General features: G+C 40.8%; 6 protein-coding genes across 9 annotated transcripts in view; 2 read left to right on the top strand and 4 right to left on the bottom strand.

The window, feature by feature from the left end:
- Positions 1 to 71,019: 71,019 nt before the first annotated feature.
- Positions 71,020 to 170,729, bottom strand: wdr7 (WD repeat domain 7). 4 transcript variants are annotated; one of them, XM_085463099.1, is made up of 32 exons: positions 170,555 to 170,729; positions 168,042 to 168,213; positions 167,847 to 167,953; positions 165,242 to 165,320; positions 164,296 to 164,470; positions 164,094 to 164,170; positions 163,431 to 163,550; positions 161,784 to 161,929; positions 161,590 to 161,692; positions 160,465 to 160,590; positions 156,969 to 157,116; positions 156,452 to 156,567; positions 156,088 to 156,220; positions 155,712 to 155,932; positions 154,728 to 154,923; positions 151,533 to 151,747; positions 144,856 to 145,089; positions 144,467 to 144,760; positions 144,121 to 144,317; positions 138,177 to 138,274; positions 132,527 to 132,670; positions 128,454 to 128,572; positions 125,563 to 125,686; positions 120,683 to 120,796; positions 101,426 to 101,653; positions 95,034 to 95,220; positions 86,226 to 86,343; positions 85,964 to 86,113; positions 85,501 to 85,583; positions 85,093 to 85,192; positions 76,432 to 76,536; positions 71,020 to 74,258 (listed from the first exon to the last, which is right to left on the bottom strand). In XM_085463099.1, exons 2-32 carry the CDS (start codon positions 168,198 to 168,200, stop codon positions 74,055 to 74,057), a joined length of 4,620 nt encoding a protein of 1,539 aa, XP_085319225.1. In that variant the 5' UTR covers positions 168,201 to 168,213; positions 170,555 to 170,729; the 3' UTR covers positions 71,020 to 74,054. The 4 variants fall into 4 exon arrangements, with proteins under 4 accessions (XP_085319225.1, XP_085319222.1, XP_085319223.1 ...); XM_085463096.1 differs by lacking the exon at positions 160,465 to 160,590; XM_085463097.1 differs by lacking the exon at positions 160,465 to 160,590 and having other exon boundaries at positions 164,109 to 164,170.
- A 786-nt stretch (positions 170,730 to 171,515) lies between these two features.
- On the top strand, positions 171,516 to 182,982 carry taf1c (TATA-box binding protein associated factor, RNA polymerase I subunit C). Its single transcript, XM_085463093.1, has 15 exons — positions 171,516 to 171,994; positions 172,413 to 172,524; positions 173,791 to 173,840; positions 174,097 to 174,195; positions 175,260 to 175,327; positions 175,414 to 175,664; positions 175,875 to 176,003; positions 176,087 to 176,204; positions 176,304 to 176,375; positions 176,458 to 176,593; positions 176,740 to 176,868; positions 176,964 to 177,159; positions 177,262 to 177,399; positions 179,478 to 180,859; positions 181,435 to 182,982. The coding sequence occupies exons 1-15, from the start codon at positions 171,878 to 171,880 to the stop codon at positions 181,678 to 181,680; spliced, it is 3,243 nt and encodes a 1,080-aa protein (XP_085319219.1). The 5' UTR covers positions 171,516 to 171,877; the 3' UTR covers positions 181,681 to 182,982.
- A 200-nt stretch (positions 182,983 to 183,182) lies between these two features.
- Positions 183,183 to 190,825, bottom strand: ccng2 (cyclin G2). Its single transcript, XM_085463094.1, has 8 exons — positions 190,518 to 190,825; positions 188,151 to 188,311; positions 187,931 to 188,068; positions 187,590 to 187,840; positions 186,911 to 186,989; positions 186,711 to 186,809; positions 185,845 to 186,044; positions 183,183 to 184,345 (listed from the first exon to the last, which is right to left on the bottom strand). The coding sequence occupies exons 2-8, from the start codon at positions 188,253 to 188,255 to the stop codon at positions 184,213 to 184,215; spliced, it is 1,005 nt and encodes a 334-aa protein (XP_085319220.1). The 5' UTR covers positions 188,256 to 188,311; positions 190,518 to 190,825; the 3' UTR covers positions 183,183 to 184,212.
- Positions 190,826 to 193,256: 2,431 nt separating this feature from the next.
- On the top strand, positions 193,257 to 211,661 carry ccni (cyclin I). Its single transcript, XM_085463092.1, has 10 exons — positions 193,257 to 193,494; positions 195,170 to 195,329; positions 202,237 to 202,371; positions 204,867 to 204,941; positions 205,018 to 205,158; positions 205,418 to 205,546; positions 206,220 to 206,321; positions 209,245 to 209,377; positions 209,611 to 209,840; positions 210,260 to 211,661. The coding sequence occupies exons 2-10, from the start codon at positions 195,216 to 195,218 to the stop codon at positions 210,452 to 210,454; spliced, it is 1,254 nt and encodes a 417-aa protein (XP_085319218.1). The 5' UTR covers positions 193,257 to 193,494; positions 195,170 to 195,215; the 3' UTR covers positions 210,455 to 211,661.
- Positions 211,662 to 214,047: 2,386 nt separating this feature from the next.
- Positions 214,048 to 223,118, bottom strand: sowahb (sosondowah ankyrin repeat domain family member B). The gene is made up of 5 exons (XM_085463091.1): positions 220,933 to 223,118; positions 218,584 to 218,820; positions 217,966 to 218,345; positions 217,594 to 217,781; positions 214,048 to 217,381 (listed from the first exon to the last, which is right to left on the bottom strand). Exons 1-5 carry the CDS (start codon positions 222,971 to 222,973, stop codon positions 216,925 to 216,927), a joined length of 3,303 nt encoding a protein of 1,100 aa, XP_085319217.1. The 5' UTR covers positions 222,974 to 223,118; the 3' UTR covers positions 214,048 to 216,924.
- Positions 223,119 to 226,705: 3,587 nt separating this feature from the next.
- The window catches only part of shroom3 (shroom family member 3), a 73,633-nt gene continuing 41,619 nt past the window's right edge, over positions 226,706 to 258,719 (bottom strand). Inside the window, exons 4-26 of the mRNA XM_085463090.1 lie at positions 252,472 to 252,588; positions 248,343 to 248,555; positions 246,633 to 246,958; positions 246,308 to 246,536; positions 245,061 to 245,110; positions 244,519 to 244,921; positions 243,722 to 243,955; positions 243,215 to 243,608; positions 242,974 to 243,113; positions 242,740 to 242,889; positions 242,177 to 242,652; positions 241,824 to 242,051; positions 241,496 to 241,694; positions 241,078 to 241,381; positions 238,249 to 238,325; positions 235,502 to 235,587; positions 234,653 to 235,370; positions 234,316 to 234,544; positions 233,314 to 233,459; positions 230,572 to 230,671; positions 230,220 to 230,385; positions 229,810 to 229,931; positions 226,706 to 227,508 (exon numbers count right to left, since the gene is read on the bottom strand). Of these exons, the coding sequence (XP_085319216.1) occupies positions 227,122 to 227,508; positions 229,810 to 229,931; positions 230,220 to 230,385; positions 230,572 to 230,671; positions 233,314 to 233,459; positions 234,316 to 234,544; positions 234,653 to 235,370; positions 235,502 to 235,587; positions 238,249 to 238,325; positions 241,078 to 241,381; positions 241,496 to 241,694; positions 241,824 to 242,051; positions 242,177 to 242,652; positions 242,740 to 242,889; positions 242,974 to 243,113; positions 243,215 to 243,608; positions 243,722 to 243,955; positions 244,519 to 244,921; positions 245,061 to 245,110; positions 246,308 to 246,536; positions 246,633 to 246,958; positions 248,343 to 248,555; positions 252,472 to 252,588 (5,494 nt within the window). The 3' untranslated portion in view covers positions 226,706 to 227,121. The remainder of the gene's footprint in view (positions 227,509 to 229,809; positions 229,932 to 230,219; positions 230,386 to 230,571; positions 230,672 to 233,313; positions 233,460 to 234,315; positions 234,545 to 234,652; positions 235,371 to 235,501; positions 235,588 to 238,248; positions 238,326 to 241,077; positions 241,382 to 241,495; positions 241,695 to 241,823; positions 242,052 to 242,176; positions 242,653 to 242,739; positions 242,890 to 242,973; positions 243,114 to 243,214; positions 243,609 to 243,721; positions 243,956 to 244,518; positions 244,922 to 245,060; positions 245,111 to 246,307; positions 246,537 to 246,632; positions 246,959 to 248,342; positions 248,556 to 252,471; positions 252,589 to 258,719) is intronic.

Raw genomic sequence — 258,719 nt, 5'->3', positions numbered from 1 at the left:
GGGGGCCGACCGTGCGGACGGCAACGGCGGTGACGACAGCGCTGGTCCGGGGGCCGGCCGTGTGGAAGGCAACGGCGGCCACTCAGGCAATGGCGGTCCGGGGCCTGGCCGTGCGGAAGGCAGCGGCGGCCACTCAGGCGATGGTGGTCCGGGGGCCGGCCGTGCGGAAGGCAGCGGCGGCCACTCAGGCGAAGGCGGTCCGGGGGCCGCCCACGACGGCGATGGCGCTCGGCCAGCGGTCTAGAAAACGGCCGTTTAGCTCCAGACCCAGACGAGGCTGGGCCAGGCGAGGCTGAAGATGAAGCTGCAGCAGGCGAGGATGATGAGGCTGCAGCTGATGATGAAGCTGCAGCAGGCGAGGATGATGAGGCTGCAGCTGGCTGGACGGGCTCCTCGGGCCCTCCAGATGGTCTTTCCCTTTTCACGTAAATGGCCTCCTTGACTCTGCGCTCAAACCAGCGTTCCTCCCTGTCCAGGATGTGCACATCCTCATCACTGAAAGACTCTGCAGTCTATTCACACCTCACTGGCCTGTAGGTGTGAATAGACTGCAGTGTCCTGGCCTGATGAGGTGGCTCTTCTGTGTTGTGTCATCCGCTTCGCCAGAGGTTGTTTGGTTTCCCCGATGTATAAATCCTGGCAATCCTCCTGGCACTTCACAGCGTACACTATGTTACTCTGTTTGTGTCGGGGGACCCGATCCTTGGGGTGGACCAATTTTTGGCGCAGCGTGTTTTGGGGTTTAAAAGCTACAGAGACCCGGTGTTTAGAAAAAGTGTGTCTCAGCTGTTCTGATACTCCTGACACATATGGGATCACTACAGGTTTTCGCTTAGGCTGTGGTCTCTCCTGGATCGGCTGGAGCTTTCTTTAGGCGCCTTCCCAGCTTTGACAAAAGTCCAGCTGGGATAACCACATTTAGGGCCTTCTTGATGTGATGTTCTTCTGCTTCCCTGGCCGCTGTGTCAGTGGAGATGGTGTTCGCTCTGTGTTTTAGCGTCCAGACGACACCCAATTGATGCTCCAGTGGATGATGAGAGTCAAACCTTAAATACTGATCCGTGTGTGTAGATTTATGGTACACATTAGCTTTTATATGTCCCCCATTACTGATGTTGGTCAACCAAGTTAATGTGATCCGTGAATTGTGGTACGTTCTGAGATTTGATTTTCACCCAGGTGTCATCCACATACCTGAACAATGGCTTGGTGGTGTTCCAGGGTAGGATAGCAAAGCCCTCTTTTCCACTTCTTCCATGTACAAATTGGCCACGATGGGTGAAACTGGGGAACCCATGGCACACCCATGTTTCTGCCTATAGAACTGACCCTTGTATGTGAAGTAGGTGGAATGACGACTCCGTTCCAAAAGCAAACATCCTGTAATCTCTTACGAACTACCTCCAACGCTTCCGTGACTGGGATGCAAGTGAAGCAAGCAAGCAAGCAAGTGAAGAGAGATGTAACATCGTACGAGACAGTGGTTTCATCTGCCTCCATAATGACATCTCTCACCTTCTCAACATAATCCAAAATGTTCTGGATGTGGTGTTCAGAGCCAGTAGTTTGAGGATCGAAGCCAGAAACTCGGAGATGTTATAGGTGACCGAGTTGATCATACAGACAATCGGTCTTAAAGGTGCACCCTGTTTATGTATCTTCAGTAAACCATACAGACTTGGTGTAGATTCACCTGGGTATAGCCAGTGGTATGAGATCCGGTCAATAGCCTTGTCTTGTTCTAACTGCTTCAGACAGACCAGATGAACAGAATCAACTTTTGGAGATCTACTTACCTGGATGATTGAGCATGCATCAAGATGTACATTGTTACCTGTATATACCTGTATATACGAACTTTGGTTGCTTATGTTTATAGGAGCACCCTGTGTCTTCCTTTTATATTTTATTTTCTCATGCTGTAAGAGCTCTGTAACACCACAATTTCTCATCTGTGGGATAATAAAGGTTTATTCTATTCTATTTCATTCTATTCTATTCTTAGCACAGCTGTGACATCGGTTTTTGTCGTTTCATGGGGACAGAAATAATTTTCAAAAGTACAAAATCCCCATTAAGAAAAAAATACCCATGGACTGTATATGCAGATGTAGCCTAACGTAAAAAGTGAGAACTGTGGACTGATTTCTATGTACTTGGGTTGAATTTTCAATGAAAATCCAAAGGGTGTGATGCTTATGCTCTTTTTCAAGTGCCTCTCTTCCACCCCCAGCGTCCATAAGCTGCTAATGTCACTACACGACCAGTTCTCAGCATGACACACACTCTACATATAGTCATCTGAAAAACATACTACACACCAGGATTCAGCATCAATAATTTAAAATAATGATTTTCTGTATGACTTTATCAGTATTTCACATCATGGTGGAGAAATTTTGTTCCATTCATTTTTACAACGTTGCTTCAGTTCATTGAGATTTGCAGGAATTTGTTTATGCATAGCTCTCTTTGACTGACCACTGCAACACCTTGATCCTTGATTCAGTTTGGGGTTTTTTCAGCCATTCTGTTATCGATTTGCTGCATGACCGACTTTCAGGCAAGTCAGACAGATGACCTCACATTTAACTCTAGAATACTTTGTATTCTTTATATAGTCCAACCAGTTCATTAGTAGAATCATGAAAACTGCCATGAAAATAATGACCTAATGCTGACCGTGCCCGACTATCTGCTCGCAGCAAGGTATGAGGCTCGGGTTGATTTTAGCACAATTTAACTGACTCCAAATGTGATTTATTCAGAAAAAAGATGGTATAATAAAAAAGAACTTAATTATTATGATCATTACAGCAGAACCACTTACTTAGATATTAAAAAACACCATGACTGCACTGAGAAATTAAAAATTTATTCAGTAATACTGGCAGTGAAACAAGCAAAAATATAAGCTTTTACTTTGAAAGGATGAGATATGCTGTTTTCCTTTGTTCTCGCAGCAGTTCACTGAGCACCTCAATAAAACCAGAATGAACTCATAAATCAGACTGATCAGATTTTCATGTGAACCCCGCGATATGAAACCAATCAGAGGAGCTCGCATCTCATGAAAGAGTCAATTAATAATCAATAGTCATTAGAGCAGAGAGGTTGGTGGACGATCAGAGTCTGCAGCACCGCCTGAGCCGGGGGAGCATGAAATGAATGCACTGTACGCGCACGCACGTGCACACATCAACACACACAGACAAACACACACAGAGTCATAATCAAACCACAATACTTACCCCAGACTTACCAAAAGATAAAATGAAGTTTCAAGGCATACCAGTATTCAAATCTGTGGAGATTAGCCTCCATATAACCGAAATGGTGTGTTGTTGTTGTTGTTTTTTTTTTATATTTCAAGGCATGTTTGATAGAACATTTAAGCAAATGGACACAACAAGCTATCTGGTTTTAAAGTCCTGATTTAGCTTGCTTAGCACCATGTTAGAACTGGGCAAGCCATAAAACAGATACTAATAGGGTACATTTATTAATTTTTTAATATGAATAAATATAAAAATAATAATACCTTCTTTTCTTTTTTATTTTTTTTAGCATTTTAGCCTTTATTGGAACGTGTAGACAGACAGGAAAGCAAGGAGAGAGGAGAAGACACATAGCAAAGAGCTGCTACTTTCCAGTCATGCAGCACAGGGTCGCCTGCTGAGCAAAACCGCTGCCCTAACAGGGTACATTTAGCTTTCATTAGTTATTATTTATGTGGTTACAGTGATAATTAAAGATTTTCCCTTATACATGATAAAGTATTCCTTTGTTGTTGTTATTACTAATGAGTTGACACAAAATCCCAAGACAAGCTTGGACTTACCATTTGAGAACCTCTGTCCTACCCTAAGCTCAACCTAAACTTAAACCCTTAAACCAGATCTTTTTCATGAATTCAGATTTAATCCTAGAATACACCCACCATGGCCACTGAATTGCACCAACTTAAGACAACACTTGCATTTCCACAAAATGCATCGTTCATATAATTCTCCCAGAAGCCAGAAGCTGTCCTAAGTTGCTTAGAGTGGCTGAAGAAGGCATGAAGTCACTCCCAGTGTGAATGAAGCACTCAGAAAAACTTAACCGGACACATGACTTCAGACACATACTCCTGGGTTAAACCAAACCAAGTAGTATCAGTGCTTAATTTAGTTTTATGAAGTTTTTGATCCCTTTGTTTTATTCTTGTGATTTTTTTTAGTTTGTTGATTGTTAGATTTTGGTTGGAGTTGATTAGTATTATTACAGCCCACCCAGTGTCCCAGTGTTAAGTAGTGTCTGTAGAGGTATTTACTGTTTCACTTTGGTATGTATATTTTTCCTGGCGCTGTATTTTAATTTTGACTTCCTGTTTGTCTGATTGTTTTCACCTATTGTTAATTACTTTCACCTAACGCCGCCTCCTCATCTAAATTGGTACCGGGCCGCGAGAGTTGAGGCTCAGGTGTGAAATGTATGGTTGTCAGGGTTTTTATCGGTTTTCAGCTTTATTTTGTTATCGTTTTTATCATTAACTCGGTTTTCCTTGGTCTTTTCACTTGTGTTATGAATAAATCTTCTTTTTTTCGGTACCAGTACTAGTTTTATTTTGTTGTATTTATCCGTGACACCTTAAAGGCCGGTCCGTGAAAATATTGTCGGGCATAAACCGGTCCGTGGCGCAAAAAAGGCTGGAGACCGCTGTTCTAGGATACAAAGCATACATGGCTGCGGGATGTTTTTTAGCTCACACTTTTAATGTACACCTGGAAGTTAATAATAATAATCCTTCATTTAAAAAGGGACAGTTTAACATAGTTCAAATACAAAACAAGTTTATTATTATTTTTATTTACATGAAACCAAAATACACCACGAATACAACTACAGTTAATAAACAATGTAAAAAGAAAGATTAATTGAAAGTTGCTTCGGATTGGGGTCGGATCATGTTCACGCCAAAACTGGAGTTCTGGATTTGGGTCTTCTAGTCTTCAGAACTCTAAACAACCTATTTCTCATGTTTTCTCATATTGGAAATTGATGCTGGAGGGGTATCTCTGTGCCTTAGAAAATCACCCTGTATGTTAAATTATGACATAAACAATAGTAAGACAGATAGTTCGGTGCTCAAAGTTAACAATCCACCATTTGCTTTAATATATATTTCACTTTAATAGTGAAAATTGTCACTAAACATGAAAATGGTACGGGGCCTGGTTGGTGATCCAGCCTTGGTCTGCACTTTTTCACCTAATTTTTTAAAATCTGCCATCTATGTATGTGAAAAGTGACTAATGTGCTCTGTTGTCAGTTTATTTATGTTCCACTGAGTGTCGGGTGAGATGGAGCTCATCAGGTAAAGAACAGAGAGCGACTGTAAATGAAGCCTCGGCCGAATGTCCAAGGTCACATTGAAGAATCCAGTTTCCACATTTCATAAATCATCATCCCCACCTGGAAATTGAACCTGTTCCTCTCTGAAGATGGAGTGTGTGTGTGTAAATGGAGTAGGAAGCAGTGCTTTGTTACGTCCACTGTATCGATGGAGGACAGCAGATAGACTGTATATCACTCATAGTTCAGACAGCGATGGCCTGAGCCCTCTGTTTCTGTGTGTGTGTGTGTGTGTGTGTGTCTAGACAGTACTATAGGACTGTGCCACAAAGCCAAATAGACCAAACTGGCCTTAGCGCTGCACAGACAGAGGTGGATTACGTTGTGACTTGAATAATGTTCAAGTCAGCACAGTCACTCTTTTTTTTCTTTTTGAGGTCACTGTGGCAAAAAGCTGGATGTAGAGCAAACTGAATCTCTTCTGTTGATCTCCATCTCCATCTTTGACTCTCAGACTCTGATGGATTAGCTTTGCAAGATGTAAAGTTAAAAATAATCCTTGTTTATTTTATCCAGCAGCTCTTCTGCTCATCCTGTCTGAAACAAATTAACATCTTTATGACATCATAGAGAGCCGACAGTAGAAATGTAGAGGATGTACTTTGTTAAAAATAAACTACAAACAGGACACAACTGTTTTTGTTTAAGAGCTGAACATAATGGCTATCATGAAACACATTTTTTTTTAAATTAATGACATTCTTCCAGATCAAGTATAGGAAACAAAATATGGAATCACCTTGAAAGTTGCTTTTCTAAAACAAATACCTGTACAAATCAAAATGTGCAAAAGTGCTGTCTACCGTTGCATCATGCCACCCCAACCGTAGATGGGAAAACCATGGTGTGACCATGATGTAAACTCAGAAAGAGCTTTATTGTTTTATTGGCTCTACGGGAATCAAAACACAAAACCAAGAAAATAGGCTAGACAATAACACGGGGCGCACAATTAGATCAAATGAGGGTTGACACTAACTGTTTGTGAAGGTTCTCAGTCATCCAGGTCATCGTAGTCAAAGGAGCTTGCAAAGAAAAGCGTCTGGACTTCTTTAAGTTGCTTGAAGACGTTTCACCTCTCATCCGAGAAGCTTCTTCAGTTCTAAGGTCAAATGGTGGAGAGTCCCAGATATAAACCTAGTGGGAGAAACCCCCCACAGAGGGACAAAAGTTAGTTGACAAAAGGGACAAAAGTTAGTTGACACTAACTAAGAACTAGAAACACAGATGACAAAACTCAGAAGCACTGGCAGATAATACTACACTCAAAAGACTAAATAATGTTAAACAATGTATAAATCACTTCATAAACCCAAAGAACCATGACCACAACAAGCTGGAGTTAGCTGGTCCTCCTGGAAACATCCTGTGTTGAAATAGATACATCGAGTGGTGGTGACACTAACATCATGCATCCATTGTGTAGTCTTTCATAGCCTGATGTTGCTCTTTAAGTATTGTAAACTCGAATTAAATTTTTAGTATTGTTTTACATGGTACTTATACTTTGTAGTGTATGTGGAAAAATCCCCTTAGCTTTTTATTAAAGGATATCCAACATCCAGGTTTACCTACAAACAACACCACCCTCTCACTTCTAATTCACATTTAAAGAAATAACTTAACACCAGCGGCTGGCGGGTTACTCCTGTGCTGAACTCTCTCTGTTCAAGGCTCTAGTTTGAACTCACTCAGCTGTAGAGCGAGTACAGCAGCTGTCATGTCCAGAAGCTGAAAGGTCAATTTCTTTCCATTTGAGAGCAGGTACGAAAGATAAATGGGAGAATTAGGAGAGCGGAGATGGTCGCTGTGCTGCAGAACATACACTCCCTACTTCCACGCATCCCCCCAATGACGCCTTCCTTTCCCCCTGCAAGCATCCCCATATTTTACTTATCCTTTTGTCTCCCTTTTCTTCACATCCCTCCATCCCTTATTATATCTCTTCCTATTTCCAATCATTCATCTTTTTGTCACCCACCTTTCTCACCTCACACATCCACAGTACCATAGGCGAGAGCGAGGAGGGGAGAGAACAGCTGTTGCCAAGCAACTCGCCTGACCAACGAGGTGTGGAGAGGCAAATAAGGAGGAGGAGGGGCATGATGATGGGGGAGGAGATAAAGGGACTAGGAAGGAGAGGAGAGGTGAGGAGAGAAGAGGAGATGGAGGACGGATGATGAGAAGGAGGAAGAGGAGGGGGCAGGGTGAGGCGATGGTCACCGCTCACTGATTGCAGGAGTCGCTCCGGCCAATCAATTGCAGCAGGTGCGTGACCACAGCTGACCAGCATCAATCAGACACACGAATTAAAAGTCATTCATTACAGAGCAATTTGAGAAAGTAACAAGAAGAGGAGGAAAAATAGTGTTCGTGTAAAGAAGAACCAGAGAGAGCAGCGGAGGAATAAGAAATGAAAATTAAAGAAGAGTTTGAGTTGAGGCCTCCGGCTGCAGTCTGTGTCTTAAAATTTCACTGCTGTGAAACTGAACACCATAAACTAATTCAGTTAATGTTCAAACAACCAATCCCATTACAATAATATGCATTAATAATCAGGATGGAGACAAATAGCAATAAAAATAATAGCATGCAGCAGTAAATGTGCATATGTAGAGTGTGCCTCCATTCATGTACTATGGTTAGTCCACTTTAATGGATAACACTTTATAATAACAATCATTCATAAATGGTACTTTGATAGTTAATCAAACTCAAGAAAGCGGTTTTTCACCTTCTTGGATCTCTCAGGTGTCTCTGTGATGTTATTTCAGATTTTGGGCCCAAGAAACAGAACAAGAAAAGGAATGAAAGGTGAACACAGTCGAGGTGATAAAGAGAAATACACGAGTCTCTTGTATTTCTCATTTATCTGATTGTGAAAAGGAACATGGATGGGAGCAATCAAAAACCATGAAAAAAGACTTTAGATGTTCTAAAAAAAAAAACTCATACTCTTCACATATGGAGGTCAGAGGAATCCTTTGGAATCGTTATGCTATTTTCCAGAAAATGGGTTCGTCGGTAGCCTCGCTTTTGTCTTCCAGAACCTTACCATTGAATCATTTATGAATTAGCAAGCTGAATTAACTTTGGGCCTTCTGCCTTAGAAAGTTGGTTTACTTCTTATAGATGATTTGGCCTTCTGCACTGAATCTTGTAGAGCTTGTTGCTACATGATGTTGCCTACATAAGTGGGTGACATAAGCGATATTAATGCTATATAGAGCTTTTAAAATGATTTCTTGTTTGTATTTACAACAAATAAGCTTATAAGGAATGATATATGGGGAGTCTAAATATCACATTATGCTGGACGTCTGACCACTTCTTCAAGGTCAAATGTTCAGGTTGACCCAAAAATGTATTGTATCTGTAAAGAATATTTTGTCAAGAGAAACAGAATGAACTGCCTAGTTAGTTAGAAATATATTGTAGTATAATATTATATAATAAGCTCAAGTTGTGTACACTACCGGTCAAAGTTTTTTAACTCTTTTTTATTGAAAATTATGCAGTTTAATGTGTCGTTGCACTCTGAAATGAAATCATAGTACAAATAAACAATTGGAGTTAAAAAAGAAATCATGGAATCGATTTAGAGACCAAAATGTATTCTAAACCTTTGACTCAAAGTAGTCACCTTTGGCAGATATAACAGCTGAACACACCCGTGGCATTCTTTCAACAAAAGAAATCAAATATCCTTCAGAAAGTTCTTCCCATATCTGTTGCAGAAGTTCCCATAAATGTGTGGCACTTGTAGGCTGCTTTACTTTCACGCTTCTGTCCAGGTTCTCGCAAACCAGCTCGATGGAGTTTAAGTCTGGAAACTGTGCTGCCCACTCCATGTTTTCAAGCTTACGATCTTGTTCTTTTTTCCTGAGGTAGTTCTGGCATAGCTTGGACTTATGTTTTGGGTCATTATCTCGCTGTAGGCTGAACCCCTGAACAACTAGGCGCATACCAGAGGGTATTGCATGGTGCTGCAGAATGCTGTGGTAGTTGTTTTGGTTCAGGGTGCCTCTCACTCTGTACAAGTCACCAACCCTGGATCCAGCAAAACAGCCTCAGACCATCACACTTCCTCCACCCTGTTTGACAGTTGATGCCACACACTGTGGAACATGCCTTTCGCCTGCTTGAAAACAGTGGCTTTCTTGCTGCAGCTCGTCCTGTCAAACCTGCAGCTCTTCTCTTCATAGTTCAAACTGAGACTTGGTTACTATGACCACACAACTTCAACTGTGCTTTAAGTTGTTGTCCTGTGAGCTGCCTATCACACAAGCAGTTAATTCTCAGAAACTTGTTTCTCTAATTCAGTTGTGGCTTTGGGTCTGCCAGACCTCTTCCTGTCAGAGTTTGCCCTACTTTCTGAGAGCCTTTTGATGGTGAAGAGGAAACTGTACTCACTGACACCTTGACTTTCTTTGCAATTTTTCTGTATGCCTTACATTTTTAAGTGTTATGATGGTCTGTCTCTCTTCCATTGTTAATTGCCTTTTTCTCACCATTTTTGTAGCAACACGCTACTTTCTGCAGTACAGTACTGTTCAACTGATGCTCACAAGGGTAAAGTACCACAGTGTGTTCCAACACTGGTTTTATGCAGACAGAGGGGGTTGTAAGCAATCCAGAAAAGTTGGAACACCTGTAGGAATTAGTAGCACCAGCTTTCAAGGCTTGATCAGCCTCTATTGCTGCAGAACAGCTTTAAATTGTTAACCCATTTTGTGCTCACTGAAAAAGGCCTTTTTGTATAATTCTGAAATGTACACTATTTTTCAGTTTTGGGTAACCTTACCTTTTTTTAACCTCTGGCAGTTCACCACTTACCTTTGTATCATTTCAAGCTATTCAATGGATTTGAACGACTTGAATTGCAATAAATAACCAGGAAAAATTGTTGTTCTAAAACCTTTGACTGATAGTGTATGTCCATGGAGGAGAGAGTGAAAGAGGATGGTCAATGGTCAATGGTAACTTTATTGTCCCTGATGGGAAATTGATTCGCAGTATGTCAAAACAAACAACAACCATACAACCAACACATCACGTACACTCATTTAAAAAAATACTATAATATAATATAAGCCTGATAAAACAACCTAGATATTCCATCGAAAAAAGTGCAATGTGCAGTCATGTGTGAAGATTATTTCAGCTAAGAGCCAATTAGTGATGAGGAAATGAAGCAAGTTGAAAAAAGGAAAGAAAGCTGGTAACTGCAGTTTATCTGATCTATTTCAGATTTAGCTCATAAGTCTTTTCTGTTGCTTTCACACCTTCCATACTTTGCGTGTATGTGAAGCATTTAGGGAATATGTTGACTGTAAAATAATGTCAGTTACTCAGTCCCCAAATAGTTACAGGACTACAAACTGTTACAAACTAAAGAAAAGTACCTGGAGATGTACAAGAGTTGTAGATAAAACTCCGGCCTTCCTCTTTTTCTCTGCCTGTCTCTTTCATTACACTCGAGGCTCCCAGACATCAGAACTCGCCGGTTTTACTGATCAGTCTGTCTCTAAACATTATTGATCTGTCCTTATACGAGCTGACATTGATCTGATCTCTTAGGATGATTTTAGCCCATGAGATGAACACTGTAAAATATGACAGGCCTCACAAATCATCTCCCTGCACCGAACCCTGGAGTCAGAACAGAAGTGACTGTCAGTGACGCGTAATCACTGCAAAAGCTTCCAGCCTGGTGTCAGCTGTCCTCACAGTACCTCAACTTCAAACTTACTTCACCAGCCTGAGTTCTACAAATGTGTTTGAGGTTCTTTAGTGGTCTACAGGGTTCTCAAAGACAATTCCTTGATCATTTTGCCACATCTGTTGGTGTAGTTAAAGCTCTGGCAACACCAGTTGAGGTTGTTTGGACTTTATCCTCTTCTCTGCTATGAAGAGGAAATTCTGCCAGAGAGATTTAGTGTTTGGTGACTAAGTTTTAGCTTCTCAACACCTAGATGGAGACGAGTGTCCTTGTTGAGGCTTCAGAAAATAAAGTGAATATTTTTGGAGTGATATGATGAAAGGAAAAATGTGCAAACCTGTGAAGATTACAAAATAAACATCCATCAGACAGATTAAACTGGGTACAGCTGTAGTTCTAACCTTGATTCAACCCAACAAGAGGTTGATGGATGAGTCAGTGATCCAGTTTCTTTTTTACAGCGTCTGCAAGCAGTGAAAGCAGCGTGGTTCTAGATAGAAAAGGTCGAATTAAAAATAAAGTACGGTTGCAAGATTTACTCTGCTCTTCTTTAGAAGCTCAAAACCAGAAAAAAAAACATCCTAATGAGAGTTGTTTGTGCAAGACATCTACTGTGAAAACCATTGTAGGTTCATATGAAAACTGCTGCAGAGAGACACCGAGGTAGACGTGCTGTCAAGCTGCAAGATGACAGACTGTGGCAGGAGGTGAGGTAGAGCTCAATCAGGTCCTTCACACTGACGGTAAGAGAAGAAGCCACTGATGTTAAGTGAAGAGATCTCGGCCAGCATTTCAACTCCTATCATAACTACGCCATGATATTGTTTAGAATCAGGAGGTACATCAGTGAGTGTCTGCAGCCATCTGTAAAACACGGTGCAGGCTGTGTCATGGTCTGTACTCTATAGAAAATATAGACAAGTACCATCAGATTCTGGAGAGCATCTTATTCATTTTTCAGCGTGACAGTGATTCCAAACATATTGTCAACTGGGCACGGCTATACTTTCAGGCAATACCAACTGACCTGAGAAATGCTTACACCCTACTTGAATCTTTAAGATATGAAATTTCAGTTGAACCTAAACTCTTTACAGTAAAATTGCCTTAAGAGATTTTTTTTCTGCAGATAGTGTCATGGTCCCTGTGCCTCACCAGCTGATCCTGTATTAGGCAACATGTGTTTTGGTGGTTTTTTTGCTCTCTCTCTTTCTCTCTCTCTTTCACCTGCCGGGGCGGTGCTCATTATGGGCTCCCGCCCCTGGCCCACGCACCTGCTGCCTATCTGGGTGATCGCAAGGCCTATTTAAGACGGCGGCACGGTGTTACTCGTTGCTGGATCGTTGAGCTATCAGCGTCAGTCACCAGAGATGGGCAGTAACGCGTTACTTGTAACGCGTTACTGTAATCTGATTACTTTTTTCAAGTAACGAGTAAAGTAAGGGATTACTATTGCAAAATCGGTAATTAGATTACCGTTACTTTCCCGTAGGAACGCTGCGTTACTGCGTTACTAAAACCGTGATTTTTTTTGCGAGAATGTCTCATGACAGTGACGTAAGCAAGTGCGACGTTGGTGACAGCAGCTGTGTGCAGATCAACAATGGATAATATATCGAGTGCGGGAGAGAGTATGAGCGTGCAGCGTTTAAAGTGTGGAAGTACTGACCTTACTTTGAGTTTGATTCCATAAAAAGTGACAAAAACATTAGCGTCCATCGTGCGTGGGAAGAAAATTTCTTTTTACAGCGAAAAAAACCCCTAAACTTCCGAGCAAGCACCGAGTAGCTACGACGTGATGGGAAACTCACAGAGACACTCGCGCGGATTCTTCAACTGACCGCAGCACACCTGCACCAGGGTAACCCTCCGCCTACCCTGCTCCTGCTTTACAGGTGAAAATAGAGCAAAAGGACCGCTGAGTCTTTGACTTTATTTATTTTCTGCTGTGTTTTACTTGCATCTATTTGAAAGAGTGAGTGAAAACACAAAAAATATTTTTATTTTATGTGCTGGAATGTGTATAAAATAGGTTTAAATGTTAAACTAATTTATTCAAGTCAGAGAATGTTGCATATAATTAAATGTTTTGCTTGATGCATAAAGTTAAAAGATTAAAACTGATAAAACAAGTTAAAAAAAGAGACTTTTCCATTTGATTACATTTTGTATGATGGATTATGTAGAAAAAGTAGAATTGGGCTGAAAGATCTATCACTTTATCACCTCTTCAGGTTGTAAATCGTGTTTTTAAAAAGTAACTAAGTAACTAAGTAACTAAGTAATTAATTACTTTTGAAAATAAGTAATCAGTAAAGTAATGGGATTACTTTTTGGGGGGAGTAATCAGTAATTAGTTACTGATTACTTTTTTCAAGTAACTTGACCAACACTGTCAGTCACTCTACCATTAGTGAGTTAAACTCTGTAAAGTGGTTTCCGTCTGTTCGCCGTTAACACTAGTTTCTGTGTACAGATCTACCCCGGACCTTTCCCTGCCTGCCTGTTACCGTGTGGACGAGTGAGTGGATTTGTGTTACCCCGTTGTGGAGAAAGAAGAGAGAGCCTTTGGAGTGTTTAACATTAGCTTAAAAAACCTCACAGTGCCCAGGGAACAAAGGTCCTCCTCTTTCGTGCTGTTTTTGTGATGGAGTTTTTACAGTGAACTGACTTCACATCCAATCAGGAAGAATAAACAGGCACAGTCCAACAAATGAGGCAGTGACACTGACTCGGTTCATTTCAGAAAATGTAATCTGGGATGTGATTATGAAATGATGAAGGTGAAAATGGAAGTAAATATGATTGAGAGGAAGGAGAATGATTCATATACAGAGAGAGAAATGGAAAGTGAGAGAGAGAAATGGAAAGTGGCAGACATACAATAACGAGGCCGTGAGGTGCTTAAGCAAATTTTTAAATTTGCTTCATTTCTATTGGGTATAACAGCGAAAACCCCACAGAAGTCCACTCCTATTAAAAGATCAAATAAATTTCAGTTTGACTAGAATAGAGAAAAAATGAGCTACTTTGAATTATAGAGAAAGTCGTCCATTTTCCCCTTAGCTTTCATATTTTTATAGATGTTCATTCTGCATTCAAAAGGAATGTTTTCTGCTGCTTATTTATTTCTGTTTAAATGAAAGTGTTTTAGGGCCAGTGGGCAAACCAACTAGTTTAGAGTGGAAGTTATATTTTTACAAGATAAATTATTTGGAAAGTTAACACCCAATGTGGCCTAAACCGAACTTTTCTAGGGTCTACCTGTCATTTACTGGACATTTTAGCAATCCCTTTATTACACACACCTACGCTAGTACTGGGTTGGAAACTCGTTTTCCTTCAGAGCTGCTTTCATTTTATTAATGGCACAGATCCAACAAGGTGCGGAAGCATTCCTCTGAGATTTTGGTCCATATTTACATGGCAGCATCACACAGTTGCTCTAGGTTTGTTGTACATTCATGATTTGAATCACCTTTTCCACCACATCCCAAAGGTGCCCTACAGGATTGACATCTTGTAGCTGTGGAGGCTACACTGGGTACACGGTGGCCAAAAAGGGATGAGCATAGCCAAAAACAATATTCTGTGGTAGGCTGTGGTGTTTAGATAATGCTCAGTCTAAGTGGTCCAAAATCATGCCAAGAAGATATCGCCCACTCCATTACACCACTAACATGAGCCTGCCTTGTTGGAGCCATGCTTTCATGCTGTTTTTGCTAAATTCTGACACTACTATCCAAATCTTGCAGCCAAAATCACGACTAATCAGACCATGCAATGTTTTCCCAATCTTCCATTCTCCAATTGTACTGAGCCTGTGTGAACTGTACACTCAGTTTCCTGTTCTGGGCTGACAAGAGTGGCACCTCGTGTGGTCTTCTGCTACTGTCGTTCTCTGCTTCAGGGATGGGCATGTGTATTTAGGGATGCAGTTCTGCATACCTTGATTGTAACAAGTGAATTACTATTGCCTTTTGTTGAAAGATTTTATTATGTTTATGTATAGAAGTACATTTCATTTAAAGTTCTCTAGATGTGTTTGCTCTTTTTACTAGAGAAGTTACACTGTGCAAAGCTCAGCATAAAGTCTCTACTGTTGTATGTCATCTCTTCCACTCATGTATCTGTGATGAAGTCTCTACCTTTGTATGTTATCTCTTCCTGCATGTGATGAAGTCTCTACCTTTGTATGTTATCTCTTCCACTCATGTGTCTGTGACGCAAACATGCTTGAGTATAAATAAAGGGTGGCAACTGCTGCGGAGTGTGAGTCTCCGTTTGAGCTCTCACCCGTGTGCACGTTAAACCTGCAAACCTGTCTGAGTGTCATTTATTCTGACCTGAGTTGCATTACAGGAAAACTCCTGACACCTTTCTTTTAGCACAAAGCAGTATGGCCATTCTCCCCTGACATCAACAATTTTGGGCCTTGACAACTGCCGCTCACTGGATGCGTTCTCTTTTTCAGACGTCTGGCATGTTTAAAGCCACTTATAGCTCCTTTTTCCCCATTTTTATTTAGGTTTAGACTTCAGCAGGTCGACTTGACCACGTCTATATGCCTAAAAGCACTGACTTGTGATTAGCTGATTCAGTATTCGCAAACAAGCAGTTGAACAGATGTACCTAATGAAGTGGTTGTGGTTGTATTTTGGAATGGACATTAAGTGTACTTCACAGTAGTGATGGGATTTCTGGCTCTTTTTAGAGAGCCGGCTCTTTTGGCTCCCAACCGGCTCTTCAGGTTGTTTTGTTGCTTTAATTAATTTATTATTAACAATAATATAAAATTATGCACAAAAGGAATTACTAATGTAAATAAATAAAAACGTGGTTTTATTTATATATGTTTATATATAAATATATACAGTGGTCCCTAGAGACAAAACACGTACAAACTCCAAAACACATTTCTAGCGTTAACTGAACTTCAAAACAGAGCTACTAGATCACTTAAATTACACAATTTGAAAGCATGTGTGTATTGTTTGTGTATTTATACACAAGCACTCATATATATTCAAATAATTTAAAAAAATGTTCAACTTTTTCCTTTTAAACCAATTTAAACTGAAACAACACAAAACACTGCAAACCACAACACAATTAAATATAAATAAAAATATGAAAACAAAAAGAAGATGCACATTCTCTGTCATATGGGCCTGCATGAATAAACTTTCTGAATCCTTTATCATCTGCAACTGAAAATAGTTGTGGATGATTACTATACCTTTCTAATGTGACGTTGTTCTCCCTGGCTCTCTTTCTCTCTCCTTCCCTCCGGCTCTGTTCCTGTGCTACTGCGAGTGTAACTAGCTAGCTAACTAAATATACAGAATATGGTGACAAGCATATATGGAAATCCTAGAAATGCTACTGTATGTACAGTGGGGCAAAAAAGTATTTAGTCAGCCACCGATTGTGCAAGTTCCCCCACTTAAAATGATGACAGAGGTCAGTAATTTGCACCAGAGGTACACTTCAACTGTGAGAGACAGAATGTGGAAAAAAAAATCCATGAATTCACATGGTAGGATTTGTAAAGAATTTATTCGTAAATCAGGGTGGAAAATAAGTATTTGGTCACCTCAAACAAGGAAAATCTCTGGCTCTCACAGACCTGTAACGTCTTCTGTAAGAAGCTTTTCTGTCCCCCACTCGTTACCTGTATGAATGGCACCTGTTTGAACTCATCATCTGTATAAAAGACACCTGTCCACAGCCTCAAACAGTCAGACTCCAAACTCCGCCATGGCCAAGACCAAAGAGCTTTCGAAGGACACCAGGAAAAGTATTGTAGACCTGCACCAGACTGGGAAGAGTGAATCTACAATAGGCAAGCAGCTTGGTGTGAAAAAATCAACTGTGGGAGCAATCATCAGAAAATGGAAGACATACAAGACCACTGATAATCTCCCTCTATCTGGGGCTCCACGCAAGATCTCATCCCGTGGGGTCAAAATGATCATAAGAACGGTGAGCAAAGATCCCAGAACCACACGGGGGGACCTGGTGAATGACCTGCAGAGAGCTGGGACCAAAGTAACAAAGGTCACCATCAGTAACACACTACAACGGCAGGGAATCAAATCCCGCAGTGCCAGACGTGTTCCGCTGCTGAAGCCAGTGCATGTCCAGGCCCGTCTGAAGTTTGCCAGAGAGCACATGGATGATACAGCAGAGGATTGGGAGAATGTCATGTGGTCAGATGAAACCAAAGTAGAACTTTTTGGTATAAACTCAACTCGTCGTGTTTGGAGGAAGAAGAATACTGAGTTGCATCCCAAGAACACCATACCTACTGTGAAGCATGGGGGTGGAAACATCATGCTATGGGGCTGTTTTTCTGCCAAGGGGACAGGACGACTGATCCGTGTTAAGGACAGAATGAATGGGGCCATGTATCGTGAGATTTTGAGCCAAAACCTCCTTCCATCAGTGAGAACTTTGAAGATGAAACGAGGCTGGGTCTTCCAACATGACAATGATCCAAAACACACCGCCCGGGCAACAAAGGAGTGGCTCCGTAAGAAGCATTTGAAAGTCCTGGAGTGGCCTAGCCAGTCTCCAGACCTCAACCCCATAGAAAATCTGTGGCGGGAGTTGAAAGTCCGTGTTGCTCGGCGACAGCCCCAAAACATCACTGCTCTCGAGAAGATCTGCATGGAGGAATGGACCAAAATACCAGCTACTGTGTGTGCAAACCTGGTAAAGACCTATAGTAAACGTTTGACCTCTGTTATTGCCAACAAAGGTTATGTTACAAAGTATTGAGTTGTATTTTTGTTATTGACCAAATACTTATTTTCCACCCTGATTTACGAATAAATTCTTTACAAATCCTACCATGTGGATTCATGGATTTTTTTTCCACATTCTGTCTCTCACAGTTGAAGTGTACCTCTGGTGCAAATTACTGACCTCTGTCATCATTTTAAGTGGGGGAACTTGCACAATCGGTGGCTGACTAAATACTTTTTTGCCCCACTGTAGTACTGTATGTGGCACTCATGTAAGCAGGTTCTAAAAGGACACCAGTTCAGAACTGGTTCTACACCAGCACCAGGGTTTGAATTTGGCTTTCTGTGGATAGAAATATCCTCCAGTGCATTCAAACTTCCCCCGGCTTCCTCAGAGACCCAGCCAGCCTGGAGGTTAAACATCAGAGACGGCGGGCCGAAGGAAAATTGAGAAACAGACGTATTAATCATCTTCAGAGGAAATGACCTGTAAAAATGGCAATCAATATCTATCCCTGCACGGACTCTCAGACTGTTTAATGATTGACTCTGAGTCAGTGGCACATTTTAAGTGGATTTTCTGTTTCTGTTGACTCACACACACCCTCCTGCAGCTACTCTGCAGTTTCTCAGTTTAACCATTAATATTCCAATTGTTTACTCACGCTTTGATGCTATCGCTCTCTTTCTCTGGACAATGGCCAACGGTTGATGTATTCTGAGCTTCACTACTGAGGGCACAGCACTCCTCTAACTTATAAAGGTATTTCACACTGAAAACAATAGACTTAAACCCCACTAAATATTTCACACGTGGAGATTAAGTAGCCTGGAAAAGACAGAAGATGCCTGGATTGTAAACAGACTTGATGCCACCATTGCGTTACACCGATCTTCTGTCAAATGTTTTTTTTACCTAAATGTGTTCCTATGCCAAGAAATAGGAGCAACATAGGTCTGTCCTCCTATTTTTTTTTTTTACCTCCTTTGATTTCTTGTCCACACCTCTGCCTCCCCCTCCCCCTCATCTCCTCCCGATATGTAGTAATATGTAGAGATGATGACCTATTGATTTCTGCTGCAGGGATGTTTGACAACCAGGCGGCAGCGGGAACACACTCAGGTTGTAATATCACTTGTTCTGTAATTAGCAGTTGACTTATTACACTGAGACTGAAGCTGCAACAGTGCAGAGCTCGAACCGAGGCTGAACTGAACTTTATTTTGTTTTTCGTTGTCTAAGGTGCGGTTTTATGACTTCCATTTGTGCAGGAGAAAAAAACACACAAAGAAGAACATTAAAACTCTCCAGTGACATTCAATCCTGCTGCTTTTACACTAATATGTCACAACTAATGCAAATTTTGCCCCTACGGAGTGGGATTCTATGACCTAGATGTATTTAGACAACATGAAGTGGTGACATAAGCATGCCAACATAATTTTCATCTACTCTTTTGAAGCACAAAGCAAGAATGATCAGCGCCTCGATAAAGAAGACATAATAAATACAAAAGCACAGCCATATAAATTAAGGCATGAAACAAAACAAAATACACTGAAATTAAAGCATATGACTAAATATAATTGGCATGTGTTTATTAATAAATATTCTACTTCCGTTTTGCTTTTCTTATTCAGGTGTGGGATGTCAGAAAATTAGGTGTTTAATCAGTTTCCTCCTGAATACTATTAATACTCTATTAAGTCAAGCAACAATTACCAAATAAAGGTTGCTTAGCCTTCAGTTCTGAAAAGTGAAGCCAACATGGAGGTGCTTTATACTTGCAATTTTTTAATTAACCACAGGGGGAGACTCCTGGCTGTAGAGAAGCCTGTGCTAATGACCTTGCTTCTAACTTTTTACTATTTATTCGTGGACTCACAAGACATTTTGAATGGTTTCTTGTCTGGTCCACGCTAAGGTGGCGATTCTTTAGCACTCCTTTGACTACATAGAGAGAGAGAGAGAGAGAGAGAGAGAGAGAGAGAGAGAGAGAGAGCTGAGCCAAAAAGTGAACCTTTCGATTTACTGCTCTCGCTCTTACTCATTCTCTCACTCTTGGTCACTCTCCAGCTCTTGCTCTCTCACCCTCTTGTTCGCTCTTGCTTGCAAAGTACACCCTATATATATATATATATATATAGAGAGAGAGAGAGAGAGAGAGAGAGCGAGAGAGCGAGAGAGAGAGAGAGAGAGCGAGAGAGAGAGAGAGAGCGAGAGAGATGTATAGTATGGCATTACCATGCTAAGATACTCGCAGTGGCAATGCTGGCATGCTCATGGTTGCAATGTAATATTTAACATCTTGGTTTAGCATAATAGGCCAGGAATTCACTAGGAGTAGCTTCAAAATGAGTGCAGGCTAAACGTTTCACTTCTGAGGCCGTACACAGAAGATGGGATGTCACTGATGGAGCTTTTTGTATTCCCATGGTTAGAAGGATAAGATTAGCACTAAATGCAATATAAAGCTCAGGCAGGTCCGATGGTAATTCGTTTTGATGCACTTTGATCATAAACCACGCTAATGTAAATGAAAACCTCAGTCGTGACGTCTTGTATGAGAGAGAATGATAAAGAAACACGGCAGGTGAATCTCAGACACTGAGAGGAGTGGATGTTCTCTGAGCTGTGAAGATGAACACTATAGGGACACAAAGAGTCACACCAGCTGCTTGCTCATCATTACTAATTTATATCTGATTGTGTCGGCTAAAACTCCAGAGACTGACACACTCAGAGAGAGAGAGCAGAGAGAGGACTGAGAGTAAAGGGGATCCTGCCGTGCCGCAGAGATACTTTCTGGACACAGGAGAAGCTCTTTTTTTCTCCAACTATCTACATTATACATTAACTTTGGCTCCTCTCCAGTGAAACACACCAGTATGCCCTGACACTGAGCCAACACGAACAATCCCAGGAACCTGAAACTGAAGCAGCTGAATGGAATTAGGCAATCAATCATTTTATTATTTACACTTGTTCTTCCGGCTGTTTCTGCACAATAAAATTCCCACTGCCGCATAAGTCGGATAATCGCTCTTAGCATTCATTCATTCATCCATCCATTTTCTTCTGCTTATGACAAATCCGTAGTAATGGCATTACATTCAACTGGTATGAGAGCTGAAAAGCAAACAGCTGAATGGTTTTTCTCATTGATCAACGAAGTTTGTGGATTTAAGACTTAAACAGCAGTGTTCAGTGATACTGACTAACAGTGCCGTTTTAAAGATCTACAAAGCTTGTTAGGAGGGATGGTGATTTCATAAGTCGCAACTAGGAGACCTCTATTAGTGTCCTGCTGGGAAAGGTGTTTGGTTAAGTTTAGGAAAATATTGTTTTTGTGCCTTTAAATGTGAAACCAAGTGATCCTTTACAGGCATTCATATAGTTTGACATGTTAGTATTTTCGGTAACTGCACTTCCTCTAATGTCCACTTGAGGCTGGCTCCAAAGGTCATGCCATTATATCCTTGGGTATCCCAATCCCAAGTTGCTCTCAGGTGCATTCATCAGAGTGTGAGGTAACTTACACAGAAAAAGTGCTTGGATGAGTGAGCATGTTGTATATTCACCAAAGCGGGCCTAACGATCCTTCTGACTCTTGTGGTTTTAAGCAGGAGGAGTCAGAAAAGTTATCACAGGGATAACAGGCTTGTGGCGGGAAAGCGTTCTTTGGTCGCTTTTTGACCCTTCGATGTCGGCTCTTTCCGTCATTGTGAAGCAGAATTCAACAAGCGTTGGATTGTTCGCTCACTAACAGGGTGCATGAGCTGGGATTAGTCATGACACAGGTTAGTTTTACCTCAATGACGATGTGTTGTTGTAATAGTAATCCTGCTCAGTACAAAAGGAATCACAGATTCAGACATTTTAAGTATGTCCTTGGTTGCAAGGCTGCAAAATTATGACTAAAAGTCTCTAAGTCAGAATTCTGCATAGCAACAGTGATAAGGTAGCATTCAGGTGGTCTCTCAGTCTCGGGGATGCCAGTGAAGGAGAGCCGTTCATGACTGGTCTGGGGGACTGCTGAACAATGGTCGCCTCTCTCTAAATCACACTCATGTTTTGGGAGAACCTGATGGTAAATGATTTGTAACTAGTCTGATTCCTGTAATTTGCAACACCATTTAACTTTATTTTGAAAAACTGGGGTACAGATTTCCTAAGTTTTGTGTTTTTAATATTACTCAATATATCAGATTGTCTATAAAACGCAGTCTATACACGCTACAAACTATTCCAACCCATCTCATTCTTGATGATCTGCATGTTTGATTTGACAAAAATTTGCTGACTTTCCTGATGCAACTCTTTCCAGTCTATTGGAGCCCCTTTTCCATTTGGACCTACTCGGATCAGCTCGACTCAAATAGACTGGTTTTCCATTACAATCTGGTACTACCTAACGTCCATGGTTGTCATCATAGCAACGTGTCAGAATGTCCCACAACGTAATTAATGTGCAACACGAACGCTACAAAAAAAGGTGGACGTCAAGGCAAGAATGTACCCGCTGTTTGGTCTGTATGTTTTCATCAGACTCTGGGGAACACGGTGTTTTTTGTAGCCAGTTCCCTCGTTCTCGGGTTTCAAAAATGACGGTTTTAATTTTCGTAAACAAGAGGGTCTTAAGACTCATTGAGTGATGCTACTGGCCAGTCCGTAGCATGCAGGCACTAATAAAGTGCCTGGTACCAGGTATTATGACCTAATGGAAAACCCTGAAAACCGTGGAAAACCGTGCCGAGTTGATCCAAGTAGGTACTAACATAAAAGGGGCTTAGGAGTGGGTCTGTCCCCAGTTTTTCCAACCAGTAGGCCACATCAGACACCATCCTTATCAGAAGGCTCTTGGTGGCCTCAACCAGCTCCTTTCAGAGTGGAGGAGTAGCTGCTCTACTCTGAGCCCCTCACACTAGCTCTGAGGCTGAGCCCAGCCACTCTTCACAGGAAGCTCACTACCCATGACCATGTCAGTTCATGACCATAAGTGAGAGTTAGGTTTTATTCACTCCCTGCATTGTAACATCAAGTAAAGGTCGGTTGATATCTAACAAATCCTGCTCTACAGTGTTAATATTATAGACGAGTATATCAGAGGAGGAGCTGCTGCTAGTTTGTTATGTTAAGTTTTATATTTGCTTTGCTTAGTTTTGTAGAAAATGTGTTAAAACATTTTCACAAGTTTCCGTTTGCTTGTTTGGAAAAATGTCTGCACAGCGTAACACAGTGAGCGTGTGCTGTGTTTTCCTGCCAAGACTGTAATGTACATGCAAGTACATTTGGAGTAAACTGACATTTTACTCAAGTACTTACTACTGCATGTACTTTCCAGCTGGAAAAAGAGCAGTGGTGGTACAAAGGCTAAATCCCAGTCGCTTGCCCAGCACACTAATGAGACATGTTCACACTCACATAAAGCCTGTGGAAGTAATGTGTTTGTGTGTGCACGTACGCAGCATCCTCTAACTAAATGGACGGGTCTAATCACCTCAGAGGGAGGAACCTCTTCCCCTTCCGCCGCCTCTTAACATTAACGGATATTAACGGCCCCCAACGCTCCTCCGTTTCCTACTGAGAAATGAAATACATCACTAATGGTTTATCACAAACACGGCTAATGCTTTATGCAGACCTCTTACCATTAATAAATGATGGCATGTAAGGAGGGGGAGGGGTGCTGTGAGCACTGACGGTGCCTGAAGGAGGGGGGGAACTGGATCAGTTTCAGATATTAAACAGAAAAAGGAGCGCTTGATTTGTCTCATTTTGTGGCAACAAGGTGATTAAATCTTTCCTAAAACTTCACGCTCTCATTACCAGGGAGGGGCTTTTTCATATGTTCTCTCTCAGATCAGATTTTTAAGTTTCTTCTCTAAAATAGAATCACACTTTTATGTTTTTACAATTAGTTTTTATTTTTAAAAAAAATATGATAATAATGACACATTTATACTATTAAGTCAGAAATGTCATGAAAAAAGGACCTGCCATGGGTTGCAAAAAGTGGTTCGCAGAGCAACTGCGGGCACAGTAAAGTTATACGAGATCAGCTGAGCTTGGTTTTGTTCCCTGCTTCAACCATCACTAGTGGGGGCAGTCCTTAAAGCCAGGTTTATGATCAGTTTAATTCCCCTTATCTTCCAATTGTAGGACAAATGTAAAAAACCTTGGTGTGTACCTTGATGGTTCCTTCAAATTGTGTAGGCAGGAGAGTGCAATCCTTTTTTCATTTAAGACAGCTAGCCAAGATTAAGAGATACCTTCCAGCTAATGTCTTTGAACGTATTATTCACCTCTTTATTACTTGAAGATTGGACTACTGCAATTCCAGGCCTCTCTCTATCATCTCCAGCTCGTCCAAAATGCAGCTGCTCGTCTGCTAACTGGCACTAAATGGAAAGAGCATTTAATCCCAGGTTGTGGCCTCTCTACACTGGCTCCTTGTTCCTTATGTTATCCAATTTAAACTCTTACTTTTTGTTTTTAAGTCAGTTAACGGTCGAGCCCCTGCTTACCTGTCTGAGCTCCTATTTATTCATGTTCCAGAGAAAACCATGAGGTCCAGTTAGTGTTATCCATGCCACGGACTAAACTTAAGTCTCATGGTGACAGAGCCTTCTCTGTGGCAGGTCCCAGACTCTGGAATATGGTTCCTCTAAATATTAGATCTGCACAAACACTTGAACATTTGAAATCGTTCCTAAAGACACATTTTTATGGACTGGCTTTTAACACACTTTGACCTAAACATTTAGCAATTGCATTTGTCCCTAACCATCAGGAACCCTCACGTTAACTTTTATCTAGTGGATAAAAGTTAGTGTTCATCCTCCAGCTTCACTGTGTTCATATTATGCTAACCATAGCTGTGTAGCTAGCTACCACGTAGCACATCATTATATACCAGCTAGCCCAACTTCAGTAACCCTACTGGCTACATTTCACTGTGTGTTATACTTGTATAACTATGCATGTGACAAATAAAGAACCTTGAACCTTGAACCTACAAACGTCACTGCTGTTTAGTTTTCTGTCTTCATTTATGTCAGAAGTGATAGCAGTTTTAATTTTTGCTGTGACAGTTAAGCTTCCGGATTTTTGCCTTCACGACTCTCCTTCATGGTTCGTGCACTTCAAAGCTCAGTTTGCTCTTTGTGGTGTTTCAGCTGATGACACGAAATACCATCATGTGGTGGCCTCGCTGGATCTGCTGTCCAGATGACCCTCCTCCGGGATCCCCCCACCCAAGGGAAATACACCGCTCTCAAAACGTGCGGCTATCCTAAATGGGCGTTCTTAAAGTCAGCAAAGAGGCACAGAAAAGAAGACCAGACACCAGCGAGGGAGGATAAGAAGGACAGACGCAACAACATTGTCATCCCCTATGTAGCCGGTGTATCAGAGAAACTCAGGAGAGTTTTCTCCAAGCATGACATCCCGGTGCATTTCAGACCCAGCAACACGCTCAGACAGAAACTGGTTCACCCGAAAGACAAAACGCCAAAACACAAACTTAACAATGTGGTGTATGCTGTACAGTGCAGCGAGGAATGCCCAGACCTCTACATTGGAGAGACCAAACAGCCACTTCACAAGCGCATGGCACAACACAGAAGAGCCACCTCCACAGGACAAGACTCAGCAGTCCATCTGCATCTTAAGGATAAAGGACACTCTTTCGAGGATGCCAATGTTCACATTTTGGACAGAGAGGACAGATGGTTTGAAAGAGGAGTGAAAGAAGCCATCTATGTCCACTGTGAGCGACCATCTTTGAACAGAGGCGGGGGTTTACGACACCAACTCTCTGCCATCTATAATCCAGTTTTGAGATCCCTTCCCAGACGCCTTAACGCCCACTCACATCCTGGGCCATCTGATCTCAGGAATTCGCATGATAAGGTGGGGCCAGGTTTCACAATGAACATACCCGAAATTCTGGCTGATTGGGACCCACGCCCAGTTTCCCACCTTGGCTCAGACGATTAGAGGATCATCAGGGGGTTCTTTTGTCCCTCTGTGGGGGGATACTCCCACTAGGTTTATATCTGGGACTCTCCACCATTTGACCTTAGAACTGAAGAAGCTTCTCGGATGAGAGGTGAAACGTCTTCAAGCAACTTAAAGAAGTCCAGACGCTTTTCTTTGCAAGCTCCTTTGACCACCGCTCTCAAGGCGCTGCTGCGGTGCTACTTCCTCTCTGACGCAGAGCGGGCCGAGAAACTCCTCTCTCTCTCGGGTCTGGGTGATGGTACTGCTCTTGAGCTCATGGAGAGCACGCTGTCCTTGCTAGGAACGGATGACGGAAGACTCCTCTTAACTCACTCTTCCTCCGACTCCCCGTTGCTGGCTGCAAAGGATTACCACTCACTCGCAGAAGAAGCAGATCACATTCTCCTGGAGTTTCAGCATCCAGGCGATAGTTCCTGACTCACTGACGGCATCTCCTGTGCCCCCACTGATTCTCCCGGTGCCTCAGACTCATCGATGGTGGCTGGGATCGTGGCACCACGGCACAGCACAAGGGCTGTGTTTTTACCATCAGTGTGTTGGCGCCACAGCACGGTACAGTTTTAAGGCCCAAGGAAACAAGCCCGCCAGCGCTCTGTAGCCGCTACGACCGCTGGCGATGAGGAAAGGCTGCTCTTCATAGAAGACTCACACTCAGGGAGATGTTTTCTGGTCGACTCCGGCTCCCAGAAGAGTCTCATGAACTCTGGTGTCTTCTTTGCATACCTCCACAATGGTATATTATTTAATCTTAAAAAATATTTGGAAGATTTCCAGCGTACCACTAGAGAGAGCCCAAGTACCACCACGTGTACCACAGTTTAACAACCACTGGTCTAGTGTAAGTGCACCCTAGCTCTTAATGCTTCACAAGCCCCACCTCTTAATTGAAAACAGTTCCAGGTGACTATCTGGCTACCTGGAGATGGATTAGGTGATCTACAAATTAGAAGGTCAGTGTTTTGATGCGTGGCTCTGATAGTCTGCATGTTGAAGTGTCCCAATCCCAAATTGCTCCTGATGCAGAGTGTGAGTGTGTGCATGTGACAGAAAAGGCATTAAATTACCTCCATCTTAATGTGTATGAATGTGGCCTAAAAGGAGCTTTGAGTGCCCAGAGTAGAAAAGCACTATACCTCATGAAAAGTTGTGTTGTTTTCACTGTTTTCAAGTCGTTTGAAAAGCCGTCATGAATAAAATGATGCATACATTATTATATTTACAATTACCTAAATGATCAGTAAATATATGTAATGGTCATGGAGAAGCAAGCAAATGAGCAAGTGAGAAGCAAAAACCAGTCTGAAAGTTGATGAATTAGGAACACAAGGAAAATAACTGACAGAAAAAACACAATGAAACCTAAAAGGGTGAAAGACTTGAAGTATACACAGTGAGAAGATGGAATAACTGGACTGTGAATTATTTCAAAAGATCACAACAAAGCTCTGATAATGCTCTCGTGATAGCAGAGACAATGTCAAGAATAGGAAGTAGATACTGTAGATAAGAAACTGAAAAAGACAGGAAGTGCCAAGTTCAAGGTCGTTTCCTGGAAAATGAAACAGGAAATGATTAAACGAAAACCCAGAATAATCTCACATATGTATGTGCCATCAGCAAAACACCAAAGTCTTCATGATTCAAATGATCACCTGTAACCAGTGATATGGAATGAACGAAGCTAAGCTTCAAGAAACTGTCACAATCTGTTGGTTTTACCTTAAATCAGCCCCTGAGAAACCATGGAAACTGTCCACCACAAGCCGAAAAACTCAGTTTTTATCCCTGCGAACCCTGCTTTTCAACACACACACACAAACACACACGTTTGACCCTCATGTCCAGTACCCAGTATCCAGTACATGCTCCCCAGTGTCCTCATTAACCCAACCTCGAAGGCCACCATTCATCTCTCTGCTCCCGGCTCGTTGCCTGTAATAACATCCTCGCCCCGTCGCCTCGTTTAACTTTTTCAATTAAAAGAGGAGGAGCGCTCTATTAACCCTGCGCCTCCTCGTGCAATTTTTCCAGCCTAACGTTGTTTTGGAGAGGGCCGCAGGGACGGGGCAGGCGGCCATATTTCACCCCCGAAAACGGCGAGGGTCTCGCTGCAGTGACAGCGAGCGGCAGGCGCGGCAGTGAGTTATGGAGCCTCGGTGGAGAGGGCAAATCATACGTTTGTGTCTCATCTGTGAGTAAGGGGGATAAAGGACGACAGAAACATGAGGGGACGCTGCATGGGTCAACACGTGTACCTGTCTCTCTGCCTGTCTCTCATACTTTATCTGCCTTTTCCTTTGTTTCCCATCAGATTAGCCTTCCCTTTTTGCGTATATCTTCACATTTTGGATCTCTTTTTTCCCCTCCTCATCTTCCACACGTCTTGTAGTTTCAAGACAATAAACTCTGGGTCAACCCATCTTAGATGAGCTACACTTATTGAAAACGTCACCTCCTGATTACCTTCCTGACAGATTACATCACTGTGACATCATCATCATTATGTGTCCCACCCTGTCTGATGGTGAAGGTCACCTTGCTTTGGACCAACTGTCCACTTTTCCACGGAAACAGTTTGAGGAGATTAAAGAAAACATTTTTACTGGAGTGTATCTGTGAAGGTTAAACTGTGCCTTTGTGTTTAATATATGAGGCAGAAAATTTGTGTTTAAAAAGTAGCATCAAAAAGCTGTTTTCTTACAGGTCCTAGACATGTAGAGCATAATTAAGCCTATTGTTTGCTGCTGTTTGTGCACCTCAGACTGTCGTGAACAAGTTCTTGGATGACTCTTCAGTGGATGGACAGGAGGGAGACACAGATTATTTCTAGATGATTTTTCTGGAGCAGTGTGGAAGCAATTGTACGCTTCTGACCACAGCTGATGCCACTTTGCTTCTTTATCCTGGGACAAGTTGTTGATGAAGCACAGTACTGTGTAAAAGCCTGGAACCACCCCTTGTAGTTTGATTCAAATGAGCCAGACTTTCTTGTATTTTTTTTAAAGTGGTCTTTAGTAACAGTTCTCTGGGTTTTCTGAAGGTCTTTCAAAGTTTTACTTTAGACATTTGCTGCTTCTTCACTTATTTTCAGTCAAGTCCTTGTACCTGACCACCTGGAAAATCCAACATGTGACCTGCTAAAAAGTGCACCTGACACAAGGTCTGAGCTGGTGTTGAGTCTACACAGAACTGACACCTTAGGCTCAAACCAGTTTTAAATCTTTAGACACTTTGTTAATAGCAGCCTTATGTCTAATAGTAAAACAATCCCACATGAACCTAAAATGAACCACACAAAGTCTCTGATTCTATATATTCTCACATACAAACTGTTTAGTTAAACCTCTGCATTTTACACAAATGCTTTACAGCCATGCAATTAGGCCTTGGATCCATAGTAGCAGTGCCTGTATAGAGCTCAACATGTTGTCTATTGATTTGCCAGTGAGTAGAGAACAGACCAGAGGCCATGTTAAAGTAAGTGTGTGTGTTTGAGAGGGAGAGGGGGATGAAAAGGGGCCAGGCAGAGTTAGTAAATCAAAAGAGTGAGAAAGGAAAGAAAGAGAATCAAGTGTGTGTATTTTAGATCAATGAGAGTCTGAAAGACACTGCAGCTCATTCAGAAACACACTTTGATCAAATCGTTTTCTGCCTTCTGCTGCTTTTACATGTGTATTTATATCCTCATGGTTCTCCCGCTACTCCGAATTATACATCTCCCCAGTATTGGCAGCATTCGCCCAAGAAGCAAGTCTTACCAGTCTGACCAAGAAAAGACTCTACAGCAGCAATGTGACGCCTGTCCTTCAGCACTGGTCTGAGCAGAGATGCCCAGAACTCTCTCTATTGAGGAACTTCCTCCAGTTCTCCCAGACAATACCAAGGTGTTCCCAAAGTCAGTTAACAAGGTCGCACTGCTGAAACAAGGACGCAAACTGAAAGGCACGGACGTTTTCATTAATGAGCATCTGACACGAAAAAACGCAGACATCGCGAGGAAGGCAAGGCAACTGAAGAAGAACGGTAAAATACAACATACATGGGTAACAAACTGTAAGATTTTCATTAAGCTAAACGGGACACCAGAAGAGGCAAAAGTACTGATAGTGAGGAACATGGAGGATCTGGACAAGTATAACTGACACCAATGTATCAATTACACCAGGAAATGACATGGACACGTTGAAATTAGTTCTTCAACAGAAAGTAATTGATCTAGATTGTGAATATAAGGAGCATAATATAATAGATCCAGAAATAGATTCTGAAAGTAACTTTCTCTCTTCTTTTGTTAAAAATTGTAATTATTTCACTCAGGAACAATATGAAAAAGAAATTAACCTAGACGGGAAGCTCTCATTAATTCACTTTAACAGCAGAAGTATGTACTCTAATTTTGATTTCATTAAGGACTATTTGCAACAATTTTCTCGCCCTTTAGTGTTATAGCCATCACTGAAACTTGGTTCAATGTCGATAAAGGAATAGATTTTTGTTTGAATGGATATGATTTAAAATACATGAATAGATTAAATAAGGCGGGCGGCGGGGTTGCTATATATGTTCATAACTCTATAAAATATAATGTTGTAACAACTATGTCTATGGCTATTGATGGAATTTTGGAATGTTTGACTATTGAGATTATGAATGAAAAAAAGAGAAATGTTATAATAAGTTGTATATATCGGACACCCAGTTCAAGTATTGACACTTTTAATGAATGGATAGAAAAAACGTTTGCTTCGGTGAACCAAAAATTACTATTTATCTGTGGTGATTTTAACATTGATTTGCTAAATCCAACAAGGTTAAAAGCCATTGATGACTTTACTGACACGATGTACAGCTTATCACTATATCCAACAATAACAAAGCCAAGCAGAATAACTTCACATAGCGCCACTATTATTGACAATATTTTTACTAATGTCATGGATTTCCAAATTAATAGTGGCCTGCTTGTCTGTGATATAACTGACCACTTACCAGTTTTTACTTTGTGTGACTGTGATTTTAAAAAAATAGATACCAAGATCATGATAGCAAAGCGAACAATAAATGAAGAAGCAATTCATGCCTTCAATTTCGATTTAGCACAACAAGATTGGAGTTCGGTGTATGAAGAGTCAGATGTGGACAAGGCTTATGATAATTTTCTAGATATTTTTACTATGTGGTACAATAAACATTGTCCTGTAAACGAACACATGACAAAGAAAAAAAAGATAAAAAGTCCTTGGCTCACAAAAGGAATTATTAATGCTTGCAAAAAGAAAAACAATCTGTATAAACAGTTTATCAAAGTAAAAACAAAAGAAGTGGAACAAAGATATAAAGCATATAGAAATAAATTGACTGATATTATAAGAACGAGCAAACAACTTTATTATAGAAGAAGATTATATGAAAATAAAAACAATATAAAAGGAACTTGGGATGTGTTAAACAACTTAATTAAACAAGGATCTTCTGGAACATCATATCCTGAATATTTTACTGATGCAAATGGTGAAAATCACAACATGAGTAATATTGTCGATGGGTTCAATAAATTCTTCATAAATGTTGGCCCGGAACTAGCAGCGGACATCCCGTGTCATAAAAATGAAAATATCAGTTATATAAAATCAAATCCCTTTTCACTGTTCCTCTCAGCTACAAATGAGCAAGAAGTAATAAATATCACATTAAAATGTAAAAGTAAGTCTTCAATGGATTATCATGACATAAATATGTCTGTAGTTAAACAGGTTATTCTGAATATTGCTAGTCCCTTAACATATATCTGTAATTTATCATTTCAGTCCGGTTGTTTTCCAAAAAAAATGAAAATTGCGAAAGTAATACCACTATATAAAAGTAATGACAAACACAGTTTTACCAATTATAGGCCTATTTCTCTACTGCCTCAATTCTCAAAAGTTCTAGAAAAACTTTTTAATTCAAGATTAGAAAAATTCCTTGAAAAACATCAAATAATAAATGTTGGTCAGTATGGTTTCAGAACGCAAAGAACCACTTCAATGGCGATAATTGAGGCAGTAGAAGAAATTACTGATACACTGGATAAAAATAAATATGCAGTTGGTATTTTTGTTGATCTCAAAAAGGCCTTCGACACAATCAATCACTCAATTTTACTGGATAAATTGGAAAGATATGGTATTCGAGGGAAAGCTGGTAACTGGTTAAAAAGTTACCTAACGGGTCGGGAACAATATGTTAGCATAGGGCATTACCATTCAGAGAAACTTGGTATTACATGTGGTGTTCCCCAAGGGTCAGTGTTGGGACCAAAACTTTTCAATGTATACATAAATGATATTTTTGATGTTTCTCAAGTACTTAAACTCATACTGTTCGCAGATGACACCAACATATTTTTCAGTAGCGATGATTATACTGATCTTGTAATGACCGTAAACAGGGAGCTAAAATTAATAAAAAAATGGATGGATATAAATAAATTATCATTAAATGTAAATAAAACTAAAGCAATGTTTTTTGGTAATTTAAAATATAATATAGAATTACCAATTATCATTGAAGGTGTACCAATTGATAATGTGAGTGAAAACAAATTTTTGGGAGTCGTAATTGATAATAAAATTTCATGGAAACCCCACGTCAGACACATAAAAACCAAAATTTCCAGAAGCCTCGCAGTTTTGAACAAAGTGAAACAATTCCTTGATAAAGATGCACTTCGTACTCTGTACTGTACCCTGGTTCTTCCATATCTTACATATTGTGTGGAAGTGTGGGGAAATACATATAAAAATACAACTAATCCATTAGTCACAGTACAGAAACGAGCACTGCGTATTATTCACAAGGCTGGTTATCTAGATCATACTCACAAATTCTTTCTTCAGGCAAAGTTACTTAAATTCCAGGATCTGGTTAATTACAATACATCCATAATTTTTTATAAAGCTTTTACTAAACTTTTACCGGCAAATTTACAAACTAGATTTGAAATTCGAGAAAAGGTTTATAATGTGAGAGGCTTTGGAGAATTCAAATTACCCAGAACTCGAACAACCCGTAAAGGCTTTTGTGTGTCTGTATGTGGTGTGAAAATCTGGAACAGTCTGAGTTTACAATTGAAACAATGCAAAAATATTCATAGATTTAAATTTCTCTACAAACAGTTGGTCTGGTCACAGTATACTCAATGATGGGTTTTAGTGTGCTCTGTAATGTCTGTCCTCTTACCATTGCTGGTATGGATTCCAAAATAAAAAAAAATAATAAAGTGTGCGTATGTATGTACATATATGTACTTGTGTGTGTAGATATATATGTATGTATATGTATGTGTGTTTGTTACTTGTAGTTATTACTGCCTGTTACCTGTGGTAATGCAATTTATAATTTATATATTCTGTATTCAGTTATGAAGGCTTTAATTGTTGGTTGCGAGCTGCCGCTTAGATGCTTGTATGTGCCCGGGGCTGTTGATGGGTCTGTATGCAATGATGGGCGTAGCTGCGGGAAGTTTATTGTTTTTTTTGTTGATGAGTGAGTATAGGGGTGGGATTTAATAAGTTTTCTTCGTCCCACTCCTTTTTCAGGCAATTTTTGTTTTTTGTTTTGTGTATTTTATGTTCAATATAGGTATTTGTTGTGCCTGAAAATGAATAAATAAATGAAATGAAATGAAATGAAGAGACATCTCCTCTCCAGTGTGTCCAGGGTTTCCTATCAGTTGGATGTACCTTAAACATGCCCAAGAAGCATCATATTTCAAGGTGGAGGAGCAGAGCCCATCCTAAATAAATTAACTCACCCTGTCTCTAGGACAGAGCCCAGACATCCTTTGGAGGAAGATCATTTCTGTTGCTTGTATCATGGAGCTCATTCTTTCGGCCACTACCCAGAGCTTGTGTCCATAGGTGAGGATAGGAACATAGATTACAGGTCAATCTGCAGGTAAACACTCAGCTTCCCTTCATCAGGACAAACCAGTGCAGGATCTGCATCAAGAAGTATTGATCATACCAATACAAAAAAAAAAAAGCTTAAACTCAACAAGTGTCATCATATTTGGCTTTGCGTGTCTCTCACAGCATGACACACGTTATTCATCTCATGCCTGGATGTTTTAAGTATGTTGTGCTTTGACATGTAATGGTTACTCAAAAATAGTTCCATCTCCTGGATGTAGTAGCTTCTTATATTCTGGCATTTTGTTTTATTTTGTGCTAATTATTTAGAAAAATACTAGAAACAATTGTTGGACTTCCTATGAAAGGAATATTTGAGCACCATGTTGACTCTTTGTTACAATTCTTAATCGTAATAATCAGTTTTCATCTACAGTAAAATTCTGATAGTTTTGCTTCATTTTGCCACCAGCTTTTAGACCAGGGGTGGGCAATTCCAGGCCTCGAGGGCCGGTGTCCCTGCGGGTTTTAGATGTGTCCTTGAACCAACACAGCTGATTTAAATGGCTAAATTAGCTCCTCAACGGCTGTGTCCCAATTAAGAGACTGCACGCTTGAAGTACGCATTTTACAGTTTTTTACAGACGCTAGGACACATTTCTCAATACTTAAGTCACTTTTGCAAAACTCCTCACACAGTGAGCACAACAGAAGTCTATGTGGGCTAAACTGAGGACCAGTTATCATTGTTTTGGCACAAAATGCATTCAATGACTACATCTCTCAAATTTCATGAATTATCTTCTCACTCAGACACAACAACTGCCAAAAATCTTTGTACGTACAGGACATTTTGCATGTGCTTACATACTGTTTTCAAAACTGTTAAACTTATGGTCAAAACAATAACACAATGCAAAACTTAAAAAGACAGCAAAATGCAACAGCAATATTTTATTGAAACATATTTTAAATCTAAAAATGCAGTTTAACCAGCCACAGCTGATTCTCATTGTAGATGAACATCTACACAGGTGTTACTCCTTCAATTTTTCAACTCCTTCAATTCTGGCAGCCAGAAGATTATTTCCTAGGTGTGTTGCCCTAGATGACATAAGATGTGATGTGGATGAGAACATGTGGCCAAATGGAGAAGACCGAGTAGATTAGCATTACTATTGTATGTGTATCAGTGGATGGTGTGTATACAAATTCTTGTATTTTGGGATTACTTAGTGCAAAAAAATAAAAATACATAAACAAATATTAACGAATTCTGCATGATGTCTGATTCATTCCAGTAACATATATTGAAATTATAAACAGAGATGTGTCCTTGTTTTACACAAGAAAACACTGTGTAATGCTACATGTTGTTAGTGTTTTTTAGGTCATTGTTTTGTGGGTGACAAAGTGTGTTTGTCGGCTGTCAACCTTTGCTAGTGTTCTGGAAGAATGAGTTTATTTGAGACCTGAATAAAGTGTTTTGGTAGTTGTAGTGCATTTTGAATGTGAAATGAACTGCTTTGCCAAGCTGAAGGTCAGTTAGGAGAATTGTGTGAAGAGTTTTGCAAAAGTGACCTAAGTATTGTGAAATGTGTCCTAGCGGCTGTAAAAAACTGTAAGTGCGGTTACGTCACCGCCACGCGACGACGGCTGTCCCAATTCGAAGTGTGCTTCAAATGCATACTCCAAATGCGCCGTCGATTTCCCCAAATATCAAGCGTGGTCCGGTGCACGCTTCGTGGTCCCATATATCCCACAATTCATAGCGCGCCGGTGGGTGTGGAGAATTGTGCCGCAAAATACGGCAGAAGGGAGCGGCCGAAGAGGTTGGTTTTTTTTTTCCAAACTTTATTGAAATCATAAAGCGAACAGTCAGTCATTCCAGTTCAGTTTGTACAGTAGACATACAAGGCAAATAAGAGTAACAATATACAGTACAATGAAATAAGAAGGATAAATTAATAAAGGATAAAAAAAAAGAAAAAAAGAAAAAAAAGGGGGGAATGTGACAGACTTCATAACAACTTTGTACTTGAAAGTTGTGACAGCTCATTCGTTAAACATTTCTGAATGAATTTCAATCAATGATAAACCTTTTTTATTGGACGTTAATTTAAGAGAGATTAAGTAATATTCAATTTCAATCAAAAACAAATTAAATGATGGGGTTGAGTTTTGAAATTTACATTTATGTATGTGGAATTTCCCTAATAAAATGGAGCGCCCGAAGAGTGAACTGTCAAAAGTACTGAATATGACGTCACTTATTTATGTGCGAATGTTTAATAATTAAAGTCAGTCATATATCCACAAACACAACAAGCTGGAAGTCAGTGATATATGTATATGTATATATATATATATCATAATAATCTGACAATACTATAATATTGGCCATATTATATTTACATTGCCACAGTGAGATGACTTTAGTCTCATGAACAACATTAACTAATTGTTATTTACTAACTAATCTTAAATGACTGTTCAGCACAGACATGAAGCCCAACAATCATGTTTTACAGTCCCGTGGTCTCAGCCTCAGATACTCAACTAATCAAAGTGATGTCATGACAAAAATGAATGACCAACAAAACATTTTCCTCCTTCATTTCTGTCAAACAAAGCTGCATGTAACGTGTCTCGCGGTTAGTATCATGGTTGCTAGGCAACCTGAACAGCGCAACGAAGCGTATACCGTCCCATTTCACAAGCCTCTCACTTCCGCACTTCTCGTACTTATAGTACGCACCGTACGTAGTACGCGTAGTGTGCCTACTTCAAGCGTGCGGTCTCTTAATTGGGACACAGCCTATATGTCCTGAAGTTCTCCAGAGGCCTGGTAATGAACTAATCATGTGATTCAGGTGTGTTGACCCAGGGTGAGATCTAAAACCTGCAGGACACCAGTCCTCGAGGCCTGGAATTGCCCACCCCTGTTTTAGATAGTTTTTGAATGGACCATGCATCATGGTGTTAATGTCTGTTACCTGTGCCATGCTGCGAGCTGATCAGTCAGGAACCCAGCATGTTTGGTTCATGAGGCTCACTGTGTGTGTGTGTGTGTGTGTGTGTGTGTGTGTGTGTGTGTGTGTGTGTGTGTGTGTGTGTGTGCTAATTCCCTATCTGGGAGAGAGGGCATGGGAACGGGGCGATTTAATCAGTGCAAATAGAGCATGAGGGTTGACTTCACAACAGGAGAGCAAGACCAAAACACACACACAGAACTCTAATAATCATCACTTATTTCCACCCAAAGCTTAAGTGTCAACTATTATCAGCAGAGAGGAAAGAAAGAACATTTACTTCAAACTTTCATTGATTCATTTTGATTTTCTGATTATTTTTTTCTCCATCAACATCTTTACTTTACGGTTTAAGTTCTCTCTAACTAACGATGAGAGAAAACGAGTTCAGGATGAAAACCAAATGAGAGAATCAGGGATAATAAGCCCACTTTGTCACTGCTTTAGTTCATTGTAAAAATGTTTTTGAAAAAAATTGCATCGGGTCTTAAAAAGAAAAATGTGCTTGGCCTAGGACCTGATCTCAAAAGAATCAAAATAAAAGTGTTATCATATGAACGAGCCTGCATTGGTGGATCTTATCCTCTAGATTTATCATATGGAATTGAGTTATATGAATTTTTAAAGGACAACTTGTAAAATATAAGAATTAAGAATTCAGTTTTCTGAAAAAAGTTTTCATTTATTTTGATTTGTTACTGGACAACGTAAGAATTAAAGTTATAAAGTAAAGGTTATTACACATTGAGGGCATTGCAAAAAACAAACAAACACAAAATTCAGAACAAAAGTGTTTGCATTCTTCATCCACTCCTCAGGAGAAGGCAGCACCAGGAAGAATTTCATGGTTTGGTCCAAGAAACCAGTATGGTCATTTCTGGATTTCTGGATGGAGCTGATAATGAACTTGTAATGTAAAACTTTACGCATGCACATGTACAAGTAAAACCTGCAAAGGGAGAAAGAGGTTTTTGTGCTTTATTTTGTGGAAAATAGGCAAACTTTTTGATTAATGATTATGTTCTGTAGTTTTTATGTTCCGCTGACCATTTGAATTCTGTGTCATCCTCATTCATGTTAACAGGAGCTTCCAAGCAACTGCCCAGATTCATTTCAAAATGGCTGCCAGCACGGGAGACTTCCTTCTGTGTTAAGTGGATCACATATTAGCCATTCTGCCCTTCCAGAGGCAGCAGTTTCCTACATCAGTATTATAGTGAGTTTATTATAGAGGGATTATTATGCTGTATATGTGTGAGAGTGTTGTGAATGCAGGTGTTAGAAAGGTTAAAATGGAGGCATGGATGGAGAGAAAACAAAAGAACCCCCAACAACAGCATCTGTGTGTGTTAGTGCGTACAGAGATGAGCTGAAAACAACAATGGATCAATAGGTTTACTGTGGCCTCTAGCCAGCGGCTCTAATACTCTGCCCGTGTGTGTGTGTGTGTGTGTGTGTGTGTGTTTCTCTCTCCTCTGCTCTCATCAATACTTCCATTCGGTCAGCCTGAGGGCCCCGGGCCCCCCCACAGTGCTCACATTTATTTTTAGAGGGCCGACAGAGTTTCACTGCGGGGCAGATCCTGGCTCCATGTGTTTGGACTGCAGCAGTACTGTATACAGTCAATGTACAACAAACTCACTAATGTATTTATAGACAATCTATCGAGTACAAGAAGTCGCACAAGAATACAGGCAAGCTGAGATCTGTTGGGAGGAAGAAATGGGGAGATTTGTTTTGATCAATAAGAAATATTCAGCGGGTCTTTGGGTGTTTACTATTCAATATTTGAACAAACTGGAGATGGAGAGTCGAAGCTCTGGAAACATTCCCCTTACCAAATATCAAATGTTCATAGGCATCATTTTCCTGGTTAAATCTGGTGATCCAGTACAAAGATGTCCATGTATTACACATCTGCAGTCCCACAGTACAATCACTAAGTGATTCATTGGTGTTGGATACCTCAAAGTTAGCATTTTGCCACCATCGAGTTGTTTTTATAGAGCCAAATATGATGACATGCCAAGCGTTTGCAATATTAGAGAGAAAGCCCCAACAATTAGATGATCCCCCTGTAAGCAAACCCTGGAGACAGTGGGAAGAAAGAACTCCCTTATAACAGGAAGAAACTTCTGGCAGGGAGCTCCAAAAGGCCCCAACAGCTCTAACAGACGAGGCCTAGAAGGCAGCTATTAGCTACAGTTGAAGCCTTGCACTGAGCATTCTGGGGAACCTTGGTGGTCTTAAAACCGCAGAAAGGGGCAGATCTGACTTTAAGACCACGTGCACGTTGGCTAATGATTAAATCAAAATCAATCAAAAGTCATTAGCTAGTGACAACACCCTAAGCTTTATTTTATGCATTGAGAATGACTAAAATTTACAAAATGAAACTGAAGCAGGTGACTGATTTTCCCATAAGCAAGCACAGCTGTCGCCCCCTGGTGGTCAGAAAAAAAGAATGCAGATTTAAATCACCCCTGCGCTGACTTCACTTTGCAAACATTGAGGCTATATTAATCTTTCATTCGGTCTACAAAAAAATAATAATAATAATTCTTTGCCCTCTTAAACATGAAGCAATAATTTTGAGGTTTATTTATTAAAATAATTAAACATTAAGAAAAATGTGTTTGGTACAAACTGAATGCAAACAAATCCCAAACAAATTCCATGAAATTTAACATCTCTTACTGTACTTGTGTCACAAAATTACATGAAAATATCTTACTTATGCTCTTAAATGTAAGCTTTAATTCAGGGTTCGGTGCTTAAATGAGTAGGTGAATATGTTTGGTAAGAAAAATGGCAAAGAGTAAAAACAACAGCAGTGTGATTTCAAATCCATCTTTCACATTTAGCTCATTCTCTCTAACGCACCCTCACTCGCTAACACACACAATTTCACCCTGAGTGGCTCAGGATATTACCTATCAACTGGAGCTTGATTAATTAGTCCTTAATTGGTTGTCATGTCACTGACCAATGGTGTGACAGCACCCCCAGGGGATCGGGTGATACAGAGGGCACCGGAGAGAGAGGAGAGAGGGACAGAGAGAGAAAACGTGGATCCTGAAGGAGGATAAACGATCAGAAACGTGACACTGGATCGTTTTGCTGGTCAAAAATAGAAAAGATGTTAAAATGAAAGGGAAAAAACTTTACGCAAAAAGGAGGAGTTATATTCAAAAGAGTAACTTCACAGTAAATCTATTTTCAAAAAGGCACCAGCAGCACAAACACCATCAAGAGGTCCAGTTTATTGATTTGAATTGGGAAAGGTTGAGTCTTTGGTATCGACATACCTGCCAATCAAAATGGCTGCACCATAACAAAAAATCACTCACTGTACACACTGTACTGTTAATAAACCTTTACAAGTCCTTTATAAATAAACTACAAACCCATAATGCCTAAGAACAGGTAAAGGCAGGTAAACCTGACGAGGAGACCCTTTCTGTGCTCAGTCCAGGCTCGGTTTCTAAAGGCGATGTCTATTTTTTGTCTTTAATCAGTGTTTTTATGCCTGTAATGAAAATGGCCCTGCAGGGAGACATAAAGTCTATTGAACTGAATTGAATTGTTCTTCTCTGCGATCTCTGGCTACCAGGCACAGACAGGCCGTTAATAAAAAGGCTATTTGTCAGTCTGTCAGCACTCGCTCCTCCAATCAATGAAGACTCTCCGAGTGTGTAAATGCAGCTGCGGGAGGACGCAACATAGATCGGATGGGACGGAGAGGAGGAGACACGAGTGTGATGGAAATATGGGACAAATCCTGTTTCCCTCGTGCAGAAATAATCTGATGGAAATATAAAACACAGATATATTCATCAGCGTTTCCCGTTTACTTATTTTTGTTGTCACTGTTCTGAGAACAGTGAACTGACCTGGTAGATTTATTTGTGAACAAGTCCCTCACTCATACTTTGGAAGTGCACTGTTACCAGCTAGCTTCCCATCAGCTGTTTCTCAACCAGCAGGCTTACCAGGTACCAATCAGACCCTTTAAAGTAAAAATTTCCATCTTATTTCCCCATTTTCTCCCACTCTACACTTTCTGTCTTCTTTTTCTTAGACATGTGCAGAGAAGACATGGTGGATATATTGGACAAAGGATGCTGAATGTGGAACTTCCAGGCAGAACGAAAACAGGAAGATCACAGAGGAGCTTCATGGATGTAATGAAGGAGGAGATGCAGAGGGTTGGTGTGGCAGAGGAGGAAGAAGAAGAGGAGAAAACACACAGCAGATCATTAGCCAAACACTTTCTGTTAATTAAAAGAAAAATAATTTTCCAGGAAATTTTCTGATATAAAATATTTCCTTATAGTTAAAACCCCTCATTTTATTTTTAATAACACTTTATGGGTCATTCCACGTAGCATCCACCCAGCATCCTCTTCCATCACACTAACCCTCTGCATCTCCTCCTTCAGTCTTCCTCTCTTCCCCCTCCCTAGCAGCTCCAGCTTCATCATCCTTTGTCCAATGTATGTACTCTTCCTCTTCTGAACATCCCCACACCACCTGAGCCTCGACTCTCTTGGTTTGGCTCCAAACTGCTCAGCCTGAGCTGTCCTTCTGATGTACTCATGTCTAATCCTGTACCTTTCAATAAGTTTAATGTCTGTGATGCGGAGGAAAGGTAACGTCGCTACCCTGGATGTTTGATCTGTTTTCTGTTCATTTGCTGAAGAAAACTTCGAAAGTGCATTTTGGTTAAACTTTTGGGGGCCGTATCACCCTGTCTGATAGGTAGCTGCTCAAAACAAATTAGAGCATAGGCAAGGTTTCCTATTCACTTTAATGTTGATACCAGGCTCTGGGTCCTTCTGGGTCAAAATCAATTTTTAGACTGTTTATAAAACTGAGGATAAAACACTGATGTTCATGTTTTACATGACAGATTGGACTGATTTCGTCATTTAAACATTTCAGGTCTTGAACAAGGTTTTCATAATGGTTAAAGGGCCTGAAGTGTTTTTAGTAGAGTTTAGACGTGTTTTGATTTATTTCCTGTTTACTTTGTGGCATCAAAAGTTGTGATTTAGTGGCTCATAAACCTAAATTCTAAAATGCGAAGGTTCCCACACATTTCTCTTTCTGCTCCTACAGACACAACCGAAGGACATGAGATGAGTGTGGCACCTTTCACAATTTTATACACTATAAAATAAAACATTACAAGCATTAAAACAGAGAGAAATCAGATTTCAACTGAAGGGATGGGTGGATGGAGGGAGCAGGGACGAGGAGGAGGGGGAGGAGGGAGAGTCGTCAGGAGAACAAACTGAGGTAGCGAAATCCCAGGAAGACTTTCTCTCATAATTAATAAATGAAAGATGTTGTTAGTGCATCTGATCAATAGAGTTGTTAGAGAGAGGGAGCGATTGATCGGGCCATGGGATGAAGGATGGAGGGATGAGGAGATGGAGATGGGGGAGGAGGGGGAGGTTGATGCTATTCGCTCTTGTGGCTGTTTCAAATTTTCACCCTCGTTGAGAACAAAGGAGTCTCCTGAGCCTCATCAGCACTGATAGACACTTAGCACCATCCTGACCTTAATAGGAGGGCGAGGGAAGGAAGGGGGGAGAAGGTGGAAAAGAGGGAGAGATGGGGAGGCAGAGAGGAAAGCAGGAGGAAGAAGAGGTGAGGGGAGCAGGAGCAGCAGGAGAGTAATAAAGTGAAAGGCAAACCAAATGTTGATTTTAAGCTTGAGTAAAATTAAATAAAGTCAAACTTGCCTTTGTTTTTAAAAGTATGTTCGCTTGTTAAAACGTGTCTAAAACTGATTTTTCCTGAAGAATGTTTGTTGGAAGTAAAAACAATTAAAAAAGAAAGAAAGAAAATAAAGTCTCATTAAAATCTTGCACTTTTTACCATTTCCACAAGAACTGAGAGGGTAAGTAGCTCCTAGGTGCCGCTAATTAAATGTAATTCATTGATTAATCAGTGAAAAGACAAATGGAATAAAATTCCTCCACAGCAACGACATACAGGAAACGATTCCTTCCAGTTATTGCTGTTCCTATTGTTGTTCCTAGAGTATTTAAAAGTAGAATGGGAGGCAGAGCCTTCAGCTTTCAGGCCCCTCTTCTATGGAACGGGCTTCCAGTTTGTATTCAGGACAGAGACAATATCTCTACTTTTTAGATTAGGCTTAAAGCTTCCCTTCTACTGAAGCATATAGTTAGAGCTGGATCAGGTGACCCTGAATCCTCCCTTAGTTATGCTGCAATAGGTGTAGGCTGCTGGGGGGATTCCCATGATGCATTGAATATTTCTTCTTCAGTCACCTTTTTCACTCAGTATGTGTTTATACACCTATCTGTATTTAATTTTTTTGTTATTAATCTCTGGCTCTCTTCCACAGCGTGTCTTTGTGCTGTCGTCCTTCCCTCACCCCAAACTGGTGGCGGCTCATGGCCGCCTCTCACTGAGCCTGGTTCTGCTGGGGTTTCTTCCAGTTAAAAGGAAGTTTTTCCTTCACACCGTCGCATGAGTTTGCTCATTGGGGGGGTCATCTGATTGTTGGGGTTCCCTTATAATATTTTTAGGTGTTTACCTTACAATATTAAGGACTTTGAGACCATGGCTGTTGGGATTTGTATAAATAAAATTGAATATTTGGTATAAACGTTGTAGCCAATTCATCACACGACTTTCAGAGTCATCTGAATCTCACTTATCGTGGGGGAGATCCAGGATTTTTAAAACTGCCACCTGAAAATGAAGGTTTGATGTAGCAGTTTTACAGTGTACACTTATGAAATAGTATTGAAATGTGAAAACATGAACATTTTTGCATATATATTTATAAACATCGGTGTTGTGTTTGGTCTGATGGGTGTGTTCTGTTTGCCTTATTGAGCTTGAATTGTGTCACGGTTCTGGGTCCGTTGGACCCAGTATTTTGAGTTCATTATGTTTTGGTACTTTTGCATCATGGATTTTCCTTTATGTTTCTCTGGTACTTGGTGTTTCAGTTATCTTGGTGTTTTTCTATATTATGATTTATGATCTGATACTGTTGTGATTATGATTATCATTTAGTAGCCTTTGGTCAGTGTCAAGTCTGTCTCTGTCTAGTCTGTGTCTTAGTAAAGTGTGTTTTGTTTCCTGTTTCACTTTGAAGGTTCTTGTTCCTGTCTGATGTTAGTATGTGCAGCTTTGTTCCCCATGTCTCGTTAGCCCTGATCTCTCCCAGCTGTGTCATCCTCCTGTTGCCGATTCCCCCGTTACTACCCTGTGTATATAAGCCCTGTGTGTTTTCCTGCCTGTTGCCGGTTTGTCTGTGTTACTCGGTGTCCTGCTCGTCTCGCTGCCTCTCGTCCCGTTTTGTATCATCTCAGGTTTGTCATTTAGATTTCCCAGTTCAGGTCTTTAGTTTTGTCTTCCCTCTTGCCTGTTTGCCTTCTCACTCCTGTATAAATAAACTCACCGGCATCTTATCCACTGCCTGCATCTTGGGTCCTCCTTCTAAATCCACACGGCTCGCCTCGGCAGCCGTGACAAATTGTTTCTAGAATGTGATTGAAGTTCTAATTATTGGATTTTGTGAGGACAACAAATCAGCCATGAAGCCCTGGGATCTGAAAACCTTTAAGTGGGTCACGACGAGGACGTTTTTAAATCTGTAAATAACCATTGTGACCGATCATGACATCATCCGTTGGTTAAGTTCTGAAGCCTCAAGCTGAGCCATCTTGATGCTAAAGCATTCCCTTACTTTATCTTCCTTCTGGACGGTAATGGGACTGGATGGATCAGAAGGTTGAATCAGAAGGCTGTTTAGGTTGGAGGACTGGTTTTGGTGCACAGATGGAGTAACTAATGTGCAGTGGGGCATTCCAGCACTCATGGAGGAAGTCCTTAAAGTGGGTCAGCTCATCACAGAGGGTCCAGAAGCAAATACAAGTTCACAACCACCAGCTTCGACCACTATCCTTCGGCTTTCTATGCGTCTAGTGGAGAAAGAGAGTCTGCAATGTGGTTGTTTGTCCATTAACAGCTAATAGCAGCTCTGTTTCCCCATTATCACTAATGGATGGAACTCTCTGGACACACACACACACGGTCACACATATATACACAGTCTGCTGGGACCATTACTTACTCTCATTCCCATGCTGTCAAAATTAGACATGCAACATAAAAACTACACACATACACACACAGAGCTCTCTAAACGTCTCAGCGGACAGGAAGTGAGGGCGTTATGGCAAACAAGGAAGTGTTTCCCGCTGCAACCAAAGAGCTCGGTGTCTGGCCCCCCGGCCTGCCCGCCTCACTTCGCCTGTAAACTGTTCGTGTGATGTAATGATGAGATGCTGCCAAGGGAATCCAAAGTGCCCGTTGACTGTTTTAATTGGCTTCTCACCTCTTTCCACTCTGTTATCCATCCATCCATCATCCATCCATCCCTCCTCCTTATCTTTCCTTCCTTGCACTCATCTCTCCTATCTTTGTCTTCCTTTCAACGCTTCCTGAAAGGGAGGCAGCAAAGAGTCTTTTATTTTGAAAATCGACCAGATTCTCTTTGTTTCTAACTTTCTAGACTATTCCCAAATTTCTCCAGCATCCCCACAATCTTCTCCTTCCTGTTTCCTTCTTCTCTTTCACCACTGCCTTCATTAAATCATTCTTTTCCTGCAGCATCATCTTCTCCTTCCATCTGTTCCATCTGATTTGTTTTTTAAATTATTACTCAAGTATAAAAACAGCAATAAATAGCAATGTTTTGGTTCTATAACAGTTTTCTTTATCATACATTAGGTGCAAGGGTTTTTAAGTGTGGATAATTAAATAATAGAATCAAACATCTTCAAACATCTCTGCACAGCCCTGCTGTACACACTTCCATTAAGGCACAGATCTCCCTCTCAAGACTTTGAAGATGACAAAGGACACAAAGACACGTGATGCTGCGTGCATCATGCTGTGGACTCCTCCTGCTGAGGAGCTAGACAGCTAGACAGAGACCACAAAAAAATGACTTTGGTTTGTGGTCATTTTTCCACTGGGGTATTTGTGCTTTCTCTTTGTGGTTATCCTGTCTCTGCTTTGGGCATTACTTCTCCTCTTTTTGGTTGTTTGGTTGCTCTTTAGAGTCGCTTTCAGCTTCTTTATGGTCATTTTGTGCGCCTCTGTGGTTGTTTTTGTTTCTGTGTCATCATTTTTTCCTTCTTTGTGGCATGTTTGGTTGAGTTTACAGTAAGATAAGTCTGTCCTCATGCCAAAGTCACTGTTTTTTTGCAATTTTTTTGTTGCCAGTTCTGAAATATAGGATTGTGGAAAAACACTATTATATTTTAATTCTTCTATATCCAAGTCTCATGTGCCACACAGAAAATCGCAGGACATCTCCAAAAGCGAGGGCAGGTCAAAATGCCTTAATTTTTAAAAAATGTCCTCAATCCCAATGTCTGAAACTCAGTGTCTCTCTCTCTCTCACACACACACACGCACACACACACACACACACACACACACACACACACACACAGCTCTTCCAGTTCACTGCTCCTCTCCGTCCAATCAATGCAATATTAATGAGGCACAGCCATGCAGGGTACAGAAGGTGTGTGTTGCCCATTATGTTTGAGTGTGTGTGTGCATATGAGGATGTGTTGGTCCAAGTGTGTGTGTGTGCGTGTGTGTGTGCGTGTGTGTGTGTGTGTGTGTGTGTGTGTGTGTGTGTGTCCATGACACTGACTGAGTTCTAGCCTTAGGCCTGTCCTTTAGCTTAAGGGAACACACACACAAACACACACTTACCAACATTATTTTTCCATTCATCCTGTCCCTGACCCTTTAACCTCCTTGTGCTCAAACTATTAAAAAAAAACCTGCTGCTTATTCAGTCTCAGACAATTCTAGATATTAATTCTTCTGGTCTTTTTTTTCTGTTTATTGATTTTTGAACAGAAAGTGACAGCCTGGCGAGGTGCAATCACAAGCGATAAATAGCTGTAAACAAACCTCCAGCCACCCTCCCCACAGCACATCCCACCACAGAATGCAAAAATACAAAAATGTATGACACACAACCAGCCTCAGTAAGTCCAAACCTCTAAAGTATCTATAAAGTATGGCACCTGAATAAATCAAACTAGCAGCAAGGTGACTTCACTCAGTCTGGGATCTAACATCTACCAGGTCATCGGTGCCCCGTCGAGGGCTGCATACGTGCTTCAAATCAAGTTTCCCAGATACATTCTGGCCTTATAGTCCTATTGTAGCAAGGTTTCTAGGGGATGTGAAAACCTTTTTTTTTTCATGTGCCAAACTTTAAATGCCTTGAGTCATTGTTTGGAGTTTGGATTCAGGAGACAGACACTATCTCTACTTTCAAGATTAGGCTTAAAACTTTCCTTTTTGCTAAAGCATATAGTTAGGGCTGGACCAGGTGACCCTGAATCCTCCCTTAGTTATGCTGCAATAGACATAGGCTGCCGGGGATTCCCATGATGCATTGAGTTTTTCCTTTCCAGTCACCTTTCTCGCTCACTATGTGTTAACAGACCTCTCTGCATTGAATCATATCTGTTATTAACCTCTGTCTCTCTTCCACAGCATGTCTTTTATCCTGTCTTCCTTCTCTCACCCCAACCGGTCGCAGCAGATGGCCCCGCCCCTCCCTGAGCCTGGTTCTGCCGGAGGTTTCTTCCTGTTAAAAGGGAGTTTTTCCTTCCCACTGTTGCCAAAGTGCTTGCTCATAGGGGGTCATATGATTGTTGGGTTTTTCTCTGTATCTATGAAGCGCCTTGAGGCGACTTTTGTTGTGATTTGGCGCTATATAAATAAAATTGAATTGAATTGAATTGAATTTGTCACGTGGCACTGTTTTCCTCATCTGTTGTGAACCCTACTTTTGTAATTGAAGACATGAAGTCTTACAGAGCAATCACCAACAAGGCAAAATCACAAAAACATAACTCTAGCTGTAAACTGTCTTTTAAAGCAGTTTTCTTCTCAGAAATCATCAGATATGGAGTTTAAGTTTACCCAGAGCTAGCCTATAAGCTACTAAGATATATCCAGGCAAGTGCAACTTGAAAAGGGAGTTTAAGTTTTCAAAGCTCGGATGCCTTTTTAAGATATTGTGTCCAGATCCCACTGAAGTGGCCCTCAGCTCCAAATCTGAGGGGAAAATGTGTTTGCTAATTGGATTAGTGTCTGGATAATCCTTAATAATCTGATGATCCAGTGCTCTCAGGACTTAAAGGATCATTCTGGTTTATTTCAACCTGTTGTGTTTCCCATTAATGTGGCTGTTGTGACTCCATGAATAATGCCAACACTGGATTTTCCACCTCTGCTGTAAAAACTCCAGAAACAGTAAAAAATATCAATGGAAGAACAACAAGATTAGCCAGTGCTTTTATACCAAACTGTCCTGTGTCACCAAAACGATTTATACAGTCCTAGAATTGGACAACATGGCGTTGTTTTTCTTTTTTGTCCTGATATGCAATCCGAACTGCAGACACACTTCAAGCTTAGGTCATTAAGCAAGGTCTCTCTTAATGTTGATGATATGTAAACCTAACCCAGTGTTATTAGAACAGTAAGTTCTGACTTACTGACCAGGACCACTGACAGCTAAACAACCCCATAGCATGATGCTAGCACCACTGGGCTAGACAGCTGGCACAGTGTTCTTAGGTTTTAACGCCTCATTCACGGGAGCTGTGTGGAGAGGGTACACTCCATGAGGTTTCTGGGCATGCAGATATCTGATGACCTCTCCTGGACTGCAAATACTACAGCGGTGGTTAAAAAGGCCCAGCAGCGTCTCCACTTTCTGAGAGTGCTCAGGAGGAACAACCTGGAGGAGAGGCTGCTGGTGACATTTTACAGAGCCACCATAGAGAGCATCCTAACGTACGGCATAACAACATGGTATGCAGGGTGCTCAGCTGCAGACAGGAAAGTACTGCAGAGGGTCATCAACACAGCCCAGAAGATCACTGGCTGCTCTCTGCCCAGCCTGGAGGTCACTGCAAACTCTCGGTACCTCAGCAGAGCTGGCAATATCATCAAGGACCACTCTCACCCCAGCAACCAACTGTTTGAACTATTACCGTCAGGCCGACGGTACAGGTCACATAAAACCAGGACAAACAGATTCAGGGATAGCTTCTTTCCCAGAGCTATCACCGTAGTAAATAAGCACAAAAACAATTGAACCTATTCCATACCGTCACTGTCATTATATTATGCTGCTATTCATACTGTCATTATATTAATGCTGCTATCCTGTATATATTGTACATACTATTGTTTGAGTACTTACGATTGTTTTTTTTGTACTTTTTATATTTTACATTTATATTTATTATTGAAACTTGCACCAAGGGAGTGGCACTCCAATTTCGTTGTACTCTGTACAATGACAATAAAGGCTATTCTATTCTATTCTATTCTTATTCTATTCTCACCTTTACTCGTCTAAACATACCTTTTGTCATTGTGGCCTAAAAGGTCAATCTTTGTCTTGTTTGACCACGTGTATGCATTAGAGCCTGTGTGGATTATAGAAAATCCAAAATAAATTCAAACCCTTCCACACAATTCTTGTCTTTTAAAGTCATTAAACAATCAGTACAATCAGTTGAAAAACAACAGCTCAAAGACACAAATAAACGTCCCAAATTACCATGGTATTTCTGCCCATGGTGTGTATGTAAACTTCCACCAGTGTAGCTTCATATAAAATCCAATTAACTTTACTTGACTCATAATTTCTTTCCATATATAGGAAGTGATCATCTAACAATTCTATAACATGAGCTAACCGCCCAATTCAAACTGACACAAGTAAAATCCTCTTCAACACTAAACAAAATAAAACAGAAAAATACTTGCATATTTGTGTCTCAGTTGCTGTTTATAGTGTCAGCGTTTTTTTGTCCTCAGGGCAGAGAGGTGCTCACAAGCAGCCCAACAACTTCCCAGAAAGCCGCCCAGTGTGTAGGCTGGTAAGGCAGGATACACCTGACACCACTTCGGCAGAGACGAGGGTCTAAATTCAAAGAATATACAAATACATTTGAACAAAGGTGCATGCTTTTCACTTTGATTGTGTCCTCACAGGTGTGTACTGGCAAAAGGCAAATTGACATGATACCTTCATGCTTGCACGTGTTTCTTAAATTCAGCATTACATGTTGAATTTAAAATCTGTTCAGTTTCCATTTTACCATCAATTTTAAGAACCCAGCATTATTCCTGTGATCATCAAGGAATGCCAGAGCAGAGCAAGGGCGAGAGAGAGAAGAAACACAATAAAAACAACAGAATTTCTTTCATTCCTCTTTCTTTCCCTCCACTCTTCTCTTTGCCTCTCCCTGCAGTAATCACGTCTCTCCCTCTCCAAGCGTCCAGCTGTCTGTCCAGGCTCCGGGTGTATCGATCCGTCCTCTTTCAACAATCTCCAGCCCTAACCAGTCGATGCTGCTGCCGGTCACATCCTGCACGCCGCCGTCTCTCCTGCTTGGCTTCCGGCTTTAATAGACCTGAGGAATCTGTTCTGGAGGCGATTTACAGCCGTCAGATGACAACCTCGCTTCTCCTCGATGTGTCTGCTGCTGACTGCGGTTTGTTATTTGTTATTGTTTGTTGTTAGTTTTGTTGTTTGCTGCTCGCGCTGAGGTGAAATTACAGACTGGCGTGAGGGTGTTTCAGATGCGGTGGCATCATAGAATTGACATTTGCCATTTAGCAGAGGGGAAATAAATCTTTGCTTCCTCGCTCCCTCTGGACTTTGTCTCAAGGATTTTCAATTTGAGAGGCCCTCTGTAAAATAAGTGCTGTGGTGTTTCTCACCAAAAGTTATTGGAACACCACACCACCACTTTAAAGGCCTTAATTTATTTCCAATATATAATAACAGTTTTTTTAAATATCAGTCAGAAAAATATCTTACAGTATTTTTGGAAGGAACTGAAAGCTTCCAGGAACTAGGTTTGTAGCTTACAATTAATTTTGGGGGGAAATGCGCATGCATCCTTGCTAGGTTTTTGAAAACCCTGGATTTGAAACAAATGAATGACAGGGCCTCTGGCAGAGTCTCCAAACTAAATTGTTCCTGGGTGGGGAGCTAGACTACAGTAAGTGTGACTCAAAAGTCTTCAGTGAAGAAGAATTACCTCTACTCTGTTGCCTCCCGAGGCAACAGAGTAGAGGTAGAGGTGGCCGGGGTGTAGTCAGTAGGGCTTTGTGGGTCAGGTTGTGGTCAGAGGAAGAATCACTGCAGTTTAATCTCCAAGTGCCAAATTTGGACGGCTTCTACGTGAGGAGTTTCATACTGGGATGAGAGCCCAAAGAAGATCAAGGACACTCTGAAAGAATTATGTATCCTCAATATTCTCCCGGGAGAGTTGCAGGAGGAGGCTGAGTAAGGTGTGTTCAGGCACACTAGAGTAAAAACAGGACACCCAGATCCTTGTGACCGTTGGCCGGTGATAACATTTAATTCTTTTGCTTTAGAAATTACTAGTAGTTCTGGTAACCAACTGAGACATTGGTAGTTTTGCACGCTCAACATCAGGGCAATGACTTTCGATTGTAAGGTGCACAGGTCCGCCTGGTGGGAGCAAACCCACACAATCCACACAATCCCAATCTCACTCAGACTCACTGCAATCACTCCCAGAGAGCTGGGTAAGGGTTTGCCATTTAATTCATCAACACAGACAGATTTCCAGTGCCAATGAGCACAACTCATCTGTGACTCGCATGGGACTCAGCTCCACAGGTTGTATTCTGCTTATATTTCTGTACATAAAAAAGAAATGTTGGTATCTGCAGGTGTCATATTTCCATCTTGCAGCAACTGTGTTACTATTTGTGGAGGAGTTTCAGAATTTCTGTTTCAGATCTACGAGGTTCTGGCTGGAATCTGAATACAAATAGTTCATGTGAATTTCTATATAGTGCTTTATGCATGTTCCATTTGCAACAATCCCAACAGTTAATCTGTTAATCTGAATAAATGTGCAAAGCAATGTTATAATTTAAAGTTGTTACCAGAAGACACCACATTAGTGACTCTTTAACAACTCTACATCCTCAAAGTTTGGTCCTTTCTTCCTTGTTTGTTTCCTGATATGTGTCTCACTGGGCGAAGCCAGTCGCCTGTCAATCACCTGAGATGTGATTATAAGCAGCAGCTCAGACACACGGAGCGGATGCTACACCACAAAACCAATTCATCTCTCATCAGCTGCTCATAAACAGTCCATCGATAGCCTCGCTGAGATCGTCTGCGTCCAGAACGAGTCCGCAACAACTCACGCGTTGTCGGGGAGTCATTTATTGACGTGCACGGATATAAAATATTTATCATCAAGCAGCTCTTAGTTTGGAAACTTGATCAATCGTTATACCCTCCGGTGTACAAATCACGGCGGTTAAGAGCGGAATCGTACCGACACCTTTGAGACATCAAACACGGGAATGTATTGATCTCATTTTTGAAATGGAGCATGAAACTGATGTGAACAGGGACATGGGAGGTTTTCTCAGAGTAAGGAGAATTTAAAAATATATTATGCTTCTTTTAATGGGAGAAACAGTTTGTCTCTCTCTGCCTTTTACTAAGGGGTCCATGATTCAGGAGGTAAGTGTAGAGATGGGGTGCTTTGCTCAGTGGCACATGTGCACACAAATGCATACACAGGTTTCAGCCTTCAGTAAACTGCGCTTCACTGGACCTTAGTGTAGCATGTCCACACAGAGATGTTAACCAAGAACACAGCTTTGGATACATGACTGCAAAGAAAGCTTTGAAAAAGTTTCCAGAACCCTTCTGGACCGTAAGTCATACAGATTCAGTTTGATAGTTTGAATTTAGCCAGAAAGTTTGAATTGTATCCTAAAGACAGCCGGGAAACATTTCACACTGAAATATAACATTTTTGTTTCTGCCCAGTTCCTGTATGAAACTACCTTTATCTCCTAAAATGGTCCTGTTATATTTTTCCTTATTTCTGTGATAGGCAAACATCACCAAAACACTGAGTCAATAGTAGTCGTAGCAGTTGACGACAGCTGGACAGATGTTGTTGTTTCCTCGTACGGTACAATTACAGGACAAGAAAAAGCCAATTTCCGTCTCCATTGTGGCCGATTAGTTTGTTTCTTATTTTCTTAACAAATTACAAAATATTTCTAACACAGTTCTTGTACACAAACTTCTCCCTGTCAGAAAGTCCAAACACACCAACATGTCTCCAACGTTGTTGGCAAAAAACAAAAGACTAGGATTTGAGAAACAACGTTTAATGGACGGTTATTTTATGTTGAAATAAAATAAACAGTGGATGTGCCTATTAAACGTGGCCAATGTTTCAGATAATGATGTTGGTCTTTTAGACTCATTTTCAGTCCAGTCCTTACACCTGACCATTTCTGTTTGTCTGTTTGTTAAGCCTCTTCACACTGACCTAATTTGGGAGGAACCAGTGTTGTATCTAAACATAACAGACAAATCAGCAAAGAACCAATTTTCACTTGCATTTTTAGGCTCTTTGTTACTACCAGCTTGTCACAAAAACAGATCATTTGTTCTCATTTCTTTCACTGAATCTATGAGAAGTGCCAAAGATAGCAATTCGACAGGTCTAAAATAGTATTTCTGCACCAACAAGGCGATTCACAAAGGGCTATCAGCTGAAAACTCAGCATATCTCAGCATGGTGTGCAGTCTGTCCTTAAAACAGTGAGGAAACTGGACACGTGGAGGATAAAAGAAGAAGTGACCTAAAAAAACCTCTCCAGCAGTTGAACAGTATCTGGCACAGGACCTGAGAGATGCATCTGGCCCTTCAGTTGATGCATCTACTGTTTACTGAAGCCTCATCAGAAACGGTCTCAGTGGAAGGGTGGCTGTCAGTAAGCAATTCTTAAGAAAGGTAAACAGGAAGTGAAGGCTGAGTGTGCCAAATTACACCAGAACTTGACCAAGAATTAGTGGCAGTATGTCTTATGGAGCAATGAATCCAAATTTGACATTTTTTATTCAATTGTTGTCAGTATGGAAGCTGTTAAAATTGTGCATGCAGAAAAGCACCATCAGTGATCCACCATCATATACCATTTGGAAAGCATCTATTTGGCAGCAGCTTCACTTTTCAGTATGACAGTGATCTTGAACACACTTCCAATGCAGTAAACAACCAAAACAAAACACACAATTGAAACACTATAAGTCAAAGACTGGCCTCCCTGAACTTTAACGTTATTGAAGCAGCGTGGGAACAAAAGGCAGCCAATATCTAAAGAAGAGCTCTGTACTAAATATTGTCTTTCAAGCTAAAGTCATTCAAATTATATATTTATCCAGAAGAACTCATCAGAAATGAGGGGAACCTCGACAGTCTGCTACAACCTGCAGCTGGTGAGCTGACCTCCTGAAAGTGTCAGCACTGAGCACAAACAGGTGCAGTGTGAGCCCTGAGGGGAAAACACGGTTCATTCAGTTCTATCAGCACTCATTTGAAGCTAAAGGCAGAGCTGAAGGGCCGTTATTGTGTTCTGCTTTCTGCGTCTTCTTCTTTTTCTTAAAGAAAAGACAAGAAACTGATTGAGCCCTGAGCAATTGCAGCTAGAGGCCAAGATCACTGTTGGGCATTTTCTGCAGTTTGGCTTACACAGAAATTAATGATTGCAGCAGCCTCTTTGCAACCAATTTCACCCAGGGACAGCCAGCAACCAGTCCTAGTGACTAATGGTTGCCAGGGTGGTGCCAGTCACTCATTAGGCCTGTGTGCCTGAGGCCTAAATTATAGTTTATACTACTATTTACTGTTTTACTGTTTGTACTGTTGACGATGGCAGTGGAAAAGGAGCACTAAGGCAAGAGCAAGGTTAAGCTTCAAGTCCTTCATGTGACCATTTTCCCCAAGACTCATTCTCCTGGTCTTTGCGGATTCCTTAGACCAAGGTGGATCAAACGGGAGTTCCAGTATAGCGGTCTATCTTATCTATCTGGGGATGAATTTAAATATAACCTCGGATTTTTCACCTCCTCTCTGTTCTCCCTCCCCATCCTCACCGACTTTAACAGCAAACTCCAAGCTTGTTGGAGCTAAACACTCATTTTTGATCTCCTCGCTCGGAACTTAAGATCGACTTTCCTTCGTATCTTTCTTTAAACGTCGACACCAGAGGCCTTTGTCCCACGTTTAAGTATGCATAGATACTTTCTCAGGATTAAAGTGAATTTAGCAGGTTGACGGCTCTGATGTTCAAATGTGCTCCTGCTGCTGCTGTCAGGAGGCTCTGAGGAAAGATACGGGAGGGTATAAGTGGACTACTTAAAACTGTTTGTAGGGATAAAGATCTGTAAGTAGGCTGCAGTGAGATGTTTAAGGTTAAATCTGAATTCAAAACACAGATTGGGGGGGAAAAACCTCCACGGGGATAACTTAGGGGTAGGATTAAATGCCTAAACCAGTTTTGTTGTTGTTTTAATTTTTACATCACTTAATGAAGGATAAAACATTATTTTAGACCTTTTAGTACGTCTTATTTTTAAATGAAGATTAAGACCTGGTTTAGGTTTAAGATTAGAGGTTCAGATAACGGATTATATCAGCACGGATCCTCACAGGGATAGTGTGTGTCCTAAAAGAGGACAGATGGGTCGTTTCCAGTAACTCCCCCGACCCACACACACACACACGCTCACACACACTCAGACTGATGCAGTGACACTTTGATGCACAGAGGAGAGATTAAAGGTCAAAACCCTGGAGGGTCAGAAGACACGTGTGGAGGCGAAATGGTCTAAATAGACTGTGTGTGTTTTCCCCAGAGGCAGATGTGCATAGAAATAAAAGTTACTGTGTGGTGTGGTGTGTTTTGTTTTTTTATTTGGAGTTGGAATTACAAAAGTTATGTTTTTATGGCCAGAATTTAAAAGGCTTAGGACCACCAGAATAACCCAAACCCTGCAGTTGCAATCTTCTCTGAGCTCTGAGATCTGTTACATCGCCCTTTTGAGGGAGGAAGCCAGTTCACAGTTCATGATCCCTACAAAATATGTCATATGGCAAATTTTCCCTGTAATCGTTGTAATAAGCAGGTTTATAAGCAGATTAAAGTCACTCCAACAAGATGAAAATAAGCTGATTTGTTCCACATATACTTTCCTAAAGTACATCCAGATGCACTGGATGTATCACAAATCATCTGAAGCATCATTTACGTTTATGTGAACACAACAGCTGTGACCTGTGGGTCCCACCTTAAAGCAGATAGGCTTTAGCAGCAGAAGACCGCAGTTACAATTTACACAGGCTCAACAAAACTGGACAATAGAAGGTTGAGTCAGAATTTGAAGTAAAAATCACAAAAACACTCCATGTCGCAAAGCTCAAACCATCAAACTGGTTTCTTGAGTAGAGTACCTTTGAAATGATTCACATCATGGATGTGCAGCCGACAAATCTCAGACCAAAATCTCAGAGGAATGTTTCCAGCACCTTGCTGAATTTATGCCATAAAGAATTAAGGTAAAAGGGGGTCTAATCTAAAACACCAGATTATTGGGGTAAACTTGTTTTTTCCATGTGTTTGTTTGTTAGAATCATATTTGATGTGTACTTTAGATGTTGTATACTCTATGGGTTTACATGTCAGTTAAAAAAAACTAAGACAAATCTCAGATTGAAGGGTTAATTAACTCTTTATAATATATTAAAATGTTTTATTATCCGCACAGTATAAAAGCATCTGTATATTAAGCAATAAGTACTGAGGCCACTAAAAGTTGTATTAAATTATAATAAAATATAAATTGAATGTTATATAGTGAGCAATCTGCTCCTACATTTCTTAAGTGTTATAAAAACCATGCAGACAATCTATTAATCTTGGAGTCAATTTATAATAAAGCCAATTTGTTCCTTATTAAATCCGATGAAATAAAGCTTGTGGTTCTTTACCATTTCGGGATGGTTGTACAACTGCCTCTTTCTCATGCTTTCTCATGTTCCCAAACTAAGAGAAAAGTAAAAACTTTGCCCTGAATCAGATTTAAGTGGAGTTGATGAACTTTTCTTTGGTTTCTGTATGATGAATAACGAGGTCATTCCACAGAAGGCAGGAGGTTTACGCTGCGCTCGATGGAGAAAAGCCTCCACGCTGGCGGGTGAAAGGAATTAAGAGAAGCAGGGAGGAGGAAGGAGGCCTAAATTTGCTGCATAAGTAATTTTTGATCAATATATAACATTAGAAAGTTCTTTCTTTCATCTTTTCATCAATAGTTCATCACTGTACATGGTCAGAACACTGCAAGAAGTGAGGCAAATTTATTTGAACCAAAACAGGTGGTCAGAACATCTGGATACTTTACCTGTCTCTGTATACAGTGCCCAAAAAACAAGCACCGATATGGTTTCTGACCAAAACTTTGGTCCTTCTAACATTGATGGCTTTGATTGTTTGCAGTTAATTTAGCAAAGAACAAACAACTGACAGTGAAAATAACAACTTTTTTCTTTTTTTTCTTTTTCCTTAAAATGTTTTAATATTGTATGCAATTTCCTCAAGTAAAAAGTTATTAAGTAGAAAAAACTGCTAAAGGTCGCTTGTCAGATGAGCTTGCAAGCTAATTCAACAACACTGTAACAGTTTATTTAGAAGACATGTAGGTACACATCCCATCCACTCCTGTCTGAAAGCCACTTCTGTATAGCTGCTAGCTGCTAGCTAAAGTTGTACACATCCCACGCTCAGTGGTAACCATCTTGCCAATGTAAAAGAAAGGGCAGGGACCAATATGTTTTAGCTAATAGCCAACTAGCTATCTAGTCACAGCAGATAACTAGTCACAGCAGATAACTAGTCACGGCAGATCTTTTTCGGGCTTTGAAAAAGTGAAATCAGTGTTGTATGGTTCTTATGCAAAACTGTTGTCTTTATTGTAGAAGATTTGAATAAACACAACAGCAAATGTCTGCAAAATATGGCAGATAGCACGACAACAACACTGAATTGCTGCACTTCTTGTTCTCCTGTAAGCAAACAACTTGAATTTTGGATTTAAGATTAAATTCACATATTACAGTACCCAGAGCAAGTTAGGTAGACTACACTAAACCTATCGAAGAGAAAAGTAAAATGGCAGAAATTACAACAAATTGCCGCACTTCTGGACACTAAGAGTGACCATAACTTCTAAAATAAACATCACTTTGTATTCAATAAGAGGTTAAACTACCAATTGAGATCTCATTAGAAAATTAGGGCGGTTTGGGGTCTTCACTCACCCCCGTTCTGTTAACTGTCAGGGCTGGGGGGCTGGGAGGAGGTGCTGGCCGTCGGATTGGGGTCTGGGATGCGGGGCCTCCCTGCTACTGCAGATAAGGAGGCGGGCTGCTTTCCTCCACCCCAGAGAAAAGGGTTACATTTCCTGGGGTGCCATTTCCAGTTTGCCCCTCTGGGGGCAGGGGCACCTGGGCCTGGGATATAGAGTATGTTTGGGGAGTGTGAATGTGTGTACAGTGTCTATTTGTGTCTGTCCCCACGTCGGGTGAGTGCTGAGTATTTGTTAGTGTATATGGGGGTAGGAATGCACGTTTGTGTCTGCGTTCGTCTGTGTCTATATGTCAGCTTGGGTCTTAGACTCCACCTCTCTGGGAACATCTCAGGCTCTCTGAGGTATGGAGACCTAACTCCCCTCACCACACTCCCTGCCAGTGGCTGATGCCCTCAGACGTTGGTGTGTTGGTGGTTCTTGGTGTCTGGGTCTGGGCGCTCATGTATGTACCGCCTCACTCCTGTAGGTCGATTGGCCCGGCTGGGCCCCTTCCAGGGAGTGGGGTGCCCTCAGCCTCTGGCCTCTGGGCCTGAGGCCCGGTCCTCTCTGGCACAGCTGGCTGCCGGCAGAGCCCGCGGGCACGTCACTGCAACCCCCTCTGGCCTCTGCTCTGTGGCTGCTGGGTGACCTCTCGTTTGGGGCTCTCCTCAGCTCTTCCCAGGAGGGTGGCACGGTTGCCCCCCTGGTGGTCCTCTTTGGGTCTTCGTATTCTGGGGTCTCTGGATGTCTGGGGCCTGGATCTCCTCCATGCCTGCTTCATGCCCTGGTGGACGGGGCTATGGCTCCCCACACTCCCTAGCAGATTGTTACATGGAGGAACAAGCGTGCTGATCCACACAGGTGTACACACAGGTGTACACACGGGTGTTCACAGACACAAACTACACCTTTCTTGGCTGCTACCTCAAAGCACATTGTGCGCTCTCGATCTTGCGTACTGCACAATAACATGTAATATTTAGTATCTACCGTTAGCTAGTTTATTGTGATGATGTTGTATTTATTATGTTGCTCTTTCTTGTTTGTTTTCTCTTCTGTTTTTTCTTATCTCCATACAGGTGATCCAGGTGTTGTGTTTGTTTTTCCTTTTATTTTTCTTCCCCCCTTTCTCACCATCTCTTCTCCCCTCTATTTTTCTTTCTCCCCCTCTTATTCTTTCATTCTTTCTCCCTGTCCTATCCCCCAGTTATGTCTGTCCCATCTGTAACAACCGGAAATAAAATAAAATAAATACATAATTATAATAAAGGTCAATCAAATGGACCAATATGGCAAGGTCATGATGATCCAATTGGTAAAGTAAATCCGCCTGGCATCTTTCTTGGCCTTCAGGCAACAATTCTGATGACTAAAGATCCAAACGGGACAGGCAAAAAAAAAAAATATATATATATATATATATATACATATATATATACACATATATTGGGGGGAAATCAAGGAAGCGGAGGATGGTTTTCCATGTATACTACAAACCATATATCTATTTGATTTTTAACCCTTTACAACTCAAATAACCATGCAAACATTCTGTAATGATTCTCAAATTAAAAAAAAATAGGAATGGGAACTGATTTACCAAACAAAATCTGAAACAGGACATATGTTGGAGTAAAATGTAGAAAGCGTAGGGTTTTTTTAACACCAGAATACTTGTTCTTCATTTAAAAGTCTAATCAAAATTTAAAAACCTCTCAGGGCCGCGTAACTTCTCTAAGTGTGTTTGCTTATCTCTGATCTCCTCACCTCGTTAAAACACCATCCACACATCCCTCCACAATCCCACAAACCCTTGCATCTTAACTGCCGTTAGTAACCTTAAGCCAGCTCTAAGCTGCGCGCAGCTCGACGCTGCATTGATAATTGAAAAGTAAAGAGGCGGCGATTAATTTTTGACAGCGTTGTGGGTTTTTTAAGAGTTGGCGGCCCCTCCTCGAGCGCGGGGGCCCGCCGGCTCCTGCTGTTGATGTGAGAAATCCTGGTGAATCAAAGCTCCGACTGGGCTCTTGAGGGTTTCTCTCCCTCTGTATCTCCATCCCTCCATCCTTCCCTCGCTTGGCCGGGTTTTAATGCCTACCTGAGGGACTGAAGGGGAGGGAAGCCGAGGTTCTCTGACTCCACGTCGATACTTTCTCTCTCCAGCTGAGCAGAATCACAGCCTCTCTGCTCTTAACTAATCGAAACCTGAACCTCTACTCCCCCCACTGAACTCCCTCCTCTTTCTCCCCTTGCCCTCCCTCCTCATCCTCGCCAACTTTACCCAACAAACTCCGAGCTTGTCGGAGCTAAACACACACATTGTGCTGTTTTTGATCTGCTCTTCACTCGGCACTTATCATCGACTTTCCTTCGTATTTTCCTTAAACGCCGACACTGGAGGACTTTGTCCCATGTTTAAGTGTGTGCGGATACTTTCAGGATTAAAGTGAACTTAGCAGGCTGACGTTGAAATGTGCTGCAGCTACTGTCAGGACGCTGAGATACGGGAGGATAAGAGGAGTTCTTAAGACAGTTTGTAGGGATAAAGATCAGAAAGTATTTTTGAACTGAAACCTGAAATCAAAACGCTGAACTGAAATCCAGCATGAGAAGAGGCGTAAAATGAACTCTGAGAGGTCTAAATTATTACCCCAACCCAAATCCAAACACTGTGCACTCAGAATTTCCAAGTCTTGACAATCAGAAATAAAAAACGTTATCATTTTAACTTGACCTGCATCAAATTTTATGTGCATTTTATTTAAAATGGTATGGATTTAGGGTTGGAGTATTCTGCAGGGTGTCATTTAAGGATTAACTTAAATCATCTCTCAGTATCAAGAAAGCCAAGTTAGATTTTTGGTAAGGACAAAGAAGCTGAAGGGTAACGGTGCACAGATTAAATTAGAGGAGAAATTTGAAAGGCACTGGCATTTTGTATAAGGTAAAGGTTACACACGAGGGTTAAATAGATTTTATAGACCAACGCTATGTTTAATACGAGGCATGGCCTCCTCTGAACATGATGGAAATAATCACCCGCCTGTGTCCAGATCTGTTGTTGAGGAGTTCCTCTCCCTAGATGCCTCTGATTAACACATCGAACGAGCACGTCCATGTTCGATAGGAGACCTATCAGGACAGCTGCAGGAGGTTTCCCCAAATTTGGATTGGAGAATCTCTATCCAGTCAGATTTCCACCAGGAACAATCGCTCAGAGATGGTGCTCTCACAGATGCAAGGCTGAAAGACCCGGTCAGCTTCAGCTGGTTGCAGCATGGCCACGATCATGAAAACCAGCCAACCAGAGCAGAAACTCCCCACAGTGTTTGGGTTTCCTCGAAGATCAACCTTTTAATCAACAAGAAATTCAGAAAGAAATTTGTGAAATGGGTTAACCTGATCACACCGAGCCGTTGTTTCTAAAGGCCCACATCAAGAAATTTAATATTTTGATCTATTATAAAATAATGTCGCTAATGTTCAAATATCAACTTCAAATATATATTTTTTTAAAAATGTAAGAAACATATTTAAAACAATAAACTCAAAGCCTTGCTATAAATACCCCCATGCGTACCTGTACACAGCGTTTTAACTGTAACCCAAACCACTGCACTGCATAGACGTGAATCGATGCAGGAGTCCTGGTTATGGTGACCTGTTACATTTTTGTGCTGCACTTGGCTGCACAAACACTGGAAACCTTGGCCCATGTCCACAGAAATCAAAGTTTAACCACAGCATAAATGAAATAATCATCAGTGCATGATAAAGCTCTAAAGAGCCTTTGCAATTGCTATTGTGAAAATACTCCCTACTCAGGAAACTCGAGTACAGTTAACACAGGATAGTGTTTGCATTTCCAATTTAACTCAAAAACAAGCATTCCAGGTTACTGCACATGCTTATTCAAATATACATGAATAGTTTTTGAGCAATTGTGTGTATTTAAAAATAAAGAGATAAAAACACGAGATCCTCGAAGCACGAGATAGTGAGACAGCAAACAGCCTTCATACTGAACTAATCGTATAATGCCCAACACCCCTGGGAGACAGCATAGATATGAGCAATGGTGCCTCGTAAACAAGTACTCCAAAAGTACAGTTAAATTGTACTTGTACTTTTTTTAAGCTGCTTTATTCTTGTTTCTAAGCTGCAGATCATGAATAGGTGCTTAGAGTCATCATGTTTGTAATTCATTGTTCACTTATCTGAGCAAAGCTCCCTTGAATATGTGCAGCGTGTTCAGAACGCTGCTGCGAGGCTTCTGACTGAGTCCTCTAAACCCTCTCATGTCACACTGATGCTGATCCAGCAGCACTGGCTCCACACTGAATTCAGAGTCCGTGTAAAAGATCTGGTTCTGACTTTTAGAGCTCTTCTTGAACAAGCACAAGCTTACATCAGTGAACTTTTATAGTCATATCTCCCCAGCAGGTCCCTCAGGTCTTGTAATCAGAGCTCAAAACTAAAGGGGACACAGTGCCCCCCCACAGACATTACATTTGTTGTGAAGCACTTTGTGACCCTTGTCTTTAAAGGTGCTATATAAATATAATTTTACTCACTTTTTCTTTCGGCCGCTCCTTTCAGGGGTCGCCACAGCGGATTATCCTACTCTGTCACAATAACCGTCACCTCTTCACGTCCTCCTTCATCTTCTCATCTTCTCTGCAGTGCTCCTCTCTTCCTTCTTTCTCGAAGCTCCATCATCAGCATCCTTTGTCCAGTATATCCACTGTCCCTCCTCTGCATTCAGATCATCTCAGCCTTGTTTCTCTAACTTTATCTCCAAACCTGAGCTGTCCCTCTCTTTCTTCTTCCTCATGTTATTGCACTCTGCATTGCATATATTTTATTATTTTTGGAGATTTAAAAACATAAATCTAGTAAATATTACTTTATTATTATGGTTAAAGCTACCCAGTAGTATATAAGTCAATAAAGTAATATCTGGCTGCAATACTAATGAATCAGCAATTGTAATAAGGTTTAGGATTCCGTATAAGAAGTACTTTTACTTGAGATACTTGAACTTTGATACTTGTTTCTAATCTTATTAAAGACTACAGACTCCCTGAAATCTGCACAGCTGCTACACTGATGAGTTTCAAATCCAACAGCAGTACAGGTGTTTGAACTGTGTTTTAATTCCACATTTTTAATGAAACTAAAAGCTGTGAGGCAGTAGAAGCTGCTGCTGGGCTCCATCTTACAAAACTATGAAGTTCCTCAAATTAAAAAACAACTTTGAAAACTTTTCTCTTTAAAAAAAACTGCAGTGATAGTGTATTTGTATCAAGCAGTCGGGTCCCTGCAAACCACTTGCAGAGTTTTTTTCTGTATTTCTCCCCTCAAACGCTCTCCCATCCAGCTGTGAGATCGTATCGATTCAACCCCACCGCAGATCTTTTGATAATCTTTTTATCTTGAGAAAGAAAAAAAAAGATACTCACTCACAGTAAAATCACAGAAACTTTTGGGAACATCAATAATGGATAAATACATGATTTTTTTCTGATCTTGACAAAACTTTCATATCCACAACAACTTAAAAAAAAACTAAGGAGATAAGACGACAGATGGGGAGAATATTCAGATTTGTTTTTGACTCCGTGATTATATTTAATAAGGGGATAAGTTTTCTTCAGAGGGGTGGAACAAAGGAAAAGGAGGAAAAGAGGCAGAGGAGAGGGAGTATTAGAGGGTATGAAGATGAAGAGTTTTGGTCGGCTGCCTCGCCCCAGCAGATCAATGAAAAAAATCAAGGAGACCAAAGAAACTGAACCTCCTGCTGCTCTTGGTAAGTAAGTGGACAGTAGGACTTTTTCCCAAGTATTGGTCTAATAAAATAAAACTAATTGAATTTAAACTTAAAATGTAAATAAAAGAACACTATCAACAGTCAAACATGGTCCCGGTAGTGTGATGTTCTGGGGCTACTTTGCTGCTTCGAGTCCTGGAAACATGAATTCTGCCCTGAAGCTGGATCTCACTTGGGTTATGAAGCAGGACGATGATCCAAAACACACCAGCAGGTCCACCTCAAAAAATTAAAACAAAATGAAGTTTTTGGAGTGGCTAAGTCAAAGCCCAGACATAAACCAACTTGAGAAACAAGTAGCTAGTAGCTTGGGGCTGACAATAATCGTGAGCTTTTAAGAGAAGTGGACTAACTTTGACGTCCAATCAGGAATCTTTCTGATCCTGCTGTGGAAACAAATGCGAAATTTTATCCAAACACTGGCTAACAGGTGGTCTGCTTCATTTATTTATTTTAGGTTTTAAGTCTGTATGGTTGATGAGGAATCTCTTCTTCCTGAGCTGTTTTTCATCCCCTAAATAGACACGCTCCTGATCAATACCATCAATACATTGTGTTCAGTAAGAAACTGATCAGACAGTTGGAGTGAGAAACCAGGGAAGGAGGAGCAAAGAAAGACGCTATGTGATAAATGGTCGGGTTTCTGATGAAGGACTCAAGGTCAAAGGTCAAAGCCACCTGGAGGTTTGATCTATAGCCTGAGAAATGACCAGAGGGAGAAACACACAGACAGGATGTCCATATTTTATACAGAATATTGTGATATCTTAGTCCGTGAGGCTCTAGTTATGCACTATTGCATATAACCTAACCTTGAGTCTTTGTGGTGGTTCTAAATGTCTAAATAATCATTCTAAGTGGTGGTTTCCAAATCTCTTTTTGGGGTCTCAAGTCTCTGTGGTACTTCTGGGTGCCTTTGTGGTGGTTGTATATCTCTGTGTAGCATTTCTAAATGTTTCATAGTGGTTCTAGCTCTCTATGTGGTGTTATTGACCCATGTGAAGAACTACAAGTTCCTAACTTTATAAAATAAAAACATCAAATCAGTGATCCTCCTTTATAATTATTTTCCAGGTTGAATTATTTCAGACAAATAAACAAAACAAAACAGCCAATTCCTCAAAAGCATATAACCATTTACCTTGCAAGTGGTTATTGGACATTTTGCCTAAATCCCTTAAAGAAAGTTTTAAGATTTAATTCGCATTTTCTGCAAAAACACTTATAAGTGTTTTAAGCAACAACAAAGGTAAAAGAGAGAAAGCTCATTTGATTTCAGTTTTTACTGTCTCTCTGTTCATTTTTAATAGTTAAAAGTGAATTATTGAGCACACGCTTAACTTTTACAAGCAGAACTTCAACTTTAATCATTTTTCACGTTTAAATTATGAACAGACTTCATGTTTTTAGTGTAGATGAGATGAAAAAAAAAAAGAGTTTGGAAGTCCAAAAGATGGAAACAGAAACTGTCAGAGATCAGAGGGAGATCGATCTGCTTCTCTGTGATCAGAAACTTGTTAGGCAGGTCTTCCCTGAGCTCATCATGGTGTGTGTATGTGTGTTCACCTCCTCATTAAATTAAATTTGCTTAATGACAGAAAGAGACAAGATGCATAAATATTTCAGTATCTTTAATGCAAAGATGAATGTTAATTTATATATATTACATTAAGTTAAAGGGACTCTTCTTAACCTTAGAAAACCCCACAAGTGGCAGATATGTAGCCTAAGTAAGTTAAAGCTAGCTGACCATATGTGTCGATTACTGTAAAGCAAATATTCTGCATCTTACAGCTATACATTTTCACTTTAAAATCAGTGTTTTTTGCATCCATCCTGTAAAATGCTGCCATCTTGTGGCTATAACTGGTTATTGTCTCTTGAAGCAGGCTTAACTCTGCTTGTGTGTCCCATAAACTAATGGTGGAGCTGCATAAGCTGAGAGGGAAGCAGCTTCCTCTGGTTGTATATTGTGGATAAACCTCTGGGCCCGTATCCCTAAAGATTCTGAGAATCCTCTCAGAGAGCTCCTAACTTAACCTAAAAATTCCTTGCCAGGAGTTTTAGCTTAGAAGTGATTCCAGAACATTTTCAGTGAACTCTGAGCAAGGAATGGATGGGAAATCCTATCTTAGTGAGGAGGTGTGGTTGACCCCGTTGCTAGGTATGAGTCATCATTTCAAAAGCCGTGATTGGTTGATCCTACAAGTTTGATGGAAATGAGCTTTTGGTGATAATGAGCAAAGGATGTACCCTCAAATCAATAAACATAATTATACACTCTAATCTTATGCTGACTGTAATTGTAAATAATATTTCACATTCAAGAAAATATCTGGAAAATGAATAGTAAGCTGTAGGGGTTATAGCCTAACATTAGAATCTAAAATATGTGAAAACTTAAACTCATTACACCCTGTTCAAATAATGATTTGTGTCTTATTTGCTCATATTAATATCCTAGCTGGCATATTTTGTGCTTTCACTCCCATATGGACCCCGTTGAAAACAAGATGGCCTATCTCAAGAGGCTGTCCTTAATGAAGTAGAAATCACAACGTTACAAGTCCAGTGTGGTCTTAACGAGGGTAACACGGCTCAGCTTTTAGCAATGTCTGTGATTGCTGGCTGGTATATTTATAAAGGCTTGTTAACAAATATCCTACAAACACAGAAAATGGAGGAAAAAAAAGGACTCGCAAGCCGAACTGGACTGAGGAGCAAGGTTTGTTGCTGGCCCAGTTGGCGAACGAACATAAAGGTATGTTACGAGGAAAATTTGGCCCAACTGTCACTAGCCAAGGCAAGAGGCGCGCCTGGGACACAATATCAGGATAGCCCAGCGGATCAAACACCATTCCCATCCGCAGCACCTGCTCCGTCAGCATCCCTGCAGGAGAGCAGATTGCAACTCACAATTGATGTGTTTGAACAACAAAAAAAAAGTCCTTTCCCTTCAGGAGGAGTACTACCGCCTTAAAATTGAACACCTAAAAAATAAACCATTTACAGATTGTGTTCTGTGTCTTGCATTTAACAATTGCAGGTGATGTGCAGTAAAACTGTGGTAGTTCTTAATACCATCACAAGTTCTCAAAAGACATGGGGCTACAGCTTGCCTGAAATGTAAATTTGTGACGTTTGCCCTGTAAGGCAGTCCACTCTGGGCTAGGTTCCCCTGTGGAATGTAAATATCTTCTTCACCACCATCCTCATCGTTGTCTTCATCCTCATCGCCATCCTCCAGAGGTTCTGCAATCTGTCTAACCTTGCAAATATTGTGTAATATTGCACAGGCTATGATGACTTTGCTGACTTTTTCAGGCCTCAGCTGCACCCCTCTGTGGAGAACATGAAAGCGCCTCTTAAGCTGGCCTATGCCACGCTCCACCACCGCTCTTGTTGTCTTGTGGGCCCTACAATAGAATACAGAGACCTTTAATTATTTGATGGAAATATTGCACTACTTGGATGCTCTAACATATTGCTTACATTTCATTTCCATGATTTTTGTATTGTTTGGCTTACCTGTTATAGTTTAGTTGGGGCCCTTGGTGTGGCTGGAGGTAAGGTGTAAGGAGCCATGGTTTGCATGGGTAGCCACTGTCCCCTAACAAGTGGCAATTAGCTGGCACATAGCGTCTCTCAAAAAGCTGTCTGATGCCACTCTCGGAGAGCATTCTCGCATCATGTGTGGAGCCTGGCCGTTTAGCCACAATGTCCAAAATCTTACAGGCCGCATTGAAGACTATTTGCACATTGATGCTGTGGAAATGCCTCCTGTTAACAAAGACAGCCTCGTCCTCTGATGGCGCAGTTATTCTCACATGTTTTCCATCAATTACACCCACAACGCCAGGGAATCCTGCAATGTCCATAAATGCCCTTTTATGTGTGTGTAAAGTGCGGGCATCCAGCGGGAATGAAACAAATTGTGTCACAATATTAGGTTGTGACAAAGCTGTCAGTGTTTGGGTAATGACTCTGCTGACAGAGGATTGGGACAGACCCAAGTCATCACTGCTGCATTGTTGCATTTTCCCGGTTGCCAAATACCTCAGGGTTGTGATTACTTTCGTCTCCGGTGTAATAGCGTTGTGGCGTCGAGTTGGTGAAGTAATTGCATCTCTAAGGAGATCCTCCACAAACATGATTCCTGCACGATCCAATCTGTAGCGTCTCAATAATTCCCTGTCATCCAGTGTTTGCAGGACATCTCTCCTGCCTCTTCTGTTGGCCATTTTGTGCAGCTGCTTAGGGGAACTCCTAAGCCACTAAAAGTCCTCTTCCCTGCTCTTAGCAGATCTCGCCTTAGGAGCCCTTTTAAGCGCTAGGAATCTTGAGGAATAGCTTTTATATTAACTGGGATAGTCGTGTCACTTTTAGGGGAAATTCTAAGAAAACGTCACGACTCTGAGAATTTTCTTAGAATTTGGCCGCTAGGAGCCACTTTTTGCACAAAGATTCTTTAGGGATACGGGCCCTGGTCTGTGATGGGAAACTGAAGGAAGGAAATTATGATAGACAAGCTGCTCCTGACTCTACTGTCACAGATCTGAGATCAGTTGCCATCTGTGTGTTTGTTACAGCTAGCATTAGCTCTGTTCCCTTGAGAGGCTGCCAAATACATATTTTCTCAAACTGTTAAGTATGCCAAAGAAAACAAAAGATTAAGAGTGTGATTTATTATTTTAATAGATAAATACTCTTACTGAGCACCTTGGGCAACATGGGTGATGCAGAGGAGTTAGGAGTTAGAGGAGTTTGTGCACAAAAGTTAATAATTCCTTTAGTAGATGATGATCAACATGATCCCATTCTTCTTCAATAGTGGTGAGATCTGGGCCCGTATCCCTAAAGATTCTGAGAATCCTCTCAGAGAGCTCCTAACTTAACCTAAAAATTCCTTGCCAGGAGTTTTAGCTTAGAAGTGATTCCAGAACATTTTCAGTGAACTCTGAGCAAGGAATGGATGGAAAATCCTATCTTAGTGAGGAGGTGTGGTTGACCCCGTTGCTAGGTATGAGTCATCATTTCAAAAGCCGTGATTGGTTGATCCTACAAGTTTGATGGAAATGAGCTTTTGGTGATAATGAGCAAAGGATGTACCCTCAAATCAATAAACATATTATATACTCTAATCTTATGCTGACTGTAATTGTAAATAATATTTCACATTCAAGAAAATATCTGGAAAATGAATAGTAAGCTGTAGGGGTTATAGCCTAACATTAGAATCTAAAATATGTGAAAACTTAAAGTCATTACACCCTGTTCAAATAATGATTCGTGTCTTATTTGCTCATATTAATATCCTAGCTGACATATTTTGTACTTTCACTCCCATATGGACCCCGTTGAAAACAAGATGGCCTATCTCAAGAGGCTGTCCTTAATGAAGTAGAAATCACAACGTTACAAGTCCAGTGTGGTCTTAACGAGGGTAACACGGCTCAGCTTTTAGCAATGTCTGTGATTGCAGACCCAAGTCATCACTGCTGTATTGTTGCATTTTCCCGGTTGCCAAATACCTCAGGGTTGTGATTACTTTCGTCTCCGGTGTAATAGCGTTGTGGCGTCGAGTTGGTGAAGTAATTGCATCTCTAAGGAGATCCTCCACAAACATGATTCCTGCACGATCCAATCTGTAGCGTCTCAATAATTCCCTGTCATCCAGTGTTTGCAGGACATCTCTCCTGCCTCTTCTGTTGGCCATTTTGTGCAGCTGCTTAGGGGAACTCCTAAGCCACTAAAAGTCCTCTTCCCTGCTCTTAGCAGATCTCGCCTTAGGAGCCCTTTTAAGCGCTAGGAATCTTGAGGAATAGCTTTTATATTAACTGGGATTGTCATGTCACTTTTAGGGGAAATTCTAAGAAAACGTCATGACTCTGAGAATTTTCTTAGAATTTGGCCGCTAGGAGCCACTTTTTGCACAAAGATTCTTTAGGGATACGGGCCCTGGGCTCTGGGGAGACCAATCCATGATAACATTGTTGGGGGGGGGGGGGTCTATCCTTTTACTGCATTAACAGTGTGTTTGACAAATGATAAATGAAGATGATACATGAAGATGTTGCCAATCAGATGCTTAGCTATCACGGTTCATTCAAGTCTGAGAGTACTTTTCCACATTTGTAATTCCATCAGGTTTTGATAAAATCCCCAACAACACTGGCTGAAGTGTTGCTCCAAACAATGACTTGCTGCAGGTAGATTTTTTTTTAGGGGTTTTTTGCCATTCCTCTCATCCTTCACTTGTCCAGATTAAGTTTTTGGGTAATAGCTTTTTGAGAATCACCTTAATGGTGCAAAAATACAATTTTATGCTTCTCAAGCTGTTACCATTTGCACAAATTATGTGTTTTACTGACAGGCTGCTAGTAACAAAGTGTCTAAAGGTACAATTGGAAATTGATTATTTGCCAAGTTGTCTGTTAGACACAACATTGGTTTATCCCTCCGGTTGAACAACTTTTTATACTTGAATATGAGTCATAGGTCAGTGATAAGTGGCTGGACAAACAACTAAAAACAGACATTTCTCTGAAAATGGTCAAATACAAGGACTCAACTGAAAATGAGTGAAGATGATAGCAATGTCCAAAAGAAAAGCCTCCAGACATTCAGAAAGAGAATTATTGCTGAAGACCACTTTAAAAATTGCTTCTTGAAAGCAAAATATAAAGAAATGAGGCCTACTTCAAGACTTGTACAGTCCTGTATATCTGGTGATTCTGACGGGTTCTGGTGGAAATTTTTGTTAATAATCAAGTTTTTCAAAGGAGCAGATAGAGAGAAATATAAAATATAAAACATAGTAATTTTTAAAGGTGTTTTAATCAGAGGTGTGTGGTAATATGAACAGAAATGCAAGCAAACCTGTAGGCTCCAGTCCCCGACCCTGATAAGTATACGTGAAAGATGGATGACTCCATCATTAAGTCTTTCCCTAATAACATGTCAGGAGCTTTTGGTTAATAAAAGTTGCCATGATCATTTGGAAAGAAAGATCAGAGTGTAGAGAATAAAACAGATGCATCATTTGACCACCACAGTCACATTTTCATCTTTATTGGACATGATGACAACAGTTTTACACAGCAGATTTATAGGATGCACAGTAGAATCAACCTGTTCTGTTACGTCACGTTAAGCTCATACATGCAATACATCACACACTCTTAAACACTCTGTAAACAATAAATACAATCAAACTAAAATGAGTAAGAAACACAGATTTCGTTTAGTGTAGACTGCAAGTAAGAAAGCAGGTGTTCGGCTGTACAAGAAGAAGAAAATATAAGCAGAAAATGGGCGAGTTTCTATATTAAAGTAACAAGACTGCTTCACTTTGTTGTAAACAGCTGGTTAAAGATGAGTTTTACCATCTCCAGTTTGGATATTTCCAGCAAATGTACCTCGTGTGTTTAAAAAAGAAAAATCCCCAGTAGGTTCTAACCATTTTGGTTCACTACCTTCACAGCAGAACCTCTTTTTCTGGCTGGATGACCAGATCTTCCTCACTTGTTATTTACTCCTCAGCTCTTCCTCTCTGCCTCCTTCATTTTTCCTCACCCTTCCTCCCTCGAGAGGCTGCCAAAAACATATTTTTTCAAACTGTTAAGTGTGCTGGAGAAAACGAAAGATTAAGATCTCAAAGCTGTCAGGACCTGGTGGACTGTTTGTGTGTGCGTGTTTTCAAAAAGAAGCCGTCTGACGAAATGCTGGAGGAACTTGTGAAAAGCTTTGACACGCCCGGGTTTACAGGTGTGTATCGGTGTTAGAAGCTTTCTGACTGCACTAATGAAACTGACAGGAGCTGGAGAGAGGAGAATGACGAGGGGAGAAAATAGAAGCAAAGCAAGTTTGAGCATTTTGCAAGAGTCACAAAAATCTAAGCCCAGTACAACTGACAGAAAACACTATAAATATATTTGCATATATTTATATATAGATAGAATTCAATTTCTGAATAAAACTCTGAGTACTAAAACAGTTAAAAAAATTTTTAAAGTAATAATGTGCAAAAATGTGTCATCAACCACAAAGAACAGAGCTCAAAAACCTGATGGTAAAATTTTGCCGTTGGAAATGTCCTTTGTTGCATCTCTAAGCACCCCTAACATCGATGTAATCATGTACCAACACTGTAGAGTTTGTTTATCCCTCTGCAGAATGTGCAACTTCTGCTAGTTTGCTATTGTTAAATTTCATCATCTTCCTCCTAAGAGGTGATGGTTGTACTTGGCTTGGGGCAAACAAGGTAAATCTAGAATGATAGCATTTTAAATATAAATGTATCTCTGCATCATGTATTTTTAGTGTCATAAGACGACTTTTCCATTTTGGCTCTTTTAACTTATGCTAAATAAATTTGGTCCTTCTTGTTAACCAATAGGAAAAGCACATTTTCCAAAATAAGTGATTTGTGGTTTAAAAAAACAAAAACAAAAACAAAAAAAACTGCTGGCAGAGGCTTGAAAATGGACTGGAAATTGTGAACTGGAAAAGTGGAAATTCGCCACATTAGCCACAATACATACAAAACAGGACAGATGCTCAGATCACTATACAACATGAACAGCCTACATACATTGCACAATGGCTCTGAGGATATGTTGGCTGAATATGGACACATTTATAGTCATAGATATATTTCAAAAGTCAGATGTGAATTGCAAGAAGAGGACGATGACGATTTCACGTGCAACTGCCAAATATACAGTGTTGTCCTCTGCAAAGAAACAATCCAGTGGGAAAAAAGGAGTTTTTTTTTAAACTTTTGTTTTAAATGTATTAACCTCCAGAATTTTTAGCCTTTGAAAAGAGAAACAAAGTCCAGAGAAACTTTGTGGAAGTGATAGGAATGATTTCACTGGAAGAATAAAAAAATAATATGAAGAGGTGGAAATAGAAGTATTTCATTAGATATTTTAGACCAAAAAGTGAATATTTTGCTTTATGAAGGTGCTGAAGGCTGAGGATCAGCCAGCTACGAACCAGTTGACATACAAAACGAGGGGTAAACGTTCATGCGACAAGTGAAATTAACAAACACAAGAAATATGATTTTTTTTTCTTAAAAATGACCAAACATTGGGAGCTAAACTGAGCTTTCCCATTAAAAAAAACCCCATTTACTGGTAACCACTGATGATGTATCTAACTTAATTTAAATTTAAAGGTGACCAAAATAGCATTAATTTGTCTCCTTTTACATATCTGCCGTAAGAGCAGCTACACCTCCAACCTCCAAAGCTTTAATGGGACTTTCAGGACGAGCAGTCTGAAGTGAGAATGTGTGTTTAACAGTGAAAATACACTTGGGTGCAGACACACACACAAACACTTCTGTGTGAAGCCAGAGAGGTTTCAAAAGCTTCCAAGGTGTCACAAAAATACTCACATGTGCACACGCACATTTGTGCAGCTTGAAAGGTGAAATGCATGTACTGGTCTTACAGAGGTCGGAGCGTACCTAAGGCCAGAGGTCAAACTAATTCCTTTCACCATTTTCTACCCCCCAAAATACACATTTTAATCAAAGTTTAATCACCAAAGTAAATACCTCCCATACATAGAAAACATTTATTAATCAAGTGATCCAATTACTGGAACTGAAATAAAATTAAAAAAAAAAAAATGAAAAAGGAGACTTAAATTAACAGCAAAGGTTTGGAGTGTCTGTGACATCCAGCATCAACGGCAAATAAATAGGAATGGCAAAGTAAATGATTAAAAATACATCAATGCAAATCATGTAAACAAGGCTTCTATCACGGCCTATAAAGATATCACACAGTCACTTTCCTTACAATGATTACTGCAGGAGATAAAATGAGAACATGAATCTGGTCCAAACCTGGGCCTGAGCTGGGCTTTTATCATTCCTTCAGATTTTGACCTCAACTATTAGTTTTGATCATACTTCGAATCTCTTAACTCTAAGACTTGGCCACTAAAATATCATCTGAACTGCAAATACCAAAATTACCACCAAATAAATCCAGAGTGTAGCTTTCTAGAGTCTGCTTCAAAGGAAAAACCTCCTACCAGGCCCAGGTCTGTCAGAAGTAAATACAGCTTGGATTTAGACCATGAAGCGATGCTCCTTGCCATCATGGGCCATCAGGATGACATTGCGGTTGGACGTCCAGATGAGACGGGCAAGCTTCAGGTGGTTCTGGGAGCCTGGGGAGGCCGGCTGGACCGGAGGAACCTGGTACGTCTTGATGCAGCGAAGCTGAGGAGCAGAGTTCAGCATTCCGATGCTGCCCAGCAGACTGGTGTTCATCTGAGGAGGACCAACAACACATGAAGCCACACATTCACCTTATCTATCAATCAAAGCCTTTTAACATTTGCCAGGTGTTCATAGGTGACCAATTTAGGGTTAAGTTTCATTTTTAGCAATGTGCTAAACAAGCAGAGTTTTATAAACTAGAAGCTAGAAGATGCTTTCAATTCAAGTTTCTTGGATAAAGTAAAGTTGGTGGACTAAAACAGGGAGAATCACTATGATACTTGCACTTCCCAAACACTAAACAGGTCACTAGCAACCTGGAGGATTTTAACCAGTTTATTGCTCAGCCAGCCTGGGAGGTTTGAAGTTTGGCTGTATGGATGTTTTTTCAGTATTGGAGCAGGTCAGGTATGTTAAATTAATTTTAGTTCCTGGGGAACATACATACCACCACAAGTTGATCTCAGATGGGCCAAATCAGTAAAACCAATGGGTAGTAAGCTATCTTTGTTTTTAACGTAAGTGCAAATGCAGCTATTGGTGAGATGGAATCATTAATGACTTTTCTGAATAACAACTTTTGCAGTTTGCAAAGCCATCCACAGTAGACTGGATTGGTCCACCTTCATCCATGGGTACTCTTTTAAAAGAGATTTTTGATCTCACAGTTTCATTTCTGGAAAATGAAAACCCACTTTATAACTATTTCTGTGAGCCTTTTTTGTCATAGTCTTGGTTTTCTGCATATTATTCAAGTATCACTTTCTGGTTAAATACAATTTAAAGAACGATTTTATGGAGCAGCAGGTAACTGATAAAACATAAGGCAGGAAGAGCTGGGCTAGCTGGTCAGTATTGCCTGAATTTTCAAAACAAAAGCAAGGGAATGGTGTCATTCTCAGACAGCCATTAATAAACCTGAACGTCCCACTCATGCGCTCATGTGAAGTCTGTGTAGGAAACACTGCCTTCTCTTTCTACTGAGAGCTGATATCTCCTCCCTCATTTTGACAAAAATTAGTTATTGAACATCCGATGATCATCAGTTTCTGCTGAACCCTGTGAAGACGTCTCAGAGGGAAAACCTGGAGTTTAACCCCAGAGTGTGTCTATGTAGGAAATACACAGCGAGTGGAAACCAAGACTACACTGCCTCACACACATACACACACACACACGCCCCGACAGAGCGTCTGCCAGCTCATTACCACAGCAGCCGTCTTGCCGGCGCGCTTACAGTGGTTTATGCTTACAGTAATGCCATTAACGTGTGTGTGTGTGTGTGTGTGTGTGTGTGTGTGTGTGTGTGTGTGTGTGTGTGGAGACATCTGTGTCAGAGGTCGTAAAGACCTTTCACTCAAAATAACGGTTCCTGGAAGAAGATAAGAGGAGCCTGATCGGTTATCTGAGTTTGTTAGAGTTTATTTAGATGCTTTATGTGTTAAGACTTTTATTTTCAAGTTAATTTTTTAGTTTGTGTAGATACAGTGGAATTAAAAGTAAACATGTAAATGAAAATATCTAAATTCAGTTTTTTATGTTTTTAACCCACTGTACAGAACAGTCATGACTGAAAGCAGCCAACTGGACAGTATTTTTTAATTTGTTCAAATCCACCACTGGTTTGTCTGAAAAGAAGTGAAATCTGAAGCTGTTTGCATGCTGATAAACTGATAGCTCTTTACACTTGGCAGATTTCATGTAAACTTTAAGATACCTGCAGGGAGGAGTCTAAAGGAGGGCTCAGCATTTATTCCACTGTATATATACTAAAGAAATCCTTAGCTATTGTTTTCCCCCCCGATTTATAATATAAATATTAATTTAGAAATAAGTTATTCTCTTGTCTCATAGAATAAACTTTTTTAAAAGCAAAAAGCTGCACAAAGGGTCAGTCTAATTTCTTGCACTGCATAAACCACATCCTTTCTTTTATCTATTTTATCTAATCTATTTCTTTAGTTTTGTGTAACGTTTTTTTGCTTGAATAAAAAGACAAGGGTGGAAATGTGCAAAAAAGGTTGCCCTTCACATAAAGCTTTAAATCTGCTTTAAATATACTGGAAGTTCATATCAAACCACAAACCCAAGTCCATGTTTATTACATCAGAAACAAACTCACCTTTGTAAATCTGACTCTATACAGTCTTACCACAAAATAGTTAACGACTTCAGAAGGATTGCATTAAGATAGTTTGTATGTGTCTGTATGGGTGAGTCTTACCTGCCAGAAGGAGATATGGCTGTCAGCGCTGGAGTAGGTTGCCAGATAACGGCCATCAGGGGCGAATGATACCGCTGTGATTGGACCTTTGTGACCGTGAATGTTCTACAGAGGAACAATATGGGATAAAACAAACTCATTAAAAACAAATGAAGAATAAAATAAAGTGAATAAAAAACATGCCGTAGATGGAAAACAAAACAGAGCATCAATGCTCGTTTCTCTTTTTACTAGTAACTGTTAAATGAAAAACTTATGCAAACTTCATTTAAAACTCCAGGAGTCATAAACTGTGTGTTGATGGTGTCAACATGCAGAAATCAGCCTGTTAAAATATTTACTCTTTAACATTTACCACAAGTACTTTACTCAGAAGACAAATGAGGTGGTCTAATTCAAACTGTGCTATGGAATTAATTTTCCACCAACTGGTTAAACATTTAAAACAAAAATAAATTAGGGGAAAGTGTAAAGTAAATAAACACAAGAAAACGTAAATGTAAATTCAGAAGAAAATAAAATTATTCAATCTTTGTGATGTTTTATGAATTAATATCTAAGAAAAACAAACCACTCAAATCAATTAGACATCCGAATCAACCAATACATCTGGTAACCAACCAAAACAGAAACAGGTAGGCAATCAACTAACCACCCAGGAGGGCAACCAGCCAGGCATACAACCAGCCAACCAGGTGGATAACTAAACTAAGCCAATAATTCTTGAATTCAATAAAACAAATAGGAAGGCAACCAAACCAGGAACCAGGCAATCAAACAGGGAAGCAACGAAACAACCAGTCAACCAGGCAGCCATGCAACCAAACAACAAGGTGGATAACCAGTCAACCAGCTAGCCAGGTGCGTAAGCAACCACCCAAACAAGAAGGCAGGCATGTAGCTAAACAGCCAATCAATTAGGCAGGCAACCTATCAACCAAACAGGTAAAGAAAGACCTCTTTTATTACTTATTTATTAATACGTTTGTGGTTTTGATTCCCCACATTTGTCTGCTTTACACTTTAAATAGCCATCTATAAAAAGCACAGTTCTGACATGTCCAACCCTCTTCTGACGAGAGCTTGTTGCTCTGTTTGTTGCTGTGATGATGGGAAGCCATTTTTATTGAGGGTTTTATAACACTGACAACAGACCAGAACAAAATACCACTTTACAGTATCACTTTACAGTTTTATCAGCCAACAGCACATCACTCACTATCATCACTTAAAGCCGCTAAAATGAGAGCATGCCCCGATTTCCCAGACAGTTCCTCTTTCTGATGGCTGGAGGTTCAGTTCAATAAACTCTGCTCTGTGATGAAGCCTGAATGAAAAACAAATTTTGGCCCTTGTTGAAATTTCATTGAGGCATTTTAGAAAAACTCTGCATCGACAGCACGTGTTCGCTTTGGCAGAGATAATTCCATCAGATGGGTGGCAGCTTCTGGTCCGACAGATGCTGCCATTCGCCTCCAGAACTCTGGGGACAAAATATACCGCTGCGTGTAACACAATAAACTGTCCCACCAGATGCAGGGTGTGTAACGCAATAAAAGAAATCACCCCCCCCCCCACCCGCTTGCCTTTTCTTGCGACTGGGATTACAAACTCTCACCTCCAGATGAGATTAAGACGCGTCGCCTCAGGCACCCAGACTCTGAAATAATAACCAGTGTGTGGCGATTAAAGCTTAAAAAAAAAAATAATAACACAATGAAATGAAAATCTCATCTTTCTAATTCGTTCTCTCCCTCCTTTTTTTCCCCCCTTTAAAGGGCAAACCCTATTAGATTCCAGCAGTGTTGTCTGGGAAAAAAGCAGAATTATTTTTATTTCCTTCATCCCTCTCTTCCCCCCATTCAGTGTCTGTCTTCATCTCTACTTTTCCCCTCCATTTTTCTATCTCTTAGGAGAGATCCCAAATCTCATTTCCTGTCACTACTCACCTTAAAGGGAAAATGATCAAAAACAGAGTAAATGCGGTTTGTCTGCAAACAATCATCAGCCCTAACTAAAGGATACTGAAGCCACTGAGAGGGAAATATGACAACTACATCCAGTTGCTCTAAGTCAAAATGCCCACAGTCATGTTAATCCAAAACCAATAAGTAAACTGTCTTCAAAGTGCTTTTCGAGACCAAGAAGAGTCACAACCTGCTTTTACAAAGGTAAATAAACCAAAACAGCCAAATGCCCAGGAAAACACAAAACACAGACACTACCGCAATTGCTTGTCTCAGCAGATTTATTTTAAACTGGGGGTTTAAAATGAATCTGTTCAGACAAGGATGAGGTCAAAGAACAGGACAACCATGGAGTCAAGGTTGTGAAAAGATAGTGGTAAGATGTCCATAGTTTTGGAAGTTTTGGGGTCTGGAAGACCCAATCATCTTTAGTTTTCAGCGGAATCACAAAAAAGCCCCTGTCTGAGAACCTGACCACATGAATGGATTATTTCCATAGTGCAGGTTGGGGGCCTCACCCGGTGAGGGCATAAAAGACCGAACCAAGATTTTAAAATGGCATTACAATGTAAAGTGACTTGAGGTGACTGCTGTTGTGATTTGGTGCTATATAAATAAAAATGACATTGATTTGAAATTTTAAAACAACTTATCCAATTCGTGAGATTTAAAAGAGACGTAGTGTCATCAGCATAGAAGTGATACATGATTTTAAAACTGCTGGTAATAGAGCTGTTCGATATAACAATACCGCAAAATAAATAAATAAATAAATAAATAAATAAATATATATATATATATATATATATATATATATATATATATCAGATGATGTGAAAGCATCTATCGTTTCATATTACGCACATTTGTTTCGTGGTGTTGCAAAATAAACTGTTAATGGCAATATTTTCATCATTTTGATGGTCACTGTAGTGATTATATTAATTTCTTAAAGTTCTCTCTTTCTCTTATGTTTAAATAACCACACTACAGACGGACTACCGACTGTTTTTATGCGTTGTCGTTAGCAACAACGACGATAAATCCAGCGTGCGGCTCCACGTCCGCTTGTTTATTTTCCACATAAACCTTTTACTATAAAGCTAAAGATCCTGTTAAGGTTTTTCAAAATAAACTGAAATGATAACAAAATACATTATTCTCAAATATCAAATTTCAGAATATGCATCAAACAAATTACCTCAAATAAAAACATGAACTATAAATGGTGCTTACAGTCACCACGTGGATGCAGGCACAGAGAATACCAGCATGGCCAGTGAAGATGAGTCGAGATGATTGCCTGAGATTCACAGAATGTACAGAAAATGTAAAAGTTTCGTGATATATATTGTTGTCGGGACGATAAATGTCTTATATCGGGATATGAGATTTTGATCATATCGCACAGCCCTAGCTGATAATGTGAGGTAATGGGAGAACACACAATGAAAACAAGAGAAGACAACCTGGGAATGTAGTAGAATGGTAAAATGCTCCAAAATATCTAATTCAGTGATTCAAATTTGCAGATGTAAAGTCTAGCAGACAAATTCTACCCCTCGTGCAGTTTTTTGTTAATTTCTGCTGTAAAGTTGGACATTTCAAAATTAAAGTCTGGAGCTTCAGGTGGGCATTAGAGGAACTGGAGTTTTGGGCTCTTCTCCATCGGCTTCATCAGTCAACTACACAGTCTCCCAGCTCTTGTGCTTAGAAAACAGAACAAATTTAGGTTTAGACACACATGAGAGCTAGTTACTTATATTCAGGTGTTTATCTTGTTTTGTTTTTTTTAGACAATTTTTGAGTTCCTGACAATAAACAGAGGATTCTGACATTGCTATGTGGGGACAGTTTCATTTGATGTGCAGCTGCCATTTTGTTCAGATGCCCTCTAAAAGTCAGAAATTGAGGAGGTATCTTTGTTTTTCCTCACTGTGGATGCATGAACTAGCTCCTCTGCCTGACATCCTTCCTTCTTGCTCATAGCAGCGATCATCACGCTTTGGTTCACAGTCACTGTTAGTTTTAATCACTTCATTTAAATATTATTTTGTCTTCCTCAGATCCTCATGCAGAGAAGGTGAAATAAAAAATAATGTAGAAAACAAATTGTATAACATGGATTAAACATTGATGCTTCCATATATATTATGATCTGTGTGTGTGTGTGTGTGTGTGTGTGTGTGTGTGTGTGTGTGTGTGTGTGTCACAGTGGACTGCCTACCAAATCAATCAACCTATCAGAGCGCAGTGAAGCACACTGAAACCATTTACAGCACTCTGTACTCCAATACACCTGACGCCTGGGGCTCCGCTCTGTGTGTCTGTGTGTGTATGTGCGCGTGTGCATCACATGGGTGCTTCACCCCATTTTATTATTCCATCTTCTCTGACGAAGACTGACAGCTTGTAAATCCCGCCCCCTTGCTGAACAACTATTACGTTAACCAATAGGAGAGGGTTCTTTGGGGGGTTTTGGACGGGCAGTACCCCGTATGTTATCATCAGATGGGAATTATAATAGTGAGAAGTTGTTATGTGTGGACAAAAAACTCAACACAAAAAAACAACCCAGGACCAAGACAGCTACAGGAATAAAACCAACTTCCTCCTGTCAACAATAAGTACAGCTAGAAAAACAAGGGTGAGTGTGACTGGTGGACTAGAAGCTGTTACTGCTCTCGCTAGTTGACACCAGAAATTAGAATCTTTCAAATTTTTAACTAAACTTGAACATCGTAACAATTTAAAGGTAGAAACAGTACTTTGAATTATAAGAGGAGTGGCTGTTTATTGGCTGTGGGATTAAACTGACATCTAACTGAGGCTTCTACCCAAATCATCGTCCATTTAAAATGCAATATGGTTATCAAAGAACTAGATTAATACTTTCAAATAGCACTTAAATACACAGACACTATTTATATGACCAGAGTACGTCTTCTTACTTTTAGACTCATTTTTCCCCTCATTTATAACTTTAGCATTTAGTTTCCAGGAACATCTGCAGTTAAAAACATATTCCTCATAGAGTGTTTTACACAGCAAATAGCAGCTGAACGTGGTGTAGGTATCACAGTAGCCCAATTACCACCAGAATAGGGACACAGTTTACATTAATTCATCATGTCATGCATTGCGGGAGACGATTCTTCAGGTTAATTTTGGCTACGCTGCCACCTTCAGCTGCAGGTTTCAGCTGTTAGAGAGAAACAGATGCAAAAAGAGGTACGAAATCACTCAGATTGTTTCTTTGTGTTCAATTAGTAGACTGAGTAGAGTCTGTTAAAGAAGCAAGCAGCTGGAGACACACACACACACACGCTGCTGACAAAGGGCTGTTCACGGAGGCTGATCAAAGCCGTGGCAGATGGTCATGCGGGGACTAGCTAGCTACGGTTGGACACACACACACACCCGCTTGCACACACACACATGCAAAGATTGATTATGAACAAAAACTGCCTCTCATCTCCTTCTACTCTCCGTCTTTGCTTTTCTTCTGGTCCCCATTTTTCGCCTCCTCCACTATTTCAAAGAGGTCGTCTCTCCTTTCTCTCCTCCTTCTCACTTTGTTTTAAATACACTAAAACAAGTCAAACAATTTAGCTCCTCTGAAATTCTTGGAAATCGAGATGTTCCCATTTTTCCAAGGAGATGCCGTTTATTCAGAAGTCTCTAAAGAGATCTGACAACTTTCTGCTGCTGCGTTTAATTTTTAAAATTAAAAAAAAAAAAAAAATTTAGCCCCATGGAGGACAAAGCTGGCCCCTATTGTGATGATTATTTTAAGTTGTCATGAACACAAACTGACAGCTGACATTCTTCGAGGTGATGCAACACACCGTTTCCGAATTCCCCTTTTGAGTACACAGCAATTTACTTGTGTAACTTGGAACAGCCCCCCTGCTGGATGGATGGACATTGGCAAGCTGACTATTATGAGTGCATGATTTTCTAAACTGAGTCTGGTGCAACAATCTAAAGTGTAGTTCAGAAAACTTCGGTTTTGTATTATTCTGCAGTCAAAGAGTTGCAACAAAAAAATATTTTTCCTCAGAAGTGAAAGAGGTTTTCTCTGCTCGGTGATGTAAGTGACACGCTGCACTGCAAATTAAATGATTTTTTTCCTCAAAAAAATCATTGTTGTACTTGCATCTGAACAAACCACATGACTTCTGGAACAATGTCCCTTAGACAGACGAAACCAAAGTGGTGATGTTGAAGAAGAGGGGCGATCGTGGCAGTTCGTCTTGTAATCGGAAGGTTGCCAGTTCGAGCCCCGGCTCCAACAGTCTCGGTCGTTGTGTCCTTGGGCAAGACACTTCAGCCGTTGCCTACTGGTGGTGGTCAGAGGGCCCGGTGGCGCCAGTGTCCGGCAGCCTCGCCTCTGTCAGTGCGCCTGACTGGTAGCTTGGCATCGCCAGTGTGTGAATGTGTGTGTGAATGGGTGGATGACTGAATGTGTAAAGCGCTTTGGGGTCCTTAGGGACTAAGTAAAAGCGCTATACAAATACAGGCCATTTACCATGTTCAAGCATAATGCGCAGCACCACCACGTTTGGAGAAAACCAAACAACGTATCAGCGGTGGTGGTGGTAAATGGACTGGTTCTTATATAGCGCTTTTCTACTCTTCTGAGCACTCAAAGCAATGTGCATTCACACATTCACACCCATTCGCACAAGAACATTTTCTTAGTGCTTTCTAACTAACACGCACATTCATACTCCGATGGATACATCAGAGAGCAATTTGGGGTTAATATCTTGCCCAAGGATATTTAGCATGCAGACTAGGGGAAGCAAGGAATCAAAACCACCAACCTTCCGATCAGTAGATGACCTGCTCTACTGCCTGAGCTATAGCCATCCGTGGTGGTGGTGGAGGGGTGCTGATTTGGGCTTGCTTTGCAGCTACAGGACAAGGGTAACCTTACGGTCATTGAGTCATCCATGAACTCCCCCACAGACCAAAATATTCTACTTAGGATTGTGCATAAACCAATGCCTGCAAACCTAAATGCACTGAAGCAATGTTGTAAAGATAAGTTGGTCAAAATCCTTCCCCCATGATGTGAGAGACTGAAGTCATAGAGAGAAGGTGGCTTCCCAAGCTACTGAATCATGGGAAGTTCTCAAGTATGTAAATAAAGAGGGTTTACAACAAAGTGCAAACCACTGGTTACACTCAAGAGCTGGTTATTTATAAACGCTAATTCTGGTTTTTAAAAGACTCCTAAATACAGCAAAAGTATTTGTCTGGCCAATTTTTAACCTCATCCATTAGCCTGCACTTAATTTTAACTGTTTTCTTAGTGTTTGCTCACTTTTAGACTCCTCTACTGTTTAATCGACTAATATTAGGTGCCTGGAACATTGCTGCAGCTAGAAGCCTTGCTGTACAGGTTTTAATTACAGCTGTGGGAAGACCATTTAAGAAATAGTGAGCTTTAAACATTCTTCTTTTCTGGCTGAATTAATTACCCATTTCTGTAAGTGTGTTAATAAAGATAATAGCTTTATGTTGCACCTGAAATAAAACACCTGTAATGGTTCCAGCAGAGAGAGACACACTTCCTACAAAGCCATTATCTATTAAAAGTTAATTACTGCAAATAACACACAAAGTGTCTCCTGTCTCACTCTCTCACACACACACACACACACACACAAAATCACACACACAATCACACACACAATCAAACGAGATGTTGGGTGAAAAGGCCCGTGCTGTTATCAGATATAAATGACCCCCTCCACCAGAGTAGACTGCTCAGGTTACTGCAAATCAATACACAGCAAATTATCAACACACACCCGCTCATACAAGAAATACACACAAACATGGAGACCAGCAGCTCACACACACACGCGAGACACAAACATGATTAAGAGAGTCATTGCTTCATCATTAATCAATTACTGAGGGGTGAAAAAATGAAACTCCTCTCCTCCTTATCTCCTCCTCTCTCATTTAAACCTACCGTTTCTGCTCCTCCTCATTTCCTCCAGTTTGAGCTAAAGCATCCTGTTTGCAAACAGATGGAAACTTTCCAACATAATGAGCAAACAGAGATTAAAGGCATCTATTATGCTTAATTTTCTGTCATATCTGCTGTTTCAGATGGATTAAATATGGCCAAATAATGACATCAGTGCGTGCAAAAGCCAAAGACAAAAACTGAACACTCAGTTTACCTGCTCACATGTGTTTTCTAATTATAAAAGGATGAAAACATGATGGTGCTTAAGTTTTGAGATGTCTTAGAGTTTAGTTAATATATCTGAGTTTTGGTTACCTTCTCGCCTTCCCCTGCTTCAAAGACTTTGTATACCAGACATTAACCTTTTGGTTTTCTAATCATTGATGAAATCTCTCTTTGCCTCCTGCACTCTGTACTAAAGACCTATCTGTGGAGACAGCTGGTTTTCCACGTGCAGTCATAATTATGGTTGGAAATCTGTTGAACGCCTTGGGCCGTGAAGGCTACATGCAGGGGTGGATTAATACAAAGTGGGATGGATGGATGGATGGATGAGAGTGGGAAAATGAATGAAAAAGAAGATGATCTGTGTGAAGGAGGCGGTGGAAGAAAGGATGTGTAAAGCTGGGGTCCAGAGTAAAAACCAACTTCATCTGGTGTAATCAAACAGCTGTTGAGCTGATCAGTTTAAGTTTTTCGATGTACCTGACATTTCCCTGTACGGACATCGTAGAGGGCCACTGAACCTTGGCGAGCTCCGACAGCGATGCGGTGACTGCGGTCGCAGTAGCCAACCATATAGAACCTAAAAAGGTGGACAGCAAACACACATGAACATTTAACACTGTATAAGGGAAGATGTTTAGCGATGAAGGAAGATTTCATTCATCCATTTTCTTCCTCTTGTCCAATTCTGGGGGCTCACCCCCACCCCCGCCTCAAGGTTAATTTTTATGTAAACAAACAAACGGAAACACTAATAGCACACTGAGACTGACACACCTTAATGTAATGTAAACGGTCACAGACACAGCAGTCAGGGCCCAGCTCGCCTTTCCCAGCCCCTCCCAGTTTGAAGATATTACTTGGGGTTGAACCTGATGACAAACTTACTTGCAAATAGCAGGGAAACATTCCTGCAGTCCTTTCTTCTTCACCAGAGAACCTTCAATACAGTACATGATGATATCCATCACCTAAGGATCAGGAGAACAGTTTTTATTGTAGTTGAAGTTAACCTATGTAGCTTGTTTCCATGTATTAAACACTTTTTATTGCCAGGGTCTGAACAGATCATCTTCTCTGACTCTCCTTTAGTTTGGTTTATAAATCCAACCCTGAGTCATGGGGTTGACTAGCCAGCAGCTTCTGATTCAGCACTTTTAGGTCTTTTCTGTTTTGGATGATGCTAGCTTTCACTGGCGTCATTAATAACAATAGTTGTCTAAGGGTAAAAAGAGCTCCTTTTTTATTTTGGTAAAGTCAAATACTTAATTGAATTATATTATGCTTGTGTCCTTGGCTGGGATTTTTGAGAATGTTATCTTTCATCGATCTCAAATATAGTTCGAATTACTTCAACCAGAAGATCCACGACGTCTCCAGGCATCTTCTCAATCAGGATGTCGATCACTCGCAGGATCTCTGTTTTGGCTCTGGCCAGAGTGGTCGTGTGAATGTTCTGCTGTGACTGAGAGTTCGCCTGAGCAGCGTTGTGCCGATGAACCTGAAAAGATATAACACTTATATTTATAAGAGCTGGAGAGGGAAAACAGTTGGTGAGTACCTAATAAGATGGCTTTGGTTTCAGCAGCTGGTAAAGAAGTCTGAAAACACACCTCTTTTGCAATGGTGGTGATGAAGGCAGGCGGCCGGGCGGTGGCAATAAGAGAGAGGGCGTGACGGGCTGAACGGGCCGAATCTGCTGGAGGGTTGAGGGGCAAACCCATGGTGACACTGTAGAACGAGGGAGTAAAATGTATCATTCAGATGTTTGAAATTACTGTTTATGTTCCTCTTATTCTTCATAGACAATAGATTAGGGGATTTTTGCTGTTGATACTACAACATATCGCAGTACATTGATGCTGAAAAGATCGCTATGGAAGGCAATTTTTTTGCTTGTAAATTGTGACACTTTGAATGAATGTAAAATTGATTTGGTTTCAGTTTTTAAACAGAGCCAAAGTGTGTTTCCCAGCACTGAAAATTGAATCTTCCATCTTTGGTGATTATGAAGTTATGAGGCCTTAAAAAAAAGCCATAGCACCAAATTTAAACCCAGGACATACTCATTATTGTTTTATGTGGTTTTGCTGGGATTTGTTGACAATAAGAAAACCATGCGAGGCTTATCTCTTAGAGATTTTACAAATCTAAAGGGGGACTTAGACATTTCAATCAGCCACTTTAGGCGAGTGGAAGAAAACAAGACAAATCTGAGAAAAGCAACGGCGAGATTGAGTTTTACAAATATATGGAGTGAAGAGATTAGCCAGCAGCTTATAATGTCAAGGCCAAGTCAATGGGAGCCATTCACCAGGCGACAGCATAATGGACTCCCACAATGCAACAGGAATTAGACACACACACACACACACACACACACACCCCCTCAGAGAGTGTATGTGTATGATTGTAAGAGAAAAAAAAGACTACGAGGGCGAGTGAGGCCACCTTGTTAACAAATGGAGGGAGGGAGGGAGGGAGAGGGAGAGCGAGAGAGCGAGAGACATGGGTGGACGGCTGGGCGAGTTGCACGATTCATCTCCTCTGATTACACATCACAGCCACAGATCTCGTAATTAATACCGGTAATATATCGGCAATATATCAGCAATATTGAAATGTTTAATTTCATTCAGAGAGGTGGCTGTAATTGGAAACAGTCACAGTGTTGATATAAGGCAGCAAAGGGCCAATTGTGCCGAGACCGGCTGAGGTTAATAACCAGCGTTTAGCACATGTAATGAAATAATCTGGGTTACCATTAGAGTCACAGGAGACAGAGAGAGACACACAGAGTCATGAAACAAAACTAAACCCAAGAAAATATTAATAAATAAAATTAAATATTAAAATGGGTCTATTTTAAGAGTGTTTCATCATCCAAACTAGCAGAAATAAAAACAAAAATTCAGCATTAAAGTGGTTGTACTGAAATGGATTAATGAGTCCAGATGGAAAGGATTCCACTGTGATGAACTTTCAGTGCTGACATGAAACACACACTCAGGGCTTACTGTGTGTGTGAGAGAGAGAGAAGCTGGCAACATGGCTGTATTCACAGCCAATATCACGCTGACATTATCCAGTCGATACCAAGTCACACACACAGAGCGAGGACTGGAAGTATTGATTTTTGTGTGCGAGGGAGGAGTGAATAACTCCAGTCACATGACCAGAATCCACGCTGCAAGAAGCCAGCGCTGTGTGTATATGGCTGAGTGACTTCCAGGGACTCACTGGCTTACTGATTGGCTTTCTCACTGAGTTGCAGATGGGGTAACTGGACTGTTTACAGACTGATTTACTGGATCATTTCTGAATTGTAAGATGTGCCTCTAGTTAATGCACATTTGACCTTTTCTATGTAGACTGATGACCCTACTTTTTACTGGGGTTGGGTGACTGGAGTTTAACTTTCAACTGTCCAGATTTATTAACAACCACCCAGCCATATTCAAAATGATTCCTTTAAATTTTCAGGAGCAACCCTCCTTGCATTGATTCTAAACGTTCTGCAGTTCTTAACAAGTAGGGCTGAACATGTGGAAGTTCTCAGAGTCATTTGGTCTGACCACAGGACTCGCTATAGACAGTACAAAAGATGGATGTAGCCACCAGTGTTTTCATTCTTGCCATCTTGCTGTTTTTAAACCAGGTTCGAGGAGTGATGCGTGGGCTTCAAGCTGATTGGCTAAGCATATCCTGTATAGTGACAGTTACAAAATGAATTTCATATTTTTTATTTAATATCACCTAAAATTGACCGACTGAGCCCATAAATTAGGTAGGAAACATTTTACAGAGGTTTGGGCAGAGAGTAATTTTAACAGATTTGTACCAGACCAGAAGTCTTTTTGTGTCACCCCTTGGCAACAGTTAAAACGAATGCAGATTCAAGACACTATAAGATCCCGGGGTGGTGATTTGTTTACTTTGTTTACTGTAATAACTGAGTAAGTATGCTGCAGGGAATTTGTGTGAATATGTTGATCAGCTCAGGATGTAGAGCAGGTCATCTACTAATCTGCTGGCAGCTCCAGTCTGCATGCCAAATATCCTTGGGCAACATACTAACTCCAAGCTGTTAGACAGAATGCTAGAAAGCATTTACGTAGACAAAACATAGAAAAAAAAGTGCTTGTAAGAATGGGTATGTGAACGGTTGAATCAGGCACGTTGTGTAAAGGTAGAGAAGGCAGAGCAAAAAAGCCCTATATAAGAACCAGTCCATTTGCCATGTCCACACTCTGTCTCTTCTGTTCTACAAGGAGTGTTTTAAGTTATGTTTTGGTCATCATTCATAGCTTTTCATAAACATCAAGAAATAAAAAATATTGATAAAATGAATAAATGGCAGCAAACAATTCAATTAAATGGAAAGAACTAAAGTTCAATTTATTAAACCTCTTTTTTTTTTTTTTTTTTTTTTTTTTTTTTTAAAAAACACCTTAATCTAAAGGTAACAGTTTTTATAGATTTAAAGATTTTTAGACCAAAAAAAATAAATAAATAAGAGATGGATGCTTAAAAGCTTGGCGGTGTCCTATCTGTGGAGGGTTAGCTGGCGTGTGCTGACCCGTTCACATAAACTCTGACATGGGCTGGTCACGCATCACTGTGTTGGTCTAAATGGACTGACTAACTGGTTTTCTCAGCTGCTTAAAGGCGTGGTTTACTGACCGTAAATGTACCCACAGACTACAGAGAGCATGGTGGAGAGGTGGAGAGTAGGGCAACCTTTTGATGCAATCTTTACAGCAGACACTGGCTTTTTCAGTGGTTAATTATAATTTTTTCATTTCTTTTTTGACATTTTGGAACAATATTTATGATATTCCTGAGTTTCTGACAGCCTTATCTCAGGTCTGGGTGGAATTTGCACAAACACACCCACAGATCAAAACTGATCAGTAATGGTGACCTGCAGTTTCCAGATTTTTGTTTTTCCCTTTAGGGTTCATGAGTGGACATCCATGGTGACAACAACATGTACTTATCTCTGCATGACACACAGATCGCCAAAGCATTCATTTACCCCTGCATGAGAAACGCAATCGTTCAAAACTTGTAGACAGACAAATACAGTGTAAAAAGATGTATTTATCCCTGCAAGACAAACACATTGAAAACATGCATTTATCCCTGTGGTGGTCTCTGATTGGATGGAGACCGGGAGGAGATTCAAACACCCTCAACGTTTTAGAAAACTTTCTATATAAATGTGATATCTCTGTAGATATGTAGTACGAAAGCGGGCTTAAATTCAGAGTGATCTTATAGATAGTGCAAATGAGAACAGAATTTAAAGATCCAACAATCACTGTGGAAAAAGCTTTAATCAGGATACCCATACAATAGTGCATGGGCCACAAGAATAGATACTGCAGAAAAAGCTTGCAGTCAAATCTTGTTTGTAACAATCCCACACAATTTTAGCATAAAACTATTTGGGGGTATGGAAAGATGCCAAGCTTTCCTCTTTAATGTACATATTGCTGATCATGGTAGAAATCTCAAAGTAAAAGTGGCTTTGACTTAAGGAATAAAAACTACTCAGCCTGTGATTATATGCACACAACCTACTCCATTTCCAGTCAGCCATGCTTCTCTTTGTTTCATTACATTAATTGGTTACCACTGAATTCTTTATGATTTTGTAGGCTAGCTATGACTGACCACCTGGGTAAAACACACTCTCTCTCTGTCTCTCAGAGAGTAGTTACCAAATAAGCACTCATTAGAAAAAAAGATATGCAGAAAACACTGAACCTTAAAGAAGAAGACAACAGCAGAAGACCACACGGAGTGCCCCTCATGCCAGCTAAGAACAGGAAACTGAGGCTACAGTTTGCATAGGCTCGCCAACACAGGACAACAGAAAATTAGAAAAACGTTGACTGGCCTGACAAGTTTCAGTTTCTGCCGCAACATTTGGATGGTCAGGCTTTGGTGTAAACTACAAGAAAGCATTGATCCATCCTGCTTTATTCTGCCTGTGCATTGTCACTCATCCTGTCCACCCCTTTATAACCACACTGTATCCATCTTCTGCTTTCAGCGCAGTGACACAAAGCTGAAATATTCGGGTTTATTGAACATGACAATGAGTTCAATGTGATACTGTCATGTCAACATTTAGCAAAGTCTGTGAGGAATGTTTCCAGCACCTTGCTAAATCATTGTCACAAAGAATTAAAGCAGCAGGGTCCAACCTGGTACTGGGAAGGTGTGCCTAATGAAGTGGTGGCCAGTGAGTCTAAAGGGAATATGGATTATTACGACCCATTAATCATGCAAAGCTACTCTAGTAGCTTCACCACATTCGTTGGATATGAAATTATACGGAATAAGGAATGTGTTAGCGTTTCCTGGAGATGGCACTAGTGTTTTATACCATGTTGTATGTCTTGTACTTTGTGTCGTATTTTTAATATATTAAGAGTTTGTGTGGCTGCTACCTTGGCCAGGTCTCCCTTGTGAAATAGATTCGACCACAGTGGAACTTTCTGGTTAGATGCACAGAGGTAAACACACAGAATAAATACATAAATAAACGAGAGAGAAAAAAATGCCAATTCTATATGGGTCAGGTGGAAGGCGCAGATTGATTTTTCATGAAATGACCCTGAATATTTTCTGTGTATTTTTATCAGTAATTTTTATAGTCTAGTTATCATTATTATTATTACTACACTTTTTATTTAAGTTAAGTAAAATATGTCTTCACACTTAGCTTTAGTTAGTAGTAACTATAATAACTCTGGTAGGGTCAGGACGCACCGATGACCTTCACATAAAAGTAACTCAGGTGTTTATTCAGACAGTAAGCAGACAGGCAGAGCATATAAAGGTGTGCGTCTGCTGAAAGCAGCTTTTACCTCTTAGAATGGATTCCTTGAAAACTGTGTGGAGACTGCTGAAGCAGTTTCTTTCCCTTTCTTTTCTTTTTTTTGGCTTGTGTGTCTGAAAATATAAAGTGCAAGTCTTCCACACCGGGAGCTTTTTCAAATCTCTACCTATTGAAAAGGGATTATCCCACATACACACACAGCTCTGCGAGAAGTGTATTGACAACTGGTTGGGTGGATCAGGGACAAAAAGCCTCACTGCAAGTCAGCTGCATGGAAATACATCCACAGAGAGAGAGCGGAGAAAGAAAGAGTGAGCGTGTGTGCTCTCTTTTAGCCAGTAATGCATTCAACTTCTTGTTTCTCTGTCCACAGAAAAGAAAATTGCCCAAGTGAAGGAATACTGAATACTGACTGTGTGTGTGTGTTCGTGCATCCTCTCCGTATGTATTATAATGTACTAATGTGATTACTGTGCGTCTCATTGATCAGCCCTCGTGCTGTTTACTTCAACAACACCAGGAGGCAACACCACACACCTGCAGACTTCACATTATTAATTATGCATGGTCATGAACTCCGTGTGTGTGTGCGCGTGCGTATTTTAAGTTTTAGTATTTACTTAAGCTCACCACTAAGTCGCTGGGGACCCTAAACTAAAGTATCTAAAAAAGAACATTTGATACTGCAACACTTCTCCTATAATGTGACTCCTGAACACACACCACATGATAATAGCTTAATTGAAGCTCTCATTAGTGCTACTGCTTATTTTTGCTATACCTTAGTTTAGTCTCAAATGTGATTCCAGAGGTTGATAGATAATATAGACAAATTTTTGCCTATGTTGAAAAGGTTATCAAAGGATTATTGGGACAGCTGTTACTATAAGGAGACTTGAGATAATCTTTCTCAAACTGAATATTCAAAAATCCTTTAAATTTATTTTCAGTTTCCAGTTTAGTATTTTCTCTGACTGTTACCGTTAACTTTATTTTTCATTTCTTATTAATTTATTTAACATTTCCCTTTTATTAATCTGAATTTATTTACTGGCATATTATACACATCCATATACACGTTAGAGGGATTACTTACCCATCAACTGTGTTATTAAATTATGCATTTTGACTGGACATCATCTCCATGTGATGTAATTATATTCGCAGAAACATGTGATTTAAGGTGGAATAAATGTGTAAAACTTGGGGTTCTGTAAAAAAAAATATATATATATATTTTTTTAAAGACAAGATTATAACAATTATGTCTGCCTGTTTTTTTAAATAAATTTTTTATTGTTGTCTTGTGTTGCATCATATGTTTTAAAGGTTCATGAAGATTGTTATTAAAAGAACAAAAGATAAAACAACATCAGTGAGGTCGTAGCTCACTCAGCCTTGATCTTGATCTTGATCTTGACCGCACTTTGCGCAAAGAGCTCCTAAAGTGACCAGTGTGTGTCAGTTAAAATCTGACCAATGCTCCAAAAGAAGTAGTAAATATTTAAATTGTGAAGGGATAGACAAGCACTTCACCAGGGCATAAGCTTGTCAGCAATTACTTGAAATATAAAATTACTAAAAATATAAAATGACAGAAGAGGTGAAAAGAGATGCACGTCAAACACAGGAAATTTTCAAAATAAAAGACTGTGCAAGGGGGAAGGGGGTAAAATAAAAATGACGCTTCTGAGACGCTCCTGGTGTGATTGGAAGCACTATGAGGATTAAGTTGCTTGGAGTCAATCAAATTTTTGACTGCTATTTTTTACACTACTGGCATATTCAACTTTATCTACTGTATCAATGTTTTTTCACTGTACTGTAACTTATAACAATAATTTTTTTGCATTAATTCTTGTGTGGATCTTATAGGCATCTTCTCTTTCTATTTGACCGAAAATGTATTCCATTAAAATGGAATTGTGTCATTTCCCTTCCTGACACACCACTCTGCAGCTTTCCTTGCTAGAATACTTCACTGACTTCAATTTATTGTGAACAGCCCAACACAAACCCTAACCGGGACCCCAGAAACGATGTTTCGCCTCATTAGGACCTGGTTTGGGTCCCCATGAGGACTAAGGTCAGTGTTTATACTGAGAGAGGTCCCAGGGAGGTAACAAAAATGAACGAACACACACACACACACACACACACACACACACACACACACACACACAGGCAGACATATCTATACTCATTTAACCAGACTGGGCCAGCTCGAGTTTCAGACTTAATAGGATCAACTCATATTGGCCAGTTAGATTTCAGCAGGGAGGAAGACGCACACGTGCTGCTCTTTGTATCATACATGAAGAAGAAGCCACTGAATTAGCCTCTCCGCATGACCCCTGACCTTCGCTTGTGTAAGAAGCTGCTTCAAACCACAACCTCACTTTGACTGCATGAAGGCAGCCACGACCTCTGACCTCGACTCTGCTGCCAGTAATGTTGATGGTTGAGTACGTGAAACCAGCTCTGCTGACATCTGTGGTTTTACAAAGTCTTGTAACTCAGCAAGTCGGAGTGTCAGTGTCTTTACCGTTTGCTCATCTTAGTTCTCCAAAAATATTTAAAGGCGTTATCTAAGCTGGGAAATCCACACACTGGCGCTAATATTGTGTACTTTGTTAACATCTGATCTTGTCTCTCACCTGATTAAAGTCTAATGGGTTAATCTTGTGTGGAGCTAGAGACTGCAGGGCAATCTTCTTGCTTTTCTAGATGGAAATTTTTAAGAGCCACTTTAAGTGGGGCACAAAATGCTAAATAAAATGAAGAAAAAGACAAATGTGTGCACAGAGACAGAGGACTTTCGTGTCAGGCCAACGCAGACATCGTTACATCATCATAATGTCTTGAAATCAGATTAGAGTCGGGCTTCCATAACTCACTGTGTCGGCTATATAATGTTCGTTTGTGTGTGTGTGTGGGTGTGTGTGTGTGTGTCTGTATTTGTGCGGATGCATATGTTTGTATCTATAGGATATACTCTGGAATCTGAGAGGGACGGATACAATTTAACAAATTAACAAACAGGAAGTGAGTACAGACAAATTGTCTGTTTTCAGTCGCTGGAGAGAAAGTAAACAAATGCAGAGCGTTCAATTTCCAGATGCAAAATCTTTTTTTTTAATAAAAAAAAATTACCAAATTATGTGAAACACCGTCAAATCGGTGTGAATGTGAAAATACTGCGTGTAAAAAAAAGAAACTATTTGTTAGTGAGGGTCCATTTCAACCAGTCTGCCCTTACAGGAGAATCCGTCGGTGAAAACACCAACGACCACTGCAGCCTGCATGAAACAACGACTCCTGATCTTTTAGTAGTGTGTCTTTAAGATGCCTTCATGCCAACACAACAGACCAACACTATGACACTTTTAAGGACTCTAGTATACATGCAGTTAGACTCTCATGATGATTTTCATGAAGATGAAGGCAAAGTGAGCAGGAAACTCTTAAAACTGTTTTACATTTATCTTGTCAGCATCTTCGGTCTGATATGAAACATTTTTTAAAAAGGCAGCAACTTCATTTGTTTAAGCGGCTCGTCGTGACTCACTTGGCGAGCTGCTTCTCGGCGTCGGCGCACAGCTCCAGTAGTCCCATGAGCACCGCCGACACATCCATGTACGGTTCCCACACGGTGAAGCCTCGACCAATCAGATCGATGGCGGTGCGTCGGATGGTGCTGTGGGCAGGCAGCTTGGGGCTGGGGGGCTGCAGCAGCAGGAAGGTCAGGGCCTTACCTGCAGAGAGAAACGAATCAGAGGGTTTTATCAGAAAACAGCAGGAGTTTGAAATCAGCCTGTGAGGGTTCAGCATCAGACAATACTAAAGAATACACACAGTGACCCTCTTATGCTGGAATTTTTGTCATCTTAAGGACATTAATATTATCTTTCATGGTCTCATCAGCTCTGAAAAGCAGCCTCAAGCTGCACCACAGGCGCAATCTTAAACAAAGAAAAGAAAGGAAAGCATTCTCATAAAGACAAAATATGTTCTGATATTTTTGGTGAGGTTTTGGGTGAAAATAGTCCAACACACACACTGACAGACACACACTCGGAGGATAAAGACAGCAAGCGGGATGGAGGTCACTTCATAGCTGACCTGACATTTGAGCCAGTCTCTGTGGGGACAGACTGACCATTAAGACTCCTGAAAAAAATCCCCCCCTCCCCTCAATAACGCTCTCCTTCCACCACCCTCTGTGCTCCCCACCTCACATCTGTCTGTCTTTCCCAGCTCGTCTCACCCACCTATCTTTGCAGGCAGAGGTCCAAAGATAACACCAACCAAAAAGAGTTTCATTTGTTTCATCCTCTTTTTTGAGTATCATGCATTTAAGTTCTCATTTTATCTACTGTGAAGCTGAAAATCTGTCTTTTGTCTGTTCTCTTCTGCCGCTGCTGCAGTCACAGAAATCAATACGACCCTTTGTGTGTTTTCACTTGAAATGCAAAAGCTAAATAGGCATAAAATGAAGAAACATACGATATAAAACAGATGATTTACTTTAGTTATAATCCTGTGGTGGCTCTAAAGGTCCACCGGTCTCCAGACGCACTCGGCTAATCGCATCACCAGGATCTCCTGGCATTTCATCATCAGCCTGCCTTAAATGGCAAACCCCCTTCCTTATTGGTTTACATCTACACACACAAAAACCTATGGATGGGTCTATGAACGATATGGCAAGAGGTTAACCGTGTAAGAATAGCAGCTATCTACAGACAGTGACAGCATTGGCTAATGTTGTTAGCTGGTATTGTTAAGACAATAGGGTTTATATTGGCTTGTGAGCTCTGCACTTTCAAGGCTCCAATTTTCGCTTCACAACCACATTGGTTTTTTGGAGCCAGAAGTGACAGTCTTTGAACGAGGGAGTGAGATGAAAGTAATAACACACCAGAATATCAAATAAATCATAAAAAACCTAAATGATACCTGGAATAACTCATGCGCAGACTCGCAAATGTCAGCTTTACTGTTTACTGGAAAGGAAAGTTCAATTTTATACTTTGAACTGGAACACTCCACTTTGATAATGTTGTTGGTGGTAGCTGTTAATTTAGGACTTGCTTTTTAAGTCCAAATGTTGTCACATTGGATTAAAATTACGGGGGAAAAACCAAAAAAAACAAACAAGAGAGAACCTGCTAGCTTTGAACCTTCAAGTTTAAAGACCAATAGGTGACATGGTAACTATTTCAATCTTTCAATACAATTCACCAACACCCTAAACACAATATGAAAGGTCTAGTTAAGTAACTTTAACTAATTGAAATGAAGTCAATTTAACTGGGCAGCACATGCCAGCAATAATACAAACTTAAATAATTTCCCCCAGGGATCAATAAAGTATTCTGATTCTGATTCTGATTAGCACTTCAAGAAAATAAGAAAAGTTGCCTTTTAAAAAAGATTCACCCCTCTGTGTAATTTTTATGATGGGGGAAACAAAACAATTTGTTGTATGAGGCTGTAAATATGTTTATTTCTGCTGTAAAGGTGGTCAATTTAACATTGGAGCCTATGGGGATCGCCTAACTTTTGGAGCCTCAAGTGGTCACCAAAGGAACTGCAGCATCTCCTTTATTGCCGCTTGGTGAAAACAATGAAGCATGCAAATCAGGTACGTTTGTGCACTTTTGACCCCCAGCAGGTAAGCAAATACTGACGTGAACTCAAATCTATCAATGTTTTATAAAAAGCATCAATAAGCTTAAAAACTGCGGACTATAAATATCAGCAGAAATATGGGGCTCCATGACCTCTGACCTCCACTTAGTGATCGTTACAAATAACAGCTGCACAGAAATCAATTACAAATGAGTTTCTGGCTTTTTTTTTAAAAAACACATTCATGTGTAAATGTTCAGTATCAACTTTCTACTCATATTGACAGTTTTATTTCAATCAAAATCAGTGAAAATAGAAAATAATCTTTAATGACAGTTAGAAAGACAATAGTGTAAAATGTTAAAAATGTTTCTGGGAGATTTCGGGATGCTTCCAAACAAAGATGAGCATTAATCGTCCTCAAACAGGCTAAATGTTATAACTTTAGTGGTTTTCTTAGTGTGAATCCATCAGAGCAGTGAGCCAGGGGACCGATTCTCTCCACCTAATGCAAAATAGGCTTTAGAGGTCATGAGGTCAAAGTTCATTAGTGTGAGCAGCAAATGTGGGTGGGGTGTGAGCATGACAAACCCTAAGGGAGCCCACTCTGACCACAGAGCCACATTTGGGTGGCTGTAGCTCAGGTGGCAGAGCAGGTCAGCCACTAATCAGAAGGTCGGTGGTTCGATCCCAGGCTGCCTCCTCGCTGCATGCCAAATATCCTTGGGCAAGATACTAACCCCGTGTTTGCCTACTGGTGGTGGTCAGAGGGCCCGGTGGCGCCAGTGTCCGGCAGCCTCGCCTCTGTCAGTGTGCCCCAGGGCAGCTGTGGCTACAATGTAGCTTGCCATCGCCAGTGTGTGAATGTGTGTGTGAATGGGTGAATGACTGAATGTAGTGTAAAGCGCTTTGGGGTCCTTAGGGACTAGAAAAGCGCTATACAAATGCAGGCCATTTACCATTTGCTCTTCGAAGCCTCATTATTTTACTTTTATTTCCTCGCAAGACAATTAAAGACGGCCGTTAACAGTCAGCGCTGTAATTGGCCGGATCGAGATTCAAATTTACAGCCCCTCCCCCCATTCCCAGCGAGAGGAAGGCTTTGACTCAGGGTTCATTTCTCACAGCGGACATCTTTGTTTAAAGGCAGCACCGGGCTCCCAAATGAACTGATTGCTATTGACAAAGCATCAGTCGGCCATAATGAGCTGTTAGTTAGGGCAGTAAACATGTCACATTAACACACAGAGGATGATTAGAGGAAGAGGAGGAAGGAGGGAAGAAGGAAGGAAGGAAGACTGAGGGGGAGAAGTACAGTGTGTGATATAGTGACAGATTGGTGACGTCTAAAATTTACCAGGCCGAAACGAGCGCTAACAGGCTTTGTGCTTTCTTTTCTCCATCTGCTAACTGCCCCTTCTCCCTCTCTTCCTCTGTTTGAGCTTAAATGCGAGGTGAAGGTAAATCAATGCTGGGTTGGTTAGTGGATGAGAGCTGGATCAGACTGGCTGCAGAGTGCTTGACATAGACGGAGAGGAAAAACAAGACAAAAAGAGAAAGAATGAAGGTTTTAGCTCATGTAGAGACGCTGTGCAGCTACATGAGAAGTGTAATGTAATGTCCATCATTACATTGTATAACCCTGTAGTCAGTCTCACCCCGTCTACATCTGGTAATAACTGGCCTGCAGATCCAGATCATCAGGATATGACAGGCATGCATTATGCCATTTTTTCTGTGTATTATTGCCAATGTCTGAAAGGATTTTAACAAACGAACGACCAAATGATGAGATCTTTCCTGATTCTCTATGTGGCTACATCACTTTTCACAAGTTATCTGCTGTTAATGTAATTTCTTCCTTGTAAATTTTCCAGTGTTTGAGGGTTTTTCCCCCCATAAATGTACAACTTTGAGCTTGAAAGTTTCCAACATTTTCTCCCCTTCTGTTTGTTTCTCAAGTGTTGATGAAGAAACTGTTCTATTTCTTGTATCCCACTCACAGCAGCAGAGACATTTCTACCTTCCGTTACCTGCTTCTCCCTGTTAAATGTCCTACAACACAAAGTAAAACTCAATTTCCAATCAGCTCTCATGAATGTTTGAAAATGCCACGGATCAGACTTGAGTGGGCCTCAGAGGGGACTCGGAGCATTTTGACATTTACTGTGAGCTTCTTATTGTCCAGAGACTGAACACACTGATGTTCAGTTTGTTTCTCCTATCCTGCCCAACAGCAGGATAATTCCTCCCCCCACCCCCGCCATCATCGGTCCATCCGTCCATCCTTAAGCTCGATTCTTCCCCCCCACCCCCGCCATATGAAAACATCAATCTATACTACAGGCTACTGTACCCTCCCACTCTCTAGGCGGACAGCTCTCATTCATCACACACTGCGCTGTACGCCAACAACACCGATCCATCTTTCAATTTCATAACAGAGTGAGGGAGGAAGGGGGGGGGGGAGACAACAAACTGAACAAGAGTAGTAAAAAGGAAGAGGAGGAGGAGGTAGGAGTAACAAAAAGCTATGGAAAGAGAAAGCATAAAAACATCCTAAACTGTGCTGCAGTGTATACATAACCAGATTATTATGACCATAAGATGACCCAATATAAGAGAATATGTGCACACGCACCCTTCCACCATTTAATTACAATCTACTAGTATCAACTATATCTGATCTTGAATTCACCACTTTCAAGTCAAAATAGAAACTTTAAGACCTTTAAGGCCTAGCAGACCACTTCCTGTGTCCGCAACATCTAACTTCATGGGAAATTTTGCTAATAGAGAACATAATACTTGATTTTTCAACTCTGGAGGTTTCTGCTAAATGAAAAAAAAAAAAAAAAAAAAATGCATATTGGCTTTAAAATTGATCAGCGCCATTTTGGGCATTTTTGTAAAAGACTGAAAAATAGAAACCAAACGTTAGCCACACAGGGTTGTTAATTAACTCATTTTCCATATAAGCATGGCTGAAACTAGAATAAATCTTAAGGAGTAGTTTCAATGTGTTCATATTCATATTTACATGCAATGCTGATGATTGTTTTAAAAAGCAGTTATAATTAATAGCTTTTCGGCGTCTCCAGTCGTGAAGTATGGCTCCAGGAAATCAATTAAATCTGGAGTTGTTTTCATCTCATGACATGGATTTAAGGTTTCTGGTGCGTGTGTGTGTCCACACAGGTGAGCCAACTGCTGTGTGCAGGTCCAGCTAAGAAGCATCACGCTCCACAGCCTATCGGCGAGAGCGCAGGCTGTGTCACCCGGCGGATGTCCCCCTCCCCTCCCCCAGAGGCAGCCAATCAGAGCACGGGAGCAGTGGGACGGAAGAGCACCTCTACTTAGTGCAGGTTTGATGCCCACCAAGGTCCAGCGCTGCAGGCACAGCGTGGCACAGGGCCGGGCTCGCCGAGTGTGTGTGGAAGTCAGCACCAAGCTCCTTAAGGTGTCAAGCTTGGCAGGTGAAAATCAATCCCATCTCTACTCACCTCTAATCCTGCACTGAAGTTTCTACTATGTCAGTTGTGGAGTTGTGGATGTTTACGGGGTGTCTTTAGGATGTTTTTTACTTCAGTTTAGTTGGCTAGATGCTTTTAAAATTTGATTGGGTTTAAGTTGGGAACCAATTAAACCTCATAAAATAATAATAAAACTGTGCTATTGGTGGCTTTTGGAGCATTTTAGTGGAATTACCTGACAATAACTATGGGCTTGTATGTGGCACAATCAAGAAAGTTTATTTTTATTTGTTTGTCACTTATTAATTAGTAGGTACTGTACTATACAGTCACTTCTGGCTCCAAAAACCCAACACAGCAGCAACCAAAACTCTATCGCTGAGCAAGTAAATTCAGTAGCGCAGAAATGGGCAAAAAAAAAAAGAAAAAAGAAAAAAAAAAAGAAAGAAAGAAACCGTTACAGGCTTCTGAAAGCTGAAAACACACAGTCCTGAGAGTCTCTACAGGTTATTATCATAAAGCAGTAGGACACAACACACCTGCTATGGTGAAACCTGCCATGGTGAAACCTGCCAGGACTAGAGATTTTCTGCAGAATTTACACAAACATAAAAATGTAAAACCTATAAGCACCACAGCCATATCCATCCAAAGGTTTTTAAGATTTCTCTTAACCTATCAAACTAAACAAAATGTGCACATCTTGGTGGTCCATTTGAAGAATTTTGGGCTGCAAATTTAACCAAATAAATTAGATTAGATTAGATAAAACTTTATTAATCCCTCGGGTGGGTTCCTCTGGGAAATTCGGTAAATGTGTTATCATGAGTGTGTTTGCAGTTTCTGGACTTACAGGTGTGTCTGGCCAGGGAGTAGTTGGACGATCCTCCGCTGGTCAGTCCAAAACCTTCGGGTGCCTGTCCACCAGCTCGAGCCCGGGCCGAGCCCTTCGGGGGTTCGATCTCTGCGCCAAATTCAGCCCCAATGACTCCCAGAAGGACAATGGCAGTGGCCTGTTTACGGCGCTCCTCGTAAGAGTTGGAGATCTTCTTCGCATTTGGCGGGAGGTTAGACAGACAACCTTAAGAGAGAGACGGAGAGAATATTGTTGGATTGTTTGAAATATTGCCTAAACAGAAAAGAGATCAACATACAAACTCCATGTTTAGAGAAAGAAGTACAAACATATAGTCAAAAATCTAAAAACTAGCATGAGAATTTTTTAACACTGCCCCCTTGTGATGGTAAACAGCTACAAAATATAGAGGTTCCGCTGTAAAGCTTGCCACCACAGGTGTTTTCAACTCGGAAATAATTTATTCAGTATGACCGAAATAAGTGACTGAATCCAACAAGTCAACAGGAGGTCAGGACTGAGGACTGGTTCCTATAAACCCCGGGTTTACCGCAACTACAGGTATCGCCCCCTGGTGACTATTTAAAAACACAACAGGGTTAAGGCCCTTCCAGAAAACTCCAGAAAATTACGATCATCTGGTTGAGGTATTGTTAAACTTTCTGTGTTTGAAATTGGAATTAACAAGTCTGAAGCTTAGTTTGACCAACTCAAACATCTTTTGCCAAGAACCTCCAGGCTTCTTTCAAGGCCCTGAACCATATAGTTAAACGTAATCAGGAGAACCAGAAAACATGGATTTTATTTCTCTTTTCATGCATTCTATTGGTTTTTAGACACTGCATTTATTTTAAAAGATCTGTAGATCGATATATATCATTCAGATCAGTGTGAGGACCATATTATTATTGAGTAATTTTTTTTTTGTTTTTTACTTTTTAATTTCTGTCCTTCCTTTTACACTGAAGTGAAAAGTGGTTTGAAAAAAAAAAAAAAAAAAAAAGGGGGTGGGGGTCTCCAGTGAGCTGATAACAACTGAACAGGCACACGTCTATTGTCCTGGTATTAATCATCACACACACACACACACACACACACGTCATTGTCACGCTGAAAGCCTTTAGTCACAGTGCAAACACATTTACACACAGACGGTCGTGTTCACAGACCTCTGGAAAGATTTTGGGTGTGTGTGTGTGTGTGTGTGCGCGTGTGAGAGAGAGAGCGACCCCAAAATAACCTCTTTTGTGAGCACGTGTGCGATGGGGTCTGCACAGTGGGGAAACTCTGAGAGTGTGTGTGTGTGTGTATATCACAGTAGGAGATGAGAGCTCCTTACACACTTTGGATCAAGGCCCCAATAAGGACTACATAAAAAGTGTGTTGAGCCCCCCCCCACACACACACACACACACACACCTCTCCACCCTCTGATATCTAATTCTTATTTTTCTCTCTCTCTGGATGAGCAAGCACAGCATTGTTATGAATTTGTATTGCAGGGTGAACAAGCACTCACTCACAATGAACACACACACACAGATACACACACCCACAAGACGAGGTGGCGTGAGCGAGCACACTTGGTGTGTTGAATAGAAACCGAGTGAGAGGGCTAGCCACTGCTGGGTCTGCATCCTGTCCATGTTCATGGCCCTTGCCATTACTACAAGTGTCCCACAGGGATCTATACTTGGGCCTCTTAAAAAAATTAATTAATTTTAAAAAAAATTACCACCCACAACTAATGTACGTACTTTTTTTGTTTTAAACAGATGATTTTATATGCCACTGGCTATTTCTGAAAACACTGAAAAAAAAAAAAAAAGAAGCTTGTTATAGACCAAACATGGAGAAAATCCAGCATTATGATTACATTACAGGTTCTGGTTGGAGCGATCCTTCCGCTTGCATGTTACGATTCGGCGTTGGCAGTGTATTGTTTTAGGCGTTTTGTTTTGGCGTGACTGTTATGTGTTTCCTGTTTTACTTTGAAAGTCTGTGTTATCTTAGTGTTCAGTTTACGTTTCCTTGTCTCGTCAGGTCTTATTTGCCCCAGCTGTGTATCCCTCCTGTGGTCCATTCCCTAATTGCTCCTTCTATGTATTTAAGCCCTGTGTTTCTGTATGTCATGGTCGCGATCTTCCCCCCCCCCCGTTGTAAATAGTTTGGCGCCTTGTGTTTGGTGATGTAAATAAATGTCGTATCTTGCTTTAAATCTCGTTTTGGGATTATTTTTGTGGAAGTTGCACGCCGGTTGCCTAGGCCGGGGTGTAACATGCAGCAGAACTGAACCAGGACTACCATCCCCTGCTGTAGTCCAAAATGGTAGAGCTGGAGTTGGTCTCAGGGAAAAGCCACAACAGTGACCTGATGGTTCTTATGGTTTCCTGCTAACTGCAGGAAACATGAGAAGGGAATGATCTGTGCCTTCCAGATATAAACCGCTAAGCTCCTAATTAAACAATTTTATTTTGGTCCTGAAATACTCAACATGTTTAATTTAAATAGACTGTAACACACATATTATGAACGGGGATAGATTGATATGGCCTTTTCAGAGCCAATAATGATAATCGATATTACAGAAGACCGATAACTAATATCAGAAAAATAATAAGACATTTGCTGTACAAGAAAACAAAAATAAAATTAAGAATAAAACTGTTTTTCTTCAATAATAAAAATGTATACATGAAAAAAAAAAAACATTGCAGCAAGTAGTTATTTAACGCTCTGCTTCTTCATTCCCAATTACTTTTAATAATTCATTAGCAGTAATATATTGATTGTAATGACACAGATAATCAGACAGTATAATCAGTGGCTTTAGTGATCTGATAATGAAATCAAATCGGCCAGGTAAACCACAACCTTCAGAGGTGTTATCTGGACATCAGAGTGTAGTTAGATCCACCTGGATTAAAAATGACTATAAGAGTCACCATTACTGTATTTTGGACTAAGTAAAAATGTGGTTTTGTTTTATCCCCACGGTGTTTCTTCTCTGTCCCTTGTTTTGAGCTCAGGACCCCCTTTCCCCCCTCCTGCCTCCAATATTTCCATACTATATCTTGATGCTCTTTATAATGAGATTGCTTTAGACCAGCTGTCATTTGGAAGAAGGCCCAGCGGCCGCCTCTGATAAATGGATTACAGATGGCATCCATCCTTCGGGCCAGACTGGGCCAGTAGATAACAGAATTAGAGATAGACTCCCAACCAGAATCACTAAAAAGTTCAGGTTAACAGAGAGGAAAGTGAAAGTAAAGACAGAGACAGATGGGGGACGAAATAAAGGCATTTAAGTTTTTAGTAGACAAGGTTGGTCAGAACAACCAAGCACAAGTACATTCTTGGTAATTTCATTTGTCTAAGCAAAGTCTAACCAAAATACTCTTTGGAACTCCAAAGAAAGACTTTTTAGCTCTGCAATAACTTTCATCTTTTCTCAGCTGCATTTTGCTGGCTATTACCAACTTTAAGTGCCGTAGAGCAGTGGTCCCCAACCTTTTTTGCGCCACGGACCGGTTTATGCCCGACAATATATTCATGGACCGGCCTTTATGGTGTCGCGGATTAATACAACAAATTAAAACTAGTACCGGTACTGAAAAAAAAAGAAGATTTATTCATATTCAGGAGGAGGGCGATAACAAAATAACGCTGAAAACCCTGAAAACCATACATTTCACACCTGAGCCTCAACTCTTGCGGCCTGGTACCAAACGACTCACGGAGGGGTACTAGTCCAAGGCCCGGGGGTTGGGGACCGCTGCCGTAGAGTCCTCCTCATTTTTGAATCAGAGATGTATTTGATAACTACTCATATACAACTCAAGTCTTAGACTCAAGCTTCAAAAATTCAGTCAATCCTCTTTCCAACAAGTTAAAACCTCTTCAACAAAAACAATCGGGTTAAACAAACAGCAAAAGGATAGAAGACCTTAAAGGGACCATCTATGAAGTTGGAAATACTACAACAATAGACAACAAGCAGCAAGTTTCTAGCCACCAAAATCATGTGCTTTCTAGTCAAACAGAGCAGACAAGAAATTATAAAGAACACACAACATGAATATCATCGTATCTTCTGTAAAGTAAATACCATGAGTGACTGATGCAGCAAATCCACGTTCATGTGTGTTAATAAACTTACACTTCCTGGAAAATTTTTCTTCACTCTGCATCATGAAAACCCATCAGGTGGAACGCTTCTGAAGCCATCAACAATCAGAAATGGACGACAAGCTAACAGAGCAGTAGTTTCACCATTTTTGAGACAAATAAAGTTTCTCTCATCTTTTCTTTTCTTTTTAACAGCATTTATTTTATGTCACTTAGAGCTGGGCGATAGAACGATAACGATATGTATCGCGATATAACTTTTACTCGATAGAGAAATTAAGCTATCGCGATAGACCTCGCCGCTCTTGTCCTTTTTTTTTTTTTTTTTTTTTTTTTTTTTTTAAAAGGTCAGCCAATCCAAATTAAGTAGCGCAGAGCCGAACCAATCACAGCCGCATCGTCACGTCGCGTGACTTGTTACGTACAGCACAAGTGCCAAGCCGCACGTGTGTTTGTTTGGGAAGCAGCCAGCGGGTAATGGAGGAAATGAGTGTGCCGACTAGAAAAATCAACCGAGCGTGACCGAAGAGAAAACAGATGATGGTTCCAATGCCGGAGAGATTGTCGAACGGAAGAGCCATAGAAGTTCCGTAGTGTGAAGGTATTTCGGCTATTTCAAGTCTGACAAAAAACAGAGTAGCGTGCACTGTAAATTGTGCCGAAAGCAAGTCTGGAAATACAATAAACTGGTGCATGCGTCACACTGTGCGCCACGTTATTGTTTCGGTGAAATGAATTTCTACAATACTGTTACTGTTAATTCTACTCTCTGCAGTGTTTAAATGCTTACATATACACACAGTTACTGTCCCTCCACACATACGACTCGGTTCTGCTTCTATGCCCCAGCTTTGTTTACTTTTTCCCACCGAGGCTTCTAGACTTCTGATTGGCCAACATTTCGGTACGGTTAGGAATCTAGCGCCACCTGCTGCTTTGGCATGTTCATAGCAGCGTTTTCCTTCATTTCTGCCTTTATGTGCGGACGGGATTATTTTTTTAAAACGAAAACGGAAAATCTCCGTTTTCAAAAATACCCGTGTACGTGTGGACGTAGCCTCAGTCTCTGACTGGAAGCGCTAATTCGTCATTCGGCTTTTGTCAGACTAAAGTAACTGTTAAAACTGTTTGAAAAGCTCAGCTATACAACAAGGAGAGATTGAGAATTTCCTTTTAGTTCTCAGTTTATTTGATATTGACAAAAGTTAGTCAGTTTTGTCTGTTCTTCTGTAAAACAAACTAAGATTTATTTTTAGAATTAATATTTTGTTTCTAAGTGGAATTGACAATTTAGTAGTCTGTTTCGTTTGTTCTCTTTTGAAACTTAAACGCTTTAGCGGCTGCCTTTTGTGTAGTTTGCAATATTTGCCTTCATTTATCTGAAAAAGTCTCATGTTCCTTAAGTACATCTACCCTGTTGAACTTATTATGGGAAATAAATATTTAAATAAAAACAAGCTGCTGATTATTTCACATTTTACTTGTGAGCAACGGCACATTTAAATCTTACAAATATAGTTATTTGGCTTATATCGTGATAGATATCGTTATCGCCTGAAATGAAAAAAACATATCGTGATATGAAAAAATCTCATATCGCCCAGCTCTAATGTCACTTATCGCGCATTTTCACTCTGAAGAGCCAGATGACTATATTATATTCAGATTTAGTTTACCAGTCACATGTTAACTAGTGAAACTGACTCTTATATAGTCACTTTATTGTTATTTCCTCACATCTACCTGGACTCAAAAAAATATTATTAAACACCGTACTGTGGATGAGATCACAGAGGCCCAACAGGTTGAACTAACAGGTAAACAGGATTTTGAACTAATCCTAATTGTTTGTACAATCATGAAAGTGACGAGCCGATAATGACGAGCTTTGATTTGACATGTTAAAACCATTAAAACGACTTGCTGGCTGGTGAGATGTGAGGCTGTATCACTTCCTGTCCAGTGTGTACCTGCTGCCTCGGTTTCTGCCCGCGTGCACAGTGTGATTGATTTTTGAAGCCTATCGATCCGCTTCCTTTGCGACCAGCAGATCTATTATAATGACATTGTATTTAAATCCTATTTGTTGGGCAAGCTGCTCCCAAACATAACCCAATAAACTAAAGAGGGGGACGGACGAGCTCCCCTCCGTGCGCGCCTCCGCTTGGCTAAATCTTCATAAAAACCAGAAATGGATTGGGATAAAAAGGCTTTCTGGCTGAAATGACATTATCCATAAAGGAAGGAATCCATTAAAAAAAGGGCAGGACGGTGTAATGCAACAACCTGTGGAGTCCATGCAGTTAAATTATGGACGTGTCATAAAAAGGAGAACAACTGAAATGTCACCGAGCATTAAAAAAAGGCTGTAACCTTTAAGAGGTAGCTTTATTTCAATGATAATAACAAGAAATATCACCAGAATGCCTTTGCTTTTAATTGTATTTAATTATATTTAAGTAATGTTATTGAATGTACTGTGAGGACTGAGGTCAGCTTGCTTGTAATTTGACAGAACTGAAAGGGTTTTTTTTTTTTTAAAATAATGATTAATGATGACTGATGACGGAACAGAGAAAAACCACAAAGCTGTGTCCACAGGAATAACGTCAGGACCTCATTTTAAATAAAATGTAAGAATAGTGCTTGAAAGGAAATTCATATCAGAAGAAAGAAACTGAAAAGAACTGGAAGGAAGGAAGGAAGGAAGGAGGCAAGACCTAAAAGAAGGAAAGAAGGAAAGATCCAAAGAAAGAAAGAAGGAAGAAAGGAAACATTGAAAGACAGAAGGAACACTGTATGGAGAAAAGAATGATAGAAGGGAGAGAGAGAAAAAGAAAGCCTGAAAGAAAGAGGGTCAGCTCAAAGGACACAAGGGAATAAAGGAGGACGGAATGAATGAATTCTGAGTGGAAGAAGGAAGGAAGGAAGGAAGGAAGGAAAGGAACACTAAAAGAAGGAAGGATAGAAGGAAGGAAGAAAACGGAGAGAGAGAAAGAGAAACCAAAAGGAAGGAGGAGGAAATGAAGAAAAGAAAGGAAAAAAGAATGATGGAAGGAAGGACGAAACCAATGCTGAAAGGAGGGAAGACTGACAGAAATAAAGGAAAAGAAGGAAAGCTAAGTAAATAAAGGACCAAAAGGAAGGAAGAAGGACAGAGAAAAACCAAAAGACTGATGGAAGGAAGTAATATGGAAGACTGAAAGGAATAAGGAAGAAAAAAAAAAGAAAGAACGAATGAAGGAAGGAAAGGAGAGGTGTTGTCTGATTGACATGAAGTTGTAAAGGGGCTGCTGACAGAAAATAAATGTTTTTGATTATCAGTGTTTCATTTAGAAATTTAAACAGATTAACTGATTGATCATATTTAATTTAAAAAACAACTTCACTGATCGACCAGACAGACATCTGCTGTGGCGACTGTAAAATTAAACGCTGTCTAAATTTAATTTAACCTTAACACATTTACGCCACTGAGTCAAACACTTTCATTCAGATAAGCAATAATTTAATAATAATAATGATAATAATAATAAGCAATAATCAATTACAAGTAATAGTTAGTATAATACTGCACTATGTTTATGTGTGAGACACCCAGATCAATAATTAAGCTGTATTTTTTAAATATCTTATATTTCTGGTAATCAAAGCTACAACCCTCCCATCCCTGCCTCCTACTGCTGCAGCTACAGCCCTGCAATCTTCCCATCATGCACCTCAGCTCTGCCTCCATTGGTAATCAATGGGAGACTGGTAAAACCTGATCACCAGGGACTGAGGGAGGGGATCAATACCAGCAGGAAACTGATGTGAGAATGAAGGAGAGGGAGGAGGTGGAAGAGAACGACAGACTGAAGGAAAAAGAAATGAAGAGCTCAAAACAAACTCCCGAGCACGGCCTCGAGGGTTACATTTCTGTCCGTTAAGGAAAAACTTCCATAAAACAAAGAAATCCCAGGCTCGTGGGGAGGAGGGAAAGGGGGAAACTGTCCTTACAGCAAATGTCAGGAGACAGAAAATCTGGGCGAAATAATTGAAAACACAATTAAGTTGATAGAGAAAAAAGATTCGAGTCCTGAAACGGTGGCTGCCCTTCCAACCGGCCCGAGTCCATCTGAAGGTTAAGTGTATTTTATTTGCCATCTTAAGACAGAGACAGGAGAGCTATCTGCGCTCACCAGCTTCAATTAGACGAGGGTACGGAGGGAGGGTCAGCGGGGAGTCCACAAGACACACCCCAAACAAACTGGATTCAGGTTCATAAGAGGAAGCAAGCAGCCCTGAACCAGACTGTGCTGATCATTCATCAGATTTCAGACTTTTATTTCCTAAATGGTTCAAATTCCTTCCAGAACAGACGTGTGATCAAAGCAAAGCACTTCACAGTGTCACCACTCAAACATTAAAAGCAGTATTTCCCCACATATAAATTTAACTGGCCACATCTGTTGTTTTTTTTTTTGTTTGTTTTTTTAAACCTTTAACTTTAAATGGAGACAAGCCTTGCCATTTTAGTTATTGTTCTCTCAAGTCTTGGCATTTAGAGGGAAAAATAATTATTTTAACTGACATGTATTAAAATTTGTAATTTTTTACCTCCAAACATCCCCCTTTTTTTAAAAAAAATATTCAAAACATAAGGTTAGAGCTGGAGTCATCACTAACGACAGCATGAGGTTTAAATTATCCTGGGTCTGCTCTGAGACGGAGGAGCACTCTAACCAGAACCGCAGCAGGTCCAGAGCTGGTTCCTGTGTCGCTACACCGAGCAGAACATGGAGTAGAAGGTGCAGTCCAAGTCGGTGGAATTGGAGTTCGTCCACAGGATGAGAGACTCAGAGAGCGCTGGCTTCATTGCTTAGTTATACCTCACAAAGAACTTGGCAAAAATAAACAAAAAGCAATGATACTGGGAAATATTGTTCCAATTTTAACTAAGGATCTCAGTCTCTTTGATCAGTTCTTCGGGTTTCATTTCTTTTTGGTCTCTATGCTGGGTCATTTAACACTTAACCACATCACATTGATCTGATGGCTAGGGCTGACCCAGGCGTGGCCTGTATAACTTTATTATTATTATCATTACTATTATTATTATTCCCAGCATTTCAGAAACTCTGCTTTCTCAGCAGAAATAAATGCAGAGTAAACGCATGAAGGAGGAGTCTCCCGTTCCTCCTCCCAATCACATTAACTTCTCCGCACTTCATATTTCAGTCACACTGTATGAAAGTACAGTTTGGCAATATTGAGAGCCTGAGGTCTTATTTTTTAATCCTCCATTATCAGTTGTGTTTGTTTTGCAGTTTAATTTCCCCTCCGACAGGTTTTTAATACAGCTAATACTTTCGGTCCTTTGCAGCTGTCACTTTCATGCTGTTAATGGAGCAGTCTGAAAAATGAGTCTGGATGTTAATTTCACTAATGCAGAGACAGTGGACGGCCTCCACTGCACAGCGTCTTCATAAAGGAGAAATTATTTTTTATTAAAGCCACCGCGCCTTGGTCACACTCTCCTCTCGATCACAGATGAATCAAAGCCATGTGACAGAATTAGATTTCAGCTCTGCCAAATGAAAAGCATCACAACTTGGAGAAGGTAGAGGAAAACGATTTTCTCCACAAATGGAGGTTTGGGGTCTTTTTTTTTTTTTTTTTTTTTTTTTTTTAAATGGAGGAAAAAAACTGACTTAATCCCCAGAGATTTGGAACAATCACTGATTGAAAAGAAAGCAATGGTCAAACTTTTAGGATGCAGGTGGGCTACATCTCAGGTCTGGGCTGACTTAAAGAAGGGCCACACAATAGATGCATAGACAAACAGTGAAAAAAAAAATCCATAAAAAAAAAAAATCAATTAATGTTGGGAGCATAACACCTTAGTTGGATTAGATTTTGAACAAACTTGGATACTGTTTCAAGAACCAAAATCTTCTATTAAAAAATGTTGATTTGATGTACGATCCATCTGAACCTCAGTCACACGAAGGAAAACCGCGGCATGATCGCAGCACCACCAGAATAATTGCTGTCGTGTACAATGAACTTGTAATGCTGTTGCCTTTAAAGTTGTTTAAGACGACAACTTAAAATTGACTTTGACGTGTCAAGATGGTGATAAAACAGCAATAAGACAGAGTCAGTCTGCTACCAGTCTGCAACTGAATGGAGTGAAGTTGGCAGCTACATGCATAATAATGTGGTGATCAACTATGATAAATCCATGAAAATCACAAATCTGATGCCAACTTACATGAGCTAATGACTGCTGTCAGTGTCCAGCCAGAACCTCAGACTGGAAACTGAAATTAGTGATGTAGCTGCTGCAGGACTAACATTTCACTGCAAAACAAAAAACAAACAGGCACTCACCGCCCATCTAGTTATATACAGGAATATAACCAGAATACAAAGTGTTGGCAGCCAGCTGAGTCGAGTCCCCTATTGCAAAGAGATCCTAGATCAATATTTCATTGATCATTTTGAGTGTTGACTAATTTGTATTGCATTTACAATACATGAGATTAATGTCTAGCATGGATACTTTTACTTGCTCCTTCTTGCACATGTTCTCATTTCTTAACGTCTAGTCACATTTCGTTTTACATATTTGAACTTGGACTGAGCAAAAAATCTACGTTTATTTAACGTCACAAAAATTTGAACATTTATGATGTCATATTTTATTTTATATTTTTCTAATTGCTCTATTTGTGTTTCTTATACCTATAAAGCTCTTTGCAGCAGACACCATCAGCCCGGCACAATTTTCATTTTCATGATGACGTTCTTGCTTTGATTCAGTAATTAAACGCAACGTTCATATTTCCATTATATTATAAAGGCTGTACTGGCACTTCACTAGTTTGCAGCCACAATCCAAGGCAAAGAGTCAAACATACTTTTGTGTTTATAAAAATACCACAACATATAAATGTATGACTGCTCAGTCACTTAAAGGTTAAATTAAATCAGTTTTGGTACTTCGGAGTTTGAGAATTGTTTAGTTTGTGACTCCTACTTTAATAATACATAAAAACAACAAAAACAAATCCCATCACTGGTTTGTTGTCAAAGAGCTCGATGGCTGCTGAATTGCAGAGAAATGGAGCAGAAATAACAGAGGAGCTTGATGACAGATTTACAGTTTGTTGTGTCGAGTCTGAAGTGTCGGATCAATTGAAGACGTCTGACAGTTAATCCGATCTGATTACACACAACGAGCAGATGTGAGCAGCCAGGAGACGAATTATCTGGGAACATCTGAACACAACGTTTTCCTGAACTCAATCACTGCCAACGGTGGTGGAAGCAGGAAGATGAAGGTGGAGCGAGCGAATGGGAACAATATGGACAGAAATACAGACAAGGCCGTGAAGGGGAGACAAAAGCACTGATAGAAAAATTACTACCAGTTATGTAGCCTCAAATATTATGATTATATACACGTCTTTAATATGGAGTTTCCATAGATTAGAAGAGTTTTTCTTCAAAGTAAAAGTGGAACAAATGGATTTAAATCCCTAGCTGTAAATGTTTATGCTTTCAAAACACTTTTTAATGAAAATATGATTTAGATATTATGATTTCATAAAGTAACCATTGACATGAGTACTGATTCAGCAGCAACAACGGGAACCGATTAGCATTAGCAGCTAACGTTACTTCTGTTTGCTTCCCACCTGCTCAATGTGCTCACATCAACTGTACTTAAATTCATTCAAAGTCACAGTAAAGTTGTTCTTATTTACATAATTTCTTGTTTGTACTAGCTGTATAGGCATGGGTAAAGTAATGGCCTTTACTCTCACGTCACTAAAGAAAAATCATCTGTTATGCTTCCTTGGCTGTATTCACGCGTTTAAAAAACAAAACAAAAAAAACACTTGTAGAAATGTGAAAATTTAAATAAAAAAAAAAAACAAAAAAAAAAAACAACCTCAAAATAATGCCTCAACATTTCAACGTGCCTCTAGTTGGCTCTGGAAACGAGTATCCATAAATACTGATAGTTATTATTTTTCCATCTTTCACCAAAGCATTGTTTATTTAGTATGCAGTCTATGAGAAATGGTCATATTTAATATGGAAATTGGTAGACTTTTATTGAGAATTTACATTTTAAAGTTGCCACTTTTTGTAACATTTGCCTGATTTATGCATCCTTCATTCTTGTACCTTTTCTGCATGAGGGAAAAAAAACAGTCTTGTGAGACATACAGTTTACTAGTTTTTTTCCTACTACTTCTCTAAATGGGCAGTCACTGCTCGACACAAGCAGCTGAAATCACTTTACAAAATGATACTTGTAAATATTGGCATGACATGCACTGTCAAAATCACTCATCCTCTCTTTCTCCATCCCTCCCTTTATCTACATATGGGGCCATTTCCATATAATCCGATTATACTTTCTGTGTTGTGTATTTCTGTGATGAGTGTAAGACCTCATCCTCTGAGGTGAAGCTTTAAACTGATCAATCTGATCAGTAATACCATCTGAACCTGCCCACGGGGCTGAAAACGCCACAAAGGCTGACTGTCTCTCCATCTCTCCATGTTTCTTTAGTCCTACAAATTTAAATTTTTTCAAGTTGCAGCAGATTTTTATCACTGATATTGTACATCTCACCCAGCTCAGCTCGTTTCAGGTCCATTACCAGATTTTCTTATATCAAGATCCGTCTCACCTCAGTGGGTTCACAACCTTCTCTGGAGAATACCAGTCTGAGTGACCAAGAAACATGACCATGCCGTCTATCCATTCACAACACACACACACACACACACACACACACACCAAGGCCAGCGCTTTATCTTTGTGACACATTCATAAACCATGACACACACACACAGAGACAGTCACACACACTCGGCAGGGTGGGGTGTGTGAAGGTGGGGGAGGGTGTGTTTCACACTGTAACCAAACTTTTATGGTACCATACTGTATAATATTACAGCTTTACTACTCTGAAATAAATCTGCTGTAACATTAAAAACAAGTGAATGAAGTATCCACGCCTCTCTGGTGATAACTTTTCACTGCTCGGCTTAAGTAAATTTTAACAGCAGCCTTCAGATGCCAAGAGAGGCTGTGGTATTTGCAACACATCTTTCCTGCAGTACTGTTTCCACTCCACAGCCAGCAGAAATACATTCCTGTACATTATTAATATTTGGACTACCTTTAATACAATAATATCCTCATACACCAGCTGGGTCCCTCACTGTGTAACACAGTAGGGACACAACTGTCTGAGACAATCACCGTGTTCGGAGTGGCGGCTCGGAGCATTTATCTCCCCATAAGTTCAATCTGTTCTGAGGAGAAATGTGATCTGACCCAAACGACCTCCAGGCTCGGGTATTAGATTAGCCAGGGAGGCTGACGTTTCAGATAACCAAATCAAAACTGGGCTAATGATGCCGAGAGGTGAGGGTCAGCCTGACCTTTGACCTCTGACCTCGATCACCGCTGCTGTGGACCCGTCAAAATGGTAAGAGAGGACAGAAATCCCTTCATACTCTGTGTTGTCCTGACCTTCCCTCCTCATAAACAAACTCATAGAAATATTTTATGATAATAATGCAAGATCAGCTGCATGATGTATAAAACCACTTATTTAATTTTACTGAATGACTTTGACTGGGAGCAATCAGCAGGGCAAAACTGCCCAGCAGTGAAAGTGGTTCAGTGTGTGAGGAATGGAGGGTGTTGGGGCTGCGTCCACCAACAACCTTTGACCTCCCTGGGGTCATCCCCTTCATCAAAATCCATGGGTGCGCTTATTTCTCAGTAGAGGCAGACTTCCCTCTAGTGTAGAAACATGACTGTTCCAGGTTACCCACCACTGAACGACAGTGCAAAACCAAGAGAGACACCCACAGGATCTCAACACACTTAGCTGTTGATGTAAAACTATCAAATCCATGTTTTTATATAATTATAAAAATGGTATTTCAGAATTAACCCAAGATAACTGCAGGTGGGACATTCTATATTTGTGCTTTATGACAAACTAATTAGCTTACTATAATGACAGTATGTATCGAGGTTATAGTTAACTAAAACTAAAAACTAGATGTGAAAAAAAGCTTTACTTAACTAAAATAAAATTTAAAAAAAATAGACTTGAAAAAATTAGAGCTGCAAAAAATAAAAAAATAATAATAATGACAGCATTCCTGATGAGGCACTAAAGTATGTGTTTTTTGAGACTACAAAACTTTGAGTCAGCTGCTTTTAGCAAGTTTTGTGGGGTTCTCTGTACTGATTTTCCTAAATCTTGCTTCAGGGTCTGGAAACTCACAAGCTAAACTAAATTCATAAGAAAAAGTCAAAAAGACACGTTTTGAAGGACGACCTCTGCGTCAAAGATTTGGCAGTGGGACTGAAGTTGTTTGAGTCTGTGAAACTAGACTACAGTCATTCAGGAAATAGCCAGGGCCCATAGGGCTGCCTTACACAGCATAACACAGTGAAATGTAGGAATTCTTGTATTACAATAACAACAAATGACCTTACTCTAATTGTTTAGATTCTTGGGCATGTTTTCCCACCAAAATGCCATGCCATCAGAGATTTAATGAACTAAATTCAAGTGAGTGTGTTGAGAGAAAGGGGAGGAAGAGGAGGCTGTGGATCCTAATGACATCCCCTGACACTGCAACGGACATAATTACAGGTTTGTGTGTGTGTGTGTGTGTGTGTGTGTGTGTGTGTGTGTGTGTGTGTGTGTGTGGCTGCGGCACTGAGCAACAAATGTTCTCACCTGCACATCCTGGTGTGTGTACATGTTGGTGTTTGTGTGTGCAAGTGTGTGACAGCAGACTGATGTGATGAGTCTATCGCCGTGGAAACAGCCTGCAGCCAAGTGATTTTGCTGCTGTAGACATCTCTGTCTTCTCCCCTTTGTCTCGTCCACTTCTCTTTTTTCCCCTTCACTCGTTTCATTTGCTTCACATTTTCTCCTAGCAAATCCAAAACATGACGAAAACCTCGAGTTCCCACAACCTCAAATGGCTATTTCTGTCTATACAAAACACAAAAACTCTATAATAAAACAATAAAACCCACAAAATCATCTTACTAAGTATCTGAAGTAAAATGTAATATTGCACATGCCCATGTGCAATATTACATTTTTTCCTGACATGAGCTAAACAATTACAGTACCACTGCTCACCATAAAGCTCCATATAAAGCTGTAAGACTGAACATAAAAACACTGCACATTAAGAGAGTATGTGTTAGTGTAAGTGTAGTCTGTATGTGCATGAACAGCTCTGATGGTTGATGGGATGAGCCTAAATTAATCCTAATTACATCTTCAGTCTGCCTTAAACCGTTTGTTCCCCTCTCTGGGCTCTGTATGATGTCACACAGAGCAGATATTCACTGAATGGTCACCTTGGGGACACAGCTCAATTGCAAATATGTAAAATATGCTGGAGCTAAAACCGATAACACAAACAGAAGATGAATTAGAGGGCTGCACTGAGTTCTACTATAAGATGGATAAAGGAATAATTCAAACTACTCTGGTAGAGTCAAAGTATAAAAACATAGAGATGGAAATAAGCGTCACAGAGTGAAATCAGCAGTGCAGCTCCATCGAGTTAGTGTCATGTTTTGTTTTTTTTTGTAAAAGTTTCGTGAAGCTGCACAGAGCACACGAGGAAAACAGGAAGTCATGGACAGAAATGACAGACCGCATGCAGACAAAATGTTCCACTCAGACTCACAATTTGTGAATTCTTGAGGTAAAACCCGTTTGCCAACTTTTAACATGAAGCAACGGAAATCATACACACATGTAGGGCTGTTCGATATAATGAAATATATCGGATGACGATATAAAAACATCTATCATTTTGTTTTACGCTATCGTTTGTTTTGTGGTGTCGCAAAATAAACTGTTTACGGCAATATTTTTTCATCGTTTTGATGGTCACTGTAGTGGCTATATTAATTTCTCTTATAATCCTTATCTTTATAATCTCTTCTGCTATTTGCATGTTCTTTACTGTAAATTCCTAAGTTAATTTGTAAATTTTTGTAGTAAATTGTAAATATTGTAGAACTTTTCTTCTGTCATTTAATGGTCGGGCATTGTACAGCTACAAGCATTTCACCCCCATGTCATACTGTGTATGGTTGTGTGTGTGTGACAAATAAAATTTGAATTTGAATTTTGAATTTGAATTTGAATTTAAGTTCTCTCTTTCTCTTATATTTAATATGACCACACTACTGACAGACAAGCGCCTGTTTTTATGTGAAGTCTTTAGCAACAACGACAGTAAAACCATCGCGTGTCCGCTTGTTTATTTTCCACATAAACCTTTCACAATAAAGCTCAAGATCCTTTTGAGACGTTTCAAAAGAAACTGAATCACGTGAAAGAGTATGCAGAGTAGTTACGAATGAGAAGCAAAAAAGAGCCATCAGGTGTTAAAAAATAAACCTCAGACTCAATAGTTAGAACAGGCTTTTCCCCGCAGCATGCTGTGTAATAAATACTCAAAGAAAACTGCGGCTGTTACAACTTATGTCTAAAAATATTCAGTTTCATGCATCGGTTAAGACGCTCAACTCCAGGTACACGACGCTCAGCTGGAAACACTTCACGCAAGTCGAGCTGCCCGAGATTCACAGAATTTACAGAAAATGTTACATTTTTGTGATTTATATCGTTATCGGACAATGGATGTATATGATTATATCGGGATATGAGATTTTGGTCTCATCGCACAGCCCTACACACATCATTTTTCATATGAACCCATTCAAATTATAACTGCAATTTCAGTACATGGTAATGTTAAATACCGTGTAGAAATCCAAGTAGTGAGTTTATATACACTGAAAATATTTATATGACAGGTTTCCAAATGGAGAGTGCGTTCATTCATAACAATGTTAAAAAGTTCAATTATAAAAACCACAAAAGAAACAAAGAGGCAAAAGTTCTTCCTCCACAGAAGAATAAGGTTCAGGTTGCTCTGTGTTTGAGGTTTCTGCTAACAGATTTAATCCTGCAGAGACCGAATGAAAAGAGAAAAAAAAACAACCCACAGCTGTCAATAAGAGAAAAACGAGCTGAGAGAAATGATAAATTGTCAGACACATCTGTGATATTGACTGGTCTGAGAGAAGGATGGAGGATGGAGGGAAGAGGAAAAAAGGTGGTGCAGACAGTGAGACAGCGTTAGGCACTGGGGTTTTTTTCTTTATTACAGAAATGAATGTCTTTAAAATATTTAGACAAATGAGTCAATCCTGCTTTATTGTTCTGTGATTCTGGATGCAAAAACTGCTGATGTGTAGGAAGAAAAATAGAAATGCAGTGCTTAAATGTGTTTATCTTAGAGTGGAGAATCGTTCTATGTGTGTATCTGTCACAGTTAAACATTCAGGGTATATGTGGCAAGGATAAATGGACTGGAAAGTGTGTGCATGTGTGTTTTTCTACCTGTACTGCAGGTGTGAGTTGTTTCCTGGGGAGAAGTGCTTCTCACCTTACTGTGTGTGTGTGTGTGTGTGTGTGTGTGTGTGTGTGTGTGTGTGTGCGCGCTACACTAAACTGCTTTTAACACCATGCAGGTCACAGTACACGGGTATTACATGCAGGCATTGATTAGGACATGCGTGCACACAAACACTAATGCTTATCCTCCACTCAGAGTCAGCAGAGCAAAACACCTGAATTCAGCTGGAGATAAATAATAAATGACTTCTTCATGTTTTTTTGGAATCAAACCAGATGAGACTTCTCAGGTCACGGAGGGGAAAAATGAGCCCTTAATTGTAATCCTCAAACACCGGAGAGGTTCACGAAGAACAGAAGAAAGTCTGAAGAGGTTAAAGCTACAGCATCGTATGAAATGGGTTTCAGCTTGTGATCATGGGACAAAGCAGGGATGCTTCAAGAGACTTGAATTTCCTTGTCAAATATTGCGTGGGTATTTGCTGAAATTTTAATCTGCACACACAAGATTCACATTAGATTGCAGAGTGTGGTCACTGTTCTTTCTTTCCTTGGAGGTCAGCATCCACACGGCAACTCGTTGGCTGATTATGGCTGACTTCACATCACAGAGAGATAGCTAGGCTGCTGGTTTTTTAGGACAGTGTTCAGAGTTTTGCTCAGAAAGCAGCTGGACGTTCTAGACAAAACTGTCACTGCCTTCTAAACTACGACTGCAGCAATATGCTAGTGACCAAAGCAATCCGCAACTTTTAACAACTGGAATAAACGGTAGATGCACTTGGTCTTATACAGTCCTGTTCTACTCTAATTGAGCCCTCATGCCAATGAACGAATTGCAGAGCATAGTGGTGTTCAGTATCATGCCCAAGGATACTGTGGCATGCAGAGATTGAACCACCAACCCTCCAGTTACTAGATGACCCTCCTCTTCCTTCCTGAGCCCAATGCAGTCTCATGACCAGTGGTTGCCAGATGATTGCAGACCAGTCGTACCTGTGCAACTGGATCCTGATCCACTTTATTCAACATTGTCACTACACATGACTGCAAAACCTCAATAAGTAGCTGAGCAGTAGTAACTTTCCTTCTTTCTTTTTCTCTCATCTATATCATTTGGCTAAGAATTACACTTTGGATCTCTGCGTTTAAATAAATGAATGGCCTGGTCTTCACAATTCACAAAAAAACCCAACAAGCGAGGCCGCGAAAGGTGAACTGCGATATAGTGAGGGAACACTGTACCCTGTGTGTACCCACTTAAATAGACGCAGTAGGCTATTATTAAAATCATTAACTTCTACAGTTACAAAGCCCATCACATCAAAAATTGGAAACCTGGCCCACTCCCAGTATACCATAAGAAAAATGAGCTTTACCAACTAAAATTTCTGGTTCCAGCTAGCAGTGAAAGCATTCAAAGCATTTATTTTTAGATGTTTACAGTCAGTCTAAGGCAACTTGATGAGTGTGGGAACAACCAATTCAAACCACGACCAACCAAGTTGCAGCTCTACAGTTTCTATTATTTACTCCTGAGATGGGTAAAAAAAACAAAAAAACAAAGAATACCAAAGAAGTGTGCGTACTTTAATCCTATTTTCCCTGCTTAGAAAGAAATTTGTGCTCTTACCTGCTGTGATGTCATCATCAGTGACATCCATTTCCTCCTCAGGAGCCTTGGTTTCTACTGGCTGAGCCTCTGGTGGCGGCAGGGCTGGAGGGGGAGTGTCGGTGGTTGTTCCAGCTGAGGAGAAAGAGACAAAACGGTTCAGTGCAGTCCGTCCAACGAGCACAACCCAGGTTACTATTATAGATATAATTTACACATCTCCCCTCAGTGCATCATAGCAATTATAAAGTGCATGCAGTTCGATAATTTAACCATTAAAAACTACCCCACTGGATTCAGAAAAAAAATGTTTATATTAAATTTAGGCAGTAAAAAGTACCCCAGTAGAATGTAGTTTACTGCTCAAATCTTTTAGATTAAGCCAATAAGATAAATTTGTCAATAAAATTTACTGTGACAGATTTAAGTAATAAAAACTACTCTGATAGATTTACACAGAAAAACTATGCAATTACTCAGTAAAAACTACGCAGATAGGGTTTGGTTTACTGCTTAAATCTATTAGATGTAGTCAATAATAACTACACCACTAGATTTAATCAATAAAAACTACTTTGACAGAAACCAGTTGAATTAAGTTAGTTTCATGTCTGTGAACGTGACCGAACAGGTTATTCGTGACCATTTCACATTGTGCCATGAGATCAGGCTCACTGATGTCACCGACCATCAGCGTAATGGTTTGAATGTCTGTATGTCAGGATGCTCTCCACTGCGAGTTTCTGTTCTGGTCCTCATTGTTGTTATGATCAAGTTAACTGCTCTGGTTAAGCAGCAAATAAAGGCTTATTGGATGTCCTCGTATAAGCAGAATGAATAGAAACACATGGACACACACAAGGACAGGGACACGCTTTTATTTAGCGTTTTCATTTAGCTCTTATCTCTCTGTTGGCAATTAAGAGTGGCTTTTCATTAGCGGCCGGCACTAATGAATGACACTGTGCTAATGAATGAAGCAGCTTAAGGTAACAGAGTCGGCACAGGGCTAATCTCTGGGAAAACAGCCTGCTTAATGAATTAAGAACCACAAAACGCTTATCAAAAACGAAGAAAGCAAAAACAAAGAAATATATTCCTCTTCCTTTTTTTTAAAGAAAAAAAAATGTAATTAACAAAAAAAGAAAAAGTTAAATGGCACAGTTTCATAAGGCTTCTTCAGTACACCAATAAAATTAACTGTAATTACACTGTGTGTAATTACATTGATTAATCCAGGTTAACATGTTCCAATTAACCTGCTCACACACACAGCTGACAGCTCAACATAATGACTTCGTATCACACACCCACACACACACACACACACACGGTGACAGAAGGCCAATACACAGCCCGGCAGTTGATTACCTGTCTCTGACATTAAAGTGATAAAAACTTAATTGGATTTAATTAAAACATAACTGATGTTTTACTGTGAATGAACAAAAGGCCTGCGGAGAGCGAAAAAAAACAAAAACAACCCTCGCTTCAGTTTCTATTTGCATGTTTCCCTCTCTGAGCAGGCGGTTTCACGCCACAGATAATGGTGGTTACATCCATCTTTTATATACAGTCTGTGACCCTCGAGGCTGCTGCTTGGCCTGAAGGTGGCCCAGTTCTCGTGTTCTGCATCTCCAGCACACACATCGTGCACACCAGCTGGGCTATAACCTCCAACTTAACTGTCCTGGTTGGAAGAATGAAAATGAGAGATACAAGAGCTGAGGGAGAAGAAGAAAGAGGAGGAGAGGGAAGTGGAGGAGGGGTGGCGAAGGAGGGGAGGAAAAGGAGGGGAGAAGAAGGAGGGGAGGAGAAGGAGGCGTTCTGCCCTGCTCCAAGGTCAAGCTTGTCATGTCAGCCATGACACATTGCTCCCAGCATGCCTTGTTAACCTCCAGGACCTCCTCCTCCTTGTCCTCCTTCTCTTCGTTTCTTCTGACTGTTGCTCCCTGTATTCATGTTTGAGACCCACACTTCCTGTTCTTCTCCTGTTTCCCAACCTCTACTGCTCTTTCACTATAGTTTTAAATCATCAGGAGAGATTCATCTAAAGGAGGACTCACATAAGGATGACTGGAATATTTTTAGTTCAGATCTGTCTTATATAAGATGATGCAAGGGAGTTTCATCTTCAGCCTCTATTGTTGTACTGTAGTCCTGATATTTTAACTTTGCACTACAATGTTTCTGCTTGCTTGATTCTGTGTTTTAGACATAAGAAGAAAAGGAAGAGAGGAAAAAAGGTTTGAAGAGATGAGAGATGAAGAGAAATGGAATGGATGATTGAGGCACTAAAACCTACTCCAGTAAATTTAGGAACTACTATGTCAGATTTAGTCGATAAAGACTACTCCATTAGATTAAGGGACTGAAAACTACTCTTAGATTTAGGAAGTAAAAACTACTCTTTACTTCCTAAGTCTAATTGAGTAATCTGTTAGATTTAGGAAGTAAAGACTACTCCGTTAGATTATGGGACTAAAAACCACTCACTAAATCTAACCAAGCTGCTACTTGGTTAGATTTAGGCAATATTACTGACCATCTTTAGGGACTAAAAATTTGTGAATTACATGTAGGAAACGATCATGATTTTTGATGATTTTTAGACACTTTCATGCTCTTGAACATGAAGAAACAGGGTTTTCAGTGTGACTATTTACAGAAAAGCTGGGAAAAATGTGTAGGAAAGGATGAAGGAAAAAAGGGAAGACGCAAGAAAGAGGGGGGAGAGGGAGACTTTGAACAGCAGGTTGATTGGAGTTAAAAAAAAAAAAGTAACAATCTGGATGTTCGAGGTAGACTGAGAAGCAACAACGGAGAAAAGCAAGAGAGAAAAGGGGGAAACAGAGTGCTCTTCAGTGATCAAAGAAACAGCTGCTTCACATATCCACCATTTGACCCTGAAAATTGGAACAAGGAACAAAGCTCAGGGACTTTGGTTAATGAAGTGTGTGTGAATATGAGAGCTGTGTGTGTGTGTGTGTGTGTGTGTGTGTGTGTGTGTGTGTGTGTGGTCCCTCAGTACCCTGCCTCACAGCTCCTGTAGCTATGAAAGACCTGTTTTCAGTTTTTGTTTTGTTTGTTTGTTTTAATTGTTAACAGCAGCTTTGCCACTCATGGCTTTCCAGATATAACCAGACCTCCCGTCTGCAGGTAAACAGCTCCACGCAGCCACTTTCTGATGATAAAACTACTTTCCCAAAACAATGTGCTGCTCCACACCATCACAGCAGTGATGATGGAGACTCTGTGGACAGTTCATTTCTTCCTCTGAGTGGAGGTTAACAGCCCCTGTTTTCTCCGTGTTAAAGCCTTTTAAACACTTCCAGGAGAGCTGAAAGGTCAGGCACGGCTGCTGCTGTTTGTGTGTGTGTTGTCAAGTTGGCTCCCTGCTGCGACGGAGGGACTCGGCTCAGTGACATTTCCTCTGCACTTAAGCCTAACAGATAAATACAGGCGACTCTCTACCACACTGGTCAGATAGCACAGGTCTCACTAAAGGTCTCATCCCACCCTCGTGCACTCTGACAGTTTGGTCAGAAACATACACATGAGTAACCTACTGAGATAATTTTCATGGTAGGGGTGGTCATAGCCATCCAAATAGCAATAACATGGATAGTAGCTGATATTGTCAGCTACTATCGTGTCCTCTCGTTTCCAAAATAGTTAGATTTTTGTCTCTAGGACAAACAGTAAACGACTTATGGTAATTGATGAAAAACACTCAGACCCAAATTTCTGAGATGTGTTTTGCTGAAGGTGCTGGTCAGCATCTTTACATCTTTACTAACAGTAGAAAATCATTTAATCAGTTAATCAATGGGTTTTGTGCAGAGAAAAAAGTTTGGGTTTTAAGTTGCGGTAATTACTGTAAACCAAAGACTGATCCAAGAAGAGCCTCAGGGTTCAGAGGACGTCTCCAGAGGATTCAAACACATCTCCGACTGTCCCCTGGAGATCCAGGATTTCCAGGACCAGCAGGAGTCATCTTTCTGCCTTTTCCAGTCCTGCTATGCAGCACACAGCTCAAATTCAATGACCCTTTAACCTCCTTTTCCACCCGCCTCCATTCTCCCTCATCCCTGGAGGTCACCAGTCCATCACTCCCCTACACATAGGCACCACCCCTGCCTGCGGTACTGCTGTGGTAACACAACACTGACCGGTGCCCGTTTCCACGGCAACTGTTCCCCCGAGAAACCCTTAGCATCCTCAGCAACCACAGGGCGACTCCTGAACACACACACACACACTGCATTTTAGAGCGCCGTTTCTAGTAAAAGAACGTAGAGATTCACCTTTCTTCCCATCAGCAGGTCTAACTATAGACAGAGAGGGAGACCAGGGAATAGACAGAGCCGGAGACAGAGTGGCAAAGCAAGAGAGACGGCGGTAAAGAGAGACGGCACTGACAGCTGCAGAAAGAAATCACCAATCAGAGTGGTTTGTGCGCCGCTATTGTGAGATATTCGTTAAAAATTTAGATGAGCTGGACAATGCTATACACGGCTTTAAAAGTCATCTTAACATATTAACAAGACTAAAAAAAAAAGAAAAAAGAAACTGAGGTTGGTCCTTGGTTCAGCCTCCAAGTTCATTTTGTCTGAAACAGGCTACTTTAGCTTCCTTATAGTTCTCTACGACATTACAGAGAGCCAAGAGTGAAGGAGACGGAATACCTTTATTTCCCTTTTTTGTTTTTAGAAATTCTGCTAGGAAACTGCTGTGGATATTTTTTTAGTAGTAGTTTAGTAGTAAAATTGGTAGTAGTACTAATTTTTTAGTAGTAGTAACCAATACAGATACAAATACCTTGAACTTATAAAGGCACCTTATAAAAGGGACCGCATCATATCACGATTGATTTGATTAGCACACAAAGTGATACTTACGGGAGCTGACTGTGTCGACATACTGGGGCAGGTATGGAGCCCACATGTCAATGGTTTCTTTGCGTCCTGACTGGCCGATCCTCCTCAGTTCAGCCAAGAGAAGAGCTTGGGCTGCTTCTCGTACCTGAAACCACAAACACACTAAATCACTGTGAATTAAAAACAATATCACATGTTATTATTTACCGTATTTTCCGCACTATAAAGCACACTTAAAATCCTTTAATTTTCTCAAAAATCGACAGTGCGCCTTATAATCCTGTGCGCCTTGTGTATGAATTCTGGTTGACTTGACCTCGAACAGATTTTATGTAGCACACGGCGCTCAAACATCTGTCAAAAAAATGTTTTAGTACGACTTTGGTAAGCTATGAAGCCGCACCGCTTGATGGATTGTCGGAGCATTACAACTACCATAGTCAGGAGCCTTGCAGAGTAATCTGGGTCCAAAACTCCGTCTGCTTCAGGTCCCAAAGTCAAATGAACACTGCGGCATCACTGAGAGTTAAAAACTGTCTAAATTTTTCATCTTTACTAAAATGATCAGCATTGCTGCTTTACCAAGTGTAGCAATTAAGCTTAACATTCAGGCATGAAAACATAATTTATTAAATTAAACGGAGTTAGCAGGAAGTAGTTTCCACCTAAACATGATATAGCATGTTCTGACTGAGAGATTTCTGAAAGATTCAAACGTACAGCTCTGCTATCACTTCCAACATAAATGAAGACAGGAAACTAAACAGCAGTGACGTTTGTAGGGTTACTGAAGTTGGGCTAGCTGGTATATAATGATGTGCTATGTGATCGCTAGTGACACAGCTATGTTAGCATAGCATAAACAGTGAAGCTGGAGGATGAATGCTAACTTTTTTCCACTTGATAAAAGTTAACATGAGGGTTTCTTATGGTTAGGGACAAATGTAATCGCATGGCAGGATGCTGTAAACGGACCAAACTTCAGTCAGGAGAATAACTGAGATTATTCATCCACAATACGAGGTTAGTCATTAATTTACTGCAACAACATGGGAATAGAGCAGCTGCGTGAGAATTCAACATTAATGAATCAAAGGTACGGAAGTGGAGGAAGCAGGAAGAATGAGTTGAGTAAAGTTTGACTTATCTGACTGTTTTGTTTCGCTTAATGCGCCCATGCACATTAATATTGATCAAATCAAATCTATTTATTTATATAGCACTTTTCACAGGATAAAAACCACAAAGTGCTTCACAGTAAAATCTCTTACGAAAAAAAAAAAAAAAAAGATTCCTTCTGTCATTATATCTAATACACTCTTAGTGAGAAAGCAGAAACAGAGTCAAAATGTAACCAGTGACCTCAATGTGGACGAGATGGGCATTTTAACCACCACATCAAACCTGCTGCTTTGAGTTACACAATACTTTTTACTAGATCCTGATTTCTGTGTGGATGAACTGTTGCATAAATTAATATAATTAATGACATAAGAACATTTTAAAATATAGATATGACAAACACAAATAGAGCCATTAAAAGTAAAGATTCATAGATGACCAACTCCACTCCATTCAAAGTTTAAAGTGGTCCAAATGGCACCAACCCCAGGATGTGTAGGGATGCCTGTCAATAAAAATGGCCACACCCCTAAATTTAAGTCTTAATAAAAATCCAGTTGGATGAGTTATTAAGAAAAATTCACACCCTGTAATGTTTTTTTATGAAGGGAAAACTGAACAAAATTTATGTCTGTATCAGGCTATAAACAGCTTTATTTATGCTGTAAAGCTGGATTTTTAAACATGGGAGTCTATGCAACCAGAGATGAGCAGTAATGTGTTACTGTAATCCAATTACTTTTTTCAAGTAATGAAAAAGTAAACAGTAATTAGATTACTGTTGCTTTCCCGTAAGCACGCTGCATTACTAAACTGTGATTTTGTTTGTGAGTGTCTCATGACAATGATGTACGAGCGTGCGGCGTCCGTGGCAGCAACAGACATGTGTAGATCAACAATGGATAATATGGAGTGCGGGAGAGAGTACGACCGTGCAGAGTTTAAGCTTGGAAGTACTGACATTACTTTGAGCTTGACCCGTAAAAAGTGACAAAACCACTAGCGTCCGCTCTACACTCTGCGTGGTAAGAAAACTTATTTCTACAGCAAAAAATTTAACTTCAAATCTAAGCAAGCACCTAGCACGCTGCCACGGGAATGTGAAATTCACAGAAACACTGCTGTGGTACCGGGAAAACCTGCACCGGTCCCACTCCTGTTAAACAGGAGAAAAATAGATTTAAGAGCGATAGGACTTAGTACTACTGAATCTTTGATTTTATTTAATTTTTGCTGTGTTTTATTTGCATCTATTTGAAAGGGTGAGTGTAAGCATTTAAAATTTTTTTATTTTATATGTTGGAATATGTTTAAATGTTAAACAAATTTCTTCAAATCAAAGACTGCTGCATATAATTTAATTTTTGATTATGCAATGTGCATAAAGTTAAAAGGTTAAAACTAATTAAAAAAGCCTTTAAAATAGACTTTTTCATTTGGTTCACTTTTATACGATAGATTATGCAGAAACAATAGAATTGGGCTGAAAAGCCAATTGCTTTATTACTTATTCAGGTTGTGTATCATGTTTTTTTTTAAAGTAACTATGTAATAAAGTAACTAATTACTTTTGAAAATAAGTACTCAGCAAAGTAACTGGATTACTTTCTTGGAGAAGTAATAATTAGTAACTCATTACTATTTTGAAGTAACTTGACCAAAACTGATGGCGACTGACTCACTTTTTTTTTTAGCTTGCCTCAAGTGGCCGTTAGAGGAATTGCAGTTTTTTTTTGTTTGTTTGTTTTTTCAATTTTGACTCAATTTTTCCTTGATGGCATCATACATACCTCCAGACAGCGGTCCTGCCATCTCCTCGCCAGCATCTCCAGCAGTGGCGGTCTGAACTTGTCCAAGCCAAGTAGGTCAGGGAGCATCACGCAGTGCATGGCTGCCAGCTGGCTCCATCCTGCACAAACAATCACAACCACACACACACCAACACATTTTACACAAACAGTCAGAAAAACTACAAGAACAAGTTAAAGTCTCTCTAATGCTATTGCTGTCAAATAGAAACACGGTTTTTAATGCAGTGCCTTGAAAAGGTATCCATACCCCTTCGAACTTTTCCACATTTTGTCAACCATGAACTTGAATGTATTTTATTGTGATTTTGTGTAACAGACAAACGCAAGGCATGGAATGGAGTGTATGTGTTCACAGTCGCTCTCCATCCAATCTAACTGTACTGGAGCTATTTTGCAAAGAAGAATGGGCAAATTGCACTCTAGATGTTCAAAGCTGGTGGCGACATACCTCAAAAGACTTGCAGCTGTAATTGTAGTGACAGATAGTTTGAGAAAGTATCGACTCAGGGGGCTGAATACAAATGCACAATATGAACAGATGCCCCCGATCCAGTGTTGTGTTTGTGTATCACACAAAATCCCAGTTAAGTACTTTTAAGTTTGTTGTTGTAACATAACAAAATGGAAAAGTTCAAGGGGTTACTAGGTTTTTGAAAGCCTTGAAAATATTTTTTTTTTTCTTGTTGTTGTTGTCGTCATTTTAAATCGTGGCCAAAAAACAAACTTCAGTGTCTTCTTGAGTCATCCTTGCAGAGAAAGAACATACTTAACTCACCATTTTAGTCTTTAAAAGTACATTAAAAAGTATTTTTAAAAACTTGTTTCCATGTGACAGCACTGACTTCCAAAGGAAAGAAAGAAAGACAAAAAAAAAAAAAAAAAAAAAAAAAAAAAAAATCACAGTAACAACAGTCAAACACGGGATGAGAATATTATCGACAACATTATCTGCAGTCTTGGTTAGAGCAAACAAAATTTTTTCTGCTAACCAGAGTCTGTCTGATGGAGTAAACAACAGGTATACAAAAGCCTTGTCACGATACCTTGGCATGATGAATTTAAGTGTGTGTTCTCAGCTACATGTGGGTTTTTACTTGATAACAAAAAGAAACACTGAAGGCTTTCACAATAAATGGCAGACACTAAAACGCTCCGTTTCTCAGTTGTGTGACAAAAACATTCAAAATGTCTTGGTATCGCTTTATAAGGGCTCAAAACAATGGCATATATTCATATTTCTGACCATACACCAAAGATATACACATCACCTCTTACTCATCTGTGACTTTAACTTTTTATTTGCAGATACTCAACATAAATCAAGCACCTTAATCACATATATTGGATTAATATATGGTTTCTGGACATGATGCATGTCTATGAAATGCACTTGTGTGATGGAGACTGAATGGCTGTTAGGCAGGAAAGAAATTTCATACAAATTTCTTTGCTGGGGGAACCGTATAAACTTACCTCCACCAATGAAATATCCAGATATTACAGAAAAAATAAAACGTTATTACAGAAATACTATGTAGAGGTTGACAGACTAAAGATTTCATCATATGTGACAGATATATTATAATAACTATTTTGTTTATAACATAGGAAATCAAAGCAATCAGAATCAGTCAACCTCCACATACAAATATGAATCGCTGCCTTGCAAAAACTGCAGAAATTTGAATCAATTCTAGTTCCCAAAATAAAATTTTACTCCTGTTTTTTTTTTTTTTTTGTTAGTTTGTTTTTTAAAATCAGACTGAACTTTGGCTTGAGGATTCATTTGGTTAACAAAGAAGCATAAGCTGCTCCAGGACTGTACTCACAGGCAGCTGGCAGCATCCATTTCATATATGAGTCCTATTAAAAAGGTCAACAGCAACAACAAACAACCTCCAAAAACAATCTCCATTAACGAGTTTGTTGGTTTGTTGACAACCAATGAACTTTTGGAACAAAGCTATGCTCATCAAGGTCCCCTCCTTGTCATGGACCAGTCAGAAAATCAAATGGTGCAGAACTAACTTATATTTGAAGAACAACGAGAGAAGTGCCAAAAAATTTGAATTGTTACCTGGAGGGAATGAAGAGGAACCTGTTAATGTTTACAAGAAGAGACCAGAGTAAAAATTGTTTTGTTTTTTTCCTAAAGGGTTTTTATTTCAATAACGTATTGGATATGCTGCTTTTAGTTTTATTTAGGTTGCATTAGTTGGGTTTATGGGCTTCGTGTTACCACAACCACCTTCTAGGTGAACTGCTGCCGACAGGACAAGCTTCAGGACAAATCAGGAACAAAGCTGTGGAAGTCCAATGAAAGTTAGAGTGTGTGTGTGTGTGTGTGTGTGTGTGTGTGTGTGTGTGTGTGTGTGTGTGTGTGTGTGTGTGTGTGTGTCTCACTTTGTTCTCTGTTAACTGTATCCACTATCTACTACAACAACTACTAGTGTAGTGTTAATTTGTTTTGCTATTACTGCAACTGCTAGTGGTAATACATATTATAGTACTTATAAACAGCATAAAAGCAACAAAGGAAGAAATTAGTTTTTGCAGGGCAGCGTTTCTGACTAAACAGCTATTGAAATAAAAAAAATATATATATTCCTACATGTACTGAGAAAGAATGTGACACTGTGAGCATGCTTGCTGTCTCCCATTTGTTTTAGTGTACAAAAAAGTTAATTAGCTTTGAAAAGGAACTTGTATTCCCTTGAATTCCCTTAGACATCACAAATAATCTTTGAAAAACAAACAAAAGAACACATTCATCATATGTGTGGGAGTGAGAGCAAGCCTCCATGGTGAAATCCAAAATCCTGTTTTTTAGAAAAAACAACAAAAAAGGTTCATACAAGAAGGAAAGGAAGGAGAGCAGTAGGCTCTGACACCAGAGAAACTCCAACCACAAGTCCATGTAAAAAAGAAGCCTTAAAATCAATAATGCAAAATTTTAGTTAGCTTTCAGTTCTCTGTGTTTTTTTGTTTGTTTTTAAACGCAATTTTCCATATTGCATCTGTTTAAAAATAAATAAATTTTTAAAAAAAATTAAATAAAAAAAAACAAAAACAAAAAACAGTGAGGTGGGTGTGCTGGTGTGCATTTTGCTTTCCTTTTTGATTTTTTTGTTTGTTTGGGTTTGTTTGTTTTTTTAAATCTCCTCAGTGAAACACTCAGGTGGAAATAGCAAGCATGCAAACAGCACAGAGACACTGGAACATCAAGACATGTGGACATTCAGACAGGCGGTAGAGACAGTAGAAACGGAGCAGGACTGTATGTTACTGCCAACAGCTGGGAATAATAGAGACAACACTAGGGCATAAGGATTGTTTTCAGTGCACACTCAACTCTGTCAGTTCCAAATAACAGTAAAGTCAGCCTGTTTGCAGACGACACCACTCTTTATTGCACCAAATTTAGGAAAAGCATTAAATCATTTTAGAGCTGCTGACATGTTAGCAGCTTCTTGTGGAGTATTTCACATTTACAAATCATTAAATTTGTAACAGATTGGCCCAGAATTGCAATTTCAACAAAATTGCAAAGTGCAAGGCTTGGAGAAATAATCACTTGCTTGGTAAGCCAGATTTTACAAATTTACTCTACCTCTTCCTATGCAAAGTTTTTTGTGACATGCAGATTAACCTAATTCCTTCAACTGACTGGGCTGAAAGTGGACTAAACAGGTAAAAAGATAGCAGCGCTGTAGACAAAAAGGACATAGGACACTCAGGGAAAAAACTAAACACAACAAAAATGGAGCTAGATACCAAAACTGGCTGCAGTGGAAAACAGGACTGGTGCAAGAGAAGAGAAATGAGGTGATCCAAGGCGAGGTGAGGGATTATAATCACATAAAGAGAAAAGTCAAGAGAGATAAGAAGAAAACACTAAAAGAGGGAAGGTCAGAGAATAACTCATAAAAGAAAAGAAATTAGGGGGACAGATTCAAATAATAAAAAAGGACAGGAGGCAGTGAAAAAGATCTGGGAAGCAGAAGAAGGCTCTGAGACTTTTCCTAAGTGGCAGCCGTCAGTTCAGTCAGTACCTTCGTTGACTGAGAGGATGTTATGAGAAGCAGGCCCGGGGCTGGGGTAGCCAGGAGCCCCCTGAGGGAGTCCCCCAGGGGCTCCCAGAGCCCCAGCAGAGGCGGCAGCAGCAGCAACGGTGTTGGCTGCAGGAGCTACAGCAGCTTGTAAAGGAAGAGAAGGAAAGAAATAGTCAAGAAGGAAAGAACAGTTGAGAAAGATGTGAATATATTAAGTACCCAACAGAGAGAAGAGACAAGCAGTTTGACAGGAGGGAAGAAGAAATGAAGTTACAACAAAAGAACAGCAGAAAAAAAGAGAACAGCCAGAGGTTAGAAAATAATGTTTCCTTTTCAAATTGAATTAAGTTCTTCTGCTTGAAAATATGCAAATAAAAGTAAAATCAAAGTAGTTCATCTTATTTGGTAAACAAAAGAAAAATGTGAAAATGGCCTTGATAACCAAAGGATTGGAAATAATGGATCAAAGGCTAACATTAGTGTTTAGCTATGTCAAATTTCCCCACAGATAGGATAAAACGTGGACGTAGCGAGCCAAGTCATAATATTGAGCCTTGTTTTGAAATGGGGTGCCTAATTTTTCCAAATAAACTCACCTAGATACTAACAGCAGTGTAACTAAATGCTCTGAGTTCTCATTCTTTTCAAAATAAAAGCCTTCAACTATTTACTGGATGTGCTCAAGCTGTTTAAAACAATAAACAAACACATACAACAAAGTGACATAAGTAATTGCAAGATAAAAAAAAAGTTAATTCAAACCAACAAAAATAAATGAAAAAATAAAAGTCAAAGCAGATTATAAAAAAAATTATAAATATAAATTGTTAAACAAGACTGAAAACTCACATAACTGTCAAAATAAAAACAAGAGAAACGAAGATGGACACTGTATTTCCCAGCAAGAATTCAGTGAAAGCAATAAAACACCACCCAAGCAACCAACAGCTAAAAGAAAGTTTTCAGACTATAGTACCATTTTTTTAACCCTTTTCAACCTGGAACAATCAAAAAACCCCAAACAAACCCCAGTTACTTTAAGTCTGCAGGTAAAAATGTTATGCACCCAGTGTAATTTTAATAATTTCATGAACCAGAACTACAAACCTGAAACCTTTAAGGCACTTTAGTAAAAGTTAAACCTCATTGATATACACCATTTTAAAAAACATTTCTTTAGTCCTTAGATACACAGAAAATTGTTCTTGATCAAGTTCTTGATAACAAAGTTAATCTAGTACAGAGGAAACATGAAGCACAAAGACAACAAAGGAAACGGAGAAACATTACTTCAGTAGAAAAGTAGAAAGAAAAAAAATGGTTGAAGAAAGAAACCCTGTAATACAAAAGAGAGATTGAATGGAAGTAAGTGAAAGAAATCCTGAAGGGAGTGGTGTTTGTGCAGAGAACAGGCAGCAGGCTGAAGCCATGCAGTGAGCAATGAAAAGAGAGGAAGAGACAGAAGAGGAGAATAGGGAGAAAAAAAAAGACTGAAACAGTAAATGATCAGTTTGAGGTAATTAGACAGCAGTTTGCCAGTACACGAGGAGCAGTAAATGTTTATTTGTCCATCTTAAACCAGTTTTAGCTGGCAGGTTATCTCCTGAGCATTGTAGCATGATTTAAATGTTGGTTTAATAAAATACTAATACTTATATAGATGATATAGAGCTATTTATGTCTAAGCTGAATATTTCTAAAGCATATATTGAAATGATTTACTTTACGAGAAGAAGAAAGAAGAAGCAGAGCATACGATGAAGAGTAAGGTGGAGGAGAAGGAAGATGAGAAGGTGAAAGAAAAGACAGTAAAAAGCAACAAGAGGAAGGGAAAAAAGAAGAGATGGCGAGGGGAAGAAGTGAACAACAAAAAGGGAAAAGGGAGGAATAGGAAAAGATGATAATGAACTAGTAGAAGAAGCAGAGAAAGAAGAAAAACAAGAAGGATGGGGATAAAAACAAGGAGGAGAACCCAAAGGAGAAGAGTGTCTTCTCCTTCACCTCCTCCCCAAAGGAAAAGAAGAAAAGAGAATGAGAAGAAGGTGGAAAAGAGCACAGGAGAGGAGGAGGAGGAGGAGGAAGAGGAGAAGAGAGGAAGGAAAAGAAGGAAAATTCAATAAGTAGAAGAAAAGAGGAACCAGAAGAAAGAAGATGATTGCTATAAAGTTCTTTTAAGAAAAGCAACCAGCATTTCCATTCTGTTATTTCCAGTCTGAACTTGTGTGACAAGTTCAGCATAATATGAAGGTAATATTCTTCATGACTTTATTAAATGAAGTTTACTTTACTTTTTTTGGGAAAGTAAATTAATAAATCAGACGATTCTGAGGGGGTCAGGTGGGAGACACTGATTGGATTTTCACAGATTGACCCTTAAAGGCAAACATTCACTATTAGAGTGTTAAATATGGAAACTTTTGACAAAGAGAGAAAAAATGTAATATAGAGACAGAATTTGAAAGCTCTTTTGCACCTTGTCGTGAACATGATAATAAAATACTAAGTGTGTGACTTTTTTTTGGGGGGGGGGGGGGTCCTTAAAAAAAAAAAATCATGCATGGACTCCCTGCTCTCTCTGTTCATCTCTCTGCTTAACCGGAGTATATTAGAGGGGCCTCCTCATTTATTTCCATGTGAAAAGAGACGGTGAGCAGGGTTAACAGCACTGCTCTTCTTCACAAAGCCACACACACACGCCACGCAGGAGTAGCTGGCTAAGCAGAGGTCACGGCCGAGCGTTCCCTCTGAATGGCGGTGAATAGGCGTGTGGCGTGAATAAGTCCACGCGCTTGTCACGCTTGGCCTCCATTAAGCCGTGACAATGGCACAGAAACCCTGCCTCCACCCAACACCCGAGGGTGCCACTTATAGCACACGCTTGTGTGTGTATGCATGTGGACCTGATTTTTAGCGGTGTGTATTTGTAGGTATTGAGGCTGTTGCTGTGTGGTAGGCAGATGTGTGTGTGGGTGGGGAGCAGGCAGATGGTGACAGCTGGTTAAAACATCCCCTACAGTGAAGCAGAGCAGGTTTCTCTGTGCAAACCTGTAAATCTCTCCCTTTTTTTGCCTTGTTTAGGCGTTTGATCATCCAGCTCTTACAGTTATGGTCAAGAAAACAGCCCACAAAGTTACAGAGATACCACATGGGGAAGCAACAGAATATATTTTAGTAAAGTTTTTCTGGGATGCACAGAGGAATCATTCACTGACTTCAAATATAAGCATTTCCAATCACAGAAGTTGTTCATTCGACTGTTTACTGATCTGCCACAGACGTGATTAACCTTTGCTTAAGATAGAGGCTGATTTCCACTTACTCAGAGGCTGTGGGGTCAGGTGGTAGAGTGGGTCATCTACTAGCAGTCGGGTCCAATAACAGCAGACTTATACAATTCAACACCAAAACAAAATAATTATTCCACGTTATTAAACTTGAACTAGTTTGTGTGGTGGAAAAGAAATGCCAACTGGTTGTAAAATGCTAACATGGTGGCAGATCATTTATTTAAAATGGTAACATTTTAATTTGTTGATTACACACAGTAATGTGTGATGTGGTAGGATGTTTGCAGAGTAGCCTACGAATATCACAGCTACATTATGTTAGCTTCAGCATTTAATGTGAGCCATTGCAAATATTTTAGCCTATGAAAAGAAGCTGACTTCATTTCAGTGCCAGCTGTTTTGGACAAAATGATGAACTGCATTTCAGGATAACGTAAGGAGGACAATATTTTGGATGTTGTTACTATGACCTGAAGCTTACTCAGCTTGAATTCTTTGAACATGTCTGGATTTTTTTTAAGTGCTTCTCTGAACTGGAAGTATTTCCTCCCTTGGTCTGAAAAAGACAATAACATAATTTTCTCTTCACTTCTTGTGAATCCATTATCATCCCTTGGTAACCACCCCTCGAACACTGCCTTTCCTATCACTGAGTTAGAGCAGAGCTATCATGGAAACTGAGCAAATCTTTTGCTTTTGGGCCGTTTTCATTTTCAGCATCTACAGACAGTCTAGAACACTTGGGGTTGTATGGTGCCCCCGTCAGTTCTGGATATACAGCCTTGGTGGTACCAAAGAAAAACAAGTAACATTGCATTCACAGAATTTTGGTATCAAACCGTACCGTAAGTATTGGTTCTGGCGACATCCCTCTCATCTACTAACTGGAACGACAGTAGTTCTATCCCTGGCTCCTTTAGTCTGTATGTCAAAGTATTGTTGGGCAAGACACTGAACCATGAGCTGCATCCACTGAAGTGTGTGTGTGACTCAATGTTAGGCAAAGAAACAAAAGCGCTTGCTAGAATGTGTGTGTGACTGGGTGAATGAGTCTTGTAGGAAGAAAGCTCAGTGTGAGTAGAAAAGCACTTCCTAAGCACAGTCCATTTACCACTTTACTTCTTGTGCTGCCATTTTTCCAACCCTCCTGGAGGAGACTAGATCAACTCAAAGAGAGTAAAAGTTTGTTTGGATTTCACCACTAACTAACGTAGAGGTCATCCAAATGACTCCGGCTGTGGTGAAGGACTATGGATAATTAATGGACACCTACCTCTGCACCACTTACTCAATACTTTTTCTAACAGCTGTGCTTCTAACATCAAACACAGATACAAAATATTGTTTTTTTATGAGCTGCTTTTTTGTGTTTGTTCTTTGTTACTGTTTTTGGAGGGTTATTTCTTTTTTTTTTTTTGTATTTTTTCATGCCAATAAAAAAAACCCCCAAAAAAAACAGCCATTTCCCCAAATTTGGGATAAACAAAGTACATTTTATTCACAAAATCATTAAGGCAAAGAAAAAAGAAAAAAACCCAACACTGAGGTGCAAGCATTATTCCGAAAATGTGCCTGTGGGGTTTTGTTTTGTTTTTTAACACTGATTTTGAACATGACTTCATTTGCTTTTAACCTAATTCAGAAGAAACCCCCTGGCCTAACACTGAAAACTCCAGAATGGCTCATTCGTAGCGAGAACATGATCCGACCTCAATCTGACCCAGTTTCATATAAACTTCTTCCTGTAAACAGGAATGCTTTGTACGCTTTGCATGCTGGGATGCATCACAGCACACAAACTGTAACAGAACACTCACTAAGACAAACAACAAATGCTGCCCATAGCCCAGCGTAATTCGTCCTGTATTTAGTTTTGTTTCTTCACTCTTCTCACAGGGTTTGTAGTGCACAAACTCAGACTTATTCGGACCAAAGTAAAGTCAATTCACACAACTATGAACAAACACCGGTCATTTTAGGTTTTTGCGCTAATCTGTTTTGTGTTCACAGTGAATCTCTGAACTTGTGATGACAACTGAGTCAAAGAAAAACCCTTCCAAGCCATTAAAGCAGAGCACTGCCACCCATGCTACCCTTATCAGAGCACAGTCCAGAGAACCCAGATGCAAAGCTGCAGTCATATGTTTGTACTTTGAAGTTCAACAACTGCAAGAGAGCCCTTTAAAGACCTGCTGACTTTGGAAACAACAGCAGCTTCCTCCTGTGATATTTTTGTTTCTTTTCTTCAACCCTCGGTGGGTTTTATTGCCAGTGGGCTGCATTATCAAACCCCACCTCCCTCCTTCCCTCCCCACAGGGCCCCAGGGGTGTTCGAAGCGAGCGCCACCTCCTTTTGTAGTTACCTTGTTTGATCTGGGCCTGTAGCGCCGGGTTGGAGGGCTGAGGGGGGGCGGCAGGCGTCCGGCGAGGAGTCTCTGGGGTTCCTCCTGGTCTGGGAGGCCTGGAGGAGGATCACAAAGAGAGGGCATGAAATATTAAAGCAGCAGGGAGCAGAGAGATGGGCCAATGCACAGACAGAGAGACACACAGAGACACACTCACACACCACTAAAATTCAAAGAAACACACAGAAACACATGCATTCATAAAAACCAGGAGTTCACATACGCAAGATTCTTATTTCTTTTTCCTGAAACCAGCTGAGAGTGTGTGTGTGTGTGTGTGTGTGTGTGTGTGTGTGTGTGTGTGTGTGTGTGTGTGTGTGTGTGTGTGTGTGTGTTTGTGTTTCAGGCTCCAGCCTATTGAATTTTGGTTGGAGGACACAGTCCTCTGTGAACAGACTGGAGGCGTCTAACTTTCAGAGGCACACAAACACTTCCAATACAACAATCCACTGGGTGATCAATTGCAGTTGTCGGGGAACAAAAACACATCCAGAAAGCTCCATTTTAAAAAAGAAAGAAAAAAAAACGACAAAAAAGACAAAATTCTTTAAAGAGGCAGGACGGTGGTCACAGCTCATAAAGACGAGATCAAATAATTACTTTTTGTCCTTCTGCAAATATCCTGGACTGCACTCAGAGTTCCTATGTTAGAAAGCTCTTCACACATGCACTAAAGCCAGATGTGCTTGTGACAAAATATTATAGAAGACTAAAACAAAATCAGTGATTAACGTAGCATTTTCCCCCACTGGCATACAGAAAAGTTACCTTTATCCACAAAAATAGAAATCCATATAAAATCTATTTTTAAATAAAATTCATAATTAAATGAACAATATAAAAGAACAATTTACCGTAATGTCACCAGAAGCAGCTAAAAAGATTGGATCAGTTTAATGTGCAGAAAAGCAAACAGGTGGTTTACTGGTGTTTTAACTTCAACCAAGCTGCTTTACCTGGGAAAATGACTGATAGAAATGCCAAACAGCCCCTTTTTTCGGCCTTTGGAGGTCGCCACAGTGGCTCATCTGCCTACATCTTAGCCTTCCCAGTGTCCTACTCTGTCACACAAACCCTCTGCATGTCTTCTTTCACTACATACATACGTCTTCCTGTTTTCCTCCTGCCTGGTTCTTCATCTTCATCATTGTTTGCCCAAAATATCCACTCCTGTGCACATGTCCAAATAATCTCAGCCTTGCCTCTCTTTCTCCCGACCGTTCAACCTGAGCTGTCCCTCTAACATACTCCTTTCTAACTTTGCCCATTCTGGTCACGCCTAGTAAAAATGTGGCCATCCCCAACTCTTGGTTATTTAAAATTGCAGCAGGACCACAATATTTTAGTAAACAGAAAAGAAAAATTAAAAACTAGACATGATACATATGAGAATAATCTAAAACTGAAACAAAACCAAATAAAAACAATACTGGCAGCGGTCAGTGGTACCCATCAGCCTCCTACTAGATACACCTATGGTATCAGTTTCAAAATCCCACATCGCCTTGTTCTCAAGTTATTGCATTCACAAGATTTTAAGAAAACTTGACCTCTGAACTCTTTCCTTGAGGTCGAGGCCAATGAGATTCAAACTTGTCCAAGATTTTTAGTAGATACACCTATTCACAAACTTGGATGTCCACATCGCCCGTCCACACAGGAGGATGATGACAATACCCTATTAGTCTTTTACAGCTGGTTACAAAACAAACTATGTACAATAATTCTGAAGTGAGAAATGTACAAAGTCTTTAACCTGCCAGCTTCCTACAACCATATCTGTAAAACGTCCAAATGTACCAATTCATCCCTGTGCAGTTGACAAACAAAATCCAAAGGGTCCAATCAGGTCCACTGGATCACTCTGCAAAGTGTGAAACTATAGAGGTCATTAATTCTGAATTCACAATGCTGATGCTTCAAAATGGCACCATGGCTAGGATCCACCTTTTATACAGTTTATGTCCAAAAGGTAAAGCTCATGTTTTCCAAAAGGAGCTTGTCAGAATCCACCCAAAGTGAAGACAAAGACATGAAAGGTTTGGACAAGAGAAATAGTTTTGAGGAAGAAAGAGCTAAAGACTACTACAAAAAGGCAATATGATCATAGACGTTGACTTAGAAAAATCACTTAAATGAGGTGTGGTTGAGGCTAATTCAGTCCCGTCTCAGGCAGCCAAGCTGAAGGCCTAAGCAAAGGCAGGTGAAGGAACTGCTGTTGAAACTCTTAAAGAGTTCAGGAATACTTCTTTTCAAACTCCAGCACACAGAGAGGAAGCTTTTCCACTATCATAAATGTAAGATGAGGAACATGAAAAAGCCAAAAACCAAAACAACTTCAAATATTCACAACTGCTGTTCTGCAGTTTCGAGGCAAAGACGGCCAGAGAGAAGATCCTTGTTTGAGCTTCATAAAGAAGTCTTCAGCTTCTGTTTGTAGCTGCACAATCACCTCCTCTGATCTGGACACTCCACAGAAGCACAGTTACGGGTTTATGTGAAAGTAATAAACTTCTCTGGAAAGTCAGCCTATGAGTGACGTCTTTTGTTCTTCTGCTTTTTACTTTTCATGCTGTGACTGTATCTACTCCACAAAGTTTGACTTCCTTTAATTTCTTACTCAGAAAGGTAATCTGATAATAGCGTGACATCAGCAATGCCACCAATGACAGGATGCAATGGTAGAAGGAGTCAAATAGAAAAACACTTGATTTGATTTTAACTTTGACATCCAGCCACCAGTTTTCTTCTGCTTTCTGGAATTTGGCAGCAGGCTAATTCAAGACGTCCTTCACCCCAGTAACATTCCCCAGTCCCTTCTTTGTGATCCCTACGTGTTTCCAGCCCAGATGAGATATAGAATATCTAGCATGTTCTTTTAAACCTCGAGACGGATGCACCCAGGAGGCAAAATTAGATGATTTGACCTGCTCCTTTGAATGTTAAGGAGATTCAAACTTATCATTGTATAAGTTGATGGGGCTTTAGCTCTGGCTGTAAGGACTTCAGATTTGATTGTGAGGGAAAAAGTCATCATGACTTTACAGTATTGTTGAGTTTACTCTATTTCAAGGATTTCAGAACTGACCCAGGACTGACACTGAGGACACCTTACAGCTGACTTTTATGTCACTTATATTAGACAAGACTAATGATGATGAGAATCCAAGCTGTACTTTCCACCCTAACCTAGGAGACATAAGGGGGTTTAACCCTTTAGCCCTTGAAAACCTATTTAGGAGTAACCATTAAAGCTCTTTTCTGAACTGGTTTCTGTCATATTACAGGTATGCTCACTGAACAAAATGACTAAGTTTGCATCAGGGTGGCAATTACCCTTGGAAAAAAATTTTCATCAAACCACGTTTTTATTGACAGATCCTGAGGTGTCAAAACATGTCATTATGGGAACAGCGGATGTCCTCGAATGTCGTCTTTATGGGGGAAAGAGTTCAAAAATGACATCGAAAGTACTGAGAGGACGAAACTTTACAGGGACTAAAGTACTAAAGTAAAGCTCTGTAATTTTTGGTTTTGGGTTCTAATAGAGGTTTGCCTGATCCACAGTTATAAAAAAATAAAAAAAAATATCCTTATTTATCTTATATTGGGCCCGTCAGCTAATATTTTGCCTGAAATGACTTGTTTTACTGAACATACCTTTAGGCAAACTTTACTTTAGGCAATGTTTGTGTTGTGAACCAAATCTATGATTTGTATTTTTTTCCCTGTGTTCTGACAATACTTACAGCTCTTGCAACTCTTGAATCACTACCACCACACCCACCCAAACCCAGCATCACTTGTGTTTATTCCATTACAACAGCCTGGTTCTTCTTTTGTCTTGTTTTGGTATTTTTGTATTTATTTCCAGTTATGTATCCCAGCTCATGACAGCTCATTTCTGAATTCACAGTTTAAAAGAAAAAAAAGAACTTTGTCCTTGTTTAATTTGAATATTTATCATTGTAAAGCTGGACATATGGCAGGAAAAATATATTTTAACCACAAAAATAAGTCAATTATAGACTGAAAACTTATGAAGGCTGATCAAACACCTCACTACCCCTCGACCTGTGTTTTTATCATCTCTGACTCTTCGCTGCTCGCCCTCCCTGCAGAGTTATCCTTGAAGCAGGGTTGACGGGACGATGAAATGTTGTGTTGGTATTACAGCAGCAGGACCTCGACCTCTGTGTTAAATCTTTCACAGCACAATGAGAGCTCAGACAGACTAAACAATCAGCCACACACAAACACACACACACACACACACACACACACACACACGTAGCCAGAGCTCAGCCGCTGGTGGTAGGATAGTATATGTCCTGCACTTTGAGTTCAGTTTCTGCTGCAGTTTCAGTTGTTCTATCGTTTTTTAAGCTGGAATCAGAATTGTGTGTTATCAGCCTGATAATTCTAGATAAAATGAACTTGGGTTCATAAACTGATATCAATTTAAAACAAATGTGGATACATTTTTGTGCACAATTCAGGGTGTTGAAACAGACTGATTTCCACAAATTGCTGTTTGTTTTTAGCTGATGAACAAAGTTTGAAATTTAAATCCTATAAAAGCCACATGAAGACGAAACAAGTTTGCTGCAGCTTTGTTTACTCAGCGTGGGCCAGAGCAGCTACAGAAGAACAAAGATCAAAAGTAAATATAGAAGTAGACAGTAATGTATAAAATGCGAAAGTTCGAAGGGAGTAAAAACAAAAACATTACATAAGTTTTTGTATTGTTACATATGTATTGTAATATTGTTATATTGTTAAGATAGCTTAACAATATAAATATATGAATTAATCACATTCCATTTAGTTTTAATATTGTTTTTGGTTCATTTAATGGCACATTATATATATATTTTTTTAAAGTTATGTAATTAACTACCAACATGCCACCTATCCAACCGTCTATTCATCCAACCACTTTGCCTCCATCCAGCTGTTAGTCCAACAAACCATTTAGCCATCTATCCACTCATCCAACATTTATCCACCAAACCATCCATGCATAATTTATTCAGGTATTTAGCTATCAATTATACCATCCACAGACTAAACCATCTATCCGTTCATGCACACATCCAACATTTCTTTATCCATCCAACATATATCCATGTCATTATCCATCTAATAGACATCGAATCTTCCCATCCATCCATGCCCAAAACATCTTTTATCCAACCATTTAGTCATCCAACTATATAATTAGCCCTTTAACTTTCTATCCATGCATCTGTGCATTTAACCATTTATCATTCATCCAATCATTGAACATCAATATTTCAAACCTTTTATCAATTCATGTATCAAGAAATGGCTAACATGAAAACATAAGTTGCAAAGCCACAGGAAGTAAATCCTGCCATTGTAGATTAGTTTGTACTGACCAGGTAAATCTACATCCAACATTTCGTCTTGATTCATATGCTCAATCGTCCAGGTAAGTAAATCTCCAAAAGTTGATTATGTTCATCTGGACGTAGCATTTTGTAGAAGAAACGTTTCGTCACTCATCCAAGTGACTTCTTCAGTCTCAGCTGACTGCAGGTTTCCCCAATCTTATAAACAGTACATTTGCATAATGACTGAAACCAGCCCACTGAAGGAACAATGGGCTGGGAGGAGAGTTCCTTAATCTTAATTAAGAAAATTCTCATGACCATTGATCAACAACCACTGACCAAAACCCACTGATCAAAGACCATGAGTACCATTCACAGAGAGTTGGGGAATGGCTGCAATCACAGCACTGCAAGATCATACATCCAACATTCTTACTTTTTTAACTTTAGTTTGGGCTCAACCAACTCTTCTGAATATAAGAGTTCTTAAAGAACAAATATAAAAATAAATCACTTTTAAGAGTTAGTCCATGTGTGTTTGTTACCTGGCCGGTGCTTTCTTCATGTGCTCTCCAACAAAGGTGGCGTTGGTCATGCCCATCAGAGTGTTGGCCAGTGAGATGACGGAGAGGAGGTGATGTGTGGTGACAGCCCTCGACACACCATATGTCCCCTTCCCGACTATGTCTGACAGAGATAGCTTCCGACCTGTCGCCAGGGAAAGCTGACGAAGCAAAGATTCCTGGAAAATGGAGTTATACAAAGAGAAGAGGTTCTTATTTTCAGGTGCCCTGTTATCAAACTATTGATTTAGCTTTTTAAATGCTCCATGCTCAACGATATGTCTTTCATGGAAAGACACCTGGAACCCAGGTGATAACAGACAGTTACCTTGAAGGTGGGCAACATAAGAGACATGTGGCCTCCTCTGGAGATCAAGCCGAAGGAGATGGGGCAGTGTGGTCTGAGCATGCCCAGTCGCTCCAGACAGATGGTGTCCAGCTGTTCGTTGAGACCCCAGGCGTGCAGGCAGGACATGAAGAGCTTGGCTGTGTCCATCGTCAGGTTATACTCCAGCAGACTCAGAGACTTGGACTTCTCCTCGCGCCTCCTCATCTCCTCCTCTTCATCCTCATCTTCATCTAATAGGTGCTCCTTAATGGTCTCTTTCATGGTCTCCTTCACCTGGTTTTAGGAGAAATTATTTACATGAAAAACAAAAATAATACAATAATAAAAGACCTTCATTAGTGGAATTTTTTTTTTTGGTGTTTATGGACCTGTTTGAAGATTTTATGAGCCAACAAGGACCCGCCCTTATCAGCCCCAGCTTGGCTCTTCTGTAGCGTCTCCGGGGACACCAGCATGGGGTTTGGTCTCTGAGCTTCCTCCGTCAGCAGCTGGATGATCACCGCCTCCACGTCGAAGAACAGCACATGCATGTCAGGGTCTGTCAGGTTGGTCTTCATCGCCTGGACCACCAAGGCATTGTGGGAATATTTTGGTAAGTTGCCCTGGTGGAAAGACAGAGTTCAGTTTCAAGAACAAAATCAATCACAGTGTGACACTTTTCACATTAAATATATAAATATATTTAAATGATCCATTGTCGATATAAATTTAATTAAGAAGTTCAAGAGCTCCTCATCAAAAGCTCATTATTTAAATCACACACACGCACACACACGCACGCACCTGTAATTGCCACTAATATTAACACTCGGCTCAATTTTAATTGTATTAGAAGAGACAGCATGTGCATGGAGCTGTTTGCTTCTCGTTTCCATGTTAATGAGCTGATGACTGCAATTAAACTGATCCTGTTAGACTTCGATTCCAAGGGAGGAGACAGGAGGAGGAGAAAGTGAGGGAGGAGGTGGTGATTAAGACAGGAATGAAGAGAGGAAATAAAGAGGAAAGAAAAGGCCAAAGCTGGATTTTTATCTGCATGTTTTTGGGTTTTTTTTTAACCTTTTGCCTTAAGATCACAGAGCTTTTTCGCCATCACCACAATGGTGTTTGAAAAAGAAACATGACAGGTCATCACATCCTGCCCTATCATTCTGTTTGACTCTAAAGGGGCCAAAATCTACAAAAACAAAGATTTTTCATTAAATAAGACAAACAATAGACTCCATAAACTTCTCAGGAAACTCACAGAAGGCTCATTTTCCCATAGATCAAGTGAAGCAACCCGGTTCTCATTCCCCAGGCTGCAGGTTTCAGGGACGAAAGCACCGACTTCACTTTTCAGACCCAGAGTTAAGCCCATTTCTTTTCACGTCTAAGCTCACGTCACATCATGTCTATCATTTACCTTTGTAACCATAGCATTGCATCAAATCTTTCTTTAAAGATACATAAAGAAAGAGAAAACATCTGATTCCTCACCGAATCTTCCTCCTGTTTACTTGCATTTAGAGTTAACACACTGTTATAATCATGTTGTGTTTAATTTTCTCTCCACATTTTAAAATAAACTACAGGAAAGTGACTTTAAACAGACACAGACTTCAAACTTTGCTTTTTCCTCTCGGCAATAAGCCTCGTTTTTCTTTCGAGATTTGCCATTTTTCTTGTGAATGTGAAATTTTTCCATAGAAATTTGGCAGTGTCACTTTCGTAAGTATGGCACTTATTTCTTTCATAATTTGCCAATTTTGTCTCCGTTTTCCCTTTCCCCTCGACAATGTACCACTATCGTGTAAATTTGCTCATGTGTTTTACAAAAATTTGCCTTGGTTTTGTCTATTTGACATTTGTTCCCCAAGGGGTCTGATATTCTTTGCCTTCTTTTTCCGTAAAAACTTATCAGTTGTCGTTTTTTTCCTTTGTGAATTTAAAACTTAACTATTGAAAATTATGAGTTTTTACTTAAAAATGTGAAATTTAAATACATTGAAGTTGAAGTTGAGCATGAAGTTAAGCATTTGGTGCTGCAGGGGCCAATATTTTTAAAATTATGTTAAAAATCTTCAATATAAACATATTTACAGACTCATTTCTTCTAAACAGTTAAATCTCTGTGAGCTTACCAAGTTTAACATTTCGTAGCACAAGCTATGAATCAGCGCACAGAAGTGACGATGAACTGATTCTTTTATGTGATAACTTGTTTTGTATCTGGATCACTGAATACTGATTGACTTTGCGTGAAATTCTGGTATTATTTTCATATTTGTACCTTCACTGATCACTGGTCATTTTGTTGCACTTTTTTTTTTTTTTTCTTTTGCCTGAAGCTCTTTGTATCGAGCTGGATGTGACTGTGTGGGCGAGAACAATAATTAGCGGTAAAGACACGTCCTGACTGACCGAGAGACACAATACACCTGCAGCTGGGACACGGACACACACACACACACACACACACACACACACGACAGGCTGGTCCTCCCTGAGGGCTGACGTGTTGTATGTCTTTGTGTGCGTTTGAAAAGTGGTGCTGACAACAGTGATGTGCTCATAAATTCAGAGTATTCTTCAAACATGTATAACTGATCAAATCTGGGCTCATTTTGATCTTTTTACTTGTCCGTTTATTTTTTTTCTTATCATTTACATTTACATGAAAGAAAAAAAAAAGAGAAAAAAAAGATGTGAAGTAGATAAATCTCAGCACTATTATCGGTCTATTAGACAGTTTCCTGGTACGCTGGTGCATGCACAGAAAAACACACATTTGAGGATGTTTATGAAGTATTTTATTCAAAGAATGGCTAGACTCCTGCTCGGATCATTTTAATTCTGGTTTCTGGCTTCAGACTAAGAAGTTAGTTCTTATTTTCATAGATGCCTTTGATTTTTCCTGATACTGGAGCCTCATCCCTGCGTCTGTGTGAGGGAGGCTCCATTTTGGTGGAGTAACACTGCCATCTAAAGGCAGTCTGCAGCACTATTTATCTCTACAGTGGAGTGCGGTCTGTAATATTTAAGTTTGAGAATGAAGAAACATTTATGAACACATAAAAATTCAGACATGAAGCAGCCCGGTGTGATGTGAGGAAACATGGCTTCAGAACTAGGTGAGAGAGTCAGAATTGAAATTGTTCTCCTGATCAAAGAGCAGCTTTCTTAGAGTCAAACACGACTCGACTACAAAACAGATCCAGCAGGAGGACATGGAGTTAAAAACACAGTGACAGGAGCGAGAGAGAAAGGCAAATCAGGCATGAGATCATTTAAGTAAATGAGGAGAGATACAGTTAGCTTGAATTTGTGCAGAAAACTAAAAGAGGAGACAGAAGAATGGGCAGGAGGATAATGCGTGGGAAGCACAAGGACAGAGAAGAAAACGAGGATGAAGAGGAGGTGAAGAATAAGGTGGAGAAGAAGTTGGTAGAGGAGGGGAAGGTGGCAGAGAATCAGGTGGAAAAGGACAAGAAGTTGAGGAGGAAAAGGAGAACAGGACAGTAGAGGGCAGAGGCAGAGAAGTAGAAAGTGGAAGAAAATGGAAGGAGGAGGATATGAAGGCAGCAGAGGAGAGGAAGGAAAAAGGAGGAGGACGTGAATAAGAAGAGGGTGGTCAAGGGAGACACGCAGAGGGAAGAAAGTTGAGAAGGAAAAGAAGAGGAAGGAGGAAGACGAGGCAATGAATGAGGTGCAGAAAAAGGTGGGAGAGAAGAAGAAGAAGAAGAAGAAGATTAGATGGGGGAGAAGAGGAGCAGATCAACGCTGTCATTAAATTCAGGTGCAGCAGGAGGGGGAGGAGTCACAGAGGATCTGAGGCACCTGACTCAGAGTTCCGGTTTCCTTGAGCTCAGGATTAACAAACTCAGAGTTCCAGTAAACTGACTTCCTGGATCCTGGCAAAGCTTCAGCCTCAGGTTTGAAGACCTAAAACATCATTCTTGCAAGCTCCAAAGTCTGGATACAGTCGTTTTTCCTCATGAACACAAACATTCACAGATCAGCACATTCAGCAGAATAGCTTCTGAACAAACCAACATCAACTGTGCACGCGCGCACACACACACACACACACACACACACACACACACACGTCAGCTGGGTGAAATGTTTGGGTTGATGGTCTGACATTTCATGGTCATTATCCACCATTACACCCAGCAGGGGAGGACACACACACGGTGGGGGGAGTTGGTGGTGTTGAGCCATAATTTCAGCAGGCATGAGGGGGAAATGACGGCAGGGGTGGGAGGCAGGAAAGTGAAGCACAGTGATGCATTTCTAACATAAAAGGAGAAGAAAGATTACAGCTGTTGTTTGTTGGCCTTTTCACAGAAGAGCTGTGATTATGGGCAGTTATGACCGGAGGGGAGGGGGGGTTTCTCCACAGACGACCCAGAGGAGAGAGAAAACAACACAAAGGTTATCATGTGGAAGGAAACAGGAGGGAGGGAGGAAAATTAGAAAGAAAGAACGACCCCTTAGAGCAGAGGAGACCTGAGGTAAATGAGTTCCAGGTGAACCTGCAGAAGTCAAACTGCACCGGCAACTAAACTAAACGCTGTTCAAGCACTAAATAATTCACAGCGCTTGTTTTCGGTGCCGGGCTGCACATTTGGGAGGGGTTACCGCTGTCGGGACAGATCAGATCATCACGTCTGACAAGTGGTCCCCTCACAGGTGAAGCTCAAAGAAGCTGAAAGCTACCGAATACAGCAGAGAAAGGGTAACTCAGGTGTGCCGTGAGCTAAAATATAATTCTTCATTACGTATGATCGGTGTTTAAAGCTTCGTTTCATTATTTCCAGTCATATTGAAAAGGTAGATATTCATAATTAAAATACCTTAAACACAAAATTTAAGACATTTTATGGTAGAGTGACACAATAAAACATTTAACTCAGTTTTCCTCTATGTTAGTTTCATCTCCACAACAGTCCCAGGTTCTCCTTTAGTCCTGACTGTGGGACTGACTCACTTTTGGAGTGAGCCTCTAGTGGATATTAGAGAAACTACGGTTTTTGGTACTTGAGCCAACAAGCACGCCTCTGCTCCCATACATCATCATGTAATCAGCATGAGCCATTACATGGTTTCATGCACAGCACCAACTGTAAAAACTGGTTTTCCCAGGAAAGGCAGGAATTTGTGACTTTCTATACGTCATTTCTACGTCATGAATGTAAAGTTCTGTCGTTTTATTGGTATTTTAAGGTTTTTAGCACTGATCAAAGACAACTTGTTAATTTTGTTGTTCAAGCACCAATGACAATAAAGATATTCATTTCAATTCAATTCCTCAGACACTGAGAACTATGCACTTTTGGAAATGGAATTTTGATGTACATACTGTCTTTTTGCAAATTGTGCACAGTGTGCATTTTATTTTCATTTTTATTATAATTTATAAAAATGGGTGTATCTCAAAAACAAAGTTATGTGCACACTCAAAATAATGTTTTGTGATTTGAAAGGATTTTATGCAACTTTTTTCCTTTTATAATTTTTGTATCTATGTTCTGGGTAGTTTATTGCATTTTTTTATGTTTTTATTTAGTTACTATAAACTTACTACACACGCATTTTCAAAACTGGGGATATAAAGGATGTATTGATGCACAGGAAGTTGGGAAAAAAGCACAAAGGCACTACAGGAGGTAAAAATGTAAAAACAAGCTCTGGAAGGTAATTTTAAAGTAGAAAAATAAATAATTAGGACCCAGTTTAAGACTTGAGAGAGAAAAACAAAAAAAAGGGCTACTCAAGTAGTTTGACTTGTGCTGGTACAGGTTTAAATATTGAAAAGCTAGTCTCCAGAAAGTCTCAAAAGAAACGCTGGACTCACTCTTTTTCACCATTATGACATTTAATGCCATCGTTCCCTGGAGAAGTCACTGTACGGTTGACCTGTGGGTCGTCTCCAGCAGAGTTTTAATTGGTCTGACTTGAGCCAGCAGCTTTGTGACTGAGATGACGTGTGTGTGTGTGTGTGTGTGTGTGTGTGTGTGTGTGGGGTGAATGATGCAAAGAGAAAATCATTATATGAGGAACATAAAGAGACATCTGAACTTCGTAGAAATGAAAAAATTAACATTTGACAAACCTCAGCTTCAGTCTAAGAAGGTTTAGAAAACAAATCTTTGTTTTGAGCAAAAACTAAATAAATAAATAAAAGTAGAATCAGGATTTACCACAAAGTGTTGAAAAGATTCCCAATCTGAATCAGATTGCTGAAAGTGACGTCAATGCGGAACCTCTATTATTTTAATGACCACCAGGGGGCGACTCCTTCGACTTCTATGGTCTTCTGTGACCTCTATGAACTTAATGGGCTCAGTCAGTAGTTTCAGGTCATAAACAGAACATCAAGTCATTTTGGTGGATATCAGGCTTGTCTGCTGTCCCCTGTTTCTAAGGCGCTGCAACAGTTTATATTTATATCTGCAGTTGTACTTGCAGGTGCTTTCAAAATATACTCACTACTCTTTATACTGTTGTATATGGGTTTTTGAGGACTCTCTTTAAAAAGAGATGCTAATCTCAATGACTTAAAGTAAACAGATTTAACAATAAATGTATAACGAAAACTATAATGAGGACCAAAGACGTGTACCTGCAAACGTGTGATCTGTTGCTCAGTGATCCGTCTTAAAAAGCAGCTTAAAACTTGTCATTTTAACAATATTTGTTTTGACATTTTTGCTGTATTGTCAAAATACAATTTTGCTTGCTTACCCCTTTACTGATCTAACATATTGAAATGTCTAGCATGTTAATTCAGCTAACAAATACAATCTAGACCATTATTCCCCACAGGTGGCTGAGAGTCAGGGTCTTTCCTTTGAATTTAATAAATACCAACAGCCTCACAGTGTGCAGAAAAAACAAGCATTGCCTGCATTTGGATTGCTCAGGATCTGATGGTAAACAAATATTCCTGTATACACGCTACAGGTCAACCGTTATATGCACATTTCTTTGTTTTGTGCCTTTTTCTGTTTAACTTATTTCTTCCAGTGTGTTTGTGACTTTTAGTGGTCGTCCTCACCTTGTCAGCGTTGTCTGCAGCCAGCAGGTTGGTGGCAAGCGTCTGCAGTTTGTGTTGAGCCATGTTCTTCAGTGCGGCCAGGCTGCGGCGGGTCATCGCCTGTTTCAGGTTCACCGCCGAGTGGCTCAGAGCATCCACAGTAGCTGGAGCCAGCTCATCACAGGCATTCAGGATCTCTACTGCAGTTATTCCCATCACACAGCGGTCCAACGCTCCTGGAACCAAACCAGTAAACAAATCTGCCTCAGCCTCAGAAGACACAAGCTACACACAAACCAACAGTCTGATATTTTTTCACCCCCTGGTCCACCTGCAGGTGTACACCTGTGCACAGTAAACCTGAAATATATAGATTCACTGCTAACTTCTAATACATAAGTGCCTTGTTTTTTCTCATTGTGCCCATTCATTTCTCAATTAGACCAGCTAAAGATTTTGCATGGAAAGAAACTGCTAATTGGATGGTTTAAATTCCTTGTAGCTGCAGGTGTTTAGCACTCACTGTTTTAGTTGACTGATGGTACTCTATTAAATCCATCCATCCATTCTCTGCCGCTTATCCTTGTCAGGGTCACAGGGGGGCTGGAACCCATCCCAGCTGTCTAGGGCGAGAGGCAGGGTACGCCTATGGGCAATTTGGAGTTACCAATTAACCTATCCCCACTAACTGCATGTCTTTGAACTGTGGGAGGAAGCTGGAGTACCTGGAGAGAACCCCCACAAACACGAGGAGAACATGCAAACTCCACACAGAAGGACCCCGACCTGACAGTGGACCTTCTTGCTGTGAAGCAACAGTGCTAACCACCGTGCTGCCCCTCTATTAAATCCATAGGGTAGATATAGATAGCTCTAAACCTCAAGCTCTCAATTGCAGTACAGTCCTCAAAGGTTATTAGGTTAATTTGGTAGTAACACTCAGTTTAAACAACACAAGGATAATACAAAGCAATAAAAATCAAACACTGCAATCGTATGCAGTTTGAAAAAGAAAATTCTTGCAGTGTATTACAAGCCCTTTAACTAAATTTCGAATTTTAAAATGACAAACAGTCATAGTAGATCCATAAGTAAACAAAGGAGTTGTGTTTTAAGCAGACAGAAATAAAATAAAACTTTTACATGTAAAACAGTAAGTAAACCTAAAATATCTCAAGAGACATTTCAAGAGAAAAACATTCAATAGAAAGAGCCAGAGTTTTGTAAAACAATTTTCATCCTGCACTGACCTTTTTATCAGTAAATTGGAAACAGTGAAAAATGTCCAGTGTAATTTCCTTCAATACAAGATTGTATTAAAAGTATGTTTAAAAAAAAAAAGCCTGTCATCTGTTGACCACCCAATCAATTAATTGAACCACTTGCACTCTAAAAGGTGATTTCATCTGAATAAACAGAAAATACGCTTCACACTGGATAAAACTAAAGCAATCCTGCACAGGTGGGTCTTAAGCTTCTTTTTAAAAAGAGACTTCTGCAAATTGGACCCAGCTACAGCCAACATTTCCCTGAGCTCAGAGACCCAGGAGCTACATATGATGGATGAAGCAGTTCATTAATACCAAGTAGAAATTTGACCATGAAGAGCTCCAATAGTGATCTCTGAAATCTTCAACTCAACCCTAAACTTTAAGGGTTTCCAACACACTTTGTTTGTGGGAAGCTCAATGGTTTTGATTCAACTTTGACAGAACAGTAGGTGGGGTTGTGCGTTGTGTTCTCAGGGCCTCAGAACTGCACTGAGCTCTGACCTCGACCCTGTACGACATCGTCAGGATGAACTGACACATCGATGGTTTTATCTCAGCCTCTCTCTCTCTCACTCTCTCTCTTCATTCTCATCACACAGACTCGCCTTCTGTTTCCATCAGTCTCCCTCCTCTTGCCCTTGCACTCTCCTTTTATTTATATCAATCTTCCAATCTCTCTCACACCATCTCAGACTCACAATCATTATCTATAGTCTCTTGAATATGATTCAGGTCACAGACGATCTTCTCCAGTGTAACAATTCTCCACCTTTATAGAAAGAGACGGACTTTAGAGAGACATCATTAGCTGCAGACAGAGCTGACATCAGTATTGGCTCTGGTATTGAGTGAGAGGAGAAGTGGCACCATTATACCTGAGTGTGTATAGGTGTGTGTGTGTGAGTGATGAAGGCCCATGAGCCATGGCCCCATTACATGTCTAACGCCTGAGTACACACCTTCCTTAATTTCACACTTAGATACCCTGCAATTTCCCAGCACTACAGCTCATTCAGGTCACACACACACACACACACACACACACACACACACACACACACACACAAGGATGTAGCTGCCATGTTGACTTTTTGGAGCTATTGTTGGACGAGAGCCAAGTTATTGTTCAGCCAACACAAGCAAACCTGTTCATCAGGCACAAATACGAGTTTTGGGGGATTATTAGGTGGCTGTAGTTCAGGAGGCTGACCAGCTATCTACTAATCAGAAGGTTAGGGGCGATCGTGGCTCAAAGAGTTGGCAGTTCGTCTTGTAACTGGAAGGTTGCCGGTTCGAGCCCCGGCTCGGACAGTCTCAGTCGTTGTGTCCTTGGGCAAGACGCTTCACCTACCGCCTACTGGTGTTGGCCAGAGGGGCCGATGGCGCGATATGGCAGCCTCGCTTCTGTCAGTCTGCCCCAGGGCAGCTGTGGCTACCACTGTAGCTGCCTCCACCAGTGAGTGAATGAATGAATAGTGGAATTGTAAAGCGCTATATAAATGCAATCCATTATTATTATAATGTTGGTTGTGTTTGACTCTTTAGTCTGCATGGTAAAGTATCCCTATCCAATATACTGAGCTCCAAGCTGCTATCTGACATGTTTATTGGAATATGGATGTGAATCTTAGGAAAAGTGCTTGTATTAATTATTTGATCAGTGTATGAGGACTAACTGTTTTGAAGCCAGTGTCTAGTGGTCATTGGGGGAACTGCAGAGAGCACGCCCAACCCCACCCCCCTTAATGCATGCTTAGCATTAAGATTAGAAGTAGGAGGAAACTGCAAGCCTGAACCTTTCAGCCTTGGTAGCAGCTCGCAAAGGTTTTCCTTTGAGCTAACAAACAGGCTAATATAGAATATTATGATCGGTATCTTAACAGTCATAAGGTTTCCATGTTCTAGTACAGTGAAAACACCTCCTTCCTGGTCCTCTGGTTCTTACCTGTGTCCATCTGCCAGACGTACACAGAGCCGTCAGAGCAGCCCACCACCAGGTAGTCGTCTGCCGGGCGCCACTTGATGACTTGGATGGGGAAAAGGTGCCGCGACGCGAGCATGATGCACTTCCTCTCCCGGAGACTGAGCAGGCCGACAGAGTGGTCGCTGGCCACCGAGCAGACGCAGTGCTGCACCCGAGTCTGCAGAGGAAACACAGCAGCAAGGTGAGGCATAGAATCTGAAGAAGTGCTTGCAGGTCACCGAGAGGTTAGCAGACAATAAGTCAGAGTAGAAACTCAATACGGCCTCTGAATCGTTTAACATTATTTTATTTTCAAGGATTTCGAAGCATTTAAAACCACTCAAGATGTCAGATTTGATTCAATTTAAATGGAATGACCCTTTTTAGTCATTAGTGACTGCACTGCTGCAAAGGTCTTCTGATCTCTGGAGTCAGATATCACTGGTTAAAAAAAGATATCTGCTCTCTATGACATCAAGTAGAGCCAAGAGTAGAAACAAACTATGTGAAACTGATTAGAGCATCCTGAAGCCTGAGCGTCCGCCTCACAGTTTACTTTAATATGAAGAACCAAATTGGAACAGGACATATGTGACAAGAAATGAGCAACAGTTACAATAGGTACCCTTTACTATTAAAAGAATGAGAAGAAGCCCATCTGATGTCTTCATTAAAGCTTGTGTGTGTAACAGCTCAGCCATTGTACTCAACAGCATTACTGTGATTTCCATGGCAGCAAAACATCTCTAACCATTTATTTTAATGTCATGTAAACAATACGAAGTCCTCTCTGTGTAGTTTCAGGTGGGCTTCTGAAACCACAACAGCACAAAGGTCTCAACTTATTTCCACAGTAACGATGACGACTGTAACCTCGTAACATTTAAATCTAATGTCAAACAGTGTTGCAGAGACGGCAGAACAAAGCCTGAAAGCAGACATAGACCCGTGCGGTGGCGGTCTTACGCTGCAGTTTTCTGGCGGAACGATGAGCTGCGTGATCTCCCCTCCGTGGACACAGAAGATGTGCTTCATCTCCCCGGTGAAAATGTCCCAGACAATGACGGAGAAGTCCACTCCCCCAGACACCAGCGAGCGCTGGTCGTAGCGTGGCGAGACCTGGTATGGGTACAGGACGCAGGTCACCTTGTTGCGGTGGCCTCGTAGGGTGCGGTGAGGCGGCCAGCCTGCAGAACAGACCGACACAAAGGTCAAAGGTTTTTAAAGTCAACTAAAACTAGAAATAGGCATGAAAATGAATCTTAACTGATGTAAAAGGAGTCAAATTGAAACAAAACTTCGCTGGATTTGTTAGTGTGTCTGTATAGTTTGTTTGTCTCACCTCTCCTGAGCATGTGCTCGCCCTGCAGCAGCTGGACGATGGCCGTCTGAGTGGCGGGAACGAGGATGATGCTGCCGTCTTCTCTCCCGCACACCAGGCGCCCCTGAGAGGGGATGTAGACGCTGGCCGTCACCTGAGGTGAAGCACACACACTCTCTTAGAGTTTCCCCACTGTGTAAACCCTATCGCACACGTGCTCACAAAAGAGGTTATTTTGGGGTCGTGTTGATGGACACAATAAAAGGACGTTCCCCACACACCCACGTTTGTTTTCATTTTTGAAAGTTTTCAACTCTGTGAGAATATTTTGAATCTTTAAAACAACTTCTTTTATAATTTAATGAGAACTTTTCTGTGTTCAGACCTTAATGGGTTCGTCTTTGCCTGGCAGGACGCTGAGCTGGTCAATGATCCCCGAGGACACTGGGGTCAGCTTATCAAATGCCTCCTGCAGGCTGATGGTGAATGACACCTGCAGCTCTGCAGTGATACAAACAGACAAAGGACTCGTTTAGAGATCAGCCTTCTGAAGGACTTGAGGATGAAGAATAAGCTCTCCAGAAAGTTGAACAATGCAATCAGGCATCTTGTAAAGGGGACCTATGCTGCTTTTCTTTTTTCTCTTCCACATTTTTCTTAAGAAAAGAAACTCTATGAATCAAGTTTTTCTGTTTGTTTGTATTTTTGGACCAACAGACTAAAAACAACCTCCGTTAGTACCAACTCGTTAACAATGGGCTGCTTTAAAGCTAAAAAAAAAAGAAAAAAAAAAAGAGAGATCATCGTAACGTCATGCTGAGGTTTGAAGTTCAAGAAAAACAGCAAAGTTTTATGAAAAGACTTTTACCAGAGAAACCTCACCATCTTCCCCCCCTCCTTACCTGTGGAGGTGGACTGTGGCTGCAGAGGCGAGGTGTCCGGGATGCTCCACAGGGTCATTCTGCCCGCCGAGTCACCCTGGATCAGCAGCTTATGGAAGGGCTCCCTCCGGCTGAAGAAGAAGCGGGTCACAGGAGGGCAGATGAGGAGCTGGAGGAAGGCAGGAAAAAATACATGTCAACACCAACAAGATGTGATGCCTCAAAGCTCCCCGGTGACAGCTGGAAAACATCTTTAAAGGCTCTCCAATTGGCCAGAACACTTCCACCAATACTGGAATATGCTGAATTTGTAAGCTGAGCTTAAATTTAAGAGCCAAGTGAAGCTGAAATGGTTGGTTTTGCTCTCAGGTTGTCTTCAAACAACAACAACAACACACAGCAAACTGCAGAAAAGCAGAACCACACATCTCTGATCTACAAGCGCTCCAACCACTGTTTTTTTGTTTTGTTTTTTATTTTCTAACTCTGGGATGAAATAAGCCGAACTCATGGATGGCTGTCTCAGCGCCATCTCTTGGTTATATGAGAGCCTGATACAAGGCTCTGAAGTAAAAATTTGTAGAGCAGAGTAAAAGATGACATCAGTTTGGTTGAGTATCACCAAAAATCTGAGCAGATTCTGTTCCTTGGCTCAATAATTCTGGACATCAGGATAAAACTGACCTCTCCGGGAGAGAATAAACGCAACTAGAATCACACTTTAGCATTTCATACTATTTAAAAAAAAAAAAAAAAATCCAAAGGTTACTGAAAATGGTGGAGATGGGAGGAGGGCAGCAGAGCTTTTACTGCCTAAAAAACACAAGCAATCCACCGCTAACCAAAACTGGGCTGACTTACATCTATTATCAATACATGAAGTAATAAAGAGTGAAAACTAATTAATGTGACGAGCAGTGCGAGAACAATTCTCAGAGTGCAGTTTGGGGTGCTGGCAGGCGTGTGGGGGGGGGTTGCGATGATGAAAGCCGGTGAACCTGCGGGCGTAGCGTCACTGCGTAATGGCTGAGGGGGTGAAGAACGATCAGTTAGTTCAGCTCATCTGAGCGCTGTGGACGAGCAGTGAGGGTATGCAAAGTGCCACCAAATATCACACAAACACACACAAACCAAACCACATCTTTCACTAAAGATGCAAACAATTAAACAGCAAGGAGAGTTTAAGTTTTCAGCAAAAACCACCAGAGAGGAAGCAAGAAAAACAGAGACGGGACACCCACCCACTGCACCTCATTCATCTGGATAACTAGAAACACAATATTCAGAGTTCTGTGACCTGTAACCTGAATTTCTTTTAACCTATTTTAATATTTAATGCAAAAAGAAAAAGTGAGCAAAACTGTACAGAATTAATGCCACTACTAAAAAAATTTATTTGTAAATTCTAAATTAAAGGCCAACCAGGAAAGAGAATTTTAGACCAAGGATGATGGAGAAAAAAAAAAAAAAAGCTTTGGAAATTTGGCCATGAAAATCAAAAATCTGATTTTAGTTTAGAAAATCTCTCGTTCTAGATCAACTTCATTCTTTCAGAATGACACTTTTCATTGTGGCTGACCTGACAAATGTCACCTGAGCAACACAATATTATTTACAGTAAATAACTTATTATTACATCACATTAAATATTATATCACACCAGATGAATATAAAATTACATTTTATATTTGGATTATTTATTTAGCTGGTGGTGATCATAGGAAGTCGGCCCTAGCGCTGGAGCTCACGCTGGCTTTGGTTATGTTTGCGAGTTCTGTGCACCATATTACAATTATGTGTCACATTTTTTAAAAAGCATTATTGTAAAAGTACCAAAAATTGGTATTCACTTCAATGAAATGTTTCGCATTTGATGTGGACCATGGCCATCTTTTCCATTATGCCAAGATAATAACCACCTTTTTGCTGTGTTATCGAAAATGTAGACATATAAAAGAAAACAAAGACATTTGTCAAATAAAGGACATTGGTAATTATAGCAACCACTCTGTAGCTTCCCTAACAGGGGAAAAAAGCTGTTCCCATGAAAGCTAAATATCTTTTTTTTATTATTTATCAACACCTCACAAATAACGTAGAGTTTTTGGCTATTTGACTGTGGCTGACCCATTGTGCGCCTTTGGTTTGTTATGACCTCCGGGACTCAGCGGGTCATTATTTGCTTAGAAAGCAGCTTGGGGGACTTTGCATGCATCTTCATCAGCATGAAGACAGATGAGGAGGGTGATGGTGCTTTTGGAGGACAAGTTTTGCTTTAGTGGGAGGAGAGCGTGAAACCAGGTGAACCAGAGTGAGTTCAGTCCATCAGTTGGTTAGGCAGGAAGGAAAACAAAGAGCGGAGCAAACAAAAACAGGCAGTTCACTCAAATAGTCATCAACTCAGCAGCTCACTCTCAAAACAACTAATTACCTCTTACAAGCAAAACAGCAGCCGTCAGTGGTTTGTTTTCCTAGCAAACTTACAGATATTACCATATTTCTAGCATTTTCTATTATGATGGCGTTCCTCAAGGACTCATTCTTGGACCACTGCCATTTTATGTACAACCTAAGCCACAGCTTCACTGACATCAGGAATTAGTCTACGCTTTCAAATATATAAAATATAAAATTCAGTATATTCTTCTGATAAACAAAGTCCTGAATGATCAGGTCCCATTACATCTTACAGGCCTCGTATAGACCCACAGTATCCCAACACTCTCAGTCACTCTCAGACTGCAGATTTAAAAGTGTTTCCTAGATTTTCCCCAAGTAAAATGGCACATCAGGATCATCTGGGTTTTTTTGGAAACATCTGCCCACCACGCACCACATCACTATGTCAACAAGCCAAACTTCACTAACCAATCAAAAGCATTTGTCTTAGTGGTGCCTAAATGTTTGCTTTCTTTTAAGAACTGAAGGCACATTTGAACCCGGAAATGGCTACAGCAATCGGAGACCTGCACCTCCATGATCCTGGAAGAAAAAGCAGTTCTTCCTCTCCACTGTTGCCAAGTGTTTGGTCATAGCAGATGTTCTGATTGTTAAGGTTTTCCCTCTAATAGTGTTGGGTCTTTACCTAGTGTTTAAAGGACTTTTGCACCCCCTGATGACATGGGATGGTGTGTTTTTACGGCTGAAAAGTGTGAGCTGAAGAATGTGAGCCACTGAGCTGACATCAACACTTTCACTGCTGTTCTCACAGTTCGCTCTTCTCACCTGGTTGTCACTTTCTGGATGAGCTGCAAAGTCCCAAAGTCAGTTTGTAAATGCTCCAAGCATTTCAAAATAATATCTTTTTGACCCCACCTGGACCCTAAGAATAATTTATATCACAAATTAGCTCGAAAGAAAGATTAATCGAGCATTTTTCAGCTCTGGCTTCTCCAAAGTAAGGAATACAATTCTAAAAACTCTTATTCTGCCTCTTGTAGCTTTTGCAGCTTAGCCATGACAGTGAAACCTTCTTCTTCCTGCCTTCGCTTTCACCATGTATTTTTCTTGGGCTTACAGGTGCCTCTAGAGGCCGGTGGTGGAATAACGGCTCTGGGATGTAGAGCTCCAAGTCGTACCCGCTGGGAGGGAAGCACTTCACCTCCAAAACCATCTCTTCCTCCTCACCTCCCTCTCCTTCCCTCTGAGAGGAGCGAGGGAGGGAGCATAAGGTAGAAACAGCAAAAGTAACAAAAAAGGCACAGACAACACATTAATACCAACAAGACGACAAATTATAAATACACACATGAAAAAAAACTGAGGAAATTAAACCAGAAAGGAACAGAACACAGAGTCAGGTTCATGCACACGGATCAAGATGAGACCTTTCATTTACATTTCCCGCAGCGGTTTCAAATTAAAAGCTTTAAAGGAATAAAGTGGAAACAGGGATGAGCTACCGCCTGGAACAACAGGTCATATCTGCAACTGTTGTTGGACCTGATCTCTGCTGGCTTTTTTGTAATCTTGAATACACGACCAGGTGTACTAATCCAGGTGCATGAAGTGAACCTCACATAGAATAAATCATATAGACAAGACAAAGCAGCCTGAAGACTTCAAGAACCACATTTATCAATATTATTGCAGAGTAGACAGCTAGTACCACGTTAGGTTGGCTTTACATAGCTAAAAGCAGGACAGGCCTGCTGGTTTGCTGCACAATAAGGTTACAGGTTTGCTGACTTACCGACTACTGAAAGTTAATGTGAATAACTGGAGTTCATAACTTTTAGTTGTGAAAATACATTTCCTGATGGAGGCTCAATGCTGAAATGCAGTATAAAGTTTTTAGCTTAAACATGTCTTAATAATAATAATAATAATAATAATAATAATAATAATAATAATAATAATAATAATAATAATGTTGTTTTACCTGTGTTATTCTCAAACTGTGTTTAGGATCTCATTCACTCACTTCTCAAAGTTTTTTAAACTAATCAAATGACGCCCCCGTCAAGTCTATTCTATTTATAGCCTATAAACCATTTAAAGAACAGAGGCTGCCTTATAAGTTCAAAGCATCGGTATCAGTAGCTATATCTGCAACACTAGCCCTGTATTTACTTGGTATGAAATCATTGAATCTCCCGTCTTCCTCCCTGCGCATGCAATCTGAGGCGGATGGAGGACTCACCTGTTTGTCTGAGCGGTCAGCGATGCTGTACACCAGCGGAGGGATCGAACCTTCTTTGGTTTTCCCAACATCACTGCGGAAATGCTCACTAGCAGGCAGGCAGCTAAGAAACACAAAGACATGTTTAGGTTAAATTGTCATGACGATGAACCTGTCTTTTTCCTGCAGTGATGACAGATGAGCGGCAGGCTTACCTGGCTGGCAGCTTGTAGATGTAGCTGCAACCATCCTCGGTCCAGATGATGACTTTGTCCGCGGCGATGAACTCACCTCCCGTCCAGGACTGGTCGTTGTCGTTGGACACCGAGCAGAGCAGGGAGTAATCGCCCGCATCAAACACCTGAAACAGACAAAAATTCATTAACATAACCATCTGTCCAGGCCAAGACTTCAGACTGCTGTGTGATGATATTGTAGAGAACCATCAGCACTCCTCTGTGGTAGCAGGGCTGGAAAATCATCAAAATCCTCAGTGTATGTTTAGCTCAGTGGATGAGCAGTTTTTAATACTCTGAACACACAAGCCTTAATCAGGGTGTTAATTTCACACATTTCAAACAGAGAAACACCAGTCAAAGTCTCATAAGTGTAACGTGTGACTCAAATACAGTGGTCCCTCGCTATAACGCGGTTCACCTTTCGCGGCCTCGCTGTTTCGCGGATTTTTTGTGTGCAAATCTTATGGCTGTTTCTTTGTTTTTGTTTTCTTTCTTGGGGGGGGGGGGGTAACAGCGCATTGTGTGCTGCGTCCGGATCGGCTGTAGACCATAGTCAATCTCCTCCATGCCGTGTCTCCTGTCCAGTACAGAATGTGTTCAGCTTGTCAAATTTACATAAATCTGCGATCGCTAGCAGTGTGAGTGAAGTGCTGTACTGCATGTTTGTATGTTGTATGCATGTTTTCTCCCCAACAAACACAACAATGTCGACAAAATGTTGCTAACCATCGCACAAAAAGTTGGAATTCTGGACATGCTAAAGGAAGGTAGAGGTTACCGTGTTTTTTGGATTATAAGGCGCATTAAGCGAAACAAAACAGCAAAGTGAGTCAAGCTTTAATCAACTCATTCTTCTTGTTTCCTCTATAATACATGACTTATTTTTCTACGAAGGTTTGAACTTTGAGAGTGTTTAAACAGGAGAGAAAAGTGTGAAAATGTTCATGTCTGTCTGAGAAAAGTGTATAAAGTGTGTAGTGAGGGGTTCTACAGCCTTAAAACGTCTATAATAATTGTAATAAAGCTGGATACTTCTCGGATTTCACCTATCGCGGGTTACTTTTAGAATGTAACACCTGAGATAAATGAGGGACCACAGTACAGAGTTTTTCCTGGTTTCTTTTGGATGCACTTCCAGCGGAATAAAAGAGGTTTACCAGCAGATTATAATCAAGTATGACAACATTTTATACATTTCCTAAATCACCACCTTAATACATGCGCAGTTGACACAAAGTTTGGTTAAATCATTGGCTTTAGTAGGGTATGACTTAAAAAGCTGCACATATAAAACTCATTTCTCTGTACAACAGGTACACTGCACTGCTCCAACAGCAGGTGGAGCATACCATAATGATTTACCCAGTAAGAAGTAAACCATCTTCATAGTATAGAAAACCCAAGGGTAACCCTCGAGTTACCTCCTACATAGTACAGGCTTCATGTGACTGGCTTAAATGGTATTACATGATAACCTTTCTTTCACTCTACCAACTTTGTTCAATCTATTTTGATCAGTTTAAAATAGGTAACCAGACACAGGAGCATTTCATCACGCTCAATCACCACTGTGACCATCATGCCAGCAAAAACAACCCCCGAGTGGTTCGTGCAGGTTCTTACCCTCCAGTATTTGGAGCACACAACCAGCAGGCTGCTCTGAGTGAAGGTGCAGAAGGAGATGCTCTGGCAGCCCTGACAGTAGATCGGTTTGGACTCCTCTTCAAACACAGGGTCCAAGTCCTGAAAAAACAGAAAAAGAAATTACAAGTTAGATCCTGAGCAGAGCCATGCATCGATGCTGGAGACACAGAAAAGAAGTATTTTTTTCCTTGATTTTTAAACAACCTCCTGGGCTGAAGTGCCAAAAGTTATAGTTCCTCTAACGTCCACTTGAGGCTGGCTCCAAAAGTGAGCGACTCTCCACAGACTCATGTTTAAATGTCCAACTTTATATCAGAAATAAACATGTTTAGACTATTGACACTCCTCCATCAGATTATAATACTTTAAAATTAGGGGTGCGACAGGTATGCTGAAACAGACTCTAGTAAACTTGTTAGGCCTGACCTCCACTAAATGCTGGTACCTTTTTAAAGCTGTCCAGAAACCAGTGGGTGACATCAAGCTGGCCACATCTATATTTTGTATACAGTCTATGATATTCTAATCTATGTAGGACTGGGGAGGTCTGTGTTTTCTTCTTTACTTTATTTACAGCTTCATTTACGATGGTGTAACTGAAGCCTGATGCGCGTTTTAATAAACACCTGTATGGAGGTGTACCTGCATTCTGCTGACCTCAGGTGTTATGATCCAGACCTTCAGGATGCCCGTCACTGACACCGCCACAACCGTGTCCTCTGCACAGAGACAGAACATAGCTTATTCACAAGTACAAACATGAAGAAGTCCACAGCGATGATGTTTTGTGCAGGGCAGTCTGCAAGCTAACATTCAAAGCAGTGAACCTGAAGGAAACTCTCACCTTGTGTGCGGTGGGATCGGATGATGCTCATAGAGCTAATCCAGTCAGGAGAGATTTTAGACACCAGCGAGTACAGGACCTCCAGGCTGGTGGCATCCACCACCAAGATTTCTGGGTAGTGGCCATTACAGAGGAGACGCCCCTCCCTCTGAGTGCCGATGGTGAACTGGTAGTACTGAAGAGGAGGCAGAGAAGGAGGGGAGTGAAGATGAAATGATCTGGATTAAAGGTCTTTTCAATCACCTTGTGGTTTAATTTTGGTCTCTACTTTTTCCTGAAGGTAACATTAGGCTTTTGTGTGCTGGTTAAATACTTTTCACCTTTTTTTTTTCCCCACCTGAGCTTTTTTCCCCTTTTTTCAGGGAAAAGGGAAATACACCTTAAAGCTTAGGGAAAGAGCACAACCATTCCCTTTGTATGCTCTCATTATGAAAACCCTACAGTAAACACTAGTTTACAATAGTATTGGGAAGCTCATCTGTAACCGGAAGATTGCCGGTTCGATCCCCCAGCTCTCTCTGTCCTGGTCGTTGTGTCCTTGGGCAAGACGCTTCACCTACCGCCTGCTGGTGTTGGCCAGAGGGGCCGATGGCGCGATATGGCAGCCTCGCTTCTGTCAGTCTGCCCCAGGGCAGCTGTGGCTACAACTGTAGCTGCCTCCACCAGTGTGTGAATGAATAGTGGCATTGTAAAACCGCTTTGGGTGCCTAAAAAAAGCGCTATATAAATGCAATCTATTATTATTACCATAAAAAAAGAAGCCAAGTAGAAAACACCTGACATAATTAACCAATCAGACTGTATTTGGGTTGAATAAATAAGGCGAGGCTGAATCAGTGCTATGCAAATGTACTGTTTAACATCTTGATGTCTGATGATCATTCACTGCATACGTGTGTGTGTGTGTGTGTGTGTGTGTGTGTGTGTGTGTGTGTGTGTGTGTTACCTGTATGCCAATGTGAGCGCATGCCAGCTTTGTGAACTCAATACAGCGTCCATCGTTCACGTCCCACAGACACATCTCCCTGTAAGGTCAAAAAGCTGCTGTCACACATTAATGTACTTTGAAGAGCTTCCTCATACACAGAAGCCTAATCTGTTTTAAGCTAATTATGGTTGTAGTAAAATGGACTGCATTCTTTTAGAAAACCACAGTGGTTGCAGTACATGAGATGGTCCCTTTCGTACACCAACAATGCCTCATCTCAAAAACATCCAGCTCTGAAAATGACTGGACGTGAAGTCAGGCAGTCTAATACACATTTACCACTGATGTGCTGTCCTGCACCAGTGCCTAGGGCTGCTCAATTATGGCAAAAATGATAATCATGATTATTTTCACTGAAATTGAGATCTCGATTATTTGACGATATTTATTTAACCCTTTAAGACCTACTATAGAACCAAGTCCACCAGAGCTTATATTATATTTTTACATGCTGTAGTGCCATTTGTGGGAGCATTTCAAGTTGCTATACAACTGTTATAGCCCATATTTTAATAATATGTATGCATTAAGTCCATAGCAACTACATTAATTGCAAAAAAGTGCAATAAACTACAAAAAAATTGAAAATCGTTTGGTTTTTTTTAACATATATTTCTACTTAGAGAAATTTAAGAGGTTTATCCCTCGAAACTTTAAATACAAAAAAGTTGCAAAAAATAGTTTACAACAACAGGAAATTTATTTTGAGTGTCTTCATAGTTTTATTTTGGAGATACAGCAATTTTTTATATACTGCAGAAAAAATGAAAAAACAATCCTATGATGCAAATTTGCAAAGAAAACAGCAGGTGCATCAAAATAAACTATTTCCAGCAGTGCAATTCGAGTTCTAAGCATCCCAGAAACTATTCAGAAAAGTCAAACATGACCAGTATAGGCTTTTAAGGCCTACAAGTAAAAAACTACATTTTTCGCGAAAATGCCGTCACTTCCGGTTTCGGGCAGGAAATGGCGGACATGTGATAGTTCGCGCTGACATCTGTTTCACTGTGGGAAGTGTTACAAACAGCTGATCAGATCGGCAAAGCGTGTTTCTGGAATATTATGCTTTTGTTCCTGCAAGCGCTTTTTATGCAATTTTTGCAAAGCTTTATGTGAAAGGAAACCGTGACCGAGGACAAGCTGATGGCATCAGATGTAAGTACAACTCCTCCGGTTTCATATGCAAAACAAATTATTGCGCTAGCTTACACGGTTCAGGTTCTACAGGGATTTAAAAATAGTTACACAAAACTGAGCGTGCTGCTCTGACCGGATTTAAAGGGTTAACAATGACTTTAAAAAATAATATAAAATAGTGTGCAACACCACTGATGTTTTTTTTTTACCTCTTTTCAACCAACTCTCCTCTCCAAATAACTTCTGCTTAGCTTTCCGAGCTTCCCTCGGGTCCTCTTAATCAGCGGTCTCCAACCTTTTTTGCGCCACGGACCGGTTTATGCCCGACAATATTTTCACGGACCGGCCTTTAAGGTGTCGCGGATAAATGAGGGAGGGGCTAATAATCGGCTCCGTCATTTTTAATGATCGTTGAAAGCCCAGATGGTAATCGTGATTAAAATTCGATTAATTGAGCAGCCCTACCAGTGCCTTCCTCTCAGACTTTTTCACATTTCTCACACTTATGCATTTGTTGGAATTTGGCTCAGAGCTGGCTTAGAAGCTATGCTTTAAAAAAATTATTTATATGTTGTAATGACTTATTTCATTGTTTTTAAATTTTATGCATCACCCTGTCCAAACTAAACCTCCTACAACAAATCATCACAGCAGAAACACAACGGCAACTTCATTTAGGACAGCTATAACGCTTATTTAATCAAAAAAGGCAAGCAGCAACCTCTGAGACTGAGAAATAAATCCAAAGAGTGCAGTTCCTTTTATGTCCATAAGTGAGTCAGTCGCTTATAGACGCCCATATTAAAAGACCCAAGTTTACAGGACTTTACAGACTGTTACAGAGAACAGTTTCTGCCTCTATAGAGAGCTTTATCTTTTATAGGGATCACAGTACACCCATCTGTTAACAGGTCATTAACAGATCAGTGTGTTATTGATCTATTAACAGATGCACGTGTCTGCCAGTTCCATCTGTAAAAGCCTCGTACTCCACCCTTTCATCCAAATATGTGGACTTCTGGCTCCAATAAACCAAAAAGCAAAAGGTAATAAAGTCTCAGTATAGGACAAATAAATGGACCACATTAGAGTCCCAAAACCTGTCGTTTATACAGTTTATGTCTGTAACATGTAACCACTGTACGGGCATAACAATTAGGGCAGATGTGACACATATTTAGGATGAAAAGGCTCAAATTTAAATACCAGTCTTCAGAGTTTATTCCCAAAACTATTCTGACAAATCTTTCCGCAACTGAGCCTCAGCACTGAAATGAAAATACTTTAAGACACAAGTTAAAAAATAAAAATCACAAGAAAAGAAAGGTGTACACACAGCGACTGTACATACAACCCACATGAACGTGTTATATAAAAGTTAGCAAAAAGAAGTCTCATGGAAGCACGCTTCACGATTGCTCACCCGCTCTCAGATGCACTGACGATGTACTGTTTGTCGCTGCATGCACTCGCTTTAGACAGGCAGGTGATGGAGGCTGTGTGACCAAACAGCATTGCCCTGGGACAAATCTGAGCAGGAAACATAAGAGAGGAGCAGAGTGTTTGATGAGAGGAGGAGAAGAAGCAGATTGAATAAAGCTGGAGCACAAACACTCACCTCCAGCTCAGGCGTCATGTCCCAGAGACAGATCTGTCCATCGTGGCAGCCGGTGATGATGGTGCTAAAGTCATCCATCACCAGCAGACTGCTGATGCAATGTGTGGGAGCTGTGCGGCCCCAGAGCACTATGGGTAGAACCAAGTTGTTCCCCGACATTATGGTGAGGTGTCTAGAAACAGAGGAAACAATGAGGCTTCAGTGTGGCAGAAGTCTGCCTTAGCTTAATGGTTTTAGCAACATTTACATGTTTGAATGACTTCGTGGGTAACAGCAACCTGGAACAGTTTTGATTGGTGCATTTTGGATCTCATGCTCATGCACAACAATCAGGAGGAAGTTTGATTTTACTCCAGCAAATAAAGCTGATTATCTAAGGACACAATCAGAACCAGGATTAAATCTCAAACAGCTAAAATACTACTGAAATGATCATTTATGACCCATTTCACATGGGAATACCTTTTTAAACTTGTCAAGTTTAAAAAATTGTTCTGCAGGAACAAATCTTTGAGTGTGTTTATATTTACAGTCCAAATTGTAATAAGTTACTAAAGCAGTGAGATAAATCTACCCAAGCACACCCTGCGATCTCTGCAGCTCTCCCTCTGCAGGTATCACTGCTAGAAAGCCTGAGGATGGCTGCTGTCAGTCTGAAGAAAGGTTTGCAACAAATATGAAATTTAGATTTAAAGATAACAGTTCATATGCAGACAGACAGCTTCCAGTTTAGCATTGTTCTGTAGCAGGTCTGCACAATAAATATAATTTTAATCTGAAATCATAACTTTGGTTTCCCACAATGAAATGAATACGATCAAGTGATAATTAAAAAATGCTTGCTCTGCCAACAAAACAAGCTGTGTGGTGCAGTGAGCTTCAAGTTTTCTGGATTAGTCTGTAAGAGCAACACTCCATTAAAAGACGGAAAAACAACAAAACTCAAACATGTGACAACAGAAGGTGAAGAGTTCATCCCTCAGTGCAGATCATTATCATACTCCGGATATTCTGCAAGTGATGTGACTCAAGAACAAATCTTATGCAAAGAGCGCTGGAGAGTTTTCCTTTAAACAACAATTCAAAAAACACAATACAGAGACCCAACAAAATCATGATAAAAATAACAACAATCATGCAGAACAACACATATAAGAAGTCAGCAAGAATGACTGTTAAAAAAAACCACAACTTCAGTTAAGCAATAACAGGGCAGGAAGTTTCATTCTGCCTTGTAAAGTGACATTTTATTTACATCCTTTTGATCGCCATTAAATCATTTATTGATCCATAAACAGAGCCAATGTCATCCTGGAGGAGACCACATGTTTAATCACGTGAGGCAAATCAGGCAATCATTCCAATCAGCATTAGTATTGATTGCAGTGACCCTTAGCTCCAAGGTGACAAGATTACTCAAAAGCAACAACAGAGCCTCCTGATACTCTCACTGTGGGAGCTCAAGAGTTCAGGACTTTGGACCAGCACACTCACAAAGTTAAACCATGCTGGAGTAGTGAAAACTAGGACCATTCATCCCCACTCATCATTTACTCATCCCCACTAAAGAAAAACTGAGGTGCAAACCAAAGCTGTGGCTCAAAAATTAACGAACGAATGAATCTGTGGTCCAAAATCCTGAGGTAAGTACTTAAACAGAGGCATGAACCCAGAAACTCATAAACCAATCTACAAATTAAATGGTGGCCCAAAACCTGAAGTAATGAGGTTGTACAAAGGAATAAATAAAACTGTGGCACAAATATCAGGATACAAATTGCAGTCATGGCTCAAAAAAAACATGCTTCATGGGAAACTATTAAGCTGCTGTTGCCCAGGACACGAGAGATGTTCAGGAAGACCTCCTCCTACAAGTGCAGATTCTTCATGATGCTTTCCACCAGGTCAGCCATGGATATACCGATAGTGAGCTTGATAACCAGAAGGACTTGGAAACTGAGTTACTAAGAGTAACTCCCGAGTGGGAAGTGAAACTCTGGCATTAACCCAAACAGTGGCCCCTGAAACGCGATCAGAAACGTTTTCACAGGCAGTACAGCCACGTGCTCACTTTACATCATATTTCTGCTCCTCTACTATTGAGAGTCAAAAAGGTTAATCCAGCTGCTCCAGTCCGACACAAACACACCATCAGTCTCAAGACAGTCACCCACACACAAAAGAGCAATAAAGCCAGACAAATAACACACACACAACGTAAACGTAATTAAGCCATCATCAGTAACCTTGGTGTCACTCGGGTTTAAAGCTAACACGTTTGGATAAAACGGAGATGTTTAATCCAAGGCTAGCTATTAAGCTGGCAGCTGGAAAAATACCAGCAGCGGACATTTGATCTTAAATCTACCCATGAGTGATTAAAAGGATGCTGCACACCAGCTGCGCAATGATGTCTGAGACGCTGAGGCTAAACTACACCTGCAATGTCGGGACTTCCAGGTTAGCAGCGCAGCTAACGGAACCAAAACAGCGCTAAAACGTCTTTTACTCACCAAAAGCAGCGGCCTACTGGAACATTTCCCACTAACAGTGGGGCTGAGTGGTAAACGGTTCCCTCTGTGGGAAAATAAAACGCAGGAATACCCTTTTCTTGACTCGTTTCGTCTGTTTGTCCTAAAGACGCTCAGAGATGCTCGGTCAGCTGACCATAGGACGACCGAGGAGCCGCATCCGGTAAACGGTTTTCAAAATAAAACAAAATGCGCAGGGAATTCGTTATAAGTTGTGGCTCCTAAAATGCAGAAATCCACAAAAATCAGCGGAAAACTATAACCGGGTGCAAAAATAAAATACAATGAAATGGCTAGATGTGATATCATCGTGCCACACCTAAAAACAAAATTTTAAAGAAACACTTTTTTAAATAACTAAAATAATGCAAAGTTTGACAGCGATATGGAGCCTTAAATACAACAACACAGCAAAATGATAGTAATAATTAAAATACCACTAAATTATAGAGAATAATGTATTTAGTTTCAATCTCAGTTTAATTTGTAAATATTATATACAATACAATACAATAGCTCTTGAATTTAATTGGAACTAACTATAACGCCGTAAATAAAACTAAAATAATAAAAGCAGATTTTTTTTAAAAAAGTATGACTCTTGTCTATCGCCTTGATGCGATCGGTTAAAATAAGCTTTACTTTGAAATTTTGCTCGCTTTTGAAATGAAACCGAACACTTCCGGTATCCTCGGGGTTTTGTAATTTTTTCCATAAAACGACCATCAACTTTATTTATTTTAGTGTTGGTGGTGGTGTTTTCTCACTTGGGATTTCCTTTAAATAGTCCTACAAAATTAAACGCCTGTTTTTCATGTTGTTGTTTTTTTTGTTTGTTTGTTTTATTTTGGGGGTGGGTGGAGGGGGCGTTGTTCGTTTGTGTAAGTCTCATGACATTTTTCATTTAAGTTTGGAATTTTTGTTTTTGTCTTTTTAAGCTAACCGGAAGTCATTGTATTTGTTGTTGTTGTTGGCGCCAGCTGTAAAGCTTGACTTCCGGTAGTTTTGTCGTAGGGGGTCTACACGTGTTGGTGGACTAACTGAGGATTTGGGGTCATTTTGATGTCTACGTGGTCTGTTTTGGACTCCCGTGTGTTTATATATGATCGTGTTTAGCACCTCTGAGCGGGTGTCACGATGTTCAGACGAAAATAAATAGAAACACGCGCTCGCTGCCTGCGGCGGGATAGCTAACGTTAGCTGAACATGCCCGAACTTGTTCTTCAACACCGACAGAGAGACAGACAGGCATCGTGGACAACGGAAAACCCGACCGCAGTTTGAATGATTTAACATTAAACAAACATGGATTACCAGTTCCCACAGGAGCTTTTTCCATCGTTTTATAACTGCGGGCCGCCGAATTTGGTGCAGAAACACAATGCTGGAGGCTGGGCCAGCTACGACCAGGTCAAACCTCAGGTGGGTCCCACGTGGATAATTCCGTGACTCCAGATCTGTCCGCATTCCTGCAGGGAAAATAATTATAACTTTGCTTATATGATAATTCAAGGGGTAAAATATACTAGATCGTAGCAATATTTATGTTTAAGGTCTTTAAACTGAGGTTAAGTTATCATAGTAATGTGTGTGACAAATTCTCCTGTTAATGTCTTTGTTTATTTTTATTTATCTTTTTATTTATCGGCAACCATGTGGTTTACACCTACCGAGTTACAGAACTGTTACGGCCCCTTTTTGGCTTAAACTACAACTTAAGAGATTTTTTAATATATTTCTTTCTCTTTTTTGTAACCCAGCAGGTGGCTTGACTGTAAGTGTGGGGGTGTTAAATGTTAGGCTCCAACTTTATTCGTGTTGGATGTGGTTGCACTTTCAGGTTGGTTCTGGTCCTCTCTCCACCTGGACTTTCACATCCAGGCATCAGGTCGGAGGGGAGCTGTGGCGTCAAGTCGAGCCTGTGCCGGTCCCCCTCCTGGCTCCTAAACACGGTGAGTCCTCAGTAAAGCTGGGCGATATAAGATTTTTTCATAACACGATATGGTTTTTCATTTGAGGCGATAACGATATCTATCACGATATAAGCCAAATAACTATATTTGTAAGATTTAAATGTGCCGTTGCTCACAAGTAAAATGTGAAATAATCAGCAGCTTGTTTTGATTTAAATATTTATTTCCCATAATAAGTTCAACAGGGTAGATGTACTTAAGGAACATGAGACTTTTTCAGATAAATAAAGGCAAATATTGCAAACTACACAAAAGGCAGCCGCTAAAGCGTCTAAGTTTCAAAATAGAACAAACGAAACAGACTAAATTGTCAATTCCACTTAGAAACAAAATATTAATTCTAAAAATAAATCTTAGTTTGTTTTACAGAAGAACAGACAAAACTGACTAACTTTTGTCAATATCAAATAAACTGAGAACTAAAAGGAAATTCTCAATCTCTCCTTGTTGTATAACTTAGCTTTTCAAACAGTTTTAACAGTTACTTTAGTCTGACAAAAGCCGAATGACGAATTAGCGCTTCCAGTCAGAGATTGAGCATGCACCAGTTTATTGTATTTCCAGACTTGCTTTCGGCACAATTTACAGTGCGCACTGCTCTGTTTTTGTCAGACTTGAAATAGCCGAAATACCTTCACACTACGGAACTTCTATGGCTCTTCCGTTCGACAATCTCTCCGGCGTTGGAACCATCATCTGTTTTCTCTTCGGTAACCTTCGGTCACGCTCTCGGTTGATTTTTCCCTAGTCGGCACACTCATTTCCTCCATTACCTGGGGTGGCACGGCGGCTGGCTGCTTCCCAGACAAATACACATGTGCAGCTTGGCACTTGTGCTGTACATAACAAGTTACATGACGTGACGCTGCAGCTGTGATTGGTTCGGCTCTGCGCTACTTAATTTGGATTGTCTGTTCTTTTTTTTTTCCTTTTTTTTAAGAGGACAAGAGCGGTGAGGTCTATCGCAATAGTTAAAAGTTTCTATCGAGAAAAAGTTATTTCGCAATACATATCGTTATCGTTCTATCGCCCAGCTCTAGTCCTCAGTCAGCAGATGCTCCTCTGGTTCAGACTCCTTAATAAACTGCGGTGACAGCTGTCATAGCTCAGGACCAGATTTTAACATCTAAGGGAAGATAAAGGGTGTGCCCAGAATATAGAGCAGTTTTTCTCTTTCAGATACTCTTGACTTCCATTGAATGTGTTTTTCCACATATATGTAAGTTAATTTTAACTTTTTTTTAGCTATTCTTTCGCCTTTGACACCTCCGGATCCAATGAACTTCACAGAGCATGTAAGTGAGCCAGTTTAAATCATAAAATCACAAAGAGACAAAATTTTATTTTGTTTGTTTGTTTTAGGGTTTTTTTGTTTTTGGTTTGGTTTTATTTTTAAGTTGTGTCTATTTTTTGTTTCATATATTTTTTCCAGTTTAACAAACTGAATTGTCTGGGCAGTGAAGAACTGTTTAATTTCTAATCAGCATTAAAGGGAACGAACAGTCCCAGATGACTCGTGTTAACAAACATTCATCTTTTCTTTGTGTTTAGATGAATAATTTTTTCATGGATCACTCCCTGGACGCCTTCGGCTGCATGAGCAACGTTCTGTCCGAACACTTCTCCTTTAAGCTAAAAGGGCAAAAAGAGGTGGGTGTCGTCACAATAGGGTTAAATTACTTCAGATGTGATCAAAATCACACCCTGATTTTATGGACATTTAATGTGGTGTCTCATTTGAGCATTTAATTATTTATTTATTTTATCAGCCCAAAAGAACACAGTGAACAAATTATGACTCTTCCTTTGAAAAGGCAGTTGCTGTTTTCCTTGCCGCTGATTGAGTGGATATCATTCAGCTCGATTTGTGTTTATACACACTCCAAAACCACAATCTTGGGCGAGGTGGAGGGCCACTCCATCCAGCAGGTGGATTTCATGCAGTTGGCAAACTCACTGAGGCTGTGGAGCAGAATATGGATTACCAGCTGCAGTACAGGATGAATGATTCACTGAAGAAGATGGATGATTTGGCAAATTTAATACAGCACAAACAGAACCTTAATGTAAAGGGCAGTTTAGTTTCAAATTATTTGCATTGTTTGGCTCCAAATATTAATCTGGTCTTTAAGATATTTAACAGAAGCAACCAAAAGCCACACTTTAACAGAGTGCCAGAAGACAGAGGTGAAAGAGGTTTACAGCATTTTTGGGACTGATGCCATTTACAGCAGAAGACAGGTGAAAAAGAGGAAATGCACAAAGTCTCAGAAATCAACATCCAGTGAAATGTAAACAAACTGGAGCCACAGACTTAAAATGTTTGTTTTCTGGTCCTAAACATTGTTCACTTTTGTATAAATGTTCTAAGAATAAAATTATTGCTTGGAGCCAGATACCATGCACACCTTTCTCAACTCTTTAAGTCATTGCCAGAATTGATCCACTCAGTCAGGATGTATTCATTAGCAAGCATCATTGTTACTATAGCCCAGAAACCAACTGGGCTATAGTAACAATGCAGCTTTTATGGTGTTGATTGCAGTGCTGACTATCGCCAAAAGGTGGAGCCTTGTTCTTTTTGTTGTGTTGGATCTTGAGCTGAGAGTTTCAAGCAAACATTAACAACAGATTTTGTTTAACGTAAACATTTGTATATAAACACAGAAGAAAGCCGTGCAGTCATTGGTCATCAGATTTCTGTTTGATTGCAGAAATATTTTAAGGATGCAGTGAGGATGGGGAGGGTGACCTACTTCCTGGATTTGCTGAAGGTTAAAATGTGAGTTGAGTTGATTGGTTGAAATTCCTGGATGTCGAAGCTTTCTTTTAGTTTTATTTTAATCACGTTTACCCCTCCCCACGCAGGTGCGAGCAGAAGTATCCCTGCCGGAAGCTGGCCCGGCACAGCTGCCAGCTGTATGACGTGGTGCACTCCATCCCTCCAGAGCTGCTCGGCTCACTGCTGTACGATGAGCTGGCGGAGCAGAGGGACCGCCTGCTGTTCTCTGAAGGAACCACAGGGGGTGCTCTGAGTTTCGTTCCCTTTTCACAGAGTGATGGTAGCTCTCAGCATGGCTGCCTCCTCTATCCTGGAAACCCTGCACTGAATACCCTCAGTATCCTTGAGTTTGGATTTAGGAAGCTTCTAAAGCAGCACTGTCAGAAATATTTTGGGTCCACAATGATCTTAAAACCATTTAAAAAAAAAAAAAAAAAACCTGTTTCACTTTTAAAGTACTCACTGGGTCAAAGCCAGGATTTCACATAACCATGGCTGCAGCCATCATTGGATAAAATGCGTCTTGCCCTTAACACAGTACCTGCAGACTTTCACAAGGTGGAGCTGCAGCACCACAGAAGCGGTCCTTTCTGTGTGGATACCAGCAGCAAACCGTTCAGCTTCCCACTTAGAGGCCCCGTCAGACAGATCAGCACCGCCTCGCTGTTTGGCGAATGTGAGAGCAACTGTGGGGAATATTTGGAGATGACTTCAGAGCACGGTGGTGTTTTTAAAGATGTTTGTTTGTTTGTTTTGCAGGTTGTGTGGCTGTGCGGTCGGATTACCTCTGTGGTGTTTGGAGGTTCAGTGAGAGAAATGAGCCGCAGGCACTCCAGGTGGTCAGCACGTCGGAGGTCGCGACCTGTATCAGCGCCAGGTTGGTGACAGTTCAAAGAGTGAAGTTGATGAGATGGATCTTTTTTGTGTGTGTATGGGGGCGCATGTGAGGCTAATCATCTCTGCTCTGTGCTGCCAGTCCTCATGTTTTAGGTGAAGTTCTGGTGGCGAGCGAGAGCGGAGCCGCAAACCTGTGGACGGTGGGGAAAGGGTGAGAAAGTCAATGCATTCTGCTCAGAGATGACAATGTTTAAAGGGAAGCGCAAACTAAAATTGACCCTCTGACCAATCAGGATGCAGAAGGTGCGACATGAGGACAGCAACCTGTACTTCAACGCCAAGTCTCCATGGAGATGGTGCGAGTTCACTGCCCACCCGAGAGTGGTGCTGTATGCGGACAGGACGGGGGTGGACCTAACAGATATCAGGGTGAGTCAGGAGGCTGGTTAACGTTGGCGATTTTGCTTCTGTACTCCACCCCAGTGGATTTTAAATCAAATGACTCCTCCTACATCTTCTTCTTCTTTCATTTCACCATCTCTCCTCCTCCTCGCCCTCATCTTCTGTCCCTCCAGGTGAGTCCGGCCTCCTGCCACACTCTGTTTCGTATCAGCAGCACCGCTGATTGTCGGAGCGGAGAGAGACTTGTCCTGTCCAGGTATCTAGGAGACTCCCACTCCTTCCACCACCTAATCACCACTCAGGTACGCCCAGCATCACTTAAGATTTACAGGAAGTAACAAAACAGCTAAAACGTTAACGGTTCCACTTTACCTTCCTCTCTCTCACTTTTTGTCAGTACTCGGCCTACATCATGGACGAGCGCTTCCCGTGCGTCCCAATGCTCAAATGGGATCACATGATGACGTCTCCACCTATTTTCTGTCACATTGTTCCTGGCTGCGCCTCGTCAAGCTTGTCAGCTGGCGAAGCAACCACTAAGGTCCTGCTCAGCTCCCAGAGTTCTCAGGAAATTATGATGCTGCAGTATGCAGGTGAGCCACCAGGGGGCAGCATGGTTTAGTTACTTTCATATAGATATAGAGATATAGATAGAGATATGGATTGAACATAAAAGTGAAACTGTGTGTGTTCAGGAGGCAGAGGGAACGCCTGTTTCAGTCGAGGTCCTCCTCAGGCTCTGCTCAGGCCCAGAGACAGTCTGAAACACCTCCCAGTCCAGATCCCTCACCGCTTGGACGTTGCAACCAACAGACTGTCCTCATATGCCGCAGGTGAGAAAGTGATGCTACAGTTTACGTGAACTATCAGTTGCAAATTAATTTAGCAGGAACCTTTAAAGTCTTAAATTTTTATAGGTTTTGATTAGACGTACCTGTAGCCCAGTCACAGTCACATAATCATAATGTGGCATTAGCCATCATCTGAAATACGCTACGTGTAGTTTTGGTTCATCTAATGTAGTTAAATAAGGTCTACCTGAACTTAACACAGTTCCCATGAGTTATTAAAGCCTTCACTTTTAGTTTCTAAGTTTTAGTCATGAATGTTAGAAAATGTATAAGATACATTAGCTCAGTTTATGCAGGCTCCATATTTGATCTATTAAAACAATTAAGTGGGAGGTGGAAGTTTTTTAACCCGTGTCACACCTCAAGCTTTAATGTTCTGGTGGTTAAAGTAGAAGATAGATGGATACAGTGGGGCAAAAAAGTATTTAGTCAGCCACCGATTGTGCAAGTTCCCCCACTTAAAATGATGACAGAGGTCAGTAATTTGGACCAGAGGTACACTTCAACTGTGAGAGACAGAATGTGAAAAAAAAATCAATGAATTCACATGGTAGGATTTGTAAAGAATTTATTCATAAATCAGGGTGGAAAATAAGTATTTGGTCACCTCAAACAAGGACAATCTCTGGCTCTCACAGACCTGTAACGTCTTCTGTAAGAAGCTTTTCTGTCCCCCACTCGTTACCTGTATGAATGGCACCTGTTTGAACTCATCATCTGTATAAAGGACACCTGTCCACAGCCTCAAACAGTCAGACTCCAAACTCCGCCATGGCCAAGACCAAAGAGCTTTCGAAGGACACCAGGAAAAGTATTGTAAACCTGCACCAGACTGGGAAGAGTGAATCTACAATAGGCAAGCAGCTTGGTGTGAAAAAATCAACTGTGGGAGCAATCATCAGAAAATGGAAGACATACAAGACCACTGATAATCTCCCTCGATCTGGGGCTCCACGCAAGATCTCATCCCGTGGGGTCAAAATGATCATGAGAACGGTGAGCAAAGATCCCAGAACCACACGGGGGGACCTGGTGAATGACCTGCAGAGAGCTGGGACCAAAGTAACAAAGGTCACCATCAGTAACACACTACAACGGCAGGGAATCAAATCCCGCAGTGCCAGACGTGTTCCGCTGCTGAAGCCAGTGCATGTCCAGGCCCGTCTGAAGTTTGCCAGAGAGCACATGGATGATACAGCAGAGGATTGGGAGAATGTCATGTGGTCAGATGAAACCAAAGTAGAACTTTTTGGTATAAACTCAACTCGTCGTGTTTGGAGGAAGAAGAATACGGAGTTGCATCCCAAGAACACCATACCTACTGTGAAGCATGGGGGTGGAAACATCATGCTATGGGGCTGTTTTTCTGCCAAGGGGACAGGACGACTGATCCGTGTTAAGGACAGAATGAATGGGGCCATGTATCGTGAGATTTTGAGCCAAAACCTCCTTCCATCAGTGAGAACTTTGAAGATGAAACGAGGCTGGGTCTTCCAACATGACAATGATCCAAAACACACCGCCCGGGCAACAAAGGAGTGGCTCCGTAAGAAGCATTTGAAAGTCCTGGAGTGGCCTAGCCAGTCTCCAGACCTCAACCCCATAGAAAATCTGTGGCGGGAGTTGAAAGTCCGTGTTGCTCGGCGACAGCCCCAAAACATCACTGCTCTCGAGAAGATCTGCATGTAGGAATGGGCCAAAATACCAGCTACTGTGTGTGCAAACCTGGTAAAGACCTATAGTAAACGTTTGACCTCTGTTATTGCCAACAAAGGTTATGTTACAAAGTATTGAGTTGTATTTTTGTTATTGACCAAATACTTATTTTCCACCCTGATTTACGAATAAATTCTTTACAAATCCTACCATGTGGATTCATGGATTTTTTTTTCACATTCTGTCTCTCACAGTTGAAGTGTACCTCTGGTGCAAATTACTGACCTCTGTCATCATTTTAGGTGGGGGAACTTGCACAATCGGTGGCTGACTAAATACTTTTTTGCCCCACTGTAATAACAGTTTCTGAGTCTGCAGAGGTTCACTGGGTTGTTTGTTTCCAGGTCTCACTTGCATCCAGAAGGCAGCAGAAGGTGGAGGTGGTGGCGAGGAGTGCATGTGCGTCCTCCAGCTGACGGAGGCAGGAGATATTTTCTATCAGATCCTGGAGCACAAGCAGCCGGACACCGACGAGTCACAGCCTCGAGCCGAGGAGGGTGATCTGAAGCCTCGGCAACAAATTAGTCCAGGAATGACAACACGGGCAAGGAAAACAGCTGAGAGCCTTCCACCTGATTCTCAGCTGATCATCTCCGAGACATCAAGTGACGAAGACGTCGTTGGGCCCACACAGGGTCCATCGAGGATTGTACCTGAAACACCGGAAAGAGGACAGCAAGCATCCAGCTTCTCGGAGGATTCAGAGTCAGAGATGAACCGGAACCGAAGGCGGATGCAGCTGCAGGTTGTTGTCAACGATGATTCAGGGGCGGAGGAAGAAATTGGATTTGACGTCGGTGTGAATGATAAAGCTGTTGAAGTGGAGGAAATTGTCAGTGGTGCATCTCGGAGAAAGACTCCAGTAAAGCTGAGCAGTGGTGCTCTCGTCACATGGAAACATTGGCTCCAGAAACTGATGCAAAAAACCTATGAAAATAAGCACCGCTCACACCTCTTGCAGCACTTCAAAGCCAACACTCAAGGTCTGCTTTGTATTCCTGAAGGCGATCAAGGCACTTCACGGCAGGATAAGTGCATGCAAAGCCTGAGGAAGGAGCTGAGGTTGGGCATGTCCAGACGGTCACTGCTGGTTCACAGCATGGTCTCCACCTCTCTCAGGCCTCCACATGTAGTACCCTTACCAAACCAGTTTAACACAAATGTCTGGACAGATCCACTCAATCACCGACTGACCCTCTCCTGGCAGGGTGAGGAGGCATGGCAGAAGTGGTGGAAGGACCAGCTGGGCTTCACCAAGGAGGCAAAGGTGCAGGCTCTGCGAAGGAGGAGGAGGAAAGAAAAAGAGGCGAAGCAAGCCACTGGACGTCGATTGAATCTGAGCGCTAGCTTTACCTCGTCTGTCAGCTACCAGTCGGCGCTGGATGACCTCTCTGACTCTGCGGGCTGGTCCTCCGGAGTCAGCCAGGCGGCGTGGTCAGACACAGAGGACAGAGGGAGGCTGTCTCAGTTCTTAAGTATGTCCGAGGGTGAGACTTCGAGGGCTGCGACGCCTTCCACCGTTCTAAATGACACTCCAACAGCAACTCCAACTCCCACCCCGACCGCCACACCACAACGTGATAAACGTAGCAACCCTCAGCAAACCCCCAGCAGGACCACCACCCTTCCTCAGACCCAGACACTCGGACTGGACTTCACACCAGCCAGTCAGAGGAGGAGCAAACGACCAGCAGACGACTACCTCGAATCTCTGTTCGCGCCACAGGTAGTAACATGTCTTAGATCAGGTGATTTAAAATGCTCACATACAGAAAGTGGGATTTATTTTATACTTTTATTAATTAATTAATTAATTTTTTCATATATCATAAAGAATAGAAACCTGAACAATAAAAATTGGTGTGAATGTTATTGTTTGTATAACAGGACCTAGATAGAATATTTGTACTTGATTTAATTAGATGAAACATTTGCAGAATTCGTTTCATCTAACAGATTATTTTATGAGCGTTTGGTGGCTAAAGGTGACCACTGGCAGCCAAAGTACAATACTGTCTCATGCAAAAATCCTTTAATCGGATTTTCAAAGTACCTGGCAGCTTAAACATAGTGTGTTAGCTTGGCTGACTGTTCTTCATTCTTTCTCACCTGAAGAGGACGGTTTCTGGGCTTCGTTTTAGGACCACTGCTGTTCTTTATATAATGTATTTTTTTATGCTAACTTGATACCACCCACCCCCAGTACATATACCGTAGGGCATGTATCTTAAATCTAAAGGCATGAATAATAAATGCCCTTTTGTGACCTTTATGCTCGCATTAACTGGCTGATGTTTCCAGGATGATCCTTCGCAGAGCCATTACTTGGATGAGGGGAGCTCCACAAATCCACTCTTGGCCTCATCTCAGCTCCGCAGCTCCCAGTCCATCCCTCTCCGAAATTACAGTGTGGATTTGACCAGAATGAACTTCGGCTCGCCAGGCTCCTCTCAGTCAAAGTCTCAATCCTACTCTCAGTCCCAGAGTTCACAGGGTCGACTGTCACAGGCATCGCAACCAAAGAAGAAGTCTCGAATGGGATTTTGAAATGTTTACTCAGTCTGGGAATGTATTGTTTGGGATTTTGGGATTACGCTTCCTGGATTTGCTACACTGGAATGAAATGAGAAAACTTGGACACTGGATCTAAGCTAATCAAGGAGGATCACCTGTGTGACGTCTGGAGGAGTCACTGCAGACTGTTTGGTAGGACTGAATGGAATTTATTACCTCAGTTGTGTATGTGTGTGTCTGTGCGTGTGTGTGCATGCACGCAACTGACTGAGCTCATGTTCCTGTTTTATTTATGACTTTTTGTGATAAAAGCTGAGGGTCAACATGCAGGATTATTAAAACTGTAGAGAGTAATGGTGATAATTAACTTGAGATCAGCAAGGGCTGGTCCCTGAGTTATGCTAGGGTCTGTTATAACTATAAAGTCTAGATAAAGCTAAAGAGCCTTTAACGTATCAATAATTTCCATAAAAATGATTCGAAAGATACCAGAAGTTGGTTTACCCAAACGCATTTCAGAAGATGATACTGTGAAGGCTATATTACTGCACCAAACAGCTGTCATCCAACTTTCACATATTTAATGCCAAAACCATTCCTGAAGGTCATAATGAACACGCCCACAAACAGCCGCCTCTCATCAACTGTCTGTGTGGTTAAATGTGCATTATTTAAAAAGCTTCTTGTCTATGACGTATATCTTTTATGTTTCTGTTTCACTCATTTTGCCAAATTTATGTTTCTGAGACTTTTCTACATCTAAGCAGAATTTAACTTATTTTCTCAATAAAACCACAACTAACATGAACAAAAATCTCAACTTCTCCTTTAAAGGGAAACAAGGGCAGAAACTTAAAAGACCAACCACACCTTCCACGTTCGTGGGGTTTTTATTTCTAAGTTCAGCTGTGGGTTTAAATTCAGCAGGTTGTGGCGTTCAATGGAAACGCTGTTAATATTTAGATGCGCTGCACTACTTATCATTCTTGATTATTTGTCAGATGATTCATCTCCTTCCATAAAGGACGACCCAGTGTATCTTCTATGAAAGGAGGTAGTAAAGGAAGCACGGAGGCACCTTTGCTTTATTTAGAGAGAGCTTCTGTTGTGGCTGTCGGGCAGAAACTTCCAGGTCTTGTTAGTCAGTTGGGAAATTTTCTAAGAAAACTGTCTTTTGGTGGCGAAAGACTGTTGAAGAGTTTGTGCCTTGTGTACAGTCTCAAAAAGCAGTTTGTCCAGCTCAGAGTCGTTTTGATGAACATTTGGTTGTAAACTGGGTGGCCAAGTTCAAAGCTGGAGAAAGGTGTCATTTGTTTGTTTGGGTTTTTCTTTTTTTGGGGGGGGGGGGGTCCAGCTTTACTGGAGTCAACGCACCCAAGTTGCACATGTGGCTCTTAAATGTGTTTTAAATTCTTGGATGTGCATGAGTGCTGTGCCTGTAGAGAAATGAGCTGCACTCAGGTTCAGGTTTGATTGATGGAGTAGTTTTTGCTTGCAGACATGATTTAAAGGGGAAAAAAGAAACAGACGAGATGTTTAAAAATAATATTTTTATAAGATTATTCTTTTCTTCTTTTTTTTCTTTTTTTTTTTTAAGGACAGGTGACCAAAAAAAAAAGAATAAATAACTTAATATCTACAAAAAATTAAACTTTTTTTGTACAGCATTTACACTTTTACATATTTTTGTATGAACATTTTTGATATTTTTCAACTTTTTTTTGACACTTGGTCACTATTATTTAGTTTCATACAACAATCTCTGAACAGTTTCAAACACCACAGACGACATTCCTTTTGTTTTTAAGCTACATCCTAACATTGGCAACTTCAAATTTAAATCCGAGCCATACTTTCAAACACATCCATAAACACACGATCGTTAAATGTTTTTCCAACCTCCACTTCCATTTAACACTTGAAATTACATTTAAAAATAATAATAATAAAACTGTGCAAATTAAACTGAAACAGAAGACCGGAGCAGCCGCGGTCAGAAAGTTTCCAGTTTGAACTGGAGAACACGCCACTGATACATCTTTAGGTTGCTCTCATTTACTTTAAAGTCCTGATTTATCACATGAGATTCGACTAAAAGAAAAATTGCGACCACTGCTGCTTTCAGCCTCTGTACGCCAGAGAAACGCCTCCTACTCCTTAAAACAGTCTTGGATTAATAACAGTCAAAAGACATACTCAAAAACAAACGCCACGTTTTGGCAAATTACTCTTCCAGCCCGATCTGACATTTTAGCGACCGTCATGTGTCTGCTAGCTCAGCACCTTGAAGACCAGGCTGCCCAGAGTTTATCTGCAAAACATCACTTATATCCTTACAAAAAAAAAAGAAAAAAAAACTTGCATCCTGGAATGTGACATCTCAACATGCACCGACACATCTACAAACTAAGTCTATCAAATCTACCTGGAGGATGTCTAACTGCTCAGCTGCCAGTTGTGCTATTCTCCACCAGCACCAGAGCTTATTGAACAATAAATTAAAAAACGGCAGGAGAACACGGGGTGGTGGGGGGTGGAAACGGCGAGGCACGGGCGGCAGAGGCTTCAGGCATAGAGGTATTGGCGTTGATTTTGGCGACGGAGGTGAGGAGGGAAGAAGGAACCTTCGGCATCGCTGCCCAGAGAACTGCTGAGAGACTCTTCACCCGAGCTCATCATATCCTCACACGAGTCCTCGCTGTAGACACACAGAGGGAGGTATGAGGTCAGTACAGTCATATGTAGAGGCTTTGGCAAGTTGATACGACCATGGTAGTAACTTCCTGAGTCACGTTAATAGTGGTAGCATCTGACATGTAACACTGTTAGTATCTTGCTAAGCTCTCCTGCTTTGGCGTGTTTTTGAGGTGAATTTGGACTGTTAGTATCTCGTCAATTTCAAGGTGAACAATTAGTAGTGCGTGTGGAGTGGTTGTACCTTGCACAGGTATGTTTGGAATGAGAGTATCTTAATTGGGGTTGTTTTGAAGTCTGTGTCTGGTTTGGGTGTGTTTTTGTATCAGCAGTAGTCTCTGTGGGCTCTTATTGAGTAAATCTGTTTCATCCTTCTCATCACCCTCTAAAAATAGAAAATTAATCTGGTGCATTGGGGTATTTTCACCGAAAAGCTAAATCATAACATTTTTCAAAATTATTTTAAATCAATTAATCAACCACCATTCATTCTTAATTTAATTGGAGTTTCTTGGCAGTAGAACCAACTGAAGGCAGTTGGAAGCTGCACTAAACCAAACAAACAAACAAAAAAAAAGCATTAAGTGATAGAAACTGATCTCTTCTAAATCTATTTGGTCATTTCTGATCTTGCTGAGAGGCACTGGGATGGAGATGGGCTGAGCAATGAAAGCAAAACAAAACCAGTCAGCTGTTTCAAACTTCCACATATCACTTAAGACTATCAGCTGATCTCATGTTGTCTGACTCAGCTGACTGAACTGTTAAGGTGTGTAAAGATGTTTGTTGATCGGGAGCTTTGTGTACTCAGCTTGTGCTTAAATACCCGCCCACTGGAACCATGTCTGTTCCTCTTTTCGCTTTCAACACACTGACGTAGAAATAAAAAGGAGCTGTCCTTGATACATAAAGGCGAGGCCACCCTGGCTTCATGTGACGTCATGGAAACAGTTGTGTCAGTGGGATGTGACTGGCTGGGAGATATGAGAGGCCCTGACAAGCTCAGACAGTTTCAACACAGGAGAAACTTCAGTGTTGCCGCTTGTTGCCACAGGAAAGTGTTTACTGCAAATAAAATAAAAGAAACGCAGAGCTCTCTCCACTGATTTAAACTTCATTTCATAGATTTTTCTGACTTTATCAGCACCAGAAACAGTAAGTGTCCTCCTTCACTGCTGTTACACTTGCTCTAGATTACCTGACAGAGACTTTTCAGGGCGTTTCTCTGTGCTGCGTCACTACAAAGGCTGAAATATTTGGCGTATGTGATGACACAAAGGGTGTGTTTGGTTCCTTTTTCATTTAGCCTCTGTTTTTGTAGTTGTTGATGGTGGTAGGAGTGTTTGAAAGAAGTGATCAAATCAGAGTGAAACTGAAGCCAGTACAGTCAGTCTGATTGGTTTCTATAGCTTGAAACAAGTCACTAAGACCAAGAAATTCAGGATCGGTTGTGTTTTTGGAGGTGTGACGGCAGTGTTGCTTGGGTGTGTTTGGGGTCCTCACCTCTCACTCTCATCCCAGCAGCCCTCTGGGATGGTGGGCAGTTCGGGGACACTACGGTAGCTGTGCAGGCTCTGGGCGGTCCGCCGTGACACGATCCACTGCAGCTTCCTGTGGTCGGGTTTGCTGCACTCGGGGGACGCGTAGTCTGACAGGCACTGGGCCACGCATTTGCTCCACAGCACCAGGTCAGCATCAGCAATCTGAAAACAAATAGGGGAGCAGATCAGTCTAACTGTCTGCGCTTCGCACTGACAAGACGACGGTGTGTTTAAAACTATCCGGTTACTTAACAATTAAACAGAAACCTAGTGGTGTTGGTGATTTGCAAGTGTGAGAAAGACAAAAGGGCTAAAGATCAATGACATCAGCTCCTTTTTAACATGGAGCCATCACAACATGCCAGGTTACATAACTACAGACATCAACATAAAGAAAATATTCTGGACCAGAGCTGGGCTAAGAATAAACACTCTCACGATACACGGCTGCTGCTATTCATAACTCGAGTGCTCACTTCTTCTATTTAAAAACTGGAGTCTCATCTTGAAGCTGCAAGTCCGCAGGCTGTAAGGATAGTTAATAAAGTTGTTCACATTTGCCAAGTAAAAGTCTGAACATGTATTAAAAATGCCTCCTGTGTGCGGCTGATCCAGGAAAATGCCCACACTAATTCTCTTTTAATGGAGTCATGAGACATCTGCTAATTTAAACTTCTCATTTCCTCTGAAATCCACCTGCTCTGTGTTGTTGACTTTGGTGTAGAAAATCTATTTCTCAGTTTTTTTTTTCCCCATGATTTGTACACCTTCCCCTCCCCGGATGAGTTGTTGTGTAATGAAGTCATGCACTGTTTGGCAACAGCCTACCTTGAGGTGTCTCTGGATGTGAGAGGTTATTTCCAACATGTCCTCTGACTGAACGGCTTCAATCTCCTGCCTCAGCAGTGCCAACGCAAGGACGGACGGCTGGAAGGAAAAGAAAAGAAAACAGTTAAACAGGATCAGTGTTGTGTCAAGAATAAAATGCATTTGTCAGTTTTTAACCAGGACAGACATGGAATTGTTACCTTTGCTTTGGAGAAGGAGATCCGGCACAGACAGGCTTTGAGCTGAGCCTCCAGCTTCTCCAGGCTGAGCGTAGTCTTCCTGTTAGGACAGACACAAACATGCAATCAGGTTCGGGTCTTTAACAATTCTCGAACACACGCAATCATCAGTTTTGTCCACATTGCTATTATTATTAATAGCAATAAACTGAGAATTGAAAAGGTGGCTCAACATTATCTTTGTCAGTCACAAGTGGTCAGCCGATTAGTGTTCAGTTTCACAACCAGGTGGCAGTGGTAAACACACTTAGCAGGACTGGGCAACTTAAAACACTGATGTCAAATATGAAGACAGTTAAATTCTGTGCAACTCTTCAATTAACTTAATTTGCTCTAAACAAAACAAACTGGTGTAAACTCTGATGTGGCATTTTGACCCAAGCTGAGCTGGTTAAAAACAACACGGCAGGGTTACATAAGAGCAAAGTTTTGTTGCCAACAGCAGAAAACGGGTGTTATCAGTGCACTTCAGTCAGACACTGCCTGCTGCCCCACATATCAAGACTTTTTGCCAATCGAATGTCGTCCAGACTTTTGAACCCAATCCGGAATCATCAAGCTTCCAAACATCAACTGTAACGGATCATCTATTTGCAGACACAAATCTGAATATGTAACCTCGTGTTCGTAAGGGCCTCACCTATCGGTGCAGTGCGATAGCGCGATCTGGTGGTACAGGTGCAGAAAGGTTAAGGCGGTTACGGCTTTGGACTTGAAGTTGAGCTTCTCGGTGATGATCTTCTCCATCCGTGCGAGGTCGGACACAGTGAACCGGCATTGTCCGATGCGGATGAGCTCGTCGGTGGGCGTCAGGTTGCACTCCTCCTCTGTCACTTTGGCTGCTATATGGAGGCAGCTGAGGCTGATGCAGGACAGGTGCTTGGGCTGGATCTGATGGGAGGAGAGACAACAATTAAGTAAAGAAACCTCTGAAGCTAAAGTGTGCAGTGTCTGCTCCTAGCAGGTGTGAACGTCTCATACCTTCATCATGGCGAGGAATCTGTCCAGCAGGTTAACAGCCAGGACGAACGTCTGCGTGCTGTAACCGAAGAAGCTGGTCAGACTCCACAGATCCTCCACTTTGGCATCTCTGCACTTGGCCGAGATCCGACTGTCACCCTGGAGAATAAAGACACACTGTTGATTAATTTCACAGTTATTAAGAAGCCTGTTAGCAATGCTTAGATCTACAGGTGCCCACCGGCGCTGTGGATTCAATGGCGCTGAGTCCCATTACTTTGGGGAGGTAATGCACTTCCTGCTCACAATTCACCCTCAGCTCCTTCATCAGCTTGAAGGCATCCATGTCTCAGCTGGCACTGCAGGAAGTGATCTTTCTTTTTTAAAAACACAGTACCGACACTGCAAGGAAAGAAAAGTCACAAAGTTTAGTTTTTATGCTGTAACCTAAGAAAAGGCCGACTTACAGCCTTTGCTGTGAGCTTGTGCTCCTCGGCAGCTACAAGACTGTCATAGTTCAAATAGTTGCAAATCGTAACTGAAACTAAAAGCATTTTTGTAATACACATACATAACAGGATTTCTGCAAACTCTCCGTCACAATGAAGAGCAGAGCAGAAGTTTGGAGTTTCCCCTGAGGTGAGTTTGTTATGACATTTTACATGTTATGAAATTCACTTCTAACCAGAATTTTCTGATTTCTTCCTAAATCTGCTTTTCTCCATTTTGTTTGTTTAAAAAAAAAAAAAAGTGACTTTTAACTCATTCACTGCCATTGACGTCTATAGCCGTCAATGGCAGTGAATTTAACTCATTCACTGCCAATGGCTGGCAGTGAATGAGTTAATCACACTTATGCCTCTAACTATTGAATGATACAAATCTAGATTATATTTTTAAATCCTGTTTGCATCCTGGCAGCTGCCTGATTTACCTGCTGCCTTATCTGGCAGGTTATTCAAAGTCACCAGATGCACAAACTTCTTTCCACAAGGACGTTTGGACTCAGCTCAATCAAGCAAAATCAACAGAGCCTCTGGGCAGTTTAACATTCTACAGCAGCGCCACTCATGCAACAATTAGCTCTTTTCTGTACCTGTAGCTCACGACTTCTTCATGATTCGTTTTTTTGCACATTCGTTTGCATTTTAGTTTTGTTCCATAGTTAACATTTTACTTAACTTTTCATTATATTTTCGAGGTTTTTGCCATTTAGCAGGGGGTTTATTTACTGCATTCAAACATCTGTAGGTTACCCACCCAAAGAGGGTTTGGCCTTTCCTGCCCAAAAAAAAGGTCTCTGTGATCATATGAAAATATTTTGAACCTTTTTGCTGCGTGAATAGACTTGTCGTGAGTATGGCAACAAACTCACTGCCTCAACTATAGAGGGAGGAGAGCTGCTAATGAACACATCCCCTCCCCCCAAACACCACATCCCCACCAAGAAAACCATGTTAAGCTACTAAATTCTATTTAATTTCTATTTGAGGAATTATGTGGCACATTGTTTTACTTATTATCCTCTATTAATCTTTTGTTTTATCGTATTATTTGCTCCGTTTTATCAACTTTTTGGGAAAAATAAAATCCGGTTTTACTGTATTTCACACAGAGCAGAAACAAACGCTTTCTAGTCTGTTTTATTGTAGACGCCTGAGTATATCATGAGAATAATGTGAATGAAGAGGACACATTTGAGGTGAAGTCTTTGGAATCGTGTCAGATAATCTGTATCCAGGTTGAGGATCTAAGTTAATCACTCGGTCGTTGCTAAACTGCTACACTGTTACCGTGTTGTCACACGACTTCACATTTTCGGGTACATTGTTGCTAAACTGTTACGTGACTGCCGTGCACTCTCAGTCTGGGGGTCAGAGCCCAGGGCCCGGCCCACTTCCCTCAGCTGGGCTTCGGTGTCAGATTTCCGCTTGTCTACGTCTTCTCGATCCCCTGACCGAAAAACAAGTACCCCTTTTTCCTGTTATGGCTGTAAATTAACGACCTAAAATACAAATTAAGTTGCCCCACACGTCTAAAAACACTGTTTTTGTCTTTTGGTTTTGTTTTTTGAATTTTTGTAGTTGATGTGGACGGTTAGCCTCCGCTAGCTAATGGTTTAAATCCTCTGTAGTCGGAGCGGGGGGAGGGGCTTCTGTTTAAAAATGATGAAATATCTTAACTATTTTACTACGGAAACACGATTACCCACACAGATATTTAATAATTGAGAACTAGAGCAGAGAGTTGACTTAATAAACCGATTATATGTCATTGCAGTGGTTTGTAAAAGTGAGTTTAACCGAGCTTAGAAAAAAGGAAAACGGGTCCAGATGATACCAGCTACAACAGCGAAGAGAAGCCTCTATGCTGTACGTGCAAACTGAAGCAAACATATCAATTTTAAGGAAAAACACACATTAAATGCTTTTAATCTAATGTCAGAACTATAAAATTCACCTATTTGCTATTTTTAAGCGCTTCTGGACGAGTTCCTGTCGACAGTAATGAAAAACCTTCAAAAACAAAAAACGACACTTTACTCGCTCAAGTGAACGCTCTAAGTAAAATAAATGCAACTGTGATGTATTTTAATGGTTTACTCTACCTGTTTCTGTGAGTTAGATCCACATATTTGTCCTGCTGTGGCTTATTTTTCTTCTGCTCTTCTTTCGTCTTTCTCTTTTTCTGTCCTTTGTTGATGTTGAGTGAGCTCACGCCTACTTCTCGACGTCACCCGGCCACAACCAATCAGACCCATCGCTTTACGAACAGCTGTCCCCTTTTTAGGGTGTTAAAGGCACAAATTGCAGCTCGATTCTGGTGTTTTTGTACCACCGTATTAGCATTTTCACCATATTTACACTGGAGATAGATAACCCAGCTTCAATCCACAGATACAGCTCGGAGAAACGGAAACACAGCGTTTGGATCGCGAGAAACAAGCCCACCTTGAGTAACATTACCGTGAGCCAATCAGCAAACCGAAGTTTGCTGCGTTCAAATAGTCCGCCCAAAATGTAATGTTTTGATTGGATCGTGCCTACACAGAGACCTGACGCAATCATAGCATTACGTAGTGCCTTTTTTGGACAGTTTTTTTTATTCATTGTCTGTGTCAGATGTGAAACAATATGTCTGTAAATGGTTAAACCTCAATTCCACCTTAAACAAGCATACCAGTGTTTTTATATACTCTAAGATCTTTCAGATGTAATGAAGATGTTTATATTAAATAAGAATTCAACACAAAAGTGATTAAATTCAAAGATACTGTGGCAAGCCCAATAAAGTTTATAAAAACAAGCGGAATGGGAGATTCTACACCTGGGTTCATGTAACGTCACAATGAACCAGAATGAGAATATCTTCTGATGTATTGTCAGGAGTTATTTGGTAAGTTATTTTAAGACCCCAGTCTAAATTAATGGGTATATAGCTAAAAGTCCAATTTAACATGAAAACATCATGTATAGAGTCAGATCTGATAACACTAAAGTAAGGCTTTATAAGCTTTAAGTCTCCCATATGTTTTTAGCTATGGTTTTATTGAATTATAAGTTATAATTCAATAACAACTGCGAAGGTTATAAATTATAACCTTCGCAATGAAACACAGAAGTACTTCAAGAATAAAAATATCAAATATGAAAGTTCATGATTTTACTTTTATGCAACCCTGGTGGCGAAACCAACCAGGGTTTGCTTGAAAGGTGTGACTGCTGAATCCATTGATATGCAAATATCAGTGGGTAAGGGATATCTAAATATGCACTAACTTACATACATTTCCATTAGATAATGCGTAAATGAACGTTTAAATGTCTATTTTAGACCACTTTTTAGGAGCTTTTCTTTCCTCTTGCCCGAGAGAAGACAGCTTAAGCAAAGAAAGAAAAATATATTTGTTAAAAACCCTCAGAAGCCAAAAAAAGTAGTTTGTTTGCAGTTTCCTGCTGGAAAGTTGCATTAAAATTTCATTTATCTGTGATAAGATTGTTAGTCAGACCACTAATGATATCAGTACTTCTGTCTGGCTGTCTGTGTCAATGATAAAGTGCATGGTCATCTTAAAAGGCAGAAGTCAACCCTTACGTCAGCATTTACTTTGGAGCTGCTTTTGAGGAACCACCACTTCCCACATGCTGGTAGGAAACACACCATAAATCCCTGCCATACATCAGACTCAGAGTCACAGAAAAGTCCACGATGAACTTCGCATTCAGCACACTGATCAGTACGGTTTGGTTACGCTGGCCCACAGAAGATTACCAGAGAAAGACCCAGCCTTTTTCTTTTGTTTTTAACCACATAATGGAGTCTTTCCTGGGACAAATGCTTGTAAACTCCCACAGAAACATCCAGAAAGAAGCTTTGTGTTGATTCTGTTCTCTTAAACACAATCTGTGACGAGCTAAGATTTGACACAACTCTGTTTTTACTCAACTGTCATCCTTTCTAGCCCTTTCAGTCGGGTTTCGGTCCTTTCACAAACAATATTGTAATTGGTGCTGATTCTGGTGGTTGCTCTGCTTTTTTTCTGCTGGACTTGAAAGCTGCTTTTCATACTGTAGGAGTCAAAGGTTTGCCTCTTAACTAATTTCAGTTTTACATCTAGAGTTATACAAGGGTCTGTCTTGGGGCCTGTTCTTTTTTCTTTTTACATGTTCTCTCTACCTCCAGTTATTTGTCAACATAACCTCTCGAGTCATTGCCATGCAGATCATTTACAGTTGCATTTAGCTGTGAATCTTAGAAATCACTGTTTTGTAAGAAAGTGCATATTCGATATATATTTTAAAAAACAAGAAAACAACGTTTTTTGCAGGTGATATTGTTTGTCCCTTGACTATTTACTGAGGGGTTAACAGATAAACTGGACTCTTTAACTACTTTTGTTACAACACATACTAAAATCTTTTTGTTAAATTTAATTTTATTATTATTTATTTAATATAAAAGAGTTATGTTTACTTTTGTTCCTTTAATGCACTGTACACTAGAGTTAATCAATCATCTATTGCTAGTGTATTAATAGTGCAAAATGCTGCAGCCTGATTACTGACTTGGACAAAAAAGAGAGATGACATTTCTCCAGTGTCAGCAGCCTTGCACTGGCTCCCTATGCAGTATAAAGTGGTGCTGTTTGTGTTTTTAAACAGGGTTGCATCTACATATGTAGAAGCTATGCTGAATCCATCTCACAGGTGATCTTAGATGGTCTTGAGTACACTAGGTTCACTGTAAACTGTTAAACAAACTCCCCCTGAAGGTACATCTATTAGTATGACCGTGACCCTCTGCTGAAGGTTTGATTGTTTTGCATTCCCGTTCGGCGTGGAGGTGGGCGGAGACTTTGTGTTTCGCTCTTCCCCCCCCGAGTCCCCTCCTCGGAAGTAGACGTATCAGTCTATATTCCGTTCTTTTATTTTTATATATTTTATATACAACAACCCCCTTTTATCCCGAATCACGATGGACGACTAAAGTGAAGTGCGGGTACCCGTTTTCACCCTTTTCTCTCGTCCTTGAACCGAGTGGACCGGATGAAACCCAACTGCGGTCTTCTCCGCTTCGCAGGGGAGGTAAGGCTCCAGGCTCCGGCTACTTACTGGATCTGACTCAGCCATTTAAATGTCTCTGCTGTGTTGTTAACGCAGTCTGGAGACTCTTTTACGCACCGCAGCTGTTTTTGTTTCACAATAGTGGAGAGTAGCGAGCAACATTTTCAACTATGTTTGTGTTTTTAAACAAGAGCGAATATATAAGTAATAGCATGTTACGTCAGCTAGCGAACAGCTAGCCACGTCAGATTAGCTCAGCTCCAGAAGATAGCCGGATCCTTGGTTATATCATAAGGAAATGGTCGGTAATACACCTGCTCCTGAAGCCTAGGTGCTTCGAAGTGAAAGGGACTTCCCAGTTGGATATTCACGGTAGTTTCCCGATAAAATGAGAAATTGTTTGATTTCAGTTTGTCATAGATTAGACGGTGACTGATGTGATTACGGTTAGCTAGGTTCAAAGCTAACGTTTCAGATCGATAAGGTCAAAGTTTAAGCATCTCCAGGAGCTTCAGTACCCCCCAAAAACACCCACGGCCCTGAATTTGATCCACAGCCTTATAGGAAATGTAGGGTTAGAACGTTTATATTTTCGGACGGTTAAACAATACATTTAGATAAAAATTGTTCTCCATTTTTGAGAGATTAAAATGGTAAATTTACAGGAACTTGGTATGTTTTCTGAGGGTAAAAAATGTTCATAGATTAAAGCAGTAAATTTGCAGGAAAAAACGGATATAAAATTAATAAAATGACAAAAAAAATACGTGTAGTTTGAAATTATATTAGTAATAGTACAGGTGGAAAACGGAACCTTTTTAGAGATTGAATGCTAAAGTTATAGATTTGTTTTTTAACCCAGAGATTAAAGTGAGCCATAATAAAGAGATTGTGTATATTTTCAGAGATTAAAATGGTACATTTACAGAAAACAATAATCTTGTTAAATTGCAAAAAAAAAAAAAAAATCTTTAGAAATTACAGTGGCAAAAGCACAGGGAAAATAATGCATTTTAGAAATTCCCGTGGTAAATTTACAGTATATTTTCTGAGATTAGTCAAATAACAGGGGGGAAATGTCTAATTTCTTTAGAGTTTAAAGTGATAAAATTACACATACAAAATTAAAGCATTTGAAAAAAAAATTAATTATATGGATGTAACCAACAATTAAGTCGCCCATGGGCATGTGACATCAGCTGTTTTGAGGTCCATATTTGAAAAGCTCAAAATGACAAGAGCAATGGTGTAATTTGCAAATAATAATTTTTTTGTTTTTAATTTATTGTTATGACCATTAATAATTAATAATCTCTTTCTGAATCCATTAAAAATGATGTACACATATAAAAGGGACATTTAGGACAGCTGCAGGGAACAAGATACATTTAGTAAGAAATAGGTGACGTAAGACAGAAGTGGAATATAATCATCAGCTCCTCAGGGTTCAATTTATTCAATTTTGAAGAAGCCAGAAGCCTAGACGGCGGACTCATGACTGTGTTTGCCACCTTCAGTAAATGTTGTCACTTCTTTGTTTTTAATCCCTCACTGAAAAATAAAGACGTATGCTTTGGAAAACCACATTTGTGGTCCTTAAAAATTATAACTTAAAGGTGGTTTTGTGAGTATAAAAGCACCGGTGCAGTCCCTCTTGGTGGCAATGTTCTGATATTTTGCCCCTCCAATTGTACAGGTAGCTGTATCCAGTGGGGAGGTAGGCTCAGCCCAGGGAGGACACAATGAAGTTCACCGAACCCTGGGGACGCCAGAGGCTGTCTTTTCTTTTGGAAAAGGCCGCCTCTAGGGAAGCCAAGATGTGGAAGGTCTACGTGCCAAAGAAGCCTTCATCACAGGTGAGATGCTTCCTCAAGTCACCCTTGTTTATTTAACTGATGTATTCACATAGCTAACTATTATGATTTGACATGGAAAAACCAGTACGGGAATTGCACTACAGCAAATTTATATTTAATAGCATGTTTTCCATTAGAGCTGGTGCTGTTGGTAGTTAAAGCAGAATAATGAGGGTTATTGTTGGCTCGTCTATCCGATGGTTTTTAGCTTGGGATTCGTGAACTATTTTCAGTTTATACATCAGAAAATTCAATAAACTACATTTTTCTCACATAGTTATGAGAGGTATTTGTAGACAGTGAAGCTGAGATAATAAACATTGGAAATACTGGAAAAATTGGTTGTTTGCATCATTGCTTGGCTGGGATTCTCGGTTCTTGGCTTGCCTTTCCCAGCTTCTTCCATTCTGTGCAACAAATATATTGTTAGCACCATGCATCAAGAGAAGACCGTGAGTGAGTGGGGCTCACAGATATAGAGAGTGGAAGAGTATCCACAAATCTGTGCACACGAAGGCAAACGTGTATAGCTACATCTCAGCTGTTTAAAAGGAAAAAATGTGTTTCTTCTTTAAAAGACAGATTACTTCGAAATAGTGTGAAGCGCAAGCTTTGGTCCACTGGAATGTGTTTTTTTACATACGCTGACAACATTGTTTTAATCTTCAGTCAGTTTTAATATGAACAACTACCACTGGAACGGAGATATATGGCAAAAATAATCAAAGTAAATATTCAACTGCCTCCAAGAACTGTGTTTGTAATCTGTTGCCTTTTTATCTCACTAACCCACCTGATTAGCACATTTTCCTTATTCTGGGACCTCCTCATTCACAAATGCAGTGTGAAATGACACAACTTTCCCACATGCAGCAGGAGAACTGTAAGTGAGGCGTGCAGATAGAGAGGGAGAAGCTTAAGGATGCAGGTAAATGACAAAGAGAAACTAGTATATGTATCTGTAAATCCATCCATCCTAAAGGAAACAAAGAGGTGAATGTTTTACAGACTGCCTAAAAGGTTCTTTAGTGAGATTTACTGCCACAAGGCCTCAGCCCTCACTGGCCATCTTATGTAATCTTTCGCACAGGCTTGGGTTTCCATCTACACACTGAAATATAGAGCCAAGAATTTAAGACGAGGCTACTGAAAAGAGCTGGCACTAGTTCAATTTATAGAGGCGCAGGCCAAGGGGTCGGCACTGAAAGGTCTTTAAATATCAGCACTGAAATATTGGACAAATAATACCGGACAGGTTTAATGTGTTAGGCGACTCAAAGTTCAAATTTTCAGAGACAACACAGGTCCAACAAAACTGACTTGATTTCTGTTGATTATGTAATGATTGTCATTTTTTTATGGCTCTCGAATGGTGCCATATCAGCATGTTGATAATGGAGTTGCAGAGAGTAGTCTGCTCCCAGACATTATCATAGACAGACACTGTGTAATCACAAAGCAGCAGGGCAGAAGAAACATGGCGTTGAGTCACTGAACAGTCACTCGGCCCAGCTGGTCTCGCCCCGTTTACTGGGAACGTCTCAACATGTCGTTATTTGACGTCACAGAGGTGTTGTTTCATCACACCCTCAGGTGGTCTCGCCCAGTGTATGTGCATGTTCTCACATGATGTCACTTACCTAGGATATTGCACAGTTCTGTTTATCAGATGGTCAAAAATAAGAAAATGTTTAGAAAATGGAGATTTATTTTAGTCAAGAATAACCCTCCTACATGCCTTTATAACATGAGCTGTACCTAGTTTAGTTCAATTTAGATATATTCTGTTTTTTTTGTATTTCCTCTCTACTTTAAGCCCAATCTAAGTTTAGCATTAGTGTCAGCTTAGTCTTATTTAGCTAAATATTAGGCATATGTCTCTAGCAACTAGTTCAGGTATGTTCTTCAAAAACACGTTATCTAGTTAGTGAAATAGGATTGGTTATTCAAACAAGCAGCATGAACCTTGTGCTGGGTTGACAGGTTCAGGTGACCTTTTTCCTCTGTCTCGGGTCATGACCTGGGTCAATAATCCCCGTGTGGTGCTGTGGTGGATTTACTTACTAACATATTTTTCAGTTCAGTTCAGTCCTGTCACGTGTCTCGGTTGTTGTGTTTTCCAGCTGGTGGAGGTTTTTGTTGTTGTTGAAAGTGGAGGTGTTCTCTCAGGTATCACCCTGTTTGGTAAATACAGAAGGTTTTGTCTTTTTTGTCTGCTGAGTGCTGATACCATTGTCCAAATACACCCAGAGAGCAATGCAGCGGTAGTCATGATAACATACATAACATCACCTGCATTAGGTGACTCAGGTGTTTTTATGGTCCCATGGTTACGTGCGCTGGAGCAGGCACACGTCATGGCCAGAAGTATTCAGATTAGAGCTGAAGTACCTATTTATTTACCTAGCATATTGAAAAACAGTAGCTGAGTTGAGATGATTTAACAGTCCATGTATACGAGAATACAAAGACTAGGTTATATGAGAGAAGCACAGAACACAATAAACATGAAACATCCTTTTTATCGTTTAGTTTGTAGCAAAGAAAAGGATAAAATAGAACTTTTCTACTGAAAGTTTGCAGTTCAGATTCACCTACTGCTGCATCAACAAGGAGTTCAAGGGAGCTAACAGGACCCATCAGAAGCTATCTGGAGATAGCAAGATGTTTTGGGAGCTAAATCCTGGGAGCTAGGGTTAGACAACAACTAACTGGGGCTATATTTAGAGAAACATCTGGCTGAGTCTTATTTTAAATGCGGAAGAAGGTCAAGAATTAGTGTGTCAACCACTGTCTCTGTGTGGAAAAGCTAGAAACGTGTTGAAAGGTCATTTTATACTGCAGGGATTTTAGTTTGGAAGGGTAAAAGGGAGAAAGTCACCTCTAGAGCTACCCCTCCCAATTTGGGTTGGGAGGGGTAGATCTCCCCTGTCTGCATCAGGCATCCAGAAGGCGAAATAAATGCAGATGAAGAAGTGGGGCTCAAACAGACATTTATCATGTGAAAAGTGAAAGTTGAATAGAAAAAAATTCTGACTGAGAGCGGCCGTGACTTCCGGTTGACAAAAACCTTCATTTTGACATCTGCCAAGCTCATTTGTAGTACTGAGCTGATAACACAGAGGCCAGTAAACTCCAGCAAATGATGTAACAGATAGTTATGTTTATCAGTGCCTTTAGCCCAGTTTGCAGGTGTGGAGCCCACTGTTAGAGGTCAAGGAGGCAGTCGGTCTAATCAGGGTGTAAAAACAAGAGGGGTGCTCAAACACTACAGTCACAGCGAGCAAAAGTCACTAAGCAAAAAGTCAATGAAACATCTGGGACTAAATCTGGGTAAATCTGGGACTCTCCACCGTTTGACCCTGGAAGTGAAGAAGCTTCTTGGATGAGAAGTGAAACGTCTTCAAGCAACTTAAAGATGTCCAGGCGCTTTTCTTTCCAAGCTCCTTAGACTATGATGACCTGGATGACTGAGAACCTTCACAGATGCCTTTTGGAGATCTTTAGTCATTTCGGATAAAAGTAAATCCAGACTTGGTGGTGAATTTCTGGGCTAACAGTCTTGTGTTGTGTAGCTTTTTGGCATTTGTAATTTTTTGTAAAAAGCATTTTTAGATTGGAAAATTTGATGAGTTTCTTAACTTGACTGGCACACCCTGCAGGAAGTTACAGGAAGCCTTGACCATCCCTCTGATATTAATGATAAGGGATGGCTGGCCAAAGTTACCCTGAAGACACTGCAGAGACTATGTAGCCAGTGAATTGTTAGAGAGAGATGAAAGAAGTTAATTTAAGCTGGTGTCTGGGTTACTTCCCTTAGCCTCTGACTGAGCTTGTCTTCTGTGTCCAGCCAGTACAAACAAGATGGAAGTAGGCCAGTTGTTTTTAGTTTGGACAGTCAAGAGCTGAGAGGCCAGATGGTGTCACGTTGCAGATTAATTGGCTGGTGCATTCAGCTGTGCTTTGACCTTTGGCCTCTCCTGCAAGTCCAGTGTTGGAAACTGTAAGCCACTTACTTACAGAAGCTATGTGACGAATCAGAAATGTTTAAGTTTTGTTATAGGATTTCATTTAAACACGGAAACATCAAAATAAAAATAAAATATCTTAAATTCTGGTTCATTCTGAAAATTGACCATTTAATGGCCAGTCCAGTACATTCACCAGCAGGTTTAAAGTGGATCTATTGTGCTCTGTCCTTTATTTTCATTTACATATAGATTATAGTTCCAGAAGTGAACATCAGTATATCTACAAGTGATCCCTGTGAGACAAAACCTCAGGCTTCAGATTGCTGTGAACGCTTGGTTTGAAAGTTTTTTCTACTCTTGATTTTCTGTGATATCATAGAGGCTCAGAAGCCCCTCCCACTTGCTGTTTTTGATGACGAGGGTAGCCAGTTAAAATGGTTCGTTTTAGATAGAAGATGAACTAAAGTACTCTAGCGGTAAGAGAGACTAAAGTTATTTTGAACTACTCCACTTTAGTAGAGTACAGGAATATATAAAAATGTCCCCTTTAGGTTAGTGTCAGTTTTAGCACATAACTGACTATTACATGTAGTTACAGTGTCTGGTAATTTGGAGTTAATGGCAGCTTTGAAATGTAATTACCACCTTTGTCAAACCACTTTCACACACAAATGAACTTTTGGCTCATGTCTGATGCACAGATGCCTGACTGTAATGAGTCCTGCTGATGTTTGGGTGTTAACAGGGTCATTGTTTTTGTAGAAACTTGCTGCTGTTGAGGTTTTTAGTGCCGTTTGATGGTTTAAGCACTGTAGCAATCTCAAAACCTTTAGTGCGACAGGAGTAAAAAGCTCTGAACTATAAACTAAAATTATATTGTGCTTTGTAATCTGTGTTTTGTCACCAAAGAGGAAAGGTTAGATCAAATGTGTCCAATTCTCTTTTATGAACCAATGTAACTTTTAGTCCATCAGAGTGATTAAACTTTCAGGTGTCAAAATGCCTGTTTAGGGGTTAAGACTCTGTTTTAGAGTTTTTAAATGGTCAGAATTTGTGTTAGGGTTCGGCCCTGTAGAGTGATAGTTAAAAGGTTTGGTAATACATATTAATAATTGTCCACACACAGAAAGCCAAGAGGACAAGCTGGTAACACTGAATATGAAACAACATTAAGGCAGCTGATGCTCAGCAACACAAGAGGATGAACAGTTGACAAGTGTAGCAAAGAATAGATGGATGGGTGGGAAAAAAAAATCTCTACTTGTTAATGATAGTATAGGGCAGGGGTGGGCAACTCCAGGCCTTGAGGGCCAGTGTCCTGCAGGTTTTAGATGCTACCCTGGGCCAACACACCTGAATCAAATGATTAGTTCATTACCAGGCCTCTGGAGAACTACAAGACATGTTGAGGAGGTAACTTAGCCATTTAAATCCGCTGTGTTGGACCTGCAGGACACCAGCTTTCGAGGCCTGGAGTTGCCCACCTCTGGTATAGGGTGACCAATCGTCCTCTTTTTTTCTTTTTTTTTTGCACTTGATGACTTGTAAAAGCCTATATGACATTTTTTTATTTCCCCATTCATTAACCACACAGAGAAGGCATCGTTTAAATATGTAAAAGTTTTTTTTTAAGCAAACACTATTATTAAAGTTCTTCATGACTGTGCCAAGTGTCCTCTTTTTTTGGAAATCAAAATATGGTCACCGTATGATAGTAGGATTTGGCTAAAAAAAAAATCCATCTTTTGAAACATTATTTCTCTTTTATCTTCATTTAAAGCAGTTTTTCACCTGGTTTTATATGTCAGACCTGCACATTTTCTACTCGTTTATAATAAGGATGCGCTTTGTTTTTCCCAAAAGTCGTTACATTTCTTTGTTACAGCAACAAAAACTTTAATAGCTTAAATAAAGTCAAGGAGCTCCATAAAATGAAATATGACAACACAGAATTGCAGGAAAGACTAAATTAAACCACTGTAGCCAAATATCATACAATAAAGGGGCTGAAAAAGCAGCAAATTAGTCCAGTAAATTCATTGTACTGCAGAATAATAAAACAATGAGATGGCTTGTTAAAGCACAGCAAAGGTCGAATAAGTGGCTCAGTAGACATATATATTGTACAGTTTATTATTGTGCACATGGGTTTTGCAGTGTGTCGTCATGCTTTAACAGATTTTGTTGCAGGGTTATTTTCATTCTGCAGTAATTATAACATAAATGCCGTTAAATGGTTGAATGTTGAACCATTCAACCAACTAACAAATTAAAAATCCAGTGGAGTTTCCAAACAGAAAGCCTGTGCATGGCATATAAACCCATTTTATCTTAGTGTTACAAACTTGTGAGAAGGGTGCGTCAGCTGGTGAATTCTTTCAGTTCTCAGATGCTTTACAGAAGGAATTCTTGGAATGTTTTTGAGGCAGATCTGCTGGCAAGTCTAATCCGCCTGCCAAGCTGATTTAGGATCCTGTTTGGCCCTTTAGTGGAAGTGTGTCAGTCGCAGAAGCCTCAAGTTTGTCCTGAAATACCTGAAATCAGATTCCAGTTTGCTGTCTAACCCCATTTTGCCCTGTCGAGGAAGTCTTTGAGGAAAAAAAGGCTCTGCAAGATTTCCAATTTCTTTGTTTGTTTTTTCCAACTTTGTTCCACAAATAGTTCAGTGTTGGGTATAACGCTGGGCTTAAACCTCAGTGTTTCTGCAGGACTGCGTTGTAGAAATGGTAATGGAAGATGACTACTAATAGTTATTATTAAATACAACACATTTAAGTAGCTTTCAAAACATAAAATAAACAAGTTTTAAAAAATTCTAAATAATATGAAAATATATAAATAAAAATTGCACAGTGTCATACTTTGCTGTAGGGAATAATGAATGACATCAAACCCTTGAGTCAGTCTTAATGTTTTGGTTTTTTTGTTGTCTGCAGGATACAGACATCTCCCCGGCCCAGCGGGACGAGGCGGTGCGCTGGCTGACGGAGGTCCATGGCAGGCTGCAGCTGTACCCAGAGACGCTGGTGTTAGCTGTCAGCATCCTGGATCGCTTTCTCGCTCCCATCAAGGTATGTAGAGAGCAACAGGTGTGCTGTAAATCCTGCTGTTAGCATGTGAGGGTTTGCAGAGAGCAACCTAAACCTCCAATCAGAAAATCTGAGTGTAGGGAATCTTTTAAAAAGTAAATGTAATAGAACTCATAATAAACAGACAGTAAGTGAATGAAAAATGTGTGTTTAAGGGAGGGTTTAAGATTTCAGAGCCATTCACTTCACTTACATCGTTTACTTCACTTTGTGCCATCACCATGGCAACTTATGCTACAAAGCAGGCTATGTTTGCCTAACTAACTAATCATTCCTGCAAGAACACTTGATGGTTTTAGAGCCTGTCTAAGACTGGGCTTGTCAAAGGTCTGATGGCTAGCTGCCAGTTTAGGGAGCTCGCAGACAGTTGACGACTACAAAAGGAAAAAATTTAACCATCAAACAAAATCATTTCCAAACCATTGATTTAGCATTAATTTGCCTTCAGAGTAAAAGTTATGTCTTGCTGTTGCCAGAACTCTGCAAGCACAGTAGTCTGCAAATGACCAAAGCAATTGCCATTGTGTTTTTGGTGCACCTAACAACAGCCTCCAGCAACCACTCATCAGTCAATTGGGGAATACACATTTCTGGGAAACAAACTAAAAGTGTAAAGTCATTTTTAAGGCTCGCGTTGATGGTGTTTTCCTGTAAGCATATATCAAATGACAGACATTTCTTTTTCTTCATTGTTGTTTGGTTTCATTTGTTCTAAAGAAATCTTCACTACAATTAAACGTTTGTCAGTCTTAGACCTTTATCAGGATACTGAAACTCAGATATGACATACAGCAGATAAACATCGGACTCTGCCACCAATGAAGGTCATCTTATTAACAACAGAGTGAATGTAGGTCTTGATGTTCAGACTGCCACTATTATAAAACGCATAACATTTATTAAAGTCCTTTTTATTCCTCAGCGGCCTCACGTAGCCCAAAATCATGAATGAGAGTGATAACATCTCTGTAATTCTGGTTTCCTCCAGATACTCCAGAATATGAAAATACTATGAATATCCTATGATCCTAGTGTTACGCAGTTTTCTCTCTGAACTTGAAATCATTAGACTAGATTAAATGTATCATGTTAGATAAAATCTATATTCCCTAATTTGCATTAAGGTGCAATCTTTTTATTGTAAACACAGCATTTATTTGGCTGTTTGTCTACTCTGATGGACTAGAAAATGTCTGATTTTTATGTGTGGGAGCTGAAATCTGCTGCTCAAGTGTAAGACCACACAAAGGAAGCAGACTGTAAAGGGAACAGAGGTCTTCTGACAAGACCTCAGCTTGTTAGGAGGGGCAATGTCAGAACGTTCTTGATTTTTCTTTAAATTTCCTGCCTCATAGCTGACGGTGTGTGTTCATACAGGAACAGGAAGCGTGAGCTCCAATTGTCCCGTCAGCATCCCTCCACACAGACAGGAAGTTTCTCACTGAGGTTTATCAGGAGCTGGTTTCTGTTTATTTGTGGTCGCAAACACTACCTAACACTGTATCTGTGTGTGCTTGTGGCTATCTTCATGAGTAGCTTTAGACCTTGGAATCGTGGACATTTTGGCCTGTCCTCAGTTGAAGATACATTTGGATACTTTGGAACTGGAATGACTCAGATACAGTAAGCAGAGGATAGAAACATGGCTTCTGTTAGCCAGAGGAGTATTAGCTCTACTCTGTGCCTGGCTCAGCCCATCTCTGGGAGCTCAGCCCCCCCTCATTCTGTCTCTACTCACAGCTGATGACCACAGGTGAGGGCGGGAGTGTACTTCGACTGGCAAATTAACAGATTTGCTTTCACCACAATCAACTGGTATACTGCTCATATTACTGCAGGCACTGCACCAGTGCACCTGTCCTTTCTCACTTCAGTCCCTTCCAACTGGTAAGCAATAACTGGAAGTGGAGGGGCAGGATCATTCGGGTTCCTGCCCGAATGATCCCAGGAACCATGATGTCAGGGGCAGTTTGCCCCTGATAGGGTCTCCTAAGGAAAATCAGTCCTGAGTGAGGGACCAGATTAAGAGCAATACAGAAATCCCCTCTGACGAAACAGGGCTGGCAGCTCATCGATCAGTCAGAGGATTGGTAGTTTCCCTGACTCTTCTAGTCCAGAGTTATTCTTGTTATTTTTGGTGGTGGCAGCAGTAGAATGACTTTAAAGATGTGTGAAAACTCTGTAAGACGGGACTGACCTTGCAAACAAGGTAAAGTAAAAAACAAATTCAGGTAACAAAATGTTGATGAATCACAGATTTGTGTGCAAAACACTCATACATATGGTTAAGCACACATTCATGAATGAGGCCCTTAAGTCTCTCGGCTGGTTTGGGAACACTCTGATATTCTCCTGGAAGAACCAGAATAGTCGCTAAAAGTGAACCCGGAGAGTAGATGGTGAAAGGTTTTTCAGATTGATTAAACATATAATCCTTAAATTATACGTAACTGATAAATCATGTTAACTGTTGTCAGGCCCGTCCAAAGTACCTGCGCTGCATTGCCATCGCCTGCTTCTTCCTGGCTGCCAAGACCTGTGAGGAGGATGAGGTGAATACACACACACACTAGATTGTAGGCAGTGCATCAGGACAGTTAGAGCTGACTCCGTGTGTGTGTTTGCCAGTGTGTGCCATCACTGAAGGAGCTCGCCGCCTCCAGCGGGTGCGGCTGTTCTCCCTCAGAGATCCTGAGGATGGAGAGGATCATCTTGGACAAACTGAACTGGGACCTGCACACCGCCACAGCGCTGGACTTTCTGCACATTGTACGTCTAATCACACACGAGCACAAATGCTTACACATTATTACTTTTTAAAGTGATTAAAGTCAGCTAGTGACACCTGGGGGCAAAAAGAAATTCCTGCGGTTTTCTTTCTGTTTTTATTTTAATGCACTTAAATCCAGTTTTTAGAAGTGCTTTTTTGTGCTGTTGTTGCTTCCAATTCAAATCAGTCTGCAGTTAATTTCACAGATTCTCTTTTCTTCATTCAGATCAATTAATTTTTCCTCTCCTTCCTCTCCAGTTCCACGCGATGGTGCTGTCGTGTCGCTCCGGGTTCTTGGATTCCATGTTGGGACTTAACCGCTCTCAGCACCTCGCCCTGCTCACTCAGCAACTCTACCACTGTCTGGCTGACCACACACTCATGCAGGTACACACACACTCAGTATTTCTTACTTTACAGATTGAAGATATTATGCCTTCAGCACGGAGCCTTTCATACCACTTTTCATTTAAATATTAAGATAACACAATAAATAATAAAATTATGATATTTATGTATATATGCAGTGTTATGACCTCAATGTCAGGGCCTGTCTTGGCTAAGAGTGAGCCTTTGAGGGGTTAATAATCAATAAATATAACCGCTTATAGTCGCGCCACAGTGGAAAGCCCCTACTACTATTTTGCTAACAGGCTAGTGTCACAGGTTTTCCCTGCTGGCTTGCTCACTGGCCAGGTTGCTGGTGTGTAGATCTGATCTTGTCCTGCTGCAATGGATGCTCTTTTCTGCTCTGAATATTTGCTGTGAGCTCTAGGGTCACTCTGACTAGAACCTACAGAGCAAGAACCAGGTCACAAACTTGCCACACTTACCAAAAATAATCTTTATCATAGGAAACAGAGCATACCACAGTCATTTATCAAAAGTGTGTTTATAAAACACATTTGCTGTTACAAGCTGTGACTCCAGACCAATTTAATGGCACCAAACCTTTAACATTTCCACTTTGATTCACTTCTCTTTTTATTTAATGTGTCATTTTGTAAGCTTAACTTGAGCTTGGTTTTTGAGCACGTTTCTCCCTCATGTGTTTCCATAGCTCAGAGGATCCATGCTGGCCTTGGCCCTCTTCACCCTGGAGCTGGAGAACTGCTGTCCTGACTGGCTGGCTCTCACTATCGAGCTGCTGAGGAAGGCGCAGGTATCAGTCTGTCAGTCTTTGGAGCTCTGTCTTAGTTCAGTTTATCTCTGAAGACTTCAGGCGTTCGTGTGACCTCTTTAGAACAACTTCTTTATGGGATTGGGATTTGACTGTAGCTTTCCAATGTCATTATTAGTCTACACTGATGGGCAGCCATGTTTAATATACAAGATGTGTCAGAGAGCAGCGAGGGGAAGTAAAAGCTGTTAGGCTTGTTCCTCTATTTGCTGTTCAGTAGTTCAGTAAAAAAAAAAACAAGCACACACACACATTGTGCAATATTTCTCTGGTGTGGCATGATAAAAAACCTGGAACCTGATTGGTTTTTGTCATCCTAAGTAAAAACGACCAATAACTATAGGCAAAGAAAGACATTTGAGGCTTTAGCCAAGCACCAGCTGCAGATGTAAAACCATTTACCTCATTTAAGAAAGTAGAACTTTAAACTGCTGAACAAAAAGGAAACTGTGGTCCTCAAGTTTTATTAAGTTCATTGAGTTCCTTTCCAAGTTCCTGTTAGCATTAAAAAAAACCAACAAAAAAACCCCCCAACAAATTATGTTGTTTGTTTGTTTTTGCTTGTTTGTTTTGTTTTTTCTTAAATTAGTTTTGTCATTTATTTTTCAATGACTCACTCTGGATGACAGGAAGACAAACAGGCTGACAGAGAGGAAAAAAGAGCAAACAAATACCAGCAGAGGGCGCTACACCTGCAGCATGACTGCAGCAGAAAGGGAAGAAGTACTATGAGGAAAAACGAGAGGAACTAATGCAACAGTTTCTTTACTGAGCATCATGACTTTCAGGAGGAGAGCTCTGTTGTCAGACAAAGGGCACCCGCGGTCACCTCACTCATATTAAACACAGATTTGTGGAGAGCCTTCTCTTTGTTTTTACCTCATTCTTTACTTTATGGCTCATCAGAGTAGAACTGTAGGGAAATGGGAAATTTATGGTTTTCAGGGTTTTTATTGTTATTGTTTTTATCGTTAACTCGGTTTTCCTGGGTCTTTTCCCGTGTGTTATGAATAAATCTTCTTTTTTTGGTAGTGGTACTGGTTTTATTTTGTTGTATTTATCCGCGACACCTTAAAGGCGGGTCAGTGAAAATATTGTCGGACATAAACCGGTCCGTGGCTCAAAAAAGGTTGAGGATGGATGGAGAGGATCTCCATCGAATGACTTGTTTTACAGTAATTTGTCAAAAATACAAAAAAATGTGACTAGGTGTAAGAAACAGAAAAACAGCTCTGTCCCGTAAATACAGAAAAGGATATTTTACTGTATATATTAAATTCAGGGCGGCACGGTGGTTAGCACTGTTGCCTGAAGGTCCTGAGTTCAATTCCACCATCAGGCCGGGGTCTTTCTGTGTGGAGTTTGCATGTTCTCCTTGTGTTTGCGTGGGTTCCCTCCGGGTATTCCGGCTTCCTCCCACCGTCCAAAGACATGCAGCTTGTGGGGATAGGTTAATTGGATAATCCAAATTGCCACTAGGTGTGAATGGTTGTCTGTCTCTGTGTGTTGGCCCTGCGACAGACTGGCGACCTGTCCAGGGTGTACCCTGCCTCTCGCCCCATGACAGCTGGGATAGGCTCCAGCGCCCCCCGCAACCCTGAAAAGGATAAGCGGAAGCGAATGAATGAAAAATGAATGGAAAAAAAAATGGATATTAAATTCACTGTTCTGAAACCAGGAACTTTAAAGGTGGAATATTTTTATGTGTTTTCTATATTGGCGTGTAACATGCTTATTGAAGTAGGATGAAGGGATTTTAACTGGAATACGTAAATAAATTTTACTTCTTACTTTTGATGAGAAAAGTGGCAGAGCGTAAGTGGTGTCCACACAGGAAGTGATCCCCAGTGGCGTCAAGCACCGTCATTTGAAAAGATTCCTGGAGGTGTGCAGTGGGCGAGCCTTAAGTTTTCTGAATGTCCAGGCGAACAATTGAAGTGACTACCAATGAGAGCGCTGGATTTTGCTTTTTGATGTGTGGCAGTAAATATATTAGAGGGTTACCCAGGCAACAGGAGCCTGGTATGTCTGCTATATGTATTTGTATAGCGCTTTACTTGGTCCTAAGGACCCCAAAGCGCTTTACACTATACACAATCATCCACCCATTCACACACTGGTGATGGCAAGCTACATTATAGCCACAGCCACCCCTGGGGCGCACTGACAGAGGCGAGGCTGCCGGACACTGGCGCCACCGGGCCCTCTGACCACCACCAGTAGGCAACAGGTGAAGTGTCTTGCCCAAGGACTCAACGACCGAGACTGTCGGAGCCGGGGCTCAAACCGGCAACCTTCTGATTACAAGACGAACGCCCAACTCTTGAGCCACGATCGCTGCTGTCAACTGACCATCAGCGACAAAGCACAGGTCACATGACAGCCATTCAGAAGTGGTGAACAAAGCAGCTGCATCCTCATAATCTTTGTGTGTACAGATAAAGATAAATTATCACGTCTTTTTTTTTTTTTTCATAACAAGACACTTTTAGTTTCGTTTCACGTCTGTAGTATTTTGTCCACATAAAGCAGCGATGCGTCACTTTGGCCACAAAGAAATTGGCAACCACTGCAGTTTAAGCCAAAGCATGAAGTCATTTTTGACCAAACCTAAACGGGGAACAGATTAAAGATGACGACACGTATGTCTCGAACAATGGCAGCCTGTCCACGTATGGACTTTTTCACCTTTTAAAATGAGAAAATGTTGATTTTGTGTAGCAGGAGGATGAAAAATTGTGAACACAAACATGAACGATTCCACTAGAAGTTAAGACTATTTTACAAGCTGCTGTGATCAAACTGAATTTTACTAGTTAAAGGCGAGCACACATGCTTCTGTCCATCACATCAGGTCAGGGCTGCAGAGCTTGTGTAAAGATAAGTCTCTCTCTCTGTTCCTTAGATCGACAGCTCTGAGCTGATTCGCAGCCGTGAGCTGGTGGCTCGTAGTCTTTCCACACTGAGAGCTCCCCTGCCTCCGAACACCGTGTACATCTACCAGCCCCCGCAGCCTACACCACCCTGCTGCACACTGGGTATGTTTGACTTCTACATCAGAGCTGCTTATCAGATTTTGCTGGAGGACAGTGTCTGAAATCTTTCTTGAAGCACATTATGCTACTGAGCCAGTCACCAACTCGGACCTGTGAAAGTGTTTTGCCACTGAGGAGAAAAAAAAAAGTTTTCTTAGTAAGCCACATTTTATATTCATAAAGCAAGTGTTAGCATCAGAGGGCGTGAGCTGTATTTGTGATGTCCTCCTTTGTAGGGACCATCACCTCCACCACCGAGTCTTCCAGGGACCATGTCACCTCTGCCCACCCACAGTCTACTGCTGGTGGTGGGGAAGAGGAGGAGAGCCAGCAGCCCTTGAGTGTCTCCTCCTCCTCCTCTGCAGACAGCAGCATCCCAGCCCTGCTTTCTCCCCCCAAACATCTCCGCCATCTTAATCACCTGCAGAAGGTCACACTGCGCTGCAAGGCCTCGACCAAACGCAAGGTGACTCTATTTTCTTCTCACATTTGATATTAGGCTGGACCTGTTGTTATTTCCTCTGTTTCCTGTCATATATGCACTGTTACACTTTTTTTTCTCCTCTTGATGATGTCAGACAGAAGGGAAGCCTCAAGAAGCCTCACTCTGGTCCTCATAGGCACAGAAGCTCCACCCACCTGATGTTCAAATATTCTAATTGCTAGGGTGAATTACTCAGACAAGTTAGTTCGAAGGAGATGAAATGCAGTTAAATGAGGCTGCTTCAAACAGAGGCTGAACTGGGCGGCTCAGCTAGGAACAAACGAGGCTTATTCTGAACTCTGAATCATGCAAAGCTACCCTAGAATAAAAATATGGAGCTGAAAATAAGCAGAATATGGGAATCAGTAGCTGTAGCAATAAATATCTCTCTCCCTGTCCAGGTGGAGGAGATGGAGGTGGATGATTTTTACGATGGCATTAAACGTCTCTACAACGAAGACGTCACCACCACCAATACCACCGCCGTCCAGGAAGGGGCAAAAACGCCAATAGCTGGAGGAGGAGGAGTTTTGCCAGCTCGACAGGAAGGCAGCTCCTCCCCCTGCCCGCCTCTGCAGCCAGCCAGCGCCTCCTAGAGACCAAACAGGAAGCTGTCTGCCAAAATCGCCTGTACGCCAACATCATCTTCCTGTTTTCAGGAAACTGTCGTGGAAGAGAAAAATAAATCTTTCCGACTAAAAAAATGTAAGCCTGAGAGATTCTGAGTAAAAAGTAGCAGCTCCGAAGGGAAAGTTGCCATTCAGAGTTGCCGCTAAAAAGAAGATGATGTTAGTGGTTAAGACTGTTTTGGTTGCGGTGAAATGACCCCCGTCCCGCTCTCCCTCCCCCTCCCAACTCGGTGTGATGCCAAGCTGTTCGGGTGGCCTGCAGTCAGCTCCCATCATCCCCTGCAGCGGGGACAACAGAGCCCCAAAAAAATATTTAAACGTTCAAAAACTAAAAAACCTGCCGCTGCTACTCTGTTCTTATTAATTCTGTTTGTTGAACACAAAACATGAGAATCTAAAAAATTGTAAGTAGAAAATACTGAAAAAAAACCCTAGACTTGACTTCCTGCGTCTGTTTGTCACCTTATATTTGTCTTTATTTTCATATATTTATACTTTTATCCCGTCCCTTCTCACTCTGCCTATTTATAACATATTCATAGAGAGTCTGAATCAACTGTATGAAGGTTTGTGTAGATTATCTGTAGTTTTTTCACCCTGTTGGGGGGGAATTTTTTTTTTTTCAGTAAAATCTGATTGTTAAAAAGATGCTAATATAAACATTTATTTTCCTTTCAAGCTTGTTGTGACACTCAACTGAATGAACGCGTGTTTCGGCCACCAAACGTTCGTTTACTGTTTGTTTGGGGCCCGAAAAGCAGCTATTTGTGGATTGTGTGCTTTGAAAAAGTAAGAAAACAATCTGGGTGTGATGCATGAGAGTTAATAAAAAAAAAGAAAACAACTCTGGCTTAACTTATCCTGGCTAACATGTTGTTATCCAGCTACATTGATCCCAAACCTGAGTTGTGTTTTTTGGTTAAGCGGCTGCTTAAAATTAATAGACAGATATGTGTTTTAAGCTGTTTTTTCTTTGGAGTTGAGTGACTATCTTTGCTTTGATGTTCAAAGCTAAAACACTTTTTTTTTTGGTTTGCTTTTTTAAATCCCTTCATGTTCAGTATATTTTCCTTCATGAAAAAAAGCTCTGTTGTTCCTGCTGTAGGAGTTGCCGGTGGCCATGCCAGGTCCCTGAACGCACCACGGCACCAGTAAATAAAGAATATGAAACTGAGCATGTGCTGTGTCTTCCATTTGTTCCAGATTACTTTCACACAAACTGCAAAAAAGGACAGTGTTATACCCAGAGCTGTCGGAGATCTTTGGCTTTGCTATAGAAGCAGTAAGGCGAGCTCCTGATGTCGTTTCAACACTAAAAATCAAAGTATAAGATATATTTGAAAGGTAACCTCTACCATCGTCATCTTGTTTCTGAACATTTTGGGTTGTTTTGGTTTTTTTGCCACATTCAAAAGCAAAGCCCAGGTGGGTCGCACTGACATGGTAAACATTAAAATGGGAAAAGGGTCCATTTTTCTTAAATATATGGTGACCTATGGGATAATCAGAGAAGGTACTGTTGGTGTAATAAATCACAAGCTCTGAGTCTGCTTCAGGGAAGCTTTTGCTAGGAGATCTTGGATCAACTATCTGTCCATTAGTACACTTGATATAGCTAGGGGAGGTTTCAGGATTTAAGATGAGCTGGTGGGGTGAATAGAGACGGGAAAGTAAAATAAAGTGCAGAAAACTGAGGTGCTTTAAAAGATGAAGACAGGTTTTCTTTGTGTTAGCTGGCTTGATGGAACCAACCTAAAACCCCACCATGGTTATCAACCTTCTTTGTTAACTGACTTTTTGTGATCTTTCTTACCGTCTCTCACGCTCACATAAAAGGAGAGCATCTCATCGATCATTTGACTTCTGGACAACACAGATGAAGTGAGTGCCATCTGCTTCAGCCAGAGATGTTCTCAAAGAAACCAGGAATGAAGATCTATTAACAGATGATATATCCACAAATAGACTGAATAATGTTCTATATTCAATTTTCCACAGCTGGAACTGTAGCAAACATGGCAGCAGACTGACTCAAGAATAAAAAACGTGCTTTCTGCACAACCAACTAAAGCGTGTAGTATCAGCAGGACCTAGCTCATCAGGTTGCAAAGATAAAACCTGTGACATAAACTACAAAGGCGGTTTGAAAACAACATTCAGAACACGTGCAACAAGATATTAGGAACAAAAAGACCCAGAGGACTGTGTTCTTGATCCCTTAAAACTTAAGACTATTTCAGCTGATTATCCCAGAATAAAAGGGTTCAGCATATTTAAGAGATTTCCCCTCCTCACTCCCCCCGCCCAGCTTATATTCTGTCCCAGAATCAGAACTTTGTAAAATGCTGTGAGAGCAAAGGCTGCACGGATTAGTTTTTACACATGTATGCACACAGATAAAAAGGGAAGCAGCTCAAACAGAGATCTCCCACACATAAACCTGCAGCTTTGAAACAAGTCCAAACTAAAACGAGGGCCCTCCCCAGGTTTTCTTTTGTTTCTCGTGTGCTCTGTGCCTCTGGTGTCATTACAGGCCATTAACCTTTGTTCCCTGTATTGTCTCGAGCTCTCGGTTAGTCTCTGAGTTCTTGTAACTTCATCACATCAAAGGGCAGAACAGCGTCATGGTAGACGCACTGTTTCAGTCTCTCTGGCATTGGTGGACTTATTCTCCCTTTGTTTTGTTTCTGTTTTTTCCACCATCTTCCTCTTCCTGGACCTGGCTGCTGATGAGGGAGTGGAGAAAGCTGAAAATGATTACTTAAGTCACTGCTGCTAAAGGTGGTTCTACAAGCTGTTGAATCATGGGGTGTGCTTCATTTTTCACAGGTTAGGTTTACTGTAAGGATTTGGCACTTCACTGAGGGTTAAACTTTGGGCTGAAAAGCTTGGGAATGCATTAATGTCAAAGAAGAAACATGCCTGTGAGTTTATTTTGTCAAAATAAAAGTACCACTGATCCAAATGACGTCAATCTTAGCACCAAACTTACTCAAGTCCCCACCAACACACTTGCTGAGTTTAAATTTGGATAAACAGGAATGACGTAGGGAAGGACAAATGGAGCATGATTTCACAAATTTATAGTAAATAACTTTGGCAATAACATATCCCAGCTGGGTGTATTATGAGACACTGAAATGGAGTGGAATAATGCTACAGGTCAGACCGGTTATATAGGAAGGGACTTTCTGCTGCTGAGCTTGTTCAGACAAAAACCACACATACACTTACATACACACTTCTTTCTACTGAAATACCCACATTACATAATCTAAAAGTCATGTTTTGAATCCTCAAAGAGGATTTTTAAAAAAATTGCCTTTACAGCTACAAGAACAGCAGCACCCTGAACCCTGACTAATATTAATTTCCTTTAAGTCCGCATAATGTGACTGTTAAGCAGGTTTCAAGTCCCCATTACAGTCATACCCACCCAAACACAACAAAAACACAACAAATCAGGATTGAACATGCCCACAAGCATGAAGAACAGTCTTGAAACACAGAAACAGAAACCCTCACACCAATGTTTCACAAACACACTCCAGCATGCGATCTGACTTGCAGAATTTATATTTAATTGCAACATTTCAGACTCGACCTTCATCAGGCCTTTCAAATATAGATACAAAAAACATATATCCAACTGTGAAACATATTTAATATTCAGTGGCATTAAAAATATAATGTGCATCTGTCAAAGTAAACAACAGACAAATTTACAAACAAAACAGTCAAATGTAATGTACCCTGGTGGTTGTGAAAGGATAATACTTGTGCTTTTACATGTTTTACACCGCCTCAACTTCAAATTCCTCCTCAGCATTTTACAAATTCTCCATCAGTTTTTTTTTTTAATTTCTTGAATAGTTTCTTGAGTTCCTCTGGAAGGTCTGCTAAGAAGCATTTAAAAAGGGTGTAACACAAAGTGTTTATGAGAGAAATTGTGATACTTGGTGGTGGTGCACATATAGCAAAATGTCAAAGATGTCCAGTACAAATTTTACATGTTTACTTGATAATTGTAAACTTTTTTTTCACATTTAACATTCACTCATTCATACAATCTGTTTTTTTGTAACGTTACATATTCACGATAGAAATTGGGTAAAATAATAATCAGTCTCACTTTGACAACTGATAAACTGAAAAGAAACAAAGTGGTGACATTGATTATAATTTGTCACAGTAATTAATATAAAAAATAATAATAATAATAATTTTGTCCCCTATCCACCAGCTACAACTTCAGTTCAACTGTGACAAAAGTATAAACAAATGCAGAAAAGTGTAAATTTAGATAAAAGTACAACTTTTCAAAGCTTTTCAGGGACTGTAGGAGAGAAAGTTAGCTAATGTTAACTGTTATTGACTACTTCAGGCTAATGAATATATGAGCAAGTATTAGCCATCTGAAGCTAATGGTCGCATCAAACCCTGGGGTCAGCCAAAATTAGCTCAACTAGTAGTAGTAGTCAGCTCAAGCAAATAGTTATATCAGGCTAGCAGCTGAAGTTAGCTGACAACAGCTACTATTAGCCACCTCAAGTTAATGTCATGCTAGACTAGTATCCAAAATTAACAGACATTGAATAGCAATAACAATTTCAAGCTAATGGTCATTACTAGGCTAGTAATCAAAATGACCTGATAATAGCCAATTTTAACCTTTTCAACCAAATATAACACTAAGCTAACAGCCAAAGTTAGCTGACATTAAATAGCCTTACCCACCTCAAGCCAGTGGTCATGTTAGACTAGCATTAGCAAGTGACATTAGTAATTTAAATTGACTACCAGTAGCTATGTCAAGCCAATGGTCACCAGTCAAAATTGGCAACCACTGAAAACCAAACTGCAGATGTTGACAACAACATAACATGAAAACAGTCAAATTAAAAAGGTGGAAAAAATAATGCAAATGTTAATTAAATGTGTAGATTATTGGCACTCAGAAAATACAGACAAAGTTGTAAGCTAAAGGAAGAATTTGACATTTTGGTATATGTGCTTATTTTTGTTAAACATTATTATGGGTTCATATCAACAACACAAATGCATACTCCCTAGGAGGCAGTTAATTTGTGCCAATCTAATTCACAAGTTGTTTTCCGAGTGACTTTAATTCTTGATTTGTCTACAATATCTTTATGAAGTCACACTAAACACTGGTTAAAAGAAAGAGGGGGGGAAATCACTGAACAAACTGATGGATGATGTGTAAACAGCAGGAGGAATGTAAAACAGACATTAACAAAGCAGCGGTGTGTACTCCAAACTCTAAATAAGTATCAGTAAATGAATCACGGCTGAAACTGGAACTGTCTCTCCTGTTAGCCTGCAGCTTGTAAACGTACACCTTGTATGTTCTCCTGTCACAACTGCAAGATAATAAAGTCATGCTGAAAACCAGTCAAGCGCTCGCAGATCAGATCCCCGCTTAAACAATCGCATTCTTTAGATCATATTTCAGCTTCTTTGTGATACAATCTCTTGTTAGGCATTCAAAGTCTGCCATGGAAACTCATGATTCTCTTTATTGCAGTTGTTTGGCCTGAGCTCAAGGTTTTGGCCTTCAAAAAACTAATCTCTCTTTTGTTATAATAAGAAGTGGTGAAATATTATACGGCATATTTATCCAGTTGGAGAGGCTTCCAACAATCAACAGCAGAAAAGGACCTACAAATGAGGCTTTAAAAGCAAAGCTCACAGCTGCTGTTGAAAGAGCTGATTTATCTGTTTATAGGGTTTTATAGTTCAGAAAGGTCTTCACAGAGGAGAGAGGAGGCAGTCAAGTCCTACATACCCTGAAAATGTGCAGTTCTATATATCCACTGTGAAGAAATCCTGTTTATCCTGTTGCATATTTTCAGTTTCACTGAAAGAAAGGGCGATTATTGGTATGCCACTGCTCTTTATGTAAAACAAGATCAATCTTAAAAATGCGTGTTTAGGAACTACCAGCATTACCACCAGAGGGTGTGTTGAGTTTTTTTCTCCAAAAGAGGTTTAACCGCTCCCCAGGCAGGTATTGAGGTTTTTTCACATGATGTCATGCAGTCATTGTCATGTCATTGTGTCTATTTAATACTTGTTTCTGTGTTAAATAGCTAGATAATTAATAAGGTGGTAACATTGACTGCTACTGTGAACACTGTAAAGTTATATTAAAGTGAATTATGCAGTGGCCTAATCAGCATGGCTTGTTCTTTTAATAGTTTCTGGCAGTTTTTGCTGGTTTCAGGAAAGGAAATATTTTTCACTACTGTATGAGAATCACTGCTGGTGCCCAAGCATATGACAAAGGAACAAGTGTGACAAACAGTTAGCTGCTTCTTAATCTCTGTCTTGGTAGTTTTTAAGACCCGCGGACCAGCTAGCTGTTCTGACTATTCCATGTTGCAAGACTCTTGAAACAAGCTTAACCCTGAAGTTTAAGCTGAGGAGTTCACCTGATTTGCTTGAAATCGTATTAACGATTTGTGTTTAAGCAACGCAGCGAGTGAGGTTGCCCGTTTCACCTTCGTTCTACTCGCAATTGTCAGCGGGCTCTCTCTTGAAGCTGAGGAGGCATGGTGACGCAGGTGGCGGCTTTGCTTCTGCTGCTGCTCCCAGCTGGTGTTTGCCATCTCGACACCTTTCTTTCCTGACATAACGTCCTGCATCGGCGCTGCGAGCAAGTGGAACATTTCCAGTGGCGCGTCGAGGCTCAGGTACTGCCATGGTCTCTTACCTGCCATGTCTCTCTGCTTCACATTAGCTTGGAACTTCTTGATTAGCAACCGAATGATGTTTTTGTGACCGTGCATGACAGCAATGTGGAGAGGCGTGTGACCGCTGTTAGACCTGGCGTTTACGTCGAAGGTAAGAGAGTGCTTTTCAATTCCATACCTGAAACCGAAAATGGATGATGGATGAGTGCCATTTATCATCTATAAACAATAAACACATTAAAGATTTTATAACGCTGCTGTCAACACAAGAGAGTCATGAGTGGGTCACTGGTCTACCTTCCACTATTAAACCTGAGCAGACAAAACTAGCACTAATCCGCACAAGTACTTCAGACGTTCCTAATTATAGGTCACAAGTTTGCTGCGTACCCTAGAGTGTTGAGGACTCGGTGGTCGCCGTGTTTGGCAATCCAGTGCAGTACAGTGAAGCCTGAGATGAAGTCTTTTTTGTTGAGGAGGGACGGTTCCTCTCTGAAGAGGGTGTAGATTTCCGGCCAGTTGCCCGCCGCCGCCTTAACCAGCCAGGTATGTTCCCTCGGCTCCAAAGGAACCAGCGACTGATGACAGGAGCACATAATTTTAATTAATGAAGCCTCATCGTGTATTATATGATATGTGTGGGGCAAAAGGAGAGTATAGGTTTAATAACCTATGCTGAAAGCATGTAACCTATGAACAGGTGAACAGTAATTAATACTTGTGATTATGTTAATCACAGTTGTTAGTTTTAATAAGTCTTACATGTCGACCGTGGTTGTCACGGTGGTTGGAGGAGGGCGAGGCTTCTGTAGATAGATTCATCTTTTCTCCTTTTGGCTCGTCCAGACTGGCGAGGCTGTGGCTTCGAGGCGGCGTGGAACAGGATGATAATGAGGAGCACGACAGATTGTGGCGGAGGCTGAGCGAGGAAGAAATCCGGTGGAGGCGGCTCCTCCGAGCCTCCTCGGTTCCTCTTCCTTCCCTTGCCTCCCCCTGAAGAATCTGGTCCAGGTCGGCTCCCATGCTGAGGGACATCCTTTGTTTGGTGCTCATCCGGTTGGTGGCACCAGGGCGTTGCCGCAGGTAAGGTGAAGAGACGGAGTCATCGCTTGACACTGCGTCTTCACGATCACAGAGATCACCTTTTAGACAGAGGGAAGCGTTCAGTGTGGTATAAATCATCGATTCCCACCCAGCGATAAAGGACACCAGGCGATGGTTATGGTGCAGGTGGGAAAGTAAAGGCAAGTTTGAAAAGATGTTACTTAAAATTTTGTTCCAATTAACCAATTTGAACATGAAAAACAGGGCTGATAAAGGACAGAAACTGCTGTTTTAAATGCTTAGAAGTGAATAGGGAACTTAAACTTCGGGTCAGACCTGTGGAAAGATAAAACGGCGCCACTCGGCCCGGAGAGGATTGGTTCTCGTTGAGCTGGTCAGTGGAGCGACGTAGCGGTGACGAACGAGCTGAGGGCTCCTGCTCGTCATAGAGCTGACCGGTGGAGCGATGCCAAGGCACTATTTTAGTGTCAGCACGACTCATCATGGAGTCCGACATACCCTCTTTGGTTTGTTTGACAGTTCCCTGGATTCTGGGCACGCCTACAGGCACACCTGTTTTCACGGAAATGTTACAGAGACAAGTCAACAGCTGGATTACCACTTTTGCTTAATGAACCTCGGGCAGAGGTGCATACACAGGAAACCCAAACTAAGGACGCCAGCTTATTTAAGTACATACTGTTCATTATGTGTCAGGCATGAGTTGGACTCTATTACTGAGATGAACTTTGACGTAGCTAAAATGTATGGAGGACCAAAACTGACAAAAATCTGTCATTCATAAATATAATAAATGTAATCATTTTCTTATCAATTTGCGAAAATGTACTATTAAAAGCCCCATAAGTGTGTCTCAGGCTATAATCACTTATTTTATGTTTTAAGTTTTAAATAAATAAAAGACTGTTGGATTAAATAAATAAAGCTTTAAAAAAAAATTAAGTATCACTTCTGACTATTAAGCTGATCATTTTTTTAAATTTCTTTTTAAATTTACTCTTCTCCTACCAATTGAACAGTATGGAGGACCACAACTGTCAGAATCTTAAATGGCCTAAATGAATGACTAGCTCAGGAGTCTTTACTTAATTAAAAAAAAATAAAACATCCCCTTGTGATTATGGTAAATGATATAGATCAAATATGATTTGTATAGTAACATTTTGTAACAAATAGAAGGACAATCTATCATTTTCACTTGTTTGTGTTAATATACTCTTCGGCCACTTTGTCAGGCACACTTGTTTAACTGCTTGTTAATACAAACATCTAATCAGTCAATCAAGTACAGCATGTAACATGTTTAAGCATGTAGAAACGGTAAAGTCGAGCTGTTGAAGATGAAACTGAGGATCAGAATGAGAAACAAAGGTGACCTAAGCGACTTTGAACGAGGCCGGTCTGAGTATTTCAATAACTGCTGATCTAGTGGGAGTAAATATCCAGTGAGCGGCGGTTCTCTGGGTGAAAATGCCTCGTTGATACCAGAGGTGAGAGGAGAATGACCAGAGTGTTTCAAGCTGATAGGAGGGCAACAGTAAGTCAGATAACAGCATGTTACAACCCAAGTATGCAGTATGCAGACACGTCAAACCTTGAAGCAGCGGCAGAACCAGAGTCATTCCCATCAGCTAAGAAAAAAAGAAACTTCACACAGGCACACTAAAATAGGATGAAATTAGAGGGGGATATCTTCCTGGCACAGTTAGGGCTCCTTAGTACCAACTGATTTTCATTTAAACCCTATGCCCTACCTGAGCATTGCTTGCCCTTCCCTTTATCACCACAATGTTCTTATCTTCTGATGGATACTTCCAGCAGGATAATGGACCGTGTCACAAAACTCATTTTCTAATATATAACTGTACTCAAATTGCCTCACTCATCACCAGACCAATCCAACAGAGAACCTTTGGGATGCGGTGAAATCGGAAATTCACATCATGGATGTGCAACTGACAGTTCTGCAGCAACTTTGTGATGTCATCATGCCAGTGTGAACTGAAATCTCTGAGGAAAGTTTGCAGCACCTTTTTCGATCTCAGCCATTAAAAATTCAAGCAGCTCTGAAGGGTCTGGCCCAGGTGTACCTAATAAAGTGGCCGTGAGTAATTTTACAATAATAATTTCTAAAATGTAACAAACAAAAGCAAATGTATTAGGTAATGAAATAAATTAAACATCAATAAATGAATAAATACACAGATCTAGATGCTTGTTTACATACATATAAGTTTTTCATGTGTCACATAAGAGCTTGACTTTTTCATCCAGTGAAAAGTGAAAATTCATAATGTAATTAAATGCACCAAAATTAATATTAAAAATAAATAGAGGCAATAATCTATAAACTGTGACATAAGTTGATATTTCTTTATTTTATTTTGTATTGAACTTTCAGCTATATTGATTTTTAAACTGATTTAGTAGTCATTTATTTTGACATATTCATTTAATTTCATTTACTTTCTGCATTAGTTTCCACATTTCTGCCTGTGTATGACAGTGAGGAGGTTCTCCTGAGAACATTTATCGCTGACAAAGTCAGGGGGAGTCATTGAGACCGGGGAAAGAGTGATTTTGATGGGGGACCATTTTCAGTGGTGGATTAATACTGACAAGCTTCTAACCAGCTAACATTAACAAAAAGACCTGCTAGCGTACCTGCTCTGATCTGCAGATCCGAGGAGCTGCTGGTCCATCCCAATTCTCTGGTGGAGTTAGACGGCGGCCACTTGGTGCTGTGGAAGCCGCCAGCGGACGAGGGCGAGTAGATGCTGCTGTGGCTGGACGACATCAACGGTCCGTCGCTCTGATTGGTCCCTGGTTTGGGTTCCCTTGAGAGTGGTGAGTATTGGTGGCCCTGCTGGATGTTGTGGTGGAGTGCCGTCTCCAAAGGCAGGCTGCGTCTGGTGGTCTCGCCCAGTTCCAGCCTAGGGCCTGCAGTTTCCTCCCTCAAACCTAGATAGTGAGGGCTGAGCTTTTCCCCTTCAGCGCCCTGGATGTAAATCTGTGGGACAGATGAAGGTGCAGGCGTGTCTATGATGCATGGCGATGAGGAAGACATGGCCCTCACTGTGTCACCGAGCGGCACATTCAGTGGCCACGCTCCTCCTCCTGAACCTCGCCTCATGGGGACCTCCTCTACGTCATCTTCATCATAACTCACAGCAGTTTTATAGCTCTGTCTGTGCTTCAAACGCCTTTGGGTGAGCTGTGGAGGCACAGGAGGCTCCTGATGAAGACCACCTTCTGGAGGCTGGGGCCCCCTTCTGAGGGCCTCAGTACCCTGAATGTAACTCCTCTGGACTGAGGAAGGAGCAGGCGTAACCCTCCCCGGGGCACTGAGTGGAACACTAGGGGGCCGCGCTCCTGCTGCTGAACCCTTCGTCACTATGACCTCCTCTTCATCATCTTGGCTCACAGCAGTTTTGTAGCTTGGCCTGTTTCTTGCTCTTTGGTGGGCATGCTGAGGGTGAACATCCCCCTCTGGCTGCTTCCTCCCTGTGAGGACCTCAGGGCCCGGGCTGGTTTCTCTATGAGGAGATGCAGGTGTGACACCAGGAAGTGGACCAAAACCCCCTCTCAGCTCTCCCCCTTTAGATGCCTGATCTGGGGCAGGAGGTGTAGGCAGACTGGGTGTCTTTAGCTGTGGTTTCTGTGGGATGTGACTCACCGTCTGTGCTGACACTGGTCGCACAGAGTGGTCAGGTGCGCTGTGTGCCTGCTGCTGTCTCAGGTCAAAGTTGCTGTTATTCGGAATGACCCTAGTTGGACTCCGAGGGGTGAGCATTTGCCCCTCAGTACCCTGACTGTAACTCTTCTGGCCTGAAGAAGGAGCAGGCGTGACCCTCCCCGGGGCATTGAGCAGAGTGCTCGGGGGCCGCGTTCCTCCTGCTGAAATCTGCGTCACTGTGATCTCCTCCTCTTTCTCCTCTTCATCATCTTGGCTCACAGCAGTTTTGTAGCATGGCCTGTTTCCCGCCCGTCGGGGGGCACGCTGAGCATGAACACCCACTTCTGGCTGCCTCTGCCCTGTGAGGACCTCTGACCCTGGGCTGGTTGCTCTGTGAGGAGGTGCAGGTGTGACACCAGGAGGTGGACCAAAACCCACTCTCCGCTGCCCCTGCCCCACTTTAGAAGCCTGATCGAGAGCAGGAGGCGTGGGCAGACTTGGTGTCTTCAGCTGTGGTGTCTGTGGGCTGTGACTCACTACCTGTGCTGTCACTGGTTGTATAGACTGGTGTACCTGCTGCTGCCTCAGGTTTAAATTCTCCTGCACGCTGTTGTTGTTGGTCAGGACGAGGCCAGCCACAGGTAGGATTGTTTTCGTTGCAGTTTCTCCCGACGGGGCGGGTGCAGTCGCTTCTTTCTGCTGCGGTTTCTGTCGCGGCTTGTTAGGAGCGGCAGTTTCGGCGTTCTTCCCGACCGGGACGCACGGAGGGTCGGAGGAGCCCACTTCAGCCCCCTTACCTGGGACATATCCTCTGAACTTCTTCCTGAGGATCACATGAGACACTCCGTCCAGCTGTTTGACGGTGGCCACGGAGTTGACGAACTTCTTGAAGAGCTCTCGGTTTCGGTCCTGGTCCGCATGATCCCGAATGAAGTTTTTGAAGTGCAGAACCAGGTCGGAGTTTTTCACTGTGCCTCCGCGGCTCTGGAGGAACACCAGCACCGCGTCCTGAGTGAACTCCGAGGCCATTGCGCTCCGATTAGTGCCTTATGCAGCTCCTCTCTTTCTCTCCCGCCCTGTTAGTCCCAAAGGTCAGGAGCTGTTTCTGTCAGACCAGAATAAACTCCGCCCACCCCAGGTATTTAACCGCATTCTCACCTGCTGCATCCCCGGATGTGTGTTGAGGATCTAAATGAAGTGAAGATGTGAGCTCCTATTTCAGGAAGCAAATGTGCAGTAAAGCCGTGATAATAATCATGTGTTTATAGCACTGCAGACAGGGAAGCGCTAAAACTTCAGCAGGTTTCTGTAAAAGGTCCGAGAGCTCGCCTGCTGCTGTTTTACATCATTTAAATATCCCGATTCTTTCTAACTTTATTTCCACTGCAGTGATGATATTCATCTATATGTGTGTGCGTGTGTGCAGGTCAACAGGATGAGAAGAAAGAGTCTGATAGTATTTACAAAAACATTTATTTAGCAAAAAAAAAGTTGTTACTTTTTATTTATTGTTCTTAAGTCTTTCAGAAAACAAACATTGAATTTCATTCAACAATAAACCAGAATCTTTTCGAGATATTCTTTAGTGCCTCTGAAAATAAACAGTAATCAACAGTACAACTGGGGTTATAGAGGAGGGCATGCGGCAGTGTGTGTGTGTTGTACTGCTTGGAGAATATTTAAAAGGTGCTCTCAAAACTAAACACGTAGGCGTGGAATAAAAGTCAAAAACCCTCCACTGATCAGAAGCAAATAAATATCATATACTGCAGAAATGAAACCATTCGGAGTCTGTATGAAGGGACGGGAAGCCAAATGGTGCCTGTTATACAGCAAGGTGAGAAAAGTTTATAAACCTGATCCTCCAATGAGTCACAGAGGACCTATGGAAGCCTAGATATGACAAAAATGTATCAAACAAAGAAAAAATGTAAGGATTAAAAATAAAAAGGTCACCATTTTGCACTTGTTTCCTTTTGTACTTTACTCACCTGACAACACATTTTCTGTGTTTAAAAAAAAAAATTACCTAAATTTATTTAAGTAAGAAGTCAGTGGGGTCAACTGAAACAGAATTAAAGGGACACACCACCAATTTTAAGTCAGTTTTACCACCATAATGTTTTAAATCTGAACATCTCTGTTCAGGTACGTGTGTAAACACAGCTTGAGAAATAATCTCAGTGAGTAACCAAACTCATATTTCAAATTTTTCCAGGGACGCCTGGCTTCAAAGGCCAAAAAAGTTCAGGTCCTACATCCTGACAGTTTTAGATTAACAATTAAAAAAAAACAGCCACCAGTTGAATTTGTGTCAAAACGTCAGCACAGGGATGTTGGATTCAACACAGAGTAAGGCTACGGGTATTTTCAGTATCAGGCAGAGAGGGAGAAAGAGCTGAGGTTAAATGACATACTACGATGCCTCCTCCACCTAAATGAGGTGTTTTATGTTATGTCCAACTGCGAGGAGGCCTGGTTCAGACCCGGGATGCACTGGAGAGATTAGATGTCTTGGCTAATAGAAGAGCTGGAGGAGGGGGCCAGGGAGAGGAGAGCTCAGACTGCTACTCCCACAGCCTGCACTCAGATAAGTGGCAGAAAACGAATGAATGGATGGATAAGAGAAGAAACTGATGCACAGGCAAATCTGGCATCTAAAGGTTTTACAGTGTGGGTCTTTCTTTTCTCTGAGAGAGCTGGACTGAAAGGAGTTTAAAAATATGTTTCTCAGTTTTCTATGAAACTGAAAGTCGTTCTGAAAGAAGGATAATTAAAATAAAATGTCATGTTACATAGTGGGAAACATATTGTTAATTTAAAGGTTTCCTGGAACTGAAAATGTTTCTATAAATGATCCGAAAGTTAGAACATTACAACCTCTCAACTGTAAAGGTTTGCTTCTTCTCAGCACCACAAAGTTAAATATCTTTGGGTTATTTTTCCGATTATTCTTTTTTAAGTTGATATCTGTTGGAAATCAGTGGATTTTAAGGTGACTACTGTAGCTGGCAACATTTCTGACATAAAAACCCCCTCCAAAGTCCAAAATTGAACCAAGATGAAATCTGGAAGAAATCTCAGCCTGTGAAAGTCTTTGGAATCGTGAAGCGTCAGACTTGATGAGAGGCATACGACAGTGTTTATGGGTCAGTGTGATTTCTGCTGCAAACAGCAGTGGGACTGCTACAAAGTGCTACAAGCTGCAGATGTGCAGACAGCAGTGGCAGTAGTTGTGTTACAGTTTAACATGACAGTGACGATTACAGTTCGTCTTCAGGATTTTTTTGCTTTCTGTCCAGTGAAACGAGATCATAGTCCCTCTGATTTTGGTGTTCATTAAGGTTAAGGTGATGTGAGAGTGAGGCAGGCTCTGTGGAAAGATGGAGAAGATGATGATCTTTTAAAGATGGTGGTGCTTTCTCTTTGGGAGATAACTGCTCACGTGCACCAGCTATCAGATAGAAAGACCTCATGGAGGAAGGTCTGAATGTTTGAGGCTCCTGAAAGTATCACCAGTCAGTTAAAGGACAATTCCAGTGTAGTAATATTTAATTTACCTCCATATGATTTATTCTTGGGCTCTACTAGAGTAGCTTTGCATAATTCACAGTTTAAAATAATCTTTATTTGTCTTATACTGGGGCAACTCTGCCTGTAACAAGTGGATTTAGCTCTTTCTCTTGCAACAACTGCAGGTGGTGGAGTTTAAGCCCATCTAAACAAAGGATAACACCCTTTACAGAGAAGCAGCTGAATGAAATCAGAATAGAAAAGCAAGGAGATTGTCCACTAGTAACTATACCATGGATGGTATATTAACTATACTAACCCTAACCTGAGTACACATAGTCTACAGGGTCTTTCATTGCTCTATTTTGTGCATTCTCCTCCTGCCCTGACCTGGAAATCAGTCTAACAGAACCATCTTGAAGAATGTCCCAGTTTCTAAAAAACATCTGGAGGTCAGAGCAGAGTGAGGATACACAAGTGTTTTATGCCTGAAAGCTCCACACTGAAGCATTCATTCATAAATCCAGCGTGTTATTTTCCTGTTCTTTCTATGTGTTTCTGCTTCAGTGTTCTTTATGTAATTGGCTATGACCCGTTTTCTGTAGCCACCGTGGTGTCACATGTTTTGAAGCTTTGATTTTTTTTTTGACTGAGCCCATAAACTCATCAGGAAAATGTTTACACAGGTCTCAGCAGTTTTAAGGCACTTGTGTGTTGACATTACTTTTTAAACCTGGAAGCTACGTCTGTCTTTTGTGTGTCTTTGTGTGTCTCGTTGTGGTTTTACTTCCACTTTTGAGATTGCCTGCCCTGCACTCATGAGTTTCACCTGTGTGTGACTGTTCCCACCTGTGCCTCAGGACTATATACATTTGAGTGTGTATAAATAGTCCTGTTTGTCTCTTCATCTACCTCGCATTACTTGCACTTCCAGCACTCCTTTTTTTGTGGATTTTTTTTGATAAGAAAATGAAGGCTTGCTGTGTAAAATACATCAGTATGAACTATATGCCACATTTCATGTGTAACGCTTTAAAGCAGCAGTGCCTCATTTTGTTCTTCCCCTTTCTTTGTGTCTCTTCCTCACTTTCTCTTTTCGGTTCTCTGGTGGAAGGAACTAAAATGCAAGAAGAAGAGGTGAGGAAGTACAAACTGAGAAATGGGTAAGAAGGATATGTGTGGGAAACACTGGGTATCCCGTCTTTATGACACCATACAGATCCCAGAGTAGAAAAACCTATGTGAAAGTGAAACTTTGGCCATGTTTAATCCATCACTGAAGCAGGATATATATAACAAGACCCCCCCCCCCCCAAAAAAAAAAAGCAGAAGAGGTCTAAGTGTTTAAAAAAATGGAGAAAATCATCCACCATGCTGGAATTGTCCTTTGAAGGATTTGATGATAAACTTTCCTGGTAATCCTCTGACCTTAAAATCACTCAACCAGCAGAGTGTGGTTAGAAATATTGTCTAGTTGCTGGCGTTGAGGTGAACAGAGGCCTAATGTGCAGTCAGGCGTGAACAGAAAGAGGCACATTAAAGGCTTTTCTTCATGTGTGAAGTCTGCATAGTCAATTCAAAATGGGCGGAGCCTGTTTTGGGGCATCCTTCGTGTAAAGCTCCTTCAGTTTTTATGGTGCTACCTGTCCTTCGTGTTCATGATGTCACAGTGATGTCACAGTGGTAGATCTGACCACGTGGCTAGGGCTTATAATTGCAGCGGGTGGAAGCAGTGGTGGAAACAAAGAAGAGCAGGGCACGGGGCTTGCTGCGGGCCAGCCGTTGGCCTCTGCCAGCTCTGCTGGTAGGCTCTCGGCCAATCGCGTCAGCTGCTCCTCTCCCCGTCGTATGAGGTCGTCCAGGTGTCGCTGGCGGATCAGAAGGGAGGGCTTGGTGCTGACGAAGCGCCGGTAGTCTTGGAGTTGGGGTTCGCTGAGGTAACTGGACAGGATGGCGTGGACCACGCGCTGCCGCCGGTCCAGGTTCTCCTTCAGCTCTCGAGCGTCTTCGGTTTGGCGAAGGAGGAGAGAGCGCTTGTGATTAAGGGAGTCCTGAGGAAGAGGAAAACAAACACATATATCAAACACATACATCTATATATCTTCTTTGAAGGCTAGCTCTGTGGTCGGCATGAAGCTGGACACTCTGGTGACAGTGGCAGAGAAAAGGACATTAAAGAAACTGCTGGACATTATGAACAATGCTGGGCATCCTCTGCACACGGCCATAAACAATCAGAAGAGTCTGTTCAGTGACAGGTTGCTTCTCCCCAAGACAAGAACTAACAGACTTAAAAACTCCTTTGTCCCACACGCCATCAAACTGTTTAACTCCTCTCTGGAGGGGAGAGGGAGGGGAAACAGGAGGACAAAGGAGGGGGGAACAACTAAGCTGTAGTGCCTCTTCACCTCACTGTACAATACTTTGTGCAATACTTTTTGTAAATAGTCAACGGTGCAATAGACTCAATACTTGAAATGTGCAATTCACTTGTATTTTTATTTTTTATTCCTATTTATTCTATTTATCCCCTTTGTATTTATATATGTGTGTGTGTGTGTGTGTGTGTGTGTGTGTGTGCGTGCGTGCGTGTGTGTGTATATATATATATATATATATATATAACAATTCTGTAACTGTAACTTCGGTCGTTGCTGTGCTTTTTTTGGAAGTCGAATTTCCCAGAGGAACCCACCCGAGGGATTAATAAAGTTCTATCTTATCTTATCTTATCTTATCTTGTTTATATATTTCAAAATCACATGCCAATAATGCTCGTCCTCGCTCTCCTGTAGCTTGCATTTTTTCCTGTTTATTTGTTGCCTCTCCACAAGGAAGGGAGTTCTTTCTCCCTACAGTCCCCAAGTGCTTGCTCACAGTGGATCTCCTGATTATTGGGGTTTTCTTTCCAGTGTTGCAGTCTTTACCTTATCTTTACCAAATGCTTTGAGAGGACTGTTGTTATACAAAGAAATTGTCTCTAATAACTGCTGTGTTTGTGTTACCTGGGGAAATGAACTTAATGCAATAAGACATTGCGACTTAATTCTTTAAATCACTACCATGTACTTTATAACAGTGGCACTGGGTAAACAAGTGGATAGTACTTCAGCTCCCCCTTGTGGCTACAGATGGGAAAACTTCTTTCTTTTACAAAGTGTTCTTAAACGTGACTGCAAACAAAAAAAAAAAAAAAAAAAAAGCTCATTAAAGTATTCATAAACAACCGATAAGATGTATAAAATCAACTGTTTGATCTTCTTAAAAAAACAACCACTGAACACAACTGACTGCTTTTATAACACATTTACCAGAATTGGTCTGAGTTTGAGGCCAGGGCAGCAGATAACCACGAGGTAAAAGTTAATATTTCATCTTTGAGTTGACTCAAAAGTTTAGACCTATTATGTCGTCGGGTGAGAGCAGATAAAGATACAGCAAACATTAACAGAGTCAAACATCGATTGTCTTCACTGATTCAAGCTCATTTTTTTTCCTGTGTGCTCCTTTGTTCAGAAAAAGGGGTTGAAATAAACTCTCATATATCAAAATATTTGGGACTGAAATCTTTGTTGGGACTATTTTTAATATCTGAGATGATACAGACACGGCTTAAGTCATACAGCAGAACTGCACACTATTGAGATCAGGGTTATTAAACACAATTATTCACAGACCTTCCAAAAAAATGAAGAAACTTTTTTTTATATATAATTTGGACTGTCTTCCTTTGACTCTATTGAATTTGAAAGCATGCAGGTAAAGGGAAACAAATAATAAGGAAAACAGCAGGGAGGCAGATAGTGTGGTGCAAAAGTTAAAGTCCCTTTCACTGTCAATATCAGGATTCTGATAAATATTTATATGTATTTAAAATAGTCAAAAATGTAAATAAATATAGAAATTAATTCATAAAATCTGGCAGAAATTTACCATCTTGTTTCAGTTTAGCTTTGTGTTACTTTTCCCATTTGCTTACTTAATTTTCTGTTTTATTTTAGTCATTTCACCTCTTCTGGAATTTATCCATATTTATTTCCCCAAATCTAATTCTCTATTATTCTTTTCACACATGCCTACATATACTTCTAATAAATCACATAACTCAGTCTGAGATGGTTTGACCCCCAAGAACCTTGATCTGGATATCAGGCACTTAGTATAAAGACACTTCAGACACTGAAGTGTCAATGTGCCAAAGACATTAAAGGTATATGGAGGAAAACTGTCACCGTATGAAGGGCAAAACTAAACCTAAAATGAATTGAATTTAGTTACTGTCCCATTTGTTTTACTGCCTGAATCACAGAACTGCAGGTGTGATGCAGGCAGGTGGACTCTGCATGTCTCACCCTCTCTTCAGCCGCTTCTTCTGGCGACAGCCCGTCTCTCTGCAGAGCGAGCAGAGATCTGTCAATCCTCGACAGCCGGCTGCACAGAGACAGCAGCAAGTTCACGATCCTCTCCAGATCACCTGCAAACAACAAACAGGTCAAAGACATTTTTCTTACCTTTTAGAAAGAACCTATTTCCTTGTCTGCAGCTCATATTACCTGCGGTGTTCCACAAGGCTCGATTTTAGGTCCTATTATATTTTTTTTATATTTGTTTATTTATTCTCCAAGGTCATTAAGCCTCTTTCCACTAAAGATAGAAATACTTACGTCTGAAACTTGGGGTCCCTTAAAGCCTATCTGCTGTGGAAGTGTAATGAAAATGACATATTTCTGCTTTTTGTCACAGCATCACTCTGATGTCATACCGATGAACACGCTGTACTTGTCCTTCTCGTTGGTTTTGAGGTGGTCCTGCACCATTGTGTCGATGCTATCCCCCAGCGCCTTGTGATGCTTCTGCTCCTCACACAGCGCCTCTTTCTCCCGCTTCAGAGCCACCACGCTGCTCCTAAGAGCTTCACACAGCTCCACCTGGTGGACAGCAGGAGAAATGTGAAAACAGTTGGCAGTTTTACCTTCTGCTGCTGGGATTTTAGGCAAATATTTAAAAATAAGACTCATTTACAGATTTATTGGTTTGTGCACCTACATTATATCTTAACACTGTTAATTATTCACATTTTAACGAGAAATTATTATTTTTATTTTTTATTTTACCTTCCTGGTGTTGAGATCCTTCTCTTCTTCATCCAGATTGGGCTCCTTCTTTTGATCTGCCGCCGTGCTCTGAGCAGGATCGCAGATGCCAGCCTGGGTCCTACAAAGATGACAATACTATTTAAAAACAGATATTTTTGATGTGACAGCCCTGTATTTTATCCATTTTAAAGCATTTGAAAGAACAGAAACACTTTTTCAAGGTCGATTTAAAAACCAGGCTGATGAAGTGGAGGCTCACATTAAAGAAAAAGCTATTTTACTGACCAGATACAGTCTGTTATGCCAGCAACACAGTACCACTAGGTGTCAGTGTTGCTGCAGGAATAAGCCTGAAGGGCTGATTAGATGGAAAATGTAAAAAAGTTGTTTTATTCCTACTTGTGGCCTTTCCATTAAAACAATATAATCAGATAAAATATGAAGAGCTCTTTTGGATCAGAGAGATGCAAGAGTTTATAAAACAGGCAAAAGAAACCCCACCTTCATCAGCTCTAGCAGTTCATCCTCTGGGTGAACTCATTAGTAATAATAATCCAGTATTAAGACACATTTTAGGTACATTTTTTGCACTGTGTCAAAGTGTATTTTCATATTGCAGATTTCTGAACTTTCTAAATGTAAATAGCGATGAACACACTCTTTGTTTCACTGAGTTTAAAAAGTCACATGCATTAGGTTCATTTTTCTACCTGTATGACCATCCTGGTTATTAAATAACATTAAAAGGCACATGCAGTCCCTCAGTTTGGTAAAACTGCACCAATATGGAAATGCCAGATTCCAGACAGCAGGAATGAAGAAGTTCCTTTTCCTCTGATGAAATCAGGCTAGGGAGGGGCAGCCCTGCCCCAAGTGGTTGGGGGTAAGTGGGTGACTATCGATTTGTAAGTCATAGCACACCACTATACAACTCATTTTGAGTTTTTTTGGGCGTCCTTTCAAGTCCACTAAAAGTATAAAAAAAAAAACAGCTGCTTGGTTTTCTTAGTTGTGAAATCCCTTTTAAACCTTGCACTTAACTCACTGTCCTTTTTAAAAATATATATTTTTAGCCCCTATACATACCATCCCATTCAGGTAATGATGTTTAAGAAATTCTCATGTAGGTTGACAACGCTGTCCAAACTGTGCTGCTCTTAATCAGGTTTGTCTGGTCTCACCTGTCTGACTTTGACACTCAGTCAGCAAAGGAAGCTGATTTTGAACCCGCAGGTTACCTCATCCACTCGAGCAGGGTTAAAGACCTCGAGAAATCGAAATAAATTCGATGCCGGGTTCACTCATGACCCCTAAGAGTACTTCACAAGGAGTGTGGCAGCAGAGAAAATCAAAGAGGTTCAAAAGCACAACCTCTACAATAACGGCTGTTTGTCTTCTCATTCTTTCTGTGAACAACGCGTTCGCCAGCGAACCAAAACACACTTGAGATGTCACTGACATCACAGGCTGTGACTTGCAGGGACAGCTGAGGCTCCCAATGTTCCTCCTTTGCTTTGACAGCAGCTGATAAGAGGAAGGAGGCTGTCAGCATACACAGCAAGGGTGATAAATGCTGGTTTACAGGAAGTCCATTACCCCCAAAAATGTTCGTGTCGTGCTTCAGTCCCATAAAAGTCACTCTGTGCAATTTTGCTCTTGAGGCTAAATAAACAGAGTCATTGTGGAGGCCTTTAGTTTTGCCTTACATAAAGCACTTTAAACAGCATCACCAGACTGTTTAGTGCACTCCAGTCTTGTAATTATCCAACTGTTTGGAACCAACTATCTTTGATTGTAAGCCTTTGTTTGTTCTGTGTAAGTGGATGTATCAGAGTGGGAATGATTCTGAGTGAATCTGCCGACACAATAAACAAACTAGAAAGGTTACACCAGCGTGCTGTACTATGAAGCAAGTTCTACATACCCATTTTCATAATTGGCTTAACATACACCGATATTGGGCTAAGTGGTCACATGAAGTTGGTTATCAACTTTATATGCCAACCCAGTCTTTCTTAATCTAGCTAGGAGCCCATTCACGTGAATAGATGATTTGACAGCATGTGACCAATCAAAGACATGGTTATTAAAGACATTATAAAAACTCAAAGCACTTAGAGTGTGCTGTCATTATGCAGATGTGCACAGATCCTGAAGTAGAAAGCCTGAGTAAATAAAATAAATAAAGAGAACAAGCAACATTGTGAGATCCATTATGAATCAGATTTTTAGGTTTTGTCAAACCAGCTAATGCAACAAAAGCTTACATATGTGGGACCCTCTCAATATTCAGAAATAAGAAATCCATTGTTGGTTTATGATAAAACTCAGTTGAATGACCTCAAGGACGAGTCTTGAGTCATGTTAGCTGAGAAGTGTGACTTTTGTATCAAAGAGGGAGGCAGCTGTTGTGTCTGGAAAGTGCCTTAAACCTGCATTCTTTTAGATGACCAGCAGGGGGCAGCTACTCTGCCTGTCAGATTATATAGACATCTCTTAGAAATTGAGCCTCCTTCTCCTTTGATCTATGACCTCAGTAAACACTTTCCTGATGAGTTTATGGCCTTGATAGGTAGTTTCAAGTCTAATTTAATAGAGTTTGGTTTTCTTTTTGTACACTTGGGTCCAATTTAGAGTCAAATAGATGATAAAGCAGGCTTTGCTTTAGGGCGCGACCGCCCTCAACCCTGATTCTGTACAAACTCACTCCCCAAAAGAACAAATTAGAAAATGCAGCCAGAAATAAAAGGGTTTGCTTACCTGTCATCCTCTTGGCTGCTGCCTCTGTGGGTCCATTGTGATTTCCCAATCAGTTTGCTGTTTGGAAAGATCTCCTCCAATAGCTCTATAGTGGATTTACCTCCCCACGTGTCCAAGAGGGGCGCTAGAGAGGGGTCCTGCAACACCTGGAAAAAAGAAAAGAATAAAAACTAAGCACAAAAAGAAAGGTAGTCAAAATTAAACAATTTCTTGTAGTTCAAAATCAGTCATAGCATTGCACTGGAAAAGAGGGGAAAGGAGTTGCAGTTGAAGACCATAAACAGTGCAGTGAACTCCAGACCCAGGAATAAATACTGGCTGTACCTTTTTACACTGAAGAGAAACATTTTCTGACAAAGACAAACTTAGATGTATTGTTGAATTTTTTGCACTTGTGTTTCTTATATAAAAAATCTCAGAGATTAAAAGTGTAGTTAAATTTCTTTACACTGACAAAAAGGGGAGTTAAACTGCTCTGGCCCACTTAAGATCAAAGTGCACTCTATGTGGGCCATAATGTGAAATGAGTTGGACATCCCCACTCTAACCCTTTAGAGAAAAGTGAAGAGGACTTGTGTGTGTGTTGGTTAGAAAGATTATTTTCTTTGTCTTGTGATTGCCATTGTAGAACAATTTAAAAACAGAGTCATATTCCGCTTGCCTAGGGTTAGGTTTGAGGTTGTCACTGATGCTATTAAGTTATGCAACTTTTTACATTTGTAAAACCCTTTTTATCAGGTAAAGCTACCACATCACAAGCCTGCCAAAACTATTCCATGTCATTTGGGAGGCTAGGTTGGTATCTTTGAAGAAAAGTCAAACAGTTCCTAGTAAATGTCCAATTGTATATTTACTTGAAATCTCATCCCTATTAAAAAATGGGAACTCTTGAAGTAGATTTCCCCTGTTCTCTGTCTGCTAAGCCCCAAATATCTGATGATTCCTCCACACACAAAGTCCCGAGACTCTCCAGCAAGATACAAATTGACTTCAGACACTCACCAACTGCTGAGCCAGAGCCTCCACTCTCAGCTCTTCAGATGTCTTCTCCCTTTTGGGCAGCGGCTGGTACTCAAGGCTTAGGTTGTCCTCTGTGGTGGCAGATGTGGTGGTTGGAGTGATGGTGGAGGGTTGCATTGAAGGAAGTTGACTGGGCACAGAAGAAGAGCTGACTGGTAAAAACTGGGGGGAAGACTTTCTTGTGGAAATGGTGGAGAACTCCGAAGTGGAACTAAAGTTGGAGAAATGGGAAAATTAACGGAAGAAGAAAATAATTTTTAAAAATCAAAACAACAGTAATGACATTTCAAATAAAACACACAGATATTGTAAAACAAACCTTCCCACTGTCTCCTCCTTAGCCTCCAGCTCCAGCTCCACAGGAGGAGGTGGAGGAGGGAAATCCTCAGTGATGTTTGTCTCCCTGATTGGAGGAGAAAAAGGTGGAGAAGGAGGTGGTGCAGGATTTTGGAGGAAGACCTCATCATAGTCCTCCAGTGGTGTGCCTGTGGAAGTTTTGGGAGGTTGCTGTTGGCTGACGGAGCCAAAGAGGCTGGTCTCTGAGATTCGCAGTGAGGACAGGTGGACAGTCGGATGGGAGAACGGCAGAGGAGAGGATGTGCTGCTTCCGCTACCCTTCCTTTTAGGTGAGGTTGGTGTCACTGGGGAAACTGGTTTTACATTTTCTTCAGAAAGTCCGCCTCTTATCTCTAAACTGGAGGCTCTGCCTCTGTAAGTGTGCTTTGCGGTGTCCTGTAACAGGGTGGCGTCACTCAAACTGTGTCTACTCTGTTTTTCACATTCAACACCAGAAATGTTACTTTCTTCACCACTGCCTACGCTCACTTGCTGGATGCCAGGGAAAGTGATGCCATCCAGATTGGCCTGGCTCAACCTCTCGCTTGATTGCCACTCATCGCTGCCTCTTTCCTGAGTCCTGGGTGTTGACAATGGGTAGGGCAGGCCAACAGAGGCTGCCAAGGTGGAGGTGCTTTGGGCACGCTGGCGCTCGCTGTTCCTCTGCCGTTCCTTACGAATGACCGGTGTTTGGGAGAAGCCTGGGATTTAAAAACAAGGAGGCTAGTGAGTTAAATTCAGTGAATCCTGGAGTGTGTCATAATTGAATAATAATTAAAAAGGCTGCAAATTTCACACTTTTTAATGTTGTTTTTTTTTAAATTTCACTCACCTGTAGAGGGTCCTATGGGCTGGGAGGTGTTCATGCTGTTCTGGGATGGAGAGATGAAGCCTTCTGGTACATGGACGTTTGCAGGTCTTAAAGGAAAACATGAAGAAAAGAATAAAGAAAGTGAGGAAAACAGTGGTACTGAAAATATATCTACAACTAAGCACATTTTGTTGGTTTAAAATTTGGACAGCAATGGGATATCTTATTATCTGACAATAAGTGGCTCCTGGTTAGCGTTCAGCTCTAGTAGGTCAACTGACCGTCATCGATTCCGTTCATTATAGAAAGAATTTCTAGGTATAGCCCGGAGCTTCCGGTTCAGTGGCCTCAGGATAATATATTTGCTTTTCGTGTATATATTGGAACCTGCGGATGTTGAGCGCGGATACAGAAGGCAGAAATGAGTTTCATCTGAAGGGTGTTTCGGACCACTGTTAGATAGGAAGAGAAGCGCAGTCATTTGGGAGGGATTCCAACTAAAGATGCTTCTACTTCACATCAAAAGGAATTGGTGATGTGGTTCAGCATCTCACTACAATGCTTTCTTGACGACTCCTACATGGGATGGAGGACCCTACAGAAGAGCGAGGCAAACGTGAGAGACTATGTTTCTTGCCTGGGTGGGGAATGCCTTGGTGTTGAACTGGAGGAGGTGGGTCAGGAGAGGGAGGTCTAAGTAACTCTGACTGCAGAAGTCTGGGTCGCAGAGGCAGACTCTGCGACCCAGACACAGGTAAGTGGTAGAAAAGCATTGCATGGATGATCTCATGATTTAATTATTATTTTATCATTTTATGTCATTCCTATTCCCCAGAGAGTAAACCATAGATTATTATGAAAACTGGATGCCAAACTCACTGATGTTGGATTCACGGAATTTGCATTAGTGGGTTTTTTAATTTGACAAAACTTCTTGCAGACATAAAGTAATCGACTTTAATTAAAGTTCCAGGTCGACTGAAGACCATTAGAGAAAATTCTTCTCGGTCTGCAGTGGTTTATAGCTGCAACATTGTTTCTGGCAGCTGGTCAGAGTATTGACTTGTGTGTGTTTCATGTTTTCTTAAAGCATGTATGTGGGTATGTGATCAGGATGCCTCTTGGGCGTCTTCAATTGGAGGTTTTCCAGGCACTTTTAACTGGTAGGAGAGTCCTGGCTTAGACTGAGAACATGCTGGAGAGACTATAGATCACACTGGCCTAAAAATGCCTCGAGTTGACCTGAAATAACTCGCTTAGCTGGCTGGAACTGTGACCCCAGATAACCACAAGACAAATGGATGGAAACTAGTACTGCTGCTTTAGGAGATGTTACTGGCTGTCAATCCATAAAGTAATATAAAATATATGCAAAGTGTTGTTTTCAGGTTTAAATAAAGTGCTATTGACCTTTAGTTGTTCCTAACATCCAGTGTCCTAACTGTGATCTAAACTACTTTTGATCTTATCAGCTGTTTGTGCTCAGTCATCTGGATTTCTGCCCTCGTGTTCCTGGTTATATCCAGACACCAGACTGATCTGTGTAAACACACACTCAGAATTCCTCAGATTGACTTTTCACCTTCACATTTTAAGGGCAAACATATTTAAATGTCTGTAACTAATAAATCCCTGCAGACAAGAGTTGGTATTCTGTTTATTTTTCCCTCTCAGTGCCAGGGAGTTTTTCCTGCTTCTTAAAAACTCCTCATTCCTCCCTTATTTAACTCCTTCTTCTCTTTCTTTCTCCACCCTGAACTCCGAGAAGGCCAATCTTCTGCCTCATTTTGTAACTTTATACCCTTTCTTCCCTCCTCTCAACTTTAAATACTATACCTCCCCTTGCCTGTTCTCATTTCATACAACAGATACTCCCTTCTTTTTCTCTAAAAGCTTTTCAGAAAGCTGCCTGGAGTTTCATTTCTAAAGAACAGAAGAAGTAAAGCTGTAAAACCTTCTTACACCCTCCTTCCTCTTTTTTTTTAAACTTTTACTGGTTCTCAGTTGCTCCTCTTCTTTCCTTCTTACCACCACCTTCCGTATTCATCCTTTTCAACTCTTGCATGTCATCTGTTCCTCCTTTCACCCATATCTCCTTTCACCTTCTCCTTTAGCTCTGTGTCTCCTTTAGCTGTTGCCCCTGTGCCTCCATCACCCCCAATCCCTTATATCCTTTATATCCAGTCCTCCTTTCCTTCTTTCTCCCCCTAAATGTGTCCTTCTCTCCGTGATGCCAACAGCTGGGCACAAGATGATTTTAAAATAGCAAAGAGCCTAAAGCAAGCACAGTCTGAGAGTCCACAGCCTTTTATGGAAGAGAGCTAAAATACCGCATTCAGCAATGAACCTGAATTCCCACGATCCCTCAGTCCTTAGTCACATTTTAAACCTTATCTACTAAACTGAACGAATCGCCAGAGAAAAGGCTCTGCAGAGAGACGTTCAGGATCTTAACTTTTGTTGATTATGCATCGATGAAGACTGATTAAACTTTCAGACACTTCAAATAGCAGAATTCTTGTCTTAGCAGAATTCTTTTTACTCATTTACAAGCAAAGTTAGGTTATTATGCTTTTGTTTTACTGATTGTCTGACCCACTTGAGCTCACACTGGGCTGTATGAGGACCAAGAAATCACTTGCACGGTGCTGTACTTGTAAATAAAGTTATGGATCCTTGATGGTCATATGACAGGAAGATAGTAATGAAGGACCAGAAGAACCCACCAGGTGAAACCCAGACATGGTGGTCATAGAAACGCGGCGTACCTGTCGGCAGCCAGAGCACAGCGTTCATGTTCCGAGATGAAGACGCCAAACATCCGGACATCGTCTGGAAGGAAGTCCTGAAACACAAAGAGAGAAAGTGGAATAATCAATTTCTTGTAGTTTCATACATATTAATGTATGTATGTTTAGCCAAATCAAAGCTTATAACCTCTAAAAACCCTTGGCACATTAAGGTCAAGTACAAGAAGTCAGTTTTACTTCTTGATATCCAAGGAGTCACTGGCACCTTAATGTCAAAATAACCTTTTATATATTATAGATTTTTCCACTTTTAGGGTCACCCAAATGGAAATATTTGAAAACAGAGAATGCAAAAGCAAAAATGAAATTTTCTAGTTTCTATGTGGGTAAAACCTAACCTTAAAGCAGGCCCCTGGTGACCTGGTGGAACTTAAGACATTAAAATTCCAGAAGATGCTTTCTGCAATTTCTTTCTATGATTATCCAGGTTTAGATGCAGATGGAGATGATAAATTAAAGGGTTCTGCCTTGATCTGGTTGCTGAATAATAATAATAATAAACTTGTGGCATGGTCTGCGGTGCCACTGCAGGAGAGGCGGAGGCACCCGAGCGGCATCTGCAATCACGCATCACTGGCAGAAAGAGTCCTGTCAGGTGTTGTTGTTGGTGATGTGTGTTCGGCTGGTGGCTGGAAGCTGCTGTGAACAGCAAACGTGTGTGTAGTAATAAAGAATTCTGAAAAGCATGGAAATGTCATCGAGTCTGCCATGGTTTAGTTACAAAACTGATTACTGCAGTCGCAGTAACCAGGTGTAATGTGTAATCACTTTATTTACTTTAATGAAATCATTCTGTTCTTATAAATCACAGTGTGTGTACAGTAGAATTATCCTTATCTGAATCAAGGGGTTTCTCTCATGTTTAACGCCATTCTTTGAGCTCTTGGGCTTTATAAATCAAGACTAGCAAGAAACACTAAATACTCCTGTTCCTGTGTCTCTGAGCTGTTTGAAAAACCCAGACAGCGCCATCAGCGATCACAAGTCTGACCACAGACCTTATCACACATTAAGACCACATGCACTGATGTCTCTCCAGCAAGCCGACTTTGACCTGTAAACTCTCCTTTGGCATGTTTCGGCAACGATCCGGGAACATAAAGTTCTTAAATTTAACCCCTTAACATCCACCACTTAAAGGCAGGATTTAGGGTTAGGTTGCATTTTAGCCTCTAGCTTCAGTAATTAGAAGATGTTACATTTCAGATCCAGCCTTTGGCTGTCATTAAAAGATTTCTGGAAAAAAAGAGGTAAATTTAACTCAAACCCTCAACTTGGACTGAGCTGTAATGATGTTTATGTGACACGGGCAGGTCTGATTACTGAAGGAGATAAAGGATGAATTTATCCGTTACAGCATTCCTTTAAGATGCATGTAAGCACGTGTGTGTGTGTTTGTGTTTCTTATCATCTGCATCAGACAGCGCCCAGTCACCATCCCGGCTCACTGGCACCTCACAGGAAACCCTGAGGATTTGGGCTATTTCCTGTGTGACTCTGGTGCAAATGTGATCAAATAAGTGGAAATACAAACAGGTCCATGAATGCCTCTTTAGGCCAAAGTGGAGGAAGGGAACGAAGTGACAGACTCATGAAGGTTTATCAGACACCAAAACACTGCAGTGTTTTATTATCGCGGCGTGAATTATCTTATCTTTCACTGTGACAATCTAAAAGTAAGCTGCAGAAATACTCAGTTTACATTACAAAGTAATGCATTCCTGTTTCATTGGCTTCTGCAGCACCGGGCTGGGTCACATGACGCTGAAGTCTCTGTTGGCAAAGGCTGAGCTGCTTGTTTTCCCAAACCCTTTTTTATATTTGGATTATAGCGTGCTCTCTGAGTCGCTGGAACACAAAAACCTCTCTAGGACAGACGCTGATTATAGCTATATTATTTGTATCATCTGCAAACATTGACTTAAACAATTCTAAGTAAAAATGGCTTTGTTTCTCTGTTTCCTAATAGTTATGTAACCAAAATAACAGACAGTTTCACTCCTGTTTGGGAAATATTATTATTTCTATTTTGACATATTGGATTAATATAATGTTTGACATATGGACCTTCAACACTTCACTTACAGTTTAATTATCCTTACACTACATTTTCAAATCACTATCTCACAATGGGTTAAGTTGGCAGCTGCTGCCTTTTGAATCTTGAAGTTTGAAAATAAAACTTTGTTTTATTGTGATGTCACAGCTGGTGGCTGCATGCAGGGCGCTTGATGTGCATCTTCTGATCTTTTTAACCTGACGCTTGATGGTCGGCATGATCGACAGAGTGATGGGAAAAAGCTGGAAAAGGTGAGATGCTGTGTTATTTGTTATTTCTAAAGTCCCAATGTTATTAGCATATAACTGCAAGATCCTTCCTATTACAGAAATGACAATCAATCTCTAAAATGATAATTTTTTAAGATATACTTATTACTGTAATTTTATTTATTATATGTTCATTATAGTTAATTAAGGACCACCATATAAATAAACAGGGAAGGCATAAAGAAAGGAAAGGAAGACCTCCCATACAGAACCGAGCAGGAAGCAGATACGACAGATAGCTCATGAAGAGGAGGAGGTAGGGTGGAGGTGGCTTGTAGATGCGCTGCAGCTTCCTATGTGAGATTTGGCAAATGGATGAGTAGAAGGCTATCTGAACTAGAAGCTGGTGTGCTGGCACGAGATTGGCTGCTTTTTCCTTGTCTGCCTGAAAGAATGATTTCTTGCCTCTACATTCACGACAATAACCGCTGTGAGCACCGCAGCGGAGCAGAGCGTTACCTCATTTAGTCTCTCCATGATGGGGGATGAACGAGAGCGAAAGTGCTGAGGGGGGGCTCGCGTGTCCTCGGATCGCTCCAGGAGATTCTCAGCTGAGGCTGACTTCCCTGTTTTGTGAACTGACCCAGCCTTCTGCAGAGCAACATTGAGCTGCTTAGACAGTCCCCGGTTGACTTGAGGCTCTGCAACTTGCTGTTCACGGCCCAGGCTCGGCTCTCTGATGGATGACTGGCTGTGTCTCCTGAGCTCTGCTTCAGGAACAAGATCCTGGTAGATCTGATCAAGAGTTGAGCCAGAAGGAGTGCTAAGAGAAGAAAGCAGGAGAAGATTTAACGTTTTATAAAATCGGGAGCCACCAAAGTGTCCTAAACAATGCTACTAAGAGAATTAGATTCAGCTGGGGCCTGTTCTTGCATACCTTGATGGTGGGTGAGCTGGTGGCCTCGGTGTGGTGACCCTGCCTGGGTAGAAGAAGTTAGACTGGTGGCTCCGCAGGTCAGGAAGAAGAGTTGAGTTGGGGTGCTTCTCCCCCTGAGGAGAAGCTGGACATGGGTCTTGGAGGGAGAGCAGGCTGGAAGCGGAGGAGAGGCTGAGGGAGTCTGAGTAACAGGAGGAGGCTGAAGACAAAGGAAAGGAGGAAAAGTGATTTGCCTTATACCTCTCACTTAAACCTTTCATTTATCCATGTATCAAACCTCACTGCTCCACCTTTCTGCCTGGATACTTTACCAGGCACCTGCACCCACCTGCATGGTTAACATTTTCAGGCTGAAAATAAGCACTGCGAGGCCTCGAGATGCTCCTCTGTCCTCCCTCATCTTTCCTCACGCCTCTCTTCCTCTCTATGTACTTAGCGAGAGCTTCTTGCTGCACTTGTCGCAGGTCGGGCCTTGATATGGCATTCTGAGAAGCTCCACTCCCAACAGAACCTGCAGCAGGTTCAAACACCTTCCGACGGTCTGCCACACTGGTTTCTGGAAGAGAAAGAAAAAAATGGATTTCAGCATTTCCAGCAAAGTAACTAAACTGGAATCATTTGAATAATTTGTTTACCACACAAGGGCAAAAGGAGTTTGCTTTTAAAAATTGGAAATCTTACCTCCTCCACGCCGGAATAAGGACATGGTCTCTGGGTCAGAAATCCCAACCTCATTCATGTTCTCTGGTTCTGAGTATGAGCGCTTCTTCTGGTCTGCCGTCAAACGCTTGCGGCCACAAATCCGCCGTGAAGGAGGCTGTCCAACGGGTGGGACGCTGGGGAGGGGTGGTGGGCTAGAGCCTCGAACATCGGGAGTAACCAAGTGCCTCTCCTTGGGTGTGTGAGCGGAAGTGACCAGAGGTTGTGACTGTGGCGTGATGACAATGCCCCGTGGCTTTGGCATGGTCGTGGGGCCTTTTTTCTCCAGTGAGTGGTATTTGGGAGGGACGGGTGGAGGCTGCTGGCTGCCAGGGGAGGAGACAGAAGGAGGAGCTGGAGCAGGCTGGGCACTGCCCGATGAGGTGAGGTCCCTCCGTCTGAAGGAGGTGGATCGTAGGACCTTAGACTGGGCGTCTTTCAAGGAGTCCCTGTAAGATCTGTTTGGAGAGACATTTCTTGGATCAGGATCATCACACTGAGCTGTTGGATGTTGGATGTGCCATTGTGATGACTTGTTAAAGGACCTGTTTGTGGATGTGTCCTGCATTGGGGCCATGATCTCTTGGATTTCCTGTCTCCAGGGTAAGTTCTTGCTGCTGTCCTCCTCCTTGGATCCATCTAGATGGAAGCTGCTGCGACTCCTCTGCAGGGCTGAAACTGGATCTGTTGGAGTTCTGAACATCACACGGAAATTTAACCAACACTTTTTAGACCAGTAGTTAGTTATATACTCATCTGTATTTTCAGAATTACTCTACCTGTGTTTCATATGCTCACTGCTGCCTCCTCTGTAGCTCGGAGTCCTTTGGACTTTGATGCCCTTGGTGCTTCTCTCCAGCATGTTTCTGAGGTCCTCTGTTCCACAAGGAGCGCTGCGGCCTTTGTCTGTGATCTGATTCTGAATAAGGAAGCATAAAGTATTGAAAGAAGCTAAGCATAAGGAAGCCTTTTCACTTCTGAGATCATCAGAAGAAATATTTTAATCTTGTTTGCAGTTACCCGTAGATGGGCCTTGTTGTGTGAGGTGCTGTGACTGCGCTGCTTTCCGTTGCGTTGTTGACGTTCGAAGCGACTGACTTTCTCCAAAACAGAGAGGCTGCGAGCGGGCCCTTGGGGGGCATTGCTTTCAGGGCTGCCGCACCGCTGGACCTCGGCAAGGGCGAGCTCCAGGCGGGTCAGTGGGTGCTCTTTGTCTTTGTCCTGCTCTCCGTGGTCCCAGTTCTGGTAGTGCAGAGCGGATGAGTCGCTGAGGTGCTGGGGAGAATGGTGTGAGGCAGAAGAGGGTGGAGCCTGAGGCTGGGCCTGACCAGGTGAGTGGTTGGGTGGAACCTGTCCAAGGGTGAGCCTGGAAGATGCTACAGGCTCTGAATGAATGCTGGACTGGTCTACTGATCTGAAAAGAGATCAAAAGACATCACAGGCGTGAAGCGGCCATTGATTTGAAATCAGACTCTGATCTCTTGAACAATCATGAACTTTCGCAGACCCCACCCACTCTAACTGTACCTGTTTTGGTCTCCCAAGGACTGGACAGCTGCGTAGGGGTCGCTCCTCTCCTGTGATGATGCGCGCCTGACTTCAGGGGCTGAGTAATTTTGGGGAATATGGAAATCCTGTTTCTGCTCTTGGATGCTCTGATGATTCTGGGCTCTTTGGACCACTGTCTCGCTCTCTGTTCCCCCTCCAATAGTTTTGATGCGTGGGTTGTAGGGTCCAAAGCTGGACTCTTCCTGTTGATGCCTATCAAAAGCATGAGACTGAATTACCACCAAAAGCATTTTAATGCTGGTTCTATCCAAAAACTGCAGTTCTTCTGAGCACCAAAATCTGGCTCCAAAAGACTCACAAAAAGGTCCAAATTAGATGTTCATAGCCTGGTACAAAGATCAGCTAATTTCCCCCTTCATTCCTGTACAGAAGGGCCACCTGTTTGGATTTCAGTAAGGTTTAAAGTTAGGGGCGTGGGTGCTGTAGAGTGCACCTCCACTACTGCATCCACTGAGCTGGATCACGATGGATGCAGTTTGATAACCAAGCTGAACATTAAGGCCCCCGCCTCGAGCTAAATATGGTTACTTCTGACTTAATGCAATAAATGCTAATGTTGCTTCAAAACTACCAGAAAGAAATGCATGATGTCTATGACTTTGGCAAAACATGACTGTTGTGGATGTATTGGGAAAAACAAAACGATTAAAAGAGGGGGTTATTTCTCTGAGAAGCAAGAACAGTTTTGCTAACATTTTTTAGATGTTAGCTAAATAGAAAGAAAAAGAAACACAGAAGCCTAAACAAACCATCACCTGTCTGTTGGGTAAGAGCTGTGGGGGTAGGATGAAGTGTTAGTTTGGTATCCATTTTCTGTGGCTGACATCCTTCCATCTCTCTGCCCCTCTGTTGCTCCTTCATGTTGCGTTTGCCGGTTGCTCTCCTTGGCCAAGGCTGGGTAGACTCCACAGGGGCCTGGGCTGGGGGAGTTGGGCATCTGTGCATAGTGTGGCTCAGGCTGGGGAACAGGGTAAATGCTGGTAGGAAGGATAAACCGGCTGGCCTGTGGCGTGGGGCCTGCAGATCCAGAGGAAGGCCCGGTAGGGGACGGGGGTTGAGGAAAGCCTCCACCCTGACGGGGCCTTGTGGTGGGGCTGCTCTCTGGACTCTTCTCCATCACCGTGTGGAGCTGACCCTCAGCACCATACGAGCCTTTAGCTGAATCAACAGTCAGAGTTAGTCAGTTTTCTCATCTATACAGTATAAAGCTACTAAAAAGTCATGTCATATATCATTGTCTTTGTTTGAACCTGTTTCTACATGTTTAATTCTCGGAGCACGTAAATGCAGTCAGTACCTAAGGCAACGTTACCACTGGAGTGATGCCAGGAGCCTTTCTGCAGAGAACTAAGAGAGATTGAAAAACTTTTGATTAGATAAAATAGTTTAAGTGACTTACCAATTTACACAAGTAGAAAATATTTCACAACTAAAGTACACTACTGCATCGGATATGGCTGCTTTACAAACACATGGCGCCATTCTGCACACTGTCTGTATTATACAGTATTACATAATAACACTCTGCATTATATTGACTCATACTGCAGCTTATAGTGCAGCACCAATCTATTGTGTTGTACCAGGATGTGCTATATAAAAAGCAGATGGTTCTTGGGTACAGCATGTTGAATTGTAGAGTTGTATATTTTAATATGTTGTACTGAATATCATAAAGCATGGTATCATATTGCATTGTATCACTCCATGTCAGTTATTTTAGATTATTTTAGATTTAGATAAATTATATCACATTGCATTACACATTATTGTATCATAACAAAGCACACCATATTACCATTACGTAGCATATGATATCACATTGTAATCACAATGTATGAACACAGTACTGTAGTGTGGCAAGTTGGATTTTATAATGTTGTGTCATAACATAACATATCATATTGTGACACATGTTTAGTTCATCTTTTCCCACTGCAAACTGCAAGTTATTGTAAAGCATTGTAAAATCAAAATAATTAAATTCTTACTTGGCAAAGCTTCAAAGAAAAACACTTCTCAATAACTTGGTGCCCCAAGTTCAAAGGAAAAAAAAAGTGAAAGTGAAATGGACTTATTCTATCCAGTAAGCCACATGGCTTGATACAATATTGTATTAAATAGAAATATTGTGCAATATAGTAAATTATTATACTGAAATAAAAGATGATGACACTGGATTTCTCTGAGAAGTCAGAAATTAATCAAGCACACCACTAAGCCACTAAAACTATTTTTTTTCTGTTCAGGAATGCAAGTAAGTAACTGTAATTTGACATTTTAATCAAAAAATGTGATTTTTTTTTATTTGCTAAAGCAATACATTTGAACATGCATTATTAAGAACAATAACTGTATTTTAACATTAAAAACAACATTTTCATTAAAGAGCCTTCTCATGCTGCTGGATTAACCATTAAAATGACCAATACGGTTAATTTAGGGTTGCTGTGTCATAAACCATACATTGGGTGTCGCTCAAATAAATTTGTGAAGCACTGAATGAGAATCAATGTTCACTCTAACTTCATGGAACCTGGTTACCGTAGTGATCTGGCGTGCTCCAGACTGGACCAGGAGTTTGGTCTCTCGTGGCTCCTGATAACGGCATAGCTATCACTGCGCCTTGGTGGAGCAGGCGCCCCCTTCAGGTTCTCATAGGAGCTGCGGTTGGCTGCCGGGGCCCATATTGGTCCTACACTGTGTCTGTTTGATGCCGGTGCACCACCGCTGCTGCTGCTGCTGCCACGGTAACAAACCCCGCTAACTGAACCTGAAACCAAGAGTACCATGGACAAACAATGACGTTACTGAATCAAAGTTACCATACCTGAAAACATGAAAAACATTCCAGTAACAGAAACTTTACCTTCCAGATCTCGAACTATCCCTGACCTGGCTCCGCCCCCGCTTCTGGAGTCGCTGTTACGTAAGAACACGGCAGAGTTGGAGCTCAGCTCGCGCTCCTGAAAGATGCCCTGCTGGGTGTCGTAAACTGACGGGGCGTAACGCATGTCAGCCTGGTGCGTCTCGCCACTTCCCCCTGCTCTCTGAGGGACGGTGTCCAGTGAACTGGAGCGCTCTGTGCTGATTGAGGGGGTGGAGGCGTGGTATTCTTGGATGCTGGAGCTAGTGGAGAAAGAGTAATAGGCAGAGTCTCTCTTGCTGTGCAAGTGTTCAATGCTGTTGGACGACCTGGAACACAACAAGTAGTTCAAGACTGTGACACTAGTCCCGATCTCACTGATTAAGGTTTAGTTCAAAGGATAAGCATACAGAGATTTAATGTAATATCCATCAGGTTGTCAGTAACATGTTTAGAGTTAGGGAATATTTCTGGAACTTTTTTTCTCCATTTAATATACCCAGACAGAGCTTTTAACCTAACTGCACACCAAATCCCTGTAACTTGATTTGAAAGGCATTATCTTCTACTTTCTGGAACTAGGCTGGTTTACCAAGTGGCTTAAATGTAACCTAAGTTTAATTGGTTCAAAGACAACCTCTTTAAAACCACCAGGCCATCAGTGACTGAACCAGGGACAGGTCCAGGTTTAGGGTTAAGTTCTATTTGGGCAACATGCTAAGCAGGTAAATTTTGAAGACCTAGCTATTCAGTTTCAAAAGACCTCTAAGGCTACGTTCACACTGCAGGTGAAAGCGCATCAATCCAACTTTTTTGACGATATGCGACCCATATCCGATCATGGTATGACAGTGTGAACAGCACAAATCCGATATTTTCAAATCCGATCTGGGTCACTTTTGTATGTGGTACTGAATCCGATACATATCTGATGTTTTAGAAAGCGACTGCTGTTTGAACGGTCAGGTCGCATTAAATCCGTCTTTTACGTCACTGACACAAGACAGACGCCAATTATCAGCGCCGGAGAAGCGCCCGAGAAGACATCGTGAACACTTCCTGGGCATCCAGTGTAGATGTTAGTGAAACTGTTTGGAAGACAATGTTGGAGAAACGTGAACATTTTATTTGTACTGTATAATCTGCAGATTCTGACAGAAATCTGCAACTATCCTTTGAAGCACCGCTCCTCTCTAAAACAGCAATAAGGATAATTATTAGGCCATATGTAAATAACAAAATAACTTTACAACTTAAAGCAAAATTGGGAAACGTAAAGTCCGAAACAAGTCTTTATAGTAAGGGACATCAGTCAAACAATACTGTTTGGTCTGGGTCTAAAACAGAGCACGTGTGTGACGTCTTCTTTTACGTATGCGGGCCACTTTGAGGGTTCACACTAGAGCGCATTTGCTGTCACATTTTATTTGTAGTGTGAACAAGCAGACAAAAAAAATCGGATTTGATCAAAAAATCCGAATTGAGCATTAAGACCTGCAGTGTGGCATTAGTCTCACATTTGGATGTTTCAAATAAGTAAAAATATATAAAAAGGGCTGGATGCCTCTCTTTGTGCCTTCAATGTAACGTCAGTTTTACATTCTGAAGGTAAAACTGACAAATGATTTATATACAAATTAGTATTGGAGTTGCTGTTAGACTGACTTTTCAGCTTATACCTAACAATTGCTGAGGAGTGTTTGGTTTATGCACCTGGCTGAGGACAGCTGGTGGCAGGAGGAGTAGGCCGGGTGGGGTCCACTGAGTCTGTGGTGGGCCAGTGAGTGCTGGTGCTGAGCTCCAGAGTGAAGCTGGGAGGACTGGGGATGGTCCAGACTGTCCATGCTGCCCCTGGAGCTGTACTGGTCCGGACTCTTCCTCAGGTAGCCAGAGTCGAATCCGCCGGAGAGATCGTTGGTCGAGACACTGAGAGACAACAACTCTTACATTTAGTGCTTCATTTCAGTAAAATCTAATTAGAACCAATCACAAAGGACAGCTGAGGCTGGGGAGATGTTGCTAGTTTGTAGCTATTTTGTCAAAATTTCCCTTAGTGGGACAATGACGATGACTTTGAACCATGAAGGGCATTTTAGACATCCCAGCCTCAACATCTGGACACTGCATTACATCTCAATTTCTTTTTTATGCACAAGAGTCACCACTCCAGTGGTCAATAACATGCTTCCATCTCCTTATGAGACACTTTCACACAGTCCAACAAATGGGCTTGCTGCCTCTGATTCAGCACTGTTTGTAGTGAAGCCAAGCCTCTCTTTGAAGAGATGTTTGATTTCCAAGTGTCTTTTTAGCTTTCTTGGTGTCATGTTTGCCTTAAACAACTGTGGAAAGATGACTCACTCGGGCTCACGCTTTCATGACATGGTCTGCTGACAGTTTTGTCTTTCCTAACCACCAGTGCAGCTGTGGATTAACTGGATCAGCTGCGCTGGTGGTTAGCTGTGGCTTGATGTGCCACAGTTGTATGATTCGCACCATCTGCCTACTGCAGAATTAGACTTTTTCTTAAAGGACTTTCTGGGAGAAATCATATAGTAAGGGGAGATATACTGTATAGTGCTGTAGTAATATACTGATGCATGTAACTACTACTAATGAGATAAAGAGTGAGTTTAAAGGAAATTATCCCAACAAGAACAAATGTTTTCTCACAGAATGCATGAATCTCTTCAAGTATAAGAGACTGTCCCCCCTCACAGTGGCGTGGATCATCATTTATTTTTTTAGAAACATATAGAAAGAGAAGATGGTGTTGATAACGTTGGAAATCTCATTGAATGGCTCTTGGTAACGATACATTTCTGTGATGGTTGGATTGTTGTTGAAGGTGAGATGAAAGCTTTTTTTCTCCCCTCCCCCATATCATCCATTCTAGAGCTTTAGTTACTGCTTATATTATAGATAAAGTTACCCAGTTGTACATACGTGATTAAATCAACTCCAAATGCTACATTAGAGTGACATAAACATTAATAAATCAATAACTGTGATCTATGTTAATGATTCTGTGTAATGAGCACTTTTGCTTTAAGTATATTTTGAAGCAGAAAGGTTTGTTTCACCACTTTGCAAAATACTTGAAAAAACTTTCCAGTAACATAAACTCTACTCTGCAGATCTTGCAAACTTTCCAAAAGTGGCACTGCAAAACATTCACTGTATGAGTGCACCCAGCTGCACAAGCCTGAAAACGTTGGCCTGTGTTTTCTACACCAGATTTCTACCCTGAATTTATTTAGGATCAAATATTCTGATTTCCCGTGCTCCCCTTACTTTGTTCGTGCCACCCCACATAAAAAAAAGCATCCTGAAGAAGCCCCTGTTGCACAGCACAAATGTTCGGTCTTATGCTCGAGTGGAGAGCTGACACACTGCTCAGACTGGCATTGTAGCATCTCTTTGAAAGTGACTCAGGCTCTTAGAGAAAAAAAGGGCCAGAACGCCGACATGATGAGGTGTGCGTTCTTTACAACCAGCAGTTGTAAAGCTGGTGATCCGCAGCCGAATGCACCGCTACCTCACTCTGAATGACTGACTGGAATGTAAATGTGCATTGACGTCACAGTTTGACCCACCAAGTCCTTCAACCGAACACAATGCGATTACGACTGTGGAAAAAGAGGACAGCGTCTGGTTGTGTTCACGGACTTCTGTGAGTCTAACTTCACTTTCAGCATCCATCTCTTCGTCAGCTGGATGTCTCATTCTCTGTGTTTTAATCCCACCTCTACTCAGGGGATTAAGGAATGCAAAAAATATTATACTACATCAGGACAACCAAGTGTGTGAGTGTATGTGGGTTTGTGTTTGTGTGGGTGGATGAGTAGGGGTTTCCATGGGACCTAAAAGAGGGGGGAGGTGGGCTTAAGGAACGCCAATGCTCCGTTCTCCCTCACAGCCACATCAGAGGCTTTTATTTTCCCTCTCACTGGTGCTTCAAAGAATCAGTGATGTAACTTCCTTTGACCAGCAGGTCCACTTCACATAAAACATGTAAAGTTAACTGGCCATGGTGCCTGTGACCTCCAGTGTCAACTGTGATAGGCTCCAGCCAAAGGGCAACCTCTGGGGGATGAAAAATTCAGCCAATGTGAAAGTGGCAGTGCTGGCTTCAAATGTGAGTCTCATGTTAAAATGTTCAAGTTCAGCCATGTCAGCTACTATCACCATTCTTCAGAAAGGACTAAAGTGGATCCAAGTATGCAGACAGATGGAGAAAGGTGGATGAAAAAGAAGGAACTTTATTACTCATAAACACCCTGCATGATGAGGCAGGCTGTTGCTAATACAGTAAATGATATAAAACAACAAAAATGCAAAAGAAGGGAATCAGGGTTAGTAGAGACCAGCACTTGGTAAAGACTGAGGGGAAACATAATAATTAAATACACAGCAGTGAAAGAAGGATAATAAGAAACAGGTGAACTCAGGATAGGAAAAAAAAACCCCAAATAAAACAAACAAAGGAAGAAGTAAAAATACAGAAAGCCACGTGAGGCTCTAACTTTCAAAATAAAACAAGAACTGAAGGACAACGTTCTGTTTTGAAGCCTCAAGCTTCAAAATGTCTTTTTTCTCCATCTGCTTGTCAATGGCAAGTCATTCATCACTGAACACACCTCATATAATTCTCCTTTAGAAACCTCAGGGTTAACCAAAATTTACCAAATACGCAATGCTTTATTCACTATGACCCGAAATGAGTGACTGAGCCCATGAACTCATTAGGAAAGTGTCGACCGAGCTCAAGTCCAAATGTTGCATAGGTTTCTACTACACATTTCAGAGTGTAGTAGATCATTAAGCATGGATATAAAAGGAACTTCAGAGGCCGCTAGTGGTGCAGACAAACTGGCTTTTAGACACTCCAGGATTCAGGGGGTCAAAGTTCACATCCTTTGTGAGACAGCAATAAGCAGCTGTGTCTCTTGTCTGTTCTGTTATGCACCACAGGGTCTTAAACATTAAGTTGGTCATGACAAAAAAAGAAACACCAACATTCTAAGGCAAAATTTATAAATAACATTTTGTAAAATAAGATTAGCTTTTAAATAACACAAAAATGAAGGAAGCGTGGCTGTATCACACGGGGTCTTTAGACTAGACTATGCATGTATATTGGCCTGAGATGAAACACAAGACATCACGTGAGTGTCTGCAACCATGAACTTTGACCTTCTGAGTGACTTACAGATAGTGGTGTTGAGTAAACCTACAATCCAGACTTCTAAACATGTCCTCAGACTGTGCTGGAAATGTTTGAGGTCAGGCAGGTCTCAGGCTCTTATTTTGACAGCAGATCGATAAGTGCTATTACCTGCAGGGTGCGCCTGTAAGGAGGGTTATTTGCCACAGCTGCTGGTTGTAAACGCAGTTCTAAAGCTGATGATCAGCAGCTCAAGTGCTGTTATCGCATTTACTGGAATGAGCATAAATGTGTATATGTGTTAATTACCACAGTATTATTGCCTTCCTACCTCCAAGAACAAGCATCCACTGAATCTACAAGTCAAGTTATCTTTGACTCTACTGACTTCTCCAGTTATTAACTTCTTTAATGTCTGGATGTTTGAAATGTTAAAAGAAAGGAGATTTACTTTTTTCATATGTAGTGATGACCAGATATCTGAGGCCAGTAATGAAGATGCATTTGTTTGAAACAGGAGGATGTTTGGTTTAATGACATATCCCAGCATGAACTGACAATATTCAATTAAAAATCAAAACTTGAGCAAAATCTCACTCAGGAAATTGTGAAAATGATAATATACTGAACATCAGGGGCTTAGATAATCATTAGATATATATAAGAAACACTAACCTGGCGTGGTAGTTGTGGTGCCACGTGCTGCTCATTGCTCCCGGGTCCAGCTCCTGCTGGCCTTCATCGAGCTTCGATGAATGCCATGAATGAGGACGAGATGCCGGCTCAGTGCGTCTGTAGGGTGAAAACAGAGAGAGGGATTTAGAGTGTGTGAAGTACTGGACAGTGTGACCTCCATTTCTAAATGCTGTGATTAAGAGTGTGTTTTCAGGGTTTAGTTAGCTGTGAAGGATAGTGCAGGGTAAGCCAGCCTCACCTCTATTTCTGACCAGACTTTAACATCATCAGCCACTATCATCCAAACCCATTCCAACCCAAACCCAGGTATCCCAATCCAAGCCAGACTCCAAGACTTATCCGCAAATCCAGATTGGCCATTATCATCTACACTCACCCCAACCCAAACCCATCTGTAATCCAAGCCGATCCTAATCCAGGGTCCAAATGTAAGATAAAGCTAAAGATAAAACCTAACCAAAGTTCCAGCTCAGCCGCTATCAACCAAACCAAAAACTATTCTAACTTAAAACCCAACCCACCGCAACATTCAACCTCAGACCCGATTGTGACCTAAATTCCGATCCAATCCGAGCAAAGCCCTCAAATTCAATATAAACCCAATCCTAATCTAACCCCCAAGCCTAATTTAACCCAGTTCCAGGTCAACCACTATCATCAAAAATCCAACCCAGCTGTTACCCAAAACCCCTCAAATCTTAACCAAACTCCAGTCCAATCCAAGCCTAATGTACGAATTCAGGTAAGACACCATTATCAAAATCCAGCCCAACCCTAATCTAAATCTAACTCAGACCAATCTTAACCAACCATAACCTGAGCCCAACCTCCCTGTGGGTAATGCATTTAAAAGCAACACAATACAGGAATCACATTACATTTCACTCTAATCAAACAATGAATCAGCTGCTCAGCTGCTTGTTACACATGTGTTACACACGTTTTTCAAGCATCTGCAAAATGGACAGAACAAAAAGCTTTCTTTTCATACGTTCTTGCACAACAATCGTCTTGCTGTATGGAGGATTAAATGTTCTTTTTCAAAAAAAGAAAAAAAAGAAACATCATATGATTGAGAAATTCTTCCAAAAAGTCATGACAGATAGGCAAAACAGGCAACTCCCTCGGGGCTCTTGTTTATATGATATCATAATTTGATTTGTGGCATCATATTTAACCAATCAACTAAATATTTCAGCAGTTCAGTTGGTTTCTGGATTCTTGAGGATCATGAATCACTGGAAGGTTAACAATGATCCAAAACAGCACATTTTTTGCCCAATTTTCTCTGAGAAAATTGAATCAGCTATGGATAAACTGATGGATAAAACCAGAATATTTCTTTTTCTTTTTTTTTTGTTGCTTGGGGGGCCTGTTAAACATTTCTTGGTTCTGTTGAGTGAATCTGAATTTTGGTTCTTCTGTAGCGGTTTCACTTCATGCGACACTGTTAGGCTGACCTCAGACAAAGTTGACAAATTCATCTGTACTTTGAGCTAAACAGATGTTGGTGTACTCACACTAACTGCAATTTTTTTTTCTAAAACTTTAATTTTAATGTAGCACAGTGACAGTTCTTATGTAATTCTCATATACATGCTGTGTATTAGGTAGTAGTGAGGATTTTTACAAAAAGCTGCACCACATACAACATTAAACCACATTCCCAGTTTATAATTTAACCATATCTGTCCCCTTTCACTCTGCACATATCTTCATTCATAGAGCCATTAGATGCTTCAAATCACTGCAGGGATTCAACCCCTGAAAAGAGATTCAATTCAATTCAATTCAATTCAATTTTATTTATATAGCGCCAAATCACAACAAAAGTCTTCTAATGATGCTGCCTAAGGGAAGCATGTATAATGTAAACAGAATTGGTCCTAGCACTGAACCCTGTGGAACTCCATAATTAACCTCAGTTTGTGAAGAGGACTCTCCATTTACATGCACGAATTGGAGTCTATTAGATAGATATGATACAAACCACTGCAGCGCAGTACTTGTAATACCTACAGCATGTTCTAATCGCTCTAATAGGATATTATGATCAACAGTATCGAACGCTGCACTGAGGTCTAGCAGGACAAGCACAGAGATGAGTCCACTGTCAGAGGCCATAAGAAGATCATTTGTAACCTTCACTAAAGCTGTTTCTGTGCTGTGCTGAGCTCTGAAACCTGACTGAAACTCTTCAAATAAACCATTCCTCTGCAGATGATCTGTTAGCTGTTTTTTAACCAGAAATGATGACCATCATTAATTATTATCAGAGATGGAACCCCCCCGATCAATTCAGCATTAAATATTATCCCACTGCGTCCTCCCACATGCGCACACAGCTGCACGGCCTCATTCCACTGAGATCTGACTCACCTTCTGCCTATCTCTGCCTCTTTCTTCCATTTCCAAGGAAGGAAAAAAGTTACTGAAGTGTTTCAATGAATGGACGACAACACCAGGAAATTTAATAATACACATAAAAAGTAATAATCACAATGAAATGCTTTAAGACACAGCTTCCAAGTGGTCATTCATTACAGTGTTTTAATGTTTAACAATCCAGTAGGTGACTAGCTCTCTAATATGTGTAGTCACATTGTTATAACTTCTAGATAAGATATTCAATTTAGCATTCCTTTTTAGGATTAAGTTTGGGATAATTTCTGTCCTCCTATGATATTTTAAGTATATTTCAAACCGAAAGGAAAATCTTGGAAGAACTGTTAGATCAAATAACACAGGACTTTATTTGACAGGCAGCACCTTTCTAACATGTGGCTAAATGCAAGCTTAACAATACCTTGGGTGGTTGTTTAGAGGTTAACGCTCTGGGCTCAGATCAGTGGCAGTACCTATGATGACTTGTTTTATGTTAGACAGAGTCAAACTGAATTAAGAACAAGTGAAAACTAAAGTTATGTGGATGTTTCATGATGGCACAATCTTTCATTTTAGTAGATTTCGTTAGCAAAGTAATCTTTTCTGCATCTACATTTATTTTAAAGCTTTGCATACCTGTTACCTGGAGGTTACAATATTAATAGTTAAGTTTGAAATGAGATCAGTTAAAACAGCCACAGAGTCAAAATAAAAGTTTAGCTCCTCAGTAGCATATAAAGTAGTTAAGGTTGAAAAATGCTATAATGGACTCCATCACAAGCCAGAATGTAAAAATTATAAACCGGTGTCTTTACTGTCGTGATTTCCCACAACTTATTTTTGAATCTCACATGCAAACACACTAAATCGGGGTAAATATTGAAGCTGGTTAGAAAAAACACAGATATTGTTTCAGGGATAATTATCATATTTTTGTTTGCAGGGCTAAACGTTATCACATCACCATCATCATACTCTGAACGTGTTGGCAGACGAGTTATGATTACAGGGATACTGACGTTAAAATAATTTCCACCGATACTCATATTTGACATATCCTCCTGCTCTGTATTTATGCTCACAGATAAACAGGAAATGATTTTATCTGACTAAGTAGGAGACAGAGACATGAAAGCCTGTATGTCTCTGAACCACAGGAACCTGGATAATGACAGGACATGACTGGAATACCTCAACACTTTATCATCACCGATGTACATATACACATTTACACCCTTTCTATTAGCTCTGCAGAGAATGTACTGTTTACTCTTTCTGTGAAGGTTCTCAGTCATCCAGGTCATCGTAGTCAAAGGAGCTTGCAAAGAAAAGCGTCTGGACTTCTTTAAGTTGCTTGAAGACGTTTCACCTCTCATCCGAGAAGCTTCTTCAGTTCTAAGGTCAAATGGTGGGGAGTCCCAGATATAAACCTAGTGGGAGTATCCCCCCCACCATTTGACCTTAGAACTGAAGAAGCTTCTCGGATGATAGGTGAAACGTCTTCAAGTAACTTAAAGAAGTCCAGACGCTTTTCTTTGCAAGCTCCTTTGACTACTGTTCACTCTGATTCTAAAGTATAACAAAGTGTATTTTTATCTTCATTTTGGCCCTGTGTTCACAGTAAGACGGTATCATCCTTGTCCCATACAATTTACAAAGTCAGTTGCAGTTAATTGGAAGATTCAAAGCTCACACACCAAACATTATTTAACAAATCCCAATATTAGGTTTAAAACCTCAGGAAAGACGTTCTAGTTTAGTCGTAGCTTAGAGAAGGTCCTGCTGGTTTTGACTTATGGTTCTCATTTTAGTTGGTCTTGATAGATTTGACTTGTTGGTGGGGGCTTCCTTTGGGATGTGACTGTGACACTAAGCATGAATGCTCCACAAAATAAAAGCATTGATACAGTTACCTATTTTCCTCATATTTGTGACCATTTTTAACCAGAAATGATGACAATCATTAATTAAATTAAACTCCAATAAGAGACCAGATAAAATAACTCCATTACTATGTTACTGAACAGGGAGGTTTTCTTTTTAGGGTGGGTTCCACCAACAATTTCTGTATGCAGGAATTCAGATGGAAAATCTCCAAAAGGAAGATTCTGAGACCCTAAAAAGGTCACTGGTGAGGTCGTCAATGTTACTGCAAGTCATAAACATTTCGACAGAGGGTCTAAAATTTGAAAATCTGGCTGCAACCTTTATCCAAATTATCGATGCGTAGCCCTGATTGTTTGTTTGATTTCTGAGATTCTCTGGGCTGTGGCTAAAGGTGGCTACAGTTTTCTTAGATTTATCAGCAATTAACAATTCAGGCTTCCTGCAACTTAACACAAGTTAGATTAATGACTTTTCTCTTGTCTTCTAAGTCACTGCGTTTTTAAGAATTTTTATAGATGGATTAAGATGTTCTAATATTAGTTAAGGTTTTATTTTACAGTTGTCAACTTCAATATTTTTGAATAAGCAGCACAGCAATATGAACCTAAGTTTATCACAATCTCTCAGATGCACTTCCTGTTCTTTCTCCTCAGTTTCCTGTCTGTTTTCACTGCCACGCAATCCAATAAAGCCAAAAAATTCCAGAAAACAATCTTTAAAAATATCCATTCATCCTCTTTGACTATTGATTGTGGTTTGCAAGTACTGTGTACGTGCAAAGCTTGAATTTTGTTTAAACTATACAAACTTTTAACACAAGTCTTTTAGCAAACCGCAACCATTCCTAACCTCAAACAAACCAAATTCTGGCCTGTTTTCATTAACCTGTCTTTCATCTTTGAGGACATAAATTACTCATGTCCCTGTTTTACCTGGAGGTGAATCTGAGGACTTTGGAGATGAGGCCGGTCGCCAGGCTGTTGACGCTGGCCTCCGACGGTGACCGACACAGGGCCCCGTCTGACCGGCCCAGCTCCGTTTTCTTCTGCTTCTTCCTGAGCTTCCTTCGATAGAATGCCTCCAGCAGCTCCATGGCTTCGACTTACAGTCCAGGTTATTCTAGTTTCTTCTCTATTGCTTTCTCCTTAAAACTTCCCGAGGTTCTTCTTTTTCTTTTAGAAAGTCCCGAGAAGATCCATTTCCAGACAGTTTATCCTTTGCTCCTTGGAACTCTTTGATGTGTTCCCTTCTAAAAAACGTCTTTCTAAAAACCAATTTCTACTGAACTCCACTCAACTTCAACTACATGCTTTGCAAGACTGGCAAAATGCCATATTCCGTACAGAAATCTACTCTCAACTAAAATCTACTTTACTGAACTTTAATTCATTACTCCAACTATTGGTTGTCCTCTCCTGACATACTTTTCTTTAACTTCTAAAGTACTTTTTAGCTTTTTCCACCTTTTACCTCCATTCTACCTTGCTTCTATTCATAACTAACAAAAATAAATTTTTTCAGTGTAATCTGTGTGTTTAAAAAAGCTGCAACATAAATCTATCCAACGGCTCTGTTTTGGAGGGTTTTTTTGCTCCTGTTTTCCATCTAAACTCCTGCAAAAAGTCTTGTGTCTACTGTCTCTATTGCCTGTCTGTCCCACTCTCAGATCTGCCTCTTCGCTCAACTTTCAGTTTGATGATGGCAGATCAGGTCGAGTCCGGCTGTGTCGGCCCCCGGCTCCCAGCTCGTTAAGCAAATGAAGCAATTATGCGTCATTAGGCTGCCGTATGATAAAAGCATGAAATAAACATCCCTGGCAAAGCTCGGTCTGGACAGTAGCTGTTGATGTGGTGTGAATAGAGAGACACTGAGAATCTGAGAAGAGACAGAGACAGAGAAAGAGAGAGAAGGGAGGGAGGGAAGAAAAGGGAGAGGAAGGCTGAGAAACGGCGAGA

The sequence above is a fragment of the Copadichromis virginalis genome, linkage group LG7, assembly GCF_057382275.1.
Source record: "Copadichromis virginalis isolate Kocher_CV1m ecotype Utaka linkage group LG7, C_Virginalis_male_GT1.1, whole genome shotgun sequence".
Classification (NCBI taxonomy): domain Eukaryota; kingdom Metazoa; phylum Chordata; class Actinopteri; order Cichliformes; family Cichlidae; genus Copadichromis; species Copadichromis virginalis.
The sequence above is the reverse complement of the archived record's forward strand: the minus strand, read 5'-3'. Positions and strand labels throughout refer to the sequence as shown.

What these genes read in the sequence shown, in the direction of transcription:
- wdr7 (XM_085463099.1), bottom strand. Translation starts at nt 168,200, where the DNA reads ATGTCGGGGAACAACTTGGTTCTACCCATAGTGCTCTGGGGCCGCACA. An exon ending in CTGAGGTCAGCAGAATGCAG is followed by an intron (nt 163,551 to 164,093) that starts GTACACCTCCAT and finishes CTGTTTTTTCAG; the next exon opens with GACTTGGACCCTGTGTTTGA. An exon ending in ATCTACAAGCTGCCAGCCAG is followed by an intron (nt 161,693 to 161,783) that starts GTAAGCCTGCCG and finishes TGTGTTTCTTAG; the next exon opens with CTGCCTGCCTGCTAGTGAGC.
- taf1c (XM_085463093.1), top strand. Translation starts at nt 171,878, where the DNA reads ATGGATTACCAGTTCCCACAGGAGCTTTTTCCATCGTTTTATAACTGC. An exon ending in GATTTGCTGAAGGTTAAAAT is followed by an intron (nt 175,328 to 175,413) that starts GTGAGTTGAGTT and finishes CTCCCCACGCAG; the next exon opens with GTGCGAGCAGAAGTATCCCT. An exon ending in TGGACCTAACAGATATCAGG is followed by an intron (nt 176,594 to 176,739) that starts GTGAGTCAGGAG and finishes CTGTCCCTCCAG; the next exon opens with GTGAGTCCGGCCTCCTGCCA.
- ccng2 (XM_085463094.1), bottom strand. Translation starts at nt 188,255, where the DNA reads ATGGATGCCTTCAAGCTGATGAAGGAGCTGAGGGTGAATTGTGAGCAG. An exon ending in TCTCCTTCTCCAAAGCAAAG is followed by an intron (nt 186,810 to 186,910) that starts GTAACAATTCCA and finishes TTTTCCTTCCAG; the next exon opens with CCGTCCGTCCTTGCGTTGGC. An exon ending in TGCTGGGATGAGAGTGAGAG is followed by an intron (nt 184,346 to 185,844) that starts GTGAGGACCCCA and finishes GTGTGTCTACAG; the next exon opens with CGAGGACTCGTGTGAGGATA.
- ccni (XM_085463092.1), top strand. Translation starts at nt 195,216, where the DNA reads ATGAAGTTCACCGAACCCTGGGGACGCCAGAGGCTGTCTTTTCTTTTG. An exon ending in CTGACCACACACTCATGCAG is followed by an intron (nt 205,547 to 206,219) that starts GTACACACACAC and finishes GTGTTTCCATAG; the next exon opens with CTCAGAGGATCCATGCTGGC. An exon ending in ACCACCCTGCTGCACACTGG is followed by an intron (nt 209,378 to 209,610) that starts GTATGTTTGACT and finishes CCTCCTTTGTAG; the next exon opens with GGACCATCACCTCCACCACC.
- sowahb (XM_085463091.1), bottom strand. Translation starts at nt 222,973, where the DNA reads ATGGCCTCGGAGTTCACTCAGGACGCGGTGCTGGTGTTCCTCCAGAGC. An exon ending in GCCGTTTTATCTTTCCACAG is followed by an intron (nt 218,346 to 218,583) that starts GTCTGACCCGAA and finishes TCTGTCTAAAAG; the next exon opens with GTGATCTCTGTGATCGTGAA. An exon ending in CGAGTCCTCAACACTCTAGG is followed by an intron (nt 217,382 to 217,593) that starts GTACGCAGCAAA and finishes TTTCGGTTTCAG; the next exon opens with GTATGGAATTGAAAAGCACT.